At 47.3% G+C, this 225,047-nt stretch overlaps 43 protein-coding genes and 2 long non-coding RNA genes across 64 annotated transcripts; 22 read left to right on the top strand and 23 right to left on the bottom strand.

Annotated features, from left to right (window-relative positions):
* Positions 1 to 2,605: 2,605 nt before the first annotated feature.
* Positions 2,606 to 19,329, bottom strand: LOC111068587 (adenylyl cyclase 78C). Of its 2 annotated transcripts, none has more exons than XM_022358169.2 (23): positions 19,211 to 19,329; positions 11,663 to 12,173; positions 11,261 to 11,597; positions 10,883 to 11,199; positions 10,648 to 10,795; positions 10,319 to 10,500; positions 10,026 to 10,227; positions 9,616 to 9,749; positions 9,459 to 9,548; positions 9,231 to 9,392; positions 8,329 to 8,465; positions 7,157 to 7,297; positions 6,504 to 7,086; positions 6,347 to 6,442; positions 6,144 to 6,283; positions 5,828 to 5,982; positions 4,958 to 5,760; positions 4,793 to 4,888; positions 4,542 to 4,722; positions 4,059 to 4,462; positions 3,766 to 3,994; positions 3,561 to 3,706; positions 2,606 to 3,483 (listed from the first exon to the last, which is right to left on the bottom strand). In XM_022358169.2, exons 1-23 carry the CDS (start codon positions 19,252 to 19,254, stop codon positions 3,370 to 3,372), a joined length of 5,352 nt encoding a protein of 1,783 aa, XP_022213861.2. In that variant the 5' UTR covers positions 19,255 to 19,329; the 3' UTR covers positions 2,606 to 3,369. The 2 variants fall into 2 exon arrangements, with proteins under 2 accessions (XP_022213861.2, XP_022213859.2); XM_022358167.2 differs by having other exon boundaries at positions 11,261 to 11,600.
* A 12,070-nt stretch (positions 19,330 to 31,399) lies between these two features.
* Positions 31,400 to 33,587, top strand: LOC111068624 (probable asparagine synthetase [glutamine-hydrolyzing]). Its single transcript, XM_022358239.2, has one exon. The coding sequence runs from the start codon at positions 31,765 to 31,767 to the stop codon at positions 33,445 to 33,447; it is 1,683 nt and encodes a 560-aa protein (XP_022213931.2). The 5' UTR covers positions 31,400 to 31,764; the 3' UTR covers positions 33,448 to 33,587.
* Positions 33,588 to 34,326: 739 nt separating this feature from the next.
* On the top strand, positions 34,327 to 41,646 carry LOC111068621 (CLIP-associating protein). 2 transcript variants are annotated; one of them, XM_022358234.2, is made up of 2 exons: positions 34,327 to 35,056; positions 36,495 to 41,646. In XM_022358234.2, exon 2 carries the CDS (start codon positions 36,524 to 36,526, stop codon positions 41,045 to 41,047), a length of 4,524 nt encoding a protein of 1,507 aa, XP_022213926.2. In that variant the 5' UTR covers positions 34,327 to 35,056; positions 36,495 to 36,523; the 3' UTR covers positions 41,048 to 41,646. The 2 variants fall into 2 exon arrangements, with proteins under 2 accessions (XP_022213926.2, XP_022213927.2); XM_022358235.2 differs by lacking the exon at positions 34,327 to 35,056 and adding an exon at positions 35,362 to 35,452.
* A 1,379-nt stretch (positions 41,647 to 43,025) lies between these two features.
* Positions 43,026 to 51,859, bottom strand: LOC111068622 (trithorax group protein osa). Of its 2 annotated transcripts, none has more exons than XM_022358237.2 (5): positions 51,311 to 51,859; positions 47,434 to 48,815; positions 45,022 to 45,323; positions 43,733 to 44,083; positions 43,026 to 43,670 (listed from the first exon to the last, which is right to left on the bottom strand). In XM_022358237.2, exons 2-5 carry the CDS (start codon positions 48,455 to 48,457, stop codon positions 43,281 to 43,283), a joined length of 2,067 nt encoding a protein of 688 aa, XP_022213929.2. In that variant the 5' UTR covers positions 48,458 to 48,815; positions 51,311 to 51,859; the 3' UTR covers positions 43,026 to 43,280. The 2 variants fall into 2 exon arrangements, with proteins under 2 accessions (XP_022213929.2, XP_022213928.2); XM_022358236.2 differs by having other exon boundaries at positions 43,733 to 44,086; positions 51,311 to 51,858.
* A 1,239-nt stretch (positions 51,860 to 53,098) lies between these two features.
* On the bottom strand, positions 53,099 to 55,638 carry LOC111068506 (E3 ubiquitin-protein ligase parkin). 2 transcript variants are annotated; one of them, XM_022358004.2, is made up of 7 exons: positions 55,105 to 55,638; positions 54,706 to 54,974; positions 54,453 to 54,651; positions 54,048 to 54,393; positions 53,545 to 53,989; positions 53,391 to 53,487; positions 53,099 to 53,312 (listed from the first exon to the last, which is right to left on the bottom strand). In XM_022358004.2, the coding sequence occupies exons 2-7, from the start codon at positions 54,961 to 54,963 to the stop codon at positions 53,203 to 53,205; spliced, it is 1,455 nt and encodes a 484-aa protein (XP_022213696.1). In that variant the 5' UTR covers positions 54,964 to 54,974; positions 55,105 to 55,638; the 3' UTR covers positions 53,099 to 53,202. The 2 variants fall into 2 exon arrangements, with proteins under 2 accessions (XP_022213696.1, XP_022213694.1); XM_022358002.2 differs by having other exon boundaries at positions 55,076 to 55,638.
* Positions 55,131 to 55,827, top strand: LOC111068510 (ADP-ribose glycohydrolase OARD1). The gene is made up of 3 exons (XM_022358008.2): positions 55,131 to 55,336; positions 55,397 to 55,571; positions 55,642 to 55,827. The coding sequence occupies exons 1-3, from the start codon at positions 55,215 to 55,217 to the stop codon at positions 55,798 to 55,800; spliced, it is 456 nt and encodes a 151-aa protein (XP_022213700.2). The 5' UTR covers positions 55,131 to 55,214; the 3' UTR covers positions 55,801 to 55,827.
* LOC111068509 (ADP-ribose glycohydrolase OARD1) lies at positions 55,730 to 59,890 on the bottom strand. Its single transcript, XM_022358007.2, has 3 exons — positions 59,805 to 59,890; positions 56,060 to 56,400; positions 55,730 to 55,994 (listed from the first exon to the last, which is right to left on the bottom strand). Exons 1-3 carry the CDS (start codon positions 59,851 to 59,853, stop codon positions 55,839 to 55,841), a joined length of 546 nt encoding a protein of 181 aa, XP_022213699.1. The 5' UTR covers positions 59,854 to 59,890; the 3' UTR covers positions 55,730 to 55,838.
* Positions 56,544 to 59,894, bottom strand: LOC111068508. The gene is made up of 6 exons (XM_022358006.2): positions 59,805 to 59,894; positions 58,152 to 58,249; positions 57,717 to 58,047; positions 57,435 to 57,593; positions 57,075 to 57,377; positions 56,544 to 57,008 (listed from the first exon to the last, which is right to left on the bottom strand). The coding sequence occupies exons 3-6, from the start codon at positions 58,020 to 58,022 to the stop codon at positions 56,742 to 56,744; spliced, it is 1,035 nt and encodes a 344-aa protein (XP_022213698.2). The 5' UTR covers positions 58,023 to 58,047; positions 58,152 to 58,249; positions 59,805 to 59,894; the 3' UTR covers positions 56,544 to 56,741.
* On the top strand, positions 59,635 to 63,782 carry LOC111068507 (uncharacterized oxidoreductase YjmC). The gene is made up of 3 exons (XM_022358005.2): positions 59,635 to 60,381; positions 62,355 to 63,316; positions 63,384 to 63,782. Exons 1-3 carry the CDS (start codon positions 60,195 to 60,197, stop codon positions 63,540 to 63,542), a joined length of 1,308 nt encoding a protein of 435 aa, XP_022213697.2. The 5' UTR covers positions 59,635 to 60,194; the 3' UTR covers positions 63,543 to 63,782.
* On the bottom strand, positions 63,715 to 65,671 carry LOC111068505 (centrosomal protein of 290 kDa). The gene is made up of 3 exons (XM_022358001.2): positions 65,347 to 65,671; positions 64,417 to 65,292; positions 63,715 to 64,357 (listed from the first exon to the last, which is right to left on the bottom strand). The coding sequence occupies exons 1-3, from the start codon at positions 65,539 to 65,541 to the stop codon at positions 63,830 to 63,832; spliced, it is 1,599 nt and encodes a 532-aa protein (XP_022213693.1). The 5' UTR covers positions 65,542 to 65,671; the 3' UTR covers positions 63,715 to 63,829.
* Positions 65,672 to 65,882: 211 nt separating this feature from the next.
* On the top strand, positions 65,883 to 71,265 carry LOC111068530 (probable serine/threonine-protein kinase tsuA). 4 transcript variants are annotated; one of them, XM_022358047.2, is made up of 10 exons: positions 65,883 to 66,396; positions 67,646 to 67,754; positions 67,812 to 67,976; positions 68,030 to 68,205; positions 68,370 to 68,717; positions 68,838 to 69,076; positions 69,139 to 69,361; positions 69,657 to 70,277; positions 70,566 to 70,700; positions 70,759 to 71,265. In XM_022358047.2, exons 1-10 carry the CDS (start codon positions 66,323 to 66,325, stop codon positions 70,964 to 70,966), a joined length of 2,298 nt encoding a protein of 765 aa, XP_022213739.2. In that variant the 5' UTR covers positions 65,883 to 66,322; the 3' UTR covers positions 70,967 to 71,265. The 4 variants fall into 4 exon arrangements, with proteins under 4 accessions (XP_022213739.2, XP_022213741.2, XP_022213740.2 ...); XM_022358049.2 differs by lacking the exon at positions 69,657 to 70,277 and having other exon boundaries at positions 70,759 to 71,263; XM_022358048.2 differs by lacking the exon at positions 68,370 to 68,717 and having other exon boundaries at positions 70,759 to 71,263.
* On the bottom strand, positions 71,170 to 71,924 carry LOC111068532 (multifunctional methyltransferase subunit TRM112-like protein). Its single transcript, XM_022358053.2, has 3 exons — positions 71,737 to 71,924; positions 71,571 to 71,672; positions 71,170 to 71,513 (listed from the first exon to the last, which is right to left on the bottom strand). Exons 1-3 carry the CDS (start codon positions 71,812 to 71,814, stop codon positions 71,319 to 71,321), a joined length of 375 nt encoding a protein of 124 aa, XP_022213745.1. The 5' UTR covers positions 71,815 to 71,924; the 3' UTR covers positions 71,170 to 71,318.
* Positions 71,925 to 72,024: 100 nt separating this feature from the next.
* LOC111068531 (integrin-linked protein kinase) lies at positions 72,025 to 74,294 on the top strand. The gene is made up of 4 exons (XM_022358052.2): positions 72,025 to 72,263; positions 72,567 to 72,732; positions 72,796 to 73,341; positions 73,402 to 74,294. Exons 1-4 carry the CDS (start codon positions 72,175 to 72,177, stop codon positions 73,945 to 73,947), a joined length of 1,347 nt encoding a protein of 448 aa, XP_022213744.1. The 5' UTR covers positions 72,025 to 72,174; the 3' UTR covers positions 73,948 to 74,294.
* Positions 74,295 to 75,204: 910 nt separating this feature from the next.
* LOC111068542 (ecdysone-induced protein 78C) lies at positions 75,205 to 113,709 on the top strand. Of its 4 annotated transcripts, none has more exons than XM_041593254.1 (7): positions 75,205 to 75,671; positions 77,809 to 78,053; positions 86,114 to 86,406; positions 86,462 to 86,603; positions 111,895 to 112,523; positions 112,604 to 112,879; positions 112,940 to 113,709. In XM_041593254.1, exons 1-7 carry the CDS (start codon positions 75,574 to 75,576, stop codon positions 113,315 to 113,317), a joined length of 2,061 nt encoding a protein of 686 aa, XP_041449188.1. In that variant the 5' UTR covers positions 75,205 to 75,573; the 3' UTR covers positions 113,318 to 113,709. The 4 variants fall into 4 exon arrangements, with proteins under 4 accessions (XP_041449188.1, XP_022213759.2, XP_041449187.1 ...); XM_022358067.2 differs by lacking the exons at positions 75,205 to 75,671; positions 77,809 to 78,053 and adding exons at positions 81,676 to 81,804; positions 82,181 to 83,598; XM_041593253.1 differs by lacking the exons at positions 75,205 to 75,671; positions 77,809 to 78,053 and adding an exon at positions 82,055 to 83,598.
* LOC111068590 lies at positions 106,805 to 107,692 on the top strand. The gene is made up of 2 exons (XM_022358173.2): positions 106,805 to 106,814; positions 106,878 to 107,692. Exons 1-2 carry the CDS (start codon positions 106,805 to 106,807, stop codon positions 107,690 to 107,692), a joined length of 825 nt encoding a protein of 274 aa, XP_022213865.2.
* Positions 113,710 to 115,792: 2,083 nt separating the features above from the next.
* Positions 115,793 to 117,044, bottom strand: LOC111068546 (inositol monophosphatase 1). Its single transcript, XM_022358073.2, has 4 exons — positions 116,893 to 117,044; positions 116,704 to 116,837; positions 116,277 to 116,645; positions 115,793 to 116,224 (listed from the first exon to the last, which is right to left on the bottom strand). The coding sequence occupies exons 1-4, from the start codon at positions 116,959 to 116,961 to the stop codon at positions 115,960 to 115,962; spliced, it is 837 nt and encodes a 278-aa protein (XP_022213765.1). The 5' UTR covers positions 116,962 to 117,044; the 3' UTR covers positions 115,793 to 115,959.
* Positions 117,045 to 117,481: 437 nt separating this feature from the next.
* LOC111068543 (protein piccolo) lies at positions 117,482 to 120,057 on the bottom strand. Its single transcript, XM_022358069.2, has 4 exons — positions 119,497 to 120,057; positions 118,461 to 119,428; positions 118,028 to 118,399; positions 117,482 to 117,966 (listed from the first exon to the last, which is right to left on the bottom strand). Exons 1-4 carry the CDS (start codon positions 119,923 to 119,925, stop codon positions 117,558 to 117,560), a joined length of 2,178 nt encoding a protein of 725 aa, XP_022213761.2. The 5' UTR covers positions 119,926 to 120,057; the 3' UTR covers positions 117,482 to 117,557.
* Positions 120,058 to 120,778: 721 nt separating this feature from the next.
* On the bottom strand, positions 120,779 to 128,227 carry LOC111068544 (acetyl-coenzyme A synthetase). The gene is made up of 6 exons (XM_022358070.2): positions 127,663 to 128,227; positions 122,582 to 123,320; positions 122,352 to 122,506; positions 122,119 to 122,287; positions 121,865 to 122,054; positions 120,779 to 121,804 (listed from the first exon to the last, which is right to left on the bottom strand). The coding sequence occupies exons 1-6, from the start codon at positions 127,971 to 127,973 to the stop codon at positions 121,356 to 121,358; spliced, it is 2,013 nt and encodes a 670-aa protein (XP_022213762.1). The 5' UTR covers positions 127,974 to 128,227; the 3' UTR covers positions 120,779 to 121,355.
* Positions 125,076 to 126,253, top strand: LOC121404155. Its single transcript, XR_005967754.1, has 2 exons — positions 125,076 to 125,612; positions 126,147 to 126,253. It is a non-coding gene; the product is annotated as an uncharacterized LOC121404155 (long non-coding RNA).
* Positions 128,228 to 128,784: 557 nt separating the features above from the next.
* LOC111068547 (glycine cleavage system H protein, mitochondrial) lies at positions 128,785 to 129,804 on the bottom strand. The gene is made up of 3 exons (XM_022358074.2): positions 129,523 to 129,804; positions 129,160 to 129,438; positions 128,785 to 129,092 (listed from the first exon to the last, which is right to left on the bottom strand). Exons 1-3 carry the CDS (start codon positions 129,638 to 129,640, stop codon positions 128,992 to 128,994), a joined length of 498 nt encoding a protein of 165 aa, XP_022213766.1. The 5' UTR covers positions 129,641 to 129,804; the 3' UTR covers positions 128,785 to 128,991.
* Positions 129,805 to 130,421: 617 nt separating this feature from the next.
* Positions 130,422 to 133,249, bottom strand: LOC111068545. The gene is made up of 5 exons (XM_022358072.2): positions 132,824 to 133,249; positions 132,125 to 132,413; positions 131,561 to 131,892; positions 131,068 to 131,147; positions 130,422 to 131,002 (listed from the first exon to the last, which is right to left on the bottom strand). Exons 1-5 carry the CDS (start codon positions 132,893 to 132,895, stop codon positions 130,684 to 130,686), a joined length of 1,092 nt encoding a protein of 363 aa, XP_022213764.2. The 5' UTR covers positions 132,896 to 133,249; the 3' UTR covers positions 130,422 to 130,683.
* Positions 133,250 to 134,023: 774 nt separating this feature from the next.
* LOC111068541 (RE1-silencing transcription factor) lies at positions 134,024 to 138,369 on the top strand. Its single transcript, XM_022358066.2, has 3 exons — positions 134,024 to 134,970; positions 135,035 to 137,450; positions 137,525 to 138,369. Exons 1-2 carry the CDS (start codon positions 134,355 to 134,357, stop codon positions 137,389 to 137,391), a joined length of 2,973 nt encoding a protein of 990 aa, XP_022213758.2. The 5' UTR covers positions 134,024 to 134,354; the 3' UTR covers positions 137,392 to 137,450; positions 137,525 to 138,369.
* A 1,478-nt stretch (positions 138,370 to 139,847) lies between these two features.
* Positions 139,848 to 140,660, bottom strand: LOC111068579 (pupal cuticle protein Edg-78E). 2 transcript variants are annotated; one of them, XM_022358134.2, is made up of 3 exons: positions 140,469 to 140,660; positions 140,051 to 140,409; positions 139,848 to 139,982 (listed from the first exon to the last, which is right to left on the bottom strand). In XM_022358134.2, coding segments are annotated over exons 1-3 (381 nt in total). In that variant the 5' UTR covers positions 140,490 to 140,660; the 3' UTR covers positions 139,848 to 139,981. The 2 variants fall into 2 exon arrangements, with proteins under 2 accessions (XP_022213826.2, XP_022213825.2); XM_022358133.2 differs by having other exon boundaries at positions 139,848 to 140,409; positions 140,469 to 140,659.
* Positions 140,661 to 142,682: 2,022 nt separating this feature from the next.
* Positions 142,683 to 144,181, top strand: LOC111068561 (pupal cuticle protein Edg-78E). 4 transcript variants are annotated; one of them, XM_022358104.2, is made up of 3 exons: positions 142,683 to 142,742; positions 142,802 to 143,437; positions 143,527 to 144,181. In XM_022358104.2, exons 2-3 carry the CDS (start codon positions 143,426 to 143,428, stop codon positions 143,932 to 143,934), a joined length of 420 nt encoding a protein of 139 aa, XP_022213796.2. In that variant the 5' UTR covers positions 142,683 to 142,742; positions 142,802 to 143,425; the 3' UTR covers positions 143,935 to 144,181. The 4 variants fall into 4 exon arrangements, with proteins under 4 accessions (XP_022213796.2, XP_022213797.2, XP_022213798.2 ...); XM_022358105.2 differs by having other exon boundaries at positions 142,685 to 143,192; positions 143,264 to 143,437; XM_022358106.2 differs by having other exon boundaries at positions 142,685 to 142,861; positions 142,924 to 143,437.
* Positions 144,182 to 145,099: 918 nt separating this feature from the next.
* LOC111068562 (pupal cuticle protein Edg-78E-like) lies at positions 145,100 to 145,749 on the top strand. Its single transcript, XM_022358107.2, has 2 exons — positions 145,100 to 145,182; positions 145,271 to 145,749. The coding sequence occupies exons 1-2, from the start codon at positions 145,171 to 145,173 to the stop codon at positions 145,616 to 145,618; spliced, it is 360 nt and encodes a 119-aa protein (XP_022213799.1). The 5' UTR covers positions 145,100 to 145,170; the 3' UTR covers positions 145,619 to 145,749.
* Positions 145,750 to 146,143: 394 nt separating this feature from the next.
* Positions 146,144 to 147,806, bottom strand: LOC111068515 (pupal cuticle protein Edg-78E). Its single transcript, XM_022358012.2, has 2 exons — positions 146,751 to 147,806; positions 146,144 to 146,677 (listed from the first exon to the last, which is right to left on the bottom strand). Exons 1-2 carry the CDS (start codon positions 146,760 to 146,762, stop codon positions 146,324 to 146,326), a joined length of 366 nt encoding a protein of 121 aa, XP_022213704.1. The 5' UTR covers positions 146,763 to 147,806; the 3' UTR covers positions 146,144 to 146,323.
* Positions 147,807 to 148,784: 978 nt separating this feature from the next.
* On the top strand, positions 148,785 to 149,472 carry LOC111068516 (pupal cuticle protein Edg-78E). The gene is made up of 2 exons (XM_022358013.2): positions 148,785 to 148,877; positions 148,936 to 149,472. The coding sequence occupies exons 1-2, from the start codon at positions 148,866 to 148,868 to the stop codon at positions 149,284 to 149,286; spliced, it is 363 nt and encodes a 120-aa protein (XP_022213705.1). The 5' UTR covers positions 148,785 to 148,865; the 3' UTR covers positions 149,287 to 149,472.
* A 367-nt stretch (positions 149,473 to 149,839) lies between these two features.
* LOC111068512 (probable serine hydrolase) lies at positions 149,840 to 152,004 on the bottom strand. Its single transcript, XM_022358010.2, has 3 exons — positions 151,850 to 152,004; positions 151,413 to 151,522; positions 149,840 to 151,350 (listed from the first exon to the last, which is right to left on the bottom strand). The coding sequence occupies exons 1-3, from the start codon at positions 151,863 to 151,865 to the stop codon at positions 150,406 to 150,408; spliced, it is 1,071 nt and encodes a 356-aa protein (XP_022213702.2). The 5' UTR covers positions 151,866 to 152,004; the 3' UTR covers positions 149,840 to 150,405.
* Positions 152,005 to 152,270: 266 nt separating this feature from the next.
* Positions 152,271 to 153,826, top strand: LOC111068514 (probable serine hydrolase). Its single transcript, XM_022358011.2, has 2 exons — positions 152,271 to 152,620; positions 152,678 to 153,826. The coding sequence occupies exons 1-2, from the start codon at positions 152,522 to 152,524 to the stop codon at positions 153,569 to 153,571; spliced, it is 993 nt and encodes a 330-aa protein (XP_022213703.2). The 5' UTR covers positions 152,271 to 152,521; the 3' UTR covers positions 153,572 to 153,826.
* On the bottom strand, positions 153,759 to 156,374 carry LOC111068511 (polycomb group protein Pc). Its single transcript, XM_022358009.2, has 2 exons — positions 156,128 to 156,374; positions 153,759 to 155,801 (listed from the first exon to the last, which is right to left on the bottom strand). Exons 1-2 carry the CDS (start codon positions 156,242 to 156,244, stop codon positions 154,797 to 154,799), a joined length of 1,122 nt encoding a protein of 373 aa, XP_022213701.1. The 5' UTR covers positions 156,245 to 156,374; the 3' UTR covers positions 153,759 to 154,796.
* A 682-nt stretch (positions 156,375 to 157,056) lies between these two features.
* On the top strand, positions 157,057 to 169,878 carry LOC111068591 (ras-related protein Rab-26). Of its 3 annotated transcripts, none has more exons than XM_022358175.2 (7): positions 159,742 to 160,070; positions 164,086 to 164,807; positions 166,039 to 166,149; positions 168,282 to 168,390; positions 168,535 to 168,645; positions 168,757 to 168,901; positions 169,006 to 169,878. In XM_022358175.2, exons 2-7 carry the CDS (start codon positions 164,145 to 164,147, stop codon positions 169,118 to 169,120), a joined length of 1,254 nt encoding a protein of 417 aa, XP_022213867.2. In that variant the 5' UTR covers positions 159,742 to 160,070; positions 164,086 to 164,144; the 3' UTR covers positions 169,121 to 169,878. The 3 variants fall into 3 exon arrangements, with proteins under 3 accessions (XP_022213868.2, XP_022213867.2, XP_022213866.2); XM_022358174.2 differs by having other exon boundaries at positions 159,742 to 160,065; XM_022358176.2 differs by lacking the exons at positions 159,742 to 160,070; positions 164,086 to 164,807; positions 166,039 to 166,149 and adding an exon at positions 157,057 to 158,644.
* Positions 169,879 to 171,357: 1,479 nt separating this feature from the next.
* LOC111068487 (ribosome biogenesis protein BMS1 homolog) lies at positions 171,358 to 175,080 on the top strand. Its single transcript, XM_022357974.2, has 2 exons — positions 171,358 to 173,228; positions 173,294 to 175,080. Exons 1-2 carry the CDS (start codon positions 171,431 to 171,433, stop codon positions 174,988 to 174,990), a joined length of 3,495 nt encoding a protein of 1,164 aa, XP_022213666.2. The 5' UTR covers positions 171,358 to 171,430; the 3' UTR covers positions 174,991 to 175,080.
* A 252-nt stretch (positions 175,081 to 175,332) lies between these two features.
* LOC111068489 lies at positions 175,333 to 177,650 on the bottom strand. Its single transcript, XM_022357978.2, has 5 exons — positions 177,401 to 177,650; positions 176,863 to 177,345; positions 176,568 to 176,793; positions 175,647 to 176,507; positions 175,333 to 175,591 (listed from the first exon to the last, which is right to left on the bottom strand). Exons 1-5 carry the CDS (start codon positions 177,469 to 177,471, stop codon positions 175,361 to 175,363), a joined length of 1,872 nt encoding a protein of 623 aa, XP_022213670.1. The 5' UTR covers positions 177,472 to 177,650; the 3' UTR covers positions 175,333 to 175,360.
* LOC121404777 lies at positions 177,641 to 178,300 on the top strand. The gene is made up of 3 exons (XR_005968206.1): positions 177,641 to 177,777; positions 177,888 to 178,199; positions 178,260 to 178,300. It is a non-coding gene; the product is annotated as an uncharacterized LOC121404777 (long non-coding RNA).
* Positions 178,301 to 178,473: 173 nt separating this feature from the next.
* On the top strand, positions 178,474 to 181,243 carry LOC111068488 (unc-112-related protein). 2 transcript variants are annotated; one of them, XM_022357976.2, is made up of 2 exons: positions 178,474 to 178,622; positions 178,699 to 181,243. In XM_022357976.2, exon 2 carries the CDS (start codon positions 178,835 to 178,837, stop codon positions 180,968 to 180,970), a length of 2,136 nt encoding a protein of 711 aa, XP_022213668.1. In that variant the 5' UTR covers positions 178,474 to 178,622; positions 178,699 to 178,834; the 3' UTR covers positions 180,971 to 181,243. The 2 variants fall into 2 exon arrangements, with proteins under 2 accessions (XP_022213668.1, XP_022213669.1); XM_022357977.2 differs by having other exon boundaries at positions 178,702 to 181,243.
* A 299-nt stretch (positions 181,244 to 181,542) lies between these two features.
* Positions 181,543 to 183,878, top strand: LOC111068490. Its single transcript, XM_022357979.2, has 4 exons — positions 181,543 to 181,825; positions 181,886 to 182,765; positions 182,825 to 182,976; positions 183,037 to 183,878. Exons 1-4 carry the CDS (start codon positions 181,719 to 181,721, stop codon positions 183,665 to 183,667), a joined length of 1,770 nt encoding a protein of 589 aa, XP_022213671.2. The 5' UTR covers positions 181,543 to 181,718; the 3' UTR covers positions 183,668 to 183,878.
* LOC111068491 lies at positions 183,778 to 185,689 on the bottom strand. Its single transcript, XM_022357980.2, has 3 exons — positions 185,489 to 185,689; positions 184,524 to 184,722; positions 183,778 to 184,281 (listed from the first exon to the last, which is right to left on the bottom strand). The coding sequence occupies exons 1-3, from the start codon at positions 185,498 to 185,500 to the stop codon at positions 184,040 to 184,042; spliced, it is 453 nt and encodes a 150-aa protein (XP_022213672.2). The 5' UTR covers positions 185,501 to 185,689; the 3' UTR covers positions 183,778 to 184,039.
* Positions 185,690 to 188,391: 2,702 nt separating this feature from the next.
* Positions 188,392 to 189,738, top strand: LOC111068536 (probable malonyl-CoA-acyl carrier protein transacylase, mitochondrial). The gene has a single exon (XM_022358058.2). The coding sequence runs from the start codon at positions 188,530 to 188,532 to the stop codon at positions 189,655 to 189,657; it is 1,128 nt and encodes a 375-aa protein (XP_022213750.2). The 5' UTR covers positions 188,392 to 188,529; the 3' UTR covers positions 189,658 to 189,738.
* LOC111068535 (calcium homeostasis endoplasmic reticulum protein) lies at positions 189,677 to 195,414 on the bottom strand. 2 transcript variants are annotated; one of them, XM_022358055.2, is made up of 13 exons: positions 195,293 to 195,414; positions 194,991 to 195,161; positions 194,553 to 194,923; positions 193,515 to 193,677; positions 193,162 to 193,234; positions 192,522 to 192,596; positions 192,201 to 192,277; positions 191,936 to 192,134; positions 190,768 to 191,871; positions 190,540 to 190,707; positions 190,157 to 190,474; positions 189,920 to 190,091; positions 189,677 to 189,845 (listed from the first exon to the last, which is right to left on the bottom strand). In XM_022358055.2, exons 1-13 carry the CDS (start codon positions 195,312 to 195,314, stop codon positions 189,747 to 189,749), a joined length of 3,012 nt encoding a protein of 1,003 aa, XP_022213747.2. In that variant the 5' UTR covers positions 195,315 to 195,414; the 3' UTR covers positions 189,677 to 189,746. The 2 variants fall into 2 exon arrangements, with proteins under 2 accessions (XP_022213747.2, XP_022213749.1); XM_022358057.2 differs by lacking the exons at positions 189,677 to 189,845; positions 189,920 to 190,091; positions 190,157 to 190,474; ... (2 more) ...; positions 191,936 to 192,134; positions 193,162 to 193,234.
* A 452-nt stretch (positions 195,415 to 195,866) lies between these two features.
* On the bottom strand, positions 195,867 to 198,357 carry LOC111068520. Its single transcript, XM_022358020.2, has 3 exons — positions 198,130 to 198,357; positions 197,835 to 198,072; positions 195,867 to 197,781 (listed from the first exon to the last, which is right to left on the bottom strand). The coding sequence occupies exons 1-3, from the start codon at positions 198,174 to 198,176 to the stop codon at positions 197,602 to 197,604; spliced, it is 465 nt and encodes a 154-aa protein (XP_022213712.1). The 5' UTR covers positions 198,177 to 198,357; the 3' UTR covers positions 195,867 to 197,601.
* LOC111068518 (adenosine 3'-phospho 5'-phosphosulfate transporter 2) lies at positions 195,931 to 197,581 on the top strand. Its single transcript, XM_022358018.2, has 3 exons — positions 195,931 to 197,029; positions 197,083 to 197,264; positions 197,321 to 197,581. Exons 1-3 carry the CDS (start codon positions 196,190 to 196,192, stop codon positions 197,475 to 197,477), a joined length of 1,179 nt encoding a protein of 392 aa, XP_022213710.1. The 5' UTR covers positions 195,931 to 196,189; the 3' UTR covers positions 197,478 to 197,581.
* A 379-nt stretch (positions 198,358 to 198,736) lies between the features above and the next one.
* Positions 198,737 to 201,308, top strand: LOC111068517 (FGGY carbohydrate kinase domain-containing protein). 2 transcript variants are annotated; one of them, XM_022358017.2, is made up of 7 exons: positions 198,737 to 198,754; positions 199,252 to 199,473; positions 199,553 to 200,418; positions 200,472 to 200,622; positions 200,691 to 200,765; positions 200,825 to 201,043; positions 201,108 to 201,308. In XM_022358017.2, the coding sequence occupies exons 2-7, from the start codon at positions 199,285 to 199,287 to the stop codon at positions 201,255 to 201,257; spliced, it is 1,650 nt and encodes a 549-aa protein (XP_022213709.2). In that variant the 5' UTR covers positions 198,737 to 198,754; positions 199,252 to 199,284; the 3' UTR covers positions 201,258 to 201,308. The 2 variants fall into 2 exon arrangements, with proteins under 2 accessions (XP_022213709.2, XP_022213708.2); XM_022358016.2 differs by lacking the exon at positions 198,737 to 198,754 and adding an exon at positions 198,774 to 198,900.
* LOC111068519 (mitochondrial E3 ubiquitin protein ligase 1) lies at positions 201,253 to 202,713 on the bottom strand. Its single transcript, XM_022358019.2, has 4 exons — positions 202,432 to 202,713; positions 201,792 to 202,375; positions 201,530 to 201,737; positions 201,253 to 201,467 (listed from the first exon to the last, which is right to left on the bottom strand). Exons 1-4 carry the CDS (start codon positions 202,534 to 202,536, stop codon positions 201,348 to 201,350), a joined length of 1,017 nt encoding a protein of 338 aa, XP_022213711.1. The 5' UTR covers positions 202,537 to 202,713; the 3' UTR covers positions 201,253 to 201,347.
* A 792-nt stretch (positions 202,714 to 203,505) lies between these two features.
* Positions 203,506 to 205,719, bottom strand: LOC111068560 (fork head domain-containing protein FD2). The gene is made up of 3 exons (XM_022358101.2): positions 205,083 to 205,719; positions 204,170 to 204,425; positions 203,506 to 204,109 (listed from the first exon to the last, which is right to left on the bottom strand). The coding sequence occupies exons 1-3, from the start codon at positions 205,436 to 205,438 to the stop codon at positions 203,582 to 203,584; spliced, it is 1,140 nt and encodes a 379-aa protein (XP_022213793.2). The 5' UTR covers positions 205,439 to 205,719; the 3' UTR covers positions 203,506 to 203,581.
* A 13,822-nt stretch (positions 205,720 to 219,541) lies between these two features.
* LOC111068533 (MIT domain-containing protein 1) lies at positions 219,542 to 220,614 on the bottom strand. The gene is made up of 3 exons (XM_022358054.2): positions 220,127 to 220,614; positions 219,864 to 220,069; positions 219,542 to 219,759 (listed from the first exon to the last, which is right to left on the bottom strand). Exons 1-3 carry the CDS (start codon positions 220,490 to 220,492, stop codon positions 219,606 to 219,608), a joined length of 726 nt encoding a protein of 241 aa, XP_022213746.1. The 5' UTR covers positions 220,493 to 220,614; the 3' UTR covers positions 219,542 to 219,605.
* Between the last annotated feature and the right edge of the window lie 4,433 nt (positions 220,615 to 225,047).

Below are 225,047 nucleotides of genomic sequence, written 5' to 3' on the forward strand. Positions count from 1 at the left end.
CTAGATAAGATAACATCGCCGTATAACTGTTTACTTGTGTTATCATTTGTTATTTATTATTCGAATTTCGCGGTAAATACACGTTTCAAGCTTTGAACTTGAAGTTGAACCTTTGTTTGCGCCGCAAGGATAAGGGTATGAGGTGTGACGTATGAGGTCACAAAATCCGAAGCTTTCAAGATTAAACCCACCTCACCACATAACTCACCGTGGGGGATTTTGTGCTTTCGCGCACCCACGCCATGTTTAGTCCTTCGGGGCCAGGGTTAGGTCCTTACGAGGTCATTAAAAAAAGTTCGGCCATTTTAATACTGGGGCCATACCTTGCCATGACCCAGTCGAAAGAGAGCACTCAAAACGCTCTCCACACTCATTTCTGCGTTTAAATTGTGAGCCCAAAAATACCCCAGAAATATACCGTAAATATACCGCATATATTCTGACAAAATGCGTTGATATACTTCGATTTTGATATTCGGTTTAAGATTACTAGCTAGTTGGCCCTCTCTGCCCTAAACCAATAATTTTATCCAATTCCTCAATAAATCAAATGTATCTTACGGGAACGCGCAGGAACGTCGCAACAAATAATCTACGTTCCCGTTAGGAACATGCGGCTCACACCACAAAGAGAGGGGAATTCACCACGATTTGAGAGCGAAAAATGTCAGTATTTTTTGTGCGCTAAATGGAGTTTGGCGGTTATTCTGAAAAGTATCTTAATATATTGGAATACATAAATTGGAAATTGATTAAATTTACTTATACCGATATACCCAAATATAGCTTATCTAATGCATAATATACCGTAAATATACCGAGAACTTGGCCCACTTAACAATGCTCTATTTAAATAGTTAAACACCCCTTGAAAATCAAAATATTCAGAAAAATATATAAAATTCCCTAAACGGCCACCTGCGAGCGAATGTCGAACAATTTTAGTATATTGTATTTATTGTATTGTATATGCACTATATTGTTTGCAGATCAAAACTCCGGTTAATTGTTGTTAAATGTTGTGTTCGTTCAAACGCTACGGTGCTGTATATCTTTTCGTCGTTAAAACGCTGCCCGGAGCCACTTGCAACTGTCGCCGCCGAAATAGAAACGGAATTTGAATGTAAAACGGCATGTGTTTGCTCTTCCCCTGTTCATTCATGTCCGCTGCCTATCTTTTGTCTTCTTCCAAATTTATGAATGAAATACACAGACGCACGCATACGCATACACGTTTATTTACATGCACGCACCTACATACACATAGATGTACCAGAAAACAAACACATGTTGCGCCCGGTGTCGGCGCCGCCAGCGGAAGCAAAAGTGCAGACAGGAAAAAGGTTCGGGTATATGATACTCGTAGAGTGCGCTGCTTTCGGTTGGATTTGACATCTCTTCCTATTGTCAGAAATATGCCCTAACGTTTCTGCTGTAGCGCACTTTAGGTGGGCGTTTTGGCTCGCAGACAGAGGAAGAGGAAGCGGCAAAACTACATTAAAAATGCACCAACAAGGCAGTGAAATGTGAAATTGACTCGCAGTCGTTCATTCATATGCAGCATATGGCTATTCTTCTTCCACTTCTTGAAAACCACACGCATCACAATAGAAAGAGAAAGAGAGAGGGAGGGAGGGGAGAGCATATCTTATCACAACACTGCCGCCAATAAGTGGAAGGGAAGAAGTGGTTTGGGTCAACATTTGTAATAGTTCCTTCTCTTGCTACCTCTCGTTCATGATGTTGTCTTGTGTGCATCCCCCTTCTACTCCTACCCCCTACTACTGTGTGTGCGTGCATTCAAATGACAATTTGAATAGGCTCATCATTTCGCTCAACGAAACGTAACCAACGTGGGAAGGAAGCAGAGGATGAGCAGCGCCAGCGATGAGGGCGCGGGCGAGGGCGACGGCGACGTCTGGCCAGGCAGCAGACAAGTGGAATTCGCTTTCGGCTCCAGCTGTCCATTTGCCCCGTTCCGCTCCGCTTCGTCCCTCCCATGGCCCTACTAGTGCAGCCAGACGCATCTGTGATAAAAATAGTATTTTGTGGCGGTTGCATTCATTTAAATGAATGGTTTCGGTTTCGGGTTTTCTATACATTTTTGGATGAGGTATTATGATTTTGAGCAGACAGATGTTTGTAATGCAGAAAGGAAGTGGACCGACCACACATGGAAACCAGATCAGACCACTATAGCTTCCATATCTGTATGTATGTAGCTACTCCCTATACTCCCTTTCTATAGGATTTTACATACATAAAACTGAAATCTGAAAATGAAATTTAATCAAAATCAAAACTATAGCTGCCATAGCAATTATGAAACGAAGAGCAAATCTTTTTAAGATAGAGATGGTTCCATGATGACTACATTTCATAGCCATCATATAAATAGTTCGATCTTCCGGGGTATTAATAGCTTCGGACGCTGTCTCGCTCGGCTCTTATCTCCCCCTCTGCATCACTATATTTATGGCCATGGCTGTGTGTGTTTTGGCCATTTGTCTGGCTTCCGTTATGATTACGGACCGGAGCCACATTTTGAATGGGAAAACTCAGTTTCCCTCCGCGAGCTTGGATCGCTTTAATTTATCACATTTATTTGTATTAACTTTTATTTAATTACAATATGGGGTGCATAAATTTTGTTTGGTACCATCGTGGGCTGATCATAACTCTACAATTTTATATGTTTTCAACTTGTAGGTTCTCCTCTCACTTATCTATGGCTTTTTAATAGGAAGTTTACACACAAATACACATAAAATATTATAGTACACGTGGGTTTTCCCTTAATCTATTTACATTTAAATTTCTCGGCTAAAAAGACACGAAAAAAAAAAACTGTGAAGAGATTTGTACAACAATTTGAACATGAGATTTTTCTATGGGATTTATGGGTTTTAAAATGGTCTACTAATGCTACAAAAATTAGCCTAAAATGGGTATTATGTTGTATATTTTGATGGAATTGAACAGGGTTAGTAGGATCATTGGCATCATTTGGTTGGGCATCTACATATCTTAAACTCTAGACTCTACCCTCTAGACATTGAAACACACACACAGAAAGTGGACAAGACACCCATCTTAAGTTTAACGACTAGAACTGTGCTGAGAGATAATGCAAGAAATTGTACATTCATTTTGATCTACGATTTCACGGATTGTGTTTTAAAAATTCTACTAAGTAGCCAGCCCAGCTAAGTGGCGGTTTCCATTAATTAACGCACACATACAGTCCAAAAATCAGCGAGCACAACTGTACTTTCAAGCATAAAAAAATCGTTCCAAAAATAAATTCGTCAGACAGTTTCTTCATTCGTTTCTGAGATCGACTTAGACCCAATTGCTGCGCGTCGTTGGCTATAACGCATCGTTGTGACTCTTCGATATGGTCGTTTCAATCTGATCGATACGTCGAAATGATGGCATATAGCTGGAACTGGCCTGGGTCACAATCGAATTGTTTGATGAACTCTGAAAGTGTTTTTTTTTTTTTGGGAAATTACAAAATACTCTCACAGGATTTATTTATTTTATTATATATTAGTCACCTTCTTCTGGCGATAGGAACGTCCTCGTACGCGCGTGGTATTGCGTCGCACGGGATTCACATGCGTCGACTTCTGGGACAGTCGAACCGAACTGAAGGTGCTGCCCCGATGACCGCGACGAATCTGCGGCGATGGTGTGCCAGTGGCTGAAACGCGAAAAAGTTAGGAATGGATTTAAGTGGGAAGTACTGTGGATGAAACGTACGTGTTCCGGCTATGGCTGTACTGCGCTTGCTCGCCTGAAGCATGCCAAAGACCACGGCACTGAAGGAGCCATGGTGCGAGGTCTGACGCTGAAGATTCGGTGTTTGGGCCAGGGGTATGCCCGCTGGCAGGCGTACAGGTGAAATCAGTTGGCTCTCCGTGATGCCCTTGGGATGCACATAGTAGGTGGTCATCATGCCCTTGCCCTTCACATTGACTTCACCGCGTTTCTGAGGGAGCATTAAAGTTACACCTCCAAGAAATGACCAAAGGGAAGAGTGTCGTCCTACGTACCACACAAGTATAGCCCCTGGAGCAGAGCAGTTCCGCTGTATTGGCCGACACCTGGACACGCCAGTTCTCGCCCGTGGAGTCCATGCGCGAGGCCACGTTCACCGTATTCCCCCAAATGTCGTAGACGGGCTTGCGCGCACCAATCACACCGCTGACCAGCGGACCACTGCAGATGCCAACGCGCAGCTGGAAGTTGTTGAAGGCATCGCCGTTGATCTCCTCCAGCTTCTGCTTCATGGCAAAGGCAAACTCCACCAGGTCACACACGCTATCCTCGGAGGTCTCGCCCCGGGCACGCAGACTCTCGTGATTGAGACCGGCGGCAGCCATGTAGGTGGCGCCCACTGTCTTGATTTTCTCCACAGAAGCGAAGCGCGGCTCCTCCAGCAATTCATCAAAGTCGCCTGCAAGCGAATGGTGGGACAGCACAGATTCCATTAGACAGAGGGCAGCGGGGGCAAAGCATTTAATCAATCAACTCACAGATAATCTCGTTCAGGATGCGTATGCAGGCCTTGCCATTGTCAATGTCCTCGGAGTAAAAGTCCTGGAAATTCGGAATGGAGGCGAACATGACTCCACACAGGTTGTGCATCTTCGAATAGAGCTCGTCCGTGTGCTCGTCGGATAGGTAGTAGGCGGCCACATGGTCCGGCAAAATGTTCTGCAAACCGGCAGTTAAATTAATGAGCCACAAAAGGTGCAGGCTGGCAGGCGGGTGGGTGGCATGTTACCTTAATTAATGTGTCATTAAGCGCACGATTAGATTTCATGTTGGTCAGTTCACGCTCCGCTTGTTCCTTCCATATAAAGTCCAGACGAGAGGTGACCTAAGGAATGGCAAACGGCAAATGGCATTAAGGAGAGGTGGCAAAGCAAATCTACTGGCCACTGCTTACCTCCACTAGTCGAGCATGATAGCAGACCATTATGAGGAACGAGATGAGCAGTATCAGCATCTGGACGCCCAGCGGCATGCCCAGCCTGGACAGGTCCCCCAGATTGAAGACGTCGCCCGTGCTGAACTTGAGCACAATCAGTGTGGTGTAGAAACCGACCATGCCCAGTGCCATCAGCGCCTTGACCAAATAGTAGAGCTTCAGGGCAGTCGCCAGCGACACGAGACAGAGCACCCACGTGAATACCAGATACTCGGGATGTGCGCACTCCCCCTCGATGTCGGTGGTTCTGGGCAGCCCATACAGATCCACGTAGCTGAAGTTGTTCAACGAGACACTGTGTCCGTTGTTGGTTAGCATGTAGGGACGATGCGACTGCTCGAATGACTCCAGCGGCTGTGTGAGGTTCAGGGCGCTGGCCAGGGTGCTCCTCATCAGCTCTTCGGTGGGGGCGTTCGTGATGTTCTCATTCATCAGCGCATCCACCAGGGAGGCAGCTGGGGTGGCTGCGCCCCCACTGCTGGGCGTGCTGATGGTGATGTTGTGATGAATGGTGGCCGACAGATAGACATTCAGCTTGTACTCCTTCTCCGCCACCGAGGAGGCATTCGAGGAGTAGAGGGTTCGTCGCAGCAGTCGCGTGTGCTCATCGGCGGTGCCAATGTACGTGGAGGAGGGGCACAGGACCAAGCCAATGGCACTGAGCATGCACATGGAGATGATCACACCGCAGATGAACAGCGTGCGACGCTGCCGCTGATGCACCAATTTGGCGGAGTTCACCTTCAGGAAGCGTGGCAGACCTATGCAAAAGGAAAGTTCATATAGCAAGGCAAAATGGGGCATCTACTATGGGGGGCTATGGCTCACCTGGAAACTCTTCGGCCATCACCAGGACACAGCAGAAGGTGAGGACCACAGTGCCAACCGACAGGCAAATAATGAGACGCGTGCACCGGGGAATGATGATGACCTGGCACAGTACCATAAATATCCAAATGACGAACACACACAGCATGTTGGAGCTGAACAGCAGCAGGATGGGGGGAGGGAGCAGCAGCAAAAGGCAGAAATCAATTAGCAACAGTTCATTAATTAAGAGTGCCCTGAACGGGGGACAGGGCCTATTGTTTGCTTTCCATTAGCCTGGAACACCCGTATATCCGTATACCCGCACCATACGCACCGGAACATATCCTCGCGCAGCTGACAGAACTTCTGCTCCTGGCATTTGTCCTTGAACTTCAGGGTCCAGGGATTCAGGTACTCCCTGCGGATCTCCTTATTCGAATTGATTTGGATATTCTGCTCTATGAACTCGTCGATCTATAAGCGGGGATTGTGAGGATAAGCGAAGGTAGAATGATTTTCGGTGGGCATAGTACGCACCTCCTCATCCAGAACTGTGACGGACACACGATGCTCCTGCTTGGCATCCACGAGTATGGAATCGGCACGGTTCAGACCCTCCTCGGGACTGTTTAGCTATGGAAACAGCAAAACGATTAGATAGATGCCCAGAGAGATGACAGAGATGTCTGCTCACATTCTTGAAGGGAATCTCGGGTATCCAATCGGTGGTGGACTCATCCTCGATTATGAGACCCTTGCCCTCGATTGCCTCCGCTAGGTTCTGGATACTGGCCACATTCCTGGGCCGCAGCTGCTGCTCCAGCGGCGCGGACATCATTGCCGTGGGTGAGGATACCGTGGACATACCGGACGGTGCCCCGGCCACACTGTTGGCCCCCGTGCCGGCCCCTGCACCGCCATTCCTCAGGCGGCGGCTGTCCATGGCCACGCCCTCGACCACGTTGGGCAGCGAATTGAGGGAAATGTTCTTCTTCTGCTGCTGCTGCAGCAGCTGCGAGGGCTGCTGGGCGGGCACCGCAATGGTGGCCGCGTACTCCAGGCTCCGTCCGTCGATGCTCGCCCCATCGCCGCCTAGCGTTGTGGTGCCACCGCCAATGCTGCCACTGCCGCTGGCTGATATGGATTTGGGCAGGGCGGGTGTCGGTACGGGCGTGGCCGTCGGCGTGGTGGAGCAGGCACCTGCCCCCGAAGTGGAGGCGGCAGCCACACTACCAGCCAGGTGGGCGCTGCTGCGCGTGCCAAAGCGGCGCTTGGGTCTGTGTGCGGAAGGCAAAGGAAAAGTGTTAATGCGTTAAGGGTTTAACAATTTAGCGGGCTCCAACTTACCGCAGTGGCTCTGTGCGCTTGATGAGGAAGGTCTTGACGTTCAGCATTTTCAGATGATTGTCCCGACTGCCGCCATTGCCCGGCTCCACCTCGTAAGAGTCATTGAGGCACTTGAGCGTCGCCTCCGAGATGTGAACGCGCCTGCAGAGTAGAGCAAGGAGGAGAGTGGAGTAGAGTGGAGGAGAGTGGAGTCGAGTGGAGTGGATTGGATGGGATGGGAGCGATTTCCAAATGTAGTTTGGCCAAAATTAAATTCAAATATTTGCATACGCTTTCAATGAAGGTGCGTGGTGATTTACCCCACACCCACCCCCCCTACAGCCATTCCTTCGCCAATTTTCTTTCTACTCAATTTTTCCTTTGTGTTTTTTGTGTGGGCGTGTGGCAACCTACCGCCTCCAATGGACTGTGTGTGTGCGCGCCCCTTATAATTGGGTCTGGTCTTGGGACTGGCTTTGGTTTTGGTTTGGTTCTGTAGTTCTGGCTCTGCTCTGTTCTGTTACTGGTTACTGGTTTCTGGTTACTGCCTGCCGCCTAGGCCACAATTACATCAAAGCATTTTGCATTAAATTGAGCTTTTCATTTGTGAGGCTTTTCATTTTCTGTTTCTGTTTCTGTTTCGGGCTTGCGGTTGCCTCGAATTTCCCTCTGGCCTCTGGCTTCTGGTTTTCACTGTGTGTTTCCATTCTATTATTTTGGTTTCTTGTGTCTAAACACGCCAAGCTTGCAAAATGGCTTACCAATTGTTCAAGGAGCCCAGCCCAGAGAGAGAAGCCAGAGGACCCGCAAATTGGCCAATTAAAACTGCGGCCAGACTTAGATTTGGCCAAGAGCGAGTAAGTTTTTCAGCCTTTTTTGGGAGTATAGTTTTTGGCTCAGCTTGCGGGGCAGCAACTGCAACTAAAGTTGGGCCAGTTTTGGCAAGTAATTTAATGAACAAACTGCCGATTTTGCTATGCTAATGAATGATATTCCTCTTTATACCGGACATACGTACGTGTATATCCACAGATGGTTATTCCTGTTTATTACGTTGATAATGTGTAATTCCCCAACATCCCCAAAAAGCTTTGAGCATAAATTTGTGGCCCAATTTCGATGGCAGCTCACGCAGATGTTTTGGCTTACGGTTGCCCGCAGCCACCCGCCAGAACGTGACTGGTTGTACTTACCCGGGTATGCCGCCGGATTCCATGTGATTTGCAATGATAACATCATTAGACCAGACGTCAAAATGCCATTTCTTGTTACCAAGAACGCCGCACATCACCGAACCGCTGTGGATGCCGATGCGCATGTTTAGGTCCACCTGCAATTGGAAGGCAAACGTCGTTCGGCTCTTAAAATATGCAAGACCATACACATGACCCACACAGGGCACTTAATACTCTTCTGTCAGTCAGTCAGTCAGTCAGTCGGTCAGTCAGTCTGTTGTGTTTGTCAATCATTTAGTCAGTCAATCGTGAGAATGGCGCAGCAATTAAGTCGCGACGACTACCAATTATGCGAATGCAGGCTGCATAAATCCCCGAGGGACGTGGTACTATATGACGGGCGGGCGGGGGATTCCCCAACGTTTTCTGCGGCAAACCAAATGGCAAATAAAAATCAATTAAATTTCTCTGTGTGGCACTTTGTCGTATGAAATTTTAACAGCTCTCGTTGTCGCAGCTTTGGCCGCCACGCCAGTTTTGCCTTTGCCCGTTTGCCATTGCCCCATTGCCCCATTGCCATTGCTCGTTTGCCTTTTGGTCTGTTGAGATTTGCATACAAATGAATTGTCAACACGTCCACAGCTCTGCTCGTGCCGCTGCTGCCGCTGCTCCTCTAGGCCAGGGTCGGAGACAGGATACGAGATTTTGCAGCAAAAATAAAACCAAAAAAAAAGCAGCTGAAATAACTGAAAAAAATGGCCATTAAATTTGTCAAAAAAACGTGTTGAAAATATGTCTGTGGACATTCTCAAAAATGTTTGCTGCATTCTCTGCTGCTCTCTCAACAAATTTAAATAAACTGGCTTCAAGGCTGCCCCCTCAACCCCCACCCGCCCACTTCATTATGGGGCCACACTTACGTGAGTGTGTATGCGCACATCCTTAATGGCCTTTATCATGTGCAGACCAGTTTCCACACTGCAAACAGCGTGATCCGGTCGCGTCTTCCAGTTGTCGCTCTCGAACTGCGACACACAGTAGTAACAATCGCCCAGCAGCTTCACACGCAGGCAGTGATTGTCCTGCAAAGTTCGCAAATTGTTCAATAAAGCAGCCCCCAAGCCCCCAGCCCCCAGCCCCCTACATACCTCTGCAATACGATCGAATCGGGCAAATAGGTCGTTTAATATTTTCACCAGCTGCTGGGCCGATGTCTTGCTGGCCAATTCGGTGAAACCCTGTGCCAAGTAAATTTAGATAATAAATATTTGAGACTCCTCCTGCCATGGCATCCATTGTACTTACCTTGATGTCGGCAAAGAGTATGCTCACATTGTCCATGGGATAGACGTACAATTTGTTGAACTGCGTCTCCACGGTGGGATCCGTGCCCTTGTACATTTCGCTGCGTATTTGGTTGTTCACAATGTTCGGGAGGACTGCAAAAGTGGGCAGGGATTAATTAATGGGACAGGCCACAAAATGCAATATAAACTCAAGCACCAAAGCACTCGACCCGCCGCGCCCCTGTTGAATTTACTGAGAATTACTTTTCAGTTCTATTTTAGGCTGTACTTAGGGTTCCCCGAACAAAGCTGAGAATATTCGTTTCTGAGCAAAATAAAATATAAACGAATCTCTGGTGTGAAATTTAAATATTCCACACAGACTTGCGTTCCAAATAAATCCTTTTGCAGCACTCTGTTTAAACTTACTTGAATCCAATAGCTTTTGGGTGCGCTGCAACTCCTTCTCGGACTCCTTCTTGTGCTCCATTGCCTTGTGGGTCTCGATGAAGGCCAAACGCTGTCCGCGATCCGTCAGATACTTGGTATACATGCCGGCCACATTGATGGCCGTGTACAGAATGAAATTGGCAAAGATCTGAAACAGAACGCAGTCCGCATTGGTGCTAGCCTGCAGGCACACCAAACACACGCACAAAAAGAGACACAACATGAGATGAGGAGGCCTGCGAAACGTTTGAGCGAACATTTTTGGCATTTACCTCGCCGTGCTGCAGCTTGATGATGGTAATTACGGCCAGGTGGCAGCTGGCGGTGATGGTGCCGCCCACCACGCACCATTTCAGGGGCAGCGGCAGCATCGCATACGGCACAAAGATGACGAACAGAATGTACCAGACCAGGTACTCGCGATCCGCAAAGCCCACACCCTGGCCAACGAATCCTGTGCAACAGAGTAGGGACAGAGTAGGGGAGAGATGGTTGTAAAACATTTATGACTACCGCCGTTCGAGGCACGACAAAGGATTAGTGATTTTGACTGCCTATGCAGGTGACGCGTGATTTACGACACGACCCTCAATCCACTCACCCTGGATGTTGAAGAGCACCCACGTGCAGACCGCGGCCCAGTGCAAATAATTGTTGGCAAAGCAGCGCCAGTAGCCCAGGAAACAGATGGCCATATTGGCAATTCCACAGCAGATGGACCAAGTGATTGCCGTGGCCATCGATTCGTACTGTAAAAGGATTTTTAATCAAAAAAAAAAAGAGCGGCAGCTCGGTCTAAGCTTTAGCCAAGGGTTGAATGTTAATGGTGAACCCACCGTTCCATCATCGTTCTGCAGGGGTCCCTGGCCCTGCTGCCGGCGACGCAGCATCCAGACGAGGGCCAGCACTATCTTCAGCACAAAGTCCACCACATTCACGATGATCAGTGACTTTTGCCGCTGGCGGTGCGTATACGTCAGATAGCTGCGCTCCAGGGAGCTCTGCTTGAAGGAGTTGGTCAGCGAGGGGCAGAGTATGCCCTTGACCACGTTGCCGCTCTTGAAGGCCGAGTATGTCTCGTTGTTCAGCGGCCGCTGGGGCCCCACACCACCAGCAATGCTCGATATGGAGGCACCCGATTCCAGTTCGTGATCTACAAGAGAATCAACTTTAATCAGGCCAAGTGCGACCTCTACGGTTCTCGCGTTGCTCACCAAAATTGCTGTTGCCAAAGATGCTGCAGCTTTCGGTGCGACGCTTGGGGCCATATGCTCGCTTCGCCTCCACAATCCGCACCGATTGCACGCGTAGTGGGGTCTGCTTGACCATGCCCCCCTTGGGGCCGCCGCCGCCGCCGCCTCCGGCGAGCATGGCCTGCTGCTTCTTGCGCAAATTGGACAAAATTGATGTGGTCGAGGCACGCAGCGAGGGTGGCAGGTCGCCATTGTCGTCCGTCTGGGCACCGTCGCCGGGCAGTCGTGGGATTTTGGACATGTCCGGTGGTGCCACCGATGCCATGGCTGCTGCTAGAGTGGCTATGGTTGCTGCATCCTGCTGTTTTCGGTTTTAGTTTCGCTTTTAATTAGTTCTAAGTGCGTAGGCACATATTGACTTACCTCCGAGGAGGATGTGGCTGCTGCTGCTGCTCCTCTGTCAGCTGCGGCTCCCACTTGTCCCACTGTTGTGGTGGGGGATGTTGCTGTGGCTGTGGCCGTAATCTGCTCATCATCCGTGGTTTGCGCTGCGGGATTACTTAGACCCGCGCCATCGCCATCTTCGTCGTCGTCGTCGTCATCGCCCTCCAGTTTTAGGTCGTCGATTTGTGCCAAGGCGATGGCGCCCTTGTTGGCGGCGCGTCGCAGCACCACCCTGTCCTCCTGCTCCTCTGGATCGGTGGTTGGTGGCGCCTTTTTCTCCAAATCCCCTTCCACTTCCATATCCGCCTCTTTCTTGTCCCCATCGGCAGAGCGTTGCGTGAGCTCTGGCGGGGCGGAATGTGTCAGAGTGTTGCTCTGCCGGCGCTGCTGCAGGGCGCACAAAGGTGTGGCGCTCAGCTGTCGCAGATGCACTTCATCCGACACCAGCTTGTCGTCATCCATGTTGGGCTGCTGCTCCTCCTCCGCGCTTCTGCAAGACATTAAAGGTGGGAATGGAGTTGCCCCTCAAGTTTAAATGTTCCCTTTGAAGTTCTGTGTCTGCATTTTAATGAGCGTAAACATTGCCCTTTCCCCCCCGTGGCACCGAAATCGGAAGTTGTGTGAATTGTAAATTAATTTGCCAAGCTCTGAGGAATGTCTAACGTCTCGGCCTGGGCCTGGGCCTGGGACTGGGTCTGGTTCTGGGGTGAATTCCGCCATAAGCCCTTGAATGCTTCTTTGATTTTATGGCTAGAAGAGGGAGCAATCAAATGTCCTTTGCTGTGGCGCTTTGACACTCCAAAAGTTGGTGAATCATTTCTTGGGAAGCGCTGAAGGGACTAGCCAATAAATTGTTGAGTGTTTTTAGCTTTACGTTTGCTTTACGATTGTGGCAGAGAATATTCAAATCTCTTGGTGACTCTTTTTTTATGCATTTCTAAAGAAAGAGCATTCCATGGTCTCTGTGCTCACTTTCTCGGTAGCTGTTGAATAATTTCTTGTTTATTTGTCTGTTGTTTTAGCTCGTGTTCCCCTCGCTCCCCCTGTCACACCGGATATGGTGCGTATGCTTTATAGCAGATTATTTGAACCTAAATTCCCGATGCGATGCCGCAGCGGAAACACACACACTCACACACAAAATGGCGCGGTAGCATGGCACGCGCGTTGATGTCGTTGTCATTATTCAAATTAGCATTTGGACACTTACATACACGACTGCACACACACGCACACTCGCACATAGCATTTGCCATGCCAGAATATAGCATACTTTTCAGGGCAAGCAGAAGGGAGCAGGCGGAGCCTACGAAAAGAACGAAACTACATTGAAGTCCAGCAGCAGGAACACGCCCCATAAATCGCAGTGAAACCTTAGCTATGTTTGAATATCTTTGAATACATATACAGGCATATACATACATATATATGGAGCATATCGATTGTGCCATTCCATTTTCCATTTAGTATTTATGCTTTAATTTAATTTTCTGCAATATTTTGGGCATTTTCTCATCAAATTGTACTTCATTTACTTTCGCTTTTGCTCGTTAGGCTTTCATTATGTGCCAGTTATTATCAAATTGATGTTAAATCTTATCTGCTCGGAAAAAGAGACGTGAGTTTATTTTTGGATTGTTTTGCGGGTGGGGAGGGAGGTGCGTGCAGTGCCAGACAGCGTGGATCAAATTTACTGTCCCACCCAATCAATGTGTAGGACCCTCACTGGCACTCACTCTCCACAGTTCTGTTCTCTCTCTCTCTCTCTCTCTCTGTTTGTGGTTATCGGCTAGCTTTATCTATTCACACTCGAACGTTTTATCAGTTATTATTTTGGCTATATAAAGGGAAAATGATGCATAATTCTACAACCCTTACAATGTTCTGATTAATGTTTAAACGAAGGGAGAAAATAGGCATCAAAATTACTGTTGCTGATGCAATTTATTTGTATATAATACAAATAAAATTCAAATGGAATATTCCCCAACAAATAATTTTCGCAACAATTGGGAACAACAGATCGCCGATCGCCGCAGTTCAGGTGAACAGTGAACGGTCTGACTGTGATTTTAGCACCTTTAAATGATTCAATCACCCAAGCGACACTTAGCAGCTCTCCAGCTGGGCGTATGGAGATGGATTTCTGTTTACACACCTGTAAGTTTGAGTCCAATAAAACGATAGATATCACATGCCTGGAGCCAAAGAGATCACGTTCCGTTTCATTGATTAACACATTGGCTGGCACACAGTGTTCGCCCACAGCTGGGCATTCGATTGGAGTGGACAAAGTTGCGGCATGGGTGTTGCGGCTTAAGTTATACCATGGGTGGATGAGTAAAAATCCCAGAGATAAACAGAGAAGCCACGACGCACACGAATCCGGTCGAAGCGAGTCGGGTTTATCGCCAGCAAAACGATGGGCGATGGATGGTACGAGATAAACTTCTAATATAATTATCGCCTATATAAATGTGTTGATAATGGCGCAACAATATTCAAAAAATAAAATCGATAAATCCAACGGGTACGGGGATGGGGCACTTCCCTCTCCCAGCATAGTTTTGCACTTGCACTTGCACAACTTTGCTCCGTTTTGAAATGTTTCACTTTGCCTTGCCTTGCCCTGTCGGAGCTGGGTTCTACGTCATCGTTTTGGTATATTATTAATGATGTCGTTTAGATCTATAAGCAATGCACATATGTTATGTCTGCTCAACTGGTTTTATTTTTCACTTCAGTGGCGCTTTTATTTCATACATATATATACATATATATATTTCGCGTCTTTCCCATTGAACTGGCGTTTGGCAACTAAGCGAAACTAAAATTGCCATCGTCTGGATATAATATGATACTCTGGAGCTTCATTTCGGGGCGCTGGGGGAGGGAGTTCGATTCTCTTCGTTCCTCTCTCTCTCTCTCTCTCTATCGCTCTCTCTGTGTGTGTCTCTGCCTCTCTGGGACGCTAAGTGAAATCAGTTTTGGTCAACATTGTTGCTGCTGATATGGTAATTGACGAGAGTTTTGGTTGCTTGACTGGCCCGGCAGCGATAATGACAGCGATAATGATGATGATGGGACCCTTCCACACGATAATCAACAATTGATGGCTTTATTTAAGCGGCATTCAGCAGGGAGGATTTGTGTGGGCTCTCCAAGGGACAGGGAGAACCGTTGTCAGCGGATAGCAGGACGGGGAGCAGGTATTTCTGTGCTGATCGCGCAACGAGATTTGTATCCTTTGCACAATTTGCCTGCTGGCAGCACGTGCAGTAGTTGTTGTATTTTATTTTATGCTTCCGATCCGATCCGTCACTGGTTTTACGAAATTTCAGGACTGTCAGGACTTTGCTGTGTTCGTTGGTCGCCCAGAGATATGAAATGTCAAAGGCATGTCTCTGCACTGCTGGCTTTTATTTATATAGACAGCCCTTTGGGGGGTTTAGTTTCAAGTCGCCAATCAGCTCACCCCCACCCCACTCCACCTACCCACTTTAGAGCACCCGGGGGGACCCAGCAACACAGGATGTGGAAGCAGAGGCGGAGACGGAGACGGAGGCGGCAGAGTGAGCCCTTTTTATGAGCTTTTGTTGGCTTGTTGAATTTATGGCCATAAGAAACTTGTTAAAGCACATTATTGGGTGTGTAACAAGTGTGGTGGTGTGCTGGAGGGGGTGTATCCGTATCCGTATCCGTATCCGTTTCTCTGGCTGTGTCTGTGTCTGCGTCTGCGTCTGCATGTGTGTGTGTGTGTACGCATCTGTGTCTGTGTCTGTGGCTTTGTTTGCTTTGTGTATTCTGCGACTTTCGAACCCAAGCGAGTCTTGGGGGAGAGGCTCAGAGAGCCAAGCAGCTGCTTAGCTAAGTAGATTAAAGTCATATTTACACGTACAAGTCTCTCACGTTACCCTCTCTCCTCTGTGTGTGTGTGTGTGTGGTTATGTTTGTGTTTGTGCTCTGCGTTAAGTGGCAGCAATTAACACTTGACATATTTATGCTTAACCCAGAGGGGGCACGAACGGGGGCGGGGTCGGGGCGGGGCGGGTGTACATTTTCCATGCATTATTGTCATGCCTCCAGAAGCAGAAACATCAGCGCTATAACTAACTACTTGCCAAGGCTAAAGCCATCGATATGGCAACCGATGGAAGCGATGACTCTCTCTCTCCCTCTCCCTCTCTCTCCCTCTCTGTCTCTCTGGGCAAGCTGCTTATTTTATTTATTAAGCGTTTAAGCCCTTGCAAGTGGGCGTGGGGTGTGCTGTGTGTTGTCATGGGCGTGGCCGTCAACACAGCTGGCAGGATGCGTTGCCATGACTGGGCTGCCTCTCCTGCGACGCGTGTGTAAATATATTTAGAGATAATTAGTGGAAGATGATTACCAAGGCTATGGCTATGCTACACATTCCTTGATTGATTGGGATCATAAAAATTAGCCCCAAAAACTATTCCCCCCCTCATAAGCACTGCTTATGGAATCATTGATAATTAATTTGCGGCACGAGGCCAGCAAGGACAAGGAGTGCCATCATCAAAAATGGATACCAGCAGCAGCAGCAGCAGCGGCAGCAGCAGGTGTCCCTTTAGCCCTCAAAAGGAAATCCAACAGCAGGAATCAACCCACAGCCAATGACAGTGCACTACTTGCTGGCCATAGCCATGAGTGTATACCGCCTGGTTATGGCCATGTCTATGGCTACTTCATTTAGCTAAGAGTTCAAGCACATAAAATGCCCCTCAAGCAGTCGCCTGGCTACCGTCTCCGCCGCAGGACCCACTTAATATCGCCCAACTTTTGTCTGTGTGTCTGTGGGATTTGGGTTAATGTTGTACACTGGTCAACATGGGTGTGCAATCCACAGAGACAGACACAGACACAGACACACAAAGAGTGAAAGAGTGAGAGCGCGCGCAACAAAGCAGAAAATAGAAAAAATTACTCAACGGCTCGGCACGGCTCTGTGGAGTGAAGAAACCCATAAAAAAACAAAAGGGACAATGCCAGAGAAGGGTGTCCCCAGCCCGTACCGCACCCACTGGACTGGAGTATGCAGGATCAATCAGAATGGGACTGGAACTGGAACTTTGGACTCTTAAAAATGCCATTATGTTCATAATGTGCTCGTGCTCGGCCTTGTTACGCCTTATTATGCACAAAATGCGCTTAGGCTGGACGAACGTCTCGTCTTTGATGTCCTTTTTCTCGCTCTCTTGCTGCTGCGGCTCAAATCAAAGCGTTTTATTTGACGGCTGCTTCTGATTTGGGTAAACACATCATCGCACGGCGGTGGCATGTCCGGTGTCCGGTGTGCGGGCTGGAACGAGCAATCAAAGTCTCTGTGGCAAAGAGCAGCCAAAGCGGAGGGCGAGCCCCACAAGCAAAAAATATAAAAGGCAATAAGCCGTTTAAGTGGCCACTTTTTAAAGCAGCAATCAAGTAGCCAAGTATTTCCCATCCGGCCAGCCACCAGCGTATTCGAAAGCCATTAAAATTGACAAATTGTGCGCCCGGACCCGGGACTCGCGCCGCAAAATCCTCCGCCTGATATGGTATTCGAAGAACATTTCACATTTACCAGGGAGATCTTAAAAGGAAATGCGAAATCAGCAGTCAGATTTGGCATGAGCATGGGCAGAGGCTTGGGAGTGTGTGTTCCTCATAAAAGTTGCCAGGACACGGCCATTTATGTTTGCGGCTAACTAATTAGCTTCCCCGCTGCATAGACGTAATTTCGGGCTGCAGCAAAAGTTTTCTGCCCCCCTTCAAAAGTCGCGAAATGTCTGCTGCTGCCGCCAGCTCCTGCCAGCTATGGCTTCACCTTTATGGGTGCACCTTTGAGTAGGCTATGAAGACTTTGATTAGACGTTTGCCAAAGTGGAGACATAACTGAAGCCAAGCATTGGATATTAATTAGCCTCTACAGTCACGAACGCCTGAATGTTTCTGTGCCAATTACGCCTTCAGTCTAAAGGAAACTTTAGTTATATTTCCAGCCACCCATAGCTGATGTTCTGCAAGGGTATTTACCGTTTCGGCGCCTCCAAAAGTCGCATTTATCTTGTCGCTTGTCATTAAAATTTCCCATTTTATGGGCCTGCGGAGATCCGCTTCACTTTTACCTAGTTTCTGTTGTCGCCTCACCTCTCTCTCTCTCTCTCTCTCTCTCCCAGTCTCTGTTTCTGATTTTGTCGCTTGTTGTTTACTTCAAGTAAAAAATTTGCATAGAAAGAAAAGAAAATTTGCATAATATTAAACAGACATTTCAAGTCTTTGCTGACAACTACAGCGGCTGGCTCCTGCTGCTCCTTCTTCAAAAAAAACCCCCCACTGAGCTGCATAAATGGTTCGAACAGGCCAAAAAGGTTGCTGCCAAAATTACATATATTAAAGCAGCCTGTGAGAGGTTTTCCTGGAATGCAGTTCGTCCAGTGATTCCATGATTCAACATTAAAGCGGCCCTCACATAAAGCCCTCACATAAAGCCCTCACCGACAAGTCGAGTTGATTGTCTTGTCTGTGCATTATTATGCAATTAAAAATGCATAATTCGATTAAGTCCCGAGCGGGCAGCACAGTCCTTTAGTCCTTTGCTGCAAGCACTTTTTATGGTTTAGATACCTGATGGGCAGCAAGGTCATATTGTATTTGTTGGAGTGTATGCTATAGGCCAAAGGATGGCTCATATAAAGGCGCATTCATAATAATTGTAGCCCCCAGCAATAGGAGAACAAATTCTTGGCAGCTTCCTTTGACTCATTCAAGGAGAGGTTTTCAGTTTTCCGGCTCTAGGAGAGTGTCCCCAAGTAGTGGGTATTCCCCAGTTGCAATGTCACCAATGTCGCACTTTAACTTGTTTTTTTTTTTTACTTATTGCTGCAAAGTGAATTGCCAGAGAGCACGTGGCGTATGCGCGATTTCCCAGGCCATTTGTATAGCCAACTTTTAGTTACCCATTAATTGGCCCGTGAATTCAGAGCACTTACGCGCTCGCTGGCTGCACACATTTCGATGCCCTTTAAAGGATTGCGTGAGTCCCTCAAGCGAGTCCATTGATCTCGGCGGGTGGGGGGTATATCGAGTAGCCTGAAATCGGAGTCGACGCGCAGATGGGTAGGGTAGGGTAGGGTGGGGAAACGGAGACAGCAGCTTTGTCAGACGCGTCGTCTGTTGGTTGCCATTTATAAAGCATAATTGAAATATGAGATTGAGCCCCCTCCCCGGCGCCTTTGTAGTGGCTGTTGTTGGTGTTTGCCGCCTTTTGTTGCCTTGGCTTTTCATGTGCCACAAAATGGCATTGTGTTCGATAACACATTGTGCCACGGCAGGGGGGAGGGGAGTTGTAGTCCCATTTAATTGATTATTGTCAATAGAAAAGTACGAAAACAAATACCAATTTCTCTCGCACAGATGGTAGATTTACTCTTTATTTTCTATTTATGCTGCAAGGGAATCCATTAGCCACAAGCTTCAAGAATGCATCCCCTTCAATCCACAACACTCAACCAAACTGTCAGCACTCACCTGAGGCAAATGCGTTCCTCTTCCTCCTCCAGTTCGACACTCATTGTGCTGCGTCTATTCGGTTGCTTTGGCTTTTACCTTTCCTTTTCCTGTTCCGTTCCGTTCCACCGCCACCTCCACCTCCAGCCTGCTTTTTGCGCTCCTCGTCAAGTGGGAGTTTTAACTGCCAGCAACAGAGGCAGGCGAGAGAATCCTAGAGGTTGACAGGAGGTTTTTGCCGCCCTTCACCTTCTGCCCGTTGTGCTTTAAGCCGCCTCAAAGCGTTTTAAGCTGTTGTCAATTTGCCTAATGCTGCCACCGAACGTGTGGCAGGAGGCGGTGGCTGGCTCCATTGGCGACAAATGTATGTGGCATGGCGCCGACATTCAGGGGAAGCCACTGCCAATCCGGAATCTGTAAACAGATAAGCAACAAATCGCATTTAGCATTCTACGCAATAAAGCTCGAGACTCTGCTCTTAAATTGCATGCAAAGAAATAGAGAGAAAAGCCCGCCGTGTCAGTGGCACTGCCACTCGCTTGTGTCTGCGTCTCCTGCTTCGTCTCCGTGCCAGCCATTCACATTTAACAATGGCAGTATATAATTTAATAAATAGTTGCAGTTGACAGATTTCAAGTGGATATGGCGACGACGGGGCCAGGGCAAGGACGAGGATGATGGGGCAAGTGAGCACTACACGTCAGGCAATGGCTCTATACAGCTGTATTTGTATATATATGTAGTACCTATAGAGATGTGCAGACAAGTGCTAAAGTGTGCACAAGAAGGTGGCATAAAAAACAAAAACGAAAAACGAAAAACGAAAAACGAAACAAAAGCCACAGCGATAACTAAGTAGTTATGAAGCGATGCTTGAATACTCTAACTAAGAAATGTTCTGGCAAGAGGAGAGAGGATATTGTAACTGCCATTAGTAGGAATTAAGTACCAGATCTCTCATTCTCATTGAATCTACATAAATGCACTCAAAAGTACCTTTAGCATAGATTTATTAGCCCATTTTATAGTCGAATGGCGGGAAGTAGTTAAAGCGAACATCAAAACTCCAATGCCCAAAATCAGAGCAAACAAAATGAACCTGGCAAAATCGTTATAGTACACATATATATATAGGATCCATATCTGTATATGACATGTATGTTTGTCACTGTTACTTTGCCATTTAAACTGTCGCCCCGCTCTCTCTCTTGGGTGTCTGTTGTGGTTCCCCTACCCGTCCCACAGCAAACACTAGAAATGTCAAATGTTTTTGCTCAACAGCTGAACATGTGCGCCCCCACAGGAGCAGGCAGCAGTAAGAGCAGGATGGACCATTCAGAGGCTGCTTTTTATGTGTCGCCCTTTGGCGACATTGCCATTGCCATTGCCATTCCAAGTGGCAGCACAGGGCACAGGCACAGGCACAGTCACAGGCACCACTAGCAGCCACATGGCTCAAATGGCGCAACATGCAACATCAAGTCAAATTGAATCAGAGCCTGCAACTTGATGGCCACTTGGCCATGCCATGCTGTCTGCGGTTCGCTTGCGGTGCCTTCCACCACAATTGGATGATGCCGAGGTGAACGCGAGGCTGGTTAATATTGAGACATAAAACACAATTTAATGCCATTTAACGGGATGCACTTAACCGGCATGGCGTACAGGGTGTCTGTTAGTCGCGCTGATGCGCTCGAGTGGCAATTTCTCATCATAAATATGTGACAGATCCGCCAGTTTTCCCCCGCCTGATGCCATATGCAGAGTATGTTTTATTGCCATCGTGCAGATATTTTTTATGTCCACTGCAATGATTTATATGCATCCTGTTGCTCCGCAAGGAGCAAGGGAGGGTGGGGGGTTGGGTATATACTCCTGCAATTTCCGCTACGCTCCTTTCACTTCATTTCGTTTTTCATTTCATTTCGTATCGTTCCTCGTCGTGTTTTTTCTTTTTTGCGCCTGACAATGTAACCAGTTTATGCCGTTGCCAGCCAAGTTTCCGCTTGGTCTAACGTGTTGCCCCACTCCCAGTCCCACTCCCAGTCCCACTCCCCATTCGCAGTGCCGATTTCCTGCCACTGCTCTGTGGCTGTTCTTGCAACGCATTTGTGGGCGGAGTAGCCAGTCATGTTCCCGTTTCTGCGTCCTTCTTAAAATTTGTTTAAAAACATATAAATGCCCTCGCCAAGGGGAAACAAAACTGTCAGCGACAGTGGAGCGACGCAGCAGGTGCAAGTCCAGGAATAGGACACCACTCCGCTCCGCTCGGCAGCTCCTTTGTGTATCTCTTACACACACACACACACACACACACACACAAAGGGGTTTATGGCACTTGGAGCACGCCGGGGAATGGGTGGTAGTCGTAGTCGTAGAGGACTGAACGTCAGGGGCCAACAAATTGACTGTAAATATTCTTACGATTGTTTTTTGTGTTGCAGCGGAGTTGTAAACATTTTGCGAGCTGCGTCAAAATGTCAGGCATGTCCTGGCAGCCGATTTATGTCGCATTCAGCAAACACTTTGTTTGCTGTTCGCCGGGGGCACAGCATTTTGCTCCATCGCGCGCGCCTGAAAATAATTAAGTTTTTGATTCATGTCCGAAGTCGTCGACACCAGAGCGACAAAGGCGACTCAACTACTCATCCTGCTGGCGAGGTAAGAGAAGCTGCCAGACGGACATGCCACAGGACTGCACCTGGCAATTTGCCCCAGGCTACTTCCTCCTGCTGCCGCCTCCTGCTGCTACCTCCAGCTGCTGCTGCTGCTGCACCTTTTGTTGTTTGGCCACATTCTCGCATTAAGCCGGGCGATTTATGTTGCATGAAAGGAGCGATAAACAAACAAACGGACCGCAGCATACCCCAACATGAATCCTGCTGCAATCGGAGGTTGCCTCTGGAGCGGCTTATCCAGGCACCCCAGAGTGAACATACAGCCCGGCTGCAGTGTTAGCTCCAGTTCCAGTTCCTGGCGCAGTTGCCGGGCAATTATGCGCTTCTTAAAAATAAATTAATGACCCGACGCGAATAAGAGCTGTTGGGGCCAGGCCACGGCCAACGGCCACCATCCACCGGAGAAGAAGGCCATAAACAGACACTCCTGTGCAGGCGAACTCTCGGACCCTTTTAATTAATTACTGTAAGCGCCATAGTTGGGTGTGAAGTACTCTCTTGATAAGCCCCATCAAGGAAGGGCCAACGCAGTGAACTAACTCTTTATGATCGTCACGGGAGAGGTTGTAAAGATGAAAATCTATTTAAGTGCGTTTTAATTAGGTCTATTAGCAGTGTACAAATTTCGTTGCGCTTTGTTTTGGTGCAGAGCTTTGAATATGAACCATTTTCTTGTTCGCTTTTTGATTGGTTTAAAATGTAAATTCAATGTATTTCGGGTAGATTTGAATTAACTTTAGTTCCATAAATCCAGTTATGGTTGCTTTCAAAATCAATTACTTTTGCACATACGGGTATGTTAGCTTCTTTTTCAATTAATTTCAATTTTTGATGTATTACAAATTAAAATTAGATGAATTACTTTTACTGCTGCCATTTTTCGTATTTAGCATACATTTGGACAGCATTATTTGACTTAAATAATTAATTTAAATAAACATATATGCTAACGAAGTCCGATTCCATTCAGCGGACCGACCGGAAAACTGTTGCCTACTTTCAGGCTTTGCATTTTGGATTTACGCCCAGCGACCATTTTTAATGAACTCTAAAACTGATGAATAAATATTTTCGTTTCGTACACAGCATAATTTATTATTCAATGCGTTTCAATATTAATTCGATGCTTCCTAGCTGTCAGCGCTGAAATTGAGCGCTCTAATTGAATCGGGGAAAATATATGAAACGCATGCCACGTGCATAAATTGAATCGCTTTGGGCAGATTCCACAGAATGAGCTGAACGACTGACGGATGGGCGGATGGCCGGATGGGTGTCGCTCAGAATTGTGTGTTTACGCTTTTGGCAGCACATTTTTTGCCCATTTACCACTGGCCATTTATTTTAATTTCCCACACAAAATGTCTGCTAATCATGGCATTCGCTCGTTTACATTATGCGGTTGTGTTTGCTTCTCTCCGCTCTCCGCTCTCTCCTCTTTTCTCTTTTTCTGCGTTTCTGTTCCAGTTGTTGTTATTGTTGTTGCTGTGGATGTTGTGGCATGCATTAGCTCTGCCTGCATGTTGCATGACTTGCCATAGAAATTCCCTTACAGGTGCCCCAACCAAGCATTGGCACTCTGGGATTTGGCATTTAGTTCGTAAAAGATTTGTGTTTGGGGATGCTATGAGAAAGTTTCGGGAATAAAATGAATGTCTGGCAGAGAGTCCAACGATCCCCAATCATTGTTTGAATATTCACACATCAAATATTTATTATGCGACTTCTGGCAAACGACCCAATAAAACGCCACTACAATAAAATTCGAAACCAAACAAAATTATTTACCCCAAAAAAAGTGTTCACTTTTTATGGGCCATCCTGAAAAGCTCAAAAGGGAGTTAAACACCTGCCGGGATGAAGGGATGCGTGGGGTTAGGTCGTATTAAACTTTAATTCAACAACAAAGCTGTAAAAATGAAAGCAAAAAGGCCACATCAAACGCATTGCACTAAGCCGACATTGTATCTCGCTCTCCAGCGCTCCCCTTGTAACCCTTTTAGATCCATATTTTGGGCCCGCCCCCCTCAACAAAATGCCGCTCTGCAATGCAGAATATTTTTAAAAATAAAATACGTTTCCCGTTTTGGCCAAAAGCAAATTTCGGAGCGACGACAAACTCGACAAACGTTGCATAAATTAAACGGCGTAGAAGAGGCAATGGAAGTTTTATAGAAGGGGCAAAGTGAAGGAAGAGCCAACTGCAGGGCTTGGGGTTCCAGGGGGATAACTGACTTTGAGTGACGTTGAAGCGTGCCTTAAATTATGATTAAACAGGGAATTAAATGGTTTGTGTTTAGCCTTAATGTCTACATAGTCATCCGACACAGCACACAGGCCGCCGCTTCACCGGTTTTCCCGCCAGCCATCGCCTGCTGGAAAATTAATGAAAACTGTGCGAGTTTCAATTATGTTTTTCTACTCGTCCCCCCTCTGCTGTGCCAGCTCTCTCTCTCTCTCTCTCTTTGTCTGTCTCGTTTGCGCTGCTGTTGTTTGGACAATGACAAACTACTTGCATGTGTGTGCCCCTCATTTTATTATCCATTTTTGTTTGGCTTTTTTTTTGCTATGAAAATTATTATCTTCCCATTAATTTTGTACCACGCCACGACACCACGTGCCACCTTAAAGCGAGAAATTTAATACAAAATTAACTCTTTCTGGTGTGTATTTAATTTTTCAATTATTATGTCTTTATGGCTGTTTGTCTTGGCAGCAGTTGCCCATTTTACTTTATCGTTTTTTCTTTCTGCTTTTATGCATATTTGGCTCAGTGTGTGTTTTATCAAAGCCGCAGCCCGAAAATATTCTCAAAGAGAGTGCCAAAGAGGGGGAAGATGGGTAAATAAACGGTTGAAACAGGAAGATATGAGGCTGGGGTACGCCGTTCTCCGGGCTTCAACAGCAACCAACGAGAACTCATTTTTCCATAGTTTGCGGTTTTTTTTTGTCAAAAATATATACACGTAAATTTAAAAAACGTTTTACATAGGTTAGACATATCCATGCCCTCCCTACTTGATCTAGGAATTAGTTAAAACTAAGAGACAGAAAACTTCTAGATTTTTTTCTTGAACAATAATTTTGCACTTCAGCGAACATAAACAAAAGGATCAAAAGTCTGTTCTAAGTCGTTTAATTATGTCACTATTGGGAACAATTATCTACAATTATTTCTCAAGATAACTTTTCAATGCAGCTCTGATTAAAGTAAAGGGCCTCCTATTATTTCAGCTTGCAGTATGGAACTGCATTGAGTGGAAAGAATATTAAAACCTTCAGCAAATTCCAAGAAAAGATGCTTATGAAGAAATGTAACTCCTTGGAGGATCACTAGTGAGGCGGAAAAATGAAAGAAAGTTGTAACTTGAGGCGCACTCTGGCTTAAGGTGTTTTCATATACATATACACAAGAAAAACATCTCCCCAATGTCAGATTAGCCAGATAGACACAATTTCCAATACAGTTTACAGCAAAGTTCGTTCCATAAACTGAACGAAAACTGAAACTTTGTCGACGACTTATCGTCTGCCCTTGCAATTGCAGTCAAAGTTTTATATTTGTCTGTACCTCCAACCGTCCCCCCTCATTATTTTTTTTATTGTTTGCCACTTGAGCGGACTCCCTTCGCTGCCATGCCCATGCCCATGCCCACCCTCCTGTCGTACCGCCTGGAACAACGCTGCACTGTCGCCACTTTGTACCCAAAAGCAAATAAACAGCCAAACTGAATAAAGTGAATTTTTATCAGCTCCACAAGTAAATAGACAACAAGATATTCTTGGCAATGCCCCCACGAACTACTGATTTTGGGGATGAGTACGTGTACGAGTACGAGTAAAAGTAAATTCAGTCTCGTTTACGCAGCTAGAGAATTGAGCATTTTAATGGTCTGCATATGAATGGATTTGTTTTGGTACAGTACATGCCATTAAAACGGATAGGGAACCGAGGCAAAGCGGCTGCCAGAGAGGTGGTGGGGGGTAACTTAAACAGAGAAGAAAGCAGATTCAAATATTTAAATGTATCTATCTATCTATTTAAATATCTTTCAATATTTATGCAGCTGAATGGCAGATATCTTTACTGATTTTCTGACTTTTTGTCTGCTGTTGTTTCTCGCTTGACTGCCAGTCAGTGATGTGTGACTCATGCAGAGCTCTCATATTATGACACTCTGCTTAAATGGATTTTATGTGCGGTGCCTTTTAAGGCAGCCAAAAGCTATTACAAGCCGCCAGATCGTTCAGTGACGGCCAAGGCCCCAACTGGGAATTGCAATGGAAGAATGCAACTGGAGGCAACAGAGCTCAATAGTTTTCCATTCAGAGTTAAATGAAATGTGGAATGAAATGGAATGGAATTAGTTGGGATTTGGTTATTAATTTTTCTCAATTTGTTCGACTACGCCGCCTTGAATCAGTCAAGTGAAATTCCCCAGCGCATATCTACTATAAATGTATTTTTACAATTTGTTTATGTTTCGACTATGGGCGATTTTATCGCCTCCAGGCGGCTTTAAGTGATTCCGGTGGGGTGGAGGGGGGATGCCAGAGAAAGCTGAATTTTGTCTGTCGGTGGACTGCAGTTGATGGAGCAACTTCTCGACTGCCATACTGCCATAAACCGCGTGCCAGGATAAAGTTTTACCCAGTTGTTGCAGTTTTCGGCGGTTTTGGCATTGTTTGGTTTTCCTCGTCTCGTTGTTTTCCTTCGCTTTCGATTGCAGCATAGCCTTGGCAGCAATTTGACAGACATAACCAAAAGAGGTGGAAATAAAAGAGGAAATTCTGGTAGCAAAATTGGAACACTCTTTCGGGTCTTTGATTCCACAATGACGTGCATCCTAGAGCTAATCGTAAGTACACCTGCTAAGTAAAGAATATCCATTGACTCCTTCAGCCAAAGACATCTGTCTGCCTTTCTGTACATCCAGTAGTCTGTGATTTGTATGGTAAATGGATTTCGTATATTTATTCCAAGTATTTTCAGCCAGGAAACACATCCTTGATCCATGTTCTCCGTTTCCTTTGAGGCAACTGCATGAATGAATCCTTTCTTTCTGTGTGTCTCCTGTTTGTAGTTTGCAGCTCACTCACATCAGACTGAAGTATCTATCTATCTATCTGTTGAAAACAGCACAAAGTACCTGCTTCAAGGCACTATACCCCTACCATAAAGTGCATTCCGTAGTCAAAGCAAACTGCAATTGTTACGCGGTTGGCCATTGCAGCCACAAGTTGTGAGCGCGGCTGAAACTAGGCTACAATGTTTGAGCCACTGCCAAAAGCACCAGCAGCAGCAGCAGCAGAACAAGAACAATTAGCACAGCCAAAAACTGCCGAACCATAAGTTTTCCTTGGCAAACCGACACACACACACACACACAAAAGGCAGGTTCAGTTCTGCTGCTGTTGCTGTCTGGGGAGCGGTTAGCCAAGTCGAGTACAAGTCCCGCTACGAATGCTGCACCATAACAGATTCCAAGCATATTCCAAGTCTTGGCAGAGTTTCGTCTGGTCTAGTCAAAGCTGAAACTAAATTAATTGTGGCTGAGGGGACAATTATTCTGTCATTTATCAGATGCGAGTAGGATAGAAAGTATCCAACAACTTTTGCTGATCCTCCCTATCTACCCGTGTATATCATTGCTTCTTCTTAGCGACACGTGGAGCACTGACTCTGTAGGTAAACTTTTCTGGCTTCTTCGTGCACTGAAAAGTATATTAAGTATACGCCGTGGCATCCACACTCCCTGGCGGATACTTTACTTTTATATACTTGTCACTGGGAATAATAAATTCCTGACCCCCGCCGCGATACCTACTTTCGCTTCTCCACTCTTCGCCACTCTCCCCATTAAGCAGCCTAAGGTTGAATGAATGAATTTTACTTTCAAGGCCTTTCCCATCGAATTGCGTTGCCGTAGTCGTTGCCGCCGACGCCGCCGCCACGCGAATTAAATTAAATTGTGTGATTGAAGCATAAATAAATTGATTAAATATTTTTTGCCCAACTGAAATACCATAACAGATTCCAAGTAAATTTTGTCGGGCAAAGTTTTTGTTAGATTTTACTTCCTGGGATTCCGCCCAGAGGCATTGGCATTTGATCAACAGGTTTCTGATCCGCTGCCTTTGCCGGAACTCGACCTTCTTGAATGCGTCTTATTGATTCAATCATAAAAATAACTGCAGGATGTTTCGGATTCCTCTTTTGTACTGGCATCCGTCTGTGTCTTGCCCCCGGCTCTGGCTCTGGCTTTGGCTACTGTGTAGTGCATCTTGTGTTTGTATCTCAATGTCAAGGCTGAGCCTGAGCTCGTCTCGTGGTCGTGCCTGCCCTCATTATGTATAATTTTCAATTGCCATTCGCTGGACGGATTGACAATGAAGGAACTGGCAGATTATTCTACATTTGATTGAATGAAACAAGTCTTTCAAAGGCTGAAAATTATCCCACAGACTTACGAGTTCTGGCAATGCCACACTCGGTCATCTTTGCACTGGCACCAGCAGCTGTAATTAACTAGCAATTACCCATCTCTCATAGACGAATATACGAGTACCTTTCGTTCTGTTCTGGCATCCCCACAAAGGAGCTTACCCCACTTAATATGCATCGTTCTCCCGTTGGCTTCATCAACTCCGGGGTCTGGTTCCTTTTTACCTTTTAGGGACTAATCCTGCCACATGCCACCGGCTCAGCCGCATAATGCGTCAAATTGCTAATTAAGAACTGCAGTAGTCGGAACTTTTTCCCTTCTGTTGGTTGGCCCGATTAGTCGCCCTGTCATTAGGGTGACCCTCACACCAGAGAAACGGTTTCTGCTTGCGTGTTCAGACATGACCAGGCGCACATTTGATTATGACAAACACTGACACACACACACACACACACACACACACACACTGAGACACACACACGCAGGAAAGGACCCTCACACACATACCAATTAGCCAAAGGCGTGTCCTTAAAGGCTGAAAAGTAGACTATGTTTTGTGTGTGTGTTATGTGGACTTTGGGGCAAAATTGAACGGCCTGCCACAATTTGTGTCACGTCACAGTCGTAGTCGTAGTCGCAGTAGCAGAAAACCAATTAAGAGCTTAAAGATGGAGCCACATCTGGAGAAGGATTAAATATAGACCGCGTGGAGGCTGTACATGCCTATTTTTATGGTCAACGGCGGGGTCAAGCACATCACCTGGCCAGACCAGACACGGCAGGTGTCCATCAGGGTCTAATCAACCCTCCTCGCTCGATTCGTGCATATTTACAACCTCAAATGTATTTGCGTCTACGAAGCCGAAAGAGTTGTATGCCGGCAGCGGTGGTGTGTGTAGCCAGCCGCAGGTTTTTTTGGAAGACTCAGCGAAGCTGCAATAATGTGAATTGATTTTCATTTGTCAGCTGTAGACAACAACTTCACAAGCACCTCCTACAACCCCCCACAATGGGACACATCCATTTACATCCATCTACAATACCCATTCCATCGGCGCATCTAATGAAATACTCGTAATGAAAACTTTGGAAAAAATGTCGAATTTTACGCCTAAATACTTGAGGAAATTGTTGATTTGATTTTGGCCGCGTGAAAACTTTTTAATTAATTGGCCTCAACTTTGCGAGTAGCTCTAATTTTTGTTATTGCTGCTCGTATGGGCCCCGGATGTGGGATCTTGGCTGGCAAAAAAATAGGCCTTGCCTTGCCAAATGTCAAAACGTGACCCAAAAGTTGCCGCTGTTGGGTTTCCCGGATACGGACGTGACAGTAATAGGTCATGCTCGAGTCGATTCGATTGGTTTCGTTTCGATTTTTGGGCCTGGCTGGCCCCGAATCAAAAGTTTGTTTTATTTAATTTTGATTTGATATTTTTTTTGTGGCCACATAAATTTACCTTCACTTTTGCGGCGTTGCAAGTTGTTTTTTTTTTTTGTATACAGCAAAACTTTAAGTTTTTATTTCAAATTTACAGGAGTCCAACGTTGGAGTGAATAAATTCCTTAATTTGTTATCAATTTCAAGCGGCTCAGTTTTTGTTGATCCGAAAACAATAAAACTTTTCACTCTTATTTTTTAATATACTCTTTAAATGGGGGAAATAATTAACTAAGTTCTATATTTGCAATAAACGAGTATTCTTGTGTTGAATTGTATGTTAATCAATATGCAGTGCAGCCTTGGTTTTAATTAAAATTTAATTTGATTTATGAAAACTTTGCTTGTTAGGCTTCCACCTTCAGGCATTTGTCGCACAATTTGCCGCCGGGAATCACTTTTCGGCTGGCCCATCGCCACCGCCATCGCCTTATTGTAATTCAATTATGATTTCTTTTCAATTAATTGCATTTCAACTAATTACACGCACTTAGCACCTTGGCTGACTTTCAAACAGGACGCGAGAGCGCGCGCTTAAATCAGTAATCGGATTGCTCCGAGGGCTCGTTCCGGTATGTTCCGGTGACAATGCGGCGTATACGCAACTTCCTGCCGCACAGCGTCGCGTTCTTTCGGCTACTGAACGGTCGCTCGGTGGCGACACAACGAAATCAGGCGGCAACGAGACTTTGGAAGCAACAAGCGCGCACGCTGAAAGCCCAGAAGCGAACCTCGGGGGCGCCTCCGATATTGGCTTACCGTTCCTCGCCCACCCATCCCACCTCCTCTCAGCCGTGACATCATCGGGCGGATGGGGAGTGTTGGCTCTGTGTTAGATGCGTAATTAAAATGTCTGCATAATTAAATATGGGAGATTTGGTTTTTATCTATTTGACATATTTATTTATCGCATGGACCGAAAATCCGACGTGGATTTGCGGCAACCACCTGTTTGCCTAACAGTCTGTTAATGGAAGCTTTCTGTTAGCTGTTTAGCTTTTGTAAGCATCTTAACTAAACACGTAACTACAGCATACAAACCATAAAACACATTGCAGCCCTGTTGCTCTGCAAGGCTATTATTTTCACTGAGAATTGGGATACCCTTTGTGGAAGTGGGGAGTGGGAGTGGCAACCGGCAACTCTACGATTTCCTTTTCCCAGGAGATTTCACAGGCTCAATTCACTAGCCAAGGCATTTCTCATGCCACATATAGCCTACTATTAACTATTAACTACGAAAATTAACGACTTAGAATGATCACAGACTGCCCGCCACAGGATGATGAATTGCAAAAGAGCTTTGTCCAGCAGTTTTTCACCTGTTTAAATAGAGGGGGATTAAGTGGATTAAATCACTCATGAACGCAACGCAAAAATGAAAAAATTTCTGCGGTTTTGAAAATTTTGAATTTCGAACGGGGTGTTGGAAAGCTTACAGAAATGGGTATTTTATCCAGTATATTTTCACTGTATACAGTATATACAACATTTACTGTATGGTTCTGCTGTATATACTGGATAGCTGTATATACTGTATGGTTAGTAGTGTGAGAGAGATAGGATGATGAAATTGCTGATGTTATGTCATGTATGTTAAAGCCCGCAATGTTAATTTTTCATTTACCATTTCAGTTTCAATTGAACTAACTAAACAGCCAACGCATCGAAATACAATAAAAGTTTAAATGTGTCCAATAGAGATTTCTCTCGCGTTTTTGTGTTTAGGCTGTTAGGTTAATACAAAAAAAACAAAAGCTCTAATAACAAATAGTAACTAAAACAAAGACAACGATTTGGGCGTCCCCTGCAGATATCAGATAAACAGAAAAAATCACCACGGCTGATGAAATTGGAAGCACGTGGAAGTCAGCATAGAGCAGCAGAGCGCATCGGTAGAGTGAGAAAGCGATACGAAGAGAGCAGAGAGACAGAAACGTTTATAAAGCAACGACCCAACATAGCCGCAATTCATTTATAATTTTGCTCGCGCGGGAATAAGCAAAACAGAAAATGTGCGGAATCTTTGCAATATTTTCAAGTGATTCAAAGCCCATTGCCAGCCAGGTGCTGCATGGCAGAAAGCACAGTCTGCGGGAGATTGCCTACCGGCAGAGCGGAAAGCAGCGGCATCGTGGCCCCGACTCCACTGGCGTTCATCTAATCCAGGAGGATGGCGTGGTCATGGTCCACGAACGTCTGCGCATTGTGGGCGTGGAGCGGGGCGACCAGCCGTTCGTTTCCAGCGATGGGAACGTGGTGCTGGTGGCCAACGGAGAGATCTACAACTACCTGGAGCTGTCGGCGGTGATAGCGAAGCGACGTGGCACCTACGCACCGAAGAGTGACTGCCACGTAATCCTGGAGCTGTACGAGGACTACGGGAAGGATCTGCTGGACCACATAAAGGGAATGTTCGCCTTCGCCCTGTACGACAGGCGCACTAAGCAAGTGCTCGTGGCCAGGGATCCCTTTGGCATCATTCCCATGTACATTGGCTGGGATGCGGCCGGCAACCTGTGGGTGGCCTCCGAAATGAAGTGCTTGGTGGACACCTGTAAAAAAGTCGAGACTTTTACCCCGGGCGAGGCCCGCTTCGGACGCGTGGGAGAGATGGAAACCTTCCGGCACTTTAAGCAGCCCTGGATCGAGAAACTTCCCACCAAGCAATGCGACCTGGAGCTACTCCGCGCCAGCCTGGAGTCGGCCGTGCGCACACATCTTCACTGTCACGTCAACTTTGGGGCTCTGCTGTCGGGGGGTGTGGACTCCAGCCTGATTGCCGCGATCGCCACGAAGATAATGCGGGAGAAGGACCCCGATTATCGCCTGAAGACCTTCTCTGTGGGTCTGCGCGATGCGCCCGACTTTAAGGCTGCTCGCCACGTCGCTAAGTACATCCACAGTGACCACAAGGAGCTCGTCTTCGAGATTGATGAGGCCCTGGACGGTATCCGCGACATTGTCTATCACCTGGAGACCTATGACGTGACCACCGTGCGCTGCAGCCTGCCAATGCTGCTGCTGGCCCGCTACATCAAGAGCACCGGCATCAAGATGATCCTCTCCGGCGAGGGTGCGGACGAGATCTTCGGCGGATACCTCTACTTCCACAAGGCCCCCAACTACGAGCAGTTCCACCAGGAGCTGGTGAAGCGAGTGCAGCAGCTGCATCTCTCCGACTGCCTGCGCGCCAACAAGGTGGCGATGGCCAAGGGCGTGGAGCTGCGCGTCCCCTTCCTGGACACGGGCTTCGTCAACCACGTGATGCAGATCCGGCCCGAGGACAAGATTCCTGGCCAGCTCAACGCTTTCGCCGGAGCCATAGAGCCCTTGAGGCTCATGGAGAAGTACGTGCTGCGGGCTGCCTTCACTGAAAACTATCTGCCGGACGAAGTGCTCTGGCGCCAGAAGGAGCAGTTCTCCGACGGCGTTGGCTACGACTGGATCGACAGCATTCGTCATGTGGCCACCAGTCACGTGGGCGACGAGGATTTTGCCAAGGCTGCCCGCAGATTTCCCTTCAACACGCCCACCACAAAGGAGGCGTTCTACTATCGCTGCATCTTCGAGGAGCAGTTCCCGGTCGAGTCGGCGGCCCGCACTGTGGTCAGGTGGGTGCCACGCCTGGATTGGGGCTGCCCGGAGGATCCCTCGGGTCGCGCACAGGCCGTCCACCAGGTCAATAAAGACTGATTAAGTTTAAATTTAATTTAATTAAGTAATAACAGCATTTTATTGAAACACAATGCAATGAGGAACACGAATCTATATATATATGCCGACAGACATATATATACCTATACCTACAGTTAAATATATATAAACACACACGTGTGTCGAAACAAATTGTATCACTTGATCTTTATTGTAATTGAGGAGGCTTCTATTTCATTAAAATATTTTTGCAGCTGTCGTGTCTGGCGAATGTGCTGACACATGCGATTAAATCTGATGCCAAGCCGTTGCCTGTTGCCGTACATATGTATGTACGTGAGCCAATGGGAGCAGCACATGTTATGCGTTATCTATAATTATAATTGTATTACTCGGGGTAACGACATAAGTCCAAACTGCGCGGCGATATGTCGCGCGGAGATATGTCGCTATTACTCACTATGTGAGTGTATTTGCTAAAACAACAAAGAAAATTAACGAAATGGGGAATCCCATTTTTATTTTTAAGTCCACCCAATAGTTCTGGAAAATTCTAATATCTGGGAATGCTAAAACAACAAAGAAAATTAACGAAATGGGGAATCCCATTTTTATTTTTAAATCCACCCAATAGTTCTGGAAAATTCTAATGCTAATGGGAATGGAATGCTAATTTCCTATCTTGAATGTATTCAAATTTTTAAATTTTTAATTAACCATTAGCTTTATAATAGCTGGTCACACCATCAATTTAACAGCAACTTAGATATGCGCCTAACAGCACATTCCTATGCGCTTAACAGCACCATGTTAAGGTTAAGTACTGAATAACACAAAAAATTTCAGTACTGTACAACAGTAAAAAGTGCTTAAAAGTGTAAGCGATTGTGTATTTACCATCTCTGGAACTAGTTCATTTTAATTTTTTTCGCAACGCAACGGGCTGGCAAATTACTTGTTAAAATTAAGTAAAAAGTGTATAGCCATTAAACGAGCAGTGTCAAAAACAATACCAAATGCCAATACGCAACGAAATGTGATGTTTGCTGAGCTCAGCAGACGCTCAGCGACCGAGAAAACAGTGCAAAATTCCTGACCCCAGAGCGCGTCACCGAGGAAAAAAGGTTCATCAAAGCAGAGAGGCGCAGAGCCAGCAGAAGCAGAAGCAGGCGCAGCGCTGCTGAAGACGTTGGAATTTGTGGTGTTGTTGCTGTGGAAGCCGATGCTCAGTCGACGCCGACGCTGACGTCCAGGCAATAACGGTAGAGACCCAACAACAAATGACAAAGTGAAACTGACTGCGCTGTACCAAACACAACAACAACAGCAAAAACACGATAAAGAAGAGAAGAGCAAAACTGTGATCTCTCGGTTAGAGGTGGGGGGCAATTGTTCAATTGGCTGTGCTTGAAAAATAAATTTAGTCTACTTAAAACGCGTATTTGCGGGCATTGCGAATCGCTTGTTTGCCCAGCGACTGGAAAATCAATTCTTCAAATTGCCTTTGGTGGCCATCAAGCAGCAGTTGTTTGTTTGCTAGGCCCAACCCAAAAACAATATTCAAGAGCGGAGCGAAGAGTGACGACAAGAAGAAGCAGCAGCCGAAGCAGCAGCGCAGTCAACGCAGCCGGATTTGCGAATAATAGAGGTATGTGTGTGCGTGTTCGTGTGTGTGTGTGTGTGCGTATCGACAAGATAAAAAGATTTTGTTAAAAAAAGACCTACTGCCTAATCTCCAATCGCCTCCGCTTCCGATTCACGCTCTCATGTGACATTTAGAAATCAATTCGGTTGCTCTCTCTCTCTGCTGTCGCAGCAGCGCTGGCAGCATTGTCGCATGACGTCGACAACAGCAGCAGCAGCAGCCGATCGTGCTGGGCAGCGTACAGGCCGGCAAGTTTTTAGTGTGACTGAATTGGGCAGCTGTTTTTACACCTAAAATTTGATCGGGCTAAATAAAAAAAAACCTCTACCCTCTCCCCACTTTGTTTTGTTAATCAAAACTACTACTTATATCTTATCGCACACATGGAATGAATTCAAGGTAAGAAAAAAACAGTTACGAAAGCCAGTGTTCGCGGGGCCACATCCCTCATTGAATTGTTTGTTGATGTTTATTTATAAATAGAAAATTGCGTATGCAATGCTAAATAGTTATACGCGCTCTCCCGCCGCTGTCCCACTCTCTGCAGCTCCGACTCTCTCTGTCTTTCCCTCTCTGAGCAAAGCTAACAAGTCGCTGTCGTGGATTGTTGTTGTCATCCAACAATATTATCTCATTTTTCTATAACTTACGTATCCATAAATATTCTCGCGCTCTGGCCTGTGGCGGCGGGCGCACGCAAATTGTTAAATTGTTGAACAGTGACGCCCGACCATAGACGGTGGGACGCTGGCGTCGCTGTCAGCCATCGTTTTGCCCAAAAAGTACTCGTATCGTAAGCCAAAGCTAAATCCATATCCGCGGCATGTCTGAGCTTCCTGCCCACCCAGCCACCCACTGCCCGTCACTCCCCGCCTGGCTTCGTCACGCTCTCGGGCGTCCGTGAGATGATTCACGTTTTGTGCCGTAACAACGCCCCACCGCTTATCCCCATACTCCACCGCCATCTGTCGGCTATGCTATCCCATCCCTGCCCATCCCCAACACCCACTTCCACCCGCACAACCTAATTCACCTACTTTTGTAGCAGCTAAATGGTCTCTCCACTCCACTCCACTCCACCCAGCCCTCCCCTTGCTGTCCTCTATCTGCTCTCTGACTTCATCCATTCTCCACACAGAAATTGTTGCCCCTTCGCCGCTTTTTGCGACTGCCACTGGCGACTGTTGCTGCTGCTTCTTCTTGCATCTCTAGTGCGCGCGCGCAATGAATAATTTGAATGTGTTGAAAGAGGAGATGTGCGAGATTTGGCGGGAACATAACATCTTCAGCCACTGCATCACCCAACCGGACCATTTTTATGGCCTCGTATCCTTGAGAACCTCATCTATCCCTGGCCTCCTCCCCATACTTGAATAATTAATGCCATTTACCAAATACTGCAGCTAAAGCCTACATTTTTTCCATCTTGCCTACATTTCAGTTGCTGCATCGACGTACAACTATATAAAGATGGCCTACCGCAAGCCCAGCGATCTGGATGGGTTCATCCAGCTGATGCCCAAGGCGGATATGCGGGTGAAGGTGCAGCTGGCGGAGGATCTGGTCACATTCCTGAGCGACGACACAAACTCAATTGTGTGCACAGACATGGGCTTCCTCATCGACGGCTTGATGCCGTGGCTGACGGGCAGCCACTTTAAGATAGCACAAAAATCGCTGGAGGCCTTCTCGGAGCTGATCAAGCGGCTGGGCAGCGACTTTAATGCATACACGGCGACCGTGCTGCCACATGTGATCGATCGCCTTGGCGACAGTCGGGACACGGTGCGCGAGAAGGCCCAGCTATTGTTGCGTGATCTGATGGAGCACAAAGTGCAGTCGCCCCAAGGGTTGATAGACAAACTGGCCGTCAGTTGCTTTAAGCACAAGAACGCGAAGGTTCGCGAGGAGTTCCTGCAGACGATAGTGAATGCACTGCACGAGTACGGCACACAGCAGCTGAGTGTGCGCACCTACATACCGCCCGTGTGCGCCCTGCTCGGCGATCCCACGGTGAACGTGCGGGAATCGGCCATACAGACGCTGGTGGAGATTTACAAACATGTGGGTGATCGCCTGCGGCCGGACCTGCGGAAGATGGAGGATATGCCAGCTGCCAAGCTGGCTCTACTCGAGCAGAAGTTCGATCAGGCCAAACATGAGGGACTGTTGATGCCCTCTGCAATGAAGAACGGCAATGGCAATGGCAACGGCGGGGGACTCGATGAGGCCGACAACAGAGAGACGCCGAGGGAGAGGCCTCCCACCAGGATAGTGAAGCGGCAACTCTATTCGTCCGCTGTCTCCAACCTGAGACAAAAGCCGAGCGGACCGAGCGATGCCGGAGATGCGGGAGCTGTCACGATGGAAATCTTCGAGTCTAGCTTCGAGGTGGTGCCTCAACTGACGATATTCACCGCCAAGGATATGGACGATGCATATAAGCAGATTCTGGTGGTCATCAGCGATAAGAATTGCGACTGGGAGAAGCGCGTCGATGCCCTGAAGAAGATTCGCGCCCTGCTGCTGATGAACTACCACGCCCAGCCGCAGTTTGTGGCTGTTCAGCTGAAGGAGCTGGGCCTGGGCTTCCTGGACATCGTCAAGGAGGAGCTGCGCTCGCAGGTCATACGCGAGGCCTGCATCACCATTGCCTACATGTCGAAGACGCTGCGCAACAAGCTGGACAGCTTCTGCTGGAGCATACTGGAGCAGCTCATCAATCTGATACAGAACAGTGCCAAGGTCATTGCCTCGGCCTCGACGCTGGCCCTCAAGTACATCATCAAGTACACGCATTCGTCAAAGCTGCTTAAGATCTACACGGACACGCTGCAGCAGTCCAAGTCGAAGGACATCAGATCGTCGCTCTGCGAGCTGATGGTCCTGCTCTTCGAGGAGTGGCAAACGAAGGCCCTGGAGCGGCATGCGACCATCTTGAGGGACGTCCTCAAGAAGTCCCTGGGGGATGCGGACAGCGAGGCCCGGAGGCATTCCAGACGAGCCTACTGGGCCTTCCGGCGACATTTCCCCGATCTGGCCGATCAGATCTACGGCAACCTGGACATTGCCGCCCAGCGGGCCTTGGAAAGGGAGCGGGGGGATGTTGGCAGCGGCGGCATAGCCGGTTTGGCTCCACCTCAAGCGGAAACACGACGGACGGTGACGCGCCTTGGACGGACTCCGGGCGTACTGCAGAAGCCAACGCCCAGCATGCGATCCATCTCTGCTGTGGACACTGCGGCTGCACAGCGGGCCAAGGCCCGGGCCCAGTACACGCTCTACACGCGCCAGAAGAAGCCAGTGGGTGCAACGAACTCGACCAACTCCGCCCAATCGCAGGGGGGTTTTGGAGGGGCGAGCAGTGGATCCCTGCCACGACCTCGCCTGAACTCGAATAGTAATAGCCACACAGTTGTAACGCCTGGAACGATTACTCCGCGCACCCGGGGACGCGCAGGAGTATCGCAATCGCAGCCAGGATCCCGCTCCACCTCGCCCAGCACCAAGCTGCGCGACCACTTTGGTGGCGTGGGCAGTTACTACCGTGGGGCGACTGGGGCCATACCCAAGAAGGCATCCGGGATACCCAGGAGCACGGCCAGCTCCAGGGAAACGAGTCCCACACGATTGGTTGGTGGCAGTGGCGGCGGCCTAATGAAACGCAGCATGTACTCCACAGGATCAGGCGCACGACGAACGCCAGAGCGGAACAATCCTGTGCGACCCTCGGCAACGGCTCGGCTGCTGGCCCAATCCCGCGAGGCAGAGCATACGCTAGGCGTGGGGAGTGTCGACGGCAGTGAGGGGCAAGCGGACTTTGTCTCCGGAGACTACATGCGGGGCGGCGGCATGAGGATGGGGCGTAAGTTGATTGTACGGGATGAATCCGCGGACGACATTGATTCGGAGGCCAGTTCCGTGTGCTCCGAGCGGTCATTCGACTCCAGCTACACGAGGGGCAACAAGTCGAGCTATTCGCTGAGTGGATCGCACACCCGCCTGGACTGGAGCGCACAGAGGGCTCCGCTGGACGACATTGAGACGATCATACAGTACTGCGCATCCACCCACTGGTCGGAGAGGAAGGACGGCCTGATCAGCCTCACGCAGTATCTGGCCGATGGCAAGGAGCTCTCGCAACAGCAGCTGCAGTGCGTCCTGGACATGTTCCGCAAGATGTTCATGGACACCCACACGAAGGTGTACTCCCTGTTCCTGGACGCGGTCATAGAGCTGATTCTCGTGCACGCCCAGGATCTGCACGACTGGCTGTTCGTTCTGCTTACGCGGCTGTTCAACAAGCTCGGCACGGACCTGCTCAATTCGATGCACAGCAAAATATGGAAGACCCTGCAGGTGGTCCACGAGTACTTCCCCACGCAGCTGCAGCTGAAGGAGCTGTTCCGCATCATCTCGGACACCACGCAAACACCGACACCCAAGACACGCATTGCCATTTTAAAGTTCCTCACGGATCTGGCCAATACCTACGGCAAGGGCAGCGATTTCCCCAGCGACCAGAGCACAGCCTGCGAGCGGACTGTCCTGAAGCTGGCTCAACTGTCGGCGGACCAGAAGTCTATCGAGCTGCGCTCCCAGGCCAGGTGCTGCCTGGTAGCCCTCTACCATCTAAACACTCCCGAGATGACAAAGCTGCTGTCCAATCTGCCCAAGGGGTACCAGGACTCGGCCCGCTCCTGCATACAGTCACACATGCGGCGGCAAAGCAGCGTCAATTCTGGGGCCAATTCCCCCAACAGCTCCCCCCTGAGCAGTAGCAGTCCAAAGCCTCTGCAGAGCCCCTCGGTGGGGCCGTTCGCCTCGCTCCAGAGCCACCAACTCAACATGAGCTCAACTAGTCCCCGCAGTCGGCAGTCATCGGTGGAGCAGGAGCTGCTCTACTCCTCGGAGCTGGAGGTGCAGCACAACATCCAAAAGACGTCCGAGGAGATACGCCACTGCTTCGGCGGCCAGTACCACTCGCTGGCGCCCAATGGCTTCAACGGACATCTGCAGTACCACGAGCAGGTCCAGCAGGACTCGTGTGCCTCCCTGTCTTCCAACTCCAAGACGCAATCGTCGGCTAACACGACGCAATCGAACACCCCAGAGTCGGCCACCATGCGGCTGGACCAGCTGGATAGAGGCAGTGTCATGACACAATCGACGATGGCCAAGTCCCCGCTTCCCACTGGCGATGCCAAACTGATTGTTTCCATCAGCAGGGCCGATAACGGGGAACTGATTCTGCCCGGCGATCTACTGGAGAGCGAGGTGGTGTCCGTTGCCCTGACCCTCAGCAAGGACCAGCCAGTGGAGCAGCTGCAGACGGCGCTCACCAATTTGGGCATCTGCATCAAGGGCGGCAACTGTGAGCTGCCGAACAAGCACTTCAGGTCGATTATGCGCATGCTGCTGAACATCCTGGAGGCGGAGCACACGGATGTGGTAATCGCTGGCCTGCATGTGCTCAGCAAGATCATGCGGAGCAACAAGATGCGGCACAACTGGATGCACTTCCTCGAGCTCATACTCCTGAAGATCATCCAGTGCTACCAGCACAGCAAGGAGGCTATGCGGGAGATCGACGCCATGATAGTACGCATAGCCCCATGCCTGCCGCTCGATTTGTCAATCAACATCGTGAATCCGGTGATTGCCACGGGCGAGTTTCCCACCAACCTGTGCGCCATTAAGATCCTGCTTGAGGTGACCGAGCACCATGGCGTGGAGATCACAGACACCCATCTGGACGTTGTGTTCCCAAATTTGGCGCGCTCCACGGACGACCAGGAGTCCATGGTGCGCAAAGCGGCTGTCTTTTGCATTGTTAAGCTGTACATTGTGCTCGGCGAGGAGAAGGTGAAGCCCAAGCTGACGGCGCTGAATCCCAGCAAGCGGCGGCTGCTCAACGTCTACATTGAGAAGCAGCGAAATTCAAGCGGCGGCGGCAGCTCCACCAAGAACTCCTCGGCGGCCTCATCCTCATGATTGCGGGCACACTCGCCGGCCCGTCAACACAAAGACACTGACGCACCGCCGTCTCTTAGCATACGCAGGCAGTGAAGGACGAGGGAATGAATGGTTTAATGATATATAACTAATGATATAACTAATTATTTATAACTTTAATTCTTACTGATGATGATACGAGTATATGTATTGTAAAAGAAAGCAACAAATCCCCTTCTAAAGTGTCGACAGATCAAACTAATTATATTATATAATGCAAGATCAGGCCCAAGTGTAGTAAACAAAAAAAAAACAAAACAAAATAAGAAGAAAAATCTATAGCCAACTGTCACCCAACTGTCACCCCTCTAATGGCCACTAATGCTAATGCTAATGCTGTGCTTTTCCCACGTTCACGTTTACGACTGTATACCCTAAAACCCTCGTCAAAATTATTTATAAAATGATTTACAATGGCTTTTTCCTAATATACCATGCTTTGTATTTTAGTTCCATAAATTCTCGTGTCCTTGTTTCATTTCTGCTCAACTGAATTCTAATTAATTTACGATTATAAAACTGTTTTCACAACTAAACTATTTTTGTAATTAATTTAAAAAACAAACAAAAAACACATACACACAACACAACACGAACACAGCACACAAAACAAGAACAAAAACAAAACAACAATAAACGATTCTAGGTTATGTAATAATATTTATAAATTAATTAAACGAATAAAAACAGTTAAACCGAAATACCAATCCCCCGAAATACACACATATGTACATCCAATATCATAGACAAGTACAAGGTACAAGGATTTAAGCATTTCGTTTTACCAACATCCTTTTGCTAATCATTTTTTGTGTAATTTATTTCATAAAATTCAAACTTTCAAATATTTATTTACACACGGACTTAATTATACTAAATACTTGTGTTCTTATTCCTCCTGCTTCTGCCTTTTGTTTTGTTGAAGAACGATTTTGTGAGTGGGTTTGCCTACAGGGTTTACTTTCTGTTTTCGGGGTGAGTACGTGAGTTCCGTTACACACGCGTATATGTATGCATTAACTAATTTTAAACGCTATTAAACATTTTTGAATGTTGCTCGATGTGTGTTTTGGGGGTATTCTTTTGCTTTGTTCGCTCGCTTTCAAAGATTTGAAATTTATTTTGGGCCCATTTGAAACCTGAATTTGTCTTTTTTTTTTGTTTTTTTTTTGGTTGTTTGTCTCCACTGTGTGAGTAAATCATACAACACAAATTCGATTATGTCGGTTGTATTTGTTCACGCACAGATAGATAGATTATACAATACAATATTCGGAAATCAAGTAAATTAAGGCACTTAATCGAACAAAGAAATCAATTCGAAAAGGGAATACGAATTCGTTTAGATTGCTAGTAAATGGATAGAGTACCTACAAACATGTGTAGTTATAAATTTTGCCAAGTACAAATTAGTGCGGTGGTTCAAGTGTATGTGTATCTGTCTGTATGTGTCTGTGTGTGTTGCATTGCTTTAACATTACAATAACTATCCGGGCCTGTAGCCTAGAGTAGGAGCTAAACTTGAATTTGTATTGTACATAAACGTAATTCCTAAAATATTAATGGTGTTTTTGATTAAAGATCGATTTTCAATGGCACATCTCTTTTAGCTAATTGTAATTGTGTTCTCAATCTCGTTTTTGATGTTGTTTGGGGCCGAGAACCGCTTCAAGAATTTTGTGCCCAAGAATTATTTTGAATCTTCAAGCGGTTCCTCCGTGCTAAATAGATTTTTGTTGTTGTAAAGTTGAACAACTTCTCGACTGACTGAATATTCAGCTTTCTTATGCCTACATATTACATATACGAAATGCATTTGTATGTACAGTGGGACAAGATTTCAGTTTCGATTTAAAATAGATTGAACTACTTACTTACTTACTTACATACTCATTTGATTATTACTTTACACGTAGACAGACGTTTTGCTAACAATATTTTGGCTTCTTTGTTTCTGGTTTCTGGTTTCTGGTTATTCTTGAATTTTGACTGCAATCAATGCGGACAGTACTCCCCCCCGCCCAGCAACAAAAACACTTCTCTGGCCAGGGGGGGGCCGGCCTAAATCATTGTCGCATTTTGACCGAAAAAGGCACACACAGAGAATTTCGAATGACAACGATTTTGCACGACTACAACAACAACACTAACTCTAATCTAGACTCCTCTCCCATATATCGATCTATGTATCTATGTGTATGCATATGTGTATTTAGTAGCCATTGCAGCGTATCTCCCCATATCGGTGTCGTGGCCTGCCCGCTCCGTAGGCCGCATATCGCTCATACGCCATGTAGTCCGGCATTTCGTAGCCATAGCCGCCGTGTCCGCGCATACCCCGATTCCGTGCATGGGCCATGTGCATGTGTCCCTGGTAGCCAGCGTGCTGCTGCTCCTCGTAGGGATGATAGCTGTGTGGGGGCGCGGAGGGGGGCTCGTAGTAGCCCCCTGTGGTGTAGGGCGAGAAACTGCTGTTGCTTGCTGCATATTCCTCGGCCAGCCGCTCCACCAGCGACTCGGGTGTCTGCAGGAACCTCTCCGAGAAGCGACCGATTTCGGTGGAGCCAAAGGCCTGCAGGAAACCCGGCAACGGCTTGATGTCCTGCAGGTATATGAAAATTAAAGTTAAATTGTTTTGCTAGCTTACAGGGTTGCTCTGCTCACCCTTATCTGCTCTCTGACTGTGGGCTCCATCGACTCCAGCTGTTCCTCGCCGCCGGCTTCCCTTTTGCTAGTCCTTCGTTTTGATTTCTTGCTCGGGATGAGATCGCATTCCATGATGCGATTGCTGTTGCTAATGCTGATGCTACGGCTCTTGGCGGCCGTTGTCTGTCGCTTATGGCTGCTCGGCGACTGCTTCTGCTGCTGCTGGAACAGGGGAGCCAAGCCTGGCGGAACGCTGGCTGACTGGCCATAGCCCACGGGCGAGTTCTGTGGCACGGGCGGAGTGCGCGAGCGTCGCGGCGATGTACTCCAGATGTTGGACGCTGTGGCTGGCGGCAATGGATGTTCCTGCTGCTGCTGCTGTTGCAAGTAGAAAATCGATTTAGTTTTTCAGTTTGCAGTTGCGAAAGGAAGCAACAAAGTTGTTACGCTCAAGTGGCGGGCACTTGAAAAACTTTTAGCTCCTGGCCCCAGCTCTAAGCCCCAATCCGAGAGCCGGCGCGTGCTCGCTGATGGCAGCTCATGTTACCAGGCCACCCCTAGGACCCCCAGCGCACCCAGCACCCCTAAAGAGGATAGCCAAGCCAAGCCAAGCCTCACCTCGCGCCATCTCCAGCTCCAGTCATAGTCATAGTCGTCGCCAGCCGGGTGAAGTTCAACGTAGCGCCCCAAAAATCAATAGGCGCCCCTTTTCACATACTCTTGTACACAGCGACTGGCACAGACACCCTGTAAAAAGGCTTCCGGCCGTTAGTCTCGCTTTCTCTCTCTGGGAGAGCTTTTTGTGTGCTTTCTCTCAGAGAGAGAGAGAGAGAGAGATAGAGAGGGCGAGTGCGAGTGAGAGACTCTCTCGGATGAAGTGAGTGCCTAGAAAGCCGGTCGATGGAGCTAAACGCATTTCGCTTTTGGTCTTCTCTTTTGGCCCTCGTCTGCTGCGTAAAGGATAGCGAGGAGCGCTTGGAGTGGGCTCTGTTGTTGCCAACGCAGTCGAAGCTGTCATTATCAGGCTCTCGTTGCTCCGATGCTTTGGCCTAATTTATCCCGGTGCGTGGCTCCAATGTGGAGCATAATGAGCAGAGCAGGCCATGCTGCATACAACCAGAAGCCAATGCGGCAGCAATCCCCTACAGCACTAATTGGAAACCCAATCAGGACGGGTCGGATAGGATCGGGTTGGGACCACTAATCAACCCCGGTAGCAAGCAGCAGCTGCTGCAGATTGCTGCTCCTGCAGTTTTAATTTTCAATTTGGGCGCTTCATCGCTAATTTGATTTAATCCCCAACTTACCCCTAGTTCTGGCATTTCCGCTGCATCCTCGCTGATTGGATTACTAGGCGAACCCCGCTCTACTGCATCCTGCGGCGTTGGCGTCGCCCTTTCAGCTGCCGTGTCTGCCTGTGCCTCGGCTCCTGCTGCTGCTGCTGCTGCTACTGCTGCCGTCTCCTTGTTTGGCTTCGCCAAATTGATTTCCATACGCCTCGGAACTTCCGACACGGCGGCAGCTGTGGGCGTCGGAGTCGCCTTATCAATGCTGGCCACTGGCGGTGTTGGCGGCGACGCTGACTGCGCCGCTGTCGCGCTTATGTCATCTGGAAAACAAGCAGATATAAAAGTATAGAAGCCGTCAGTCAGCAGAGCCCCGCTCGGAGGGAAAATCAATATTGCTAAAAAGATTCCGTTTAGGAGTTCCGTTCCCCATTTGTGATTCCTGGGGCCCTAATTATTTTGTCATGCGTGCGGGCGTCAATCAAGGGTTAAAATTCATGGATCCATTGGGGCGGCACACGCTGACCAGTCTGGCAGCGAGCGGAGCCACGCGCTTATCAAATATTTTTGCTGTGGCTGTTGCCACCGAGGGGGTTGCCTCTGAATTGAGCACGAGAGAGAGAGAGAGCGAAAGAGCGAGCGTGTCATGCACTTGTTGAACGTGCTACACACACACATACACATTTTTGCGCCAGTTTGCGTGAGCGGCATAGCAAAGCCACAGCCGAAGACGTAGCTGAAATCAACAAAAACTGTAGCGCACTTTTCGGCGCATGCGACTCGTGGGGCCCGAACCCGAGCCGTGTTTACGGTTTTGACTCTTTTGACTGGTTGGTTGTTGTTGCTATTCCCGCTGCTGTTACTTCGATGCACTTAAAGTCGCAATTAAATGTGGCAATAAATCAATTTTTGGTGTAAATTTAAGCGGAAATTGGATCCCATAAAAGTAATAACAGAAAAGTTTATTTTTTTTAATCTCTGTTTTCTCAGAGATTGAGGAGAATATTTGTTCGATTGGTGGATATTTACCTACGATCGATAAGTAGTTTCCTCGACGATTTTTATTTATAATTTGTCCGTCAATTTATTTGACATAGCGGCCATTGATTTTTGCCCTAATATGAGCACGAGTACTCGTATGTGTGTGGGAGGGAGCGAAGCTATTGCTTGGGCCCTGGCTATTGCACTATGCTCCAGAGTGTGGCTGGCTCTCTAATAGCAATAGTGTGTGTGTGTGTGTGTGTGTGTGTGTGTGGGTGGGTGGCACCACCAACTACAACCACCGCATTACGCTGTAAAGTTCATTTACATGCTGGCTGTGATGACATTTCACTCATACAAACAGAGACACACACAGAGACGTAAAGACACCCCTTGAATACCCTCCCGTGGGTGGGCATGGCTGTGGGTGTGTTTGTGTAAGTCAAACGTCCATTGATAACGAGGAAGCTCCACACCAAACATACATACACACACAGCAGAATACGTATATATATATATATATATATATATTATGTATGTACATATATATACTTACACTCGAGTTCGTTTGCATTGCGAAATATTTAGAAGAGCTGTCATCCGTCCGGACGGTGCTGTGTGCTGCTCGCTGCTCGCTTCTCACCTGTGGGTGGCTTCGTGGCTCCCAGCCAACATCCAGAGCTAACTTATTGATTTCGCACACACAGCCAACGAGAAAAACCCCAAAAATTAAAAAGCGACTCATCACGGGGGAAAAACACGTCGCGTGCCCAAATAGACAGCTAATTTTTGCGAACCTTTAAAGCGCCATGACGTAGGCTCCTCACGCTCCTCCAAGCCAAGCCACCCCTACCGCTGTGCCACCCGCATCGGTTGTAAGTCAGGCTGTCTGGAAGCGGAAGTATTTCAGCAGTTAACCAACGCTGATTGGTTGAGTGTTTGTAAAACGTCGACTCGGCAAGAGGTCGTTCGGACCCATCTCCGTCTCCATCTTCGTGCTGGCGGAAAAACCTGACGGACATCGCTTGTCAGGCGCACCGTCGTTGACGACACTCCGGCCATGCTGTCAACGATGACGGCAATGTGAACGGACAGTTCTTGCATTAATTTGCATGCAGAATCAGGCATAGCACTGGCCCGGGCACAGTGGGTGCGATAAGATCTGTCCAATCCGTTGGGAGAATGTTCTACTGTGGATTTCAGTTCTTCAAGGGTTTCCTGCCCCACTGTGCCATGCCCAGTCGATTTCAGTGGAAGTAAATTGCTCCCCTGCTGCCACCCCATCCCATTCCACCCCCTGGTGGCTGACTTTAATACTTGTTACATAATCTACCCTGCCTGACATATGTTTGCATAAATTTACCAATACCCCCTCCCCCTCCCTCACCCCACGCATAATTGAAAATTAAATAGAGTGTAAGAAAAAACGTTGATAAAAAGCTGACAACTTACCCGGAATATCGAGCGGAGTGGAGCTGGTCTGTGCCTCCCTGACACTTGCCACTTTTCTCTCCTCCAGCTCCGGCTCCGATTCTACTGATGATTGCTGCTGCTGTTGTTGTTGCTGTGGCGGCTGCTGCTGTGGCGGCTGCTGCTGAGGCTGCTCTTCCTCCTCGTACTCGGCAGGACAGTGGTAGGGCACACAGGATGCCGACTCCACAGACATATTCACCGGATACTCGCCGCTGTAAACGGGCGTGCTCTGGCTGCTGTCGCTCCTGGCCCGCGTGCTGCAGTTGCTGATCCCGCTGTCGGTGCCCGTGGCGCTGATTAGAGGCGGCGAAGTGGTCAACCTTTGTGCGGGCGATCCTGCCTCCACCTCCAACTCTGCGGGCATCGATTCCTCCAGCTTTGGTGTGGCAGACAGCGGCAGCTGTTGGTGCTGGTGCTGGTGCTGGAGCTGATGCTGCTCGGGGTAGCCACGGATTGGCTCTAGATAGTTGGGCGGCAGAACTGTTCGATTGGGTGCTGGTGTTGTGGACCGTCCTGGCGGCGCGTAATGGGGCGTGGGTCCCGGGTAGCCTCCAAAGCCTCTAGCCTGTCCGTAGGCTGAACTGGAGGCGGAAGAACTGTACAGCGAGGGAGGCGGCTGCTCGTAGCTGGACTGCTGCTGCTGCTGCTGCGGCTGATGCTGGTATGGATGTGCCTGGGGATGCGACCGGGGCGGATAGTGCAGCACGCTGGAGGGGATCAGCTGCTGGCCAGCGGGCGTGAACATTCCCTGGTGCGGATGCGCGTGCGGCTGGCTGTAGTGGGGCGAGGCATAGGCGGCGTAGCGATAGTAGTTGGGCATGTACGAAGAGCTGGCCGATCCGTAGCCATAGCCCCCGGCATAGGGATGGTAGCCGGAATAGCCCGATCTGTAGGGTTGCGGTGGGTAGTGCGACATGGCAGTCTGATGGGGATACGGATGGGGATGATGAGAATGAGAGTGCTGGTGGTGATCGTAGTAGCCGGCCTGGTATCGGTCCGACATGTTCTGAGCTTCTACTTGGCGAAAGTTGGAAATTTCCCTACCTATTGGCTACCAACGCGTAGCAACAACAAGAGGCCAGTGGCCGTGGTCGTGGTCGTGGTCAGCCCCATCCCATTTGCAGTGGCTTCCATATTGCCTGGTCAACGTCGTCGCTGGGGTGTCCTCTTACATGTGTCTCTTATTGATTTTCTTTCAGCCACCTACACCTACACTGCTCTGCCACTCCGAAATCCTTCCCCCCTGCTTATCCTTGTTTGCAGCTATTGTTGCGTCCTGTCCTTGTCTGCCTTGGCCACGCTTGGCTGCCTTTTATTTATGTTTGAATCAATTTTCGCCACACTTGCAGTTTTCTTTTGTCCTGCAACGAGAGCGAAAAAGAGAGAGCAAAATGGGTTTGTTTATTATCAGACGAAAAATAGTGCTGCTGAGGCGCAAGCAGCAGGGCAAGGAAATGGAAATGGGTCCGGGATTTGGATTGGGAATGGAAATGGCCATGGCAATGATTGTGGGAAGATCGTTAAACAGTGGGCCTGCCCACAGCAATAATGAGCGAGAGAGAGAGAGAGTGTGATAGACAATTCAATTAACGTTGGACCAATAACTTTTTATGCTCGAGACGTGGTCTGGTCTGGTCTGAGCCCTTGCCAAAGTAAGATAGCAATGGGATTAACAGATAAGTGAAGCAATTCAAGAAGTGCTCTAAGTCTAGCTAGGCAACATTCAGTTACAATTTATCGTATTGTATAGCTACTGTGTCTGTATGTAATCGAAGGAACGCAGGCGAAACCCTTGAAGCAACCCAAGTGCAATCCAGGCATTCCATATGCTAATGAGAGGCAACAAACTCGCCAAATATGCCGACCCTGTTATTATGTAGGTATAAATGTGGGGGTGGCACTGCCACTGCCACTGCTGTGTGTGGCTGCTGAAGATGCCCGCTAAGTGGCGGCTGGAGAGTGGCAACGCAACTGCCGGCTGCATCTCCTGATGAGCCATGCGCAAAATTTGGTTTGTTTTGCACTCACGCACGGGCAGCAGCATTGGTGAGTGGGTGAGTGGTGGGGGTATGGGTGGGGGTGGCACCAACTGCCACAACAGCCATACAGCCACTCAACTTATCGAGCGCATCTCCCCAATCTCCCCACACATGCACCCACGCCTGAAGCATGCACCATGCACCCCATGCACCCATACATTGGATGAATAACCGCATGCATTTTGGCCGCATGCAAGCCGTTAATGAGCCACAAAAGTGCACACACATCCAGAGCAGAGAGAAGATGAGGCTGGCCATTGATAAGGGGCAGGGAAAGGCGAGATGGCTGCAGGGAGACGAGTAATAGTCGTCACCAGAGCGTCTTTCAGCAGCTTCACTCATACACAACAGGACATTACATCTATGTGTGTGTGTGTTGTGTGTGTGTGTGTTGTGTGTGTGTGTGTTGTGTGTGTATATGTACATTTGTTGGTGTGCGTCTGTAAGCTTGCGCTTGACGTGTGCGTTTATTGATTAATAAACTTTTTGCGCAAAAAAAAAGAAGACAAAAACAAAATATAATTGAAGGCAATTGGAGGGGTGTGGGTGTGAGTTTTGGGGGTGTGGGTGGTGGGTCCGGTTGGTAGTAGGCAAAATTTATTGATTCGCTGATGACGATGATAGTGAAGATGATGATGATGATGATGTCCTGGCAGCAAATTAGCAAGTCAGGAGGGTGAGTCGGAGGTGTAGGCGGAGGACAACTCTATTAGCAAAGTCAAACAAGGGGGCAGAGAGTGGATAACATAATCAATGTAAACACAAGCTCGCCAACAGAGAGAGAGAGAGAGAGAAAGAGAGTGGGTCCACGCTTGCCGGCAGAGAGCATAGTGGAGAGTGAGAGAGCTTCAGTGAGAGGGTGAGAAGAGAGCGAGAGAGCTTTTCACGCTACTCAAAAAAGGGTTAGGTGCGCGCCAAAGGAACAATGTGTGTGAGCCGTAAATGAAATGAGCCTCGAAATACGTTAAGCAACTGCAATCAGTCCAGCCAGGGTGGACGTGGACCCGGACCCAGACCCGGACCCTTCTCTCGCCCCAGACTGGCGCGCCACTCTCTCTGGCACTCTCCTGCAGCAACGTCGGGTGTCAGAGGGTGGTGGCGGTGGCAAGTGAGCAGCAGGAAACGGAAGTTGAGCACGAGGTAGAAATGTAAATGGCGAGATGCTGCGTGTTCCAAACACACCCCTTACTGGTGCTGGTGCTGATGCTGCTGCTGCTCCTGATGCTGGTGTCGGTGTCTCCATTTATGTATTGGTGGTTTCTTTTTTTCTTCTTCTTCTTCTTTTTTTGCTCTTTGCTCTGTTTTGGGACAGTGCGACACAACAGTAGAAGCAGCAGCAGCAGCAACAGCCTCCCACTGTACCCGTACATAAATCAATAAAAACAGCAGCCAGAGACGGGTTTTTGGTCTGCCACTGCTGGCCGTGCACGCTCGACGTTTGTGTTTTCTGTACTTTTGAATTTCAGAAGCAGCGCCAGCTCCTGGTGGGTGTACAGTGTGTACACCCACCATCATTACACGGGTCCTGCGTCACGGCACACGCTGCGTATGTGCAACGTGCCCGTGCCCGTGCCCGTCCCTGTGCCTGGCGGGGAGGCACTCGAGCTCGAGCTGGCGAATATGGAAAGCGACTGAATGTATGCAGTGCAACTTTCTGATTTTAATTGAGTTGCTGCCCCTGCAGCTGTCACTGCTTTGGTCGATGATGGAGATGGATTTCAATAATTGGGGCAGGATTGCGTGAGCGTGGGTGTGTTGCAACAACTTCAACACTTGAATAAATAAGAAAGACATATATTTTTATGAATACTATTTACCAATTATGCAAAACGAAAATCCTCTCTTGAATGTTTTTTTATGTTTTATATTTTAAAGTTTATTTTTTGTAAATTTGTTTAAATGTATTTCCGTTTAGTTGTGTTGTTGTTTGCTGGACTTCAGTTAATTTCACATCACGAATATCTTTGATAAACTCTCGCTTCCGTTTTCACATGCCACAAAATACCGTTACATTTTCAAATGTGGCTACAATAACCGTTCACAATGGCCCTGAAGTACGGCCAGCCACACTCTCTCTCTCTGTGTTCGACTACTCTCGAGGAAAAAATCGAAGAGCAGCCACCAGGGGCGGCCCAAATGATCAGCTCTGAGGCAGAGCAGAACAGAACAGAGCAGAGCACACCACACTTCCCAGAGTGCCGCACGGCAGCGGTGGTGTTGCTCTGATAAAAAGCCTACGCTGCTGAGTGGTGTAGCCAAACGTTACGTATACGCAGCATGTGTGGCGCGCGCGAAAGTCCGACGTAGACTGAAATGCGATACGCTGGCGCGTTTCCATTTATACACCGAAGGCCCTGCAACACGGCGAATGGCTAACGGGAGACCGAAGTCCCCAGTGGCAAGAACAAGAAAAGCTGGCAAAAGACGTGGTGGCAGCAGCTGAAAAAGGAGCAAAAAAGACCGAGCCAAGCGAAAACGGAAAACGGCACAGCCAGCTCGCAGCTGCATTGGGTACGGAACCCCGAGCACAGCAGAGGCACATACTCGTTCCCGTTCTCGTACTACGAAGTAGAGCTATGTGACCCGATTCGATGGCAAGCTGCCACATGCGCGGGACAGCTTTCCGAGCATCAAATCGAGAGGAGAGTGTGGTTGCACTTTGGGGCTGCGGGCGCTCTCTCAAATTTTTGAATTTATTCACTTTGCTTTGCTTACGAATTAGAGCACAAAACAGAAACCAAACAAAAACAGAGCGGAATCTAGACCGTTATGTTACTTGCAATGAGAGGAGGCAAGAGAGAGAGAGAGAGAGCGACAGAGAGAGCAAGTGCGCAGGGAAAATGTTGGCTAAATTCCCGTTTGGGGGTTTCCCACGTTGTGAACGTGAATGAGGCACACACGAGGCACGAGGTATGTATAGGCTCGATTTATCGATGTCCGGGATAGCCATCAATATGTAAAGCCGTAGCACGCTTTCCGGGGCAGCCACGGACAGAGCTTTAAGCGAAGCTATCCGCAAATTATTTGGCCACTGGTTTGGCAGGCCTCGACCCCTGATGACCGATAAGCCAAAAGGTGGAAAGTCAAACCGAAAGATAACACGTGTAAGGGACTCCAGACAGACTATGGGCTGTAGGGGAGCTCTATTGATTATATTTGGGGGTGCAGACATCCCTTGGTTCGCCACTGAAACTTACCAATATATTTCAAACAGACAAGACCGCGTTAAAAGCGAAATCAATTCTTATGGTGTCCCCCCTCTGGCTACGCGCCTGAGTTCCTTGAGAACTCTCCCATCTCCGGGCCACTGCGCAGTCTCAGCTATCTCTCTCTCTCTGTGGCCAAGTGCACGTGTTTGTTGCGGTTTCCGCATGCTTCCGACACTAAGCCCAAAGAGGAAAGCCCTCAAAATATTTGTGGGAGGTGACGGGTGAAAAAACAAAACAAAAAAAAACGTAAACAAAGTGTGCGCACGCAACGGAGGATTACAGTGGGGTAGGATGGAGATGGAGTTAGAGTGGGAGTGGGAGATGGGCGCGAGTCCAGTCGGATCCCAGTCAAGGGTGTTTCTGATATTGATTGTGTAGACAACAAACAGGGTGCTCTGCTCGCAAACAGTTTTTACTGTAGGTCCTTATTTAGAAATAGTCAACAAACGAAACACACAGAATAAAAGCAGATCCAGGATGCACTTGGTGAATCCTTGGCTTCAGCCAAACCAGTGGGCCCCCATGCATTCGCGTGTCCATTCCGTCTGACAGACCCAGCACCACTCGAAGCCACAGCCGGCGCGTGTGCAGACCATGTGCATGCAGCCGCCTGAAAGATTAGAGAAATATGCGGCATGGGATATATGAACGTAAATCAGTCGACTTGCGTCTTGGCTCCATCACATACCATCGCGCTCAGTGGGGGTTCGACATTTTGGACAGGGCTTGGTACTGACTTTGATGGTGACGTTGGTGGCCTCCTCCCAGCGAGCCTCGGCCGCGCGCTAAGAACGCAAACGATTACACAATCAGACAGTGATTTGTGTCAAGAAAATGCTTACATTAGGGTCCACGGCGTACTCGCAGGAGTTGGGGGCACTGGCACTGCCCCCGTTGGGCAGACACTCCCCAATATGATAGCCCTGCAGGCAGTTGCGACAGAACACATAACCACAGCCATTTTGACAGGTCACCTTGCGGCAGTCGGGCTCCACGAGCAATCCCATGCCGCATCCCGGCTGGGGGCATAGTACGCCGCCAGCCTGCAGCACAAACTCCTCGGTGGCGAAGCGCTGATACCGATCGTACTCCTCGCGTGTCAGCAGCTTGAAGTGATGGATTTCCTCGATAAAGGAGTGCTCACAGCCAGCAGGACAGGGGAGGGTGTAGCCAAAGTCCGGATGGGGCATAAACTGTCGTTCGCCGAGGCGCGAACGGCAATATTGCCGAAAACAGTCAATACACGTGACGTGCTGGGAAGCGCAGGGGAAGACCAAAACTGTTTCACTACAAAGGAACAAATAAATGGGCATTTCAACTAGCATAGGCAACAGTCTGAACCGACCTTACATCCGTGCAGGCCAGGCAGGGCACATCTTTGAAATTGCTCTTAATTAAATTGAGCGGTGCTGCAAAGTCCTTTTCCCCGCCCGAGATGTGCTCGGCGCATTTGAAATAGAACTCGGCAAATGGCGGGTCACCAGCCGCATTGTCCACACAGGCAATCTCCAGGCTCTCACAGTGGCCGCGTATGCGTCTGTGCTTGAGCACATCGTCCCAGCACTCCGGATCACGGTGTACTGTGAAGGCGCCTCCCTTGCACAGCGAGCAGCGCACTCGGAGCTTGCCGTTGCACAACTTGTCGCACTGCCCGCAGTGCACAAAGAAGTGGGCCTTGGCACGGACCCGCTCTTGAAGATAAGGACACTGTTTAGTAAGAATTTCCTTGAGGAGACCACCTGTTGCCCACCTTCGTCTGTGATGTTGAGTCGCTCGTCGCTCTCCAGCTGCAAGTCCAGCAGGGTTTCGTTAAGCGGCTTGGAGGCTTCATCCGTCGGTGTCAGTGTCGGCTCTTCCTCCTCCAGAGTCGCTGAAGGAAGTTTCTCCCGCCGTACGGGGGGTCGCATGCGAATCGCGTGCAATATACTTTGCTGGCCCAGATCGCATTGCTACTAAAAGTAAAGGGGATAAGTATGTCGTTAAGGTGTCACCCACTGGCCTACCATTAGTGTTGTTGCGTCACTTAGCTCCTTGCCGGCAAATATGATTTTCACCTCATCCGGCTGCAGTCCCAGCTGCGGTGCCACCAATTCCTTAACATTTTTAATGTCCCATTCCGGGTCGAGGTTCACCGTCAGCGTGCGGCCAGTGTTTGTCTTCACATAGATTCTAAGTGTGTTTGTCAATGTCTTGCCCCCGAATTGCAACAGCTCCAGCATTTTGCGCACCAAAGAGGCAATTAATTCGAAAATAAAACTCATTTGTTATCAGTCTGAATGCAAAATATACCACAAAATACCAATTTACTATTAATTATAGGAATATACCATAAATACAATACAGTCGATGCAGTGTTGTAAAGGTGTTGCTCGCATTATGATATCACAACCAGCTGTTTGTACCGTTTGTTTGGTGCTGCAAAGCGTAAACACGTATTTTTGCGCGCAATTGAAACAAAAATTTTGTATATAGAGCCACAGGCCGTCTGGAATTATTGATTAAACTGGTAGAAATGTCAGGTTTTGTTTATAAAGAGGTGAACGGGGACTTGTTCAGCGTTAAGGCCGACTATTCCATGTGCCATTGCGTGGGTGCCGACTTGCGTATGGGCAAAGGGATCGCTGTCAAGTTTCGGTATGTCCTACATTCTCCTTTGCAGACACACAAAATTAACCATTTCACGCCTTTCTTCAGCACTAAATTTGGTCAGCTGCTGACACTGCAGAGGCAGAATATCCAACCGGGTGGAGTGGCCATCCTTAAGGATCAGGAGCGTTTCGTCTACAATCTCGTTACCAAGCCAACAAGCTGGGGCAAGCCCACCTATCAGCTACTCCACAGCTCCTTGACCGCCATGCGGCTGCATATGGTAGGTGGAAACTATACATAATTTCATCCCCAATTTGTTCACCCATACTGTGCCCTCTTCCCTCTTTTAGATGGCCCACAATGTGCACAAGCTGGCCATGCCCCGCATTGGATGCGGCCTGGACGGACTCTCGTGGATGAAAGTGAAAGAAATGGTCTGCGAGATTTTCCAATCGGATGCTATTGAACTAGTTGTATACAATTATGTGCCAGGTGCAGTCAAACAGTAAACTGGCATCATGTTTTAAATGTAGTAAGTGAACTTTTCTTAATTGCTTGGCGAGGGCACAAAGTTGTAGACCACAATCTCCAGCGGCTCCTGCCCGAACACGTACTCCAGCACGCCGCTGACTTTGTCCCATTCTAAGCCATCGATGCCGCACCCGATGCGCGGTATGGCCAGCTGCTTTACGTTGTTCTTGCGCTGCCAGAGGGGATTAAAGATTCATTAGCACAGAAAAGATCGAATAGTTAGTGTAAGCCACTCACCATGTGTTCGCGCATCTGCTCCAGAGATGACTGCAGCGATTCGTATGTGGGTTTTCCCCAGCTCTCCGGCTTCGTCACTAGATAGTAAATGTAGCGTTTATTATCCTTGAGCACAGCCACCCCACCGCTGGCCGCCTTCTGGGCACGCAGCTCATCGACCTTGCCGTAGACCTCCTTGAACTTCACAGCTATGCCCGCGGCCATGGCCAAATCAGCGCCCACGCAATGGGCCAGCGAGTGAGTCTTGGGAGCCGAGAAGAGATCCCCATCAATTTCGTTGATTTGGTAGCCTTGTCCTGCCATGCCGACCACAAAACCGCGACGAAATGCTTGGCGTAGCTCTAAAAGTTTAGGACAATACATTTTTGTGTGTCGATAATTACAGTTTGGATACAGTAGAAGATAATCAAGTGGGATATTCACAATGCCTACTGTATAGCGAAACTTCTGTTTTTGGTTATGTGCGCAGCTTAGGGCGCCGTAATATTTATTTATTAATTTACAATATAAATACCCACAGAATATGCATTTTCAGGTGCAAACAAAAATCACTTAGGTGTATTATTCCTTATCAACTACATAGATATGCGGCGGTGCATTTGGTGCTACAACTACCATGCAATGCAAACCATTCCATTTCGAGTACATACATATATACAATTCCGATTGGATTCGACCCCTCTCAGAATGGAGTCTTCTCCCGGTGAAGCGACTGACGCGATGCGCTGACTGACCGCGGTATCTGTATGGTCTTCATATGATGACAGGTGGGACAGACAATGTTCATGCTGCCCTTGACCATCTGGGGCGGAGTGTAGAAGAAGGCAATGATGTCCACTTTGTCGTCGGCGAAGACCAGCTCCAGCAGGCTGCGGACACGCAGCCAATCCAGACGATCGATGCCACACCCCAGCCGGGGAATGGCCAGCTTTGTGACGCTGTTCTCCCTCTGAAACGGGGAATTTTCGAGTGAGGATCAAGTTTCGGTCTCCAGTCCAGAGTCTCAGCCTCTTACCATGTGTTCGCGCATGGCCAGCAGCGCGTAGTACAGGGCCGTGTAGGTGCACTTCTCGTGGCTACGCTCCTTGGTCACCAGGTTGTAGATGAAGCGTCCGCCCTGCTCCAGCACTGCCACATTCCCCGTGTGCTTGTGCTGCCTCTTCAGCTCATCCACCTGGCCGAATTTGCAGCGGAACTGCAAGTTGATACCCGCACACATGGCAAAGTCCGCACTGACCGAGTGGACCAGGGCGAAGTTTTCCGGCGCACTGAACAGATTGCCCTTGGCCTCGGTAATCTGACACTTGGGTGCAGCCAGCTAGGAGTTGATTCGATTGGTAACTACAGCTGCAACCATCTCCTCTGAATGACTTACCTCCTTGGACATGTCCTCATGCTCGCAGATGAGAATCTCGATGGGATACTCGCCGTGGGCAAAAGTCTGTTGCATCAGGCGCTTCACTTGCTTCCAGTCGAGGCCATCGTTGCCGCAGCAAATGCGCGGCATGGCCACTTTGGTGATTTCATGATTGCGCTGTGGATCGAATGGCGGCATAAATATTTCGTTGTACAAATAAATTAACTGTACATTGATGCCAGCGTCGACTGGGCGATGCTCTATGGAAAGAGAAAGCCAGCCCATCGTGTTCACACTCACCATATGTTCTCGCATACAAATCAATGCTGCCTGAACGTCCTCGTATGTGGCGGCATCGTAGATGCTCGACTTTGTCACCAAATAGTAGACAAATCGTGCATTGTGCTCCAGCACGGCACAATTGCCCCGCGCCACCCGCCGCTGGCGCAGCTCCTCCACATCCCCGTATATGAGGCTAACCTGCCAGGCGAGGGTGCCGCGCAGGGCCGAGAACGATGACTCAACGGAATGGGCCAATGCATAGCTCTGCGGTGCTTGGAATATGTCCAGTTTCGACTCGATGATCTTCACATTCGCTGTGGCCATTTTGCTGTGGCAGCCACTGTGTCAGCTGCAATTAAACGGAAATTATATTTGATTGTTGGCTGTTGATTTTCGGCTGCTTGCTGGTTGCGTTGCTGCTTGCTCAATGCCAAAAATGAGTTTTGTACTTACGTGCACGCAGCAGAAACGCAGAAACTTTCGCGACGAGGTCGAAATATTCACGATAGAAACTTTTGATGGCTTTCAAATTTGTTTGTTTTGTCTGCGGACTGCACTGGGACGGGACGAACACGAACACGCCAACAGGAAACGGAGAGTCGAGAATCGAGAATCGAGCACCGCACCAAACACCACAGAACAGGCAAACAGGCAAACAGAAAACAAAGCAATTAGCAAGCGCGTCTCGCATTCGATTCTTATGAGAATATTGTATGTGGGTTCAATAGAGTTAGCGGATAGTTTGATGCTTGTTTATTTGGGAGATGTTCGACCGTTTTACCCACTACTACGATTCCCTTCCCGAGCTATTGTTTGATAGAGATTATTAATCAAGAGAGAGAGAGACCCGCTATGGTCTGGCACGGCCGGCGTTCTGCAGTGGAATGCGCTGCGACTGCGAAAGTGCCACCGCTGCCGCCGAGCGAAAGCCCCATCAGGTTCTCCGATGATGATGATGATGGTGATGGTTGTGATGATGACATGTCTGTGCTGAGTGTGTGATGGTGTTTGCTTTTATCGCTTTGTTGGTTTTTGTTTAGTTGCTCTGTGTTGTGGTTGTGTTAGCCCTATGGGCGACAGGTTATCTGGGAATCGTCCAAAATTGTCAAAGTTGCTGTAACGCAATAATCAGCAGTCACTCTGCCAATTATGAACATGTGCAGGCATGATAACCACAGCGATACGATACGTTATAGATTAATGGGTTTAGAACTCGCTGATGCGTGGGCTGGGGCGCTGTCAAAGGTAATCTGTGGCTTGTGTGCTAATAGGGGCAGTCAACCGAACGAACCGTCAGACCTGCCGACTGGCGTTATTTGCTTGCATAAATAAATATAAATATGACTTAAATTATTCGTTAATTGTACGGCAGGTGAAATGAAATATACTCTGGATATACACACTCAGGTGTAGTGCATACAAATCACCATATTTGGTAACTAATTATATTCTAAAACAAGCGAAAAAGGCAGAGCAGTAACAGCAGCAGCAGCAACAACACACAATTTTAAAAATGACGCGCTTCATTTGCGTGGGTGTGTGTCTTTGCTAAGTTAGGATCGCTACACAACACTAGTTAAATGCGTTTCACAGTACTGCCGAAAATATACACAGCTTTTGGCACAAACAACAACACACACAAACAAAAACAACAAGTGGTTGGAAAAATCCATAGTTTATGCTTTTATATGCTTGAATTTAGTCATTTATCAATTAAATAACTGTATTTTGATTCATTTTGTGTGTCTTGCAGTGGTCCAAAAGCTGGAATCGGTTTTGTCTTTCATGAATTTCTACTACGCATGTCACGCGGGTGCTATGATTCGTTTTGTTTTATTTAAATTTCCACTTTTCTATCAACCCGACAACGATGGGGGGCACGTTGTGGAAAAGCGATAGCCACACAGATTCGGATTCAGTTCATGGCAGTTCAGATTGGCGCTTCGTACGACAACGACGACGGCGACGACGAGGAGGAGCCTAAGTTTTGCTGGGATTTGGCGTGTAAATTGATTGGCACTCTGCTGCTGTTGCTGTTGCTTCTCCGTTGATTGTGCAAATTACGTAAATTTGTGTGTTTTTGTTATTAATATTTAAATACTTTACGTAGTAATTGTGTAGTTAGTTGAGGACTTGTGCGGCGTGCCAGAAACATTCGCGAGTCGCGTTTTGGGCAATTATTCCAGAGTAAATCTCCCAAAAGTCTAACGCGGAGAGAGAGCAAGAGATAAAACGTTCTGAATCACTCGGAGAATAAATAAAAAGTGCAAGCAGCGCACGTCCGACATCGGCAGCGGCAGCGACGTCAGCTGTTTCTCCCCCCAACCTCACCATTGGTTGTTGCTCTTGAGACCTTACGTATTACGTAGTAGTTAGTAGTCGTTTATCTCCAACTAGTTTTTTTCGTTTTCGCTCTCTTCTGTTGTGTTCTGTTTTGGTTGCCATTCGTGTGCCTGGTTCTTGCCTGTTGTGCTTTTTGTTGCCTTATTTGTTGCAATGACTTCGTTGACATTGTTTTGCTTTCTGAGACGTTCTGCGGTCACTGGCGACGCGGCATACGCCTACGCCAGTGCTGCCAATCGGCGGTGCGTTCAAACGCTTCAACGGCGCCCCTCCTGTAGGCGGCATGCAACAACAGCAGCAGCAGCAGCGGCAGTCCCAAATGCAAATGCAAATTCAGGCGGTAAGTTTGAACTTTAATTATGCAAACTACGCGTGCAATTGTTGATTTATTATGAATCCCCATCACCTACAATCTCCTGCTCTCGCACTTGTCCCCCCTTTTGAACTGTGGGTGGGTTGGCAACCCTGATAATTTTTCAATATTAGCTTCGTTCTGTCATCTATTTTTTTGCCAATTCTCTTATAATGCCTCCCACGAGTTATATTTAACGACTATAGAAACAAATTTATAATTAAAATAAATTTTTGTTGCTTGACTGTTTTCTTAATGAGCTACAGCCCCAAAAAAACACACACCACACACATAACAAGTGGCTGTTGTATAAGAACAACAAAAAGGGGGCTGGCGTCTCGTCATCTGAAAATAATAAACATTTTGGAATTCGATTCGAAGCGGTGGCGTCGCTGGGTCTTCCACAAGTTATTAATCGCATTTTGATTGCCTCGTTGAAAGCGCATTAGGCACTTCACTTGTTACTCCGATATCGAAAACTGGTTTTGCGTTCAATTGCCGTTTAATCAATATTATAACACCCCCTTGTAGCCAGTGGGGATCGATCAAATATATCCATTACTCAGAACGGTGTTAATGGGCGGAGCAAATCGAGCATACAACTTGTTGTTTACTTGCCCAATAATTTATTGCTTATTGACCGCCAGCACACTCGTCGTCCACCCCAGATTGATTAGAGCCTCCGGGGCACTCAAAATATATTTTGGACTAGGTTAAGCTGATAAGATAAGGAAGGCGACAGACCGACAGTCTCCTGCCGATAGATGGCCGCACAGTTTGGCTAAATATTCAGAAATTAGCAGATCTACAGCTGGCTATTTATATTTCGCCAGTTAGGAAACAAGCCAAGTCGTGTTTAAGCCATTAAGCTGGAAACAGAGTCAGGTTTTGCTCGGACACATACTATAAATGTTCTAGAACTAAGTGGAAGTTCAGGGAATATGTTTGTTGGTCGATCCCACTGCTGGATGGCTCTGGAATACACAAGATAAGATAAAGCCAGTAAAGCCATCACTAAACTCATTGAGTGTGGGGCTTATGTGCACATGTTGTGCCCATCCATCCATCACATTCGCTTTTATTGTGTAAGGTCAACGCTATTACATTCATTGGGGCGGGTACTTCTAGGAAAACAAACCCACGGGCATAGCAATGAACTCTAATTTAAGTGCCCAAGAGTCCCACTTTCATCGCTTCCTACACTTGCTGCGATGTTAATTCATTTCTATCCGAATGCTGATTCAAGCGTACAGAAATACAGAAATAATTTCCATGAGTGAAGTTCAAGGTCATTACCAGGCAAGCAAACACTATGCCAAGACGACGTACTACGTCCAGCCCACACACGCAACAAGAAACAAAAACGACAAAAAAAGAACATACAAATAATAAATAAGCAGGGGAATGAATATATGTGTACATATACTATAGAAAAATGTATGTATATGTGAGTGATATACGTTTGTATAGACTTGCGAGCCCCCCTATAGACGAAAACAGAGAAGCAAAAAAAAACACTAAGCAAAACTTGTTCGAGCGTTGAGAGCCGCAATCTCTTGATATCTTTCCTGCCCATGTGGATGTGCCAGGTAGAAACTGGAAAATTGTATTAAATCTAAACCAAACATTATGCTTATCAGCATTTGTACATACATCAGTCGTCTATCTCGTTCCCGTTCTCTTCGAGTCTGCGGAATTCGGGTTTGCCAAAAGCGAAAAACAAACCGACGCGGCCACCCCTGCTGTTTCCAACCGCCTAGGGCCTATCGTATGCCCCGTCTGTATGGGTGAGAGATTGCCAGAACAATTAGACGACTGCTTATGTCGCCTCTCCTCAGTCCATTTCATTTCCAGTCGCGTATACGCCGCGTATCAGAGCACACACGTTCCGCTCTCCCACCACCAAAAAAAAAGATACCACAAGAAATTCTAAAGCAGCTCCGATCTAAATTCTATCACAGACTTTGCTCCGCTGCTCAGAGGTTCTACCAGAAACATGGCGTCTTCTGCTCCCAAACTGGTGGCCGTTGCCGAGTCCCGGCGCTTCATGATCGACTGCTTCAAGGCGGTGAAGGTGCCCCAGGCCCATGCCGAGGCCCAGGCCGATCTCCTTGTGGCGGCCGATCATCGGGGACACTTCAGCCACGGCATGAATCGCCTGGAGATGTACATCAACGATCTGGCCATCAACTCCACGGACGGCGGGGCAGAGCCCAAGATTCTAAAGGAGACGCCCTCCACCGCCTGGGTGGATGGACTCAATGGTCTGGGCGCTGTGGTGGGCAACTACTGCATGGATCTGGCCATCAAGAAGGCCAAGGCAGTGGGCGTTGGCTGGGTGTGTGCCAAGGGATCGAACCACTACGGCATGGCCGGCTGGTATGCCATCCGAGCCATGGACCAGGGCCTCGTCGGAATGTCCATGACGAACACGTCGCCGCTGATGGCCCCCACACGCGCCAAGGAGTCTGCTCTGGGCACCAATCCCCTCTCCCTGGGCGCACCCGCCACGAACGGTGACAAGTTCCTGCTGGACATGGCGACTACAGCCGTGGCTGTGGGCAAGATTGAGATCCAGCGCCGCAAGGGTGCCGCTCTGCCCGACGGCTGGGCCCAGGATCCCAATGGCAACATCACAAACGACGCCGAATTGGGCTTCAGCACCGGCTGCCTGATGCCCTTGGGTGGATCGGAGTTGACCTCCGGCTACAAGGGTTACGGTCTGGGTGCCATGGTGGACATCCTTACCGGCGTCATGTCCGGTGCCCATTACTCCACGCAGGTGCGCAAGTGGACGCACGCTGGTGCCGATTCGGCGGCAGATCTCGGCCAGGTCTTCATTGCCGTTGATCCCAACTGTTTCGCGCCCAACTTTGAGGAGCGCATGACCGATTTCAATGCCCGCCTCAGGGGTGTTGAGCCGGTAAGCATTTCCACTTCTAACGCCATATTAACTCACACAATAATCTGGGCTTGTTCTCTCTTTATAGACTGATCCCAGCAAGCCTGTTCTGCTGGCTGGCGACAAGGAGAGCCAGAACATGGCGTCCGTTGACGCTGCCGGCGGCATTCAGTATCTGGATAATCAGCTGAAGACCTGCGCCTCCTTGGCAGACAAGTTGAACATTAAGCCGCTGGCCTTTAACTAGCGAGGGAGACGGCGACCGTGCCTCCTCTGTGTCATTCATTGCCATAGTATGCTGGAGAAGCTTCTGCATTTTGCCTGACCAAAGCACAGCGTTATTTAGTGCCTAAGTTCTGACCACATATCCGATCCGTTGGTGTTCTGTTGTAGTTCTACTACATATATGCAACAATTTGTTTTGCCATGAAATATTTGATATTATGATATTAATTACGAGCAATAAATAATAGAGTACAGCTATTAATTGAGCGAAATTCGATGTGGTGTGGTGTGGTGTGGTGTCGTGTGTGATTATTGCTCCATCACTTGCTTCAATGTTTTCTCCGCATCCCACTTGGCTTCCTTGTGGGCTATCTTGGACTTGCAGACATTGCGCGACTTGTAGTCCTTGCACTTGGTGTCGAATAGATGCGGCGGCATTGGCTGATTGTCGCACGACTTTACCTTGACGGCCGATCGCAGCTCTTCGGGATCTTCGGTGACGCTCATGTATTTGATGAAATCTATGTAGCCTTGGTTCTGCTCGGTCAGGCGATGTTTCTCCTCAAGCAGGAGCAGATTTTGGGCCTCGACCATGGCCTGGCGACGCCAAAAGTTCTTTAGCATTTTATTCTGTTCGACCAGCTCCGCTTCGGTCATATCCACATGAGCTTTCATATTCAGTGTTTGCAGTATGAACTGCTCGTCAACATCCCCCAGATCCGTCTCATCGACAATCTCACCGCCCAGGATGACTTTTTCCGTCTCGGTTTGCAGCTTCCGGCAGGTGATCGACAGCGCCAGCAGCAGCTCGCCACTCTTCACGTGCTTTTCCATTTGCTGTGGATTCAGATTGGAATTAAATTGAAAACTGAAAACTGACAAGAGATATTAATTACCTTTATTATTTCGTAGGACTCGCCCGTTAGTATTCGCAGCTTCTCATGGGTTATCTCGCGATCCAGCTCCTGATTCTGCTCGATCTTCTTGCGCACACGCGTAAAGTACTGAAACTCCAGACGAAGATCATTCAGAGTGGAGTTGTTCTCGGCCTCAATGCGCAGCATCTCCCTGTTCAGATCGCCCATTGTGTTGATGCTCTTCAGCTCCTCGTAGTTGAGTTTGCGTGACTCCTCCATGAAGGCCGCCTGCCGCTCGGTTAGCCAACGGATCTTATCGTACTTGTGGGCATCCAGCTCCGTGCTGCGAAGCGACTCCACAAAGTCGTTCAGCTGCTGCTGCATATCGGTCATCCGGAGTACGACCTGATCGCGTATGCGAAACCGATTCTCAATCTCAGCATTGACACGATCGTCCCGCTGCTCCAGGAAGATCGTGTAGTCCTCCTTCAGCTGATCGCGCGTGGTTATGTTCGTGGCATGTATAATGTTTTCGCTGTTCTCGTGCATAAAGTCCACCTCCTCTGTGCGGCGCTGCACCTCTTCGTAGAAGTCCCTCAGCAATATCTCTGCCTCCTGATCGTACATATTCCGCACCCCATCCATCATGCCGTGGAAGCAGTCGCTAATGTGATCAATCAACTCCACAGTCTTGCTGAAACAGCGCACATGGCGATCCTGGGTCTGGGTCATGTCTTCGATCAGCATCTGGATGTGATCGTTCTTTCCCTGTATATTTCTTTCGGCCTTCTCGCCCCAACTGATGATCTCCTCCCGCAGATCCTTCATCTTGATCTCTTTGCACATCTCGTGCCACTCCTCAGTGCCCTTCTGCTCCATACGCTTGCCCATTTCCAGCTCGCGAGTCAGGGCATCCTATGTTAGTTCCGTAATTAGATCTGTGATCGGCTTGCAGCTACCCGTACTCACGCGCATAATCAGCTTCTTGTCTTCTATCAACTCCTGCCGCTTGGCCTCCTTGCGGGCAGCCTTCTTCTCGGCTTTTGTGGGCTTGCGCGGCCCCTCGGACTCCTTGTCCAACTCATTCTGCATTTCCTGCAGATAGTCGGTTGTGATTCGTTTTATCTGGATTTCGGGCTCCCCGCCACCCGTTGGCACGGACATTTTGGTGTATTTCTATTTGAATAACTTAGCGGGAATACTAGTATAAGATTTAATATTGATTTTTTGTTGCTGACAGCCTAAATTTACTCTGTTTCTGATCTGATCTGATCTGAGCCGAACAATGCCAAATCAGACGAGATTGTTCATGTTGAAAGTTATGGCAAAGCTTTCTACAGACCGAGCAAATGAATGCCGTTACATGTGGCCAGGCACTGTCGATTTCCAACACTGACTCCGAGTACTACAACGGGTGGTTGGGTGGTGGAGCTCAAAAGCTCTCTCCGCGCAGCATCTGGAACCTTCATTGCGACGCAACTGTGATTTTCACAGTTAACGGTGAAAGCTTGGCTCGCGAGGTTGTGCATAAATACGTACTACGTACTGGCAAGAGGAATACTTCCCACCCACCTCGCCACTGAAGGCACGCCATCCTGTGTGTGTGTGTGTTTGTTTTTTTTCCCGGCTCCGCCTTGTAAACAAAAATAACTTTGCTTGTGGTGGTGGTGGCGGCGTATCAACCCCCAATAGCCGCAACGGCAACAAAGGCAACTACAAAGCTCGAGTGGCAAGGGCAATACAGCCAGGACAGCCAGCCAGCCAGCCAAGTTTTTCGGGGTTGCAGACAGTTGGCAAACAAGCTGTGAATTCGACTTTAAAAGCCCATAAATATTGAGCAAAAAAATACTCGTAAAACCACAACAGCATTCGCATTCGCATTCGTATCTGTATCCGTGCATCTGTGTATCTCCATCTCTATCGTGGACGTATTCGTGCATTCAAAATGAGCGATGCAAGCGGCTATCAGAAGCTGCCGCCCGGCTGGGACTGCAAATACGATCAAACAACGGGAAATTGGTAAGCTACGGGAGTGCACATACATACATACAAATGTATATACTAAGTATGTACCAGCATACATACATGTCATTCAAAATGTCATAAATATTTATGCCTGCATTAAAAAGAGACAACAAAACGAAGATAAATCTGTTTGTGAGTGGAGAAATGTTATTTTTGTTTGGTTGGTGCTTTGGCGCTTTTCCTCGCGTTCCACCACACGACTGTACCCAGTTTCCCAGCGGGGAAATTTAATGGCCTTTGGCTAGGCAACGGCAACGGCAACGATGGGTGGTATGGTATGTGCTTTCGAGGGATATAAAGTTACTGTAACTGTTGTTTGGAGGGACTTGAAAATGTCAAGTGGCATGAGGATGCTTCCCGAACGGAATGTTTTACGATATACGGTTTACGATAATGTTCTGTTAAGGAGTGCATTGACTGAGGAGGGGTCTTTTTTAAAGCATAAATTAAGGAAAAATCTCCATTAAAACCCTTCAACAATGATACACACATAAAGTTGTTCTGGTACTTTAAAGCCCACTTCTTGTTTACTTGTGCAAAGTCCTCGAGTGTCAAACACATCTCTTCAGGGATACTTGGGGCGCTCCTCAGAAACCCCAATTGGCCTTCTTTTAGCATAGCTGCATAAATTGTGTCACTTCCGCATCGTCAGATGCCCACGGCGGGGTGCACGGTGCTCGGTGCACGGTGCCTCTGCCGCTGACTTCTTTGGCGGCTCTTGTGAAATTAAGCAACAAGCCCAAAGAATGACTGTCATATACTACGTTAATTCAAGTGGCCACTTAGCCAGAGACGACAGCTCGCTCATCTTTTATGCCCACACACACACACACACACCCAGCTGCAATCAGAGGCAAGATTGCCTGCCAAATGTGACGACAACGATGAGGATGACGACTGGGCGTCCGCCTTTTGGCAGCTACTTGGCACGTGCCGGTCTTTAAGAGGAGTCCGGAGCTTTACCCTTTTTCCTTACCTGTCCAAAACTCCCAAAAGTGCCATCAACTTGTGGAGGAAATCCACCACCAAACGAAGCGCCGCCGGCCGGCGGCAGAAATCAACCCTTGGCCTGCATCATCGGGAAGCTTTCGACTGTCCCGACTGTCCCGTCGCTGGGTGGCTGTGGGCAGGAGGTCAGTCGGATGGCCTTTGGTTTGCACTTTTCACTTTTGGCGGAAACTTTGTGTCTCCTAGCGGCCTGTGCCAAGCTCATCTGCCATCTGCCATATGATTGTCGTTGCAGCTATTATATAAACTATCTGACGAAGGCCATGCAGCTGGAGGATCCGCGCGGACGCAGTTACAAGCAGCTGCAGAACGAGCGCTGCTCCACCGAGTCGATAGCCTTGCAGGTGAGAAGAAGGTAAAGTGCAGCTTATTGATTTTCCGCTAAACACTCGCATTTCCAGCAAATGGTCAGCACGGCGCAGACCTCCTCGCACAACAGTTCGCCGTATCACGTCTACCCCAGTCACAGTTTGACGGCTGTCAGGGCCTTTCAGGAGCGCGAGCAGTCCACACTGCACAACATATCGACGAGTCCGCTGCTGTCGGCCTCATCCAAGGGACATTTGGTAAGTGGCCATTGCAGTGCCGTGGGATTCGCATAATAACAGCTGCTTGCCAGGAAATGTCTTCGCCGCTGCCCTTTCAACGCACCCGCCTGGGTGGCAACATGTCCAGGCGCTCGACCATTCAGGAGACCTCATTCACCAACCAAACGGAAGCGGATGGCGTGGTGGCCAAGATCCAGAACATGTTCCCCACAGCCGGCGAGAATCACATTCGCCTGCTGCTGAAGCGGTAAGACCTCCCCGACTGTGCCCCACCCCACGCTTTCATGCTAATCCTCCGTACTTACATCTCTGTCTCTGTCTTCTCTCACGCTGCCGCTTCCTGCACCCACTTAACCCACCGCACACGAATCGCCTCCATTATGTTTCCACGCTTACTAACCCCACCTGCAGCTACTACAATAGCGAGGCCGTCGTCATCAGCGCATTGCAGGTGGAGAAGCATCCGGTGACGATGCCCGGGCCGTTTGTGACGCCACCCGCACAGCGGCATCTGTTCCACAGCAATTCCGCTTTCTATATGACACCACCGGCGCGTCGCCTGGAGATGGCGGCCAGTCGAGGCACCTCTCGCACGGCCAGTCCCCTGCCAGGCGGCCGTTTTGGTAGTCTCATGAGCATGCAAAGCGGTGGCCACTTGGCCCAAGTCCCACCCCCAGGTGCTGTGCCGCCGGCTTTGCATGGATCACCGCAGTGGCGCAGTTCGCCCAAGCCGCACTCGTCGCCCAAAATGAAATTAAGGTTCGCCCCTGGCCGTTGGATGAGCCTCCCCATCTCTCCATTTCGTGTAGTAGCTAGAAGTAGTTTAAAAAGGGATTTATGACTTCTTAAAGTAATCCACTCTGTCTCCCTGTCCCTTAGATACATGAAGAACATATTTCCCAAGGCGGATGAAATGCTTCTGCTGGACATCCTTGCCAATGCGGACAACAATGTGCAGTTTGCCTCGGAGAAACTTATTTCCCTGGGCTACACGAAGCGGGACATGCAGCAGCCGCACAAGCCCAACAATCGTCCCCCGGAGCACCCAAGCGGGGATCTGGCCACGCAGCACATTCCACTGCGCCCCAAGGAGTACACCGACGAGGAGAAGGCCAACAGTGAGTTGTGGTGATAAACATTTAAATGGCTTTTTATTCATTTATGTTCCTCCATTTTGTAGTGCAAACGCAGCTGAAGGAGAAGTATCCACAGATTGCCGAGCGCATCATTCTGATGGCCTTGGAGTCGGTGAACTATGCCGAGGATCGGGCCACACAGATACTGCAGATTGTCCAGGACGAGGATGAGCAACGAGACCAGAAGCATGCCGCTACGCAACCCAAGCAGCTGGATCTGGCAAAGGTCGTGGGAAGCGAGCAGGTGGATGGTCATGCCACAGACAGGTAGCTTTTCCGGCTAGTCACCCCTCTCCCTGCTTACCAAACCCCACTCCACCCCACCCCACCCACCTCTCTTTTCCTCTTTGCCCTGCTGCTTTATCCGTTTGTTAATCGATTGCCTATTTTCTCTGTGAACTTTTGTTGCTGCCTTTGACAAAAACCAAAAATCTGAAACCGAAACCGAAATCGAAACTGATTCCCCCGAATCCAACACACACATTTTTCGCTTGCTTTGCGCGCTGCCACGTCTGCCACCAAAAACAAACGTCATGCCATCATCATCATCATCATCATCCAGCATTCTCACGGTGGTTGTGGAGAGAGCACCCACATCCGTCGCATCTGCTTGTGCACCGAAGCCACCACACAAGCGCCACATTTTGCCATCCATCAATGTCACCACACCGTCGACGGCCACCACACAGATCATCCTAGATCACCGCCACTACACGCCCACAATGGAGGGGTACAGGGGTGTGAAGGCGTCGGTGGAGGAGGAGGAGGAGAAGGAGGCCACAAAGCCACTGTCATCCATTTCCAGTGCATCCACGTCGCATTCATATGTCTCACCCGCACAGTCACCCACATTGCAGCCCTGCTACGAACGCCTCACCACCAAGAGCATCCTGGCCCGAGCATCAAGCGGCGCTGGCGGTGGCTGCGGTAGCTTCAGTCCAACAATAAACACCAACAGTTACAACAATCTGAACAATAGTAGCAAGAACTGCAGCATCAGCATCAGCGGCTACCTGCATGGCAACAATTCCCACTGCAATAGCAATAGCAATGCTAGCTCCTATTCCTCCTATTCAACATCAATGACGTCATCATCGCTGGCATCGGCCAACACCAACTCCAACTCCTCATCCATAGCGAAGGCAATTGAAAGTCGCGCGCGCACCAAAAACGATTCACTGAAGTATGCGTATGCCCCCATTACCATTACCGTTACTGTAACCGTTTCGCTCTGTAAAATAATACCGAGGCGCATGTGTTGTTTTCTTTTGAACTTTTGAACGGAACGGAACTCAATTCGCATGCGACGTAGAGAGCCTCCGACTCCAGCTGATCCTCATTTAGTTCATTCGTTTTCTTTGGTTTCTCTAGTTTCTTTTGGAATGAGTAATCCTAACGTACTACTACTCTAGAATTATCATGATTATTCGTTGCCAAATGTCTTTAAAGAAGATCTCACTCGCCCCAACAGACATCGACAGCAGTCCACGACCTTTGGCAATTCCCACAATTCGGATTCTTCGGAGTTTCAATCCATAATCGAACGCATGGCCACCCTGGGTGCCAATTCGCAGCTCACCAAAGGAGCAGATGAAAACCTACTACTGTAAGTGCCCCCACATCATAGTTTACATAGATACATTCTCATGGGTCTTCTCTTTTAGAGCTGATTACGTCACTTGGAATGGTCCCAATACCACGCTCATCCACAAGCAGCCCACCCAGGGACCGGATGGCAGTCTGTTGAGCGACCGCACCTACAAGACAACCGGCAGGAACACGGAATTGTGCAAGGGAGCCAAGGCGGGACTGGCCAAGGGCAGCATCTATGCTCAGGGAAGCAACAAGAGTCCCAACATCAAATGCAACTAGACCGGCGGACAGTTCCCAACAGTCTCCTCTAGAGTGCCAAAAAGAACAGCAAGCGAAGACATTTAATCAATAGCAATGCACAAAACCCTCCAGAAATGCAGACTAATCTTTTGTATGTGTCGTGAAACATTTTTGATCTACTTGTTCCCCCTACCCAACACGCTCCATGAGTAAGTATATCCACAGACACACGCACACCAAAAACACATTCCATCCAAGCTCCAATTATTTTTTAGTGTAAAAACTTTGACACTCGGAAAATAAACTGAGATTAAAACTAGCAAACTATCTTAATCGTATGTTAGGCCTAGCTGGTTAGGTTTATGATACAGAAGAGCAGAAATGGGCGGATTTAGACTTCGTCTTCATTGAGCAGCATGTTGGGGATTCCGTCAGTGATGGGGAAGATTCGCCCCGTCTCAGGGCACTCCAACTGGCCCTCCAGCACGTCGATTTCGAAGAGAAGATGATGCAGCTTCTGCAGTAGCTGTTCGTTGTCGGCTATACTCTCTGGCTGCACAGCGGGTATGTCATCAGCAAGTTCCGCCTGTGTGCCAAATTATGACAATGAATAATATTCTCCAAGTGCAGTATTTATACTTACCACCTGTGCAGCTCCATAGACAGCGGACCAGTCCAGCTTGGGCAGAAGTCGCTCCACAAACGTGGGGTTGAATTCAGTCTCCACCAATTCCTTTTTGTTAATCTATATGGGAAACCATAATTCCATGAAACAATCAATACGAGGCACCCCAGATTCCAGCACTCACCGTCAGTTTCAGGGGAAAGCCAACCTTTACGCCCTTAATGGCCATCGATGTAAGGAAATTGTAGGTGCTGAGTTTCATTTTAAGGCTGCGAAAAGTATATTATTTCGCTAAGAAATTGTGTATTTTCAAAAAGAAATAAAGCGCACGTTTTGTTGCCCGACAACCAGCGTGACCGTGACGATAACGATAAAAAATACCATCCGGCCAAAAAATAAATACCATTTCAGTTTTGCCATTGGCCGTGCCATCTTTAGTATATTTCTGAAGGAAGAGTGGTATTTTGATACATCCGCGGTCACACTGTCAATTTGTTTTTTGTGCAATTTCTACACCCAACTGCTGGAATTTTATAGTTTTTAAGCGTTTCTAGATGTAATTAAGGCTCCATTGCTTGCTAAAACAGTGACACAGAGCAGAATAAACGAGTGAAGGCTAGAAATGGAGGATATATTCCACTGGTGCCGCGAGGGCAACTCGATTCAAGTGCGCCTATGGCTGGATGAGACGGAACATGACATGAATCTGGGGTAAAAAGAAACAAATAACTGTTGAATACTTTCCCATTTGCAGAGAAACAGCACTAAAAATGGTGGGAGCATACGCCTTGCGAAGGAATTTAAAGTTACTCATCCACTTATCCGCCCCATGCCATATAATGGCAGGCCATTGAAGAGTCTGGCAGTGACGTCATGATTTATTCTTGCGTTGTGTAAACAGACCGAAGCGCATACATATCAAAAAGCAACAACAACACCTAGTAGTCGTCGGCCAGCATAAAGACCTGCTTCCCACACAATTTGAGTTTATATTTATATTGACTTTCGTTCCAGAGACGATCATGGCTTCAGTCCTCTGCACTGGGTGGCCAAGGAGGGGCACGCCAAGCTGGTGGAGACCCTGTTGCAGCGCGGCGCCCGTGTCAATGCCACCAATATGGGGGATGACATCCCACTCCATTTGGCTGCCGCTCACGGTCATCGCGATGTTGTCCAGATGGTGAGCAGCAGACGACAAAACATTTAAACCATACAATTGTGATAAACTGATCCTCCCTTTTAGTTGTTGCGTGAAAAGTCCGATGTGAATGCCGTAAATGAGCACGGCAACACACCCTTACATTATGCCTGCTTCTGGGGCTATGACATGATCTGCGAGGATCTGCTCAGTGCTGGCGCGCTGGTCTCTATTGCCAACAAGGACGGGCACACGCCAATTGACAAGGCAAAGCCGAGCCTGGGCAAGCGTATCCAGGATTTGGCCGAAAGGAATGGCCAGGAAATGAAGGTCATTAGCTTCAAGGAGCAAAGCTGGCAGGGCATGAAGACTAGGTCGCGAGATGCCACGCTTTCGCGCTTCAAGGGCATCAGCATGGGGGACCTGGACCTGCACACCAAGCTCTCGGTGACTGCCTCGGGCGAGACATGGAGGGGACGCTGGCAGAAGAACGATGTGGTGGCCAAGATTCTGGGCGTGCGTCAGTGCACGCCGCGCATCTCGCGTGACTTCAACGAGGAGTTCCCCAAGCTGCGCATCTTCTCGCATCCAAACATTTTACCCATCATCGGAGCCTGCAATTCGCCACCCAACCTGGTGGTGATTAGCCAGGTGAGTCTGTGTGTCTATTCTGCTTTTATGATGAAGGAAGAAAATTCGATTTTGTTTTAGTATATGCCACGGTCATCGCTCTTCAACCTGCTGCATGGAGCCACCGGTGTGGTGGTGGACACCAGCCAGGCGGTCAGCTTTGCTCTGGATATTGCCCGGGGCATGGCCTTCCTCCATTCGCTGGAGAGGATCATACCCACATATCATCTGAACAGCCATCATGTGATGATCGATGAGGATCTGACGGCACGGATCAACATGGGCGATGCCAAGTTCTCGTTCCAGGAGAAGGGGCGCATCTACCAGCCCGCATGGATGTCGCCAGAGGCACTGCAGCGCAAGTCAGCGGACCGCAATTGGGAGGCCTCCGATATGTGGAGCTTTGCCATACTCATCTGGGAGCTGACCACCCGCGAGGTGCCCTTCGCCGAATGGTCGCCCATGGAGTGCGGCATGAAGATTGCCCTGGAGGGACTGCGCGTGAAAATTCCGCCAGGCACCTCTTCTCACATGTCCAAACTAATCTCGATCTGCATGAACGAGGATCCGGGCAAGCGGCCCAAGTTCGACATGGTTGTGCCCATTCTGGAGAAGATGAAGCGTTGAATTGCAGCCGCGATTAATAAGCCAAAATGTGCCTTGTTTACAACGTGTTTTGCCAACTAATTTTAATACCACTTTGTGTTACCACTTTGTCTAACTGAACCTAACCGAAACTCGAACCGAAAGCAGCCGAGCGGAATCCCCCTTACGGCTACCGTTGCTCTTGTACTATTCTCTGACTAGAATTTATGTTTCTTGTGTCTCACCTTCGTTTCTTATGATTTTCCATGATGTTCTCTGTCCGAGTGCTCGATTTTGTCGTACATTTTAAGTTCGATGAATGTTAGGATCGTATTTATACAGAATTATATTTGTTACTAATTAATTAAATAAACGATGTATGTACCTACAAAAAGGCGGTACAAACCACTTACTCCGGGTACAGCTTTTCCTTCGCAACCGAAGCTTTCTGCCTGCACTGGAGTGGGTGGAGTGGGGGGGGACGCGGTACGGTCGGGTAACGTGAGCAAAACGTCCCTGACCTGGTTTCATTTTCATGCACGCGATTTTGTGCAGCTCGCGTGGGCAGAGGCAGACCGCGAGGCGATGTAGCAGAGCGCCGGCGTGAGAATTCCCCTCGAAGAGAGCCACAAAATGGTGTTAAATTTGTAGAAAATAATATAATATTCCTTGAAGTGTTTATGTTTTTAAAAGATGTCCCATTAATAATAATATTCTTTTGTTTTGCTTCATACTCTATTTGCAAATTCCCAATTTTGTTGCTTGCCTCCCATCACAAGGCGATGTCTCTCTTTTGGCCCGTCTCTCACCGGCTTTGGGGCTCGGCTCTCTGTTTATGTTTTTGCGGCACCATTTCAGTTGGGGCTGCTGACGTTGCTTTTGCTGTTGCTGTTGTTGCTGCTGCCGCTGCCACTGCGCTGCCGTTGTCGTTGTCGTTGCCGTTGCGGCAAGCTTGCACCGAGCCATGTGATTGTTTTGTTGGTACATCCTGTGCCATAGCCAGTGGCTCCCCTCCCTGTTGTGGTTGTTGTTGTTGCTGTTGGTGCTGCTGCAGCTTTAAAAAGTTTTCTTGTGTGTGTGTGTGTGTGTTTTTTTTTTGTTTTGCTGCATTTTGTTGTCGCCGTCGTCCTGTCGCTGGCGCTGTCGTACGACCAGGACGTAGTCGTAGTCGTCGGTACTTTTCGGGCCCAGAGGCTGGTCGGTCGCTCGGTCGCCCCACAGACAGAGACACAGGAGGCAGCGGCAGAACTGCAGCTGCAGTGTCCAAAAGCCGATTTACAGTTTTCCATGCCAGTTATGACGGCAGCCAGCCAAACGGCAACAGCATTTCCGCAATGGCGAAGGCACCCAAAGACAATTAATTCCAGTGAAGGGAACAAACGTGCGGAGAACTAATCAAAAATCACTAAAAATATACAACAAAAGCTTTAAATAATTAACTAACACAAATGCACACTCACACACCCACAGGCAGAAAGGAAAGTGAAATTTTCCATGGCATCTTTTAGGCGTTGCGTGTAAGAGTTTTCTCGTGCGGATTCGGTTGCGTTCTGTGGCTAAAAGGGAGAGAGTTTGTTTTTGTGCCAGAACTTGAGTGAGAGCAGCTGCTTAAATGTATTTTAGTGATTGCACACAACAACAGCCAGCCCCTTGGAGGGCCGGCAATCCATGGAGTATTCAAACACAACGGGTTTGAATCACATTGACCAGGAGCGGAAGCGGATTCGTAGTCGGGATCTGGACCGGGAACAGCAGCCACAAACCAGGTTAATATTTATAAATAGTGCACGTACATTCCCCACACACGAGTATCCAGGGGGTGTCCGTGGGGTGGGGCGTGTGCTCCAATTTGCGGCCACACCTGTGCCAAAAGGGGGCAACTTTTCATGCTTTCACTTTTAGTCTCATTTTTATTTCAATTAACCATACAATTGCCCGGGCAGTGCACACACAAAGGACCAAGTAGGCTGCCTGGCTGATGGCCTGCCACATCATTTCAAATGAAAAGTTTCCATCAACAGCAGGGCCACACAGTTTGCTGCAGTTACTCCATCATTCATTTGGCTGACGAGTGAGCCACTAACCTACTTCCTTCCACACACAAAAACCGCAGCAGATGCGGCACCTACCATGGCTACGCTACCATCAACTGGCACTGCCACTGCCACTGATGCTGCTGTGTTGTGGTTATTGTTGTTGCAGCTCACGCTGCCGGCATGCCACTACCACGCCCACACAATGGCAGGCAGGCGGTAGGCTGCTGGCTTCTGTTCAGATGACGTTGGCGTTGATGAGTGAAAATGGGAAAATTACAAAAAAACGAGGAGAAGGAGGAGGAGGAGGAGAAGGAGGCATAACAAATGATGAGATTTATTTTGCAGCAAGCGGAAAGTGCGCGTCTCCCTCTGCCCAGCCGTCTCTAACATATCTGTAGCTCCTGCTCTAAGCGATCGATGCTTGCCTGCATAAATCAAAAGTTCCATTTTGCAGATTTCAGCACAAAGGAACACCACAGCGGCACAGACAGGCAAACAGAAAGGCATAAAGCCAGAGAGAGACAGAGAGGGACACAGAGAGAAAATGGAAAAGGGCTTCTTGCCAAACTAAAATGCCACATGGGCAAATATTTCACTTGTGCTTTCGAGCGGCGCATTGAAAAGCGAAAATATTGTGACAATACAAGCGGCAACAACCACAGCAGCAACTGCCACAAGCAACAACAACACAAACAACAATAACAACAACTGGCAGCACAGCCACTGCAACAGAAGCAGCAACAGCAGCCTCAAGTGGAAGTGCTCGGTCTAGGCACTCGAGTGAAGTGCATAACAACGTGGAAATATTGTAAAAGCAAACTACAAGCGGAGGCACAGACAGAGGCAGAGGCTGAGGCAGTGGCACGGAGGCATACAGGCAGATACGGATACAGATACAGAGACAGCATCTGGATACGTGTCCTGGGAGGCAAAAAGAACATGTGGAAATGGGAGCAAGGAGCAGCAAAGGAAGTAGCATGCAAAGCATCTATTGATTTTCGTTCCCTGAGGATGCCACAAGATGCCACACAAGCTCTGGCTTCGGTTTGACTTGCTTTCGGTGGCGTATGAGTAATACCAGTGCGTATACTTGATTTATCCGATTTTCAAAAGCCATCACACAATCGACATTAGAGGGGGGAAATGTGATGCTCTCGAGCTATCGGCCTGCGCTTCTTCTTCAGCTGTGAGGGCAATAAATCTCGAGATTTCCATAAAACTTTTCAACTTAAAAAGGAAAGGCTCTCCTCTCCGGCCAGGAAATGGCTCTTAAATTTCAAGCACAGCCACACAGCAAGACTATCGTATCGATCAAAGTGGGGGATGGGATGGAGTGCTTGTGGCTCAAGTGCCACCCCGCACCCTCCGCCATCCACCAGGAACCGCCAGCCAACGTTGATATTCAATAAATTCTAGCCCGAGCTGGACTAGGGAAAATGGCCAATTACGAGGCAAAACGAGTTAAGAATTGTGCCAGCAGAGAGATGGCCAATACAGGGTGTCTCTCTGTCTCTCCCTCTTGCTATCTCTTTGGGAATGAATGGCCATAGCCGCCTGCACTTAACATGAATGGCCATTTTTCCAATCAATTACGTAGAAGAGAGAGGTAGGGTGTGGGGTAGGGAAGTAGGGAAAGTGTAAGACGTGCAAAGAAAATAAATAAGGGAGGGGGTTGCCTTGGCTTCGGCCTGGCATTGGGGGTCGTTAGCGATGGGTGGAACCTTAAGCTAACGATAATTACTTGAATTTTTAAGCCAGCTTGCGGTTCTCTTGTTAGCAATTATCTTTGACATTGACATTGAGGCAATTATAGAATATCTAAATATATGTATGTGTATATGTATAGTATATCCTGATGCACTTACAGACTGCCCGTTGTCAGTGGGAGCTACTTCAAGATTGAATCCCCAACTGGATCGACATCATCCGCAGCAGCAGCAGCCACAGTCACAGCCACAGCCACAGTCACAGCTTTGGGCAGCCAGCGTTGCCTGAATACGCCCCCAACCACGCCCAGCAGCCCATTGAGAGAGGCGCCCCAGAGCCCCTCGGACGAACACATCTCCTCGCTGAGCTCGCATTCCGGCTCGGGATGCAGTGATATCCTATTGGGTAAGTCACAACCCCAAAAACCCCAAGACCCCACAACCCCCGATTCTCCCAATGCGAGGCTGTTATTTATAGCTGGCCACGAACCAGATCATGACCCAGGAACAAAGAAATGCAAACGAATTGTAGCATTTTATTGAGGTTGCTGACATTCAACCAACCAATGCCAGCTCCTTCGCCCGCGCCGCCGCCGCTACTATGCCAGGGATAGAACTGCAGTTGGTTTGGTTTACTTTACATGCCACAAACACGCGCATAGAGTCGCAAAGTGTTGGGCAGAAATGCCAAATGCGGCCTGGTCTGGCCTGCCACAATTTGTGGCAGTTGGGTTGCTCTGACGTTTATAGGGCTATCTCTTCGTATTCCACATTCCACATTCTTTACTCGTTTCCTGGCATTCGAATTCTTCCAGTCACTATTAAATTTCAACCTCATTTGATCTGTTTGGGGTTTGGAACATTTCCACCGATGGAATCGAGTCCAGTGCCATTTCAAGTGATAATTTCTAACGCAACTTGCGCTCACTCCGCCAGTTTGTTTACCAGATAGTCCAATGCTATCAGAGTCCGTCGTCGGGCCTCGGCAACTGGCCGCAAATGTTGCCAGCAGCAGGAAAAATTTGCAAAGTAAACAGAATTCACATTCAAGAGAATCTTAGGGACTACACTGCCGAAAATGTACTTGATTTAATGGCCCATCTATCTCTAAAATACCTCTAAAAATATAATTTGTACCATAATTTTGATGGACGGGTAGGTGAAGGTATTTAATTTTGCAATTTTGGGGAGTGTAAATAAAAAGTTTTCTCTCATGTTCAGCGAGTGTGAAACCTTTTACCTTGAAAGATCAAAAATTATTATATTTAGAAAATCAAGAACATTTCTGAGGTTTTTCTTTGTGTGTAGCGGGCAGTGGCATAATAATAAGCAAATAAATAAAACTAAAACTAAACGCATTTTGCGCCTCTTTGTTGCTGCCCGCGTAATGGTGATGTTTGTGTGGTTGTTGTTGCTGCTGTTGTTATTGTTGTTCAGATGTTGCCCATGACGTTGCCTCGAAGTCATTGAACTTAGGACCAGCCGCCGCCCGCCGCCAACAATAGCAAAATAAATAAAACGCGAAAACGCGAGCATGAAGACAGAGAGAGAGAGAGAGGCAAAAGCAAAGGCAGAGAGAAAAGCAGGAAGAAGAAGTCTCTGCCAGAGAAATGTGGAAGCACCAGCCACCTCTCGCTTCTCGCTGCTCGCAGATGATAAGTGAAATGCACTTTCTTGCCGAAAACTTCATTGAAAAGTACACTCGAAGAAAACTCAAAACTTTGTGATTTGTTGAATTAATTTTTTTGTCTGGAATTACATATTTTGAGCGGGATTAAAAGTTTTGAATCAAAATGTCGTTCGTAAATACATTTTATTAATAAAAATGATTTCTTAAATGTTTATTTTCAATTGGTACTGTTCTTCGAATCACAAAGAACTAATCTTTAAACAAACAAAAAATAACAGGAGATTAAACCCCCAAACGAACCCCACAAAATAGTTCAGGTAATTCTACTAATACTCTTTGACAAAGTACCTTGGGCTGGGCACATAATAAGAATAGAATGCGAGAGGGGGGGAAGCCGCACGCCCCTTGCCACCCACCGCCACCACAGCAAACAACTCTCACTCGAAGCACACACACAAACACACACACACACGCACGCATACACTCACTGACTCACACACTTATGCACATCGATTACACAATCTTTGCGAGCGGCATTTTCATTTTTCTCTTCCTGGTTCGTCTTCATCGCCATCACCGCGCTCTGCTCTGGGCAGCAGCAGCAGGCAGAAACAGCAGCAGCAGCAGCAGCAGCAGTGTGTGTGTGTGGGGAGATCAGGTTTTATCAGGCAACGCAATCGAACATATTACGTTGGGGCGTGCAACGGGCTGATGGTGCAACGACGGGGGTGCTGCTGCTGCGTGCTGGTTCGATTCGGACTCGAGTGTCGTTTCGCTTTCGTGGAGGATCGTTGACGGCTTCGTTGGGTTTCGTTCGCGAAGTTGCCGTTTTCTTGTTATTTACAGTTTCTGGTGGCTTTCGCTGCCCGTTGGAAAAATTGCAAACTGCAGTTGCAGTTGCAGTCGCAGTCGACGCTGACGCTAACGTTAACGCTCACGTCGCTGGTGGCTTTTGCTGCCGTTGCTGATCATTGACTTTCGTTGGTTCCCTTTTGGGCCAGGCATTCGTCAAGCAGACGAAAGGGTTGGGCTGGAGGGGGGGTAATGGGAATTTAGATTTTCTTTTGAGAAAAGTTGGCCTTAATTTAAGATGTATTTTATTGGATTATCGAATATCTATTTAGTTTTCTTGTGCCTTGGAAACCCTCAAGAAGGTAAAGGGTGGGGGAGGAACATTGAGGAAAATGTATTTATTTCATTAGGGTTTTCCCTGCCCTTATTCAAGTTCTATTTCATTTGATCTTCAAATAGTTCTTCTTGTGCCAAAAACTTGTTTGCCACTTTCCACTGCAACATTTTCCACTTCCGCATTGTAAAACTCTCCCACTCAGCGAGAGAGCTCATCTCGCTCTCTAGTTTGGCTCTCTTTGGCTCTGACTCTGTGTCTGACTCTCTCCCAAAGCAGAAGAAGGTTCTTTGACTCCCTCCCCATGCAGGCGCCCCCACTTCATCTTTCTCTCTTGCACACACTCACACACACACACACACACACACACACACTGGGACCATCTATTGCTCTCTCTTTCGATGATAGTGCAAACTAGGTAACGGTTCTCTCTCTCTCCCTCTCTCTCTGTCTCTCTATCTATCTTTCTCTATGCTGCGCTTGTGTGTGTGAAATTGATCTTGAGTGGTGTGTGTGTGTGTGTGTGTGGATGCACTTGGAAGTCAGCGTTGGCGTCGCTGTCAGCAGCGTCAGCGGCAGCGCAATAGAAATTGAAAATAGCAACCAGGAAAAGAGTTGCAAATGGAAAAGTGCAACAACAAGAGGCAGCAGAGGCAGCAGAGGCAGCTGTGCCAGCAGCAGCGAGAGTGGCAATGCCTGATGTTCTTAGTGGTAGTGTTGGCGCTGCTGCTGCTGCTGCTTTTGCTTGGTGGAGATTAGAAAGATAGGAAAGAAACCAGGGGAAGCACGGCTCCAGCCTGCAGCACATTGACTCTTACTCCGCCACCGCCTCCGCCTCCTCCTCCCCCAGAGAAGTGCCACCTCGTGCTTGAAGCAACGGCGCTACGTAGTTTTCCCCCCTCCTCACTCCATTGGGCCACACAGAGGCCCCAGCCACATTCTATTTTCCTGCTCTTTCCACACACACACACACTCACACACACATGGGGATTCTTGTTCTTTGGCGTCGCCGTCGTTGCCCGTCGTCTTGGACTTGGTCTTGGTCGCTGCCACTGCCACTGCCGCTGTCGTAGCTCGTTGTTGTCGTAGGTTCTGTTCTGCAGCTCGCCTTGGATTTCTGTTGCGCATTTGGAGCGCTGCGAAGTTGGCGCTTGGATCTCGTCGAGGCGAGAGTTTCGTGCGCGCGATCGCTGCAATTTCAGAATTTCTCCAACGCGAATCGGAACAGCCAACAGCCAGCAGCCAGCAGCCAACCCTCCCCAATATCCAATATACAATATCCAATATCGTATATCAAATATCGATCTGTCAAACGAGTGAACTTGAACATACAAAGACACTTAGAAAGCCCCCCTCCCGTAAAGTTCTATGTGGATCTGGAGGAATCCAAGCAACACGGAAGTGAATTGAATATACAAATAAATAAATAAATAAATACCATGATACAATAATTATGAAAGCAAAGTGAAAGTGAAAACGGAGAAAGGAGAATGGGAAATGGGCGAGAGCAAGAAAACAGAGTAGACAATAATCAGGGGGGAGAGAGAGAGAGAAAGGAAGACAGTGAAAGCTCTCTTGGCGAACGGACAACCAACTCTCTTTGCGCCAAGAGAGGTTTCACTGTACACATTAGATCTGGGAAGCCCTTTAAGAATGGCTTGCAATTTGCATCCTTTTTAGATCTAGAATTAGAATTAGTTTGGAAGTAGCTTTGAGGATTTTTCAGATTTAAGGCAGAGAAAGTTACCAACAAATACCAAAATTTCCCCTCAAATAGTTTGGAAACCGATAGAAAAAGGGATCCCTAAAACGAACGAACGTTAAGTAAAGTCTCGAGATCGTGAGATTTTATCGAGATAAAGTGCCAAAGTACTTGGGAACGTGCCAGAACCTGCCCATCGGCCAACCTGCCAAAAAAACATGCTGATAAGTTCCCGCAGTTCCCGCAGCAAGATGTTGATGATGCAGATGATGGATGGCCATGTAACCGCAGCGATCCGAGCAACATGGATGTGTACCAAATAGAGCTGGAGGCACAGGCACAGGCACAAATCCGCTCCAATCTGTTGGTTGAAACTTGTGTGAAGCACGCAGTCGGGCAGCCGCAGCCGCAGAAGGAGCTGGGAGATAGCCACATCAAGGACTTTGACGACGACCAGGAAGAGCAGGAAGACCAGGACGACGAGGAAGAGGAGGAGGAGGAGGAGGTAGAGGAAGGGAACGACGACAACGCAGAAGAGGAAGACGAGGACGAGGACGAAGACGAAGAAAGGCCACTCCTGCCAGAAGTCAATTTCGATGCAAATTCCGATTTCAATTTGCATTTCTTTGACACGCCCGAGGACTCCTCGACACAAGGTGCCTACAGCGAGGCCGCCAGCCTAGACTCCGAGCAGGACCACGACCACGACCAGGACCGAGAGGACGACCAACCACAGCAGCAGCAGCGGCAGCTGCAGGATTGCCTAAGTGCCATCGAGGCGGCGGATGCGGATCCCCTGCAGCTGCTGCAGTGCGACGACTACTACGGCCCGTCCGCTGCAAGCGAGGGTGTGGCAGCGCCAGTCATAGCCACATCTGCCACTGCACCGCATCCCCATCCACACCATTCCCACAGTCACAATCAGAGCCCGCATCAGCATCCACACCACAACTCAAACACAAATCCGAGCGCACACCAACAGCAGCAACAGCAGCAACAGCAGCAACAGCAGCAGCAGCAGCTGAATTGCACCTTGAGCAATGGTAGAGGTGCTCTGTACACCATCAGCAGTGTGCATCAGTTCGGTCCGGCCAGCAGCAGCAGCGGCCACCACCATAGCTCCTCCCCCTCATCGAGTGGGGCCCACGCCTCGCCGGACAGCGGCTGCTCTTCGGCCAGCTCCACCTCCTCCCACGCCGTTTCGTCATCATCGTCATCAAGCTGCTCGGAGCATTTTGGCCGCTCATCCGCAGTTGTTGCCGCAGCAGCAGCAGCAGCCGCAGCCGCCGCAGCAGTCGCATCCACATCCACGTCGCTTGTCAATGTCAGCGGGAATGCTCATACATCCTCGTCAGCGGTCAGCTCCAGCTCCAGCTCTAGCTCCAGCAACAACTGCAGTCCCAGCTCCGTCTCCATCTCCATCTCAGGTGGCGGTTCCAGCTCCAGCGCAGCAACATCTTCATCTGTTGCGCATCTAAACAAAGGCCATTCAGGTATGTCCATGTCCATGTCCATGTCCATCTGCAAGCCGAGATCGCTGCTCGACTCTTCCGCGTTTGGGGTCTGGGGGTCCCATTGTTGTCGCGGTTGGAAAATTATGTTCAATAAATTTGCATTCATTGCATAACACGGCGGCTGCAGCGGCAGCAACAACTGTAGTCGCATAACCAATTGAAAGTTGCTTGCAACTGCTGGTGGCAACCTCCCATCCCAGCTGCTGCCTGTCGGCTCTTCTTCTCCTTTTGAGGGAAAACTATTAAAGCGCAGCATGAAAAATGTGAAAATGAATATAATTCCCTGTTATTGGCCAATCCAATGTTGTTGAGGCCAGTTGTGTTGCCGTTGCAGCAGCAGTTGGGCCTCTTCTGCTGCTGCCCCACGCTGCAGTTGTACCTCTTCGCCTTTCGGTGCCAAGAAAATTGCTTTTCATGTTGCAGTCTGTCAATGCTGTGTGCTGTGGCTGTGCTGTGCTGTGGCTGCCAATGCCGCAATTGAAAGCCATGCAAAAACTGATTTCATTTTCATAAATCGCTCGGAATTGGCCGCTCCTCGCAGGCTACTCTACCTCTACTCCTATGATATGATATGATATGATATGATTGGAATGGGGTTTAGCTGGAAGCATCAAGGAAATTGCAATGGAATCGGGCACAAAAAAATTGAGTTTAAAACCCATTTGAGGCAACGGACAGTGCTGCAACCCTGAGGTAATGTCATAAAAACCATAAGCACTCGAGCAGCGGCGTCTTGGCTGGACTTGCTAATTGCCTCACCGCCTGGCCTGGCCTGGCCTGGCAAGGATTCATGGGGCATGATGGATGCATGGGGCAACATTTAATTGCTGCAATTAGTGCGGGCAGTTCCAGGCAAATGCAAATTGCCAGCAAATTAAATCTAGGGGAAAGCCAAATACAATTTCATCAGGGGAGAAGGAAAACTCAGCTGCCACAAACTCCAATTGATATTCGTATCTGCCCAACAGCCCAGCCCCTCTGCCCCCGTATCTGTTCCCCCTACTCGTTCAATCAGTTGTCTGCAGATAAATCCAAGAAAATGGAGAAAAAATCAAGCGAAAATATGAAGTCTTTGTCGTCTATCGTCTGACTCTGCTTCTGGCTCTGGCTCTGACTCTGCCACAGACTGTTGTCTGACAACGCGGAAATGCCAAGCAGCAGTCCATGCCACATTTCCCCGCTCTTGTGTCATGCCGCCTCCCCCTTGGCCACTCGAACAATGGCGTTTGAAATTGTCAACGTACAAAGGCGACCAAATGATTTGCATTTGAACGCGGCGCGAAAATGAAAACCAGGCACTTGAATTTCCTTTTGGTTTTTGATTCCCGCCAGGCCCAGGCCCATGCCGACGACATTTTCCAGACATCGTTGTTGCTGTTTCTGTTTCTGTTTCTCTTGCTGTTGCTGTCCAATGGTGAAAATTCAATTTGCAATTGCACAAGCGCGTAACGCGCAGTGTCCCCCATCTACATATTCCTTCAATCCCCGCGACTACCTCTTGCTACTGCTGCTGCTGCTGGCCCATCATCTGTGGAGCTGCCGCCTCGGTCCCCTCTCTACCCACTGTTTGTCGGCGCGTGCGAGTTGCACATTAATTTCATTTTGTTTCGCATGTTTCGAGGTGTGGCAACAACTGCAGTTCAAACTCCGCGCTTAGTTCATTTGCCTCTTCCTGCGGCATTAGACAACTCAAATACGAAACAAATAAAAGAAATAAAAGAAACAAAACGAGAAACAAAGTCAAATTGAATTCAAAATGAAAATGCCAAGAAGCATGGTTGTCTGGCTCCAATTTTTCCAGCCTTTTTCTGCCTCATTTTTTTTGCCTTTTTTTTTTTGTTTCTCTTTTTTTCCATTTGCCATTTGCAATGCAAATTTGGTTTCGGCTCGAGCAGGGAAAATTGTGTGGCTGCAGTTTTTCCTCGTGACTGGCAACCAGAGGAAGCGGCAGAAAACTGTTGTAGGCGGTGGCGTATACGTGATTTTTTTTTGGCATTTTGGCATTTCTTCTTATCGCACATCGCCCTGCAGTTGAATGGCCCCTGTAGCTGTTGCATTTGTGACTTTGATTGCTGGCCTCAGTCCGTGCTCTCAGCCAGGCAAATTGCGCCTAATGGTGGATGATTAAGGGATGGATTACCGAAAGGTAAAACCGATTTGGGTTATCGTGTGAGGTTCCCTAATTGAAAGTGCTTGCACCCCACCACTTAAAGTAGTGCCACTCGCTTCTCTACTCCCCACCCACCCCTCCGATAGCTGTCTTGGAATCCCAATCGGTGTTTCCAATAAGGAAATACACAGAACACACATCAGATTTGGAGCGTGTGATATGGTTGGTGACAGCAAACTCATTTGGCAAATTGAAATTGCTGTGCGACACATGTGATGTATGGCCAATGTGTGGCATGGCAACCAGGTTGTTGCATAATCCACTTGCCAGACAACTTTCATGCCAAGGAAATGTACACGAAATCCATGAATTTTTCCTTTGCAGAGCCACAGCAGCAGCAGCAGCAGCCACAGACAACGCAGCTACAGCAGCCGCACTCACATCAGCAGCAACAGTTGCAACAGCACCCCCAGCAGCAGCAGCAGCAGCAGCAGCAACAGCAATCTTTTGGCATAGCCGACTCCAGCAACAACAACAACAACAGTGGCAGTAGCAGCAGCAGCAGCAGCAACAACAACAGCAACGGCGTCTCCTCGAAATCGTTTGTGCCCTGCAAAGTGTGCGGTGACAAGGCCTCCGGCTACCACTATGGTGTAACCTCCTGCGAGGGTTGCAAGGTGAGTTGTGGCCCACTGCCCACCACATCGATCACTAAACACTCTTCCCTTGCAGGGCTTCTTTCGGCGCAGCATCCAGAAGCAGATCGAGTACCGCTGCCTAAGGGACGGCAAGTGTCTGGTCATCCGCCTGAACCGCAATCGCTGCCAGTATTGCCGCTTCAAGAAATGCCTCTCCGCTGGCATGAGCCGCGACTGTGAGTACCACCTCCACCGTACGCCGCGAATACAGTTACCAAATGTTGCACAAACAAAGTGAAGGGGAGGCTGCACCTAGTTTGGCTATTTTTTTTTTTTTAGCTTTATGCTTGCTTGATGACTTTATTAGCTGCGAAATCGCTGCAAAATTTCTGCACAAAGATCGAAGATTATGTCAGCTACTTCTCCGGGCCATTGTCAATGGTTTTGGATTACTTTATTCGCACTAATGAATACCAACGAATACCCACGCCAGTGGGCTGATCCAGATGCTTCCTGAAACGTTGTAAAGCCTTTACTTAAGATAATTTTCCCATTACCAAAACGGGTTTACTATCTGGCAAACCATTTAGCTAAGCACCCATAAACCACTCCGGGCTTAGGCTTGCGGAAACGACAGCTTTACTTGAAGCCAAAATCCACCCACGGGCCAAGAGCGAAATTAGTTTTTATGGCTTTTCGCGGCAGCAAGCACTCTGGGGAACCCTTTTGGAGCCGTTGTAGCTGCTTTCGAATGCAATTTATTTGATGTTGCACAATTAATTGCCCAAAAAGATCGGAAACAAGAGAGCGGCACATAAACTCCAGCAACCAGGCAACAAGGCAACATCGTTGCAACACAGAAAAAGGGGACTCTGTAGGTGTTTGTGTCTGTGTGTGTGGCAGGCAAAAGATATTTGTTGCTGTCACTGTCATTGTTGCTGTCGCTCTTGCTGTTGCTGCTTGCTGTTTGCTGTCGCTGCACGCGAGCAACATTTATTAGTCGTGTCTATTGCCAGCAACATTTGTTGCAATTTTTTATGGCTTTTGTCTCGCTGCAGCGGCGTGCCTGGTGTTGGGCAAACATTTCCTTAATTTTCCCCCCATGCTGCTGCCACAGCGCCCACGCAGCCAGTCCTCTCGACCCACACGCTCGACTGTGACTCCCCTGACTCCTCCCCGACCAGATTGTACGACAAAAGGCTTTTGGTGTTTGCCTTAACCACTTTTAATGATTTTTCCAGTGCAGAGATTTTCCGTCTGCAAGAATGCTCTATCGTGGAACGGATTGGGCAACATTTAGTTTGGCTTAGTCTAGATTTCATGTAAATCTCAATAGCGCCTATCTTCTTCTGCGAGTTTCTTCTTTCGTTTCGTTTCTCTTTAAGTAATGAAAATCCTTGTGCACTTAGCCGTGCTTATCCTTCGCTTGTAGAGTATTGCAGCTTCGCTCCCATGACCTAAGCTGTGCTCTTTCCATCCCCACCAGCATTTTGTGGCTCTTCCTCCTTTGGGCTGGCTTTTACTTGGAGACTTTTACTTTGCCTCAATGCATACGGAAAGTTCAATAATTTAGTTAAATTGCTTTTGTGGCAAGTTTTGGTTCGGGCCTTGCATGGATGTGGCTGTTGGCTGGTGGCTCCTGCTGCAGCTGCAGATGTTGCAGCTGCTGCCGCTGCTGCTGATGCTAGTGGGCGTTGCATCGTTTCCTCGTTCGAGGCGCCTCTTGATTTTCGCTTGCTCGGTTTAATTAGACTTTTGTCGAGTCAAATGGCAAGGGGGCAGCAGGGGGGTTATTATGGTTTATGGCAATGCAGCAATTGCCGTTTTCTGATTGCCGATTGTCGATGGCCTATTGCTGATGTTGCCTCTGCTGCTGTTGCAGTCTGTTGCTGGCTGCTGCTGCCACTCCGTGAGAGATTTTCCAATTAAGTTCCCTCACAGATCGACTGAAATCGTTGAAAGCCAAATCCGGGCTTCCATTCAGCGAAATTCCCTGTGCAAATGTTAGAGTTGTAGGATTTTAATGGGTCATGCCACTCGGCTTAGCTTTGTCCCCCCCCCACCGTCCCTCATGTTTTAGCAAGCAAATGTAATTATGTTGCCCCCGTGTTGCAACTGCTGTGCTGCCTGTGTGCCCCTGTTTGTATATCTGGGTGGGCGTGGCCTGGCTTTTATTTAATTTGCAAAGCTTTTGTTGGCAGCGGCAACAATGTGCAATAAAAAAGGAAAATAGCGCGACGCCTGCCAAGCAGAAATTGCATTTCGGATGTTGCAGCAGCGTCAGCGGCAGCAGCAACACTTTGCATGGCTCTGCAGGAATTTGGGTCAAACATAAAACACACACACACACACATACACACAGCTACAGGCGGTCTTCATGTGGCAGCATCAGCGTGTGTTTGCTCCGCAATGAGCTTTAAAACTGCTCCCAGGACTCTGCACTGGCCTGGCCTGGCCACTGCTCAGCATTAACCAAATTTGTGTGCAAATATCCAGCAAAAGTTGGCTAATTGAAAAGCTGCCTGCCTGCCTGCCCTTATTTACGTTACTCCTTCTCATTCTCTTGTGGGGCACGAAGCCGTCCTCAATCAAATTTGCCACAAATCAAATTACAATTAAAGAACGTGCGGGGCAACGGGGAGAAGTTTTTGGACAATATTCTGGCTCTGCTGTCTGTCTATCTGTCTGGGAATGGGCACAGAGCTGTCGCTGTTGCTGTTGCTGTAGCTGTAGCTGCTTGGGGGCAACATCAGCAAACAGACAGCAAACATTCAGTTAGAGCAACGCCAAGGCGACACAGTAACACAGAATCAAACAGCGTCCGTTGGCTGCTGCTGCTGCTGCTGCTCTCGACTCAATTGTAGTCAATTTGAAAGCCAACTATCAAATGTCAGCGCCAAAGATTCGTTTCGTTTCGTTTCGTTGCCACGACTCTTCTAGACGCCCAAAAATCGAGTGCAAAATGAAACTGTTGCTCTTGTGGCAGTTGTTGCTGTTACTGCTGCTGCTGTTGCTGCTGCTGTTGCTGCTGCGCCTGCGCAGTGACAAGAACAAAGACAAAGAGCAAGACTGGCTTATAATTGTGGCGTAAACTGGGTCAGGCTGTCAGGCCAATCCAAATCCACCATTTGGTGCACCAGGCCCATAGACCCGACCCTCTTGTGGCCGTTGGCTCGTTCGTTCGTTCGTTCGTTCTGGTGGCTTGAATCGCTTTGAATTCGCTTTTGGCCCATTGTTGCCGCTCGTTCGCTCTGTTCTGATTTTCGTGTGCCGTGCCGTGCCGTGCCGAGCCGTGCCGTTCTGACAATTGTCTTTTGTCTTGTTGTTTCGTTGGCTACATTAAAGTGTAGCCCCAGCCCCAGAGAGTCACAGCTCACAGCTTTATTTGGCCATTGTTTCGGCCGAGATTCTACTATTTGGCAATAGAAAAATTGCTGAGAACAAAGAGGAAAGATTCTGGGCAGTCTTTTGGCGGGGCTTCGATTGCTTTTGACTTTGATTATGCGCCATCAAAAGGGCATACAAATATTATGTTCTTTATCAGTATTCGAGTATCTTGGCGGCTTGGAGCTCCCTCTGCTCAGCTCAACGCTCCCCTGAAATGGTAACGGAAGTATCTTTAGCTCACTGCCCCCCCCCCTCAGTTGCATAATTCGATGGCATTCAACCTCTTATTTGCTCAGAGTTCAGCAAACCTTTGCAGGTCCCCAGAGGCATTTGCTTGAACCCCTCCCCAGGGGCCTTTCACTTTCTGTTGTCGTGTCGCTGCTTCCGCTGCCCTGCTCAGCCCCCTCTATATGTATCTTCCCCTCCAGAACAGAGTCCAATGCTCGCAGAGTTGATGTGTTTTGGCGCCCAACAACAAACACAAACACAAACACAGCCCCATAAACACCGAGCGAAATATAAATAAAATATGGTCAACAAATTTGTTGCCGCTGAAATATCATTTAATTTTTTAATTATGCATTTAAGTTGCTGCTATGGCCGTTTCGCTCAACTCAATTTATAAACATTTTGGCAGCTCAAATTTATTCACAATTTCTGCCCGATGCATAAACCGAAAAGTTGAGTAAACATTCAACAGTAAACACTGAAACGATCTTTAAACGATTTAATCTCGAGAACAAAAGCGGACGTCACAGCGCCGCAACACCAGCAGCACCTGTTGCAGGTGAATGAATGCACCAGAAGATGACTCAATCACCAGACAAGTGCCAATCCAAGTGCCAGTCTGACAGTCTCTTGGTGGTGCAGTGGCCCCTGGTGTTGCAACATGTTCCCGGTGACTAATTGCGATTGTTAATTTATGCAACAGAGGCTTTGTTGCGGTTCATTGTTCTGTCCGCCAGTTGCCGCCGTGTTACGCATGCGTGCCGGGCCGCAACATCGCCGGCAATCTGTCCTCCAATTACAACGAGCCGCGTTTGTACGCGCCGCCTAGATGTTGCACCCGATTGCGGCCACAGTTGTCTCTCTATTTATAGTTAAATTAACACCTTGTCGCATGGCTACAAAACATGCTGTGGCTGCAAGGCACACAGCTGTGGCAAGTACCAAAATTCTGTGGGAATCCCCCCGAAAGTTCAATGCACAGAGGAGCTCAGGGAACTGTGTGACCCCTGCTGCACAACGGCTCGGCATCTCATTCAAAACAGTTTGTCGTGCAATTCGCACATTTCTGCATCACTTGCTGCTTTGCGCCCAAAAGGGAAATTTACATACACTCCCGTGAGTCATTCGAAGCACTCGCACTCGATGCTGGCTTGGGTAACTTTCCACCGGTTTGCTTTTCGGGGAGTTCTATTTGCACGCAATGTGTGCCAACGAGTGGCAATGATCGGCAATGAGCGGCAATGAGTGGTGTTCCACTCACATCCCCAGCACACAGGTGAACAAATTGCCAAATATTGCACAGAAATTGTCATTGTTTGATGGATGAGTAACCTTGACATTGGATTTGTGGGGGGAATTCTACTTAAATTTACACTCAAATGAATGAGAGAACATTTTAGGGGGAAACACGAGAAAGATCTCTTAATTATAACAACGAAATGTTCTGAAAAAAGTAATTTTCCTTCTGTGCTACCTGCATCTGTTCTTATTAGTTTACTTTAGATGAATCTTATAGATTGGCACAATTATAGGAGCAATTATAGTAATTAGAAGGTCTCCAGCTTACCCACAGAAACCCTCTTGAGCTCCACTTACGCTTTCCATCGATTGCTGTCGATTCACATGCAATTATGGAACCCCCTCTGCTCCGCCCTGAAAGCACACACACAATTAATGTCAAAAGCCATCAACAAATTGGCAAGAAACATGTGGCGGTGTAGCGTGTGGTGCGGGGGCGATTGGCCAAGACAATGCCAGCAGCGACAGCAGCAGCGACAGCAGCAACAGCAACAGCAGAAGCAACGGGGGCAGCAGCAACAAAGCCAAAGCCAAACCGTACCGAACCGAACGTTGACTTCTAAATGTCAATCACAGTTGCCCCACCCCCCCTTCCATTGCTTCTCTCTCTCTCCCCCCTCTGCGACGTGCGCTGCATAAGAATTTCTTAGTAAATATCATAAAAATATATATACATATGTATATATGCAAAAAATGTGAAGCAAAATACAACAGCAACAACAAATCACAGACGATGCAGAAGAAAAGAAGTTTATAAAATTAGCCAGCGCACTTTGTGATGCGATGTGATGTGGTGGCTGTTGTCTAGTGCAAAAATAAATGATTATGATGCGATGCCATTACCCGTAAGCACTCAAACACACACACACACCAACACACACACACTCCATACACAGATACACAATAGTTGACAGCGCATCGGCAATTGCACCCGCCTGCGGGCTGGGTTCAATGCCCAAAGCAGCAAGAACAACGACAACGACTACGACGACGGCGACGATGGCACGCATTTTTCTTGGCGCTTCCGCGATTCTGGCCAGCGACGTCAACAACATGGCATTATCAGTGGTAGGGGTGGGTAAACGAGGGCTGGGAGTGCCTTGATTAAGCTGCTGCTGCTGCTGTTGCTACTGCTGCATGCGTCGTTGAGTGGCAGCTTCAAAATGATGGCAAACTGCCACCCGGAAGAAGGGGATTGTCATTCGATGGGAGGAGGTTGCATACCCAAAACCTTTAAACTTTAATTACGCTTGCAACGAGCATGAAACCAGCAAGTGATCAAAGTCTATGGGGAGCTGCAGCTGCTGTTGCTGCATGTTATGAGAGGCAGAAATAAGGAAGCAACTTCAAATGCCACTGCAACTGCAACGGCAACGGCAACGGCAACGCAGAAATCAGTGAAGCATTGTATATTTCGAACAGAGCTCGCTGCTCTCCACTTGGTTAACTGCTGGCCAGTGGTGGTAGTGGCAGCTCCCCTCCCCATGCCCCGCTGCCATCTTTCGTGGCAGCTTTGGTTGCCTGTCTGTCTTCAATTAACACGCCGCTTCGATGTTGCGGCTGATGTTGCTGCTGTTGCTGATGTTGCTGTTGCTGTTGCTCGTTTGTGTGGCATTTCCCTTTACGATTCGCAGAATGCGTTGACCTTTTCCTCCCCTGCCACATGCAGCAGGGAGCCAGGGGCATCGCATGGGAGAGTGCTGTGCTCTCAAGTGTGGCCACAAACGATGATAATGATCATGATAATGATCATGGCGATGATGGTGATCATGATGACGGCGGCAACTTTGACGGCTTGTTGGGAACACCTTCAGCCCCGCTCTAAGTGCTTTTCCTGCACTTCCCTAACTGCGCTTTTGATTTAACTGCTTAATCAAGCTGAAGTTGAAAGACTGAAGATTGAAGATGAGAGTTGCAAGATGCAGGCAAGATGCAAGAGCTGAAGCTGAAGCTAACAGATTACGTTGAAAGATCAAGCTCAAGCGGAGGTTGCATGTTAAATTGCTTGAGCTGCTGAGCTGCTGAGCTGCTGATCTCTGGCTGATCTCAATGCACAACTTTATCAAAACGATGCCCCCGATGATGATGATGATGCTGTGGCTGCTGCTGCTGTTGCAGCTTGATCGATGGTGGCTCCCTGTTCCCAGTACTGCTGTGTGCATGCCCCTTTCACCCTCGGAACATCTTTGAGCTGTTACTAAATTAAATCAAAACTGGCAGCGTGTTAAAACGTGCCTGACATGCCAAAAAGGGCATGGAGCAGGGATCGCAACTCTCCGTGGTCCACTGGGGTTGCTTGCAAAAGGAAATCGGCACTTGAGACGCGTGCAATTGACGGGGCCAGCGGAGAGGAATGAGGGCAGTGGTGAGTGTGGAGTGCGGTATGGGAGTTGCCATTAGTCCAGAGATGGGCGCTGCATGTTGCGTGCTGTAAATTAGCCCCCACTTTCCGCCACCCTACCCCATAACGGGTTCGCCCCGTTGCAACCAAGTTGCACCCTGATTGGGGCATAGCATTTGCGCCCATGTTTAGCACAGATTGGCAGCGCTGCAAAAACCCCCAATTAGCGAATGTGGAAAACCATGTTGGAGGTACTTACTATTTGCAGACAGGGGGGTTGGTGGAGGGTTAAACTAGCCCAAGGGTTAACTTTATTTGAGGGTAAAAATACTCAACTGAGGAAGATACTTTCCGCTCCAGCGATGAAAGGCTCTGCTAAGCGGGAGACTCCCATGGGATTTAGTTTCCTGTTCAGCCATAAAGGAATCCACTTTCCTTTCAAGCTCAACTCAATTTTCCAATATCTGGCGGATGCAATTTGGGTTTTTGTGTGGGAAAATGCAGCGAAAAAAAAGTGTGGAAACTGTTCAAGCAGGAAATTGTCAAGCGATGCGTCCTGTCTACATTTCCATTTCCATTTCCATCTCCGCTGAGAAAACAAAAAAATAAAAACCAAGACGCCAAAGCCCCAAAGACAGAGCGACGACTGACACGAAAAGATACTTCCTTATTGCAAAGCTCAAGACCGAGAGAGTGTGTGTGTGTGTTGTGTGTGTGTGAGACACGCATACAGGCACATTTAAGCCATCATCTAAATCAAGGCTTATGTAACTGCCAGCGAAGCAACATTTTCGCTATTTTGTTGGTTGATTTTTCCACTGGTTTTTCATTATTTTTGTTGTTTTTGCTTTTGTGTGTGTTGCCAAACTGCAGAAAATGCAAATGCATCTAACACCGGTTAGGCAGCTTTTTTTTTGCATCGTTGTGCATCGGGCAGATTGCTGCAGTTGCATGCAACACACACAGCGACGTCACTGTCGGCGGCAGCAACAAATCTTGTTACTCAATTTCAATTGGTGCGCTGTCGACGTCAGCAGCGGCAGCGGCATCGGCAGCAGCGGCGACGCTGCCAACTGCAACGAGCGCGCTTCCTGCTGCACTCGAAAGTTCTGCAGAGGCAAAAGCTCTCTCTCACTCTCTCTCTCTCTCTCTCTCTCTGCCCGCCACCGCTGGCGTGCGCGCTCTCTCTTTCGTACTCTCTCTCTTGCATTCTCTCTCCATCCCACTTATGCTCTTTTCACTTCTTTGTTTTGCTTCTGGTATTCTTCAGCTGCTGCTGCCTGCTGCTGCCGCTGTAAAAGCTTTGCTCGGTCGACGCCAGCCGTAGCAGCGACTGAGGCAGCGACAGCAGCAGCGACTGGGAGCAGGCAGGGCCCCAACGTTTCGTTGCCTTCGTTTCGCTGTCGTTTTCAGTTGTCTCTCGGCGACTCAGCGCGCGGCACGCGAATGCTCCACCAAACGGACGGGACAAACAACCGCAACGGCAACGCAACGGCAACAAACAAACAACATTCGCAGCAGCAGCAGCAGCAAAAGTGGGAGCAACAGCAGCAGCAGCACTTCGTTTTGTGTATCAATTTTTGTGGCAACGAAAATCCAGCCTCAAAATCGTTACCAAAAAAACTACAAAAATATAAAAACAAAAACAAACAAAAGTGCTTTAAATTCAATATACTCCCAACAATTGACGCGTGCCCCCTCCGCACCACACCACACCACACCCCAACACCTACACCTACACACACGCACACTCTCACTGCGGTCCGTGGTCCTCCCTCCCCTCCCCGCCCACTGCGTTGCATAAATTGATTTCGGGGCATTGTGTGATTTGAATTTCAAAAAACCTCCAAAGAAGAACATCTCTTCCCCAAAAAAGAAGCTTCCCCAAAAAAAGGTTGAAAGGAATAAAAGCAAAAAAGTATATTTAAAAAAAGCAGAGCAGTGAAATTAAAGCAACAGCGAGAAAGAGCAAGAGAAAGAGAGGTGTAAAAATCGTTTCTCAAGTGAAGTTTTCGAATTGGAATACGAATAAGATTAATAAGAAGCCAACGGCCCAGAAGGTACCCCTGAAGCGAGAGGGTGACGAACGCACAACGAGTGAGAGAGAAGGAGCGAGAGGCCCGGAGAGAGAGAGAGGGAGAGAGAGAAAGAGAGCCTATTTTTGGATAACCCCTCCACAAGGAGCAGCTCCCGATTGAATGGTAAATTTTTGCACTGAATTTCTTTTGTTCATTTCCGGGAAGCAGGAGTCAGATGGAGAGGAGACTCCACACGTCGTATGCTTAATATCCATTGCAATCGAATTAACAATCGCTGAGTAATCGAATGAATGCCCGCACTCGCACTCGGACTCGGACTCGTATTCGTACTCCCCATCAGGTTCATTCACTTGCGCCCCGGAATCACACTTCCTGTCTTTGTGGTGGGGCCACAATTTTACTTCCTATTTGTGTGCAAATTTCCATTTTCCTTTGCTTATTAACTTTACAACTGGCCCCAAAAAACTGGTTTCGTTTGCGAAACTGGTTGCTGCTTTCATTTCTGTGCATGTGTGTGTGTGCACTAGTATGGGTGTGTATCTGTGTGTGTGTTTCTGTTTTGATTTGACTCCTTGGCGGCGGCAGGCAGGCACCTTCAGGGCAATTGATTTGGCTCTGTCTTTGGCTTTAGCTGTAGCTGTGGCTGTGGCTCTGGTGCTGGCCGGGCCTGCATTTGCATTGGCATTCCTGCCTTTGGCTCTGGCTCTTTGCATTCTCTTTTTCTAATCAGAACCGGAAACATAAAAATGCTGGCAGCTCCAGCTACAAGCTCCAGGCACCAAGCACCAAGAGCCAGCTGCCCAGTCCATGCCCCTGAACAGGTGCACAGCCAGAGACATAGAGGAGAAGTTCCTATTAATGCTCCTATTAGCAGCTGCTTCTGTGACTTGAGTTTCAGCTGGTGCTCGTGCTCGTGCTCATGCTCATGCTCGTGCGGCAGCTTTCAACCGAAACCCTGGACGAGAATCACTGCCCCAAAGCAGAGTTCAAGTCGAGTTCGGTATAGGCGTTCAATCCGAACCGACTATGAATACATTTGTATCTATTATGTGTGTGTGTGCGAGTCGTACATATGGGTCGGCCGGGGCCTCGCATAAAATAGTTGACAAATTCGCAACTATATAAACAATACACAAAGCTACATAGATACACAGATACACAGACACACGTACATAGATAGATAGATAAATAGATAGATGGATAGATAGACAGATACTCTCGCACCCATACCCACCCGTGCACTTGTTTGCCGAGTTCATTAACATTAAATGTTGTCCTTGTGCGTTTTCAGCTTTTTGCTCTAAGCGAATCAAACGTTGTTGATGAGGTAGCAGCATCGACTAGGATGATGCCCTGTAATAGTTTAGGCGCTTAGCAATATTTCAGCTATAAAAAAAAATGGCGAAAATCTAATTGGAAATAACCCCTTTCCATCTGCCGATTACTCTCTATTTTTTTTATGTCAGGAGGGTAACCAACACCAATAAATAAATTATGTGTAAAAGGAAGAAAAAAAAACGACAGCTACGGAGAGCAAAAGTAAACTAGGTTAAGTAGGAACAACAGGAAAAAAGAGAGAGGATACAGGGATAACAGCTAGTGGCAGGAGCACACACACACCTCCACCCATCAGGTGGATGGATATAGATACACACACACACTTAAGCGTGAATGAGTGAGTGAGTACGAACATATACAACCAAATAGTCCACACACTTTAGCAATGACAACGATGATAATGATAAACTTTATAATCATCATCATGATCATCATCATCATCATCAGAAGTCAGTCGAGAAGCCAAGCGAAGCGAAGCGAACGAACGGTATTTGTAGTAAAAAAGCGGCCAATAAACCGAACGCGTGCGGTTCAAGGTTTGGCCAAAGCCAAAAACGAAACTAAAACGAGCAACAAACACAACCAAGTAGAAGAGTGGAGAGCCATGTAGCTAGGCTAGCGAATGACGAGCATACAGACGACAGACAACGGACGACGGACGACGATTGGGGCAGCAGCCAAATGAATAACAATTAAATCTCAAAAGCATGAAATCATCTGCCGAGACCCCGGCGGTATCCAAAACTAGCACAAGCCGAAGCTCCCATACACCATACAGCTGAAGCTTAAGCTCTGGCAAATATGTATATGTATCCGTGAGATACATCGCGGATGAGGCCGAAGCTCATTGACCAAAATGTGGCATGGAGCAGCTCTGCTACGCTGCCTGCCTGGCTGCTGGCTGCCTGGCTTCTGTTACCGTTAAGCCAAGTCAAGCGCCCATTAACAGTTAAGACGTCGGGCCGCAGCAGTGGGGCCAATTACCCAAGAGCTCAGGGTAATTGACTCTGCCAGAGAAGTCTGGGGTCGCGCACAGACAGAGGGGAGCGCGATGCGGCAGCTATAGCCGCAAGTGCCGCCAGAAATCGGTTAAAATCAGTTTACTCGGTCTCTGACTTAGAGATGTTAGCTCCAGTTCCTAATTCCTGTACCCATTACGATGCTCGTTCTGGTTTCTCATCACAGTTTAGCTCCAAGAATGGAGCATTCACCGCACAGTTTTATTTGTTCAAAGCATTCACTGAGTTTACACATGTACACATATAATATATAGTTACTATAAGTACCAATTATGAATACCAAAAGCTGCTGCCCCAGCAGATATCCTTCCTTCTCTGGCTCTTCCGATTCGGTCTGCTCATTATGGGATTCCCTGCTCCCTGGGACTGGCTTTGCGACTCGCATGTGTGAGCATTCCCATTAGCCTTTCCCATTCCTGGACCCAGCAACAGTTCCGACAGTTCCATGTTCTTGTTGTTGCTGCTTTTTGTCTAGTTTATTACAAAATTGACCCACATATTTGCTTCGTATTTTGCGCCACGAATGAGTGGCCATTGTATGGCCACAGATACATTTGTATCTCACTCTAGGAGAGTGGTGTGTTCTCTGCTGTGTGTGTGTGTGTGTGTGTGTTTCTTGTTATTTATTCATTATTATTATTATTTTTTTTTTTGTATTTTGTGTCGTTTCTTTTGGGTCTTTTTTGTCCCTGTGTGTGTGTGTTGTCATTAGCAAATAAGTTTGAGAACTGATGGGCGGGGTCGCTATTGTCCGTTGACATTAATGAACTTATATGGATGAACGATTCGCATTTGATGTGTCAACAATTTGGCAAATATCTTATATACCTTATACATAGTATATCCCATTCACATAGATGATTCCTCAGAGAGTTTTGAGGGTACATATTTCAGCTATGGAAGCGAAGGCGAAACAGAGAATCGAGAATCGAGAATGGAGAACTTTCAAAACCATTTGTTATGTACATATGTATGGGGGGGATTGTGGGGTGTGTGTGTGTGTGTGTGTTTGGTTAGCCCTCATCGTAATTGACAGTTTTGTGCCAAGAATATACCGCAAACTGTTTTAGTTTTGATTTGGAATGGCAGCCGCCACAGAATGATACGCCTGGCTGCATTGGCAGGCCAAGATACACAGATACACAGCTACACAGCAACAAAGATACAAGTGCTTGGACAGAAACTGATACACACGCGCAGAGACAAAGTGGAAATGCAGCCCAGCACCAAAGAAGTGACCTCCAAATGAAGAGAGAACACACCAAGTGCCAGGCCAGACATTGAGGGAGCTGGCAACCTGGCCAGTGGCCACCCTCACCACACCACACAGTTGCAGTCACTGCCACCAAATGAGGGGAAGGTGCAGGCGAGCATAACCACCGCAGCATGCTGCTGATGATGATGATGATGATGAAGAAGCCAGGCAGCACGCAAAATATCTGTTTAATAAGTGCACAAAATGTTGAATGAGTGACGGCTGGATGTGGCCTGCCACAAATGGAGACGGCTCGGGCTCGGGCTTGGGCTCTGGCTCGGGCTTCGGCTTCCATTCAAAGCGCTAAACAGAACAGAACCAACGACTGAATGGACAGGGGCGTCGACAGTAACTGTTTCGGTGGGAGTGGGAGTGTGAGTTGGAGTGGGTGTGGGTGTGGCAGGGGTTGCAGCAGCATGGGGGCAGAGAAGCGTAGCGTATCTCTTGCCTCTTGCCAGTTACTTGGGGAGTCGCCGCTTTAATGACGTCTCTTTTTATTACAAAATGTATTAAAATGTTGCACAGGTGGTTTTTGTTTGGGAAGGCAGCAGACGGCAGCCGACAGTGTGAGCGGAAGAGTGCGGATTCTCTCTGGGGTGGAGTTACCAAGACCGGGGCTCCTCTGTGTGTGTTGATGAGCCTATTAAACGCTGTTGATGTCTTTCAGCTGAGACAGAGGCAGTGGCAGAGCAAGAAACGGCAACAGAAACAGAGGCTAAGACAGCCCGTTGTGTCCGCTTGCACTGCTGATGAGACATGCGATAGAGAAAGAGATGAAGATAGAGGTTTTTGTGGCCGCTGTCTGGCTAATGACTGACGCTCGACCGTCGACTGTCGACTGCCACTCTGGGGCCTGTGCCGTGCCCCAAAAGCAGACACGTTTAAAGTGGGTTAAAAGCGTTAAGCGCAGGCGGATCGGGGTCGGCTGGGAAATGTCTTCTTCGTGCGGCAGTATCCAAAAAGCTGCAGCTTTCATAGCATTTCGTTAGAAAAGATTTCGAATGGAAGCGGATGCAAATATCTATTTAGATGGATTTAAGTGGGACAAGATTCTGATATTGATTGAGATGTTTATGAAAATACATTAGCATACTGGGACTGCTAAATCGAATCTTCTCTTGGTTCATTATAATGCAAATCTGTTCTTTGTGGCCTTTCTGTGACCATTTAGAGCACTCCACTCCACTCCACAGCGTGGAGTTAACCTCTTCGTGTTAAAGGGTGGGGGCTTCTAAGATCAGACCCCACACTTTAGCTTTAGCCTTAGCTTCAGCTTCAGCTAATGTGTGTGCACCATTTCATATTTATGCGTAACCTGGCGCTGTCTCTGTCTCAATGGCAGATGGCTCAAGTGGGGTTAAGAGAGGAAAAGCGACTGACTCCATCTTCTGCAATTTTCACTTGCACTCCACCCCGCCCCTTCCCCCCTCTGGAGTTAATTTTATTTGCAAAATAAAGCGAAACAAACTTTAAATGGAGTCAAATGCCAATGCACACACACGGAAAGTGCACGCACACAAAGAGCACACACCAAGCCAAGTGCTGGCCAGAGCAGAGCCCCCCCCCCAGACGTCTGCCGAACAAAGATTGCACACACACAGACACACACACACAGACACACACACACAAAAGCAACAAAAAAGTTCAAACGCCAGACAAGGATGCACCAAAGTGCAAAGGCAGCAGCAACCAGTCGTCGGAGGGCGGGTAAAGGGGGAGGAGAACGAACAGGCGAACGTCCAACGACCGAAGCATCGTCCAGGGCAGGGGAAGAGCGACAGAGAGAGGGGCAGACTGCGAAGGCACTCTAGGCAGACGATGCACAGTGGGACCTAGGGATACTTTTTCGCCAAAAATAATATCTACGCGACTAAATGTTTTATCTGAGTTCAATCTCAGAAGAACTCCACAGAAGCTGACTCCATTTGCCAGCACTTTTCTGATTCATTGCAGGTTTTTGGGGCAGAGGACCCACTGTGGATTCCACAGTGCCTGAAAAACGGAAAGCAAAAAGGATTGAACAACCTGGGTGCTATGGCTGGCAGAGGGGTCGGGAAGGGGAGAAGGAGAGAAGGAGAGTGGAGCAGTGAAAAGCATAGGGGAGTAGTGTGCTACGCAGAGAAGGAGCAGAGGGAGCCCAGTGGAGCAAAGGAAAACATAGAGGAGCAAAGAGGAACAACGGGAAGGGAGGAAGGGAGTAAGGCAATGCCCAAACAGCAGGAGGCGACGCACGTGAAGACGACGACGACGACGACGACGACGACGCAGTCAAGCACACACGCACTACGCCAACAAACACAATCAACGCACACACACACACTCATTGCTGCTGCTGCTGCTGCTGCTGCTGCTGCTGCTGCTGCTGCTGCTGGTGGAAACAAGAACAAGTGCATTGACACTTTACGGACGGCCAGAGAGCACAGGGTACAGGGAGAGACAGACAGAAAGAAAGAACAGGGCAAAGGGAGCTGGACTGACGTAGAACAGGGGGAGAGACGGACAGAGCAGAGACGCCAGCGGACAGACAGACGGACGGATGGCAAGGCAAGGCGACTGCAAAGGGTGAAGCACCGCCAGAGCTGCATTTTGATAGCAATCCGCAAGCAGAGAGCCCATAAAGGGATCGACCTCCAGAGCGAACTCCACTCCACATCGCCACCAGCACCACACAGCTGATCCACAACGAAGATCGTGTGGAGGAAGGAGCGGGGAGCGGGCAGAACGGAGAACAGAAGCCCCAAAAAACCAAAAAAACAAAAAGAGTCAGCAAACACACACCGAAAAAAAAAGACTGTACGAGTCTCGTATAAGAAAGAAAGAGAAACAGCAGCAAAATTCGCGTTCGTTGCACCGAATTCAAAATTCGAATTGCTAAATGAGCGCTGGGTGTGGGAAAGAGCCAGAGTCGACGATAAGGGGCGGGGGAGGGATCAGGAGAGCGGGGCTAACTGATTATGATATTGCAAAATGAGAAGGAACAAAAAAAAAAACGCACAACTTCAACCCCAGACTCTCGCATAATGATGACGCTGGGAATCATCGTAATGATGTTTGTTGCTGTTGCTGCTGCTGCTGCGATGTTGATGATAATGACGATGACGTTGCCAAACAACGCAGCACCAAAGCAAAATCAAGAATGAAATGCCACAACAACAACAGCAACAACAAACACAGAAGAGATCTTTAAAGACAACAACAAACAAGAAGGGAGGGAAACGCCCGAAGCTTTTGATACCCTTTCAGAACAATTGTTTCTATGGCAGCTATAATAAATGTACAGGGCAAGGAAACAGCGAAATATCTCTAAAACTAATTGCCCTAGAACAATATTGATCAAGAATATATGTATTTAGTACAGATTATTACTTCTGCACGCTACAAATCTATGCTTGAAATTATAATACCCTCCTTAAGAGTACAACAGCAAAGAACGAGCATCATTCTCAACGATTCAACGACAACGACGTTTATAGTTCAACGCACTGTCAGGGCAGGGTGATGCTGCTGGCTCCACTGCTGCTGTTGCTGTTGCGATCAGTAGCCATTGGCCAGTGCCCTGGGGCCTGTGTCTGAAAACTCCTGCAACGGCAGAAACAGAAACAGCAGCAGCAGCAGCTCCACCAGCAGCGTCCAGAGAGGAAGAGGAGCCAAGAAATCACTCACGCGCCTGCACAACTCTCTGTCCGTCCGTCCACCCGGTCAATGATCGTGCGGATGTGTGTGTGTCTGTGTGTGTGTGTGAGACCTCCTCATAATGAAGACAACGACTCTTGTTGACTTTCATTGACAATATGGTGACGGATCTGATGTTGATCTTATTATGTTGAGCCAGAGAGCAGAGCAGAGCAAAGCAGACAGGAAACGGTGGTCACTATCGATGGTCCACTAAGTGATCTGATTATGTTGAGATTCGATGGAGGGGAGGATAACATGGGATGATCAAATTGACTGTGCTGCTGGTTCGCAATCATCTGCCGGGATTAATATTCGCTCGACTTGGTCGCTTTGCTCGAACGTGCATCAGTGAGGCAATTCCGTAGATCTAGTCAAGCGATCATCATGAAAAACCACTGATCAGAGATCATTCCTATTTATGATCTGCGCACAGAGTTATTTCCAGTCGATCGATCACACGAAACCAAACATTCTTTCAACTCAATTAGAGTAGATCCTCTCCCGCCCCCACTACTATTGTGATGCGTATCGCTAGTGTTGTGACCGCTGTAGACACTCGGGCAGCTTCTGCTGTTTCGTGGCGTAGCACCCACAGCAGGCCGTGCCGTGCCACTTGGCTCTGGGCGATCATTGATCTTACCTACTTGGCGCTGTTAATTTGTATTATTAATTCAATCAATCACAGGCCCTGCCTTCCCTAACGATCGATGACCCAACGATTCGACGTTCGATTGGACGACTGACTGCGAGCATTGATCTCATCTACCGCTTGTATCTGTATCTTGTCTCTGTCTTGTCTTGTCTTGTCTCTTCTCTGCCCCTTCGACAGACTACTGTATCTACGAGCAGTTCACTGTGGTTTGGCATCCCACAAATGTGGCGGCGTTCTAGTTTTCCTCTGACGATTCGTATTTTTGTCTTCGCCTTCGCCATCGGCCTGCCCTGCCCGACGTTTGCCTCTTGGCTAATTTAATTGTTTGTTTTTTCATTAAGGCTCCCACAGCCAGATAGATAGATAGATAGACAGACAGATAGATGTATGTATGTATGGAGAGTGGGATGATGGGATGAGGGGTCTTTCTGAAGGCTTTTTTAGTTCATTGAAACATTTATAGCACAAACGCGCGCTCGCCGCTGGGCTGGCATTTAATTCGCTAATTGCTAATGCGCTCGCTCGCTCGCTCGCTCACTCGTTCGCCGCTTATCAAATTGGAGCATCGAAAACCTATTTTGCTTCTTTTATTTCGTTTTTTTTTTTGGGCGTCTGCTTTTGCTACTGCTGCCCTGCCGTTGTTTGGCTGTTTAATTTAGCCGCACATTTTAGTACAAATATTTGATAAGATCCCCACTCGAGTGTGGTGGTTTGGCATTACTCATACGCACCGCTGGCCCGGGACCCGTTTTCGCTTCCGGCTGTTGAACGGATTTCATGCTCGTACTCTGAGCTCTTCGCAGCTTTTAATATTTAATTATATTTTTATCTCTCTCTGCTTCTTTTTTTGCTGGTGGTGGTAAATTAATGACGTTTCTTGCATGCTTAATTCGCATTTCGATTTCGATTTTGTTTCAGAAATAAATAAGTGAATGCGGTTTTTGGAACAGGTTCAAGATACGCTTAATGATCTGGTAATTTCACTGAAATCCATATAAGTACTGATGTTTTCTGGTGGTTTGTTTTTTGATGGCGATAATCTGCGTTAATCTGCAGCTTAATTGAAACGTTTATTGCCTGTTTTCCATAGACAGATTTGACAGATGAATCTGCTGCCTTTGTCTGCAGCAATTTGTCTGAATTTCGTGTCATTAAACGAGCTTTGCTTTTGACCCGAAACCTCAAGCTGTCTTTGATCTAACCACTCAATCAGTGGAACCACCCACTGTCTGTCTGTAGCTTGCCACACAAAATCCTACAAAAAATTTCCACGCCACCATAACTGGATTTTCCATTTTATTTTTGTTTTCTATCTAATTAGGTAGTCAAAATACAAGGGGAGAAGAGAACGCTTCTCGACTTCTCCCTGTAATATAAACTGTGTCACTAAACAGAAATCTCTGACAGCACAGAGCGAGAGAGTCGTGGTGGACGGTGGAAGGAGGCAGGAGGCAGTAACGGAGGCAACAGCAAACTCAACTTTGCCCAGAGAATTGTGTCAAATAGATAAAAAAGAAAAACGATGCCAACAGCGACTGCGACTGCGACTACGACGACAACGATGATGTTGGTGATGATGGTGATGGGGCAGCAGCCAGCCACTCCTTTCAGCAGTTGAGGCAGCATTAGCAGCAGCAGCAGAGGCAGTTATAATTATAACCTCAATTCCCGCTTTGCTTTGGAGCTGTGCTGCTGCCGCTGCTGCTGCTGCGTGTTTAATAAGAGAAAACTGGCCCCGAAAATTGTAGAGCATTTGAATAATTTTACAAGAATGCAATCAAAAAACGAGAAGAAAAGAGGCCTCCAAAAGATGTGAAAGACTACGAAAGAGATTGTCAAAAAAAAAAAGTAGGCGGTGGCTTTTGTTGATTTAAATGGCACCCAAAAAGTCAGTCATGGCAGCAAACAGATGGACAGGCGGACACACAGAGACAGACGGGCAGACAGACGGACAGTCAGAGCGGACACACAAGCGGACAAATGGACAGATGAACAGATGAACAGAAAGAGACAGTCGGACTGCCGGACAGCCGGACAGAGAGAGACAACTATTCAAATTGAGGTCATTCATCTCGCTTCGTTGAGCCCGCTTAAGTGAATTATGTATACGTAGATACATTTGAGTCTGTGGAGAAGGAGGCGAAGACTCCACATGGAAGAGGGGCACACTCAGCAGAGACGGATGGGGGGCAGGGCATAGCAGTGGGCAGAGGGCGGTACAGAAGCTTAGATGAGCATGTGAATGAGGGGCCACAGTACACAGAAGATAGAGAGAAAATAAAACTATTTCTAACGCTTTTTCCCCCGCTTTTGGGTGGGGTGGGGGCTCTGCCCATTTACACTTTCAGGGAAAGCCGCACAGAGACTATGCTAATTGCCCGCAATTTGCCATAGAACTTCCATCTATCCATCTATCCATCTATCAATCTATCTCCATCGACTCATTCCCCCTCCAGCAAACCAAAAATTCTGATTGATTGACTTGAGATCGACGCCCTCTTGTTGGGATTTGCATAAATATTTCTTCTCCTCTCTGTCTACATACACATATCTCTTTCTCACAATTCTCAGCCCAATTTGAGTTGGGAATTTGGATATTAATGCCTCGTCTCTCCATACATATATCTGCTTATCCTCTCTTCTCTTTGCTTTACTTTGCTTTGCTTTGCTTTGCTTTGGTGTGCTGTGCTGTGCTTTGGTTCGTTTTGGATCCATTTGATTTTCTTATGGGAGTAGGTCAGTACGAAATTTGCATACTATGCGATGAGTGTGGTGGTGTGTGCCTTTGATTTCTCACATTTCTCACTCGATTTTTTATTCATATTCTGACTGTTTGCCCTGCCCCAAAAATGTACGCAAACACGTGCTCCGCTCGCCTCTTTGATCCGGTCTTGGGGTCATTTGTTGGCTGATCAGAATGTGGGTATGTGGCCCCCATTGTGCTGTTTATTTTATGCAGTGGGTCGCTCTCTTTAACGTCTTGTATCTATCGCTTGATAATATTATAAGACAAACATCAACTGAAGTGGAAAGATTATCGCAAGTGAATGTCTGATACGCAGTGGCACTAACCATTAGAAGTCGGGTCAATTGCACTGTCCACAAGTGGCAACAAAGTAGCAATTACATAACACCTAAACATATAAAATGTCGTTGGTTCCACCGACTGCCAATCAGTGCGGATTCTAACGCTTTAAAGACACCATGACGTTGGGTAAGCATCAGCCGGTTGGGCATCTGCCTCAGTCATATTCTTTACTGGGAATATCCTTTGCAGTTGGAGTAAACTTGTGGCTCCTGCTTCTGTCGATTTCCATGGTACAGGGCCAGGACCAGAACCAGAACCCGAACCAGAAGCAGGAGTATTCTTCCTGCAATTCGGATTCGTTTTGCATTTGCAAGAATCATCAGGTGGGCGATCTGTTGCCCAACTGCGATGACTGTTCAGGGTACTTCCAATGCGGCCTGGACGTCATACAGAAACTGAAATGCCAACAAGGCGAGATCTTCGACAACAGGCTCAAGGCTTGTGTGCCTGGACAGTGTCCTCGCAGCGATTGCAACAAATCAGAAGCACACTCAAAGTGTCCCAACAAGGACGGCGTCAATTTGGATACTTTTTGTATTTGCAAGAACCATCAAGTCGGCGATCTGCTGCCCGACTGCGATGACTGCTCGGGCTACTTCCAATGCGGCCAGGATGTCATACAGCGGGTGAAATGCAGCCAGGGGGAGATCTTCGACAGCAGTCTCAATGCCTGTGTGCCTGGACAGTGTCCGCGCAGCGATTGTAAAAACACACCGAGTCCAGGAGACCCAGGGGACCCAGTGGACCCAGGGGACCCAGTGGACCCAGGGGACCCAGGGGACCCAGTGGACCCAGGGACACCCTCCCACTGTACCAATAATGAGGTGCAGTGCAGCTTCCATGGTCAGATCATTCCACATGCCCAGCACTGTCGCTTCTTCTGGACCTGCGTGCAGAACTGTCCCATGCTGGGATTCTGCGAGCTGGGAATGTGGTTCAACCGCGAAAAATTCGTTTGCGATTACCCGGTTAATGTCAGGAACTGTCCGGCCAATCAGGATTAGGTTTACTTCACTGTAAATCCCATTTGGGAGTCCAATCAAATCAAATAAATATGTGTCATGGCAAATCGAAGTTGAACATTTCAACTCATTTCAACGGTCATTAGACTGCAATTGTCCTCATGCACTGGCAACAATCAACAGCCAACAAGCAGCAGCAGAAACAGCAGCAGAGGCAACAGCAGAGGCAACAGCAAACAGCATTGCGATAATTTACGCAAATTGCATGACACAATTTTGTTGGTTGTTAGTTTTAGTTGTTGCTGGTTTCGCCGAAGAGGGTGGGCGGTTGCTGCGTGTGACTTGTTGTTGTTGCTGTTGCTGTTGCTGCTGCTGCCGCCGGCATAAAGCAACAAATTTAGCACGCAACTAACAATTTTAGCTGTTCCAGATACTCCGACTCACACACACACACAGGCACACAGCCACAGGCACACCCAGGTGCATATGGAACAAATAGAAAAGCAAACAAAAGAAGCGGCCAGAGCCATTCGACACAACGAAATTAAAATACACTTTTTGATTACAACTAATGGAAATTCTGATAAAGGAAGTGTTGTTGGTACTACGAAGATCTTTTCGGAAAGTTCGCAGAGAACAACTCGCACTTGTTGCTTCTGTTTCTGACTTCAAGTATCGGAAAATCGATGCATTTTTTGGGTATTTCAAAATATAATTCTTTGTGGAGTTTTATAGCTGATCAAAACGGAGCTTACTCCCCCACCCATAAGGGTATCTACGAAAGTCTCTTAAGCTCTGAAATTCTTTTTCTTTGTTTTTTGTTGTTTTTTTTTTTGTCGAACGGTGAGCGGCAAACAAACAACAAACTTTCACCCAGCAGTAAGCCGCAGCATTTTGGACCTTTCGTAACTGGGTAAACACACACACACACTCTGCAGCTCTCAGAGACACACACACACACATGCACCCATGCAGTCATGCAAATGTAGAGTGCATAAAGTGCAGGCAGCGACGACAGGTGAACGAACGACCTCAAACGAGGTCAGGCAGCAGCAGCAGCAGCAACACCAACAGCAATACGGGGTCGGGGACAGGGCAGGGCAGGGCCATTCATGCGCACGCTAAAGCCCAAAAAATATCAACTATACATTATATATCCATCCACATAAACGTACATACATACATACATAAATGCATATGTATGTATGGGTGTGTTGCTGTGTGTTGCATGCTAATGGCCGCTGCTCCAGTCCGAGACGAAGATGTGGGTATGGGGGGGAAAGTAAGCTAAATGCGGGCAAAATTTGGCCACTTTACGGCTGCTGCTGATGCTGCTGCTGATGCTGCTGCCACAGATTTTGGTGACCCAAATCCTTTTCCCCCTGGCCAGAAGTGGGAGCTCGACTTGGCTTGAACCGCACTTGTATGCGGATGCCCTGGCTATGGCCTAAACGAGTTTGTTCCATCCCCCCGCCTCAACCCCTCCACACCACCTCATTTTCTCTTTGTTGGCCCACTCTTGGCCCTCTGCCGCCCTCTTCTACTCCCCTGTACAGCACTCTGCTCGTCATTTGGCTGCACTAAATCACTTAAGATGCTTTTAGCTGGCAGCAACGATGGGAAAAAAGTTTGAGCTTAGGCCAGCAATGCTCCCCTTATTTATGTTGGCTCCCCTGAATGGGCCTGGTCCGGACATGGAACGTGTGTAATGGATGATGTTGACCTGAACCAAGGAACCCATCGTGCCAAGGCGTACGATGGGTGTGGGCGATGGGTCTGTGGGTGGTGACAGGTGACAGGCGATTGTGGAGCTGCTGCTGCCACTGCTGGCCAGGCTCCGCTCCACAAGGATCGAATAAGTAATGATGGGGGAGATTATGGGTGGAAAAAGAGTAATGTGGGTTAATTCTCTAACAAGTAAGAGGCTTTGGCTTCCCTCCCTCGAATGTACTTCCAATCTGGAGATACTTCTCCATTATGGATTCACACGCAAAGCCATTGATCCATTGAGCTGCTCCACTTCTGCTCAGCTCGAACCGCTCCTCAAGCCTCACACTTTTCGAGGGCAGACTCCAGAGATTCGTCTTTGAAATCTGCAAAATCAATGGGCACAAGTATGGTGCGATGGGCAATGAGCCGCTAATTGAAAGCACCTCAAAAGAAACAGAGCAAGAACGCCGAGTGCCCGCCACAAGCAATTAGCGAAGACTGCGATTTGAAGGTGGCAGCCACATCCACATCCACGTCTGCCCCATAATGCACATCCAATGCTGGACAGCCACTACGAGGGGATTGACGGGGCAGTGGAGTGGAGGTGTGTGTGTGCCATAGTTATATTATGCCATAATTAATTTACGAGCTGTGACAATTAACGCCAACTCTTTATGGCTTTTGTGGGGCGGGGGTGAGTGGGCGTTGAAAAGCGTGACTCTCGGGCACAATAACATCGCCAAAGTGTAACTGTGACAAGGTTGGTGCGTGGCCAGGGGAAAACTCTGGCCCAGACACGCCCCTGCTGTCCGCTAATGACCTCTGTGATCCTTCATTCGTGTGTGGAAGTATGTGGGTCAGTGTGCTGTTGCTGGCCAGCATCGGGTAATGGCCATCTTTCACTTTGCATGATGCTGTGCCCCAAGGCAGCTGAACACTTGCGTGTTCAAGACTTTTCCGGCAACAGCCACGGCAACGGCAACGCTGCGTATGCGCAATGCATGCGAAGTTTCTTTCACTTTAGCTGCTTTATTTTACGATATTATTTTGTCTTGATTGCTGACGCATTGCTGGCCACACCACAACACTGTGAAGCAGAGATAGCGGCGGGGGCAGAGGCAGCGGCAGGGGCAGGCTTTCGTCATTTGGAAACCATCGCCGCGGATGCCGCCGGCTACCGAACGAACCACAATAACAAGACAAAGCTGAAGAAATACACACAGAAATACACATATAAGGCGAAAGAAGCAGCAACAGCAGCAACAACAAAATCACTTGCCTCCGTTTTCATATTGAGCGCAGTGGGTCAATGTCCCACTGATAAAGTGAGCGTGGTGGTGCCCGCCGACTGCCGTCCAGCCACAGCCACAGACAGTAACAGCCGCAGCCACAGCCACAGCGCCAGCTGAAAGCCAGCAACTGGAGCAGCTGCGTCTGCTTTTGCCTCTTGTCTGTCTGCCAGCCAAATGCGATTTTAATTAATAAAATATGCTCAAACGCGAGTGCGAGTATTTGGTTGCACAAAGGAAATGTCATGTTGTGCAATTTACAAAGAAGAAAATTCGAATAGCCAAAAAACCTGAGGCTAATGAGCATCACTTCAAAATGCGAAATATAAATTGAATTATTTTGGCCCCGACACAAGTCTGTTTGCCTTTCCATTTCAACAAGTTGTAGGACACCGAAATTTTCTAGTTGATAGCATCGCAATGTTGGCAATTTGCTACAACGCCAAAGAACATACATATGTACATATGTATGTATATATGTATCCACTAGTGTGTGACGCATTTTATAAGATTTATGCGTGTGCCAGTTCTTCTTTTTCTCCCACTACATACTATCTATATTCATTGCTGGGTATTTGACTAATCTTATACATATATAAATCTGTAGAGGATGCCAGAAGTGCTATCATGTTAATATTAATTGACTGTTTTGTACATAAAACTATATGTTTAAATGGGAAATAGTTTTGTGACTAATTTGCAGAAGGAGAAACAGAAATGAAAGAAATTATGTTCATATTCTACTTTGAGGGAAACCATTTTACTTTTTTAATTTTTTCTAAAATTACTTTTTGTATATTCTTTAAAAAAAAAATTGTAAACCGCGGAACCAAAAGTTACAATGTCCGGGGGAAAAACCTAGCCTAGCTGCTCCTTTAGGCATTTTTGGCAATTTTATTATTTTGTTTTCTTGGGAAGAAAAGGTGTTTTATTTTCTCAAAAATTCCGTATTTTAATCCGATTCACCAATTGGTATTCGATTGGAGTCAGGTACGCGTCAAAACTGGCATTTCTACATGAATCTTACACGAATTCTACACGAATTATTGCATAGAAAATATAGCATAGCTTGGGGCATTTTTTTTTAAGTAATCCAATAAAAAGAAAGGTCTTTTAAACATTAACTAATCTTTTAGAAAATGAATTAAAATATATCGGACACAATTATTTGTTCGTTATATGTGGGGATGGGAAACTGAAAAGTTCATAATTAACCAGTCCTCTCCCTCTCCCTTTTGGTTGCAGCTGTACGTTATGGTCGCGTTCCCAAGCGATCCCGTGAGCTGAACGGCACTGGGTCCACAGCAGGAGGTTCTGGAGCCACCTCTACATCTGCCTGCCCCTTGTTGGCCGGTGCGCCTCTAAATGTGGATGATTCCACCGCCAATAATTTGCATACAAATCAACTGCAGCAACAGCAACAAATACAGCAATTACAGCAGCAGCAGCAGCCGCCGCCGCCGCACGTGAACAGCGTCCGTGTGAAGACACCGAGTACACCACAAACGCCACAAATGTGTTCGATTGCCTCCTCGCCATCGGAGCTGGGCGGTTGCAATAGTGCCACCAACAACAATAACAACAACAACGGCAGCAATGCCAGTGGGGGTAGCGGCGTGGGCGTTGTAGTTGTGGGCGGACACGGACACCAGCAAATGGTGGGCGTGGGCAACGGCATGGGTGTTGGTTCCCACAGCGAGGTCGGTGGCCATCAGGTGACCATGTGCCACGACGGCATGGCCGGCACGGCCAACGAGCTAACCGTCTACGATGTGATCGTGTGCGTCTCGCAGGCGCATCGCCTCAACTGCTCCTACACGGAGGAGTTGACGCGGGAACTGATGCGACGTCCAGTGACGGTGCCACAGAATGGCGTAAGTACTTTAAGAAGCTCTCCTCTGTTAGCTTTGGCATCCTGCTAATGATATTGATTCTACCCCCCATCTCTGTATAGATTGCCACCACAGTAGCGGAGAGCCTGGAGTTTCAGAAGATCTGGCTCTGGCAGCAATTCTCGGCCAGGGTGACGCCCGGCGTCCAGCGGATTGTGGAGTTTGCGAAACGCGTACCTGGCTTCTGTGATTTCACCCAAGATGACCAGCTGATCCTGATCAAACTGGGCTTCTTCGAGGTGTGGCTCACCCATGTGGCGCGTCTCATCAATGACACGACGCTGACGCTGGACGATGGCGCCTATCTGACACGCCAACAGCTGGAGATACTCTATGATGTAATGACATCCTACTGGCTATGCACTGCAGATCTCTAATGTTTCCACTGTGACTTTCAGACCGACTTTGTCAATGCCTTGCTGAACTTTGCCAATACGCTGAACGCCTACGGGCTGAGCGACACCGAGATCGGCCTCTTCTCGGCCATGGTGCTGCTGGCCTCGGACCGGACCGGACTCAGTGAGCCGAAGGTGATTGCCCGGGCTCGGGAGCTGGTGGCCGAGGCGCTACGGGTACAGATCCTGCGCTCCCGGGCCGGATCCCCGCAGGCGCTGCAACTGATGCCCGCCCTGGAGGCTAAGATACCCGAACTGCGCTCGCTGGGAGCCAAGCACTTCTCACACCTAGACTGGCTGCGGATGAACTGGACCAAGCTGCGACTGCCGCCCCTCTTTGCGGAGATCTTCGACATACCCAAGGCCGACGACGAGCTGTAGGAAGATTCCCGGAGACGCCCAGGGCCGTGCAAAGCAACCGCAACAAATATTCTACAACTTGTAGGCTTAAGAACTTAGCGTTAACAGAGCATAGACGAAGAGGATACGAAGAGGTAGCATCAACATTAACTGGAAAAACACGAGTAGTTAACTAAGCTTAAAGGCATATTAGCAATGTTAAAGGCGTTCGCAGCGATTGAAATTAGATGGAAGATGGACTAGAACTCCCCGCTGAACATATCCATGCGCAAACATAAATTATTTATTTCATTGTTAAACCATAAAACCATCATCAAGCTAAGCTCCACTCCGAACATCACATCATCCCATCCGGCGGCACCCTCCTCGAGCAATCCCAGACCCCGCTCTAAGCACTGACTGGAGGATCACCCCAATCATTGGCCAGCTATCCCAAGGCATCTATCTATACGGAACTCGACTGAAGAGCGAGCGTTAAAGTTCGATAAACACTGGTTTTTTTTATTAAGAATCTTAAAATTACTATTAATCGGATATGAGATATATACGTATAGTACTGTATGTGTGTACACCTAGAGATACGGACGTAGAATAGTCTGAAAGCAAAAAGACCCATTTTGTTTGCTTGAATAAGTTGGAGGATTGAATCGATATATGAATACGAGTACATACATACACATATAATGATAACTTGATGATAAATCTGATAAATCTATACCTATGATGATCGATGCGTTTATTGTATCTGCGTGTAAATAAATCTAAATTAACTTCTAACATTAACTTGCTGCGACTTGATTATTATTTATCCAAACCTACCGCCCCCGCCCCCACCCTCCAATCAGTTGCTCGATGATCTCTCCAGACGCAATCTCGGATAGATCGTCTCCGGCAACAGCCTCCATTGAAAGTGTTCAGTTAATCACTTAAGATCAAAACTTTTGACATACATACATACCTACGATTAAGATCTTTCGGTTAGAGTACCCCTAGTTTAAGTGCTTTAAGGCTTCGTTTGTATAACTTGGAACAATCAAATTGTTTGATCAATTTTTGAATAGATTGGTGCTAAATTTGTGTGTTACGTTTACATTGAAATCTAATTAAAAAAATACAAATAAAAATATAAAAAAAACACAGACAGAAATGAAACAAAACTAAACTAAATATATACACATAAAATCTATCCATATATCAAATATATGTATGTAAAAAAAAAAATCAAAAATGGATTCTTCTCTCTAAAGCTCTGCATTGATTGTTGAATTTATACAGAAAATTTTTGTACATTTTATTAGTGTGACAAAGAAAATATTAAATGTAGAGGTAGCTACGATCCAGATCGAACCGGTTCGAACACAAACCCTCGACACTCGACTGGGCGTAGCGACCATTTTATGCTCCATGTGTACCTTTCGCTTATTGAATTAGAATATCGAGAATCAATATACTATACATATATAGACTATGACTTGCAATATCTTAGAAGACACACACTTACACACACACACACCACTTAATATGCTAGCACACATTCTGTTAAGCCTCTCCTCTTCCTGCTTCTAGGACTCTACAATTATGATTTCAAACCAAATCCAAACCCAAGCCCAAACCCAACAAATCTCTGTGTTAATTTTGTAAACCAGTGCGCATAATGGAACTTTGTGAATTAACAACTAGCATTAACAACAATAACAACAACAAAAACAACCGAACAAGAAAAACAGATTTTTAAATTACCTAATTAACTTATACATAATATATATGATATACATATGCATACATACATACACATATATATTATAATAAATATATAGATACAATTTTTTACCTACTGTAGCTTTGATTACATTTTTCAATGATGTGTCAAATTTTAAATGGTATTAACGATAGTCCATAATACTCGAACTTACTACAACTACAACTACAGCGCATAAATAAAGAAAGATACAAATTGACAAAGAACAAACGCCGACTTCCTACGAACGAACAAAAGTTCTCGCTCATCGCTCTACTCGAAAGCAAATACAGTGCAAAAAATAAACCAGATATACTCGTATGTTTACCGAACATACATATATCAATATCAAGACATAGAAAAAACATTGCTTAGAATTACACATCCGTAAATGAGTCGGAAACCATTCGACCATGCTAGAGAACGCTCCAATTCAACCTGAAAACCTATTCCATTTGTGGTCTGGAGTACAGGGCATGAGCTCCATAAAGATATAAGGCAAGCTCGCTTTACTAACATACTAAGAAATAGGCAAAACAATATTCATCACACTAAGCCGCAAACAAATTACAACAACAAATAAGCAAAAGACGATAAGAACACTGCGAAAACTAATTAGAATGAAAAACACACACACAAATACGCAGATTGTAATACAATTACAAAAAAAGTAAACAAACAAGCAGGCAAATGTCTTTGAATAAATTGATAAACAGCTGCAAAATATCATCCACTCAGATCAGACGATACGATGTATGTATGTTGATAATATAGAATACATACTCTATACACGAGTTTTATTTGGAATTTTCCATGAGTAATTGGTTGGCCATTTGGTTTTTAGGTACATGGTCGGGCTAAATTCAAATGCATTTCAGTAAGTACGTTATGTACGGAATGGATTTGCCATTTGTGAGTAGATTGCCTAATCGTCGCGAGGCTGGGGATGGAACTGCGTCAGCAGCTTCGAGATGTCCTGGGCCAGCTTGGGCGTGGCGGCGGCCAAAACACGGCGTGACATTATGTCAAACTCCCCGCCAGACGGATCAATGACAACACCGCCCGCCTCGCGCACTATCAAGTCGCCGGCACACACATCCCAGGCATGGATGCCAAACTCGTAGTTGGCATCTGCGGCGCCCAAGGCCACCATGGACATGTTGAGGGCGGCGGAGCCCAGGACGCGCAAACTATTTGAAGGAATAGTGAATGAAAAGACTATAACGTCCCATAAGAACTTACCCGTGCACATGCTTGGCCATCTTGGCGAAATTCTCGTTAACCACCTCCATTTTGGCCTCGTCACGAGTTGTTCCAAATTCGCTGGTCACCAGAGCCTTGCCCACCTCCTGCTGGCCACTCACTTGGATCCGGCGACCGTTGTAGAAGGCGCCATGGCCGCGACGGGCTGTGAAGCGCTGCTCCAGTATGGGATTGTACACCATGCCGATCTCCGTGACCTTGTTAACCTTCAGGCCGACCGAGATGCAAGAATGGGGAAAAGCATGAACAAAATTCATGGTACCATCCACAGGATCGATGATCCAGGTGGGCGCATCGGTGAGCTTGTTAACACCGGCCCCAGTGCTGCTCTCCTCCTCGCCAATGAACCTTCAAGTATCAAAACAGTCATTTTTGTTCTCCTGCTCCACTACCTGTTTGTGCCTACTTGTGGTCGGGGAAGTGCCGACGAACGCCATCCATCAGGAGCTTCTCCACATCCTTGTCCGTCTGTGTGACCAAGTCAATGTCCCCACTCTTGCACACAAAATCTTGGCGTGTCTCATTGTTAAGGGAAATCAACTGCAAGGGAAAATTCCATCGCAGGAAAGTTTCAAGTGTACTTTCCACCACTTACGCGTCCAGCCTCTGTCAAGAGGTTGCTGATGACCTCAAAGCACTTCTCCAAGTCCACGTTGTCGCCCATTGTGTGGATTTTCGTTGCGTTCGCGTTGTAGAAACAGAATGGTGCTGATTTTGATGTGCAAAATCGTTGTAATTTAATTAGGAACATACCGATATACCGATATACCGATATCGTGAGTGATTCAACGAAATTAACCCACCTAACCCCCCTCTATTTAAACAAGAGAACAACATGAGCTAAGCCGCGGAAAATAATTATATTTGAGAATGTTCCTTAATGTTCCTTTACTAACAAAAATAAATGATCACGATATCTTGCGGCTGAAGTGTACTACAATATTTCAAGTTTTCTTATTTCCGTCGGAGTATTAAATACCCCCCTGGTCGACAATGGGCTAACGTTCTTTTTGTTGTTGATCGGATGTCATATTCCTCGATTCGGTTTAATATTACTAACTAGGAGCCTCAGCCCTGAACGTCTAACTTTATCCGATAGATAAATTAATTTTTTAAAAGTTTAGCTAATTTTACGCACTTCCTTTGAACAAAAAAGTCACGAAAATGCGAACTCCGCTATGCTCTTGATACTTAACGGTTTGATATGCGATTTACTTGCATTTTATTTATACTTAGTTGATAATTAAATAATTTAGTGGCTTAGACTTCTTGGTTAGCATGCACTGGTGGTTTTTGTTTGTTTGGCGTTGCACTATTATCCGTGGTTAGGGATTCGTTTGAGTCGGTAAAGTCAGTTTGTGCGAAGAAATCTTTCGTCTCGACTTTCGGAGTTTGGGAATTTGGCTGGTCATCGCGTGGTGAGGGATAGTTTTGGTCCAACTGATCGGACAATTCCGTGGCCAAGGGCATGGATGCGGCTGCCAGACAGCGCCGGGACATGAGGTCCAGTTCACCGCCGGCAGGATCGATAACGACTCCACCGGCCTCCTGGACCAGGATCACGCCCGCTGCCATATCCCAGATATGCAGGCCAAAGTAGTAGAATGCATCGGCAACGCCTGAGGCAACCATAGCCAAACCCATGGCCGAGGAGCCAATGGAACGCATTCTGCAATCAAAGAGATTCGAGGTGATCTTTGACCTTGTCGGTTGGATCCGATCCTACTCACGCATGGGTCTTCTTGAGCAGACGCTTGGTATTGCCAAGAACAACCGTATTGCGGTCTTCGTTCATTCCAGTGCTGTACTCCTGCAGGACGAGGGCATGCTCCAGACTCTGCTGCCCGCTGGTCTTGATGGGCGTGCCATTGAGGAAAGCGCCCTTTCCCCGTCGGGCCGTGTACATTTCGTCCATGGGTGGATTGTAAACGATGCCGAACTCGGGCCGCTGATTGATTACCAGAGCCACTGAGATGCAGTAGTAGGGAAAGTGGTGCACGTAGTTCATCGTACCATCAATGGGGTCGATGATCCAAGTGGGCGCATCTGTCAGCTCCACCTGACCTGTCTCTGACTTGGAAATGGCCTCCTCACCAATGAATCTGCGAAGAGGGATCCACAGTTGATCTCGTGCAAGAGTTGTGGGCCGAAACCGAAACTTACTTGTGGGTCGGATACAGCGCGCTCATCTCTCGTATGAATTTCTCCTCCACCTCGTTATCGGTGCGGGTCAGGATATCGTGCTCATGCTCTTTGGTGGTGTACTCCTGCTTCCCCTGGTTAGCTGCCAGAGCAATGGCACCCGCCGCCTTCACCTGTTTGCTGGCCACAGTGAAGAGCTCCTCCACAGTAGGTGGCTCCTTTGACGATATCGGTACAGCAGTTCCACTGGTTGCTGCATCAACCATATGGGGTGGTATTTCCGATGGTATATCACTTTCACTGCTACTATACTCCATTAGCGATTTCTTTTTATCCGGCTCATCACTTGCACTAGCTTCTGCTTCAGTAGCCTCTCTGGTGCTTACGGTGGCAACCTTTTCACTCTTTTCACTCTCATCTGTGGGCCGCATGGGCACATCATAATGAGCAATTTTTTCAGTGCTTGTCCGTGTCCGAGTAAACTCCTTCGCCGGGTCGATCGTGTAGTCGGTGTTGATCCTCTTTGTGTTGCCCGTATCCTCTTCTGGGTCCTTCCAAACGTCTGTCTGATTGGGATTCTTACAGGGCATGCCGCATGCCTCGTTGCAAGCCCCATCTTTACCGCGTCCATGTCCTGGCCTTGCTGGCACAGGACAAGCACCCGTAACACACCCACTACTGTACATTGTGGGCGGCGGCATTCGCACGTCCTCCGGTCTCGGAGGTGGTGGAGGTATCTTATCGGTATCCACTGGCTTTGGGGCAGTCCTCGGCTCTTCGGGCCTCGGTGGTGCTGGCGGTAACAGAACTTCTTTTGGACTTGCATCTTGTGGCTGCACCTCCTTAGGTTTCTCCGGCAATTGCGTTTTTGAACTCTCCTGTGTTGGACTTGCCTCTTGTGGCTTCACCTCCGCAGTTTTCTCCGGTAATTGCGTCTTTGAACTCTCCTGTGTTGGCAGCTGAGATTTCGATAACTCCGCAGTTGGTGTCTGCTTCCCGGACAAAGTGGACAAGGTGGACAAAGTACTCGGCAGTAGAGTAAACGTGATGAGCTTACCTTTGGTTTTCGCTCGGAGATCATGATGCGCGTCACCCTGGGATCTTGGGCTGTGGCTTTAGTTTCCTCCAAGCCAAAATCCGTGGCAGCATTGTATGGGTGGTCCTCGGAGTGGGCCTGTTGTTCTGTCCTGGTTTCATATTGAGGAAGTTCAGAGGGCGTATCGGGTGGGCTCGCAGCCACAGAATCTGGCTCAGGTGACTTATCCGGAGGCGGAGTCACGATTTGAGCTCTATACTGAGACACGGTGCGCTTGACCGTATTGCCACTCTGCGTCGATAGACGGCGCGCATCGTCCGCCTTCTTCAGAGCCGCTACCCGCGGATCCTCCTGTGTGGCTTCATGGTCCTCCAGACCAAATTCTAAGGCTGCATTCGTGGGCCGTGTGGGTTCCTTACTCTCGTCTTTCTTCTCGTCCTGGTCAGGCATTCTGCTCCCTAATTATCGCCCCACTGCCACCAAGAAGTCGCACGCCCGAGCAAAGCCGAAAATTTTGTTCTCGTTTGTTTTGGAAATTTAGACTGGAATAATCATGCTGGAAGTGTCTTTGCCAGGCCAATGCGATCTGAATTTCGTATCGCTAAAAAACCAAACTGAATCGATTAAATGATCTTTCATCCGCATCTACATGCGAGTACCAACATGCGAGTATTGAAACAATAAACTTTATTATACACGTACATATACGTAGATATACACATTCAGATATATGTATGTACCTATTTAAATAAATATATATATGTGTATATAGACCTTGCCAACACTCTGTAAAACTAACACACTTTTTACACTCCCCATCCATAGTTCTCATTGATGAACCATCCACTAGCGATCGATCCTCCTCCAGGTATGTAGATCTCAATTAACAACAATAATAATCAGTATAATATTTTTAGGTTTTTGCAGCAGTAACGTCAATGATATGTTTCGTTGCAGTAAGTCTTCAGACCATATAACAGACACATAGTATACACATATATGTTCGAGTACGAGTATGTACGTGGATTATCCCAGTAGTGGTTCTCTAAAATAATTTATGTCTTGTAAGTATCGTAGATTCTATGTAGGAATAATATCAAGCTTATGTGCCCACACTGATATGTATCGTTCACAATCTTATATTATATAAAAACGGGAGGGGGGGCGCAGGGACAAGTTCCGGACTTACGTGTCGTGGCTGCAACGTGGCTGAAAATGTGTGGAGATCGAACGAAAGGAAGGAAGGAATACTACAAAGCATAAGAGCATACAACTGAAAAGTGGGTGGTGATACTGGTGTGAATTTGTGGCTATAACTGGAGTCGTGTATATATTTTGTATCATATCAATTCTACTAAACATACATACATAAGTGTAAAGATATATAATTAAATTTGTATCACAACGAATTAGCAAGAACTTAGGCTACGACTACAACAAAGAAACAAAAGAACTGGAAAAAATGTATGTGTGTGCGTGCTGAGCATGGGTTTAACTACGGTGATTGGGGCAGGCAGGTGGATCCAGCAGCATCTCTATTCCGTCTGTCGTCAGCCGCCTGCCAACGTTTTACTTACGCACACGGCTTAAGAACTAAATAGAATTTATAAAGAGTTAACCACGTCGTAACCCGGAACGAAACCCGGAACGGGACCAACATTTAGCATTAGATATACACTACATACATATATATATATATATAGGTAGGCATGTGTAGGGAGCGAGATTTACAGGACACGTAATCGGGATACGTATAAGCACTGGACTAGGGTCCGGGGCCAGAGCCAGGGCCAGGAACAGGGGTTCAAATGCGTCCGCGTTGGAAAATGGCCAATGTAGAGGACAAGCCTGGGATGGGAGGTACACGATATCTTGGCCATCTACTTGGCCTCCACCGGACGATTGGCAAACAGCTGCTCCACAATCTGCTCATCGGCCAGGGTCGAAGTGTCGCCCACATTGCGATCGTTTACGGCTATCTTGCGGAGCACGCGGCGCATTATCTTGCCGGAGCGCGTCTTGGGCAAGCCAGGGGCATTCTGGATAACATCGGGCTGGGCAAACGGTCCAATGCGCTCGCGCACCATCCTTTTCAGATCCGAGATGAGCTTCTGGTCGAAGGGTTCGTTCTCATTGGGCGTGATGAAACAGTAGAGGCATTCGCCCTTCACCGGATGCGGACGCGAGACCACAGCGGACTCGGCCACGCGCGGATGCTCGGTGAGCACGGACTCCACCTCGGCGGTGGACATGAGATGTCCCGACACGTTCAACATGTCATCCACGCGGCCAGTGATCCATAGATAGTCATCAGCATCGCGACGAGCACCTGTTCGGGGGGTAAAATGCAATCAGCTGAATGCCAAAGAAATTGAGTTCCAGCACTCACCATCGCCAGTGCAATAGTAGCCAGGGAATTTCGAGAAGTAAGTGTCCTCGAAGCGCTCGTGGTTGTTGTACAGAGTGCGCATCATGCCTGGCCAGGGCTGGGAGAACACCAAGTAGCCCTCGCCCTCGCCTTTGATCTCAATGCCACACTCATCCAGCAAAGTGGGCTTAACACCAAAGAATGGGAACGACTAAGGAATGAATGGTACAAAGATTACTCAGGGATTCGATTCCTTAGCCTTTTTTTTCACTTACAGCTGATCCCGGCTTCATGGGCGTGGCACCTGGCAAAGGTGTGATGACATGACCGCCAGTTTCCGTCTGCCAGAAGGTGTCCACAATGGAGCACTGCTCCTTGCCAACGACGCGATAATACCAGAGCCAGGCCTCCGGATTGATGGGCTCCCCAACGCTGCCCAAAACTCTGCAAGCAAATGAGGATTTAGCACACAGATTCGGGGATCCATGGATTCCAATTCGAAACCTACTTGAGACCACTAAGGTTGTGCTTGAGGACCGGTGCCTCGCCGAACTTCATCAGCGCACGGATGGCCGTGGGGGCGGTATAGAACTGGGTGACCTTGTACTTGTCAATGACGCTCCAGTAGCGATCGTTTCCGGGAAAGAATGGAGTGCCCTCGAACTGGAATAGCCAAAAGCCATGCCAAGCATGTGTTAGTTACTGCGTCCCATGACTGGGGCTAATCAGAGCACTTACAATAACTGAAGTGGCACCGTTGGCCAGGGGCCCGTACACGACGTAGGTGTGTCCGGTGATCCAGCCCACGTCGGCAGTGCACCAGTAGATATCGCCCGGCTTGTAGTCGAAGACGATCTTGAATGTGGTGGCTGCGTACAGCAGATAGCCGGCGGTGGTGTGGAGAACACCCTTGGGCTTGCCGGTGGAGCCGCTTGTGTAGAGCATGAAGAGGGGATCCTCGGCGTCCATCCACTCGGGATAGCAGGCCGGCTCCTTGTCTTCCATCTCCTCGTGCCACCAGTAGTCGCGATCATCGGTCCATGGTATCTCCTCCTCCACATGGTCTTCCTGGCAGGGCGTCACCCGCTTCAGGTGCGACACCACAATGCACTTCTCCACGGAGTGGCCCATCTCCTCGACCTTCTCCAGCGCCGTGTCGCAGAGGGCCTTCAGGTACAGCGGCTTCTCCCCGCGCCATGCCCCATCGGCCGTGATCAGCAGCTTGGCCTTGCAATCGACTATCCGCTCCGCCAGGGAGTCCGGCGAGAAGCCGGCAAACACAATCGAGTGCACCGCCCCGATGCGGGCGCAGGCCAGCATGGCAATCGGCAGCTCCAAGATCATGGGCATGTAGATGGACACGCGATCGCCCTTCCTAATGCCATGGTCCTTCAGCACGTTCGCGAATCGGCAGACCTCCTCCAACAGCTTGCGGTAGGTGAGACCGCGCGAGTAGTCGTCGGGGTGGTTGCCCTCCCTGCAAAGAAAGAACAGAACAGCCATGAGGAAACATATCATGCATATCCAGCGATCGCTGGCAACGTTCCCAACCAACGGATGGATCGTATACAGGGTGTTTCGTAATTATCCACAATTACGCCCACCCAGCGCCTCAATTGGATCACTTGCTGTAATTTGGAGCTTCCTAATTGCCGGAGGAAACTTAATTCGATTTTCTAAAATCATAATTTAAATTTTTCTACCAGTGGCAGACAGAATGCGAGAGTACGAGATCTTTTGCTTTCCCCTTTTCATTTTGAACTTGGCAACAGATGAAATTAATTCCCCAAAAAATGCAGACAAAAGTGTCTACAGTATAATATAATAAAGGAATCATCGCTGGAAGGGGTTGGATTCCGTAAATACCATAAGTTCAAGGCATCCAAAAACTCTCTAATTTCGCTAATTTATACCCCAATTTCTCTGAGTGTGCTAAACAGTATGATTGTTACAATTAAACGTATGCATTTAACATTAAATGTAAGACTTTCAAAGCTTGGGAAAGCTACAATAGGGGAACAGAAATCGTGACTGTTCAGATCGTGTTTGATTTCAGCGACCAAAACGGATATAAGCGCTACTCGATCTGTTCACGGAAAACACGCAATGGACAAACAATTCTAATAGAGAAAGCGAATTACCGTAGAACTTTTGGAGGTCAAGGCGTGTGGGAGATTTGTTTACCAAAAACAATTGTAAACGTTGTCTAAGCTGTAAAAAGCACAGGTGTAGACAAAATGCAATCATTATAAGTATAAAACTGTCTGAAGGGAGCACTCGTATAAATCATTGTGTAGTGTCCGTCACCTGATAAGAATTAACCGTCTATAAAACGGTTAGTAATTTTTTTATATGTCACAAAAAGAAAGCAGGAAGAATACAGCACTGAACAGCATTAGCACTGATCGTGACGTCCCTCAGGTTTATTTTGGAAATGCTGACTGATCGGCGGGGCGGCGACCAAAGTTCGTTCATTGTTTGCAGCGATGTGGTGGCGGAGGGTGGTGGGATGGTTTGATTGGTGAGGTAAGGCTGTGAGTTGGCCAATACTCATGAAATGTTATCCCACTTGAGCGAAATACTTGTTTATACAACCGACATACACGCGTACTTGTCAATTAGTAAGAGGCGTCCAAAATAAACAAAATACGCATCGAACTCGCAACCTTTTCTTTTCGGTAGAAAAGCTCTTTCCAAAGTGAACTTACAGCTATGTATGTACCACCTTCAAATCTCCTTCTGCTGAGAACGGACATCCCATAATGCTTATCAAGCAACACTATTTATGTGCGTGCCACAATTATGACTAATTTTAGTAAGTGGAAGAAAAAGTGGCGCGACGCGCCAATCCCTGCCGATTCAAGTGTATTAATTTTCAATTTGGAGGCATAATCGACCCACTCACTGGCCTGTCCCTAATCACACGGACCCATCGGTAGACAAGAAATTTTCCATGCTGCCTTGGAAACACCTCGTGAGCGCCTGCCTCGTCTCGATGATTGCTTGATCACAGCCAGACGCGTGGCGGCGGTACTTGCTCTTATCAGAAATCACTAAAATTATATGCTACCAAAAGAAATGGCAACAAATACAACCAAAACAGGAGAACGTCTCCCCTCTCTCAAAAGATTATTAATATAACCTTGTGGAGGGTATTTATTATGTTGATAATCATGTGTTTGCAAAACACCAGTAAAGGAAGTATTTCCGACTAAATAAATTAGCTATAGATTAGTACGAGTCTCAATGCAACGTGTCCTTCAGTACGTCTGTCTGTTTCTAAGCAAGATAGTCTCCGTTTTGAAGTCTTCTTTATCGGCTATGGCAGTTGAGTACCGATCTTTGTGAATGGGTATCAACAGTTTCGACAACCCTTCTTCTTGTTAATAATGGAATAAAACACAAGCAATAACTACAACACGGACTTATCTAAGTAGCAGCAGAAACAGCTGTTGATTCGCGTGTCGAATAAATCCCATCGAATGTTTTCGTTTCTCTCTCTCTCTCCCTCTCTGTCTTTCCCTATCGGAGCGTCGCGGCGTCTAGCCGGCCCTACAGTTTGACAGCCATAATCGTATGATGCTGCTGCCTGCTGCTGCTTTTGTGTTGAACACCTTTACAATTTTGGGTGTGTTTCATATTAGCATATGTATAAACGCCAGCTTACATAATCAACAGACTGCAAAAATGATAACACATGAAACAAGAAAAGAAGTGCCCACACAGCATTTATACGGTTCTTTTTGGCTGTCTCCCGCAAAAATCACAGGTACACGACATTTCCTCCACACATTCTGTTCTTTTTTTTTTTGACGGCTTCTTTTATGCCCACCCTCTCTCTATCTCTCTCCACTCTCTATCTTTCTCAGTCTGTCTGTTTGTCCACCTCTGTCTGTGTGTGTGCGTAAATCGCTCTCTAATTGGTTGTGAGTAATCAGGCGATGTGATCGCGTGATTCTTCAGCAGCACTCAAACAGCGCCTTCAAAACTATTAGGGCCGCTCAAACTGTTAGTTAACGGACATGAACTACTCTGTCCGTCTGTTAATGTCAAGGTGTCTGCATTCTACAAGTGTTTCCCACAATTTTCACCACCTTTTGCCCAGACACCACACACTAAGCACCCCTCCAGCTGACACACAAAAACCCGCAAAGCGTTTAACGCAATTTGGCGCGACGAATAGACGCGCTTAAATCAATTTGAATAAACAATTTGCGCGAATTGTCAAATCGCTTACATAATGCCCGCCCTACAGCTTTCGCTCGTGCTAGGTTTTCATTTAATGTATTTCATTTAAATTAAGTTTTTTGTGCGGACATTGGTTTTGGAACCACTTTATTCCTATGTTTATATGTGGACTACTCCCAGTGCTATCTTTCAATAAAAAATGTGTGGGCTAAATAAAAAGTTTAAGATGTTGTTTTGCTTTGGCTTTGGTTTTGCAACAAAATTATCTGGGACATTCCGTTCGAAAAGCGCTAATTATTGCTCATTACGCGCCAGCTTTTATTTCATTTCATTTTTATTATATTTTATCTTATCTAAGGGTAGGGTAGCGAGGGCAGCGGCTCTGATTGTGCCACGAAATTGAATAGTTTATGTGAAAGAAATGAAAAGAGAACCCAATAGTGATGAGTAGTCTTAAACTAATATATATGTATATACACAACACATACACATATGTATACTCCGAGTATATGGATTGGGAACCTCCTACTAATGACCTTGTAATTGCCTTTCAATTACCTGACTTTCATTTACATTTCCTTGGGCACACGAGCACTCTAAACTGTTCGAACCCTCCTGTTGGTGATAACCCCGAGATAAGCTCATTAGCATTAACATTTGTTGAACATTGCTCATTGTTTTTTTTTTTTTCTGACAAACTGCTCTCGATGATGAAGATGAACTTTGGGCTGCAAAACACCAAATCTCTCCATCATCCAAAACAAAGTACTCATGCCGGGTGCTATTGCGTTGTGAGTTGCCGTTGCCTCTCAAGGAGGCACCATTCCGTGCTGCACTAATCAGGGAAGGGCCTGGCCCATCTCTAAACAATATTCTGATTACAAATAGATTCGCACTTCAACCTGGGGGTGTACTGCTTGGGTATGGGTGGAAGAATGCCTCTATAATATTTGCTATTATTTGTTAGCTTTACGTCGAGTATTTGCATGGCGTGTGTGGAAAAGAAAACAAATATAACAAACACAAAGCTCTTTTAGGCAGGTCGCACCGTAGCATCGAAGATCAAGCAAGTCAGGGACGTATCGTATCGAGGCTTGAGGAACGTCGACCCTGACATTGACCCAAAGTGCTGCGCTCCAAAGGTAGTTTTGTTGCACGGTTAAGCATCCAAAATTGATTAAATTAAAAGTCATTTGTGTCGATGTCACATTTGGCATGCAAATCATTTACCAACCAATTACAATTGGGAGCAATCAAAACACACACAAAATAATGCTGACATTCGTCTGAATAGTAAAGTTCGTTTTTTTTCCTGCCAAAATCAATGGCAGTATGCCCGTGTCCTTGGCCCCCAAGAAAATTCAAGAAAAAGTAACTGGAAACATCTGTTCTGTTCTGTCTGTCTGTCGGCCTGTCGGTTTTGTGCCTGCGCAGTAAATCACCTAGATATTTCCCGCACCGTACCTATCTACGTCACGAGGCGAGAGTTTCGTAACCACACAAGAGAAAAATCAATACTGTTGTCCTTTTCAGAACGTGAGTGTCCCTTGAAACTTTTGTTTTCATGCACAACCTACGCAACCGAATGCCAATTGTGCGTAAGGACTGTTTTGGACAGCTCTGGGACTTACCAATAGTAGGCGATCTGATCGCCCAATCCATTGCGGACATTGCGATCGAGGAGATTGTAGCAGATATTGGTCGAGGCACCCTCCATCCACTTGATGTAAATGGGTCCCTTCGAGATGTTGAAATTGTATTGCAGAAACTTTTCCTGATCGGCGGGCGTCTCCCAGTGGAACTGCTTGGCCACACGGGACCAGAACTCTGCGGGATTGTCGAGGGACTCCTGGTAGAACTTCTTGTACTCCTCGAAGCTGGATATGTAAGCGTTTTGGCTGATGGCCGGATTGGGATCGTATATTGATTTTTCCGCTGGCATTTTGTCTGTTTTTTTGTGTGTGTCTTTTGGTGTTATTCTGTGGCAGAATTGATTTGCTTCCTTTTAGCCTTTGTTCGCTGTTTCACTTGTGTTGTCCTTCCTTTGATTATCCTTTGCTCAGCGGGAGCTGCCGTGGCCGTGGGGTGTGTGTTGTGTTGTGTGTCTGTGCTTATTGTTATTACGGACTGGTTCTCGAGCAGCACGCGCTTTCTCGCACCGCACGGAGTGAGTTTGAGTGACGGAATGACTGCTTGGCCGCGACACAACGAAGCTTTTTGGCATTCGCGAGCTTTGGCGAGAGCAAAAGCTTCTGCTGTGCCGTGCTAGTTTTTCAAGTTCAAAGAGACAGAGTGCTGGGTCTTATCAGCATCCCATCCCTACTATGGTCTGACAGACACCACCGCCGTCGTCGATCCTTATCGGAATCACGACGGCGTAACTTTCCAGAGAAGTAGGTGTGTACGGTCTCCGTCCAGTTCCCGGCTTCCGTTGCGGCTCCTAGCTGCACATTAATCAGGTGATGCCAGACACTTGAACTCTGACGATTGGCGTGTGCCATCGGTCGTCTCGGCCACAGTATTCTACACGCGACGCGGCTGATTCCATTGTGCATACCACGCCGCACAAAGCTGATCTCAGCTTTGACACATTAAGACTCTCTCTTTGGACTCTTCCTCTCTGGGTTTCACTCAATCGTTTGAGCAATCTTCGAGCGATTGCCGACGCCTTCTCTTAAGTCTCTTATCGCTAGGTTTCCATGGGGGAGCAGACATTGGCTGCCGCAGGTCAATACCAGAGACGGCGATTGCCCTTTTCAAATATTATGTTTGGCTTTACTGTCGATTCTTATTCGTAACAATTTTCAAGTGCTACAACAACGTGGGCATGGAGGGATGTGTGGATGAGTTTTGGGGTGAGTTTTTGGTGTGCGAGAGATAACAAATGCGTGAACGTTGTTTGTGTCTGAAGGCTAGACTCAAGTTTTGGGGGCAGTTTCCATGCCATGTGTTCCATGTGTTTAGTGTTCTTCGCTGCTTTTCACAAAGGCGCTGTATTGCTCTTCAGTCATAAGTTTCTCGTATTCGGTGGGATTCTTCAGATCAACCTTAAAGAGCCAGCCTATTGGGGAAAATATACAAAAAAGGTGTTAGAAATATCTCAAAGTACTCGTCATGCCCGTGCTCACCTTTGTCATAACAGCTGCTGTTGACCAGAGCCGGCGTGTCCTCTACTTGAGCATTCTTCTCGCTCACCTTGCCGCTCACGGGCGAATACACCTCGCTGGCAGCCTTCACACTCTCCAGGGCACCACATTCGTCATCCTGCTTGAGCTCTGTGCCTGGCTCCGGCAGCTGGGCAAAGACCACATCGCCCAATGCCTCCTGGGCATAGTTTGAAATGCCAACGATGGCCTTGGTGGCGTCCAATAGCTCCACCCACTCGTGTTTGTCTGTGTAGCGGCGCTCTGCAAGAAATCCACATGCAACATTATCAGTTTTAGATACACAGTGACTCGCCAACTGTATATGTTATTGCATAAAGTCCTTACCCTTGTCCAGCATGCTTGTTATGTGGAAACTACGCCACTGAGCTGTGGCTAGGGGCGTGGCACGCAATTGGTGGGCCACCTGCACACCGATCCGAGCGAATTTTGTTATGAAAACCATTTTTTTCAAGTCAAAAACAAAAAGTTAGCTAAGTCGGCTGACGCTTGAGAAGAGATTCGATCCGTTCCCCGGTGTGTTTCGATGACAAATGACTAAAATATAAAACACACGAGCCCAAGCTACGTTTCACGCCCGGCTATACTGTTTAAAGTCGAATCTTTTCCGGCTTATCACGAATCGAAAAATTTTTAATACAATTTTTGACCCGTTTGACTTAGGATTTATCGATAAAAACGAACTTAACCCACTTAGCCCCGCTCTCTTTAAACAGGTGAAGAGATCGAGTTTAATGGTAAAAAAGAATACTGTTTGTAAATGCTTTTTGTAGGTTCATCATTTCTCGTTACATACAAGAGTAAATGACCACGATATCTTTTGAGATGCGTACAAAATGTTCAAGTTTCATAATAACTATTCGTGCATAAACTGAAATACCCACTGGTCGACAATGGGTTAAGCGTTTTCTGTCAAAACACACGCCAAAACGCGTCAGGGTTGAGGTCGATAGCGGTTGAAATCAACACTGTAAATGGTTCGATTGGGCGCGCATTTGAAATATAACTATTATAAATAGTTAGGTAATCATTAGCTAGCCATTAGCATGCTTATTTTTCAATTCTATTTTTGTCCACTCAAAATTCCGCGATAATCGCGTCGCAATTAAATCGTTGCTGGGGGCCGTCTTCAATCAGACGACCTAGGCCGACCTAAGCCTTATCAGAAATGAGCATTATAAACAAATAAAATTCCACCGAGTTTGCAAACAGCTATAACTATATAGAACTGGATTGTATATTATATATTTACAACTGCATACACTTATATATTGTTATATTAACATGCAAATAAATATAAATAACATGCACAAAACATACTGATAAACATTTGAACTAATCTTTAGCTGATTTCCTATTTCATTTGCGGGCGGCGCTACTACTCGCACTCGTACTGGGGCGGCTTTTGGGGATGGGGATTATTTGAGAATTATATTATGCAAGTTAGCTTTTGGGTACTTTGGTTGGTTTGCTTGCCGCCATTAATACTTAATACTGGGGATGGCGCAGAATGCCGCTCGGACTCGGCTGTGGGGTGTAGTCCGGCATGGGGAAGCCGGACGTGGCCACAACCACCGTCTCCTGCAACGGAGTCATCGACAGCTGTCGCAGGGGACGGCTGTCGTTCGGATTCGGAGCCGGATACTGCTGGAAGGCATTGATGTCGCGGAACCGGCGATCCATCAGATTCGAATCGAGCGACATGTGAGCCGCTCGGACAATCGCCTGCTCGTTCACCTCGATGGTCTCGGCCGACGATCGATTATCCGCCATGTAACCGGCATTGTTGTAGGCCTGAAATTCCACTCTGTGGGTGGGACAAAGCTCAAGCATTAATGGGGAGCCGAATTAGTGGAGATTTTAGCTACTTACTTTTCTTCTTCGTAGGCACGAATGGGTGTGCGGGTGGCCAGAATATCATTGGAATCCTTGCGGGGATTGAACAAAGTATCCTGTGGCGAGAAAAAGCAAAGATTACTTCAAGAAATCAAACGCAAAAGTTCACCCCATTTATCGTATGTATATGGCAGCTATACTTTGGTTTACAATCAATTCCGACACAAGCAGCCTGAAAATCTTCGAACCATTATCGAGAGCCAATGGGCCGGGCCGTCGTCGGAGGCTTATCAGTGGGTTGCCTTGCCACTGCTATGTTTAGCCGTGTCGTAGTCGCTGTCGCAGGAATTTCTCTTTCTGCGTTGTCGAAATGTTTTATTTTCGGTGAGCTGAGCCCACTCCACCCCACAGCACCTTGGCCATTGCTCTCTTGGGCTTAAACGCTGTCCCCAAATTTATAACGCCGGCATAGACAATGTCAGCATACATACATGAGTGCCCGATGAGGTAAACCACTTGGGAATCTTACCACACTGTCCTTATCGGTGACAATGCGCGTGGCTCGGATCGAGAGATAGATGAGCAGTCCCACGTTGATGAACCACAGAATGAAGCCCTTGAACGAAATGATCATCATCGAAATGGCCGCCACACCGCCGGCAATCAGAGTGGATGCCATGGGCAACACGGGAGCTGCGTTGATGGTGTTGGCATTGTAGGTCAGCGCCTTCGCCTGGAAGCGTCCATAGTCAATGCCAAAGATCACGCCAGAGGCCACATCCATGCAGCAGATGACGGCCACAAAGAAGGCCCAGTGTGCGATGGCGATCAGGGATAGCTTGGCATTATCTTTGCGCACACCTGGAAGAACAAGTGACAAAGGTAATGAGTTGCATCAATCATTGAGCTAGTGCCGGGAAACAATCATCAATGAAAGTTATCTAATCGTTTTAGAGCTTTAGTTTTATTTTATTTTTTTTTTATCTTAAATTTTTGTAGTTGCTTGATAAATATAAATTCCTAGAGTGAATCATAGCATGGAGGCGTTGCGATATTAATTGTAGACATATGCATTTAATTTCCGTTTACTTACACAGTAAGAGCACAATGGAAACGATGAGCCAGCAAACGGAAACGCCCAGGTAGAAGCAGTCCCAAATCAATACCTGCGAAGGATCGAATACGGTAACGACCGTTTTCAGAATGCCATAGTCGTAGTTCTGATAGTCGGCGGTGCTCATTTTACAGCTACCCCTGAAATACACATCGAAGAACACCGTTTTGATCATGGTGCCAAAGCTGAGGTCATCGGTTACATAGAGGAGACAATTGTAGGCGCATATCGCTGTAATGGTCAATCCAATCCAGATGATGGACTGCACCTGCACAAAAGAACCAAAAACAAGAGAAGAGAGAGAGAGAGAGTTAGCTATAGACCCTCAGAGAGAGAGATGGGTAGATAATGGAATCCCCTCTAGTTGGTTTGTTTACACACGTCGAAGGGGCCACTGTTAACGGTTATCTGTCGACTGTGGATTGTGGATCCCTTTCCATTGTATGCGTCAGCTCTGATTATATCATGATTAGCACAAAACTGATCAGTTGGAGTCTACTGAGAGCCCTGGAGAGCGATAGCAGGGAGAAGCCAATTTCAGTTAGTGGTTCTGTTGTACTCCAATGTCAATTTCAATATCTCCAGTCTATGGGCTTATCAATGTGAATGGGGTCGCCGCATGCTCCATACTCCATACCCCACTCCTGCAACATATTTATGACACATTTGATTACATACCACACCGAGTAGACCGGCCCATACGACGGCCGTCTTGAGGGAGGGAAAATTCTTGATGCTGCGCGGATACATGCTGTAGACACTGTGGTAGACACTGTTGTTTGATTCTCACGCCCCCGAGTTCGAAGCGGGGTTCGGATCGGGTTGAGTGCGCTTTTGTAGTTCGCGACGGACGAACGTTGGACAACTGAATTGGCCCGTAACATGCGCCAATTAATTTTTGCGCCGCTTTTGCGATAGTGTGGGGGTAGCACAGCTCACTTTGAATACTAGCAACAATGCAATGATATGGGTATTGGAATGAGCCAATGGGCCAATGGGCCAGTAAAGTAGCAGACAAGGCTTTTATTTCGTTTCGGTTCGGTTCGGTTCGACTTTTTCGCTGATATCCGTTCGCTGTTCGTTTCGTTCGCCAACTGAAATGCGAAGTCCGTTCAGATACAAAATACATATGAACCTTTACTTTTGTTCGGCAATTGGCGTTCGGTTGGTAAATAAAAAATTATCGGTGCTACTGATAAGCGACGGTGTCTGCTGGCCTGGCCGCACCACCACCCCCAAATATCAGCAAGCATTTACCGCCCTGTAGCTGTATGGAACAAGTTCAACCCAACACGAACTCAACTAAATCGAAAGGCTAAAAACGGCAATGGCATAGCGGAATCTTATCGGTATTCGGTTTTAGCCCATTAGTGATGTAGTACCTTTGTTATCGTTGGTTAAATGCTTGCTGTTGTCTGAGTGGAATGCGACGCTTGCCTCACTGCTCAAGTGTCTTAATTAGTTCTTTTGCACCTATTCAAAAATTTAAAAGAACCGCGCAAAGGCGACCTCTTGCGGCTGGTCTGCGAACTACTAGCGCATGTTGTTGTATGACATACACGATACGACGCATACAAATACCGCGAGTGCACACAAATATATTCCTCTCTAGCAATATCAAATTACTTTTGAATGCAAATATTAAATAGATCTACAGCAAAATTTATTAACGCAATATCCACTATAACAACACATATGGATAATACCAAACTGCAACGCTGTCATACTTTTTCCGTGTCTGAACGTGCCTGACCACCTAGGCAAGCCGCCATTTCCGTATAGCAAGAGCGAGACAACAACAGTGCACAGCAGCGCACAGCCAGGGCAGCGTGCGTGCTGGAGAGCGAGACAACTAGCTGGTCAGCGAGCAGTGCTGCAGAAAACATACGCATTTTTAACCCTAAAAAATACAGCACCGAGTCTTTAGTACAGTCAAAGTGACGCCGCGACATCAGAACAAGAATTAAGTTACAAAAAACTGTTGTTCCTGGTGCACAATATTGTTTTGTGGCTGCAGAAAAAATAAAAACAATCCGTACGTTTGTAGCAATATAGTATCGACAAGACCGCATTAGCGCAGTGCTGAAAATCGCCGTTCGTCGTAATCGCCGAATAATAAAAAAGAAGCGGCTTGCAGTTGCGCGTGTTGCGCTCAATTTTTAAAGACCCCAATACGGCCACGCCACGGCAGACAATTGTGTCCCACACAATGAACAACCAACTGAATCCGGTCACCTATCGCAAATTTAACAATTTGCTGAACAGCGGAGCCGTCACCGTCACTGGTCCCAGCCAACCGCGCATTCTAAAGACAACGCGACTCGTTGGCTCGAGCGGTGGAGGCGGGGCCGCTGCGTCCAGCGGTGGCGGCAACATTGCTGTGGGCACAACTGCAGCCCAGCAATCTGCAAGCGATTCTGATGCGGGCGGCACACGGTGTTACATTTGCGACGAACGATGCGATGCCCAGACGTCGCTCACCGAGATGTGTACCACTCACACGGCCACCAAGTTCCCCAATAAATTGGCTCAGCTCGTCGGCGAGGGCTTCTTGGTGATTGTCTGCGGCGAGGACTATGTCTGCTCGAGATGTACAAACCTGGTGAACTACTACGACCGCTTGGAGAACGATGTGGAGCGTGTGAAGACCAATTTGATTAGCTTGCTGAACAAAAAGTATGCAATCAACGATGAAGCTGTCGGCGCGGAGTCCAGCCCGCCTCTGAAGATGCAAAAGCTGGCCACGGGCGGTGCCGCCCGGTCACTGGAAGAGAGTCCTGGCGGAGATTTGTTACGACCGCGCAAGCTTGTCCAAGGATCGCCAGGTACGCCATTTCTTGAATCTACTATAGCTTCAGTGTTGACCTTATATAACGCTCATTCCTCCAGGTCAGCCAAAGCTGGCACCCCTCACGCCGCAGACCAGCACGCCGGGCACACAGACACAGGTTCAGCGCAAGGCCACCAAGATCTACAAGTGCACCTCGTGCGACTACAAGACCTCCGACATGAGGCTGTTCAACACCCACTATGAGACCTGCAAACAGCAGACGTTCCAGTGCAAGACATGCCGCAAGATCTTCCCCCATTTCGGGGCCATGAAGCAGCATATGGTGCGTGACCACAGCACCGCCATGGACAATACCTGTGCCATGTGCCATATAAATTTCGTGAACGAGACGAGCCTGCGCAAGCACATGGAGACCAATCATGCCACCAATGTCCTGGTTACCAGCACCACAACCATACCCGCAGCTGCTGCACCCGTGGCCGCTGCAGCGGCAGCTGCTGCCGCCGCCGCTGCCTCCGAGAGCCTAGGCGCGGCCGGCTCGGCTCTGTATACATGCAATCATTGCCAGTTCAAGTCCACCGATAAGGGAGTCTTCGACGAGCATATGCGCAAGCATGCCAAACCGAAGCCGTTCAAGTGCCGTCTGTGCTCGCAGCGATTCGAGACGCGTGAGGCTGCCACTACCCATGCCAAGCAGCATCAGACAAATTATTTTAAGTGCGGCACTTGCTCGATGACCTTCCCCAAGCGTGAGCTGCTCGTGAAGCACTTTGAAGTGCACCAGAATCAGGGCGGCGGTGGCGCGTCCTCAAAGCTGTCGGCTGTCAGCAGCCCCAACCTGAACACTCAGAAACTGCTCCAGGAAACCATCGATGAGGCATTGAGTGACAGTGTGCCAGCCTCGGGAGCTGCTGCCGCTGTTGTGGCTGGCGGCGAGGGTGAGAACAACATTCGATTCTTCTCGTGCAGCATCTGCTCGTTGACCTTCATCCAGGAGACATACTACAATCATCATATGGAGACCCACAGAAGGGACAAGAAGGGCGCCGGAGCTGGCGGAGCCGCGGCCCTCAATTCGGCTGCCACCGCTCTGCTCAGCGACGAGCCAGGCGAGACCAGCGGCAAGGCCGATGATGGCAGCGAGCAGAATGCCGAGGCCGATATTGAGAGCCTGTTCGAGAAGCTACATTCAGACAAGAACGAGAGCGGTGATGCTCCCAAGAGCAGCAAGACCGGAGAAATGGTCATCACCTCCCAGGAGGGCAGCGGGGGCATCACCTTCAACATAACCATCCCTCAGCCGGATGGCGACCAATCGCAGGACTCGGCGAATGCCAGTGCCCCTAGTATGCCCATTGATATGCCTAATCTAGACCAGGCCGAAGACGAATCCCAGTCACAGAGCAGCGTTGACGCCAAGGCCAGCAGCGGCGCCAATGCCTCCTCGGCTGACGGCAAGTCCCATGCCGCTGCTCCCGTTTCCATGCCCAGCCTCGACGATGACAACGAGGCAGCCGCTGCAGAAGAGAACGCGGAAGAGGGCAAAGCAGGTGGAAAAGCCAGCAATAAGATCAAGACAGAGGAGAGCGCAAAGGAGAAGGAGGCTGCCGGCACAGAAGAAGTCCATCCCTCCGAGGAAGGCGAGACCGTAGAGAAGCGGGAAGCCACAGACACGCCCACCACCGAGTCGGAGGCTGCAGCGGTCACCACAGAAGCCAGCGAATCGGCCGATGGCGAACATGCCGCCTCTGCAGAGGGCGAGGGAGAGGCCGGTGAGGGTTCGGGCGGGGAGCAGCAGGTGGCCATGGAACTGGACGAGGCCATGCAGGCGCAAGTGGATGGAGGCCAGATTAAGTTCATTGTCAACGAGAACGGCCATTTGTTGCAGCTGGACAACCACATTCTAACCGATGCGGACGGCAACCAGATCATTGTACAGGATCCCGAGCAGATCCAGCAGTTGTTGCAGAGCGTGGGTGTCTTGCAGTCCGGCGAGGGCCTAGAAGGCGAAACCCTGCAAATGATGAACGACGGCAGTGGCCAGATGGTGCTGGTCCATGGCGATAACAATGAACAGCAGCTGATAGACGCCTCTCTGCTGAATTCCGAGGGTCAGTTGATCATCCAGCAGGGCCAGGATGGAGAAGAGGGAGCTCATGTCATCAGCGAGGATGGCACACGCATACCCGTGTCCGTGTCGTACACCGAAGATGGCCAGCCCATTGTCCACGTGCAGCAGCAGGTGTTGGAGGCTGCCCAACGGGGCGCCGGCGGTGAGAGTCCTGACCACAAGGAGGCAGCGGAAACATCTGCCGGCGAGGAAGTGCAAGTATCGGAAGCCACTAGCGTTGCATCCACCACTGTGGTGGCCACCAGCACGGCAAGCAGCACTGCGGGCGCCTCCGGCGGCAGCTTCTTTGGCCTGGAGGAGTTTACGGAGACGAAAGCGGACTAGGGTTGGCTCTAGAGGCGGGGCCGTGAACACTACAGAATACTGGCATGCGATGAGGACTGGTAAGTGGATTGGATTTGCACGCTGCTCCCATCTGTGATTTCACTAACGAATTATTACCTTTGATGCCTTGCAGGACTTAACAGATTCACACGCTGTGCGCGCGCTTAGAATGTTTAATGAGCGGCTCAAGGTCTCTGGAGGACTTTCGCACACAGAAAAGCGAGACATACACATCCAACATGTCCAACCAAAACCCTATTTTACAGACGACAGAGAGAACACACAAATACGAACCACACCTATTCAATATATTTACATTTAGCATATGTATTTACACTCCAGTAAACTATACAATTTCTTATTCTCCCTCCTGCGCCTGGTCGCTGCCATTGTATGCGTCCGGGGCCGAGCAGGCAAAAACCAGGAATACTAATCTAAATAATTCAATCAATCAAATTGTTCATTCGGCCCATTTTCGTTCCATTTCGCACTCTGCTGCTCCGCTGCCAGAGATCTCATCTCAGATCCCATTTGGCATTCGATTGGTATGCTACGCGTTCATGTCCCGGACTTGGTAGGTGTTTTAGGATTAGTTTAATTATAGAAAAAAGTAAACTACATACGGTGGAAAAAAAAGGGAGGCATCATCCGCAATACCCTAAAATGTATAAACATACTAGATTATCATGAGATACTTGAATTATTATTTTAACAAAAGTATGCATACACCACAACACAAATACAATTAAACAAAAACAATAAAATCGATTAAAACCAAAACAATTGACAATTGGCATGATTTGTTGATCATTGTGATCAAGCTAACCCCCTCCCATAAAGACCTAATGATAAATGAGTGTTACATGTAAACAAACCACTTTGGATCCCCCCCCACACATACACACAATACACCCATAGAAGTATATATATGTCAAGAAACTTGAAATATATTATTGTAAAGATGTGCAAAAAACAAAAGCAAAGTTGTGGAATTCGTTATGCATGTAAATCGATTTAGATAACGTATTCGAACATCAGATGGCGATGATGCTAATGGGATGTTGCCAGGTTTGTCTCCATGAATATATATAGCCCCATAAGTCAGCCAGTAACCCCAACATGAATGGAAAGATACATATTATATATGTATGTTTGGATTTATCAAGTTCAACCAGGCCATTGGCCTCTGGATGAATGAATCTTCGTTTTAAGCTCTATGAAAGTTCATATTCTTATGGGAAAACTTTCAGCTCGTTCACAACACCTGTTGACTATAGATGTATACATATTTAAACTTTTATGCACTTGATTAATAAGATTTAATACCCAAGTACATGCTAAACTTCTAGCGGTGACATTTATGCCATTAAAACAGTCATTATAGCCCGTTCCGACCCATAAATCTGTGGCAGCTGATATTTAACTCTGGAATCGCCGCCGCTGATTAGCAACCGCAAAACAGAATTTTCCAACCGGATTGGCACGTGGAAGATTATTCATAAATTTCGGGGAATATACTTAAATAGAGATTTAGAAAACTAATATGCTGCTGGATAGTTGTGGTCCAGTGATAAATTGGTGGTGATATCCATCCGAGTGCCTGTTAAGTGTCGGTTAGAGCGTTTAACGGCTGCGTTGAAAGAGGATCGATAAAAAAAAAACTGGTTATGAATAATTCATAATTGCTTTCTATGGTGTGCATGCTAATGGGATATTCTTTCCACTAACTTGTGATGGCATTTGGATGGCTCCCGTAAATGCTCCTCCGAAAATTACATTCAATATAAATTGTTTGGGGCTGTGTGGTTCCAAGGCCGGAACTGATTGGCGGAGGGATTATTCCGAGCCGTGCATCAATCAGCAACTTGTTTTCGGTGACATTAAATGCGGCCAACGTTGGTGTCGACTCAATTTGTTTTATTAGTCTGGTTACATAAGTGCGGTCGGCTCTCGGTCTTGAAGCGTCCGTCAGTCGGTCAATAGTATGCAACGACCTTAATTAGGCGCCCACATGCAAATGAGTCAGGCGACCGACGACAGGCGACATGCCACAATCATCTTCTCGATTGTCGCAAAAGCGAAAGTCGTTCTTAGAGATCTCCGAGTCCAAGGTCTTTGGAATGGCATAGCATAGCGTAGTCGGAATGGCATAAACTGAGCTGATAGAAAGCTGACATTTGAGTGCGAATAAGTGCCATGCCACGATTAGCATACAAACGAAGAAAAAACATGATTCCGACAAGCGATGAAAAGAATGAATCTTTTCCATTGGTTTTACCTATCCATAGAATTTCCTGAATATTTGTGTCCGTGTTTGCCATACTTTATGACTGTGTAACATCTTTAATTGTTATTTACTGCATCGAATTCCGCCCAGACTCTCTGGGCCACAACTCAATTAAAATTGTATTTCATATGTATGTATATGTTTATAGAATACATTTATTTATTTGCTTGCTATATATTTTGGTATGATTCTGTTGCCGCTGTTGTTTGTGCGTCTGTGCCATTTGCATGTGAAAACGATAAGCGATAAATACAAAATTTAAATATTTCTCATGTGCAACGGCATTCTCCGCTTATCTCCGACTCTACAGGCAATTGACAGATATTTAAAAGCCAGTATATAATAATGTTTATGGCTGCTTTCTAGCCTTACCAGCGCCTCGACCTGCGCTCATCCACCGCTGGATGCGTGCGAATGTATTCCAGCTGTCGGAGCACATGCAGCGGCACGGCGGGAATGTGCTCGCCCTCCGGGTGATACCCATTGGCATCGGCCACATATGTGAAGGTTATGGGTATGCCCTCGAGGGACACAAATTGGACTACGCCCACGGCCCCATTCTCGTTGCCAGCCGCCTTGGTGGTGATGCCGTTGGTGGTCTGAAACTCGAATTGATAGTGGCCCGCGGCATTGGGCGGCGTGTTGTGGTAGTAAATGGTGCGATCGAACAACGTTGCGGCATTGGCGGTGGCAGTGGCGGTGGCGGATGCAACTGCGAAGGCCAGCAGAAGCTGGGCGGGATTGGATTAGCGGCTGAGTAATCAGGGATATTGCAAAACGACGCACAAACCTTGCCAAACGACCACATCATCTCCTAATTAAATATATATTCCAAATGTATCGTTTACAGTCTCGACTTGACTCGGTCTTTAACCTAAACCTGAATCTGAATCTGAAACCGAATCAGAATCAGAATTAACCGAAATATTAACCGTTAAATACGTTTGAAACATCAACTGCGACGCGATCTGCTGTCCCCGAATGTTAGATTGAAACTGCCAAAAAAAAAAACCAGCCATGTGGTCCGGTGCATAAGGAAGCTTTCAAGCTTGCTAATTGTGTTTGTCGGCCGCTCTCTGGAAAGAGTTCTCAGAACCGAATTCGAAGAGGAAGAGATCTCCGGCCCAAGCTCTGACGGAACATGAGCATGATGAACCGATGCATAAATTGTCAGCTCAGATCAATGCAACAACAGCATTAGCCGCAGCATCTATCCGTGTACGAGTTTGGAGGATCGCGTTTGGCTTGATTTATGTTGAATTTGTGCTAATGTGCCTGACCATTATCGCCTGACAATGAAGTTGTTTTGGTTTAGTTGATTGGGTGTGCCTGCATATCAAACTAACATCAATCACAGAGAGCTATGCACAGTGGTTCGGCGACGATGGGTAGCCCAGACACAGTGGCTCTGCCATATGGACTAAAATGGTCGCATGTTATCAGTAATTTATTATAATTTAATTCTACATTTTGGCTACGTTGGAAAAGGTCATGGTTGAAGAAACTCAACACTCCACACACTCAACTAAAAAGCCAATACAAAATATTTTAATTGGATTTCGTTTGGTAAGATCCGTCAAGTTTGAAGCTAAAGCCAAACTGGAAGTGTTAGAGGTCTAATATACAATAATTTATCAGCGCCAATCAGAGATTTCTTTGATTGAAATTACACTGGGAAATTCGACATTAATTCTGTGCTGTCAGTACTTGTTACTGGAGCCGCTGACAGCACAATTGGCAGCACAGCTAATTGGTTCCACTGTGCGTTGGATGGATGCCATGCAGACCTAGACCTTGCACGCATTTGCATAGCTCGATCTTACAACTTGCCGACACTCAAGCCGACTCTCAAGGTGTCGGCTAACAAAATCAATCAGTCCATCAATCAGAATATACATGTTTATTTGAATGACATTTGCATTATTTCATTTTCGTTGTGGTCCCAAAGAATAGCAGAAGTCATTTGCTTTAAAAATTATTAACTAATTAATAATCAACACCAGCGTTTATGACAATTTACATACGTAGCAAAAGATTTATAAAGAGAAAGATTGCGCCGAAAATAATCTATGGCTGATTTTCAGACATAAATCTTCAAGTCGAACAAGTCGTCGGCTGAGATCTTTTCGCGGACAACATTAATTAAGTAACACAAATCGACGCCAAATAGTTTAGCCTTAGAACCGATTGCGAAACTTTTAACAAAAAACACGAAAAACTAGAAAACTGAAAACCTAAAGCTAGAGACGAACTGAACTGAACTGCCTTTTCCAGTTCTTCATCTTTCGCATTATCATCTTCTTTGGTTGGCACCTGAGCGGTGCGGTGCGTGCCTGGACTATTAAATAGTTTTTGGGCACTATGAGAACATTAATTAAGGCATAGTAGTATGTAAATGTGAGCATAAACTATATATGCTTATGTTGAAGTTCTTTTCGATTGTGGGTTCTGTTCTAAGAATACTGGCATAATTAATGGCACTCACTCACACACACACACACACACCCTTAAGAGAGCTCAAACAACAGACTCAGGCAACGAACTCAAACAACGACTCAATCAGAATCAGAATCAGTCTGTAATTGGCTTTTCTGAGCTGTAGCAGAACCAATCGACACGGAACTGATTCCGCCAATTGTATCTGCTTCTGAGATCGTTAAAGATTGTTAATCTAAGCCCATCTTGTTTGCTACTTATTATTTGATGGCCTATTTTCTGTGATTTTATCGCATTTGCTGTGATTTTTATGTTCAGAATTTGCATTCAACTTTACCAAAACCAAAACTAAACAAGAAAATGCTTAAAAAAATGTATGTTTTTTTTTTATAATAATAATATTAATAATGTGAATAAATTAGAACATGCCGGGGGCAAATAATCTTCCGTGTTGGAACCCCAGGTGGCCCGTTCTATCCTACACAAATGGTATTTTGACTTTCATTTTCAGTTTCAATCAAATTTGTGGTAGAACGTGTTTGGTGATTAATTAGTAAAAACTTAATTAAACAAACCAAAGTAACTAAACGTAGAGAAATGCAAGAATACTCGTACCAAACAAGAACTTGTATTTGCCATACCATTGAGTCTATTAGCTTCATTTTGTCATCAAGTCTTCCGCAGCAGAATAATCATAACAATACGAAATCGGAACTTTATGCCATAATAAATTTGAATCGAAATTGGGTACGGATCTTCGAGAACTCGAGCTACTTAGCACATCTGAATACTCAAGAGTCTGTCTGCAGAAACTACCGCTGACGTATGGGATCATAAAATATGAATAAACAGATATTGGCTTGGCCGAAAGATGAACGGAAATGAATGACTTTACTGAGTCAGCGTGACCTGTTATCAAGCAAGAATCGTTGGGTAGCCTCCCTCAGCCCTAGTAGTAGCCCCATCCTCAGCCCCAGACCCAGCCACATCCACATCCACAACGACAGACGCCAGAGATACAGACACAAAGATGGAGCCAACGATTATTGGCATTTGGTTATGCTTATTAGATTTTTCGGTTCGTTTTTGCTTTCGCTTTGCCACCATGTTTTCCTCATATAAATTTGAAAACACACGCTCGCCGGATAGGCAGTACGGTGGCTAACTTTGAACCTCGCAGACGTCTTTGGGGTTCGTTCGGACAAAGATCGTTTAACGCAGATAAATATCGAAATTAATCAATTTGATTGAGGGAATCCACCTTTAAGTGTGTGCTTGTGCCGAGTGCGAAAATATAAAACAAAGGGAAACATGCGATATTTTGTAAGCATAGGCCTTGAGCCCCATCTGTGTTCCCGATCTGCATCGATCTGTGTTATCTACTTGCTGATAAGATCTCTTCGTTTCTGCAGATCATAGCTCTGCTTGGACTGGCCCTTCTTTGGGCCGAATTGGATGCCAAGTTGGTGCGGATACGCCGCATTCGTCGGCTGGTGGGCTCCAGCGAGCGAGATGCCCAGATCACGGATTACCGGGTCTCGCCGCTGGACGAGGAGGGGGTCTTCAAGTACGCGTTTAAGACCAGCAATGGCATCGATGTCCAGGCGGCGGGCACTGCCCTGGAGACCATCGGCATCTACACATACATCTCGCCCGAGGGCGAGACCATCGAAACGCGCTACATAGCCGATGAGCTGGGCTTCCATGTGGTGGGCCGTCACCTGCCCCAGCCGCCACCTATTCCGGACTACATCCTGCGATCCCTCGAATACATTCGCACCCACACGGAGGATGGCAAGCTGAAGCCGAATGTGTTCTAAAGTTCCTGCCGCCCGCATACCCATCCACATCCAAGAAGAAGGCTGATCATACCATAGCATGTAGTAGTAATAAACTCCAACAAACTAACTATAGCTGTAACTATAATATAATTCAGCACTAGGCGTAGGCTAAGTTGTTGCTAGATCTTGTAAGCCATTCCAAACTGCGCAAATGTTTTGTCTGTTCTGTTCTGTTCTGTCGTTCGGCTCGGGGGTATAAATCAAATCATCCATTGATTCTTCCGCACCATCCAATCCCATAAGTTATTGTGTTTACACCCAAAACGAGCAAACAAAGCCAAGCCCAAATATGATATTTGATGTCCGCATAGAATGACCCTAACGAATTCTATATTCATTTTTTGTTGTTGTCTGCAAACATCTTTATTTTATTTATCTTTTAGCGTCTGATTATTAATATTTATGTCTATTCTCAGATGTCGGAATTTGAAAACTGGATGGAAATAGAATGCGATTCTATTTGGATAGCTTTCGATAACTTGATAATAGGCGGGATTTTCTTTCCGGGTAACAACTCCACTCCTCTCTCAACCAGAGGGCCAGAGAAACATTTGCCACAACATTGTGTTGAAACAAGTTCGGCGGGTTCGAACTTAAATAACATTTACAAATAACTCTTAAGCGATCCAAATAAAAAATGCAAATTGAGAAATAGTTTTTTTGTGTGTTTTTAGGGTATTAAATTGATACATTTAAAAAGGGGTATGGAAAAATATGGAATACATAGATACATCATAATCACCTGTTGGAATTTATTCCAAGTACAGGCTGGGAATAACTGAACCGACTTTGCTTGATTTCCACAATCATAATTTCGTATGCATTCTGATTCAGAATTTATTTGCATCTATTGATATTTTAGGTCGTGTTACGTCTTACTGACCCAGAACCTGTAAATGCTAATTTTAATTTTAAAAAATATTACTTGAATATGACGTCAAACAAGCCCTGGACCCATCTCTGAAGTCGAATGTCGATTGAATTAGCGAAATTAGCGAATATTAGGGGCCGCGATTCAGGTTCAGATGTGGGTCCAACTAACACAGCTCCATTGAATAGGTTCAAAAGCTAACTAAATCTACATTTAATATTCGGTATTTGGCGCTTTGTTTAAAATATGCAAGCATATTTAATTTCAGCCGATGCGATGGTGGCTATAAAAGCCTTCGCCTCTGAAGATCACCCAAACAGTGTGGACTAGACAATTCCAACAAGATGTTCAAGTTTGTGAGTATATCGGGTGGCGTGGAACCAAAACGGAGACCGAAAGGAAGCAAAAGGAATAAATAATTAATGTATGGAAAATATATTTCAGACGATCTGCCTGATCGCTGCCCTGCTCGTGGCATTTGTCCACGCAGACCACATTGACAAAAATGCCGAAATCCTCAGTCAGAAGAACGATCCCGCCGATGCCGAGGGCAACTACGCCTACTCCTTCGATACGAGCAACGGCATCCAAGTGCAGGAGGCTGGCAATGCCAATGGAGCCACTGGGAGCTTCTCCTGGACCTCACCGGAGGGCGAGAATATTGCACTGAACTATGTGGCCGATGAGAATGGATACCAGCCGTCAGGTGAAAGTCTGCCGGTTCCACCACCAATTCCAGAGGCCATCCTCCGTTCTCTGGAGTACAATGCCGCTCATCCATCCAGCGAATAGATACATATGGATTGAATGCCCGTTTGCAGGCGGCCTAGTCAGTTGCTTAGTTTTAAGCACGTTGTACATAATTAAATAGAAGAAAATCCGTTGAAAAATGCCACACAATAAACCAACAGCAAAGCTGATTGTTTCGTTTGAACCGAATGAAGTTATTTGAATGATAGTATTTACTACCAAAGTGAGTAGTAAGTGGGACTCGCACTGTTGTTACCCTGTTAAGCTGTTGTCGATTAGCTGTTGTAGTTTTTCCCTTTGCGTGGAGAGCGAAAGAGCATAAAAATAACTCTCTTTCGAGCAATAACAAATGAAGAGTGCAGTACGTTTGCTTGTCTGTCTGAAAGCCAAAAGAGCGTGTTGAAAGTGGATGAACGACGTCACCTTATTAGTAAATTCACCTTGCGGACGTTTATCTCTGTGACAGAAGAAGAGAGAGAAAGACCGAGATAGGTAAACAAAATGACTCCGATAAAGAAAGAGAGCGAGAGATGGTACGAAGCGTTGCCTTTACTCTCTTGCACTCAGAAAGGGAATCAAAGGGAATTCCTGTATTGACGGGCTTTATTAACGATAACTACTAAAATAACGTACGAATGTATGTATGTATGTATGTCTCTAAATAACAATGACTGGCCGCAGCTTGGAGTCCGGTGGTGGTGGTGGTGGTGCTAGTGCTGGCGGTGCTTTATGGGGCTCCCAGCGTATTTACTGATCCTTCTGAGCGGATACTGGGGGATGCGTGCGAATGTACTCCAGGGCGCGCATCACATAGGCGGGCACTGGCGGTGGAGTGGGCAAGTGATCGCCCACAGGGTGATATCCCTCCTCGTCGGCGGTGTAGCTCAGGGAGATTTTCTCACCTTCGGGCGACACATAGGCCAGGGCACCGCGCACTCCATTGGGATTGCCGGCCTCCTGGTACTGGATGCCGTTGCTCGTCTCGTAGGCGAACTGATAGTTGCCCTCCGCATCAGAGGCGTCGTTCTGGAAGCTTCGGATCTGGGCGTCCTTGTTGATGTTGTCGGCGCAAGCGCAGCCGATGAGAGCAAGGCAGAACAGCTGTAGGAGCAACGGTCATGGTTATTGGTCACTGCAGTCTTCTGCCATCCCGAATATCCCAAAGGTAACTTACGTATTTGTACATGTTGGATTCGCTTGGGAGAATACTCGTATGTTATGGAGAGGCTGCTTGGGGTGCAACTGTTTAATTCGATCAGCTCAAGTGCGTCTTTTATATGGATGGGGACCCTTGGGCTTGGGTTGCCGGGTTCACAGGCGCCAAACGGGTTTCATGCCGCATCCATGCTGTCGATCGGGATGGCAATGGCAGCAGGGCAGGGGTAGCAATAATTGCCAAAAAAAAAAAAAGGGAAAAAACTTGTATTATCATATACCAATAATGGAGACAATACTCGCCAACTATAATCGTGCCTTTTGCGCTTAAAATACATGAGTCATTTGCCAGCAATTTATATTGTATGCTTTAATTCGGTTTCAGTTTCGCATTTAGTGATCATCATCGTCTCTGTACGAATATCCATATCCCCCACCACCTAAATGTTAAATTGCTAACAAATAAAAATTGTTGTTTAATGCGGTCCCAAAACTCATTCACGAGGCGCTCGGAAATTCCCCTCCGCACAGACTCTGTTTCATTGTTACAACTTTCAATTGGAAGTCTATGGGTGCTGCTGAAGGCGCCCTGGGCCTCAGATGAGTGGCAGGTGGAAAGCTGTTGAAATCGTTTCAGATTTGGACTCAGATTTGGAGTCGGAGTTTGAGATGGGCAAGGTCGGATCGGTTTGTCACCTGGAGCGCCGCCATCGCCGAACATCTGTCTTCAGTTGATCTACAAACTGAACGAGTATGAAATGTGTGTGATCATCAGATACCCTACATTTATGACTTTAATTAATTTACAACTTTGAAATTCGTCGATTTGATTAATTGCCATGAACTAGTCGATAAGGCTGAACATATTTATTTATACGAATATTTTGTCGTCTCGCCTAAAGTCTTTTGTTTTCTTTTCACAATTAGCTGCGCAAACATCTTTTGAAGTTGGTGTTAATTACTGGGAATATGTTTGATCAATAGGGAAGCGGATCACACACTGTTTGACCCATAAACATGATCAGAACTGACTTCCTTTCATAATAATTGAGTAGAAGTCGCACAGTCATAGGTTTGTATGGTCGAGTAAAAGAGATATGTATTTATAGATTCTGGATCCTGGTTATTTGGATCTACATATACTGAAACTGTTATAATGAACTCATAACTATTTAAATTAGTGGAATTTTGCTTCTGATAATAATATATAGATCCATAAAGTATCCCCAGTTTGCTGTGAAATTCGAAGCTAACTGGCGAAATGTTCTATGGAGTGGTTATGGCTTTTTACCAATTCAAATTTGAGTGAATACGTCATGGAGTAGATGTTTGTGGTGATTTAGATGGGTTTGTTGGGCTACGCGATCGATGGGCATTTTATTAGTCCGAGTGCTATGTGCGTTTAGGCCTAGACAATTTATGCGAGATGCCTAATTTAATTATTGGACTACAAATTTGTATGCTAATGTGTTGAACTTGTCGAGTTTTAGGGGGAGACTTAAGAATTCCTTGATGAAGCCACTTAACTGGTTCTACGCCTGCGCGCATCCCAAACTAAATAGCCAATGAAATCGAAATGGAATGGATGATAAATGGGCTTAAAATCAATTTATTCGCACACGAGTCGAGCCCAGGCCCGTCTCTGAAGTCACCCGCGCCTACACCACACTCGAGTGATGGTGAATGTCGCACAGGCCCATTATCGTAAGAAACCTCAAAACCCAACCGAAACTATTAACTATTAAGTGCAGCGATTCAGGTTCAGCCATAGATTACCATCATCAGCTAGATGTGATGTGGGACCATCCACTCTGAATGGGTTCAAATGCTACCACATATTCGTATTTGCTGCTTTTTTTTTGTTGCGTTAAATTTGGTTCAATTCGATGGGTATTTTGCGCTTGGCTCGAAATATATATATACAAACATATTAAGCTTGATATTTGGCTTAAAGCGGCACGTCCCCGTCTCCGAGCCAGATTAGAGACGACAGCGACGCCGTCGTGGACGTCGACGCAGACGCCGAAAGGCAACGCTGCGTTGGCGATGCGATGCGATACGAAACGATGGTGGCTATAAAAGCCTCCGCCTCTGAAGATCACCCAAACAGTGTGGATTATACAATTCCGACAAGATGTTCAAGCTTGTGAGTATATCGGAGACCAAGGCCCGCCCCGAGAGCTAATCGACTTTATATATTTCAGACGATCTGCCTGCTCGCTGCCCTGCTCGTGGCATATGTCCACGCAGACCACATCGACAAAGATGCCACCATCCTGAGTGAGAAGAACGATCCCGCCGATGCGGAGGGCAACTATGCCAACTCCTTCGATACCAGCAACGGCATCCAAGTGCAGGAGGCTGGCAATGCCAATGGAGCCACCGGCAGCTATTCGTACACCTCACCCGAAGGCGAGCCAATTGTCGTGACCTATGTGGCCGATGAGAACGGTTTCCAGCCCAGCGGTGCCCATTTGCCGACACCACCACCAATCCCAGAGGCCATCATCCGCGCCCTGGAGTACATTGCCGCCCATCCACCAGCACAGGAATAGATACACATATGTTAGATTGGATACCCGTTTAAAGGCCTAGTCAGTGCTCTTGTGGCTAAAGATGCGTTACATCTAGTTTTAGCAACTTTGTACATAATTAAAGACAAGAAAACCCCCTACAAAACTCCACAAAAAATAAACCAACAGCTATGCTGATCATTTAAACCGAATGAAGTATGTTTCAATTATGGAATTGGTCCGAGAAGCCATCACTGCAAACCCTCATATCGAACTGAAACCTTGCTAGTTCCACACTTTGTATAACATGTGTTATAGCCAATATTAGTTAAATTAAATGGCTGTCCATGTTCATTTATCAAAGTGCAAAAACAGACTCAGGAACTGTCTCGAGCATCCATATCGGGGCAAGAGCAAAAAAGTAGCAAGAGACCGAAATGTATGCAGACAAATGTGGAAGCCGCAGGGCCAACAAGTTACTCGGAATCGTTTTTTACGTTTCATTTACCATTTATCACAAAAAATAAATATATATATTGAAGGAAAACAAAAAAAAAACCAATTTCAATGTAAATCCGACGCTTGACCTCCAGAGCAGACCCAAGAAAGAGTCTAGAAAATGATGCAACTGCTGGCTGGGAAACTGGTTTGCGGGTTATTAACACTTTCGCTGCATGGATTCTACTACAGTGGCTATCAACGAAATGTAGGTCATCTGGTGGCGTTGCACAGTCCGCATGCAAGATGGTAGACACACAAAGGTTGCCTAAGCTTAATTGATCGATAAACACCAATAGGCAGTACCAATTGGTATTGGTATCAAGAGCTTTAGACCACAAAGGGAGGACACACATAATGTCTTGTAACGAAGCACCCATTGGCATAACCAGTTCCACAGTATCCTTCACAACTTCCCCATAATTCGGAGGCGAGTGGAAGCGAACAACCTTTCGGCATATGTACATTGTATATTTATAGCAGAGTGCAGAGCAGAGCAGAGCTGTGCTCTGAGCCTTTTGCTTCGATCACATAATCAACAATTAAGTATAAAAACCTGTGCAATCTGTGCAACGATAAATAAGCCCCATTTGACCCGTTTGGAGTTGTGCGTGTGTGTGTGTGTGTGTGTGCGCTATGGGCGTATGGCCTGATACTGATACTCTAGAGCTTGCTCTCCTTCGCCTCCTTGGCCTTTTGGCGCTCCGCTGCTGCTGCCGCCGGTCCAAAGCGTTGAATGAAGTTATTGACCGGTTCAATGATGGCCTCTGGACTGTTCATATGCACATGGTGCGAGCCATTGGCCTCGACGTACTCAAAGTTTGACTTCTTTAACAGAACCTCGAGCACCTCGTCGTAGTATTTCTTGTCCTCAAAGTACGAGGACTGAGTGGCCTTGATGAACATATACGGGCACTTGATCCGATGGGCCATCTCCACGCACAGCTCCTGGGAGCCAATGGCATAGTTATAGAACTTTAGCCGTCGATCGCGGCAGAAGAAAAACTTGTCTGGGTACTTCTCCGACTTCTGGATGTTGCGTGCCATTATGTGTTTGCAGTGCTCCTTGTTCACCGAATGGAATGTGCCGAGGTAGACGCGCTCAATGAGGTCATCATAGGTGTAGCTTGGGGGCTCATTCTTGCTGCGGTTGCGCTCATCCTCCCGCAGAAACTCGTCCAGACGCGTCTCCATGGTTCGAATGACCGAGGGATATGGGCGCTGGTGCGGCTTTAAAGCATCGATCCCAATAATCATATCCACCTTGTCGGGAAAGACGGCAGCAAACACAAAGCAAATGATGGAGGACATGGAGTGTCCCACCAGCGACACCTTCTCCCACTTGTATTGCTTCATGATCAGGCGTATCACATAGAGGTTATCCACAGAGTTGTAGTAGCAGCCATCGGGCAGGCGTGAAGACAATCCATGTCCGGGCAGATCAATCGACAGAAAGGCCACGTCCGGGGAGAGCAGCGGCATCAGAAGATCATAGGTCCCCGCATTATCTTGCCACCCGTGCAGGCCCAGAATTGGTTGCACATTCTGAGGGCCGTACCATTTGCCAGAAATGTGGCCCCAGGGTACAGTAATGCTGATCTCTGCGAACTGAAAGCGAAAATTTTATTGAAAAATGCTAGCTACACACGAAAGGGTCAAAGTGCACTTACTGGCCTGGTTGGCGGCTCGCCGGTTAAGTCCCCAGCATGTCGATAGCGTTGGCCCAGATCATTGCCAGCGGTGCCACTTGAGCTATCTTCTTGGAAGTCCATGTTGTGCACTGAATTCACCGAAATCGAGATGAAGAATGAGGTTTAATTCCAAAGTTTAGCGAGTATCGGCGCTTATCAGCGCGCCGCTCAAGATTAGACGCGATTAGTTAGCCAGCGGAAAAGGCAAAAGGGAATCGAAAAAACAAATAAAAACAGAAACTGGCACGCTGGCAAAGTAAACAATAAAGGGCAATGCTTGAACATAAATTAATTGCATGTGTGCATTGGCAGGGGGTTTGCATTTTGGGTCCAAAACTCAATGCCGGCGTCGCGTCGATTGTCTCCAAGGTCAAGGTGCTCTCCTTGCCAGCAACATGGAATCCAACAAACCTCACCTTTCCTTGTTGCCATGGTCGACTTTGGGGACCTGGACTTGATGCTAATTCGATGCGCTCACGTTTTTGCACTGCTTTAAATAATTTTTTTGTGAAAAATGAACTTTAACAAAGGTGGAAAGTACAAAAAGATAAAAAATTAGGTATTATCTACAGCTGTTGAACGAGAATCAGAGTGAGACACAACGTTTATGCAGGCTCATAATGCTGATCATTAGTTCGATGGCCAACTGATCTTGGCTGGAGAATCTCATATTGGATACGACTCAAATTCACTAATTCTATAAGTTTTCTGCTGTTTTATGTTTTATAAATTCAATTGAAAATTTAAAAATTAAATTAGATTCGCGAATGATATGCGCATAAACCAAGCGACAGTGTTGCAAAAGATAATCAGCACATGTTCAGTGCTGTTAATCGTTTCACTGCAGCCGCAGCAGCATACGGATGACAACTTTAAATTCTTGCTAAACATAATTCTTCAGAGATATTACGTACTACGTCGGCCAAGAGATCAAAGTTCATCATCCAAGCGTGCGCTGTCTCTTCGCAAGTCAATGAGTGGTGAAATCGCAATCAGAACATCACAGTTTAGCGAGCTGAAAGAACGTGCAACTGTCTGTGTGATTAAACGTTATTCAAAGAAAACTTAAGATTCATACGCACCTTGAAATGAAGGTACTCAAGAATCTACGCCTGCTAACACAGCTAACTAGTGTCCGTCACGCCAGCAGTGGAGCAACCAGACCCTTGAAGATCCTCACAAAACATGTAGGTTTCCGGCTATTTATTTATTCATTCATTATTCATTATGACTTTCACTTTCAGTATGACGAAATTTCGATACCCGTACCATGGGGCCACATTGCGGGTAAATGGTATGGGCCAAAGCATGTCCGTCCTCTTGTGGGAATGCATGGATGGCAGGACAATGCTGGAACATTTGACACCATCGCACCGATGCTCCCCAACCACATCTCCTTTCTAAGCATCGATATGCCTGGCCACGGGCTGTCTTCCTGGCTCCCGCCAGGCATATCCTACCACTCCATTGACTACGTCCTCGTCACTCGACGTCTCATGGAAGAGTACAACTGGGATAAGATTTCCATAATGGCTCACTCGATGAGTTCCATCAATGGATTTGTGTTCTGCGCTCTGTTTCCGGAGAAAGTGGATATGTTTATTGGATTGGACGTATTGAAACCGCCCGTTCGGAGTGCCCGTCACATTGTGGATGGATTGAGCGAGCGTCTGGAGGCTACACTGAAACTTGAGCGACGCTTACGCAGCGGCTCCGAGCCGCCTTGCTATGCATGGGATGAATTGGAGACGCGACTGCACGAGGGATCTAACAAATCCGTTTCAATGGAATCTTGCAAGTACCTGCTGCAGCGAAATTGTAAACCATCTACTCACGAGCCACACAAGTATTATTTCTCCCGCGACAATCGACTGAAGAGCTCGCTCTTCTACACCCTTCACAACGAAGTGCCTCTGGAGATGGCGAGACGCATCAAATGCCCGCACTTATTCATTAAAGCATTGCAGGCTCCGTACTACGAACGAAAGGAATACTACGATGCTACCTTGGTGGAGCTGCGGAAGAATCCACTATTCGAATACAACGAACTCGATGGCACACATCACGTTCATCTCAACGAGCCAGAGAAAGTGGCGCCAATCATCAATTCGTTCATCAACAAGTACCGTCCCTTATGAGATGCCTTGGACTTCGATATCTAAATATCTGGATACCTGTACATACAAACTTTGGTTGTTGACCGAGCCCAGCAGAGACTAGAGCGAACCTCTTATGTTTAAAGTTTTCCGATGATATTGATTTAAGGATATTTGTGACACAAATCAATTTTAGTTTTATAATTCCCCATTGAAGAACATTTGGCTTGCTTCTATTTAATTTATTATGTACAATCGATACCGACAATAACATTAAAGTTAAAGACTAAATTACAATCTTCAAGTGTAATGGTTTGAATGGTTTTTCTGGAATCAGCGTCGCGAGGGAAACTACGCAACAAATAGATCAAACAAAAGGGGCATGCAGAGGGATTCGCTGATAAGAACTATGAGAAACTAGCAACGATATTGCAATTTCCAATAGCTCTCGCAAAGGATACATTTGTGCGGGATTGATAAGCCGGTTAAATAATTAAAATCCTATGGATAAGTATTGCATCTATGGGTTCCCTTATGGAATTATCTTGTGCACTGCACCTGCACCGTACAGAACCCATGAAGGCAGCACTTGGACATTGGACGAGTGAAAAACATTAAAATAAATATTTAAACAGAGATTGGTGTTAGCTAATTTCTAAAAATATTCATTAAACTAAGTGTAAATATATCTTTTTGGGGTTCCTTTTGTATAAATCAGTCAGCGCCAGGAAATATATAGAATACAACATAAGACAAATAAAACATTGGGATAGCCAACGGAGCAAACACTGTGGCATACTCGAATATATATATATGTATATATGAATATATGCTCTTTTGTATGTATGTATACATTTATATCAAGCGTAATTAACAATTGCTTCGGTGTCGCATGGAGTTCGGTTTCTGTTGCATATGAGTGTCATTTCGATCAGATTCAAATTGTTATAGAAAAATATACAATATGTGGTAAATAAATATATATATATGTATGTATATATATATGACAATCTATGATGAGGATGTAAAATCTGTTGCAATAGCAACTCAAGCAGTTGCAAGAGTGGGGTATGGCCACTGCTCAAATTGCACTCTGCACTGTAAACATTGTAATAAAATAACAAACTAACGTCTACGCTATAAATAAATACAATAAATAAATTAATATTTTAAATAAAATGCTTAGCAACATCTAGTATGGATTTTTGTTTGTGGTTTCCCCTATTTACAATTGTTTGTTCCTCTTCTTCCTATGTTTGGGTGTACCTCAAGCCACAGGCGAAGAGTCACCCTTCATATCGCGCTCCCGAAAGAATCCACGTTCCGTTTTGCACTCGCGTATGGTGACCGTCTCCAGGTTGACTGTGACATCGGTGATAACCACCCGGTTGGATATGTTGCACTTGGCCGGTAGCCAGAAGCGCGGAGGTAAAGCCCTTGGCGACAATGGAGTCAAGGGCTGCTTTTGTGATAGGGCCAGAGTGTTGCCCAGTTTTGGTATATTGTTGTTATCCGGCTGCGCGCCAGATTCCTCCACTTCCTCCTCCTCTGCGCCCGATTCGGCTGGCGTCGATGACACCTCAGTGCCCAGGGGTGTGCTCTGGAGTTCGGACTTCAGAGGAGCAGATGAATCGGACGTCGTTTTCTGTGCCTGCTGGTCGTGTGAATGGGTTTGAGGCTGAGGTTTTGGTGTAGGTCCATCCGGAGAGGTCTTGATGGTTACGCCTATTTTTCCAGATTCCTTGAGCACCTCTGCCTTGCGCTTGGTTCCGATCAGGGGCTGATCCTCCGAGCTGGATGAATTAGTGTCTGCCTCGGGCACGAACGAGTTGTGTGTGGAACTGCTGTTCGAGGAGGAACTATGATCCATGCGCTGGCGCTTGGACTCATGATGATGGTGGTGGTGGTGTGTCAACGGCGACTCGGACCGTCGACTACTGCTACGTTCGGACTTGATGTGATGGTGATGATGGTGGTGATGGTGCTTCTTCTCCTTGTCCTTCTTGTCAGAATCGTGGATAGCACTCGAGGTGGTGGCCTGGGGTGTGTCCCCATCATCACCGGTGAATGTGTACTCATCCTCCTCGGACTCTGGCTCCGGATCGGGCTCCTTTTCCTTCTTCTTGAGGCCGCGCTTCGATGGCGTTCCAGACGATTTGTTGCTCTGCTCGTATATGTCGATGAGGCGACGGTCTAGAATGTTCACCTCCGGCTCCCAGGTATTGTAACGTTGGTTCCAGCCCTTCCATTTCACACGGTACTCAACATTGCCCTACAAAAATGAAAATGGGAAATGGAGGGATTTTATCCTAATTTCATTTTCAGCTGCAGTGTCTTAAGACAACTAATTGATTTTCCATCAATGAAGCGCAACAACAACAACAACAGCACGAGCCACATGCCCCACACTAACACAGTTCGCACACACTCACGCACAAACACATGCAACGCGCAAATGGTGGTTGCTGCAGCAGATGTGATGTCCTCTGCCTCAAATATCCGAAGGACATGTGACCTTGTAATTTGTGTGCTGCGCATATTGCGTCCTGCATCTGCATTTAGTTGCCCATAGATTGCTATTTGTTTACACGCTCTCACCTTTTTAGTGCGTTTTTGGATAATTTTCTCGGCAGCGTAGACGAGAAAATCGTCCATATCATCCTGGACATTTTCGCGCACCACTTTTCCCTTGGCTCCCTTTCCGCGGCCAGTCATTTTTCCTTAGTTTACACTTTGCTCGTTTCACGTGTGGTGCTACTGGAAATTGTTTGACTTTTACATGCGTTTTATTCAAAAAATGTTTTTATTTTTTATTTTCTACTCCGCATAGAGGTGTCAAACCAAAGAGGGCACTATCGATACTATCGATATTTTTGCTGCTAGCCTCTACTATCGATGGTTTTGAGACTATCATAGTATATGATATGATATGATAGTATCGAGCTACAGTCGTTGCGTTTTTGGATATGTTTGGATTGGCTGCTATAAAATACTAAGACAAATTTGTAAACAAATCGACAGGTGGCATCTAATTTTTACAATGGACAAGTTCCTAAAAGGTTTCCATGGTTTTTTAATAATTATTTGAGCCCGATACTAGTACGATAGTATCGATTGTTTTTTCAAAACATTCAAAACTATGAACAGCCTGATCCACAGAAATATACCTGAACACACATACTCATTTTAAAAATATACCGTAATATACCGAGGATAAGAACAAACTTAGCCCTCTTAATTACGCTATATTTGAGTCATAAAGCTTGATTTGGATATTCGTTAGTGATATTGGCTAACTTATAGGACTCTTTTTATTGGATTATCTATAAAATAAACAAACAAAAATAGATACGTCCAAAGCATTAAACGTAAGTGTGTTCCAACAGAATTTGCCGCCACTATGTGAATAAAATTAACAAAGAACCAGTTCGGTTCAGAACGTTCTATTTTCAAATGTCAAAGCAATAAAGAGAGCAGAGCTAACAAGAGAGAGAGACAGAGAGAATGAAAGCAAAAGCTCAGGACAGCAGTCGAAATAAGGAACTGTAACTGGAGACTGCAGATATTCTTTTACTATTGTGTTGGGGTTTTTGGGGTTCGGGTTCGCGTGGCGGGGGCAAGAGCGCGACATGGACGGCAAACGGCAACGACGATGACATTATTTTATTTATGCTGTGATAGTGAAATACCAACACCAACAACAAGAACAAGAACAACACCAAAGTCACGAATCAAACGCAATATTTTCGCAGAGAGGAGAGAAAACCAATTAACCAATTAAATGAAATAAATTAAACTAGTAAAACCAAACCTAAAAGCTTTAACCGAATAAAAAAACACCAAGCAAGACATTGCAAATAATTATTAATGATAAAACATAAATGAATAGTGAAAACCAAGCACCAATTAGCGCATAACCTATAAATGATAGTCAATATGTTTAGCTAGTTACCATTTATATACATACATAGATACTACTAATTAGTGGCTTTAAACGAAACACCAAACCAAACCAAACCGCAAGGAAAAACCAATACTTATGCAGTTCAATTGTATAGAACGAATATAACTATAACTAACGAATAACGATTAGGGAATCTGGACACACTACTGATAAGGATAGCGAAAATATTAAGCTTATTTGCAAATAGAAAATAATAATAGCAACGCCCCCCTACTCCCTTCACCGTGCTCTAAAAGCCCGAGAACCAAAAATTTCATTCAGAAAACGTGCCACACAAACAGCCGGATAGGCAAATGTCAAAGTCATAAAGAGCGGGAGTACACGCAAAAGAGAGAGAGCACAGCAAGAGAGAGAGGGAAAGCACAACGGAATGTAAAAAAGCTCAAAAACAGAATTCAAATGTTAAAACCATAAGGACATCGAGGAAAGCGCAGGATAAAAGCTCGTCCCAAGACACAAGCCCCCAGTCCAAAATGGCCGCAACAGCAGCAACGGGGATAACGGGAACTGGCACTGGTACTGGAACGGGAACAACAACGCACCACCACGACGATGCCAGCAGCATGAGCGACGACGTCTTCGAGGATGCAGAGACCACACAGGCCCGCATCGAGGAGCTGCGTCGCCGGCCCTTTGGAGATGGCTGTTACAATCCCCCCGCCGCACCCGTATCAATATCAGCCACGGTGGCGGCTTCCGCATCCGCAGCAACAACGACGCAGCAGCAGCAGCAGCAGCAACAGCATCATCATTATCACCATCACCAGTATCCGCATCATCATCAAAGCCAGCAGAGCCTGACGGGCAGCAGCCATCACTTCCATGACGACGCCATAATGGCGCCCGTGCAGCGGACGGCCACAGGATATCCGGGCTACCGACCCTCACGAGAAGCTCTCCAGATGTACGCCTACGGCACTGGAGATGACTACGACGATTACGACGATGGCTGGCGTTCATATCGTTACGATGAGGTGGACATGCATCAGGCACAGCCGACGGCCAATTTGCAACCCTTCGACGACACGGTCAATCACAAGACGATACTGCTGGGGGACTCTGGCGTGGGCAAGACATCCTTCCTGGTCAAATACAATACGGGCGAATTTCGGCTGGGCTCCTTCTCGGCGACGGTGGGCATTGCTCTGACGGTGAGTGGAAATCGAGCACAGCACGAGTGCTGCGCTTAGCCTTAGCCTTAAGGCAACTCTCCGTAGCGCTGCCTGCTGCATGAAGCAACCACCCATCCACCCGTAAACCATAACCAACAAAAACCTGACCCCAAAACCCGAGTCGAAGCTTCCCTCCCCTACCCCTACCCTGCCGCCCCATGTACTTATTGACGCACATTCGAATGGGTTCCGTTCGGCTCGCTTTTGTACCCAACGTAGAAGTCCTCTCAGTGTCTGTCTCTGTCTTTGTCTGTGTTTGCTTGCTGTGTGTGTGTGTAATTGGACAACAGCTGCCCAGAGCCGTTACACCCCAAAGAATCCCCGCTCCACCCTCCCATTCACACTGCGAGAAATTACAATGCCCAACACTTGAGTGAAGCATATACCTGCTCTGACCTTTCGGGCAGTGTACAAATACGATGCGAGCATTTCGCGGCTAAATAGGCAACATATTGTCTTTTGTAATCGCCGGGGATTTTCTATTTTTAGGCATGCCCACCACGTACAGGAGTACAGTACTCTTAGGCGTGCGTAAATCCCTCAAATTGATTTTTTGTTTTGTTCCAAAGGCATGTAAATATTTTTATAAACTCCCAGGCAGCCCCTTCCATGTTGTTGACACGTTGATTGCCCTTCTGCTTAATAAGTGGGTGCAGCTGGCACCCGTTCACCCACACGCACACACACAAAGAACCTGTTGCTGCCTTTCACTTTCACTCCAAACACAGACGCGCAGAACAAACACACAGACGACAGCGACACGCACGAGCACATTACACGAACAGCAGCCAGCAGCCTGGCTACCTGCCACAATGGCCGCCAATGAAGTTCAAGTGCAACCGTTTCATTTGCCCTGGCTCGGCTCGGCTCTCACTCCCTCCTTTTTGAGGTTGCAGCTCACTTTCATTGCAGGGCGCTCCACGCCCACTCCGACCCCCGCTCGCATCACGTTTCTAGGCCAGGGCTACTGCTGCTGCTGCTGCTTCAAAGCCAAAGCCAAAGCCAAACCCGAAGTCAGCCGAAGCGGGCGAAGGTCTCGGTCAAGGTGTGTATTGAAATGAGGTGAAACGTTGCCATGGCCACGCTCTCACTCGCCCGGCCCTGCTCTGCGTGTGCTCTGCCTAGGAAAACAAATGCGCACCTTCCAGAGAGCGCTCGCTGGGCTTCGCAGCACCTTCGTTTCACACACTTTGGTTGCGGGCTACCTACCCAGCTTTGGGCTCCTTTTTTTTGGCTCGTCGGGCTCCATTCAGTCTAGCTTGGAGCTCTGCTGCGAACGGACGCTTCGATAGTCATCAACGGGCGCGCAATCCCAAGCTCTCTTCCTTTCTCTCCATTCAGCTTCAGCTGCTACGCTTCAGCCAAAAATACATTTAGCTAAAGGAGGAAAACAACTTTAAGTAAAGTAAAAGTGAACAAGTAAAAGTAGACATTTTGGTTGTCTCAACAACCAATTGGCAGAAGGCTGGGGGGGAGCCAAAACATTGCACATTTGCATTTCATTGTTGCGCGCCACAAACCAAATTCCCAGTTATTTTTGGCGCTTACTTCCCCGCCGTCCCTGTGTGTGTGTGTCTCTGCGAGAGTGTGTTGTGTGGTGTTTGTGGGGGTACAAGGTCCTGCGCGTGTTTAAAAATAAATGAAATGAAAACCATTTATGATAGACAAACATTTATGATGTTATACAAAAAAAACACAAAGCCCTTTTTTATATAAATAATTAAAATGCAGTGGTAAATAATTGTTGGTTTTGGCATCTAATTTGTTAATCTGTTTGATGTTCGAGAGATCAAAGGGAATCTCCAATGATGTGTGATGGATGACATGGGCCAAAGTGGAAGTTCCAGTAATTATACGCGAATTGGGAATATTTCTAATTAAATTTTGTGCACATATGTATTCTCACCACTTCCCACTATCAATTATAGCCCCCATACAAAACTCTGCTCATCACAGAAACTAATCAATCTTTGTTCCTACGTACATACAGTTGATCGGATTCCCAGCTCTCTCTCTTTTGTCTGCAATCAAATAGAAATTGCAGCTACGCATTGGATTATAATCGAGTTTGGCCTCACGTTTGATTCATGGACCGACTGTCTGGGATGTTCAGTCCGAGTCCGAGTTCGAGTTCAAATACGAATCCATTGTTCTTTCTTTTAGATGCGCACTAATTATGCGAACGGGCCATAAAATGCGCATCAATGCCAGCCGTCCGAAGGTCACTCCTGTCCCGCCACCCAACTATCTGTTTGTCTGGCTGCAATTTGAGGAAACTTTTTAAGCAGCTTGTGGCTTCAGTTCAAGGCTTCTCCCATGGGGCATGGCATGGGGTAGCGTATGGGGTATGGAGGCTGTGTGCGACTTTCAATGGTGTGCATCGATTTCGCAATTAAAAGCAAACCATTTCCACAGGTGTCCCCTGTCCTGTTTCTTGTCGTTTCGAAATTTCCACAGGGATTCACTCTGAGGACGAGGACGTGGTGGCAGTCACTTGAATCGCCTTTTAAGCCGATTACTAGCACAAATCTCTGGGGGAGATTTGCACCTTTCTCTCTCTCGCTCTCTCTCTCTACCACAAGATGCAATGGGAGTGAATTATGGTCATGCGGATGTAAGCGGATGATGCTAGGGACTTGAAAGATCTTGAAAATGTTTTACGCGAAAACGTTTTGCTTTTGTCCTGTCGATTGGCTTTACGCTCGCATCAACTTGAAGTTTTTTCCCCTTCAAAATCTGTGTGCGTATGTGGGAGGGAGGACTGTCCTGTCCTGTCCTGTCCGGTCCTGCCTTCACGCTTTTCATTTCCTTAAAGCTGCTCATGCAATCAGGAAACTATTGTCTGGCATTCCTGTCTACTGCTGCTCCTGCTGCTGCTTGCTCCTTCGCTGCCGCGTTAAGCTGCGTGATTGAGCGTGTCCCTGATTGTGTGTGGGTGTTGCAGGACATACGCTTACATGAGTATTGTGTCCTGCGTGGCCAGTGGGCCGTGGTCCGTGTGCCGCCCACCGCTTGCTGTGTGTGCAATGAACCGTCCTTGGGACTTTGTCACTTATGTTTTCGCTTTAGCTTTGTATAATTGCACGACGAATGTCCCAAACAGTTTACAATTTTTCGGCATTCTTCGCTCCACTCTTCACTCTCCCTCGCACTTTCTCCACTGTCTCCTGCGCACTCAATTTATGAAAGGGAAAAGAGAACAAATTCTTTTAACTTTTAGCTTTGAACAGAAATTTCGTGTACTCAGAGAAAGGAAATTTTACTTTTCCTTTTTTTTTTCATTTCCGTTTTTTTTAAATATTTTTTTTGGCTGTTGTCAACAGCAGGTCAGGAGATAGGAAGCGGCGGCGGCGGCGGAGTCGAAGAGCAGCAGAACAGCGACAACCCAATTAAAAACTTTTGTTATCAACATTGCGTTTAAGTTGATTAAAGTAAATTGCTGGATGGTTCGTTCGGTTCGGTTGCCCGAGAGGTTATTTCATGGATCGACACCTACTACCCAGGGTAGGAGGAAAAAGGGTAAACTTTTCAAATATCATTTGCCATATTTGCATAAAAACAACAACACGGAAAAAAAAAGTATGAAAGGAGAAGTATGAAAAGGCAACTGAAACTCTGGACAAGGGCAAATACATACTGGCAGGACATTGTGTAGTCACTCAATTTATTTGGAATTTCGGATCTAATTTAAGATGCTCGAATGTGAGTTGTTGTGTGTTTCCAGGAATTGTGAGTTTGCTGTGTAGCCTAATTGGTAAATGTATACTTTTTCTGCTTTAATAAATGTTTGGTTCCTTCCCCACACACGGGGGAGTCGCACTCCAGAGCTATCCGATTTCATTGTCATTCCATCTTGGGCACTTCACTTCCAACCACTCCTGGAGGATGGACGACGATGAACGCGCCTTTATGCGCCTTCAGAAAGTAGTTAACGTTTCGCACGTGTTCGACGCTGCCGTTGACCTGCATTTAAGGACTCCACCCCCTCAACCACCGATCCAGCGCCATAAAAAACATTTTAAGGAGCTGCCAAAGTGGGATAAAAGCAAACCCCCGGCTCGACAGGCGGCCTTCTGAATCCCAGGTAAAGCGACAGGACGCAGACAGCCGTGCACAATGGGTCCAGTAATTTCGCACGGAATAACCGTCTGAGGATTTTCAAAAGGGTTTTTCAATTGATATACACACACATATAGTAAATGTATTGGCATTTGGAACATTTGTTTGGCAGCAAATTAAAATAAAGTTCGGATTGGAATTTGTTTTGCAGCTGCCGCTGCTACTGCTGCCTCAGCACACCGAAATGTCAAAGCAAATAAAAGTTCTGTGAACTTTACCCTTGCGAAATTATATTTCTGCTTAATATTTTCAACTGAATTTTTGGTGGGTGCAGAGGAGTGCAGTGTAATTTGATTTAATATTTTCCCTCAAAATTGAATTACTAAAATTTCATAGAATTTTGTAAACATTTCGCTGCCCCAAAGAGTATGCTGTGAAAAATGAGCGAAAATAAAATCAGTTTATTGACAGACCATTTCTCGGGTGTTAATGAGCGCCAGTTAATCACAAGGCAGCACTGTACTCCCACGCTCAAGGCCCACCTCTCTTGGCCCGGCCACAGCTACCGCCCCTTTTGTGGCTGCTACAACGCATAATTAGTTGAAAATTTAGTTGGCCACGGCCACGCTTCGATGCGTTCCTGGTCCATTCTGTTGCGTACTGTTTTGCCTTCATAGTCATCTGTGGTTTTCCCGCCTGGTTGTTGGGTAGCGGTTTTGCTTGCCAACTGTTGATTTAGCGACTAAAACCACAACAGCCACCCGCACCTTTGACCAGTGCCACCTACACCCATACACCCATACACCCTTGCCGACTTGTTGTCAACGACAGTTGAGTTGTGTGGTGCCCTGAAGCATTTCTGGGTTTCGGTTTTCATTTCATTTTGTGTGTGCGTCCGAGGTGCCACAGAGACGAGTGGGGGGCACAAACAAATTACATTCAATTTGCACCTGTTCGTTCATTGTTTTATTCCGGGGGACTGTGGGGGGGGGGGAGTGTAAAGTAGAACGGGAATTTGAATGTTAATTTATTTTTTAAAATTATTATTTCTGCGCGGAGGATAATGAAAGTTTGCTCTTTGCTTGTTTATGGTTTTTAATGAGTTTTAATGACTTTGTTGGATCCTTCAAAAGATACAAGAATATTGTACATATTTACTATGTAATATATAGAGAATTGTGTGCTGTGTGTGTGTGTGTGTGTGTTGAGACCTAAACAAACTCGAAGGGTTCTTTGGGGGATTCCCTCTTGGGGGTTGGTTTCGTTTTGCCCCTCCCCATCTGCTCTCAATAATGAAGATGTATCCGCATCTCGGAAAGTTGAACCCAGATTATTGATTTCTGTGCGTGTGTTAAATATAGAATCAAGCCACTCAATCGACAAGGAAGGACTTCCGCTGCTCTCCAGTAAGGTTTCAAAGATGCGTCGTCAGCAGACCCGTTACCGCAGCGATTCCATTGCCAGCCCCTCACCATCGGGCGGCAGGAAGCCCTCGATATCGGCAGCCAGTGCCGCCCCGCCCTCGCCCCTGGCCAACGCCTCGCCCACACGACGCGAATCGCTGGTGAAGCCCACCTGGCAGCACATCACACCGGGCCAACTGCCCCCCAAGACGCTGGACAAGATCAATGGCATCAACTCGGACGACTCCGATGACGATGGCTACCCGAAGCGCCGGCCCAGCGTGATTGTCCACCAGCGACAGCAGTCGATCTCCCAGCAGCCGCTGCTGCCCGAATTTATGACCGCATCGTCCCTGTTCCAGGCCCAGCAGTCGCCACATCTCTCCAGTGGCAATGGTTTCATGGCTCGTCTGAGCAGCGTTCGATTGACCTCGGCCCCCGAGCAGCAGCCGCTTCTGGACACTGGCGGCGGTGGTGGCGGCGTGAATGCTGGTGGCAATGGTAATGCTGCAGCTGCTGCTGCTGCAGGTAGAGCCACTACTGTGGCGCCACCAGCTCCAGGACCTGGCACCGAGGGAGCCAGTGCCACGCTCTGCAAGAACGCCGGACGGGCACTCATACGCATGATTTCATCCGGCAATGGACCGGATGATGACGAGGACTTCGACATCATGGGCAAGGTGAATAGGGGCGTAAGGGAGATCCAAAACCCCAAACCCTAATTGGGGAATTAGCCAAACGACATTTATCCATCAAAATTGTGGTGAAAAGCCAAATGGAATTCTGCATCCCAGAATCCTTTCTTTTCTTTCGATTCAATGCGACAAATGCCAATTTGCATGCACAAAAAACGGGCGACAACAAAGGACGAGTTCAAGGAGCCCCAGCCACAATTTGATTTATGTATTATACCTTTTTATTTGACAGCAACAGCAGAAGCAGCAGCAGCAGCTCCTTTGCTGGCTGTCTGACTGTCGGCTCTTTTACGAGGGGCTGGCTTTTATATTCGTTCTGGCTCTGATCGGCTTTTGGGCCCTGATTTACAATGTGATTTACATAAGCAGGCAGCAAAATAAAGTCATAAAACTCAATAAAGTGCCAAGTGACAAAGGAAATTAAACGCAGAAAACGAAAAGTTGTTAAAGCAAACAGGCCAGTCGCTGAGTTGCCGACAGAAAGTTTCATCTGCCGCTGCTGTTGATTAGAGTGATTCAAGAGAATTATGATAGAATTCCTCGCGGCAACTTCCTGTCACACAGCTGCCAAGCAGTGTCACGGGAATAAAAAATATATACTTTACATACATATGTATATGTATAACAAAATAAGAGAAAGCTGCATAGAAAATGTTCATTTATTTGCGCAAATGCTCGTTAGCGACTGGGGAGCATATAATTTCTCCAAGGGCAGCTGTAAGCCTCATTTAAATTGTGCTAAAGGAGAGCTAGAAGTTACATAGAAATCAGCATTTAATTTCCCAGCTATTCCAGAAAATTCTCTGTGGATAGTTTCGTTTTCAACGAAAGGCATAGCAAGAGCCAGCCGCCGGTGGCAAATATTATTTTTCCCAGGCAAATTCCAGGAATTGCAATGTTTAGATAACTAAGCTAACATTCAGACATTCACTTTGCCCCAAAACGTTAAAGTCAACAAGAAGAGGATTTTGGATATGCTGTTGGTTTGGGGGAGCGTAGAGTAGGGCCCCCATTTCGTATGTTTCTATGTACTCATAAGCAGCCAGCTCATCGCATATAATATTTAGCATAAGTAAAGCAAATGAAAACCACAGAAAAAGGCATTCATATCATCAGTCCCATGTACATAAATAATCATTTAAATGCTACTGCTACCTCTGACACATATCATATCATGCTCTTTGGTTCTTTGGTTGTTGAATGCGGCACGGCATAGGTCATTATGCTGGGCGATTCGGGAGTGGGCAAGACATCGCTGTTGATACGATTCCGCGATGGTCGCTATGTGCCCAGCTATTTCCTGAGCACCGTTGGCATTGATTTTAGGGTAAGAGGCGCTTTATACCCAAAAAGTCTTTAGATGTTCTTTTTCTCGTTCTCGTTGTTGTAATTGTTGTTCTTTCTAAGTGTTGTCTCTCTCTCTCTCTCTCTGACTGTCTCTTTCTGTCTCTCTGTCTCACTGTCCTACTGTGTTACTCTGTGTTAAACATCCATATATCTATCCATCCATACATCATCCTACTCTTATGTCTTTCTCCTGGCTCTTTCTCTGTGTTCCACTTTCTGTTTGTGTCTGTGTCTCTGTGTGTGTGTCTCCTGTCAACAGTTGTCAAGGCTTTCAATGCGATTTTCACCTGCTTACCTCTCACTCACTCTGTGTATATTTACCCTCCGCCTCTCTCTGTTCGCCTCTCTCTCTCTCTCTCTCTGTCTCTCTGTCTGTGTGACCTCCTCTATGAGTTGCGGTTTTCCTGATTTCGTAGTACTGCCTGCGGTTGTCCTCTTTACGTTTAGTTCTTGTTCAAACCTTATCTTTCAGTACCACAGAATCCTCATCCCCCCATCCTCATTCCAGTCCCAATCCCAGTATTCCCAGTAACCCTCTGCTTGTTGTCTGCTTTCTGTGTGTGTTTGTGTGTGCTGCAGGCCGGGGGGTCCTGTTGCTAAAGATCCTTGGGGGACTATTTATTAAAAAGCATGTGAACTTGAAAAGGACTTGTTGATGTTTTTCCTCTCCTTCGGTCTGCCTGTGTGTGCGTCTGTGTCTGTGCTGTGTGTACCTGTAGCAGTTCTCTAAATGTATCTTTATCTGTGTGCTCGTTTAAGTTGTTGTAATTTTATTATGCTTATTATTGTGTGGTTTTTGTGCGGTGCAACATTTAGTGGCTTAGAGGTTCTGCTGCCCCCGAGGCTCCCTCTCTGTGTCTGTCTCTGTCTCTGTTCCATGGCTCATAAATTTATTAAATTACAAGCGGGACTTGCCTTTAACAATTTCTCTATCTCTATCATCTTCACTTGCTCAAGCTATCCTCTCTCTCTCTCGCTCTCTGTCTCTTACTTATACTCCAATGAAATTTTACAAGTGCCTGCCTGATGCTGGGGGTGCTGTAGCTAGGTCCTGGCTAGGTTTCCTTGACTTTAAATTGTTTCCATGTTTTCCCTATATTAAATATATGTCGATCCAGGGGCATTGTCTAACTTTTAGAGAAGGTTGAGTAGGCATTGGGGAATGACCTGAACCTGAACTTAAAATGAGATTCGCTGGGGAGTGGTTCGTTCATGTTGATTTTTCAGCTCGGCTGATTCTTGGCCAACTTGTAAATTGGTTCTAAGTACAGCATACAACATATAAAGTAAATGAATATTGTATACGAATATGAATATGAATATGTGTGGAGAATGTGTGTTATTTGAATTGTTGTTTTCGTTTTTCATTTCATTTTTCCCCAAATATTTCCTGTGTCTATATTGCCCCCATCACCAACAAATCTCAACCGAATTCTGCCAGTGCATTGACATTTTGTTTACTCAGCCAGAAACATTTTTGGTTTATCTTTTAGTCTTCTTACTGTCTACCAAAGGAGAAATTGAAATCAAATCAAGGCAACCCTCACACACATTCGGCAATAAACATCCATCCATTTATCTTTATGCTCGTACCTTTTTCGTGTAGTAGCCCAGCCATGTTCCATGTTCCATATTCATCTGTGCAACTGTGTATCTTTTATGCTATTGACTGACTGTCTGAGTAGTCAGTAGGTAGGGGGAGTGGCATTGGCAATGGCAATGGCAATGGCCGAATGTCTGCCACTCATTACGGGAGTGGCAGTGGCTCTGCTTTCATCATGGAAATTGCTGCGTCTGCCCCTTACTTACTTATGAATATGTATACCATTCCCATGCCCCCCCCTTCGCCTGCATGTTTGTATTTTTTTTTTGGGTCTTCATAAATGGAACAAGCTGCGTATGCGAAATGCATTAAGCATACGCAACGTGTTTCGATTCTCTCTCTCCCTCTCTGTCTCTCTCTGTGTAATAATTCTGGGCACGGTTGTTATGCATGAACATTTTCGTAAATTAATTGCATTTTACATAACAATTGGATTTTCTCGGTCGAAACCTGGTGTGCATTTAAAACAATAATTAATTGCATTTACAAAATCGTGTTGCACAATCCAGAACAAAGTGGTCGTCGTCGATGGCACACGCGTGAAGCTACAGATCTGGGACACGGCCGGACAGGAGCGTTTTCGCAGCGTTACACACGCTTACTACCGGGATGCACACGGTGAGGGAGCCCAAACGCCCAACTATATCCTTTTGCAATTATCCCCTGCCTTTGATGCTAATTGAATTTATCTGAAATCTGCATGCGAACCGGCAATCAACACGGACATCGACATGGACACCGAAACCAAACCCAAAACCGAAGCTCTGCTGCTGCTGTACGATGTGACCAACAAGACCACCTACGACAACATACGCGCCTGGCTCGGTGAGATACGGGAGTATGCCCAGGAGGACGTGGTCATCGTTTTAATAGGTGAGCCTGCCATGCCACGGATGCTGCAGCTAAAAGCTGAAAGCTTTTCCCCAGCTGTAACGATTTAATCCACTTATGAGTTTCGAATCAAATTCACTTTTGTTTTTCAAGGCAACAAGGCCGATTGCAGTGGCAGTGAGCGACAGGTGAAGAGGGAGGATGGCGAGCGCCTGGGCAGGGAGCACAATGTACCATTCATGGAGACATCAGCCAAGACGGGACTCAATGTGGAGCTGGCCTTTACAGCGGTGGCTAGGTAAGTCTTCTTCCCCTTGGTCTCTGTGGCAATAAGTTTCTTCTGGGAATTTCATTCATTTATGATACTGATTTCCACCCACTCACATCTGTTGTCGCCTGCAGGCAGCTTAAGAGTCGCGGATACGACCACGGCGATGATGGAAAATTCAATGTGCATGATTTTGTGCGTGACAATACAAAGGCGCGCTCCGTCTGTGCCCAGTGCAGGAACATGTAATTTTTCCCTGGCCACATCGTCCCTATCCCGTGCACAAAAGAATGCCAGAAAGAGCAGGAAAAACCCCCGCCAAAGAGGGCCAGCGGGGGGAAAAACAAAAAACACTAAACCAGCAGACAGATCAAAGGGAAAATGGGAAAAAGGTCGATGGGTATGGCAGGAGCTGGGCAAAAGTCGAACTTCTGCATTTAATAAAACACACACAAAAAGATACGCACACAGAATACACAGATACACACAGAGTAAAACACGACCCACAGATACACCTACAGACAGGATAACATATGTATGTTGGCACCAATTTTTTAAGACCCTAGCGGGAAGGTAGCGGATAGTATGGGTGGGTGGGGGCGTAGAGAGTAGAGTACTCATGGTATGTGCGGTATGGTTAGCATTTTGTATGTAAATTGGAATTTTTGGGTAACGGGGGGTGCGTGCATAAAATATTGAACAATATATAGATATATATATACAGATACAGATATGATATATCCACATATACAACTGCATGTTGCATAAATGTACTTTATTAAAAAGAGGCAACCCACATGGAGTCCTCAACTAAGCAGAGAAACACTCTACTCTCCAATCCGGATTAGGAATTGGAATTGGAATCGTAATTCGTAATCGCAGCAAAATCATGCAACATTGAGATTTGTCCAGCACGCCCATGGGCAGGAACGGAAGAACGGAGAACCCAGCGTGCAACAGCATTAGCTCCATAAATATATATATATATTAACCATGGGAGAGCAGCAGCAGCAGCAGCAACCAAAGAGAGATGATCGCTGGATGGAAGGAACCAAATCCTAGTCAAGTCAAATACAATCACTCAATTTACCTATAAACTATAAACAAACAACATCAAACAAACAAAGACGATTATATACCTATTACCAAACATTTTTTGGTTCTCTATTGTTAAATCTTAATTGTTATGGCCTATCGTTAAGTTTTAAGATCCACGACAAAACCAAACCCAAAGAATGTTTGAAGGCATTGAAATTATTTACACGAGACACTAATGAATACCCCTTGCAATTAAGTTAGTTAACGCCTCTCTATTTAAGCCCCACACATGCCACACCATAGAGCAAGCCATAGCAGAAGGAGGAGCAAGCGAAGGGTTACAAATAATCAAAGTTATAACTATAATCTCCCACAAAACAGACCGCAGCGGCAACCGACGCATGCATACTACATATATCATATGCGGGTCGCAAACTAGCAGCTAAACAGCGTTATATCCAAGCAGACGGAATGTCTATACCATAAACAACAAATACATATTTACATTGAATGTGGTTAAAAAACAGAAACCAAGAAATTGAGTTGTTTTAATTTCAAATTCAGATTGGGGGCGCAAACTCTCAACTCTCTTCTTATATAAACAACACAATAAAAGAGAGTTCTGAAAACTAGCCAATCTTGTAAAAAATTGATTCATGAGTTGAATTAAAATATACGTTCACTGCTGAGACTCATGGCTGACTAGTAAAATGAAATCGAATTTCAAAATTTCATAGCAGTCAGCTTTTGTCAGCGAGCACCTAGAATTTTTCGTTTCATATCAGTCAGCTTTTCTCAGCGATCAATTATAATTTTCATATCAGTCCGCTTTTGTCAGCGAGCAATTATAATTTTCCGTTTCATATCAGCCAGTTTTTGTCAGCGAGCAATTCTAATTTGTTCGTGTCATATCAGTCAGCTTTTGTCAGCGAGCAATTCAATTTGTTCTTTTCATATCAGTCAGCTTTTGTCAGCGGGCAATTATAATTTTTCGTTTCATATCAGTCGGCTTTTGTCAGAGAGCATTTACAATTTTTCCTTTCACATCAGTCAGCTTTTGTCAGCGAACAATTACATTTTTTTCATATCAGTCAGCTTTTGTCAATGAGCAATAAAAACATTTATTTTGTTTGTTTTTTAAATTTTTATTACATTTTTACATTTTTTCTAATTCTGCCTAAAATAGGGAAATGCATATGTATGTATGCAATTTCAAAAAAATCAAACAATTAATATATTTTTTTGTTTACATATTGTATTTATTTCCCACCCCAACCCACTTTGCCCATTCCTCATTTATGTTGCGTCAGGACAGCTATGAACTAACACATCTATATACTGTGTGGTTAGTGTCACCAGTTTAAATAGCGGTGGCTTTAGTGGGCTAAGTTCTTTTTTCTTCGGTATATTTACGGTATATTTAAAAAATCAAAAGGTATATTTCGGTATATTTCTGACAACACGTGCAGCGCGTAAACAGCAAATAGTTAAATTTTTTTTTAGTTTTCTCCCGCTTTAACGATGGCCGACGACGCCGGCCAGGACAAGCGCAAGCAGCACCGCGCCCGCCAATCTGGCGTGAAGGCGGACAAGAAGAAGGTGAAGGCCAAACGGGACTCAAATCAAAAGGAGCCCGAGCTGACGGCCAGGCAGCGGAATCCAAAGGCGTTTGCCATCAATTCGGCGCAGCGTGCAGAGCGCAACTTTCGACGCAAGGAGGATCTAACAGCCAAAAAGCAGCACATACCGGTGGTGGACCAGACGCCGGATGAGCCGCCGCCGGTGCTGATTGCCATCGTGGGTCCACCAAAAGTGGGAAAAACGACGGTGATCAAGGACCTGATCAAGACCTTCACACGCACCAATGTGACCGAAATCAAGGGTCCCATCACCATTGTGACGTCGAAGAAGCGTCGGATCACCCTGCTGGAGTGCAACAACGACGTCAACTCAATGATCGATGTGGCCAAGTGCGCGGATCTGGTGCTGCTGCTCTGCGATGCCAGCTACGGCTTCGAAATGGAGATCTTCGAGTTCCTAAACATCTGCCAGGTGCACGGCATGCCCAAGATAATGGGCGTGCTCACCCACCTGGACATGATCAAGAATCCCAAGCAGCTGCGCAAGCGCAAGAAGGAGCTGAAGCATCGCTTCTGGACGGAGGTGTATGACGGGGCCAAGCTCTTCTATCTCTCTGGCCTGCTGCACGGCGAGTATTTACGCAATGAGATCAAGAATCTGGGCCGTTTCATATCCGTTATGAAGTTCCGACCCCTGCAGTGGCGTGGCGCCCACAGCTATCTGCTGGTGGACCGCATGGAGGATGTCACCAACACGGATCAGGTGCGTCGCAATCCCAAATGCGATCGCGAGGTGGTGCTCTATGGCTATGTGCGCGGTGTGCCGCTCAAGCAGGAGCACATGGTGCACATTGCCGGCCTGGGGGATGCCCGCATCGATGAGCTGAGCGTGATACCCGATCCCTGCCCACTGCCGGGCACCGAAAAGAAGCGCAGTCTGCTGGAGAAGGAACGTCTGCTCTATGCACCCATGTCTGGTGTGGGTGGCATTGTCTACGACAAGGATGCCGTCTATATTGAGCTGCAGGGCTCGCATTCGCACTCGCACAAGGAGAAGACAGCCGAGGCCACCGAGCAGGAAGAGCTGGTCAACCGGCTGATCGACAAGAAGGCCACCATGGACCAGCAGATGGAGCAGCAGGAGTTCCGGCTCTTCTCGGATGGTGCGCCCATCAAATCGAAGGATTTCCGCAGCGACGATGAGGCGACGGAGAGCAGCGAAGACGAAGACGATGCGGGTGACGATTCCGGCCTGGAGGCAGCTGCTTCTGATGATGATGAGGAGGAGGAGGAAGAGTTTAATTCCAATGACTGGCGCGGGGAGAACAGCGATCGGGATGAGGATTCAGATGGGCAGGCAGCAGACAGTGACGATGCTGGCTCCTCTGGCGACGAAGAGTACCAGAGTCTGGGCGCTGTCCCCGCTGGCTCTGAATCCGAGTCGGACGACGATGAAGAGGCACGCGTTCTGGCCAGCAACATGAGCTGGAAAACGAATCTGGCCCAAAAGGCACGCGATGCCTTCCTGCAGCGTCACTCGGAGTCCAAGAATCTGATGCGCCTCGTCTATGGTGTCTACAACCAGAGTGAGAGGAGCAGAGAGGAACAGGAGGATGCCAACGACTCTGATGAAGAGCTGGGCGGCCTGTTCCGTGTGGCCGCCAAGAAGCAAAGCGAACAGCTAAAGGACAAGGACATACGGGACAAGGATGAGCGCTGCTTCTTCGAGTATCAGGGTGGTAAGAGATCTACTCTCCACAGAGAATTGGAACCCACTTTCATGGCCACTATTTTCACTTTTCAGATGCCACTCGCGATTGGCTGAGCGAGGAGAACAAGCAGCTGATCAAGAACTGCTTCGTGACGGGCAAATGGAAGGCCTCCGAGGATGCAGAGAACCTTCTGAAGATGGACGACATGAGCGATGCCGACAGCGAGGTGTACGGCGACTTTGAGGATCTGGAAACTGGCGAACAGCACAGCGGCAAGCCCAAGCCAGAAGATGCAGGCGACTCTGACAAAGAGAAAGCCAAGCCAGAGGAATCAGCCAGCAGCGTCAAGCGAAAGATGACCCGCGTGGAGGAGGAGAACCTGACAAAGGCCGATCTGATGGCCAAGAAACTGAAGCTAAAGGCGAAATTCGATGCAGAGTACGACACCACGGGGGAGAAGGGTGGCGAAGAGGATACTGGCCGCATCACCGGCGATCACTCCTTCTACGAGGACCTCAAGGCGGAGGCCCAGAAACAGAGCGAGCTCAACAAGAGTGAATTTGCCCACCTGGACAACGAGTTTCGCATCCAAATCGAGGGCTATCGGCCCGGGATGTATGTCCGGCTGGGCTTCAAAACGATTCCAGCTGAATTTGTGGAGCACTTCGATGCCAGCTACCCGGTGCTGGTGGGTGCCCTCAACATGACCGAGGAGAACGTCGGCTTCGTCAACTGCAAGGTGAAGAAGCATCGCTGGTACAAGAAGATCCTCAAGACGGGAGATCCCCTAATCGTATCGATGGGCTGGCGCCGCTTCCAGACGGTCGCCATTTACGCCAAGGTGGAGGACAATTTCCGGCATCGCTATCTAAAGTACACGCCCAACCATGTCACCTGCAGCATGACCTTCTGGGGTCCGATTACGCCACAAAATACAGGTTTTCTCGCCCTGCAGACGGTGCGTCAGGATCAGGATGAGATGAAGCGCCTGGGCTTCCGGATAGCGGCCACGGGCTGTGTCACCGAGCTGGACAAGTCCTCGCAGATCATGAAGAAGCTCAAGCTGGTGGGGCATCCGTTCAAGATCTTCAAGAAGACCGCCTTCGTCAAGGACATGTTCAACTCGTCACTGGAAGTTGCCAAGTTTGAGGGAGCCAAAATCAAGACGGTGTCCGGCATTCGCGGACAGATCAAGAAGGCCCACCACACGCCCGAGGGCTCCTACCGAGCCACCTTCGAGGACAAGATACTGCTGAGCGACATTGTCTTTTGCCGCACCTGGTTCCGGGTGGAGGTGCCCCGCTTCTATGCGCCCGTCACGTCACTGCTACTGCCGCCGGAGCAGAAGAGCCACTGGCAGGGCATGAAGACCCTGGGAACACTGAAGCGGGAGCGCGCCCTGAAGAACGAGGCTCAGCCGGACAGCATGTACAAGGAGATCACACGCAAGGAGAAGATCTTCCGTCCCCTGACCATACCCAAGGCTCTGCAGCGCGCACTGCCCTACAAGGACAAGCCCAAGATGGCGCCGGAACATGCCAAAAAGTCGCTGGAACGGGTGGCGGTCATCAACTCGCCGTACGAGCAGAAGGTGGCCAAAATGATGAAGATGATCACAACAAACTACAAGGACAAGAAGAATCGGGATCGCCTGGAGACCAGGCAGCGTATGAAGAAGTTCCGCGAGAAGAAAAAGTCCGAGGAGGCATCCAAGATGAAGCGACAGAAGGAGCTGCGCAAAAAGGTCTCCAGGGCCATCAGCAAAGTGCGCGGCAAGCCAACGAAATGAGATCCAGACAGATGTACAATAGATAGGACTGTTTCGAGAAATATAAAGATAGCCCGCTCCCCCACTCGGCTGTGGACTGATTGAAACGAATTTTGCTCACAATTTACAGCGTCGTGTCCGACTGCAGCAGCTCCAGCAACTGGTGTGTGTGGATGTTCTCATTTGCCCCGGGGCCTAGCCTGCTTTGCACAGCGCCAGCTGCTGCAGCTGCACCAGCTGCTGGATCAATGCAAAATTTTACTCTGACAAAAATATATATGGTAGATATAACTCAACACCCGCTTAGGGGGCGTAACTCGAACTGGAAACTAAATCAACTGCGGGGGGAGGGACTGTGTGTGCGTGCGTGCATGTCTAGTGTGTATTTTTCCTAGTCCTGGCTCTTGTTATCATCGATACCCTTGAGGCTAGCGAGAAGAGCATGCTTGCGACTGGCGACCATGTTGTTGCGCTTCTTCATCTGTGGATCGTCGCGCATATTGTTGCCCGATGCCTGGCGGCAGAAGGTCTTCAGGAAACTCTCTCGGTCCTTGCAGTCGTCCGACATCTGTTTGCGTAAGCTGGACATGCTCTCCTTGACACGCGTTGCACGTGCACTTGTCTAAGGAATTGGATGAGAACTAACTGAAAGGAAGCGTATAGGTGGGTATGCTCACATCTTCATCGCTGCCCAGTGAAGTCTTGCCCTCGACGTACTCATCATCTTCCAGCATATCGTCCAGCATGGCGTCGGGCGTGTCTTTTGGGTCCAAGTACGAGCCGTACTGCACCAGACTAATCTCGTTGGCATTCTCCTCGCCATCATGATCGGGATCCTCGTCGTCCACGGCACATATCTTGGACATCATGGCATAGGTATCCGTATCCTCCTCATTATCATCCAAAGCGTGCTCAAATTCATCATCATAGTCGTAATCCAGGGACTTTAATGCCGGCTGTTTGCCCTTCTGCTGCCGTACCTCGGCGGACGACAACCTGGGAATCATGGCAGCCTGCTCACGACGCTTGAGGGCCGATCCGCCCGCTCCCATATTGCCATTCTTGACGCCCACTCCCGCGCCGGTTCCCGCGGCCGCTCCCGCTCGCATTCGACTGTTGGACGGATTGCCCGTCAGTGGAGACTTTCTCTGGGCTGACACCAGATGGCTGAGGGTGGAGCGAGTGCTGGTTGTGGCGGCCAGCTTGGATGGGCTGGTGGCTGGCGGCAGCGTCAGCTTGGACAACCCAACGCCAGCTCTGGGGCGTGCACCTGGAATCTTGGTGTGCTGCTCCTTGTTGGGCGTCACTGGCGCACTCTTGGGGCCAATCTCGTTGTCATCCTTCTCAAAGTCGTACAGCGATTCCGACTCTAGGACATCCGTGAGGGCGTGGTACTCGCTGTGGTTATTCTTCTCAATGGCCATGTCCAGCATTTCCAGCGATTTCTCCAGCTTGTCAATCTTGTCCGGCTCCCCGGCGACTCCACTCAATTTGCTGCGACGTCCGGAGGACATGGGATTGACCTTATCAGTGCCGAGCTGTGTGCGGGCGACCAGATGAGGCATAGATCTATGGAAATGCATCAGCGTTGGACTCACAGTGTACTCTTCCAGCTTTCGGTAGCCACTGATCTCCAGCTTGGACTTTTCCAGCTTCAACATCATCTCCTTGCACTTTTTCTGCTCATTGAGCAGCTGCTGGCGGAAGTTCTTCGACTCCAGCTGCACCTTGCGCGCCATCAGCTTTATGTCATTGTCCTTTTCCTCTATGCGCTGTTCCAAGTACAGCACCTTCTCCTGCAGCTTTTGCCGTTCATCGAGGTTCCTGCAAGACACACAAAATTGGGAGAGATCAGAGCGAAACGAAACAGAATCAAAGTGGACCCCGTCCTACCTGTCTTTGTTGAGTTGGCTGTAGTGCTTGTTCTGGTCACTCAGCGTGAGGATTTGGGCCTCCTTCTGCTTGAGCTTCTGCTCGAGATCCTTGTTGATGGCCTGCAGATTGCGATGCTTGGTCTGCCAGACGCGCAGCTCCTCCGCATGCGAGTGCAGCAGCTGCGGCAGCTCCGCATTGTTCGACTCGTATTTGTTCAAAGCCGATGTCTGCCTCTTGTGAAGTGTGCGCAGCATGCGATTCTCGTGCGCCAGATTGGCAATCTCTGTGTGGGCATCGGCCAATTGATTCTGGAACGTCTTGACCCGCAAATTCCGCGCGGACATCACACGCTGGTGGATCTCACTGTTGTTGACTGGGCGCATGCTGGTGTTGCTAGAGTTCTTCATGCCCACACGTGGGTTCGGCTTGCTCTGGTAGATGAGGCTGGCCGACTCCCGGGAGCTGGCCGAGAACAGGCTCTCGCAGCTCTTGGCCGAGGAACTGCAACACACCACGAATGAGAAGGAGCGGATGAGGGTAGTAGTTGTCTACTCACGCCATCAGTTTGTTTGCCGACTGCCGGCGTGCTGGGTGAACCGAAAATGCCGACTTGCGCGGCGATACCATTTAATGCCGGTGCAGCACTCTGTGGAGATGACTGCGGCTGGCTGTAATATATAAAATGCTATACTATATATATTTTGTGTGAAGTTGGGAAGCCGGTGCCGAGTCAAAGCAATGTTAAAATGTTTCAGAAAACTGAACGGCTGCTGCTCTGGTTACGAATTCAATGTTTGTTTATTGTTTGCTTCATGCCTCGAATCGTCTCGTCGACTGCTCTGTTGTTTGGTGGATGGCCGGGTCCTGCTCTGGGGGTCCTGTCGAAAAGGTTGCCATGGCAAGGCAATCAGTGGTTGCCTATCGATGGGCAAAGTGAGCATCGCATCCATTTATCACAGCATTCCAAGAATCATTTATTAACAATTTAAAATTGCACACACTCTGTTTATTTTCTGTTTTTTAATAATTTCATAAATTTTAAGCAAATTTTGTCCGTTAAGTGTCGCCCCAAATAAAATACCAAATAAGTGCCACCATTAAAAACGAGTTGGCAGTTTCAGCGAATTGGAGGATCTTTTCGGGAAATTTTGACGTTGAACCTTATTATGAAAAAAATCCAATGAAAGGGAGTTCTGAAAACTAGCCAATCTTTTAAAAAATTGATTCATGAATTGGATAAAATTATATGTTCAGTGCTGAGACTCATAGCTGACTAGTAATATGAAGTCGAATTTCAAAATCGAGGAATATGATTTCCGACCACGGACAGAGACCGATTAGCCCATTGTCGACCAGTGGGTATTTCAATTTTTGCACGAATATTATGAAACTTTCAACATTTTTACGCATTTCAGGTGAAAGATATCGTGGTAATATTTTTTTTGTTAGTAAAGAGGAAGAATGAATCTACAAGAAAAAAATACAAATGGTTTTTTTTTTCTGAGGCTTAATTAAATGTTTTTCACTGTTTAAATACCGGGGGGTTAAGTGGGCTAAGTCGTTTTTTTTTGTCTTCGGTATATTTACGGTATATTTGTAAAATAAAAGCGTTTATTTCGGTATATTTCTGGAGGTCAGTCACACTGTTCGCTTTCTTTTTTGAATTTTCCATTTTCATTTGCTCCAATTTAATCGAGATTCAAGTGAAATCAATCAATTACTCGCATCCGGAAGTATTACGGCACATATGCCGTTGCATACAACGTGCCCGCATTGAAGTTAGTGCCCGTATATTGCATCACCACCCGAAAAATGCCAATTAAGTGAACATCTGTGTCGTGATTCTCTTTCTAGTAGCCCCGAATCGAAAATTGGCTCTTGCTCGTAGGCGGCAGCAGCCCCCACTAGGACGCAGACAGACGGAAAAATTGAGCACAAGCGCATTTAGGGCGACCATCTGACGTCATTGTGCGAAAAATTCGTTTGCAAAATGATCCATGTCGGGGAAAACTCATGGAACCTGCGCATATTCATCACGGATCTGTCGCTGGAGCGCACAATGCGCGTGCGCGGGGATCAGCACATCGGGGGCATAATGCTGCAGCTTGTGGATCCCGAGAATCCCAAGGACTGGTCCGACCATGCCCTGTGGTGGCCGGCCAGGAATATTTGGCTTAACCGGACACGCGCCACGCTGGACCAGTGCGGCGTCCAAGCGGACAGCCTGCTCCACTTCACCCCAATGCACAAGATTCTGCGGGTGCAGCTGCCGGATCTGCGGTATTTGGACTGCCGCGTGGACTATTCCGTGAAAACCTTTGCTGCTGTGGTTAATCTCTGCAAGCAACTTGAGATTCGTTACCCGGAGGAGCTGTCGCTCTGCAAGCCCCTGGAGGCGGAGCATCTGAAGAAGAACTTTGCGCAGGTCGGGCATCAGAAGCGGGTGCCCATCGCCGAGCCAGACGGAACCACATATCTGCATCCTGCTGCGGACACCAACTCGTTTGTGCCCATCAATGCTGCCTTCCATGGGGATGGAGGAAGCACTGGCAGCCTGGACAAGCCCTCTTCACCGGGCATGTTCTTCTGCGCCCCACTCTCGCCGCACAATCACAGCCGACGCTCGCCCATGGCCTCGCCATCGCCTGGAACATGGAAGCAGAGCCAGATTGGCTATGCCACCTACGATTCTTCCTCCTCAAGCTTGGGGGACTTCCAGGAGAATTTGGCCAGCTCTCCACCGACGCCCTGTGCCGAGGTGCGGGCCCAGTTACTGCGTCCCAAGTCGCTGGTGGAGAAGGCGCGCCTCAATGTCGGCTGGCTGGACTCTTCGCTGTCCATCATGGAGCAGGGCATACGCGAGTACGACACGCTGCGCCTGCGCTTCAAGTACTTCACGTTCTTCGATCTGAACCCGAAGTACGACCAGGTGCGCATCAATCAGCTGTACGAGCAGGCCAAGTGGAGCATTCTGAACGAGGAGCTGGACTGCACCGAGGAGGAGAGTCTGATGTTCGCTGCCCTGCAGTTTCAGGTTAACCATCATGTGGATGCGCTGCCTCCGAGCGCCGTAGACTCGGGCATTGAGACGTCCAGCCAGGAGAACGATGACGATGAGATAGACTCGGCCCTCAAGGAGCTGCAGATCACGCTGGAGGGACCGAATGCCGGTGGCGATGCTGGCAACATTACTCGCATACCGGAACTATCGGACTATTTGCGTTATCTGAAGCCACAGCGCTTCACGCTGAGGGGCTTCAAGCGTTACTTCTTCACCTACCGGGATCTGCATTTGCATCTGTACAAGAGTGCCGAGGAGTCCCGTCGCCAGGCCCCGGCCATCAGCATCAATTTGAAGGGATGCGAGGTAACACCTGACGTCAACCTTTCACAGGGGAAGTACGCCATACGGCTGGAGGTCTCCCCGGAGGGCAGAAACGGTCCCAACAGCGAGGTGTGGGTGCGATGCGAGAACGAGCAGCAGTATGCCAAATGGATGGCTGCCTGCCGCCTGGCGGCCAAGGGCCGTTCCCTGGCCGACAGCTCTTACGAGAGTGAGGTCGACAGCATACTCTCGCTGCTACAGATGCAGCGTCCAGTGCATGGCGTGCATGTCAACATTGATCCGCGCTCCGTCGAGCCGGTGGACTATCTCTGCCCCAAAATGAATCGCAAGCTGTCCGGCAAGGCGGTGCAGCGTATACTGGAGGCCCATGCCAATGTGCGGGAGCTGAATCTGCTCGAGTCGAAGCTGAAGTACATACAGGCCTGGCAGTCGCTGCCTGACTTTGGCGTCACTCTCTTCATCATCAAGTTTGATGGCCACAAGAAGGAGGAGCTGCTGGGCGTGGCCCAGAATCGAATTATGCGCATGGACCTGAGCTCTGGGGATCACATCAAGACCTGGCGCTACAACAACATGAAGGCCTGGAATGTCAACTGGAACATCAAGTGCATGATGATTCAGTTCCAGGACGAGAATGTGGTCTTCTCCTGCCACTCGGCGGACTGCAAGGTTGTCCATGAGTTCATTGGCGGCTACATTTTCATGTCGATGCGCTCCAAGGACAATAACCAAACCCTGAATGAGGAACTCTTCCACAAACTAACAGGCGGTTGGTCATAGACGCGTGCAAATTGCTCGCTGTTTTTGTTTTTGTTCTGTATAAAAAAGCTAACTATTCTAATTGTTGTCAAGTGGCCATAATGGTGTGCCCGATTCTTAACGTTTAAGCTACCTTCGGTCCACGTCCGAGCCTAACCAACTGATAAGACTCACAATTTCAATGCAATACTTGTATGTACGTTTTTCTTAATGTTTAATTCGTTGTAAACTAATCGTGGCCTTAGCAATGTTTTTATATAACTAACTTTTAGGAAATAAAAAAACCTTGCAATCTTAAAATAGAATTCTTAATGGAATTTTGAATTTGGCGCTCCAGACCTGTAACGCAAAAATGAGTTGGAGAGTGATCGAGCTGCTGGTCATGGCAAGGTATGGCCCTTATGAGAAAACAGCCAAGCTTTCTGTTAGGGCCTCGTACATTGCTCACCCTGGCCACGAAGGACTAAATATACCATAAATGCAAATCCCCCATGGTGTGTTATGTGGTGAGGTGGGTTTTATCCTTGAAAGCTTTGGATATAGTGACGTTTTCCTTATTGGCCGTACATACCTCATACCATTATCCTTGCGGCGTAATTCAAAGTTCAGCTTCAAGTTCAAAGCTTGGACTTTCCAAACGTGTATTTACAAATAAACAACAAATGATTGGTCTTGCTCTATATACGTTTTGACACATTTTACTAAATTAATAGTTCTTTTATTTGCTCGTCTTAATGTTTGAATGTGCTCGCTGCGGCCCTGAGGTTCCATGAGCACCACAGCATCAGAAGAGAAGCAAATGTCGCGCTCAGCCTACGATGTGCAACGGGACTTTGGGCTAAGCAGCGGCCTGCGCTCGGAAATTATTTGGGACTCGTACGTACGCGCATAGATTATGCAATTATCTAAATTACTCATGCTTTGCTCCCCCCACAGACTGGCCCCAGATCAGGCGGAAGTGCTGAAACAAAAGATCGAAAATCTGATATTGGAGAATGAGGCAAGATCTGGCAGAAAGGTGGTCAAGCAGCGCGAGCAACTGTTCCGAAATGTGTGGCTTCAGCGGAAGTACACGAACCGCACCCTGCTCTCGGCCATAATCTACGTGCTGGTCACGCCCGAAATGGATGCCGAGCTGGCAGTGCGGTCCACCACCTTTACCTGCCATCCGGTCTTCCGCACGCGCAAGTGCATGAAGGGCGAGAACAGTGAGGACTGCTGCATGATCTTCATCGACGAGCACGGCCGCGTCTATGCCAATTGGGAGAAGTATGTCTTCGGGAATACCTTGCCCAAGGGCATGATGGTGGCTCCAAGTCGCGGCATTTACACCTTCACCAACGACGAGGATGCCGGAGTTCAGCTAATGGTGCATCCCACGCCAGCGTCGGGTGCGCGCCATAGAATCCTCAATGTCGGCGACACGGTGGCCACTGTCGGTAGCCTTGTGGCAAGTGTGCCTGTGGCTGCCGCCTTGGCGGTTCCCGTTGGCGGACCCATCATTCTGGCCGCCACTGCTGTTGGCGTTGCAACGGCCGCCTATAGCACCCTGCGCTCGGCCAACCGCCTGTACGATCGTGTCCGTCATGGCCAGTCCACTTCCATCAAGGACAGTGAAGCTCGGGGCCAATGGCTGGGCGTGGCCGGCGGTGTGGTTGGCCTGGGAGCCACCGGAGCCACCAGACTTCTGTCCAGGGTGGCCGCAGCAGGCACCGAAGTGAACTGTGCCGCTCAGTTCGCCGTAAAAGGCATCAATGTGTCATCTATTGTCATATCCGGCACGGGTGTGGCCAACGGTGTGTACGACTTGTATTTGGTGAGTGGCTTGCAGCTTCCATTGGATATCCAAGTGCAGTTTCTTGTTGAATTTTGCAGAAAGTTGGCGACGATCAGGCCTTGTCCAAAATGGATATTCTGCAGATAGCCTCGAGCCTAGTGATCTTTACGCATTCCATTAACAATCTGCGCATAGCTTCCAAGGTGAGCAATAGATCAACATTGATGCGTGCGCTTCGCAATCAAACCAGGTAAGAAATCCACCTCGCATCGTCATTGGAATACCGTAAAGGTCTTCGATTTCCCTGCAGAAAAGTCGTTAGGCAAATCTCGCAAGAGTCCATAAAGCTGCATAGCGGCACCGACGCTGGAAAGTTCGACATTGTGCGCACCTTCAACGATATACCCTTCAGGGAGGCGCTGCTCAGCCTGCACAAGATCAATGCACATCTCGTCCAAGGCGCTTCTATGGTGAGTGCCCTGGGTGCTACTGTGCTGCCCAATATTGTCAGTCTGGGCAGTGGCGGACAGGTGCGTCTGAATCTGGAAATGCTGGCCACCCAATTTGGCAGCAAGTTTGTGGAGCACATAAGCAGTCTGGCCAACTTTACGGACGTGCTGGACGCTCTGGCCCGGTACTTTAGCGAGAGGGCGGTGCAGCTTTTTATCGAAATGACGCGCACCTTTGTGGAACAGAATATCGACTCAATTGACCGTACCCTGAACACGTTCGTTTCCACGGAGACGGTTCTCTATCGGATATTAATGCACTGCGTGCATACTTACGATGATTTTGCTGTGGAATTCCTTGAGCGCCACCGCCAGGACATCTTGAACGTGATCTCCAAGTACTTTCAGTCCCTGCAACCACTCGACGAGGCCAACTGCAGCAGATACAAGTGTGCCGTCTGCAAGGGCACGTACTATATAAGTCCTTTGTGAGTCCTTTAATTGTTCAGGGATTTGTCCGTCTGTTAAATGGAAATGTGATCATACCAAGAGCTTTAAACCTATGGCGTCCACTGTACAAGTGCCTTGTGAGATTTTATTAATATTATCTTTATTAAGATTTGTCTGTTTTTTTTTAATGTATTTCTATATATTTTGGGTAACATTTGCCCGTCTTAACAACTAAATATTAATCTACCTAAATGTATGAATACTGTGGCAAGATTTTTGGTCCCTTCCAAGGGGGAACAAATAAGGTACCGGACTCTATAAGAGTGAGCGCGTCTTGTAGTCGTGTGTGTGTGTGTGTGTGTGTATAAACTAATCTAAGCTATGGACGGAGTCAGATGATGTGGATGTGTTCGCCTAACAGAAGAACTCCTCGTCGCAGCGGTTGAAGCAGCAGTAGGGTATGTTGTTGTACGTGATGGAGCCATGATCCCGCTTGAAGCGCCCCATCTTCTCTTGATGGACCTTCTTAGGCTTGTAGCGTGGCACCACATCCAGATCGCTGAGACGGCGGAAATGTTCCCGGGTGACCTTCAGATAGCCACCAATGGGATAGCTACTACGGCTGATTAAATGGTGCTTTCCGTGCAGTTTGCCGACTGTAAACAGTGAACAAAAATGGGAAATGATGTCTGAGTAAAAGCGGTCTTGAACCTGCGCCTTGAAAACGGTTAAGTTTTGCATCGGAACTGCTTTATGCAAATGCAAATGACCGCGCATTGCCGACAGGCCGTCTACAATTTGTAAACGTGTTTTTTGTTGCCAGTTCCGAATGCAATTGTCGGGTTGAGTGACTCTCTGACCTTATTCAGTCAATATGTAATCTGATTAATATACTTACATCCCAGGCGATTCAGATGGTGATGGCTGTACTCTATGGACCGCTTGTCCCGCCGTCCAGCTTCGTCCTGCTGAAACAGATGCTCGCAGGCCTCCATAGCGAACTTCTTCATTTTTTCCAGGGAGCAGTAGTTGCCCGAGGACTCATTCAGCAGACAGAAGACGCCGAGCACCAGCAGTGTCCATCGGCACAGATTGAACTGCAAGAGAAAAAGACGCCTTTGAGTGTTTGTTTCCAAATTAAATCACAACCGGCCTCCGCCGCCTAATTATAAGTCGTATGACGCTGCAGCTCCAACCGCTCAGAGTTTTTGTTATTTAAGTGTTACAATGTTCTTAATCGGCTGCCTCGCCACCTGTATCTGTATCTCTGGATCAGGGATCGGGGACCGCATCTGGATGAACCACTTTGGGCTGACGCCAGCTGGGATGTGGTGACGTCTCCCCTGCGACGGCTTATGCGGCCCATAAAGTGGGTCAAAAGCTCGACTCGGACCCAAACATAAACTGGAGCGCATTTGCAAGTCGTCTCAGCCAAATGGTAAATTTTAATTGCCGCTTTTAATGACCGAAACTTCCCCGATATTACAAAGAGATGAAATGGAAATTATGTAATACGTACGCCCCGCCCCGCCAGGTAGGCATTTCCGCATTTTGCGGTGACAATTTGTTTATCCCAATCGGAATCATCTGGCGCATTATGCTTGACGGAGCCCCAGGGGAAGGGGCAGAACAAAAGCGCATTCGGGAATTTTTATATTTTTAGCGGAATTATTTACTCATTTGCCTGCACACACCCACTTTTTCTCAATAATTAAGATTTGTAGGTAGGTAAGAGGTATATAATAAATATATGCAAGGCTGAATTAGAAAAATTGAGGCACTAATACTGAAGGATCATAATTAATGTAACAGAAATCTATTCTTGCTCAATCATTCCCCACTTGTTGTGGAAATTTAACTCACCTTTGCATTCATGATTGGTTGATTTATTAATGGATAATAATCCCCTTTTGATGTATCACAACCCTTTCGTAGGGGGGCACACTACGTATACGTGTTATTTTTCAGGGAAAATGAAAGATCGCACAACGAACTTTTTTTACTGGCGTGTTCTCTGATCGTACAAAACCCGACTCGACCGTCACCTGATAAGCAGCGAGCACACTATGACAGCTCGACACGAAGCCGCTTAGCTTATATACGCCGCATGTAAATCGAGGACGACCGAGCGGAGCGCAGCTTCGGGCTCAGGTTCTCGACGCTGCTCTTGAGTAAGGGTGAGAGTAAGAGCAGTCGACTGCGGCGGCGGCTGCGGCTACGGCTGCCCATGCGCACTCGGATGCGCTCTTTACCGTTTGTCAGAGTTTCGCTTTGCGTAAGCGTCAAAGGCGCCGGCTATTCAGAAATGTGATTTTTGGGTTTTTTTCTTTTTATTTCTTTGGCGATTTTTTAATGAATGAAGGATGCACGAAACGTACGTCAGACGGCTTTAGGATCGAGCATGGTGGATGGTGGATCTGTATTAAATAAGTCGTTTTTTAGACGCCGCCTCGTCCGCCTCCATCACTGCCTTAACGCGAAGACCATCAGTGCTAAACTGATTCAGCATGTATTTTATTTCAACATCATTCGATTCCCAGCAAAACTGAGTCATCTATTTATGCGGCATTTGTGGTCACATCATAAAGATAAAGATGTAGGAAACAGCTTACTGTCTAATCTATCACCTTGGGGCTGTAATAGGGTATGTAGCTGTTGTGATTTTCAGGTGGCGGTGAAAGTTCCGCTCTGGCAAAACTCAGGCCTTGTTGCTAGGGGATTTCCACTCGTTGTGCTTTTAATTTTTGCGATTCTTCATTCAGAGATTTACGTTTAATGATAAAGAATTCAATAACAAAACTATAAAACCATATCATGTAAACAAGATTAAAAGTATGTTCTAAGAAGTATTTTCGAGTATTCTAGTTAATCTTAATGATGAATGAAAAGTGAAGTTGAACTGCTAATGGTTAAATCTGAATCTTAAAACATTTTATATATTGATAAGAAATATTCCAACATTAATTATGTGAGGTGTATGTATTCTGGAGTTCAAGTCTGAAACTCTTAATTATTTCAACGTTAATTTGTTAGAGTGCATTCTGGATATCAGTCTGGATGAACACGTGCTATGTAATTTTACTACTGTTACATATTTCATTCTAGAAAAGAAGCAAAGCAGCAAAAAATGGGCGCAGAGCGAAAAGAACTTTCAATGTCACTCTCACTCTCATTCCCGTACGCATGTGCATCGGCATGCACTTCAGTTCTCAGCAGCTCAGCTGGCTTGGGCTGTGTTCTCTCTCTGGCGCTCGCGCGCTCTCTCTCTCTTTTCGTTGGCGTTGCAGCATCCAATGCATTGACGTTATACTGACATTGATCATTTAACGGTTGTTCCCAGTCCGAGCGTCATCGGGAACGCATCGCGTCGCGCTTTCGTCGTCGTTTCGTTTTATTTTAGGTCTTCACCTCACTTGCATCCAAATCGAGGAGGGGCGCGTTCATAATTTGCTGTTTTGGGCGTAATTTTTGGGTTCTTTTGGTACTCGTATTTTTAGCTGGTCTCTCGGTCAATGTACACTTTCGGCCGAGTTTTTGTGAGTTCGTCCGTGCCTGTCGTTGCATTTCTCGCATGCGGAAACGTTCTCCGGCCCTCGCGTCGTATACGCAACGCTAAGTCGCAATTACATTTCTCCGCCTAGCCGCACGTACACATGTATACACTGTGCCTCATGTCCTGTCCTTCGGAATGTGAATTTTTTCCCGCTGTCTCTGCTGTCACTCAATCGAGCTAACGGTATTGGCACGTCTCGCAATCTTTAGCCAAGTCGAGAATTTAGCAAAACTTGTGGAGAGAAGAATGTGGTCGAATACTTTGGCATTTGCCAAATGTATGCATTTCATTATTTTATGTTCTTGTATATCGCCTCAGCGGCTATTCTCATTCATAAATACAATTTCACAACCTGATTTTTAAAAGACGCCAGGCCAGAAAACACACACCGGCACTTGCGGACAATGTCAACGCTCTCCACGCAGCCTACATGCTTGGGCATACCTGGGCACACACCCCGCCTGTCCCCCTCATCATCATTTGCCGTTGCCCAAACAGCCGAAATTTAAGAAAAAAGAATTCCAAAACTGGTTCTCCGTCTAATACTCGTAGAGATAGCCATCGCTGGTGCCGAATATGATTCCGATATTCGTGCAGTCTAGACGAGCATTGGTTTGGTCCTGCCTTGGCAACAAGAAAAGAAAAGGGAATGTCGCATCGTATTCCGAGAAGGTGAAGGCAGCAGAGACGTTCTGCTCAGGGATGGGGACTGGGATGGGGACTGCGGCGCGGAAGGGACAGATCAGAGCAGGAGCGTGTGAGCTAGTGTTTTTGTTTTGATGCTGATGGCCTGTTCTTTGCACTGAGGGCGAAAGTGGTGCGTCACGTCATCTTCAGTGTCGTGTCTGACTTTGCCGGCGGCTGCGGCGTCGCCTGCAGATTGTCGTTCACCTTTGCTATCTTCCTTTTTACCTTTGTGTGGCATGCCGCAGAAGGGTTTCTCATTGCACACGAGTTCAAAAAACTTTGGCATTTCCTTAGGAACGAACGATCGTGTTTCAAATTAGAAAACCTTCCCAGGGCATTCCAGCCAATGGTGCGGGCTATTAAATACTCTTCCACAAACAAAACCACAAATATGGCCAACTGGAGGTGACTTTGTGGAAGTCACCCTGAGTCAGCACAAATACTACGATTTCGTTGAGTCATGACTAATGCCAAAATTATTAGCATAGCAACATAAATCAAAAACCCAGACCCAGAGACCCAGTGACGTTTTTCATTTGAAAGCGAAACGGATATTTGCGGTGCCATTTGCTACCGCCAGAGCGCGCTAGACGCCCCGCAGCGCCACCTGTTCGGACTGCAACTGTACGCACAATCAGCTGTTTGCCCCACAATAAAGTACAAAATGTTTGCCGTAAGAAGAACACGAGTTTTCGGCAACCTGAGCTGGTCCCGTTGGAGTAGCGATGCAGTCAAAGCCACCACAGATCCCGCCTCACCATTGGCAGATGAAAATAAACGCCAGCAGCTCCTCAACGAGCTGGCAGAGCCACTGGACCAAAAACGCCGGCCGGCCATCGATCCCAAGGAGACGAGTGTGATGCTGTTTCCTGGCCAAGGAACCCAGTATGTGGGCATGGCCAAGGATCTGTTGCGCTTTCCGGGTGCAAGGCAGATATTTGAACTGGCGAACCACGTGCTGAAATACGATCTGCTGAAGATATGCCTGGAGGGTCCACGTGAGAAGCTCAATAGGACGGAGCACGCACAGCTGGCTGTGATGGTGTCTTCGCTGGCAGCGCTGGAGCAGCTGCGCGAAGAGCGACCCCAGGCCATCGAAAACTGCGTGGCAGCCGCTGGCTTCAGTCTGGGCGAGATCACTGCACTGGTATACGCCGGAGCGATGCCCTTTGATAAGGCTGTGAAGCTTGTGCAAGTGCGGGCCTTAGCAATGCAGGCGGCCTGTGACCGGGCAGCAGGAGGCATGGCCTTGACATTGTACGGACCGGACACGAATCTGGGCGACGCCTGCGCCAAGGCCCAACAATGGTGTCTCGACCGGGGAGTGGAGTCGCCCTACTGCGGCATAGCCAACTACATGTATCCGCACTGCAAGGTCGTCGCTGGGAATGTGGAGGCTCTAGAATTCCTCGAGAAGAATGCCAAAGTCCTGAAGATCCGTCGCATGAAGCGTCTGAGTGTCAGCGGTGCCTTCCACACTCCTCTCATGCAGAGCGCTGTCGAGCCGTTCACCAAGGCGCTCAAGTCGCTGCGCCTGGAGGATCCCATCATCCGAGTCTACTCGAATGTGGATGGCAAGCCATACCGGAATGCCAAGAACATTCTCAGCCAACTGCCGAAGCAAATCGTGCGACCCGTCAAATGGGAGCAGATCCTCCACGAGATGTACGAGCGGAAGCAGGGCGCCGAATTTCCGCGCACCTTCGAGTGTGGTCCGGGCAAGGGGCTGCTGCAAGTGCTCGAGAAAGTCAATGCCAAGGCTGCACAGTCCTGCCTAAATGTTTCGGCATAAATAAGATTCGAATCCCCTGTTTGTTTTTGTGTAAAATGTATTTTCTTTGCTAGCGGAAACAAAAAAAAAGAAATAAGTTTAAACAGATCCTAACTCTTGTCATCTCTGGTGCGCATTCTATGGGCAAATGCCGCACCCTTGTTCTTCCGGAAGCTCTCGAAGGGATCGTTCAGATTGTTGCCAACACCCTGATGGAAAAAGAAATCGTTTGAGTATTGGCTATTCGGTTTTGGAGGGATGGTCAAGTTTCGCTTCCCGGTACCTTGTACATGTCGCGACGATCGCGCACTTCGCCGCCCGAGATGGGCGCATCTATACCCTGATTCTTTGAGCCCAAACCAGTGCCAGTGCCCGCCCATCCCATTTTCATCAGCATTTGATGGCCTTTGTTTGTCTCCTCAATGAACTCCTGCGGCTTGGGAAAGTTGCTTCCCCTGAAAGTCACAGAAAATTTAACTTCAAATAAGGAAACACAATTAGAGAGGAGGAATCATATTACAGGAAGCTGGGCGGTGTTGGAGATCTGTCCCGGTCCACACGACGAGAAGTGTTGTTGCCATTGTTGCTATTGGAATTGTTGCGTTCCGCACGATTCTCCCGGTTGCTGCCGCTGCTATTGCTATTGCTGTTGTTGTCACGTTCATGACGCGGCGATCGGTGGCGCCCTTTTCGACTGCTGCCCCCACTGCCGCCAGCACCACGATTGCGGTGCGGTGGCGGCGTTAACGTCCGCTCCGCTGAGCGAGATCTCGACCGTGATCGGGTCCTTTCACGACGCGGAGGTGTATGCACTGGGGAGCGACTGCGAGTCTGGGAACTAGATAAGAAATGCAAGGGGATCGATCGTATTTAAATCAGAATATATTTATACGAATAACCAACCGATAGCATCGCTTATTGCCTTGCTTGGGCTGCGGCTTCTCGAGCACAATGGGACTGGGGGAGCGTGACTTTTCCCGTATGCCTTCCTTGATGTCCTCTTCCTTCTTCTTCCGCGCACCATTCTTCACCTTGTAGTACTCGTACAGGCCAAGCTTCTCCCAACCCTCACTGGAAGATGAAAATCATAATGAAACGCCCGTCTAAGCGTCGTGTGTGTAGAGCACTTACTTATCCCTTGGACGGTCGTGGGAGGGCGCCGCATAGAAAGCATTCAATGCATTCGTCAAGCGCTCGCTTTGCGGCGCCGGTGCTGGCACCCGAATATCCGCCGGATCCAGGGACTTGTAGTTGTAGTCCTCCAGCCGTATGAGGGGAACCATTAGCGCGGCGGGCAAGTCGTAATAAGGCGCTGTGGGTATCTGTGGCTCGGCCAAAACGGCCGGATCTGCCGGTTCACCTTCACCTTGATGATGCTGCAGAAGCTGCTGGCCATCTTCCATGTGGAGCTTTTGCTCCGCATGAATGTCATCCGGATGCTGTGTGATAACTGCTCGAATGGCTGCGTTAAGGGCATCCAGATCAACTGCATTTGGATCGACACTTCCTTGGGCTTGTCGCAAACTTTGTGGATATCCGGTTAGTTGTTGCTGCTGCTGCTGAAGCTGTTGTGGTAGTTGCTGCTGAAGTTGTTGTGGATTTTGCTGAGGCTCGTCGGGATGTCGTTGCTGTTGATGCTGCAGCTGCATCACTGCCTGAATAGCTGCATTGAGCACGCCCAGATCAACGGGAGGCTCATTACTTGCCCCCTGTCCGGGCATTTGTCCATACTGCTGCTGCTGCTGTTGTTGTTGTTGCTGCTGCTGCAGGGCCACTGCCACCTGGCCATGCAGGTGCATGGGTCCTGGTCCTGCAAAGCCAGGCGGCGGCTTCGACATGTCCGGAATGAAAAAGTTTGGTCCTCGCGGATCTCCGAAATGATTGCCCGACTGCTGGGGCGGCTGTTGTTGTTGTTGCTGCTGCTGCTGTTGTTGGTGGAAATTGGCTCCTGCATAGATGTTGTTCCCAGCCTGGGGATGTGGCGCCTCATTAGGTGGTGGCGTATTCATGTGTTCATGTTCTCCGGGCATGAGTAACCGATGTGACATTAACGATGGTATGTTCTTCTGTGGCGTTCCCGGGCCCTGCTGTTGCAGAAGTTGATGTTGCTGCTGCTGCTGCTGTTGTGCTTTTTGTGATGCCATCAATTGTTGTTCGAGTTGCAGCCTTTGCGGCTCAAATTGTGCAATTTGCTGGCTGGCATGTTGGATAAATATCTGATGCTGTTTTTGGTAGCTACAAAGGAAACAACGAATAGTTTACAAACTACAACTAAAACCGTTTTCGAGGATCTACTCACTTGTCCAGAGTGGCCTTGGTGTTTTGTGTGAACTTGGCTGCTATATCGTGATGAGAGTTCTGCAGATTCGTTTTGTACTCCTGCATGGACGAGTCCGGCGATTGCAGCTTCGAGATGACGCATGCATCAAAGAACTTGGCCTTGGACTCCCACAGGGACAACAGCTTGGCAAGCTTCTGGCGCTGATCCATGCTGGCAACTATCGTGCAAAAGGCAATCGTTAATATTCAAATTAAAAACGAATCACAACGATGGGTATACATACTCAGATCTGCGCTGCAGAACATCGGTATGACGACGTTCTCCAGGCTGTTCTTCAAGTCGTTGATGTTTTTGCGCATGCTGTAAATATATTGTGATGCTTAAACAAAATATCTCCTGACTATGATGGACACACACAAATGTCTCATGTCTACGGTTCAGTGGGTGTCGTGTCTGTTGTCTATTCCCCGTCCCGTTCCGTTCCGTCCGATACCCGTCTAGCCACTGTGTAAGCCAAGTAACGAAGCTGAATCGTCGCTCTGTTGCTTGGCTCTCACAGTTTTGGGTGTGTTTATCATAGTTAAGGTTGATTGGGCGAACTTACCAATGGTGGAGTATATCATTAACTAAATATATAAGATGCAATTTTTGCTGAAACGTTGAACCATTGACCAAAGCCCTAAAAATAAATTAACAAACGAAAAACATATTTTTTCTAGTTTTCTGTATGCACAACAACATTTTCCAAAATGATTTTGTTGTGCATGTATTATGAATATTGTGTTAGTTGTTGTTTGGTCTTCTTTCACTTATTATCTTGTCTCTTTTCTGCATTTGTTTTCACTTGTTTTACTGATGATTTGTGGGTGTGTGGTGTGTGTTAAAGATAAGCTTTCTTAAAGTAAATGATATATGGGGAGGTTGCTTTTGGGTTTCTGTGTGTGTGCGTGTGTGTGATTGTGTGTGGTGTGTCTGTTGGCCTAACTATGGTCTAGAATGCCAGATCAGATATCATAACTATCATCGAATCATATTCATAATTAACGAATCAATAATCTCGAGGCTCTCTGGGGGAGTCTCTCGCAATCGCAATCGCTCGCTCAATCGAATCGATCATCTCTCTCGCTTGCGTTTCGACATTTTCTCTCTTTTGTCTCTCGTTAATATTTTCACTCGTTGAAAGAAAGAAACACAATTTCATTAATACATGTGGAGGATCATTAATTATATAAACTGAGGCATACTTCTTTAAAAGATATTGTAAAACGACATTGATTTTTGCGCTGTCGGTTGAATGCTGTAAAATCCAGTTCTTGCCTAAAATTGCAATATCAAACAGGTTACTCATATTGTCATTGTCACTGTGCATTTATAATTTATAAAAAAATATAGGTACATTTATCAAATATAGAAATTAATCAATTAATTTTTTGTATGAATTCATTAGGTTTGTGTGTGTGTGTATGGAATGTGTGTGCATATGGACCATACATTTCGCTAGCTTATCATCTATGAAAAAATATCAATAATCGAGAATCTAATCGCATGCGGGCCGTGCTGCCGGAGCCGCCTGGGTCACCGCATCACTCATATTTACCTGCTGAGATGCTGTCCTTGGTGCACGCATCGATGATCGGCTGCAGGACTCCATCGAAATCGCGCAGCACAATCCCCTGCTCGCCGGCCAGCTGCTCCAGTTGGGCCGTCTGCGCCGCCGCGATTGCCTCCTCGATCTGCTTTGTTTTTTGCGACATCAGCGCCTATGGAGTTTCATTTGGTTGGTGGTGGTGCGATTTTAGTTCGGATTCGTAGGTTTGGTTTGGTATCAGTTTGGGCATTTTTTTTCAGTTGTTTTTTTTTTTGGGCACACAAAGATATATTTTTGCGGTTCGACAAGTAAACGATAGTTTCGTTTTAAACAAATTTGATTTTTGGGTGTTTTTATACATTGTTTTTTTGTCAGTTGGTATGAAGAGTATTTTTTTTTTTGGTTTATGTTTCAAAAAATATACAATAAAGCAAAAATTAATGTAGCATTGTAGATTGTAAATTGTTAATTCAATAGTTAAATCAAAATGGAAAACAATATGGAGAATGTATTTGAGTAAAGCTGAAAGAACACTGGAACGCATCCACACTTGCAGAATAAATACGGAGAGGAGAGATCGATAGAGACTGAAACAGTGAAGGGGTATAAGGAAGCAAGGAGCCCACAAATTGATGATGTTCGCCGGAAAACGAAGAAAGCATACGGATGGTATAACCAAAAGTACAGCAGAAAAAGTGTTTCAAATTATGGAAAGAATTAACGGGCTACCCTTTAAAAGAGCTAATGATTAACTTTGGAAACTTTACAAAAGAGCCCATCATATAGCTCATGCCATACTCGTATGCTGTGAAGCAATATTGAGAGATCTCAGCTTTAAAAAGGGAATACATCCGTTTAAATTGAGGATCCATTTCAAGGAGAGACTCAGACTTAAATAAGTGATTGATTGACAGTAGGGAAGCAGTGCAACCCTTGTGTAACACGCTCTGTACGCTCTGATCTCTTTGAAAAATGCTTGCAATAATATATATAGATATGTATGTACATCTGGTCCTCTACCAGATTGCATTATCAAGGTTAATTTACCGTATGCTGTGCAGAGAGATTCGCTTCGGATTGCTTGATCTGCTCCCGCAGTGTGTTTTGCTGCATCTTGATGGCATCCAGTTGGGTCGTCAGATTAAGCGTAAGTGGCGAGCCATTGGCTGGCTGATTGTTTGGCGGCGCCCCGGGCCCGGCATTGTTTGGCGGCCATAAATGCGGTGATTGTTGCTGTTGCATCTTGTCTTGTGCGTTGTCATGCAGATTGTTTGGAGCGGGCGGGTGCTGTTGCTGGTTATTTGGTGGTGCGTAGTGGGAGGGTGGTTGTGTCTGCTGCATCGGCGGCGGATGTTGCATATAGTGTCCTGACGCTGGGCCCCCTGGCAGTTGTAATGGAACGCCTTGTTGCTTCAGCACTGCATTGGAAAAAACGACAATCGTCAAAACGTCGACTTAAACAGGGTCTCTGCTCTGCCTACTCACATGCTTGTTCGGCTGCCACCCGAAATTGATAATAGTTAGCGAATTCGCCGCCGTACAGAAACTCGAACTTTGGGTTGTTTTGCTGCTTTTGTTTGGTGATTGCTTCAAACTCGGGCCCATTGCGCGCTACGAACTCGGCCAGTTTATCTATTATATTGCGTAAATTGGCATCTGAAAGAAGGCAATTTTGCACATCAAATGTGGTCCCATAAATTACTACACGAGCGTGTGTGTGTGTGCTAGAACTTGTCTGACTGGGCACCGTGCGGGCGACCGGCGACACTATTCCGTCCTTTATTTACCTCTCGGTGGTTGTACATCCATCCTGTTGCTGTTTTTATTATTAAACTTTCGCGCAAATGGCCAAATTCATAACTTTTTGCGTTTTTTCAGCGGCGCGGCACTTTTTTCCCAGTTTTTTTTTTTTTTTGTGATTTCAACTAGAGCTGGAAAAAACATCGAGGGCACTATCGATAGTATCGATATTTTACTGCTAGCCTCTACTATCGACGGTTTTGCGACTATCATGATAGTATCGAGCTACAGTCGTTGCGCTTTTGATATGTTTGGATTGGCTGCTATTGAATACGAAGACAAATTTGTAAGCAAATCGACAGGTCGCATCTAATTTTTACAATGGACAAGTTCCTAAAAGGTTTCAATGGTTTTTTAATAATTATTTGAGCCCGATACTTTTACGATAGTATCGATTGTTTTTTTCAAAACATTCAATGTTGATATTCCTCAAATTGGATTTCGTGATTACACCACGAAAATCAGGGGAATGCAAATTAATCTAAGAACAAAAAATGACGAGCAAAAATTAACAAACTAAAATAACTCAGTTCACTGAATATAAATGAATGAACGAACTGGTTCAGTAAATTAAACGATGTTTATCTAACAGCAACTATCGCATAGAAGTATCGATATTACCACTACACTACACTACTTTTTTTGTGCAATAGAAACTAAAAAAAAAACAGCGTAAACAAATGCCGCGAGTGTGTAGTTTTCGTTAAAGAACAGAATCTTACACGGCCAGCAAATGATGTAACCAAAAGAGCGGCATGTCAAATCAATCTTGTTAACGTGGAATCCCTCATCTTGCGTGGCAGTAATCTACTCTACGCGGCAAGCAAACAACTGGACTCAACTCTGTGATACAGACACGACACAATCTTCGAGTGACGACCAGAATGAGTGACGGTCAAGCCGGAAGCGTTATCAACATCAACGGGAGTGCTGGTGTGCAGCAGGCAGCGACAGCGAATTCTCCGACCTTGACGCGAAAATCTTCATCATCGGAGCCTCCGCCGGAACTACGTATCCTGTGCTTTGACCTGACGTACTACAACAAGACAACGCAGTTTCTGCTGAGCTGTGCGGGCGTCTTTATACTCTACATCCTTTATGGCTATCTGCAGGAGCTCATTTTCACGGTGGAGGGATTCAAGCCGTATGGCTGGTTCCTCACGCTCGTCCAGTTCGCATACTACATTGGCTTCGGTTTGGTTGAACGCCGCCTGGAGGCCTACAGAACGGGACGACGCTCATTGTGGGACGTTGAGCCGGCGCCACGTTGCATTCCCATGAAAACGTACCTGGTTCTGGCTGCTCTGACTTTGGGCACCATGGGCCTGTCCAACTCGAGCCTAGGCTACCTCAATTATCCCACCCAAGTGATCTTCAAGTGCTGCAAACTGATTCCAGTGCTTGTGGGCAGCATCCTCATACAGGGTAAGCGATATGGACCGTTGGACTTTGCGGCAGCCTCCTGCATGTGCATCGGTCTGGCCTGGTTTACCCTGGCCGACTCCCAAATGACGCCCAACTTTAATCTTCTGGGAGTGGCAATGATTTCGGGAGCTCTGCTGTGTGATGCGGCGATCGGCAATGTTCAGGAGAAGGCCATGAGGGAGCATAAGGCTCCTAGCAGCGAGGTGGTCTTCTACTCGTATGGATTGGGCTTCGTTTATCTCTTTGTAATCATGCTGATCACTGGCAACTTTTTCAGTGGATTCGCTTTCTGCTTAGAGGTCAGTATAAGGCATTCTCGCGACGATAATTTCTAACGATCCGTATATTTTAGCATCCCCTGCAAACCTTCGGTTATGGGTTCCTGTTCAGCCTCTCCGGCTACTTGGGCATACAATTCGTGTTGGCGCTGGTGAGAAGCAGCGGTGCCCCCATAGCTGCCACAGTGACAACCGCTCGCAAGGCTGTGACCATCGCCTTTTCCTTTTTGCTCTTCAGCAAACCATTTACAGTACAGTGAGTAACATTAAATATCCTGTTTTTACTCTCTACTGACATATTTCTCTTTTCAGATATCTTTGGTCTGGTCTGGTAGTTGTGCTCGGCATCTATCTCAATGTCTACAGCAAAAACAATAAGCTGACGTTTGCAGACATCCGTTCCAGATTCAAGCAATTCGGCTCCAGGCTACCTCGTTCGCCGAGTCGCAAATTCCTCATCGAAGTATAATTTGAATACCAAAAATAAGCACTACCTTTTAGTCAAATCGGAACAACGGCCTTCTATAAGAAAGCCATATACTACAATTACTTAATTATATACTTTAGAAATCAGTTTATCGTGTCATTAATCTCTATCTATCCATGTCCAACTCCATGACGCGCTTGAACAGATCCTGCCGTTCCTTGGCAGACTCCACTTGTCCCATCACGCGATCCAGGAACTGCTTCTGATGCTTGATGATGAACTTGTTGCACTGTATAATTGTGGCGCCAATGTACAGCGTGCGAAACTTGGCTCTCACGTCTCCTATCTGAAACTTCAAGGTGTTGGGGCATGTCTCAATCAATTAGATTTTTCACTTACCAGTGTAATCAGCGGCAACATGCTCGACACGAAACGCTGGCCACGATGCACACAGCGTATAATGGCTATTTTGGTGCGTTCATTGCAATATTTAACACGAAATCCATGCTCTATAACGCCGAGTCCGTACACGCCATAGTGCTTCTCCACATTCTGCAGCAAGCACTTGGCCAGGCTGTGATCGGTCAGACGCAGTGTCTGCGTGGGTGTAAAGGGCACAATTTGCACCGCTATGTACCTAGTGGGGGAAAAACACCATTAAGCATCATAATTTGTTTAATTTAACAATGTTTACCTATTTTTGATTCGCACCATGCTCAAGAATGTACTGAAATATACCATATCATTTGTAAAATATACCGAGGAAAAAAACGAACTTAGCCCACTTAACCCCCCTCTTTTTAAACCAGCCAGATAAATATCGATGTCTGGCCAAATTTGTTATAACCGTTGCATTCAAATTATTTGCAAAAATGTTTGTTGTTATCTTCGCGACCTTCAGAAGATTGGCGAACAATGCCATTATAGCTATCTATCTCTGCTTTTGATTGTCAACTAAATGCAGCTACTACTGTAAAAGTCACCTATCAGTAAATCTATTGAATCAACACTTTTTTAACGTTATCAATGGTATCAGTTTACATATGCAGTATGAGTTGTTTCTAATAGTCTAATAAACTAAACCACTGCAATCGTTCGAGGCCCACACTGTTTTTTCTCACGCTGATCTTTAATTTGTTGTGAAAATTAGTTTAAAATGCTCGTTTTGCGAGCTGCCAGACAGCTGGAAAACGATATATATCGAACTGCGATCTTCCGAGCGAGAGAGAAGGTTCGTTCGGTTATATTTAAATGTTTGAATGAGAACTCGAGCTGCTGTTCGGATTGTGGTTTACTGAAGAGCGACTCGTCGCGATCAGGTGTGCTTGTAGGGTGCTTGCTGTAGAGGCATCGTACACGACTTAACTAATTTGCATGTGTTGATAAACACACACCGACGCGGAAGTAAAACAAAAGCAACAATAAATCACTTAACTATTGGCCGTTTTTTGAGATAATCAATCAGGTGTGCTTTTTAAACAGAATTCCAGCTTTCACGTGCTAATCAGATTGAGATTTTTCCCCAAAATGTTTTGCCAAAGGGGCTGTAAGGGTGGCAAAGGGCATCTCAGTCGAGCAGTTTCCCAGCTGTTAAGCCTGCTCCCACTCAGTACAAGATCTTTGCAAACCGGTACACAGTCCCAAGACTCGTCTCCGTATAAACAGCCAATATACAGACATCTTTCTACCTACACAAGTATCAACGATTTTGTAGCTTCCAGCGCATATCAAATTTGTTATCAGTGCGCGGTCGACTGTTGTGGGGTTTGGTTTTGTGCAATCCATTAATACATATAACATTTATTTGACCGCAAAGGTAATTGAAAGCAGCTGGAAAGGCAGCCGGAAAATGTCCCAGCAGTCGTCGTACTTTGTGGGTGTAGACGTGGGCACGGGCAGTGCAAGGGCGGCTCTGGTGGCAGCCGATGGCCAGGTGGTGGAGCAGGCGGTGCAAGCGATCAAGACGTGGACGCCGGAGCCCCATTACTACGAGCAGTCGACCGAAGACATTTGGTCTGCAATCTGTAAGGTTGTGAAGGTAATAAAGGCGTCTCATTTGATAACCTCTGGTCTGGGCGCAGATTAGATTAACCAGCCAACCTATCCCGATTTTACAGAATGTCATTGCCGGCGTCAATAAGACACAAGTCAAGGGCATTGGCTTCGATGCCACCTGCTCCTTAGTGGTCCTGGGCCTGAACGGAGTGCCGCTGACAGTCAGCAAGTCTGGTGCGGTGGAGCAGAATGTTATCCTCTGGATGGACCATCGGGCCGAGAAGGAGACGGCGGAGATCAATGCCAAGAAGCATCCTCTGCTGCAGTACGTGGGCGGTCAGGTCTCCCTCGAGATGGAGGTGCCGAAGCTGTTGTGGCTGAAGCGGAATCTATCCAAGACTTATGGCAGCATCTGGCGGGTCTTTGATCTGCCCGATTTCCTGACCTGGCGTGCCACCGGCGTGGACACCCGCTCCCTCTGCTCGGTTGTCTGCAAGTGGAACTACGACGCGGCGGCCAACAGCTGGAATGAGGAGTTCCTGTGCGGCGCGGGACTGCAAGAGTTGATTTCAAACAACTTCCAGAAGCTCGGCAGCGATGTCCAGCCGCCTGGCAAGCGCGTGGGCAAGGGTCTCTCCATTGGCGCTGCCGAGGATCTGGGCTTGTCTGTGGGCACTGTGGTCAGCACATCGCTGATCGATGCCCATGCCGGCGCTCTGGGCATGTTCGGCTGCCGCGCTGGTAGCTCTGCAGATGCCGACGACGTACAGGGGAAAATGGCCCTGATAGCTGGAACCTCCACCTGCCACATGAGCATCACCCGAGAGGCCTGCTTTGCCAAGGGCGTTTGGGGCCCGTACCAGGATGCCATTATACCCGGATACTTCCTAAACGAAGGCGGCCAGAGCATTGCCGGTCATCTGCTGGATCATGTGCTGAAGACACACGAATCCTACGGCGAGCTCAAGGAAAAGCTGGGGGCAGATAAGTATGTATGAGCACATTACAATTGAGCAATAACAAAGTTATAATCTATTGCAGAAATATTTACCAGCATCTGAATCAGCTACTGCCTGAGCTGGCTGCTGCGCGCGGCCTCAGCGAAGTGTGTTGCCTCACCCAGGATGTGCACGTCTGGCCTGATTTGCACGGCAATCGCTCGCCCGTTGCCGATCCCACACTGCGAGGCATAGTAGGTGGCCTAGAACCTGGCGTTTATGCTGCAGCTAACCCATCCAAATACCAAATGTTTCTTCACAGATCACTGGCCTGGATATGACGCGCGGCATTGAATCTCTGGCCATCAAATACTTGTCCTACACTCAAGCCCTGGCCGTAAGTACGAATTGTAAAGGAATCTAACTTTAATCTACTCTAATATTCTGCTGTTTCAGTACGGAACGCGTCACATCATCGAAAACTTGTATCAGCATAAGCGGGCACCGTTCCAAACGCTTCTGTTCTGCGGCGGTCTGGCCAAGAATCCGCTGTACGTGCAATGTCATGCTGACATCTGCAACTTGCCCGCGCTGATACCGGATGAACAGGAAATGGTTCTGGTGGGAGCTGCTGCCCTGGGAGCTGCAGCCGCCGGTCACTTTGATAGTGTCGAGGTGAGTGCCACAAAATAGCCTACCTAATGTATCAAACGAACTCTAAGCCTCTGCATCCCTATAGAGCGCCTCGAAAGCCATGGGTGGCACTGGACAGCTGTTGGAGCCTAATCGCCAGACCTTGGAGTTTCACAATCGCAAGTACAAGGTGTTCCTACGGCTGCTGGAGCATCAGCGGCAGTACAGGAGCATTATGAACGGAGAGGACCTTTAAATTTTGTCAACACTATAATAATTTGTAACATACAATATGCTATACATGGCATAGGTACACGTGATTTCTTTTGGCTGTAGGCTACGGGGTCTAAGCGATGAACGCAGCGGATCTGGAAACGATTTTGCCCCGACACACAGGGCACTGGCTGGCAATGTGTGGGGAGCAGTCCTCGCACAGACACACATGGCCACAGGGCAGTAAAATTATCTGAAAGCCATTAGCCATAATGTTATTGATGGAAATCTTGGCCTTGCATCCACTTAACTCACCTCTTTGGGATTTGTTACGCAGACGACGCATAGCTGATCCTCGGATAGTGCCAGCGGACGACTGCGGGCACGGCGTTCGCGTCGCTCTGTTTCCAGGCGGTTGTGTATTCTCGCCTCCTCCTGCTGCTGTTTTCTCTTCCGATATAACTTTTTCGCTATGAGGCCGATCAGGATAGCTGATATGGCGCCGCAAAAAGTTATCTTTAATCTGAAACGGGGCTCATTTGTAGCCGTGAATCGTTTGAGGTGTATGTCCACTTACATCGATGTCCATTTGGCGTCCTCGAACCGCTTTACAAGCGCGGATTTAGTGGCGGTGGTCAGAAATAGTCCTCCTTCCTGTGACGGCTGCATACGCAATGAGTCTCCCTCCAGCTCCAGCTTTCCGATGGCCGTCAGGAAGCTGCCCTCGCGAAGAACTTCCTCCGTGGTCTGGAGGCCTTTCTGTCGCACGCCACTGAAGAATCCAAAGATGTGGTCAAAGGCCGAGAGTGTAGATGGCTCGTAACTGTCGTAGACAACGTCCACATCAAGAACAGATGCGTTCAGGGCGTCCACAATCTCGACGGCATGCTTCTGATTTCGCAACTCAAAGGGCATCTCGTTGGCAGACGTGTGCAGCAGCTTTCGCTGCTCCATCCAGAAGCCGGCAAAGCCCCGGGCCACCCGGTGCTCATGCAACTTCACAATCTGCAGCACACCGCTGACACTGGGAACCAGCGTGCTCCGCAGGGGCACGCCAATGGGCGTAACAGTGCCTCGGATCACCGCATATGGTATGCTTTTGTTCTGTTTACGTTCCACAATGGATCTAAGATCTCCATCGATGCTGTATTGCGGCGCGGTCTGCGAAATACTAATGTAAACAGGTGTTTCTGATGATGCAATTCTGCGACCCTCACCTTCAAAAGTCGTGCCACCTTCTTGTTGTGCATATATTCACGCACGCAGAGGCCCAAAATAATTAAATCCACGCCGAGGCCCACAGATTCGTTTAGAATATCCATTTTCGTCAGGGATTGATATATTTAACTCGCTTTGGATTTTCGGTAGAGTATTACTAGCCAGCTAGGATCTCAGCACTAAACACATAATTTTATCCCGTAGATTAGTCTATTATTTACAAGTTTGGCAAGTCAGAACCCTTTTCATTAGATTATTTACATTTTAAGGTTAAAACAAAATAAAACGAATGTGACGTCGCTTTTTGTGGCGCTGCCAGACTCGTGTCATTCGTAGGTGCTGCGGGCTGCCATACCATGATATTTTGTGGCATGAAATTCGTCAATTTTGATATTCCGTTTAATATTACTAGATAGTTGGCCATCTCAGCCCTAAGCAAATAATTTAATCCGATAGATACATAAATTTTCTACAAGATTGGCATGTTTTCAGAAGTCCTTTTTATTAGATTATTTACATATTAAGGTTAAAACAATAAAACGAATGTGACGTCGCTTTTTGTGGCGCTGCCAGACTCGTGCCATTCGTAGTTGCTGCGGGCTGCCATACCATGATATTTTGTGACATGAAATTTGTCAATTTTGATATTCCCTTTAATATTACTAGCTAGTTGGCCCTCTCAGCACTAAACACATCATTTTATCCGGTAGATTAGTCTATTACTTACAAGTTTGGCTAGTTTTAAGGGATTTCTTATGACTGGAATATTTATCAAAAAGAGTTTAAGCAAACAAGGTTGACGTAAAATGTCCATTTTCTTCTTGTGTAGCTACACGGTAACTACACAGTTGCGACATATACACAGGGGCGAAATTGCATTTATCGGCTAGAAAAGGCCAAGAAGTTGCAAGGTGTGTGACCTAGAAAGGGTCAACGGAGATGCTGGCCAGTGAGCGCGCATTTCAAACCCCCATTGTCGTAGCCTTGGGATAAAGTTTAAAGAATTTCTCTAAAATACTCTCTGAAGGAACAATTTCTTAAAAATAAAACAAACATCTGTAACTCATATAATTTTTTATAATTTTTAATGTATTGAAATTTGTGAAAAGACTTAATGCTATGCTATCCGTAACAGCCATATTGCACCATTCAGGGCTTGCCAATAATATTGTCGATTGTGAATAGCGTCGTCTTTGAACGACTGGTCGCTGCTGTGGGGCTGGTACTAGGTGCTGGAGCCGTATCGCTGGGCATCAGATGTTGGATCCCCCTAAATGCATCACTCAGCCCTGGGAGCCTGCAGTTGAGGGTCGGTGTGAAGGCGCTCGGGGAATGTAACTCGTCGTGCAACGCTGCCGCACTATCCGGGACGTTCTGAGCTGTCTTGCTGGAACTGGAGCACGGACTGTCCGTGGAGGCATCGCCATCCACATCGGCGTCGGCGTCTGCGTCTGCGTTGGATTCTCTAACCGCCGTGGAGGCGACTTGCAGCTGCCGCACCCCACTTGGGTCGCCGTTGAACAGGCTGTTGAAGCCGAGGGAGACGGATAGGTACTGACGGTGCAGATCTGTGATGCGATCCGAGTAGTTGGGCCTCTCGTTGCAGAAGATATCGAAGTCGATCAGCGAGTCGCTGGGCGACCTGATCTCCGCCGTGCTGCTGCCATCCGTGGCATCCTGAGGGAATCAATAAATGAATTGGATTACTATATTCTCCAGCCTCTTCTCTTCTCTTACCTTGCCCGCATCCCGCTCATAGCGACTGGCGTTGGTGCAGTGCCTCTGTCTCCGCGTTCGACGCCGTCGGTAGTTTCCCTGCTCGAACATGTCCGAGGCGGAGGCGTCCAGCATCCAGTAGCTGCCCTTTCCGGCGCTATCATTGTCATCGATGGTGTTCTTGTCCCGCGGCACCTTCACGAAGCAGTCGTTCAGCGAGAGATTGTGCCGGATGGAGTTCTGCCAGCCCTGTTTGTTCTCCCGATAGTAGGGGAATCTAAAAGAATCGAAAGTGCAAATAAACATTTAATATTTAATTCAAATAAGAATAAGATCTGTTCAGCTATGACACGGTTTCCTTTCGCTTTTAAGAGCGTATCTTCATTTGGAAATCTTGTATTTAATCCGCCAGATTCCTTATGAGACATAATTTTGTATTGCAAAAATCACACAAAGATAATTTAAATAAATATCAACGTTAAGTATAAATGTAATCCTTTCAGATATTTACCCCATTTTGAACATGATATAATGGGCTAAAGAATGTATGGCTGTTCTCCTCAATAAAACTCGAAAATGTACGTTCAATATTTCACAGCTATAGTCCCAGATTATGCCAATGCTTTTTCAACTGTTTTGAAATGCGTTTCAACATGCGTGCATATATGTATATGTATATATTTTTATATATTTGTGGTCTCTTCTAGTTATATATAAATCTGGAATGCTAGCTTTGTTTATCTTTGCATTATTGACTTAGACGACTGCCAACTAAAATAATTCGAATGTTCATGATAACGGAACTTGAAGTAAATGAAATAATTTATAGCCAAAGAAAAGTTTCCTATAAATGTCGTAACTCAGGCAAGTTTCTTTAAATTAAAACAGATCAAGAAAGAGCAGCAGATCTATGGGACATCCTTTTTGAACTTACTTATCCATGATAAACTTGTAGATGCCGCTGAGGGTTAGACGCTGATTGGGAGCACTGCTGATGGCCATCGCAATGAGAGCAATGTAGGAGAATGGTGGCTTCTCCGGCCGATGGGTGTTGTGCAGGAAGGATATGGGCAGAGTCCAGATATTATTGTGCAGAGCGAGGAAGTTGTCGATGCCCTGGTAGTAGAAGGCCGATGGAAACGAGCTGCACATGAGACTATCCATACCGACGGCACTTGGGCCCAGTGGATTGGCATTGGTGCGAAGATATTCGGGATTGGCCAGCAGCGAGTTGACCAGCTCCTCGTTGTCAGGCAGTACCGAACCATTCGAATAGCAGGATGGCAACATTTTGTAAGTTATTCCTTATAACTTTGGTAGTTTCTGTTTTATTTAAAGCTCTCTTTAAATCACTATTTGGACTTTTATTGGCACACTATCAGGACTTTTTTTTGTGTCCTTGGAGCAATGACTACACTTCACTTTTGTATGGGTTTTATCCTACGATCTTTGTCCCGCTTTTCAGGGCCATAAAACATCCGAAGTTCCGTGTGAAGCGAGCGCGACTATTCGTTGCGTCAGCCAAGAAGTCCGATCGACAAATGAATGGACTTTGTGGGCTGTCTACGGATACGCAGAGATACGTAGAGATCTCACTTGTACTTCCTCAGCGAGAGTCTGCCTGCGTGTGTGTGTTTTGGGGAGAACACCGTATTGGACTATAAATACGTACTATATCCACACATGTTTAAGTTCCCAGAAAGATCGAGGGAGAGAGAGCAAGTCTCGGGACAGAGCAGCAGTGAGGGATCAATCATGACTTAAGGGCAAGACTTTATGAACTTGATAATTACCAAAGATCAGTATGTATCAGTACATACCTATATATTTTATAGCATTCCAGCTTTAGTAGTATTTCATTGATCGCTTTTCCTATCAGTTGGATGATGGAATAATCTGTTATTATTGCCAGTGATATTTCTTCAGTTATCATATTTTCCATAACCATCGACTGCAGTCATCTGTATGGCTGATCGTCAGAATGTGGGCGGTTCTTACAGCGTTTCTCCTGCTCGTTCCATGTTTATTTATGGAGAGATGTTCACAGCGAGATTCGTTTCTCATTTGCCTGAATTTTCCGCTGTGGGAGGAGCCAAGATCTCATTCAGTCTGTGTGTGTGGCTGAATGTTTTCAATGTGTTTACAATTATATGGAAAATATGATTTTTCAACAAATGAAATTTCAGCAGGCCCACACACATGAGTTCCGGGCAATTCCAAGAGCTGTAAGAAGGTTTTTTCTTAGATATTCAAAGGGTATTTATTGTGTGTGTTAGGGTTAATAGTTGGTAATATTTTGAACAATTTATAACTTGTACAATAAAGGATATGCAAGGAAAAAATTGTGCAATAAAGTATAAAGTAAATTGAATGCTTTTTCAAAGCTATAAGCTCATACGAGGTCCTTGGGCCAGTTATCAATAAAGTTTCAATAAAAACATAAAAACTATAAGATATCTCCAAAGTTTTTTGTACAGTAAGAGGCTGCTACCACCAACATGTTTAAGCTTCATTAAGTTCCATTGAAAACAAACATAGGGAGTCTCCAAAAGAAGAAGTGCCTTAACTCGATTGGTTTGTAAACATTAAACTGGAAAATCATAGCAAACATTACTCTAATCAAAATATATTTCCCAAGAAGTACTTTAAACACTACACCCGATTATGCACAGCTGTCTGTTTGTCTGTCTGTATGATAATGACAGGAGAGATTGGTTTATCTCCGCATAGCATAGCCTCCTGACATTGCTATCTGGTAGAATTTCCTTTTGAATTTTTACGACTTTTCAGAGAGAGAGAGTGGGAGTGAAAGCAAAGAGTAAACGGTGTATTCAAGTACGAAATTATTGAAACGAAAGTCTTGGTCTATATCTTGGAAGGTCGTAAAATAATTGTGTATACATTTCAAACAGGACTACGATCGATTTTTACGATCGTTCTGTTCTCAAGTAGAAAGCAGAGATCATTTGAAAGAAATAAAAACAATGAACACAAATACAAGTAGGGTAAACGGAGCACCAACCACATACGGAATACTGAAAGACCAATTGAAGTTGCAGCAAGCAGCCAACACAGTTCGCATCTCTGACATGTGTGGAAGATGCCACAAAGGATTTTTCACGCTCTCTCTCGCTTTATTCAAATTTTACGATCGCTTACCGCTGGAAAAATGGGTCATAAAACAATGGGTTATCCAATGCCCCCGACTGATCCTACTCCCAGTGCCAGAGTCACAGACAACCCACTCCTCCGCCCTGAGGGTCGGGCCACCGGCCACCACATTGGATAGATGTCGCTCGTCCCGACTCGGCTCTGCACGACTATGTTTTGGTTGATTATTTTTAGATCTATGCTGGGAATAGTATTGGAAACAAATATTGTTTTTTATGGCTCAGCTCAGATCGATTCTGAATCTGTGTGGAACGCGAAAAACCAAAGACAAAACAATCAGAGTCTGAAATAACAGTGTTTGAGTTTTCGTTTTGGTTTTACATTTTCCATTTTCCATTTTCGTTTTGACGGATCGGTCACGTTAAGCCATAAAACGCCGCTCGTCTTGTTTGTTTAGTTCCCGGTGCCCAACCGCAACTTAATCGTTATAGTTATAGTTTAGTGCGTGACTACTTCTGCTCTGTGGGTCTGCTTGATTTATGGGCTGACTGCTCCCCTCCCCCACGGATCACATCACATCTGCATAGAATACGAGTCGAGTTTATGTAGGAGTCGAGTGCATGTCGGTGGTTTTGGGGGGGCAATCAACACCTTGTCAAAATTTGATTTTCTCACTCGACACTCGCGGTTGGAGCACATCTCATCTCATTCCATCTGCATTCCCATTCCCATTTTCAGATCAAAGACAACAAATCATCGATCAGCACGGATTTGTGGCCTGTGCTCAACAACAGGCGATTTGTCAAAATTGAATGGGGTCCCGTGGCTCGTGTCCCGGCGTCCCGGTGTCCCCCCCAATCCAGCGCATCCTCTCTCTGCCCCCATCGACACGAACATTAACATCTAGTAGAGCCTATTTATAAGCGCCGTAAAATGCAGCACCGGGTCCGGGCTATTAGGTGCGTGTTGTTGTTTGACAACAAATACAAGGACCGCATCTCGTCGGCAGCGCTTTTCTCATCTCCGCTGTGCGTTCGTTACACATCATTGACAGCAAATTATCCACATTACCTGAATTGTCAGACCGGTCGCCCATTAGCCATTACGGCGGTGTGAACGTGACCTTTGGTGGCCATTAAATGGCACACTTTGAGTCCAACGCAACGCAGCGCATTCGGTTGTACCCGTAGAGCATCCCGTACCGTCCCGGAATCGGAAATTTATGCGATTCTTGACACTAGTTGCGTGGCAGCGGAGTCTCCAGTCTCCAGTCTCTTGCTGCCCCTTCCACATCACATGGCTGAGATGTTTAGTTTGGAGCTGGAAGACGATTTCGAGACGATTTCTATATGGCAAATGAAATGCGTGAGCAATAATGTGGCTGTTGAACTGTGAAGCGGTAAGCGGGAAGGTTTCCTCTTTCAGCAAGTTATTTGTTGGTAACAGGTGCTGGACTCTGTGGCAATCAGAGCAAAATGGTCCTCAAGCAGTTAGTTTGTGCAACCAATATATGTATGTACATAAGGTAGTGGGCAGTAGTGCCCCGTAAAGTATGCAACTGGTTTAACTTTTATTTGAGACTTCACACGAGAAAAAGGAGCCTCCAGGAGCGGCGACATATTAAATATTTCCTTATTTTTATCGCTTTTAATGTTTTATGTTATGTTTTATAATGACTTCCAGAATCAGGTCTGATCGATAATACCAATTAGCACGCAATAAGCTTGGAATTATTTATCGGCTGGGCAGCTGATTTTCATTAGTAGAAAAAAAAACCCTATAAATTCAGTAATAATTTTATCTTTCTGGTTATTTTCCCACTTCAAAGCGAGGAGAGAGCAGCAATGTGTTCAGTACTCAAAAGTATAAACTTTCGTGTGGCCTCCCTCCTCCACCTGCAAACTGCGGGAATCTCATAGATTATTGCTTCGTATTACTCATATTGATTTCCAGCCGACAAAAAATAAGAAGAAAAAAAAAAGAGCACGGCAGGGCAGCGGATGTGTATGAGTGTGTGTTCACCCACTCTCCGGGGCGGATCTGATGGTTGAATATATGGTCGTAAACCAAGCACTCACCGTGATTGCTTTCTTGGCCGGCGATGCCGAATGAATCAAGTGAAAATGTGAATGAATTTCGCACGTTTTAAGTGCCAAATTATCGGGTGCTCAGGGGCGGATAGGTATATCAAACAGTTTTGCTGCACAGGTTTAAAAACAATAAACTTTCAACAATCGGCAGCAAGCAGCAATCCAGAGGCAATTGTATTTGTTGCGGGTATGTTTGTTTATTTGTTTAAATTTAGAATATCGACCACATTAAAATAGCAACAGCTTCAAAAGCCTCTCAAGTGGCCCCGGCCACAGCCCCAGCCCCAGCCCTACCCAACCACCGTTAGAGGAAGAGAGCCATTAAACAGATTTTCAAGATGTATTATGGCCAAGAAGCATTGTTAACTCAGTACCGCATCCACCGCATTTACCGCATCCACCTTTGCCGCAAGTAACAGCAACAACAGCAACAGCAACACTCCCTTCCAGTCCACAATGCGAGCATCGGTTGACCCCGCGGGTAATTTGCACTTCAAAGAGAGAGAGCCATGCAATCTGTTTATGCCATCAAGTGGGCCAGCTGGTGGTGCTGTTGGGCCCGGGCCCCCAAAGATCTATGGCATTTATGAGTAACGGGAACGGAGCAGGGGGCCGGGCCCTGGGAATACCAGAGTGCCATGTGCTAATGAGGCGGTAATTCGGTTCGGTTCGGTTCGATTCGAATTCCCCCAATGGCTGCCGCTGCCGCTGCCTCAATGGCGGTGGCTGACTCCCCGCACCTAATTATCGCACATAATTGGCGCAGTAAGTGAAATAATCTGTGGCGAGAAGTCATGGCAACTCTGGCCGAAGTTGTAGGTAGTAGTCAGGGCTGTCGTGTCTGTCTACGCACCTGACATGCCATCATCGATCCTTGTCGTAAGCTAAAGCAGCTGTCAAATCTCCAGTTGACAGCCACTTTCATTTCGATGCATTATTAAAATACGGCAGCGGCAACATCCTGACACCATCCTCCACGACGTCCTTGTCCCCAAGCGACCCAACTCACCTCGGCTCACCTCCTCCCACCCCCACACACACCAAGCCATGCCACATTCATCCATTCATCCCACACTACCACCGCAGCAGCAGCAGCAGCGCAGCAGCGCAGCCCAGCCCAGGTGAGACGTGGCAAAAGCCAAAACCCGTCGCAGACATCTTGGCGACTGTCGGGGAGAACTCTTGTTTATTTTCCATGGGAAAGTCAGCCATGGGGGCTACTGTTGCTGCTGTTGCACTTGGCAATCGACTGCTGCTGCTGCTGCTGCTGTTGTTGCCGCTGCCGCTGCTGCTTCTGCTGCTGCTGGTGCTTCTGTTTATGTGTGTTGTGTGTTTGTATGTAAATACCAAGTACGCAAAACTTCATGCAGTGCCCCATGCCCCAGAGTCATCCACATCCACAGCCACATGCCCAAGTCCGGAACACACGCATCGCGTCAGCAGCGGCGCAACAAAGGCACGTGTAAACAACCGGAGTTAGTCCCCCCACTCGCGCTCCACCCCACTGGAAGGCAACTTCTTCCCATTCTCCCTACCCATAAGTGACGATATAACAAGAATGCGAGGCACTTGTTGCCACATCGAAGTTTCTATACCCTCCAGGCGATCGAAAAACCAGAACACAACAAAGCACAAACTCTCTTGAGAGAAGATTCAATTTGGTGGCAAAACTTGTGGTTAAACTGATAAGCCCCTCCTGTTGAGGCTGTCCCTTTCAGGCGCTCTCGCCTTGCATAGTGTTTATCTTTCATCTCTCTGCCTTTTAACTGTTCAAGCAATGGTGAGCAGCAGCAGCTAAGCTTAAAAGAAACCAAAAGGAGAGCTAGGTTACTGTTGCTAGCCCTTTCTGGCGCTCGCCTATTCCGTTCTGGTTAAGCATAGGAGAGTGGAGAGTACTGGTACAGGTGGAGAGTACGATCGTGAGAGAATTAACTGTTAAAGCTCTCGCACCTTCTCTCAGCTGTCTAGCTATCCCTTTCACACTTCAACAACACTTATCTGAAGTTGTAGACCGAGATGGACGGTAAATGCCAGAGTTCACAATAATCCCTCCACACCCGCTTCGGTGCAGGGTGCATAATAAAAAGGGCATCTACGTATGAATATTTTTTATTCGGAATGCAGGCCGTCAAGGCGTGGCGCGGCAGACAGAGTGGCGTCAAAAGTTGCTCGAGTCGTGGACTGGGAGGGAGTCGGAGGGCGGATTGTGCCCCTATATGTACGTATGTTTGTATGTCTGTGCCTGTGCATGTGCATGTGGCTGCCCCGGGAGGCTGGCTGTTATGAAAACAACGGCAGCCAAAAACCACTTGGCACGGGCCGCACCTCGTTGTAGGACCCGACCCAATGGTAAATGCTCGACAGTTTGATATGCGGTTTGGCAGAGCCAGCAAAATATCAGTTTTCCATTGCGGAACAGGACCACTAGCAGCAGGCACACCAGCAAGGAGCTTTCCACTTGCTGATTTAATTTTCCATGGCCGACTTTTGGCCAGGCTCTGGCTTTGGTGCGAGTTGGTGGCGTGCGGAGGCGTGGGTGGTCCAGTGGCCAGAGCAAGAACTCGTCAAATGTTTACAAGCAAATATGCCACATCATCAGAGACAAAAAGAGAGCGGTTGAGAGGGGGAGAGGAACTACCGTTGGATGCAGTAGGGGTGGCGTGGCTCTTTAACTGCGCTTCTCTGGGAATTTGTAGTTTCCCCTACCTTAGTCTTAGTTCCACTCTCTCTCTCACTAGTAAGAATCTTGTTAAGCCATGACCTGCGGGGTAGTGGGAGTGAGCAGAAGGATTGGGTTTTAGGGGGGCAGAGAGAGAGAGCGAGACAATAAGTTGGAATTCGCTTTGATCTTTTCGCACTTTTAAATGTTTGAGAAATCTTTGTAAAAGGCATGAATCGGATTTCGGAGAACCAATAAAAATTTAATGGCAGGCAGTCTGTTACTGTTGCGGCTGCCACTGTGGCAGCAACAGCAGCAGCAGCAGCGGCTGTTATTTGTTTTTTAAATTTTCTGTTTGATAAAGCGCACCACAAACAAAATGGGTGGCAAAAAGCGAATTTCCCCCTACCCGAAATCGGGAAAAGAAATAAATATATGTACGGGCGGGAGCGGGGCCAGAGATGTGCAACTAGTTCAATGGAAACTCTGCTGCTGCTGCCATCTCCCTCTCTCCGGCGCTGTCTCTTTCCCTCACTGATTTACATTTGATTCGATTGGAAGGCGGAAATCTTTGGCAATTGCAGATTAATGCCCTGACAGCTGCCTGGCTGCCTGGCTCCTGGATTTGGGCTCCTGGATCTCTCAGCTCTGCTCCCGTTGCCTTCTCAGGTGTCAGGATACTTTGCGCTGATTAGATAAACATTTTGGGGAAATGTGTTAAGCCTTGTTTGGCTTTTGTTTTTCCCCAGCCCAGTGGGGAGGCGGGCTAAGTGCGGGCTGCCTTTAAAGCCAACTTTCTGCGGGCCAAGACAGCGGCCCAGCGCAAATGGCATTTTTATTGAGCCATTAAAATTTTCGTTTCGTTTCGTTTCTTGGATTCGATGCCTAGTCGGGGGAGTGGGGAGTCGAGCGGGGGTCGGTCTCCGGGTACGTAGATGGCGATATCTGGCGGCCAGGATAGCGTTGTTCCCCCCGATGCTGCTGCTGCTGCTGCTGCTACCCCTCTAACATTTTGATTAACGTGCTCCTGATGCTCGTTATACCCGGTACTTCAACAGTGCAAAGGGTAACTGGTGTACATGGAAGGGTATGTAACAGGTATCTGTGTTAACTGGAAATGTCAAGATATGGGACTAGCCCTTGGCAAACCTACAGGCAGAGGTATTAGCCAGCTATCCATAAAATATATATATGAAATTAGTTAGCTATTAAAGCCATTTAAAGATGCTAACAAATATGATTAGCGGGTATCCTTTAGTCGAAGTCTCGACCCCAGTCTTTCAACTTGTTTTTTTATGAGGACGGTTTTTTTTTCTTCCTTTTTGCGTGCCCGCAAATATCCCACCTAAGGGGATAAAGTTGTGAAATATTTTGGGATTTGCGCGACTTAGGAGCTGTCCCATTCCCATTGCCACTCCAGGGCCCCCCTGCTCCATACCTTTCGCGTGGCTAAAACGCTGTAGGTGATTAGGCAGCAATCCATATTTCTTGCGGCCAGCGATCGCTCCCGTTCCCCAACAGGAATGGCCAACAATTGCGACCATTTTTTCGGTCACTGGCGTTAAAGATTTATGTACATATTTGTTTTTGGCTTCTTTTTTTTTTTTGGGAATTTGCCTCATTAGCTGCATCCCTTGTCTTGGCCCCCAGACCTAAAGCTAAACCCCACACCAAACGACACAACACCCATCACACCTGGGGGCGTGTGCGTGTGCTTATCACATGAATGTCATTACGCACCTCTGCCTGAGACACCCCATCTCCAACTGCCATCTCCCATCTCCCCTCTCCGCCTTCAGCTATAACTTTGTGTGCCCGTGTGCCCCCCATCCCTGCGTCCCTGAATAAAAGTGCGAGTGTGAATCCGAATGGGAATACGTGAGTTCTGCAAGTTATGTGCGCGTAAGTGAATGAAATTACCGTAAGGCATTTAACCAATGCAAGAAAGACTCTCGGAATAGATACATAAATGACAATGCCACGAGCAGGCAGTGTGGAGTACAGGGAACAGGGAACAGGCAGGCTGTAGCTGAAGCCGAGGCTGAAGGGATGGATATATCCCCAGCCACAAAACGTTTAAAGACGCTCCTCAGCACTTGGTATAAAAATTGAGCTGCTGCCTCCACTTCCACCCACTTCCACTCTCCAAAACCTTGACTGGTTGTCTCTCTCTCTATATCTCTACATCTCTCCATCTCTAGCCCTCACTCTTACTCCCACTCTTACTCCGTCTCTCTCTCATGCTGTACGGCGTAAGGCGCGCTTATCGTTTTGACAGGAATATCTGCGCTTTCTAAATGCCGACGCCGTCGTTTATGACGCTGACTGCTGCGCTTACGATTGAGTCTGCCACAGCCACAGCCAACAGCCACATCAGAGCCCCCCCCCCCAACCCTCCCACACATCTCTGCTCACCATGCTGAGGAACCTTCTTTTGTCGCAGCATTTGCCGTGCGCCGTAAAAACGTGCTGTGCCTGGTTGTTACTTTAATGGCTTTTACTCCCCACGAATCCTGGAGTCGTCAGGCGAATTATGGAAGCTGCCGTCGCCGACTGCCGTCGCCGACTGGGATCCCTGGCTTCGTCCTGGCTTTGTTTTTCAGCACTTTCGCGTGCCTGCGTGTGTATTTAATAGTCTGTGGTTTGACATTGACTGCCAGGCGGCCCTATATACACACGGCTATACGAGTATATACAGATATGCCCTGCCCGGAATTATATACACATAAAGTGCTCTGCATTAATTCGCCGCTCAAGTTGTAAGCCGAGCGAAAGGGCTGAAAGGCTGGCGATGATTTCGTGCCCAGCGAGATCCACCTGCCCCCCAGCCAGCCAGCAAGCGATTCGATTATCGTGTCAAATTTTAATTACTCAAATTACAGCGCGCGGCTTTTTATGCCACCGATTTACTTTCTCTAATGCTCTCAGACTCTCACTCTACTCTACTCCACTCTGCCCTGCTCTGCACTCCTCCTCCTCCTAATGTATATCTCTCAGAGAGTTGTCAACGCTGTCAGAGAATGTCTTTTGGTCATTAAACATCCGGACTGGTCGAGGCGGCGGCGGCGTGGGGGGCGGCGATTTGTGGGGACATTTTAAAGCCTGCTAAATAAGTGAAACAATTGACCCGAGTTGAATGTTGTTTGTTCCTGCAGCGTAGCTTGGAATTTTCTTAGATTTCGCTGGAAATGGGGCGGAGGTGACCGCAGACTTAAGGTTTATTTTGCCATAAAAGCGAGCTGAAATTAAGTTATCTGCGAGACAGTACTTACATCCATAATTATGCTAAGTATTTGTTTTTCAGTTGCATGATTCTGAAAGCTATAGCTGCGGAGATAACGAACAATCCATCTCTGCTGATTGCAAAAAGATTACACAAATTATGAAAGAATTAGTTCTAATTTAAGCTAACGAATTCTAAAGAACCCAAAGCCTTTAATTTTAATCACAATCAATACAGAAAGCTTGAACAATCGAATAAGTCGCTGTTTTATTCGGGATCTGTATATACATATATGTTTGTATATATAATATATTCTTTCTTTAGGCAATCGGCTAAACCCTTCGGTTAAATAATAAGTTTCAAGATATTTAAACATAAAATCGACATTAAATACGAAATAGATATTAAGTTTAATCAAAATCAAAGACAATTTTGTTAACCATTTCTTATCATTTTTATAAATATTGCCCAGCTCTTATCTTTTTCGCTAATGCATTTTGTGGGTGGGGAGAGAAGGACCTTTATTCTGCCAAGTTCATCAATTCGCCGGCAATTTGACACGCAGCTCGGGGTCTATTAACCAAAGCGAACCATGGCAGAAAGGATTTGCCCGGCAAGGCAACCAGTAGCCAAAAAATATCTCTGTCTATCCATCTTTGGTTTAAAATCTGGTTGAAAAAAAGAAGGGAGGATGAGGATGAGGTTGAGGCTGAAGCGGATGAGGATGAGGAGAATGGGTGATGGCAGGGCAGTAGAAGCGACGACTTAGGCCGCGTTAGTCCTTTAATATGCCAAGATTGACGTCGATTATGCATTAATAGGACACGCACTATAAATAACGCGCCTCTGGGCGTCGCTCTCTCTCTCCCTGTCTCTCTGTCTCTATGCAGTGTCGTGCCGTGACGTCTGAGGGGCCTAATGAACGGTTTTTTGAGCATACGTTCCACGCTGCCGCCCCAGGGAGTGAGTGGGAGAGTGACAGATAGAGAGTGCCTGCCGTTGGTGGCGCTTCGAATTTTGCGCTGACATTGATTGATTATAAATCGGCATACATTGCAAATCCAAAGAGAACACAATAACTGCTCTGCTTATCCTTTGTGTGTGGTGTGGTTCTTGTTCTGCTGCTGCTGCTGCTGCGGCTGCTGCTGCTTCTGCGGTTGCCTTTGTTTGGTCTGTGACAGCTTTTAATCTAGCACGAGGCGACGGAAACATCACCAACCCACACCACCCACAACAAATGATATAGGACTGGACTGCTAAAGTGCCTGGGACTCGAGCATATTTGAAAATCACTTTAGTTCATATTTCGGACACACACACATTGAGCCAGAGACAGAGAGAGAGAGCCATTGAGACCCTGAGACCTTAGCCAGTTTTCATTCGAGAGAGAAAAGTCCAATCCAGTCCGTTTCTGATTCTGGGTTCAGGGTCCAGCGTCCAGGGCGTTAATGATGCGGTTTTTGGTCAGCCGCAGTCTCTATCCATCCCATCCTCAGAGCTTCATTGACTGCCGTACACGCAATTTACATAATGGCCAACGCCTCCTGGATGTGGGCTGCAGTAGTGGAGTGGAGCGGAGCGGAGGAGGCTTTCAACAGCAACAACAACAACAACAACAGCAAGGGAGACCCGTTGATGGCACGTTTTTGATTTCAATTGCTATTGCCAGTAGTTTCACTTGACTTTATGTCCACTCCTACTCCTACTCCTGCTCCTGCTGCTACTCCCACTCATGCTTCCGCTCCAGCTCCTGTTCGCTGCCCTAGGTTGGTGCTTCGTTTTGGATGTCTGGCCTATATAGGTTGCTTGGCGCCATTTTATGTACGTAGCAAAACAAAAGTTATGGCCCGATTTTCCCTATCTATTGCCTATGTCTTCCTCTCACATTCACATTCCCACTCCCACTCCCATTTGTGGATCGGGGGGCTGGGGGGCGTTCTGGTAACAAGTGGGACATTTGCCAGTTTGTCTTTCTTGTTGTTGATGTTGTTTGGCAGCAGCAGCAGCAGCAATAAAACCAAGAAAAAATCGTTGACGCCACCCTTTTTGTTTTTGTTTTTGTTGTTGTTGGTCTAAAAGTTACGTTACGCATCTACGAGTAATAGGAAATCGGCATAAGTAGATGTGTACACAATCCGATTCGTAGTTTTTCTTATCCCTTTGCTCTATGATAATTTTAAGCAAGCGAAAGCGAAGCAGAGACAATTACGTGGCGCTTTCCCGGCCAGAGGACAATCCTGATGATGGGGCAATGTGTAGGTCTGAGAGGGGATGTGCAGGGGGGACACAGAGCTCCTCAGCTATAGCAAATTAATAGGAAACACACACACACACACCCGCACACACACACATCCACATGTGCTCGTAAAATGTAATGTCATAAGTGCTGCGCCTGAACCTAAAACATTCCGCTTAACGCGTGTCCCGCACTCAGCATCCCATGCTAGCAATGGGCAAGAAATAATGCTAGAGCGGAGGGAGAGTTCCGACCAACAGATACCCGCTATGGAGTGTATCTGATGGAGCGTACTTGTTTCTTTATAGGATCTAAGATTTAGACAGATATTTTCTGGTGTTTACTTTCTATAACTTGTTAGCCATCAGAGAACGCTGTGGAAATTCGTTTACTATGGCACATACCCCTTGTCACTCCACGTGTTACGAGGTACAAAATGTTGCTTCCACTTTGGCTTCCTACTCGTGCTCGTATCTTGAGGATTTCCCATTTAGCTGGGCGGGGTAAAATATTCGGATTAGTTATGCTGTTGGTCTGCCCCAGGCAGTGTCTGCCTGGCTTCCTCCAGACGGGGGTTTGGGTGGCGTGGCTCTTGTTCGCTTTGTGACCAAGATGAAGGACCAGAAGCAGAAGCACAAGCAGGACCAGGACTATAACTAATTCCATGGTTATGTATTGTAGTTTTGCTGGCCTTGCCCGGCGCTTAACTGCAGCATTCATTGCTCACAAATTGGCAGGCAGAGCCGGCGGCTTCCAATCTAACTGTTGCTTGCCGGGGAGGATTCCAGGTTGCGGAGCAGCAACCTGTCCCCTGTTGTTGTTCAGTCAGTTAGTGGCTTATTTGCTAGCGAAAAATATCCTGTTCCAGCTTCCGTTACGCACAAGGAGCCCGCTTGGAGGGAGGCTGGGATTCTAGGGATCCATCTAGTGCATAGATTTATCTAAAATAAGTGAACCATCTAATTGTTCAATAAGTTCATCGTTGGCCCCCCCGGCTCCAAAGGAGAAGGCGGAAGTGGAAGTCCCTGCAAATCCTGGGGACACGAAGACCCACAATTCTTGTTGCTTGTTTAGAATATCCAGCGAATGAATAGCCAGCTTAGGCAAATGGAATCTGCACCTCACCCCAGCTCTCCGGACCCAGCAGAAGCCGCAGGCTCCATCTTCCAGTGGTGCTTAAACCCAAAATTAGGGGTGGTTCCCAGAAGTGTGTGTGTGTGTGTGTGTGGGTGGGTAGACTGGGGGGCTGGCTGAGCGAGCGAGCGAGTGTGTCTGGGCCTTCTTACGGGCCATAAAATTTAAAAGCGAGCAAAGCATTTTAGCTCTGGTGCAATTTATTAGGCCGGCTCATCGCGGCGCATTTTGTGCCTTTGCGTAACAATTGCCTTCATCTGTTGATAAATCCTTGGCCTGGCACCAAGTAAATTGAAAATATACCCCCCCGCCCAAGGAAATCGTCCCATTTCGAGAACCAATCCCCGATACCACCCACCAAAGGTGGACTCTGGCGTCGGTTGTGCAGCGAACTGTGTCGCAGTTGTAATTATCCACGCACATGTCTCTGGCATCGCCATTGAGCCTCAGACCGAATCTGTGTCTGGGCTTTAAGCGAACCTTAAGGACGTGGCAAGGACAAAGAGCTGGAGCTGGCGCTGTCGCTGGTTACGGTAGCGCTTCCGTTTATGCTACTGCTACAGCTTTTGGCTTTTATGCAACTGCATTGGCCACCCGCTGGCTGCTGGAGCGGCGGCACTGGCATTCAAAACAGCAGCCAACTCTGCCCACCAGCTGTGCCGCTACCGCTGCTGCTGCTGCTGCTGCCTCCGCATCCGAAAGTGGCGTGAAAGTTATGAATTTTAAACATTTTCTGCCAAGGAACAGAAACAGGAGAACCGAACGCCCCTGCAGCAGCAGTAGCAGCAGCCACATCCATATATCAGCTCCATGTCTTCGTGGCGACTGCAGATTTATAGCGCACCCAGAATCAGCAATTGTGGGTGAATCCTCCTACGCCTCCTGCTGTACTCCACTTCGCACTCGCAGCTTGCAAAAAGCATTGAAAGATTTATTTATACAAAAATAAAAAATTAAGTGTTTTATGAAAAATCTGCCTTTTAAAATGGAATGACATTCGTGCCCTAAGATGCTGTGCGATTGTTGCGCCATATGTCCACATCCGTTTGGAGGCACTTGCGGTACCTGTAGTTGACCAGGCCAATGGAATACATGGGATTGGCCGCCTTGTAAAAGTGCAATCCGCGACCGATTTTGATTATGTAGCCATTGCTCAGACTGAAAGCACAGGAAGCATGTGTTTGTGTGTATCAATGGAAAGATTAGATAGCTGCAATAAATCGATGACTCAATGGATTTGTATTGGTAGCGGGAAGACTTACTAAATTCTGCGGTCGTGCAAAGTGTCTTCGTACTTTATGGAGACAACGATGTCCCGTCGCTCCAGGTCAGCTCTAATCTGTCCCAAGTTTGTCTTTTGCTGATCGGGATTCTTTGGATCCGTGTACTCTTTGGTAATCAAACGGAAATACTTCAAGTTTTTGCAGTTTGTAATGGCCAGCTCCAGGAAGCGTACGAGGTTCTGATACTGTAAACAAACCAATCGAATGTACGCTGTTCTCCCATCAAAGATTAGCTCAGTTACCTGATAGTTTTGCGTCATGTAGGGCTCCTCGAGCAGAATCTCAACGGTTTTGTCGTCCATGTACTTGCCAAAGATCTGATCGTAGTCGTAGCCCGTGTCGTTCTCCTCTATCGAGACGTGGTCCACCACTTCGCCCAGCATTAGCTTGCCATTGACGCGGGCCTTGATGGCATCGGCCCGATCAATGTACTCCTTGATGCGCAGCAGGAACGCCTTCCGCTTCGACTCATCCGGCTCGGTCTCCACGAACAGCATGAGCTGCGCGATGCCATCTTGGTAGAGCGTCTGCGCCTCCAGTATTCGTCCGATTTGGTCGCATTCCACAGCGCGTATCAGTTGTTCTTTGGCTTTCAGTGCGGCGCTCATCTTTGCATCGCACGGGGGGAGGTTCTTTCAAGTGGATTTGCTGGCACTGCGGGCTTAAAATTATTTATTGTGCAACTCCACTTATTTTAGCTGCGCAAACCGATCAAATAAACAAAAAAAATGCAACAGGTTCCAGCTGTTCGCAGAAACAGGGTTGCTAATGTCAGCGTTTGTCCAGGGCTGACAGATGTGTCGCTGCCGCGTGACCGTTGGCGTTTGAATTTGTCAGAGCGGGGTCGGGTTGGGTCGGTCTTTCGTTCGCCCATAAATATTTAGTTCCTTCGGTTTATGCTGATGTGGCTTACGAGCAATTTACCTGAAAGCGAAAGCGAATGCGTTTATCGCCAAATGCCAGACATGGCATCCAGCCACATCGAACCAAATTCAATTTCACTAAGCCAAATATTAATTTATTTGTGTTTTCGTTTCTAGCTCTCTCCCTCTCCTTCTCGCTCTCTCCATCAAAGGTGACCACTCGAATCGAAACCAAGGAAAAAACCGAAAACGTTTCGTGTAATTTGGAGTGGTTCGGGGGGCTTTTGGGTATCCTGGCGGCGGCGGCAGCCCCATCCCATCCTTATTCCTTATTCCCGTATTTTTATTTATGTCATAAATTTTAAGCCATTGGGAGCTGTACATAGCTGTGCGGGAAAGAGAACGTGACGTCAGCTTATAGTTCACATTTTTGGGGCTTAAATTTTTCGCATTTTGAATGCGAATTAAGCAGAAAGTAAAGTCATTTAGGTGATTCGACATAAAACTTTCCCCGACCCCTCCCCACTCACCGGGCAGCATATTCAATGATTTGTTTGTTTTATGTATTTTACTTACTACTACCTGGAGGGGGTTCCAACTGGTTCAACTGGTTTACGGAACTGATCTTGTCGCAAAAAGCTTGCATACTTTCGGGCTTCCAGTTGAAATGGCAGCGCGCGTTTTAAATTTAAATTCAAACTGCCCCCACCAGCTAGAAACACTCGAGAATATCGTGTTTAATTTGTAAATTAGAGCACTTTAAGTGCTGGAAACGAAAGTGACCTTGCTGGGGCGAAATAAGTCCTGTCAGAGAGCTTTTCAAGTGCCACGCTGGACTAACTTTTTGTTTGGAATTAGTGGAATTGTATCTTGTAAAACACCAACTCAAGTGGGCTAAGGGCTCAAAGCCGTTCTCAAGCAGCAAGCAGCAGGCAGCAAGCAGGCAGGCAGGCAGCTTCAGGCCTAAGAGCGGAGCTCTTCCACATGTCACCCAATAATGCGCTGTGATGTGCGAAGCCACTTGCCATCGGATTCGGAGTGGCCAGGGATTGGGATTGGGATGGTGATGGTCCACTGGATTGAGAATGGAATGGGGAATGTGTATGGCATCCGAATCGGTTGCTGGGGGCAGTGGTTAGCTCATATTACGGGTATCTTGGCGCCAGCTTTTTATCGACGATTATTTTCTTTAACTGTGTGAGTGCGTGTGTGTGTTTGATTGTTGTTCTTGTTGGTATTTTGCCTTTTCGTTCAATATTTGCTTGCTGTTCCTATTGCTGCTGCCTGCTGCTGCTTCTTTTTGTACTCTTTTCAGAGGGTATTACGATTTTGAAGTAGCTGTTTGTCATGCAAACACTTAAGCATATTCCGTCCAATAAACTAAATCTTTCTTGTATCCGAAAAGAGTACAAGAACGGCGCTAAGATTGGAGTAAAATTTAGACATTTCAGTCATTTTTTCCACAATCTACAATCACTTTATTATATAGATATCGTTCCTATGATTGATCTGGACTCGATCTTGAAGGATATCCAAGGCTTCGGCCTTGTGGTTATTCCCATATTCTTGTTGTTTTGCTACTTCTTGGGCTACTTCGGCTTCAGCTTCTGCTTATTCTCCGACTCCTGCTCCATCGTTCATTCTGCTTTCTGACTCTCTCTCTGAGCTGCTTCCTTTTTTTCCGCCACTTTTGCAGCCTTTCTCGTTGATTTTTATTTGTTTCTCTTTCAATTTATTTTGCCATTTCGTTTTCCTTTCTGCTGTCATTGCTGTAGCTGTTTTCTCCTGTTTGTTGCTGTTGCTGCCATTTTCATCGCTTTTATTACAAACACACACACACACACACACACACAGACACATGTGGAGCAGGCTCCCCAACATTGTGTGTCCTTCACAGTGCGTGTTTGTCAGTCTATGTCCGCCCCCACTCCCCCCTGCTTCTGCTTCTGTGTGTGTGTGTGTGTGTGTGTGTCTGCTTTGTGGGTGGAGATGTGGGGAAGAATCTGTTTGTTTGCTGCTAAATGTGCGCTCAGCCCGCCACTCATTTATGTCGTCGATGTGCCACAGCCGCTGTCACCCTCTGCACCCATCAGAACCGAAACCGAACCGAACCGAACCGAACCCAACCCAACCCAACCAAACACCCCCCTGCTGATGGCACTGCCACAACGTAGTCCCATCCCCATCCCCGTCCCCGTCCCAACCCCAACCAGTGGCACGTTCGTTAACGTTCAGTTTTCCACTTGATGCTATTTATGTTTGCTTCCATTTTTCAAGAAGGATCAAAATTTATATTGGCTAAAAAGTCCCTCGAGAGCTTTCAGCGCGCTTTCAGCTCCGCGCACACATTTACAGATGTAACAAATTGTAACACAATCGTAACTGTTTGCTCTGGGGTCTGTCCGGGGTCGCTCGATGGGTTGGCTCAAATCATAACCTCATGAACTTTTCGCCTCGTACGGTAAGTGGCCGCCACACCACACCACACCACACCACCCCACCCCACTCCACTCCGCCTGTCTGTATGTCCGCTGTCCCACCAGTTCTATATATGTATGTGTGTGTCCCCTGTCCTAGACGAGTATATAGCCTCTCCCATTCTTATCCACAGAATTGAGAGATGCCAAGCAATTGAATTGAGCTGCAATTGTTTTGATTTCTGGCCCAGGGCTTTCCGTTTCATCTGCCCCAACCCCTCCTCCAACAGTCTCTCTTTTCCTATGAGTATATACATATATATTATGACTTTTCGTATTTATCGCCTGGTGCTCCATATAGGAGCCTGCCTCATGCCTCCTGCCCCTTCGTGCGCTCGTCAAGTGTGGCAAAAATGTAATAAACAATTCGAGATGCTTTATTGCTGCAGCAACTCAATTTATATGGCTGGCCTGGTGCTAGTCCTGGCTGCTTGATCCTGTTTCTACCTCCAGGCTGTCCTGCCAGCCAGCGAGCCAGCCCTATTCTTCTCCTGCCTCCTGCCTGCCTCCTGCCTGCTATTGTTGTGCGTCAGTTTCCATATTAAGCACACAAATTGATGATGTTAACAATGACGATACAAGAATGGACTGCTCTGCTCTGCCCTGCCCTGCTCCGCTCCATGACTGGACAAAAGTTGAAGTTTTTGGCGTTTTGGCGGCCAACCGGAACAGCGCATGGGCCAACTGAAATGGAAACTGCCAGCAACTATCGCTAGACATAATTCCCATATACACGCGAATATTGGATGCCTAAGGCAGGCGTCAAAGAATCGCACAGAGTTTATTGGGAAGGGCGGAATATCCCTGAAAATACCTCTACAATTTTCTTCTTGCTAAGAAATATTTATAAAATAAAATGATCTACTATATAAATAGTTCTACCTTTTATGCTGTGCTTAAAGAAATTTCTTGGAGCCGAATAATATTTTAAATACATATTGATGTATTTGCTAGCTTATCTTATAAAAATAACTAAAGAACTTTCCGCCCGAAGAACTTTCACTGCATATTGGTGTCAAATAAGTTGTTTTATCCATCAAAGGAAGATGTCCAACACATGGACTGTCGCCTCTGTTCGCTACTCTACGAATATATGTATATATGTATGGTATGTATATGCACATACAACACATACTTATGTACGTTAGCATGGCCAAAAATGGCTTTAATGTTTTCACATTTGCTTTGTTGGCTTTGATGGAAGTGAACTTCGGAGCCATACAGCCCACCCACCATCCCACCCCACTCAATCCCCCAGGCTCTGAGAGCCTTTCCCCTGCCCCCACTGGCTCGACAAATCAATTGAAAACTGACAGTTGTGACTAAACGGCGCATATTTCCCTGACATCTGTGTGGGAGACTGTGTCTGTCTCTCAATCCATACTCACATATCCCCCCATATCCGCATATCTGGTCTGCTCTGCTCTTCTCTTCTCCATGTGTGAGGGAGAGTATCCTTCGTATTGTGCTCTGCTCTGCTCTGCTCCCCGATCTCCGCCCTCCCACTCCTGTGTCATGCATATTTCTGTATTGGATTTCAGTCCATTACGCGTCGTTCGAGTTTCGGGAATTGGATATCGGCTTTTATACTATATCTATGTATATGGTATATGTATTGTATGAATGGGGGCCCTGTTGCCTATGCTGGTTCTGGTTCTGTTTGTGTTCCGTTTGTGCATTAACGAAACTCACGCACGCCAGCCAGTCAGCCAGCCAGCAGAAGGCTGGGAAAATGTCAGGGGCTTGATTTATCCTGTCCAACTCCAGTGCTGCGTGTTTGGCCACAATCAATCGATTGCCGCCATCGCCATAGCCCATCCATG

The sequence above is a fragment of the Drosophila obscura genome, unplaced genomic scaffold (genome assembly GCF_018151105.1).
Source record: "Drosophila obscura isolate BZ-5 IFL unplaced genomic scaffold, ASM1815110v1 contig_1, whole genome shotgun sequence".
In the NCBI taxonomy this organism is placed as follows: domain Eukaryota; kingdom Metazoa; phylum Arthropoda; class Insecta; order Diptera; family Drosophilidae; genus Drosophila; species Drosophila obscura.

Excerpts from the sequence above, each read along its gene's own strand:
- LOC111068531 (XM_022358052.2), top strand. The coding sequence starts at position 72,175 with ATGGAGGATATATTCCACTGGTGCCGCGAGGGCAACTCGATTCAAGTG. Across the intron at positions 72,264-72,566 it reads GAACATGACATGAATCTGGG|AGACGATCATGGCTTCAGTC; the intron begins GTAAAAAGAAAC and ends CTTTCGTTCCAG. Across the intron at positions 72,733-72,795 it reads ATCGCGATGTTGTCCAGATG|TTGTTGCGTGAAAAGTCCGA; the intron begins GTGAGCAGCAGA and ends CCTCCCTTTTAG.
- LOC111068491 (XM_022357980.2), bottom strand. Across the intron at positions 184,282-184,523 it reads CCATCTGAATCGCCTGGGAT|TCGGCAAACTGCACGGAAAG; the intron begins GTAAGTATATTA and ends CACTGTTTACAG.
- LOC111068532 (XM_022358053.2), bottom strand. The coding sequence starts at position 71,814 with ATGAAACTCAGCACCTACAATTTCCTTACATCGATGGCCATTAAGGGC. Across the intron at positions 71,673-71,736 it reads GCTTTCCCCTGAAACTGACG|ATTAACAAAAAGGAATTGGT; the intron begins GTGAGTGCTGGA and ends TTTCCCATATAG. Across the intron at positions 71,514-71,570 it reads TCTATGGAGCTGCACAGGTG|GCGGAACTTGCTGATGACAT; the intron begins GTAAGTATAAAT and ends TTTGGCACACAG.
- LOC111068490 (XM_022357979.2), top strand. The coding sequence starts at position 181,719 with ATGAGCACCACAGCATCAGAAGAGAAGCAAATGTCGCGCTCAGCCTAC. Across the intron at positions 181,826-181,885 it reads TCGGAAATTATTTGGGACTC|ACTGGCCCCAGATCAGGCGG; the intron begins GTACGTACGCGC and ends CTCCCCCCACAG. Across the intron at positions 182,977-183,036 it reads GCGCTTCGCAATCAAACCAG|AAAAGTCGTTAGGCAAATCT; the intron begins GTAAGAAATCCA and ends ATTTCCCTGCAG.
- LOC111068509 (XM_022358007.2), bottom strand. The coding sequence starts at position 59,853 with ATGTTTCTGGCACGCCGCACAAGTCCTCAACTAACTACACAATTACTA. Across the intron at positions 56,401-59,804 it reads ACTAACTACACAATTACTAC|AGCTACGCCAAGCATTTCGT; the intron begins GTAAAGTATTTA and ends CTAAACTTTTAG. Across the intron at positions 55,995-56,059 it reads AGCAGATGCGCGAACACATG|CGCAAGAACAACGTAAAGCA; the intron begins GTGAGTGGCTTA and ends CCCCTCTGGCAG.
- LOC111068517 (XM_022358017.2), top strand. The coding sequence starts at position 199,285 with ATGTCCCAGCAGTCGTCGTACTTTGTGGGTGTAGACGTGGGCACGGGC. Across the intron at positions 199,474-199,552 it reads CAATCTGTAAGGTTGTGAAG|AATGTCATTGCCGGCGTCAA; the intron begins GTAATAAAGGCG and ends CCGATTTTACAG. Across the intron at positions 200,766-200,824 it reads CCTACACTCAAGCCCTGGCC|TACGGAACGCGTCACATCAT; the intron begins GTAAGTACGAAT and ends CTGCTGTTTCAG.
- LOC111068579 (XM_022358133.2), bottom strand. The coding sequence starts at position 140,489 with ATGATGTGGTCGTTTGGCAAG. Across the intron at positions 140,410-140,468 it reads TGATGTGGTCGTTTGGCAAG|CTTCTGCTGGCCTTCGCAGT; the intron begins GTTTGTGCGTCG and ends AATCCCGCCCAG.
- LOC111068543 (XM_022358069.2), bottom strand. The coding sequence starts at position 119,925 with ATGCCTGACCAGGACGAGAAGAAAGACGAGAGTAAGGAACCCACACGG. Across the intron at positions 119,429-119,496 it reads TCTCCGAGCGAAAACCAAAG|ACACCAACTGCGGAGTTATC; the intron begins GTAAGCTCATCA and ends TCCGGGAAGCAG. Across the intron at positions 118,400-118,460 it reads GCGCTGTATCCGACCCACAA|ATTCATTGGTGAGGAGGCCA; the intron begins GTAAGTTTCGGT and ends CCCTCTTCGCAG.
- LOC111068591 (XM_022358175.2), top strand. The coding sequence starts at position 164,145 with ATGCGTCGTCAGCAGACCCGTTACCGCAGCGATTCCATTGCCAGCCCC. Across the intron at positions 166,150-168,281 it reads CCGTTGGCATTGATTTTAGG|AACAAAGTGGTCGTCGTCGA; the intron begins GTAAGAGGCGCT and ends TGCACAATCCAG. Across the intron at positions 168,391-168,534 it reads TTACTACCGGGATGCACACG|CTCTGCTGCTGCTGTACGAT; the intron begins GTGAGGGAGCCC and ends CCAAAACCGAAG.
- LOC111068545 (XM_022358072.2), bottom strand. The coding sequence starts at position 132,895 with ATGTATCCGCGCAGCATCAAGAATTTTCCCTCCCTCAAGACGGCCGTC. Across the intron at positions 131,148-131,560 it reads TCACCGATAAGGACAGTGTG|GATACTTTGTTCAATCCCCG; the intron begins GTAAGATTCCCA and ends TTCTCGCCACAG. Across the intron at positions 131,003-131,067 it reads CGTGCCTACGAAGAAGAAAA|AGTGGAATTTCAGGCCTACA; the intron begins GTAAGTAGCTAA and ends TCCCACCCACAG.
- LOC111068533 (XM_022358054.2), bottom strand. The coding sequence starts at position 220,492 with ATGAGCGCCGCACTGAAAGCCAAAGAACAACTGATACGCGCTGTGGAA. Across the intron at positions 220,070-220,126 it reads ACATGACGCAAAACTATCAG|TATCAGAACCTCGTACGCTT; the intron begins GTAACTGAGCTA and ends GTTTGTTTACAG. Across the intron at positions 219,760-219,863 it reads TTGCACGACCGCAGAATTTA|TCTGAGCAATGGCTACATAA; the intron begins GTAAGTCTTCCC and ends CTGTGCTTTCAG.
- LOC111068530 (XM_022358047.2), top strand. The coding sequence starts at position 66,323 with ATGAGCGATGCAAGCGGCTATCAGAAGCTGCCGCCCGGCTGGGACTGC. Across the intron at positions 66,397-67,645 it reads GATCAAACAACGGGAAATTG|CTATTATATAAACTATCTGA; the intron begins GTAAGCTACGGG and ends TTGTCGTTGCAG. Across the intron at positions 68,206-68,369 it reads ATTCGCCTGCTGCTGAAGCG|CTACTACAATAGCGAGGCCG; the intron begins GTAAGACCTCCC and ends CCCCACCTGCAG.
- LOC111068510 (XM_022358008.2), top strand. The coding sequence starts at position 55,215 with ATGTCAGGTTTTGTTTATAAAGAGGTGAACGGGGACTTGTTCAGCGTT. Across the intron at positions 55,337-55,396 it reads GGGATCGCTGTCAAGTTTCG|CACTAAATTTGGTCAGCTGC; the intron begins GTATGTCCTACA and ends GCCTTTCTTCAG. Across the intron at positions 55,572-55,641 it reads CCGCCATGCGGCTGCATATG|ATGGCCCACAATGTGCACAA; the intron begins GTAGGTGGAAAC and ends TCCCTCTTTTAG.
- LOC111068520 (XM_022358020.2), bottom strand. The coding sequence starts at position 198,176 with ATGGTATATTTCAGTACATTCTTGAGCATGGTGCGAATCAAAAATAG. Across the intron at positions 198,073-198,129 it reads ATGGTGCGAATCAAAAATAG|GTACATAGCGGTGCAAATTG; the intron begins GTAAACATTGTT and ends TTCCCCCACTAG. Across the intron at positions 197,782-197,834 it reads TGTTGCCGCTGATTACACTG|ATAGGAGACGTGAGAGCCAA; the intron begins GTAAGTGAAAAA and ends TTGAAGTTTCAG.
- LOC111068536 (XM_022358058.2), top strand. The coding sequence starts at position 188,530 with ATGTTTGCCGTAAGAAGAACACGAGTTTTCGGCAACCTGAGCTGGTCC.
- LOC111068505 (XM_022358001.2), bottom strand. The coding sequence starts at position 65,541 with ATGTCCGTGCCAACGGGTGGCGGGGAGCCCGAAATCCAGATAAAACGA. Across the intron at positions 65,293-65,346 it reads ACAAGAAGCTGATTATGCGC|GATGCCCTGACTCGCGAGCT; the intron begins GTGAGTACGGGT and ends GAACTAACATAG. Across the intron at positions 64,358-64,416 it reads AGTCCTACGAAATAATAAAG|CAAATGGAAAAGCACGTGAA; the intron begins GTAATTAATATC and ends CTGAATCCACAG.
- LOC111068624 (XM_022358239.2), top strand. The coding sequence starts at position 31,765 with ATGTGCGGAATCTTTGCAATATTTTCAAGTGATTCAAAGCCCATTGCC.
- LOC111068512 (XM_022358010.2), bottom strand. Across the intron at positions 151,351-151,412 it reads GCGAGCCGCCAACCAGGCCA|TTCGCAGAGATCAGCATTAC; the intron begins GTAAGTGCACTT and ends TTTCGCTTTCAG.
- LOC111068519 (XM_022358019.2), bottom strand. The coding sequence starts at position 202,536 with ATGGATATTCTAAACGAATCTGTGGGCCTCGGCGTGGATTTAATTATT. Across the intron at positions 202,376-202,431 it reads AGGTGGCACGACTTTTGAAG|ACCGCGCCGCAATACAGCAT; the intron begins GTGAGGGTCGCA and ends AGTATTTCGCAG. Across the intron at positions 201,468-201,529 it reads GCGTAACAAATCCCAAAGAG|ATAATTTTACTGCCCTGTGG; the intron begins GTGAGTTAAGTG and ends AATGGCTTTCAG.
- LOC111068546 (XM_022358073.2), bottom strand. The coding sequence starts at position 116,961 with ATGGGCGACAACGTGGACTTGGAGAAGTGCTTTGAGGTCATCAGCAAC. Across the intron at positions 116,838-116,892 it reads TCTTGACAGAGGCTGGACGC|TTGATTTCCCTTAACAATGA; the intron begins GTAAGTGGTGGA and ends TTTCCCTTGCAG. Across the intron at positions 116,225-116,276 it reads ATGGCCAAGCATGTGCACGG|TTTGCGCGTCCTGGGCTCCG; the intron begins GTAAGTTCTTAT and ends TCCTTCAAATAG.
- LOC111068511 (XM_022358009.2), bottom strand. The coding sequence starts at position 156,244 with ATGACTGGCCGCGGAAAGGGAGCCAAGGGAAAAGTGGTGCGCGAAAAT. Across the intron at positions 155,802-156,127 it reads TCCAAAAACGCACTAAAAAG|GGCAATGTTGAGTACCGTGT; the intron begins GTGAGAGCGTGT and ends TCATTTTTGTAG.
- LOC111068535 (XM_022358055.2), bottom strand. The coding sequence starts at position 195,314 with ATGGATGTACAACCACCGAGAG. Across the intron at positions 193,678-194,552 it reads ATCTCTCTGCACAGCATACG|GCGCTGATGTCGCAAAAAAC; the intron begins GTAAATTAACCT and ends GAAACTCCATAG. Across the intron at positions 189,846-189,919 it reads ATCGTCGCGACATGTACAAG|GGTGTTGGCAACAATCTGAA; the intron begins GTACCGGGAAGC and ends TTTTTCCATCAG.
- LOC111068489 (XM_022357978.2), bottom strand. The coding sequence starts at position 177,471 with ATGGTATCGCCGCGCAAGTCGGCATTTTCGGTTCACCCAGCACGCCGG. Across the intron at positions 176,508-176,567 it reads GAAAGCTGGAAGAGTACACT|CTCGGCACTGATAAGGTCAA; the intron begins GTGAGTCCAACG and ends GCCCGCACACAG. Across the intron at positions 175,592-175,646 it reads CACTGGGCAGCGATGAAGAT|ACAAGTGCACGTGCAACGCG; the intron begins GTGAGCATACCC and ends CCAATTCCTTAG.
- LOC111068622 (XM_022358236.2), bottom strand. The coding sequence starts at position 48,457 with ATGTCGGACCGATACCAGGCCGGCTACTACGATCACCACCAGCACTCT. Across the intron at positions 44,087-45,021 it reads CGGAAATGCCAGAACTAGGG|CAGCAGGAACATCCATTGCC; the intron begins GTAAGTTGGGGA and ends CAACAGCAGCAG. Across the intron at positions 43,671-43,732 it reads CAGTCAGAGAGCAGATAAGG|GACATCAAGCCGTTGCCGGG; the intron begins GTGAGCAGAGCA and ends ATATACCTGCAG.
- LOC111068507 (XM_022358005.2), top strand. The coding sequence starts at position 60,195 with ATGACTTCGTTGACATTGTTTTGCTTTCTGAGACGTTCTGCGGTCACT. Across the intron at positions 60,382-62,354 it reads TGCAAATGCAAATTCAGGCG|ACTTTGCTCCGCTGCTCAGA; the intron begins GTAAGTTTGAAC and ends ATTCTATCACAG. Across the intron at positions 63,317-63,383 it reads GCCTCAGGGGTGTTGAGCCG|ACTGATCCCAGCAAGCCTGT; the intron begins GTAAGCATTTCC and ends CTCTCTTTATAG.
- LOC111068541 (XM_022358066.2), top strand. The coding sequence starts at position 134,355 with ATGAACAACCAACTGAATCCGGTCACCTATCGCAAATTTAACAATTTG. Across the intron at positions 134,971-135,034 it reads GCTTGTCCAAGGATCGCCAG|GTCAGCCAAAGCTGGCACCC; the intron begins GTACGCCATTTC and ends TCATTCCTCCAG.
- LOC111068587 (XM_022358167.2), bottom strand. The coding sequence starts at position 19,254 with ATGAGTGTCGAACTGGAGGAGGAAGAGGAACGCATTTGCCTCAG. Across the intron at positions 5,983-6,143 it reads CTGCGCGAGGATATGTTCCG|CTCCAACATGCTGTGTGTGT; the intron begins GTGCGTATGGTG and ends GCTGCTGTTCAG. Across the intron at positions 3,707-3,765 it reads TACAGCCATAGCCGGAACAC|CCACTGGCACACCATCGCCG; the intron begins GTACGTTTCATC and ends TTCGCGTTTCAG.
- LOC111068508 (XM_022358006.2), bottom strand. The coding sequence starts at position 58,022 with ATGGCCACAGCGAATGTGAAGATCATCGAGTCGAAACTGGACATATTC. Across the intron at positions 57,594-57,716 it reads TTTGTATGCGAGAACATATG|CGCAATCATGAAATCACCAA; the intron begins GTGAGTGTGAAC and ends TTCGATCCACAG. Across the intron at positions 57,009-57,074 it reads TGGCCATGCGCGAACACATG|AGGGAGAACAGCGTCACAAA; the intron begins GTAAGAGGCTGA and ends TCCCCGTTTCAG.
- LOC111068506 (XM_022358004.2), bottom strand. The coding sequence starts at position 54,963 with ATGAGTTTTATTTTCGAATTAATTGCCTCTTTGGTGCGCAAAATGCTG. Across the intron at positions 54,652-54,705 it reads GTGACGCAACAACACTAATG|CAATGCGATCTGGGCCAGCA; the intron begins GTAGGCCAGTGG and ends TACTTTTAGTAG. Across the intron at positions 53,313-53,390 it reads AACCCCCACTGAGCGCGATG|GCGGCTGCATGCACATGGTC; the intron begins GTATGTGATGGA and ends CTAATCTTTCAG.
- LOC111068560 (XM_022358101.2), bottom strand. The coding sequence starts at position 205,438 with ATGTTGCCATCCTGCTATTCGAATGGTTCGGTACTGCCTGACAACGAG. Across the intron at positions 204,426-205,082 it reads TACAAGTTTATCATGGATAA|ATTCCCCTACTATCGGGAGA; the intron begins GTAAGTTCAAAA and ends CGATTCTTTTAG. Across the intron at positions 204,110-204,169 it reads ATGAGCGGGATGCGGGCAAG|GATGCCACGGATGGCAGCAG; the intron begins GTAAGAGAAGAG and ends TGATTCCCTCAG.
- LOC111068487 (XM_022357974.2), top strand. The coding sequence starts at position 171,431 with ATGGCCGACGACGCCGGCCAGGACAAGCGCAAGCAGCACCGCGCCCGC. Across the intron at positions 173,229-173,293 it reads CTTCTTCGAGTATCAGGGTG|ATGCCACTCGCGATTGGCTG; the intron begins GTAAGAGATCTA and ends TTCACTTTTCAG.
- LOC111068621 (XM_022358234.2), top strand. The coding sequence starts at position 36,524 with ATGGCCTACCGCAAGCCCAGCGATCTGGATGGGTTCATCCAGCTGATG.
- LOC111068518 (XM_022358018.2), top strand. The coding sequence starts at position 196,190 with ATGAGTGACGGTCAAGCCGGAAGCGTTATCAACATCAACGGGAGTGCT. Across the intron at positions 197,030-197,082 it reads GATTCGCTTTCTGCTTAGAG|CATCCCCTGCAAACCTTCGG; the intron begins GTCAGTATAAGG and ends CGTATATTTTAG. Across the intron at positions 197,265-197,320 it reads AGCAAACCATTTACAGTACA|ATATCTTTGGTCTGGTCTGG; the intron begins GTGAGTAACATT and ends TTCTCTTTTCAG.
- LOC111068547 (XM_022358074.2), bottom strand. The coding sequence starts at position 129,640 with ATGGTTTTCATAACAAAATTCGCTCGGATCGGTGTGCAGGTGGCCCAC. Across the intron at positions 129,439-129,522 it reads AACAAGCATGCTGGACAAGG|AGCGCCGCTACACAGACAAA; the intron begins GTAAGGACTTTA and ends GATTTCTTGCAG. Across the intron at positions 129,093-129,159 it reads CAGCAGCTGTTATGACAAAG|GCTGGCTCTTTAAGGTTGAT; the intron begins GTGAGCACGGGC and ends TTTCCCCAATAG.
- LOC111068488 (XM_022357976.2), top strand. The coding sequence starts at position 178,835 with ATGATCCATGTCGGGGAAAACTCATGGAACCTGCGCATATTCATCACG.
- LOC111068542 (XM_022358067.2), top strand. The coding sequence starts at position 82,410 with ATGGATGTGTACCAAATAGAGCTGGAGGCACAGGCACAGGCACAAATC. Across the intron at positions 83,599-86,113 it reads TCTAAACAAAGGCCATTCAG|AGCCACAGCAGCAGCAGCAG; the intron begins GTATGTCCATGT and ends TTTCCTTTGCAG. Across the intron at positions 86,407-86,461 it reads CCTCCTGCGAGGGTTGCAAG|GGCTTCTTTCGGCGCAGCAT; the intron begins GTGAGTTGTGGC and ends CTTCCCTTGCAG.
- LOC111068514 (XM_022358011.2), top strand. The coding sequence starts at position 152,522 with ATGAAGGTACTCAAGAATCTACGCCTGCTAACACAGCTAACTAGTGTC. Across the intron at positions 152,621-152,677 it reads TGAAGATCCTCACAAAACAT|TATGACGAAATTTCGATACC; the intron begins GTAGGTTTCCGG and ends TTTCACTTTCAG.
- LOC111068544 (XM_022358070.2), bottom strand. The coding sequence starts at position 127,973 with ATGCCAGCGGAAAAATCAATATACGATCCCAATCCGGCCATCAGCCAA. Across the intron at positions 122,055-122,118 it reads CCATGAAGCCGGGATCAGCT|TCGTTCCCATTCTTTGGTGT; the intron begins GTAAGTGAAAAA and ends TTCATTCCTTAG. Across the intron at positions 121,805-121,864 it reads CTACTATTGCACTGGCGATG|GTGCTCGTCGCGATGCTGAT; the intron begins GTGAGTGCTGGA and ends CCCCCCGAACAG.